The 288,358-nt window shown below is 42.7% G+C and overlaps 4 protein-coding genes, 3 non-coding genes and 1 pseudogene across 18 annotated transcripts; 4 read left to right on the top strand and 4 right to left on the bottom strand.

The window, feature by feature from the left end:
• Positions 1 to 38,578: 38,578 nt before the first annotated feature.
• TRNAG-CCC (transfer RNA glycine (anticodon CCC)) lies at positions 38,579 to 38,651 on the top strand. Its single transcript has one exon. It is a non-coding gene; the product is annotated as a tRNA-Gly (tRNA).
• A 37,750-nt stretch (positions 38,652 to 76,401) lies between these two features.
• HTR1D (5-hydroxytryptamine receptor 1D) lies at positions 76,402 to 97,066 on the top strand. Of its 5 annotated transcripts, none has more exons than XM_061148159.1 (2): positions 76,402 to 76,416; positions 94,499 to 97,066. In XM_061148159.1, exon 2 carries the CDS (start codon positions 95,100 to 95,102, stop codon positions 96,231 to 96,233), a length of 1,134 nt encoding a protein of 377 aa, XP_061004142.1. In that variant the 5' UTR covers positions 76,402 to 76,416; positions 94,499 to 95,099; the 3' UTR covers positions 96,234 to 97,066. The 5 variants fall into 5 exon arrangements, with proteins under 5 accessions (XP_061004142.1, XP_061004143.1, XP_061004139.1 ...); XM_061148160.1 differs by lacking the exon at positions 76,402 to 76,416 and adding an exon at positions 76,586 to 76,604; XM_061148156.1 differs by lacking the exon at positions 76,402 to 76,416 and adding an exon at positions 88,572 to 88,677 and having other exon boundaries at positions 94,387 to 97,066.
• A 19,477-nt stretch (positions 97,067 to 116,543) lies between these two features.
• Positions 116,544 to 116,650, bottom strand: LOC133061096 (U6 spliceosomal RNA). The gene has a single exon (XR_009693926.1). It is a non-coding gene; the product is annotated as a U6 spliceosomal RNA (small nuclear RNA).
• A 4,355-nt stretch (positions 116,651 to 121,005) lies between these two features.
• On the top strand, positions 121,006 to 211,753 carry LUZP1 (leucine zipper protein 1). Of its 6 annotated transcripts, XM_061148146.1 has the most exons (6): positions 121,086 to 121,107; positions 181,277 to 181,475; positions 183,694 to 183,799; positions 185,118 to 185,381; positions 202,949 to 206,127; positions 207,798 to 211,753. In XM_061148146.1, the coding sequence occupies exons 5-6, from the start codon at positions 203,068 to 203,070 to the stop codon at positions 207,951 to 207,953; spliced, it is 3,216 nt and encodes a 1,071-aa protein (XP_061004129.1). In that variant the 5' UTR covers positions 121,086 to 121,107; positions 181,277 to 181,475; positions 183,694 to 183,799; positions 185,118 to 185,381; positions 202,949 to 203,067; the 3' UTR covers positions 207,954 to 211,753. The 6 variants fall into 6 exon arrangements, with proteins under 6 accessions (XP_061004131.1, XP_061004133.1, XP_061004132.1 ...); XM_061148148.1 differs by lacking the exon at positions 185,118 to 185,381 and having other exon boundaries at positions 121,006 to 121,107; positions 181,273 to 181,475; XM_061148150.1 differs by lacking the exon at positions 181,277 to 181,475 and having other exon boundaries at positions 121,024 to 121,107.
• LOC133061102 (U6 spliceosomal RNA) lies at positions 159,006 to 159,112 on the bottom strand. Its single transcript, XR_009693932.1, has one exon. It is a non-coding gene; the product is annotated as a U6 spliceosomal RNA (small nuclear RNA).
• Positions 211,754 to 213,183: 1,430 nt separating the features above from the next.
• Positions 213,184 to 278,986, bottom strand: KDM1A (lysine demethylase 1A). Of its 3 annotated transcripts, XM_061148152.1 has the most exons (20): positions 278,585 to 278,980; positions 264,519 to 264,684; positions 248,859 to 248,918; positions 243,589 to 243,722; positions 240,371 to 240,449; positions 239,636 to 239,728; positions 238,225 to 238,331; positions 236,587 to 236,668; positions 235,556 to 235,650; positions 226,581 to 226,723; positions 226,112 to 226,202; positions 224,951 to 225,085; positions 224,159 to 224,232; positions 223,262 to 223,373; positions 219,639 to 219,771; positions 217,547 to 217,734; positions 217,058 to 217,172; positions 215,356 to 215,483; positions 214,533 to 214,679; positions 213,184 to 213,686 (listed from the first exon to the last, which is right to left on the bottom strand). In XM_061148152.1, the coding sequence occupies exons 1-20, from the start codon at positions 278,930 to 278,932 to the stop codon at positions 213,501 to 213,503; spliced, it is 2,616 nt and encodes an 871-aa protein (XP_061004135.1). In that variant the 5' UTR covers positions 278,933 to 278,980; the 3' UTR covers positions 213,184 to 213,500. The 3 variants fall into 3 exon arrangements, with proteins under 3 accessions (XP_061004135.1, XP_061004137.1, XP_061004136.1); XM_061148154.1 differs by lacking the exon at positions 214,533 to 214,679 and having other exon boundaries at positions 278,585 to 278,986; XM_061148153.1 differs by lacking the exon at positions 248,859 to 248,918 and having other exon boundaries at positions 278,585 to 278,977.
• LOC133060596 (ras-related protein Rab-18-like) lies at positions 270,795 to 271,774 on the bottom strand (annotated as a pseudogene).
• On the top strand, positions 278,931 to 287,495 carry TEX46 (testis expressed 46). Its single transcript, XM_061149136.1, has 4 exons — positions 278,931 to 278,972; positions 279,020 to 279,129; positions 285,128 to 285,290; positions 287,298 to 287,495. The coding sequence occupies exons 1-4, from the start codon at positions 278,931 to 278,933 to the stop codon at positions 287,493 to 287,495; spliced, it is 513 nt and encodes a 170-aa protein (XP_061005119.1).
• Positions 287,496 to 288,358: the final 863 nt, after the last annotated feature.

The raw sequence follows: 288,358 nt of genomic DNA, 5'->3' as shown, positions 1-288,358 counted from the left end.
CCAATAATGTCAGGTTAGACTTAAAGGTTTAGTTCTGTGTTTACTTTAAAGGTCTTTAACCTCTGCCTAAAATGAAACCAACCTAATTTGAATTCAAAGTAGCATTGATACTTGGACAATACAGGTTAGGGCACCAACCCTCCTTGTAGTGGAAAATTCACTTATACACGGTTCCTCCATATATGGCCATTCTGTGTTCTCGGATTCAACCAACCACAGATCATATAGTACTGTCTAGTGTTTACTATTGAAAAAAATTCACGTGTAAGTACACCAGCGCAGTTCAAATGTGTGTGTGTTCAATGGTTAACTGTAATTTTGTTCTAGATTGAAATAGGTTGCTAACATTTTGTGTGTGAGTGATATTGGTAGTTCAGTTGCCATTTGTTTTGTTTTTCTTCATCATTTTTAAAAATTTTGGCCAAAATATCATACTGAATTTTGGTCTCCAGAAAAGCCATTTTTTATTAAGCAAACTTACAAACAGTTGATTTGAAAAGGAAATGCCACATTTTGATTGACTTCAAATTTTAAAATTTCACTTTTTTTATTCACAAAATTCAAATTAATCTTCATCACTGAATTTGATCTATACTAGTCTTTAAGTGTTTTTAAAGTGTTGTTAATATTGAGCCATCCCCATTGTTTAACATTTGATTTTTAGTCCTTCTGTGTTTTTCAAGGACATGGTGGAAAAGTTTGTTAAAGGCCTTCACTTTCCAAACCTCAGTGAGTGTGTGTGTGTGAGTGCAGGTGTGTTTGCAAAATACAGAATTGACACATTAAAGAAGCCAGTATGCTCAGCCCTAAGATTGGTCATATGAAGATCCTATTTTCCTTATGCACTCTTGAATAAAAAAGAAAAATGGTCTTTAAAAATTAATAAAAAAAAATAATGGCTTTAGATTATTCAGGCTTTTCTGCTGTTCTGTTTCATGAAAATCTGAGCCATATAAAAAAAAGAGTGTATAGGTAAACAGATACCAGTGTTTGTGTTAAAATGCTATTAAGGACTGCAGTGTCTTGCTTCTAGAATTCTGTGTATCCTGCTTCTAGAATTCTGTAATTTGGTCCATTTCTTAAAAATAATTGGGTATTTCAGATTAGAATCAGGGATTCCCAGTACCCACCAGTCCTGAATTTAAGGTCACCGTGACAGTAACATGGCACTATATAAGAGGCCAGCTGAAGGCTTTGTGTTTATCATGCTTGCGCTTCTAACGGATCAGGTGATCTGGCTCTAAGATAACTAGCTGTCTTTAACTGAATTTCACATCATTAGTTTTGCTTGGTGTAGACTATTCCCCAGACGATTATTAATGATTTGAAATATTACCTAATATTTGTATATCAGTTTTTGTGTTGCTTTACATTTAAATCCGCAAAGCAGGTCAAAGCAATGATAGGGCTTCTTAAAATTTACCCAGAGAGTCTGTCTAGGGCAGCGTATTTCAGTCTATAAATGTGTCATGCAGTAGCCTTGGAGAAAGAAGTTTGAGGAACTTTTCCAGCAGCTGAATGCTTGCATTAGTTCTCAGTATGTACTTTACGTGACCTTGTTTACCAATAGTTATTTGGGGGAAATGTTTAAATTTAATAGATAGCAAACCCAAATTGAAACTTCATCATGACATGTGGTATTGAAAGTTAACTGTAGTCTTATTTTTATTGAAGTTATATGATTTTTTTTTGCCTTAAAAAACTGCAAAATATACAATTGCTTTCTCTGTAGTATGGGCTTTCAGTATTACAGTAGGAATGACCAAAAATTCCCCATACTGGAATTTGTCTTTGGGAAGTATTATAAAAGTAATTAACTTTTCTTTTTCTTTTCAGAAAGTACAGTAACATCTTGATCAACCTGTTAATAAGGAAGGGATATAATTAAATAGATTCATCTCATACATTATCAACCAAATCTAGGTAATTAGCTAGAAATCAACTGTTTATTGAAAAGGTTAAGTCTAGTCTGTCCCTAACATTGATAATTGATGTGTTTTCCATTCATTTTACAACCACTGAGTGTTTTATGTTTCAGAAGTTAGAAATACAAAATAGTAAGTTGTCATTATCCTCAGAGAATTTAGAGAGGATTCCAAGAGGTAATAACAGATTTATAAATGGTGATGGTGGTGTTCAGTTGCCAAGTCATGTCCGACTCTTTGCAACCCCATGGACTGCAGCACACCAGGCTCTTCTGTCCTCTACTGTCTCCTGGAGTTTGCTCAAATTCATGTCCATTGAGTCGGTGATGCTGTCTTACCACCTCATCCTCTGTCACCTCCTTTTGCCTTCAGTCTTCCCCACTATCAGAGTCTTTTCCAGTGAGTTGGCTGTTTGCCTCAAGTCGCCAAAATATTTGGAGCTTCAGCGTCAGACCTTCAGTGACTACTCAGGGTTGATTTTACTATTTATAAATAGTAATAATCAAGTCTTCCAGAAAAAACACCTTTGAAAGTTTGAAAGGTATTCTTTCCTGGTAATACAATACTCAGCTTATAATTGGAATACATGAACAATGTGTATGATTTAGATTTCTCCTAGAGAGAAAAGCTTGTAAAATGTATATATCATGAATCTTTTTTAACTAAAATTTAGTATCCACTGGATATGATCAGAGTAACTTGATTTTAAGAATTTTCACCATACAGTTCAAACTTTAAAACATAAAGATGGAGTGACCGTATGAATCTGACAGAACAAATGTGAAGGTAGGTCTCCTTATGTTTTTATCTCTTTTTTCCCCTTACTGACAACTAAAGCCTTTAGGTGAGAAATTCCTGGTCAGGATTGAAATAATGAGCAGTTCTTTGAAATATTTCTTACCTCCCTGAAGATCGACATACACATGTTGCTTTGTTCAAATGGGATGGATTTACTAAAAATAACTTTTCTCCATTGCCTGTAATTCATAAAACCCTTCATGAGGTCAAGCTGTTTCAAACTCTGTTACGTCTTAACAAAACTGCTTAATTTAGTGTCTGATAATACACTCATTATCTCTGTCTTTCACCTATGAACATTTTCTTTTTTTAAGTTCTAAGACCTATAATTGCTAGCCAGGACTTCTTAGTAAGAGAGAACTGAGGTTAACACATTGAACTGGTTGTAATTTCAGTCAGAGGCAAACCTGACAGAAAAGCTCATGTTGAATATTGCCAACAGGCTGTCATTGTCGTAAATTTAAACTTACTAACCTGTAAGGGGCTTCCCTGATGGCCCTGTGGTCAGGAATCTGCCTGACAATGCAGGAGAGGTGGGTTCGATTCCTGGATTGGAAAGATCCCCTGGAGAAGGAAATGACAACCCACTCCAGAGTCTTTGCCTGGTGGGCTACAATCCATGGGGTCACAGAAGAGTTGGACACAACTTAGCAACTAAACAAATTAACCCTGTAAAGTAAGTATAAATGTGAAAACAGAGGCATTTTGGTCCAAGGCCTCCTGACTAGAGGTGACCAGTCTCAAGTTGAACCCAGGTTGGTCTGATACCAGAGCTCACGTTTTAACCACCTGTGTGTGTACTGTTTCCTGGCTTTTACTCGCTATATGCACTCTTTATGCAGTTATGTACCCATTAATTGTTATTGGGCTCCTTTGAAATGTTGAGTAATAGACAGTTTTCCCAGCTCAGAACTATGGGTGGGGTCAAAAACTATTTTCAAAGAAATAGCAGTGTACGAATTACTTTGTGTTGTGATAGCAAGATTAATGATAGCCTTGAAATAACTGAGAAACTTCCCTTTTGTAAATATCGCTATTAGTGTAGCCTTCATCAATTGAACCTTCTTAAACCTATCTACAATTAACTATCTTTTTTTTTGTACTTGAGGCTTTTGTCATAAGTTTACTAAACATTTTGTGATAGGAGATTTCTTTTTACCAGTTTTAAAACATTTCCTAGTGAGTGTTTCAGGATTTAAGTTACTTTGAAAAAATCGAGCCAGACTGTGGTATTTTATCTGTAATCACTTTGATTTTACATGGAACTCAATTTTATCATCTTAACTTTCTTTCCAGATTGGAGTTCTTAACTCTTTGAAGGTAAAAGCCACTTTGTTTTTGTGAACACTTCTTAACTGCCCTGTTTGTACCTTCCCTGGCTTTCTTTTATGTCTTTGAAGTGGCTGCTGGAAGGTCATGAAGTATGCTGGGTGCATATATAACCATGGCTTTGTGTAATATTGATTATCCTTTTTTCCCTAACATCATTCTGATTACCTGCAATTGTTATTTTTCTGTTTGTGTGTGTGTGTTTTAGACAAACGTTGTTGTTTCCACTTTACTTTGTAACATGATTTGCCTAGGCTCAGTGGTAGATTAAAGATAGAGGAACCAGAATTTACTGCCTTACTGTTCTCCACATACCTTGATTCCTGGAGAAAGAAGCCTATAGGTAGCATGCATAAGCAAAGTTGAGTGGCATTCTGATTGCCTGTGAACTTTGGGGAAATCGGTTCACCGATAGTAACAGCCCATGTATGTATATATGGCTGGTGAATAAACAGTTCTGCAGTATCAGAGCTGGGATTTAGGACGTGGAAGGTATTAATCAAAGTCATGCTGGCTCTAGTTGTACTTAGCACCAAGACCAAGTTCAGAATTCCAAATAGACATCTAAACCAAGGTGCCCATAGTTGCTTTGGGGTTCCATCCAGCTGTGTTCTGCCTACGAGATTCATAATTACACATCATTTTGATTGCTGCTCAGTCAAAACCAGTGTTGCTAATGACAGCAGTGATCTAAAGGCCATTTCAGTTGCCCTTTTCGCCCCTGATCATTATTCTTGATCATCTTGTTAAATTTGACACAATTTGAGAAACTTTTAAAACTTTTCTGTCTTGCTGGCTCTGATCCACTATGCGTGTTATTTCCTTGTTCCTTGTAATGCCCTCTTCCTTTATCTTTTGTCCCTTTTTAGGGACTTTAACCAGTGTTAGAACCACTGGATTTTATATCTGTAATTCCACTCGCAGCCTCTAATCGTATCTCCAGATCACATGAAACTTGATAATGCTGAAAAACAGTTGCCAGTCACTTAACAAACATTTAGTGAGTACATGTGTTCCTGGCACTCAGCTGGCGCTAGGGATAACAAGAGGCAGCATCTGGCAAAGGGAACAAAACCTTACATAGTGAGTGAGAGTTGTTCAGTCATGTCCGACTCTTTGCGACCCCATGGTCTATAAAAAGCCTGCCAGGCTCCTCTGTCCATGGAATTCTCCAGGCAAGAATACTGGAGTGGGTTGCCATTTCCTTCTTATATAACCATGAAAGAATTACATGTTTGGGGAGCACATTTTGATCTTCCGGGTTGCAATCTTAGTAGTTCTGTTGGATTTTCTGTTGATTAAGTCATACTGATTCTTCTATGAGGTCTTCTACTTACTTTCTCTATTATCCTAGGATTGTAGTTCTTAATCTTGCAGGATTAAATGTAGAAAGACATTTATCAGACTAGCCATGGGAACTGATGATTGTACTTGACTACATTAACTGATTGGAAATTTTGTGTTAAAAGATTGTGGGAATTCAGCAATACTTCTTAAGTGAATTATTTAATTACAGTAGCATTTATACTCAGATTTCGACTATACTTTTAGAGAGCCACCTTTATGCTAAATAATGTTCTAAAGAATAAAAGTATGCGGTGGGCAGAAGGCAGTCTTCTCCCATTATGGAGCTAATCTCTTAAGGGAGGAAATTCACATTTAGTTGACTTGATGTACCCCTAAATCTAAGACTCACAGGTTTGGAGGCATTGCTCTGTGTCTAAGAAGTCAGTTTCTAGTTTGTTACAACTCTCTTCCTAATTTTCCTACTTGATGTCTCTCAGTATTCTGTCCTATACAATTGCTGTAATAATTACCACACAAACACATACACTCCCATTACATAATGATGTCAAATCTAAATTCTTGAAATTTGAGACCTTTTATATGCTTCCCAGGCATCTTAATCTTTCCTTTCAAACCTTTTATTCCTTTCCCATTCTGACACTGATTCTGCTCAAGCCTTTACTGTTAACCGTAGGAAAGTTACACTGCCTTTGTCCACCTTGCTCTAACTCACTATTTATTAGCAATTACGTTGGGGATTATTCCATTTTCTAAAGAGACATGGATTGGAATGTGATATATCATTCATGAAAATAACAGGGATATATGGTTGAACTATGAAAATTGCCATGTATAATGATTTATAGATATCAACCAGTGGCCCACTTCATGGAATACTTGGAATCACTTAAGTGGCAATTTGCCAACGAAGTTGTACTGAAACTTACTATCTAGATCCAGTGGGTAACAGTCTGTAAGTAGAAAATGTCGAAGGCTTAGATTTAGTCATATGGATTTAGGAGTTTGCATCAGGTTTTGAGGCTGAACCAAGTGACCCAAAGGGAATTGAAAATTCTCTGTTCTTGACTATTAAAGAGCAATCTTTTGCTTTAAAGTTTTCAGAATTCCACTTCTTGAAAGTCCACAGACCAACCAGTAGAAAAACAGCCTAGTTGGCCAGTCTCGGCCTAAAAGTTGAACAGGTGGATGCATAGACTTTTCCCATGCTCTTGTATTTTCTGAGGACAGAGGCGCTGTTACACTCTTGCAGTACGTGTCCGTATCGCAGCAGTTGCCACGCTTGTGAGACGGTCTAAGTCTACACCTCAGTCACGGTGATAGCCCCCCTAGACAAGGTCTGTCGGACCTGCCTCCTGTGTTTGATGCTGTGTCTCTTCCTGGGGAAATTAAAGTACAGAAAGGCTTCTTGATATTTTGAATTTTTGACTTGATATCCAACACCTCTCATACTGGTCAAGCAGTAGCTCCTATTCATTGAGTTCCTGCTGTGTACCAGCTACATGCCGCTGGGCACTTTATATAATCTTTAACATTCACAGGAACCTCCGTGTTAGGCACGAGTATCCCTGTTTTCAGTGGGAAAACTGAGGCCCAGAGAGGTTAAATGACATAGCCAGGGTTGTACAGCTAGTTTGTAATAAAGCACGTATTAGTGCTAAAACCTTATTTTCACTTTTATCTTTCTGTAGAAATATATTTTGCTTTTTAGAGCGAGAGACAAGGCATTTTCTTTAGGTTAGATTTATTGTGGGGAGTTTTGAATTACAAGCTAAAAACGGTGTATCCTAGAATATAAGGTTTAAATTTGTGAAAATTTTATTTGCTGTTGTATGCTTCTGTTGCCCTGTCCTTAGCATCATTGAATATTTTCTACATTTTGTGATTGATACATGTTTGCTTCTTTATATACAAATCTGTAATTTTGTAGAGGAATGGGATAAAAGAGGTTAAGTTGGTTTTGTACTTGTAAGTAGAGTCTGACCACTTTGATTATCCCCACAGCAAACCTGAAAAGTTAGTTCACCACATTTAACATATACATAACACCATGTGTGTATAAAAATATATGGTATATTGTGTTTCGTCTCCTATTATTAATAGTAATAGTTGATGCCAAGCAGGAAGAGTGCTACCTCATATTTGGATCAGCTACTTACTTCTACATAAAGAACATTTGAAAAAATTTGCCTGAAGCTGTTCTGAAAGTTAAGTATCATTAGATACATTGGCAAAGTCTGGGCTCAAATTCCAGCCTTTCACAGAGCCCATCAGGGAGATCCTTGCTTTTTGCCTTGCAAAAATAAAGAATAATAGCCAGTGAGGAAGTAAAATTTAAGTAAACATGTACTCTGTTTAATGCCACTGGCTAGCGTTTGTTAAGTGCTTCGTACGTGTCAGCTGCTGCTGAAAGTGCTTTTCGGGAGTTCTCTTAACCTGCGCAGCTTTGCTTCTACAGATGAGGCAGGAATGTTTGTAGTGGAGTCAAGATTCATTCAAATGCTAAAGATCTGGTCTGTTCAGAAACAGAGCTGTGGACCTTGCTAAACTAGAAGGGAAAAAATAGAGCTCCAGAGTAAAGTGGAGAAAGGTTTTTATTTTTAATTTTGGTGTTTTCTCTCTCCCTTTCCTCCCTGCAGCGTACGCCTACCGCATGTTCCGTGTAGATTCCCCCCTCTCGCACACACACATTTAAGTTCTGCTGTTTTTCCCCCTTTTCAAAATATTTCAACATCCTCAGGAGCAGTAAATTGGAAGTTTATTCATTAGTTTAGAAATTGTATCAGAGGCTTCAAAATAATTGTACTTTATTGACCTATGTTTTGTCTTGAAATTTTGCATTTTGAACTGTTACCTAGGGGGAGGGCTGTTAAAGTGTTTGCTCTGCCTGTTTATGATACATTTTTTCCCTGGATATGTATCAGGAGATGGTGTAGAGGTTTGGTAAGTAATGCAGTTTGATTTTGTATGTCTCAAGGGTTTCTCATTAAGTCACATATTTGAGTTTTCTTTATTCTGACCTTTTTTCCGCTGGTGATTCTATTTGCAATATTGACTGAAAATCCTTACGTTAATGCTAATTTTGATCTTTTTTTTCACTAGCATGTTTTGGAGCCCTCAGACTTGAAGAAGGACATAGGTAAAAAGTATAATATGAAACATTTTCTGGCATTAGGGTTATGAAGTCCTTTCCTTTAGTTGCCTACTTCCTGTGTTCAGTCTGAAAATTACAATTTAAGTGGTTTGGTTTTGCCCAAACAATTATGGATATTTCAGTTCTCTTATATTTATAAATGTAACATCAATTATCTAATCCTTCACATAAAAAAAAGTGGTTTCATATTACATTAGGAAGTACTTAGAACTTTAAAATATTTCCCCTGTGTAAAATTTTATGCAGTACTTAAGTTACTTAATTGTAAAGTGGATAACAAATATTAATCTAAAACACGTTTTAGATTTATCAGAATCAAGCTTTTACTGCTGCTGTGTCTGAAATGCTTTCCAACTTCCCCAGAGCCCTCACTGAATATAAACTCCATATTGTCTCTCTCATATATCTGACCCAGGTGTGCCAAGGTGAACCCTGCATGTTTTTAAAGTTCTTTTCTGTGACTAGACGTGATGGAAGACAAAGCCTTGGAAGTGCCATATTCCTTTGTTTGCTCATGAAGTTGTTTTAAAACATTCTTTAATTTAGAAACATAAGTGCCACACTTAAAAATTTCAGTGAAACCAAAAAATTTAATGCCTTTTCCTGTCAAACAAATGTTCTTTGAAAACTAAATGTCTGCATTATCTGTCTTTTTACTTGAAGTTACTTGATGTTTGCTTAAACTCCATTTACTTGGAGTAGAACTTTGTAGTGAATGAAAATGACTAGGTTCTTCTGCCAAGTAAGTTGAGAACATGAGTTTCTGTGTATAGATAATATATATTCTCTTTTCCTATTTTGTTTTGATAATCATATCTCTGAGAACAAAGCTCTGATGGCAGTCTTTTAAAAAGATACAGAAAAAAATCTTCTTTTTGGGGGCATGCCATGCAGCTTCCAGGATCTCAGTTCCCCAACCAGGGACTGAACCCAGATTATGGCAGTGAAAACCCAGAATCCTAACCACTAGGCTACCAGGGAACTCCCAAGATTACTTTTTTTTAAGACTTCACCATCATCTATAAAATAGCACAGTTTAACTGCTTCCTCAGTTTAAAATTGCATAGACTATAACAGTGTCTACATCATAGAGATGATTTCTTATCCAAGAATATATTTTTCTTTAAATTATACATTTTATATATTTTTTATAGTAACCTAATTTAGCAAGATCAAATTGAGAATTTCACCCAGGGTATCAGGTAGAACCATTAGACTGTTGGAGAATTTACTTGGAAAAAGAAAAACTAGAGGGAAAGAGAAGGTGCTGGTTGATAGCAATCAGAAATAAAGATTGTAAAGCATCTTTGGAATTAATTTGTTGTAAGTAGGAAATTCATCTGGTATATAAAAATAAGTGTGGCTGTTTACATTTGGAAATGTTATGTCCATTTATTTTTAAGAGTGGCACTCAAGGTTACTTCACAGTCATTGGCAAAAGTTCATTCAAATGCAGGTTTTCTCTAAGAGAAACTTGGAGTCAGAGCCCCCACACTTAGGAGTAAAGTGTGCATTCACTTTGCCCCTGACAATCTGCCAGTGGCCATGATTTCTAAGGTTCATTGTTGGAACCGGAGACAAGAAGAAAGGGGAGAGGGCGCTAATCAGATCAATTGCGGCCTTTTAAATTTGACCCCTTGGGTAATGTACATGGAAAGTAGTATTTACTGTTTGAGTAGTAGTCGTGAAAGTGTTAGTCGCTCAGTCGTGTCTGACTCTGAGACCCCATGGACTGTAACCTGCCAGGCTCCTCTGTCCATGGAATTCCTCAAGGCAAGAATACTGGAGTGGGTAGCCGTTCCCTTCTCTAGGGGACCTTCCCAACCCAGGGATCACACCCACATCCCTTGTGTCTCCTGCATTACAGGTGGATTCTTTTCCGTCTGAGCTACCAGGGAAGCTCTGCGTCTTAAGTTTCAACACTGATTTTTTTCCCCCTGAAATTTCCAGGAGCTTAGCTTGATGTCTTTTTCAAAGGGTAGAGGATGGGGTGGGCAAAGCCCACACAAATATTGGGAGAAGAGAATTACGCAGGGAAATGTTTTCTTAAAAAGAAAATAGAACGCTGCAGGAAATGGAGTAGGGTCAGCAACAGGAAGGCAGGAGATATTAAGTAATTTGTGGTCTGCTTTGCTTCCAATGTGGTTTACTCACAGCTAACATGAAATGAGTATTTCATTCCTCAAGTATGCACTTGGGAAAAAATGGGAAGCCAGGCTGGAGACACAGGTTTGCAGCAGAAGGTCTGTATCCAGGTCATAATGGCTTTGATGGCATTCAGTCCAAGAGCAACAGCATCTCCAAAGGAAAAATCTGTAAATATTCCTGAATCTGATCATCTTCACCATCATCAGCCAATGGATAGGATAAGACTTCTTGAAGGGCCCTTGGATGACTTTTGATTATCAGGAAATTTTGTATAAAAAAGTTGAAATTACTTTCAAGAATTCTTTTTCTGGTTTCCTTTTTCATTTGCTGCGCTGGGGTGTAGTTGGGACACTCTTAGTAGCCTCACAGTTTGTGGGATCCTGCTCCCAGACCAGGGATCAAACCTGCATCACCTACACTGGAAGGTGGATTCCTAACTGCTAGGCCACCAGGGAAGTTCCCTGGTATCTTACTCGCTTGATATTTCACATTTCACAACTAAAATAATTGTAACACCTTGTTATGTTTTAAAATTAATTTTCATGAGCTAAGACTACAGGAATCTCCATTTTGTGGACGTAGTTTACGCTTGACCCTTTGTTTACTGCTATATCCAGAGCATCCCAAACGGGGAGAGATTTCCACATCACAGCTGGTGGCCAGTGTTAGCTAGGCCTAGTCTACAGCTTCAGTTTTGCTCTTGGCTTTGACCCTGACTGGAGAACCAAGTTGAGAGAACTAAGTTGAAAGTGTTGGGAAAAGCTTGATTCAAAATATATATGAATCAAGTGTATCATTTTTGAAAGACAGGTTATTGAGCCCACCTCAGTCAGGGACAGTGGATATTTAGTTTAAGTAAAATAAGAATGTTACTCATTTTATGTGTTTGAAATTACTAAAGAACCTTGTAAGCACTTAAAAGTGTAGCTGGATTTGGTGTAGGCCAGAAAAATATGGCTGTTATCATTAGGGTATGACTCATGTGATTCTTGATTATTTACACTATTATAGAAATACAAATATGTATGTGGGTTGGATAGCCAATATCCTTGGTATTCAAATGAGTGATGAAAATACCTGTGAAAACTTGGTGCTGGGACCTCCATTTTTTATGTCCAGTGGTCAACTTATAAACCAGGCATGAAGAGAAACAAAATAATTAACTCTCTGTATCTTGAGGTTTATTCTCTTCAGCTGGTCTGATTGAACAGGTATAATGATAATCATTTCTCAGTTTACCCCTACCCTTCGTCTTTTTAAATCTGTAGGAGCGGTTTGTGATGTCAGTAAAGCTGTGGTTAAGTATGTTATGTTAAAGGATTTAAAATACAAACAGTGGAAATGTTTTGTAGTATAGTTGTTACCACTGACTTAAAAGGTAAGATTTACCTTGAAAATTCATAAAGTAAGACGAGTAATCAGCTTCAAGATATTAATACAGACCTTGAAACTTAATTGTTGGCTGGTACAAGAACAAAATACTATAATACAAACTAGAATGCCTTCAAGAACAGAAGTCTGCTCTTGCCAGCTCGTGGCTCTTAGGTTAACAAATCTAATCCGGGATGCATCTTAACCCTGCCGCAAACAGTATTTTATTTTTGCCTTATTTCCAGATACCAGGTTAACACAAGTGCCCTACCTCATTGCCTGGCTTTGAGCAGTGTCCTGCTTTGGAAAGAAAACTATATGTACATTTTATCTTCCCTTTGAATACTACTTCTTAACTGCAAACTAAGAAGCACTGAACCCAGTATTCACACAGCTTGCTCTGTTTTATAAAATTTCTCAGCTCTTTTCAGATCGTTCTAAATGGTGATTCCTTTTCTTTTTTTTAAACTCAACTTTGCTTTTTCTTCATAAAGTTAAGGGTAGGTAACTTGAGTCCCTCTTGCCCTTTGCTATTAGAATCTGGCATCAGGAGCAACTGTTGCTATGTCTGATTTTCGTCCAAAACTTCCCTTTTCTCGGATGGAAGTCACACTGATTCCAGTGTTTGTTACTTAGTTGAGCAGTATCACTGGCTCACCTTCCTGTTTAGTGAATACCTAACCATGTTATTTTATATTCGTGTCTGGAATGTCAATCGTGAAACAGGTTGCAGGGAAGAAAGAGGGTACTTGGAACATACTTTGAATAAAAGACATTTTGAGGGTTGTTCTCCCCCCACCCCCTTAAAAACAAAAGCGAACTCCTTAGTACCAGATGTGTTCATTGTACTTTTTGAAAAATTGCTCTGGTCATTATGTTCTTTATTCCTGAATTAGTATTCTGCCCTAGTCCCTAAAGATAGTTTTATATGCTAACTTTTGTTTTACCTTTCTAGCTACTAAAATAGATAATGGTTATTACAAACGGCACGTTTTTAAATGGTCTCCAGTGTGGACTGCTCAGCCAGTGATGGAGTGAGTACATTGAGGAAGAAGGTGTCATTCGGAATCCAGAACCATTCCACAAGGATAACTACCTGATATGTGGTCAGAATGCTCAAAGTAGTGGCATACTGATGGCTTTCTCTTCCAGTCCCCTAAAAAACAAGTTTTGTCAGCCTGAGTTCCCCTAATCCACCTACTCTCATTTCCATTCCCAAAGTCATGACCTGATTCTGTCACTTTTGGCTATCAAAGGGAATTGAGGTGTCAGTATGTGAGTACAACAAACCTATTTAATGATTTATAGGAGGCAAAGAAAAATAGTTTTGTTTGCTGACTACTTGAAGTGTAGAATGTTTTGGTTTTCAGTTGATTTTGCAAAGCATTAAAGACGTTTCTTGGTTGTTAATTCCACATGTATTTTTTCTCCTCTCTTACTAAGTTAATTTCAATGCTAATTTCCTAAGAAAGCAATTGAATAAGTCTTAATTTAAAGCTAGTACTAATGATAATCAGATAAGGTTCATTTCCTTCCCTCATCCCCCGTCCCCGACTTAAGTGATAACGTAAGTAAAATACCCATTTCAAATTTGTCCGGCAAATTAGAGAATCAGAATAATTTGCCAGTATTTTTCATTACTTTTCTTAGAATTGTTTGTCCTTTACACATTTATAGTGCAAAATAAATCGGTGGTGCAGACTCATACTAAGTTGATGAACTTGCATTTTGGTCTTCGTGGGATTTACACATTATTTCACTCAACATTTATTAAAGGAACAAACAAAATTTGGGGCTATACCAAACTGATACCTTTAGCTTGACTAAGGTCTGAATTTCATAAAGGAACAAAATACATAATTCCTTTTCACATACTTTAAAGTATGACTCATCCCTGTTAAACTTGTGAGACTCAAAGCTACGCCCATGTCACTGAATTTTATGTCCTTCCCTGTTTACTGTGTCTAACCTTCAAGATTTCGTGACTGATGCTGAAATGGAAGCCAGCCGTGCAGACATTTGGGGGAAAGTGAACCTGAAGAATGCACAGGGAAGTAGGAGTTCATTTCTAGCGTAAAACCTGCCTTGTCACGTCAGCCTCACTGAAGTCAGAGGAGAACTGAGTTCATGGGAATTGCCGGCCAGACCTTACGTCTGTCTTTAATGTTTTTAGGAAATGTGCTGAGAAGGTAAGTGAGAGATCTGTTTTGAAGAAAGACTTTATTAGGTATTTTTAAACCAGTTACGCACGTGGTAGTAGAAATGGATAGCTTCTTTACTCTGAGCTTCAGAAGTCTTGCCCCGGTTTGGTGTGGTTCTCGGCGGTTGTGGCCAAGGTGGAGCTCCTCCAGCCGGCATGAAGCTTTTCCTCCGCTTCTCAGCAGTTACGCTGGGGCTGGCGTTGACGTGTACAGAGTGCCGGCTTTTGTTGCTTTGTCCTCAACCCCTCTCTTAAATATTTTCAGTTTTAACTTTATCCCTTAAACTATATAGAAAAAATTTTCAAATGCTTCTAAGTTCCTACCAGAACTACATTTGCATTGTTTATAGTCAGACAAGAATAAAATAATGGGTTTTATAGGTCTCCCTTAACCACACCTCCATGGATTTTATAGATAAATTTTGAATTACTGAGATTCAATTGTTCCACATTTATTAAATTTCTATGTAATAGGCCTTGTGCCGGACCTGGAGTAAAAAGATGGAATAGCACACAGTTCATGTCCTCAGTAAATTCATTTTTATTGATAAAGTAGTTAGAATTTTAGTTTTGGGAATCAGAATCTAATAAAATGAGACTAATTCCATTTCCCAATCAAAAATCTTGTGTAGCTTGCAATTTAAATATGACAAATTGTATTTGAAAGATCCAGTGCTTGTGTTTGAGAGAGACATCTACTAAAATACTTCCTATGTTCCAGGTTCTGTTCTAAGCTCTTTATGTATATATTTTTTAATCCTTATAACTGTCCTGTAAGATGGGTGCCATTACTAAAACCTGTTTTAAGTCATTAAGGCAGAAAAGCTAATTACCTTATTCAGCTTTGTACAGCTATGATCCAAGACCAATATCTGAACCCAAACAGGCTGATGGCAGTGCCTGGAGTCTCAATTTGGGCGTGATATTTATATGCAGTACCTGGCTAGGAGTACCGGCAAGACATTCCAGATTCTGAATAAAACTTGGATAGTTTTAAAAGGGAAAGTTTCAGTAGCGTAGAAAGACTATAGATAATAGTTGTCAAACTTTTCAGAGAGCCAAAAATCCCCTTTCTTTAACTCTTGGCTCCAGGATGGCCATTTAGCATGATGGCTTTGCCGCTGCCTTCCCCCTCCCTTCCCCTTCCCACTGCTCCCTGCAGTGTTGTGCATGCAGACACGCAGTTTCAAGGGCTGCGGGGGAGAAGCAGAGCTTGTCATGGTTGCCTGTTCTGTTCACGACCTACTGTTGCTTACATCCAATCCTCTTTTGGGAATGTGGACATTTTCTTTAGCTGCTAAATCATGAAAAATACGACTCCTGAGATTTTTCCCTAGGATTCTTTTAAAAACAGATTAGGCTCTGTACATAATAAAGAAAAACTTGTGAGGACTCCAGGTAGGTAATTTACTTCCTATTGTATGTATAGTTTCTTTGAAGCCTCTGCACCTCTATCCTGTTTTATATTTCTGTAAATCTGATTTGACCTTTAATAAACTGTTTTCTGAAGTGAGTGGGTTTTTTTGGTCTCATTTCCCATTTGGAGGTGTATCTCCTTTGGTTACTTTATGTTATTGCCACTCTTTTCAAAATTGGTGGTTTACTTCATGTAGGCGCACCTACAGTATACCGAGTATTGTTGAGGGTTTAAAATATATATATACCAAGGCTTTGCTCTTAGCTCAATAAAGGTGCCACCCAGTACTAAAACTTTGCAGATTTTCAAAGGAAAAAGCAGATGTTATAAAAATCATGATAAATGGTAGTTGACTGTGTATCTCAAGCAATTGTGACAAAAATCTGCCCTGGTGAAATCAAGTTAACTGTCCCATAATAGTTAATGATGAACTGGAGAAACAATTTTGACTGTATTTCTTCTAAATTAGTGCTTCTCAAGCTTGAATGCAGATGAGGATCGCCTGGGGATCTTGTTAAAAGGCAGATTCTGATTCAGTAGGTCTGGGGTCAGCCTGAGAACCTTCAGTTCTTTTTTAAAGAAAAAGTAACATATATTGAAATACAATTGATATAAAATTCTCTCCTTAAAAGTGTAGGATCCAGTGGTTTTTTGTGTGTGTTTGTTTTTATAACAGTTGTGCAACTATCACCACTGTCTTTCATTCAGGAAATTTTTCGTCATGCCAAAAAAGAAACCCTATGTCCATTCACAATTACTCCCATTCATCCCCTCCACCACTACCCCAAGCCTCCAGCAGCCACTAATCTACTTTCTATCTCTATGGATGTGCCTTTTATGGATGTTTCATATAAATGAATTCATACATTATGTGGAATTCTCTTCTTAGAATATTTTTAGGATCCATTCATGTAACATATCAAGTACTTAATTTCTTTTTATGGCCAAATAATATTCCATTGTATGGACATGCCACATTTTGTTTATGTATTCATCAGTTGATGAAACATCTGGGTTGTTTATACCTTTTATGCCTTTTGACTTATGAATAATGCTGTGAACATTTTGTGTGCAAGATTTTGTTGACATGTTTTCATCTCAGTTAAGACGTGTCTTCATTTCTGTTAAAATAACTAGGAGTGAAATTTCTGGGTCGTGATACCTTTTTAAGAAATTACAGCACCATGGCAACACCTAACCTTGTGAATTTTCAAGTGCACAGTACAGTATTGTTAACTGTTGTACAGTAGATCTTGGTCATGTGTTAACTTCCACATTTTGAGGGACTTCTAAACTGTTTCTAAAGTGGTTGTACCATTTGAGAGTCTGCATTTCTGATAAGCCCCCAGGTGATGGTGGGTAACAGCCTCTAGATTATGTTTGGGCACCTACAAAATAAACAGGACATGAGCTTTAACTTGATTCAACTGTCAGTGTCCAATCAGCAGCAAACAGTTTTGCTTTCTCAAGGTCATAGTGCCTTATTTAACATTAGTCTTACTGTGCCTGGGCTTTTTCATCTAGTCTTTTACCTCTTCATGTAAGGATGTCTAAAGGAGAAGAGAATATTCATTTTGAGTTGAAAGAGGCAGCTCTTAAGTTGAGAATGCTTATGTAAATGGCAGAATACTAATAAGAGATCATTCCTTGGTAGTGTTGTACAAAAGTTCTGGGTGACTTTTCAATATGCTGATAATATTTAGGGGGGAATAGATGAATGAACATCAGAATGAGAGGATGTGGACATTTCCTTCCAGTTAAACATTGTGATGTTTTCTAGATGTTTTCAGGAAATGAAGGGTATAGTGGTAGAAATAATCTGAGTAAATGGTATAATACACTGGTGAACAGTAGGATAGATCAAAAGAGATCAGGTACACAGAAGACTCAGGAGACTAGGACGCCTAGGCTCAATTCTTTCATCATTCAACCATGACCTAATTGTGGGAAACTCGGGTCCTGAGCTTTGGTTCATAGTTTGGTGGGGAAGACTAGGTGGGCAGAAAGGAATTATGATGATGTCAGAATGTGAGAGAAGTATAGCTTAATGATCTGTGAGGTTTCCAGTGAATAGCAATTAGCTATCTTTTGTGAGGTCAGGTAACAATTTGCCAGTGGGAAGTGGTAAAAAATTAGAAAAGATAGGAGATGATACTTGAAGTAAGCCAGAATTTTAGGAGTGGAGGTGTATGAGAAGGGTGTATTCCAAAATGATAGAGCAGAAGGCACTAAAATATTGAGATCATAAATGGTCGCATGCTTTAAATGGTAGCATTTAAAGTTACCCTTTATGGGACAGCAACCATGTGTGCTATGGAAAGGAACAAAACTAGACCTTTACTCATAATTAGCAATCAAGAGATTTTGTGGGCACCACACTGTGATCTATGTGAAGAGTGGTGGAGGTATAATGGCCAGTCCAAGAAGGTATAATTTCTCTGAACTGACTATTTTAGCTTCACTCAGTGGTGCCTGAAGTGAAAGGAGTAGGAAATGTGAATGTAAACATAAATTGGGATGTTATTGTTGCCTGTTATTTTGACAGAAATGGTCTGGAAAACCAAATAGGTGGCTAGTACTGAGAGAGAGAGACATCAGGAAGTCCGAGTTGGGGTCTTTAGTGCTTGTATGACTGTCACCTACAATCATAAGTTGATGCCTTTAGGGTACTTGGTCTGGTCATCAGTTTCTATATTGGAGGACTTCTGACCGCCATAGTTGGAAATCATCAACTCTCCCACAGGGATTGATTTATGGAGTACTCTTCAAAATAACTTCTTAGGTATTTTCAACCTCTTCTTGGCTGCTCACAACCAAGAGTCTATTTTCCAACGGGTAAAGTCGGAGGACAAAATTTTCATGTATGGTTGAACAGGTTTTCACGTGTCTTGGGAATTCTTTGTGGTATTATCTATTGTGGCATAACAAATTACCCCCAAAGCATAGTCGTTTATTTAGTATTTTTTTAAGAATGTGGTTTAAGGTTTATTTTAGAAGATAGCTATAGACATCATTGTTTATCTAAAACAAAAAGGACAAATGGAATGAGCTAGTGGCCCAAACTAAGAATGGGATATTGATAAAGTGAATCCTGTACTTAACAATATTTGTACATTTTGTTCCCAGTATATTTTGTGACCACTCATTGCAGAACTGAGGCTGAGACTTCACCACATTGATTGCATTCCTAGGGTCCCCTCCAGTATGAGTTCTCACATGTCAGTGAAGACAGGAATCACGGACAGTTTTTCCAATGCTGATACATTTAGAGATTTTGCGTCCAGACAGGGTTTTTGTGTATTTCCTAATGTAAGAGACATCGTTAAAGGCTGTCCTTCATTCTTTATATTCACAAGTTCCTTTGCAGTGTGAGTTCTCAAGTTTTCTAAGGCATGTGGAAAAAATGGAAGACTTTCCAATACTGATACCATTCAGTAGGACTTTCTCTCCAGAATGAATTCTCATATCTGTAAAAGTTGAGAGAACTTTGAGATCTTTCCCATAGTCATTACATTCAGAGTGTCTTCGTTTGGTCAATAATGTGAGTGCTTGTGCTACAGGGCTTTCCACATTTCTTATGTGAGGGTCAAAATGCAGCCATTTAAAACAAACATTAATCTTCATACAGTTAAACTTGGACAAGAAGTCAAGAGTGGCTTAGTGATCTGGCTTAAGTCTCAGGAGATTGTGGTCACTGGGAGCCCTGACTGAGGCTGGAGAATCTTGCTTCCACTGTGGCTCACTCACACACCTGGGAATTAGTGCTGGTAGTTGGCAGGAAGCCTCAGTCCCAGCCAAGTGGACCTCTTGGTTGGACTGACGGAATGTTCTCATGCAGCTAGCTCCCCCACCCACCCAGGGAATAATGTCGCAGGACTCCCATCATTTCCGCAATATGCCGTTGATCACTCCAGTCAGCCCCGTCCAGTGGGGAGAGTACACAAGAGTAAGACTACCAGGAGGTGAGACAGAGGGGCCACCTTGGGAGATGGCTGCCACGACTTGGGATGAATTTGAGCTGTTTGTTTTCCTATTTTAAACCAAATTTATAAAAGCTGGCCCTTGTCAACTTAGAAATGCCTTTTTATGATTTCTGGTACATTTTTAGTTATCTACAGTGATTTCTCCAAGTGTTTTTACCTATACGAATAAATTGGTAGGTGTTTAGCATTTTCTGAGATTTGTAGGCTACTTAATTTGTACACAGTTCTAGTTCATTTTAAGTGTGTATGAAGTGCTCAATGTTTGCTTAGCTGAACTGTCAAGAAGAGAGAATTCACTTCTCCTCTGAACTTGTTTGATGGGCTACCAGCAGGAATTAGGGACTTGATTTGGAGGGAGGGGAAAGAAGGGTCAGGTGTGACCACTAGGTTTCTAGTTAGATTATTTGGTAGGTAGTAGTGATTTCCTGAGATAAAGAATTCAGGAGCAGGTGTGGGGTCAAAAGAGACTAAGCAGTTTGAAGACAGATGGGTGTGTCTTTGGAGAAGCCAGAAACTTGAATTTGGAATACGCCTGCCTGCATGTAGTGTGAAGCTCAAGTAAGAGATCACGTCTGTAGACAAAACCTCCAAGAGAACTGGGAAACAGGAGCAGCACTAAGCCCGAGGGAGAGGAGCCTCTAGGAGGGGAATGGTCGACAACATCAAACAGAGCGAGGATGAGAAAGAAGACCGAGATATGTCCCCAGAAGGTGGCCGTCTGATGCCAGAGGAACACAGCGAGATGGAAAATTGCTAGTGCTTCAAGGGTAAGTAGGAGGGTGGGTAGGCTAATCTGAAGCTTCTGAAAAAGTAAAGAGGAACACAGGGATGACTAGAGGGAACGAAGGGAGGAGGCCCTCCCGGCTTTTTGAAGGTTGGAAGGGTCAATCGAAAGCAAAGTTAAAAATGTGAAAGGGGGCCTCCTTCCCTGGTGGTCCAGTGGTTAAGAATCTGCCTGCCAATACAGGGGACCCGGGTTTGAATCCTGGTCCCTGAAGATCCCACATGCCAGGAGGCAGCCAAGCCTGAGCATCACAGCTATGAAACCTGCACACCTTAGGGCCTGTTCTCCACAACGAGAGACGCCGCCACAATGAGAAGCCCGCGCTCTGCAGCTGGAGAGTAGTCCCCACTCTGTGACTAGAAAGCCCTTGTGTGGCCACAAAGACCCAGTGCAGCCAAGAATAAAAAAATTTTAAATGTTTTTAAAAATTAGGAAAGGGGATGATGACTGAAACCAAAGCCCCAGAGAAGATGGGAGTGAGTGGAATGGTCAGCTCTGATTAAGCAGTGGATCTTGGACAAAAAGACACTCTCACCCTCCAAGACAAGGCAAGAGCTTTGCAAGCTTGCAAAGTGGGAAGGGAGATGTGAGTCTATGTTATTAAACTTTGTTTGCTTCAAATACTGAATTTTTCAGAAATAACAGTTTCACATTGCCTTACAAGTCCATGAGGAGTGCCGTGTTGATTGTTGGTATCTGTGTCAGGAAGCTTGGTTATAGTTCAGCAGACTGAAATGAATGTCTTCAGCTCTTCCAGGTGCCTAGCTCTGAGGCCCTGGGCGTGCACTTTGACCTCTCTGGACAGAATTCTCGCCTCTGAAAAGAGTGTGTGCACTCACTGCCTCTGATTTGTGTTAGTGTGACTAATCCATCTAATTCACGTTTCCCAGTGAGTGTGCTGCCGGCATGCAGTTTGGCTCACATGTAACTACTTTTAAGTATGCTTCATTGATACCTTTAAATGACTGTAGTTATCGGTTATGCTTTAATATACCATGTATGTGTTTGGTAAGATACACTAATTTCAGTAAACACGGATCTCAGCTCTGCTGTGTGGACTAGGCATATTAACCAGTCTGAGCCTCTGGTGTCTCCTGTGTAGAATAAGGTAGGTTTGTAACTTCCTTATCTAATCTTCCCAACAGGTCTATTATGTATGTGAGGCACCTACTTATCCATGGTGCTAGAAATATTGCAGGGATTCAATAAATGGCAGGTCCAGAATCCTGTATTCAATATCTTTGTGGCCAGATGTGTTCAAGAATTCAGAAATTTTCAGATTTTAGGAAGCTGTTCTGGAACATAAGTACTTAACATATGTTACCTCACAGCAGAGTCTATGGACACCCACCATAGTTAGCTTAATATTTCTGCAGGAAACATAGGATGAGTAAAAGCTATAATTAGCCTTTTGTCAGTTCAGGTTTTGCCTCCAAATGAACACTGTACCAGACTTAGAAAAATTCTTTGGTTTTCATAAGTCTGTGTTCGGGGCTTGCCGGTGAGGATTCTGTGCTCCTCAGTCAGCTCGTTTCCTAAGCCCTGCCTTGTGGCTGCCTCTGACAGCGCTCTGAGCATCACAGAGAGTAAGCTCTGGTGCCTGTCTCACCTCTGCGCTTTGCCATTTGGACACACCTAGAGCCTCTTAGGAGGCACAGAGTGGAACGGAAAGCATGGTATAACTCCGGACGAAACTGGGCAAGAGACAAATCATGAATCAGCACATCTTAAAGAGGCTATTTCGGGGGCTTTTCTTGTTTGTCCAGAGATTAAGAATCCACTTTGCAATACAAGGGATGCCAGTTCAGTCCCTGGTCAGGGAACTAAGATCCCACATGCCATTTGGTAACTGACCACATGTGCCCCGATGCAGATCCCACGTGCCGCGACTTAAGACCCAGTGTGGCCACATAAATGAGGAGGATGTTTCTGTGATAGCATGAATAAGCGCTCAACCTCATTAGCAGTCAGGGAGGTGCCTGCCAAGGGCAAGTAAGAACGTGAAACGATGGGAACACTCATTCTGGTGGTGAGTCAGAACAACCACTTGAATGGTTAGGCTTTACCAAGTAAATCTGAAGATCCATACACATGTACTCGGTGACACAGGATTACTACTCCTTAAAGCTATACCTTAAGAGAAACAGGTGCCCGTGCACCAGGCTTCACATACAAGAATGTTGTGGAAGAGACACAAGAGACTTGTAGAGTTCTATTTCTTGCTTTGTGTGGTGTCTCCATGGGTGTTGGCTTTATAATTACTAATTATGTGTAATGCACTTGTCTGTTATTGGTGTCATGTTTCACAATAAAAAAAAAAAAAAAGTATGGGCTTTGGAGCCAGATCCGTATCTAAATTTATTAACTTTGTAATCTTGAGCAAAATAATTAGCATCCTTGCAGTATTGTTCCTGCCCCAACTCCCTGCTGCTATAGCTGCTGCTGTACCCTAAAGGCAGGGAAGCAGATGCTCCCTCTCTGCTCAGGGGAGACGGGAGGAGAAGCATTCTAGGCCTTGGCCGCTAATCCCAGACATGGGTGTTACAAAGGAGACAGAAGATTTAAGATCCATTAACTATGAAATAGGGTGGGCAAAAGACATCTAAATAAAGCAGACTCGGCCTTCCCTGGTGGTCCTGTGGTTAAGACTCCATGTTCTCAATGCAAGGGGCCCAAGTTTGATCCCTGATCAGGGAACTAGATCCCACATGCTGCAGATACAAGATTGTACATGCTGCAATGAAGAGTGAAGATCGCATGTGCCAGCCCAGTAAGTAAGTCATAAACAAGTATCTTTTTAAACAAAGTGGATTCAAAGGGAGTGATTTCCCCAAACCACACAATTAGTAAACTGACAGCAGATATCAGAACCTAGGCCTTTTCATTTGAGGTGTTATTCTACCCATGGGCATTATTAATTAGAAAACTGGAGAATTTTCCAGGCCCTCAGAAAAGAATTGTTTAAAGGTGGGGTTTCGCATGGTGTGACCAAGGAGACTGCAATCATCTTAAGTATATAAAGATTTATAAGGGCTTCTCAGGTGGCGCAGTGCTAAAGAATCCGCCTACCAATCCAGGAGAGCCATGTTCCATCTCTGGGTTGGGAAGATCCCCTGGAGTAGAAAATGGCAACCCACTCCAGTGTTCTTGCCTGGAGAATTCCATGGACAGAGGAGCCTGGCGGGCTACAGTCCGTGGGGTTGCGAAGAGTCAGACATGACTGAGTGAGCACACGCACATGGAAGGCAGTTTGGTCTCTGGGCTTCTTCCTATTCCCTCACCCTCTGGCCCCCAGCTGTTTTGAGATATAATTGACATGTAACTGTGTAAATTTAAGGTGCACAGTGTCTTGATTGGATACACTAATACATTGTGAAATGATTATCACCCAGTATTAGCTAATATCGCCACCCCATCATATAAATACCATTTTGTGGGCCTTTTGATAATTAGCAAGTCCTTGTGAGAAATTATATTCAAAACTAATGCTGGAAATACAAGGATATAAAGAAATAGAAATATAGGGACAAGTCGTTCTGGTTCTGTGCTCTTTCTAATATTCCAGAGGTTTTTATTTGTGTGGGTTTTTTTTTTTTTTTTTTTTGAAGGATAATTGCTTTACAGAACTTCGTTTTCTGTCAAACCTCAACATGACAGAAGTTCTTTTTATACGTTTGTTGAGCAATTAAGAATGGAAAAAGTAAAGAACTAGTAGACAATCTTGGGCTTCCTTGGTGGCTCAGTGGGAAAGAATCACCCTGCCAATGCAGGAGATGCAGGTTCAATCCCTGGGTCAGGAAGATACCCTGGAGAAGGAAATGGCAACCCACTCCAATATTCTTGCCTGAAAAAATCTCATGGGCAGAGGAGTCTGGCAGGTTACAATCCGTGGGATCGCAAAGAATTGGAGATGATTTAGCGACTAAACAACAATCTTTCCCTAAAGAATAAAACTAGTTGGTAAAGACATTCCCATCTCTGTCCACCAGGTGGCATTACTTTCACAGGTAACAGATCTTCGTCTTCGGTCTTTTATGAGTAGAGCATATTTATGAAGCTGTCAGCTCACAGAAAATTTTCTCTAAATATCAAAGACTTTAAGTTTGGCTTTTACCTTGACACTCACTGTTTTGAGCTCTGTGTATAAGGGAATGAGTATGAGCCTTGAAGAAGTTTTTCAATTGTATATTCCACTGACCCTAGGACTTGAGTGATAAGCCCTAACATTCAAAAGCTGCCAGCTTTAGCTTCTGTTTTGGAGATATTGGACTTACAGGCTTGAGGAAAAAAAAAACAAAACACGTGTTTAATTCTACCCCACACTAAATGCTTATTTTATTTTACATAAACATCTGAGAATAACAGTAGCCAATTTCAAAACATCAAAAGACATTAGTGATTTGATATTTTTCAAAAATTCCTTTGGGTTCCTGGGACTTCTCTGGCAATCCAGTGGTTAACACTCTGTGCTTCCTACGCAGGGGGTGCAGGTTTGATCCCTAGTCAGGGAACTAAGATCCCACATGCTGGGCAGTACACTCAAAAAAAAAAAAAAAAAATCCTTTGGTTTCATTTGACACCAAAATGTATTTCAATAATTTCAGTCCAATTTAACCAAAATCTGCTTCAATAAGCTCTCAAGGATAGAAATGAGAAAGGGAATCAGCTTAGGAAGAACACTGAAGATATTCTCTTTTCCCTTTTAATCTTTCCCCAACCATCTTTTCTCTCACACTTTTCCTTTTTTACTTCGCTGGTCTCATGATACTCATTTAAGTATATTCCAACATTTTATTATGAAAATTTCAAACTTAGAGAAAAGTTGAAAGACTTAACAGTGACTACTCCTATACCAACCACTGCTATTGCTCCTGCTAAGTCACTTCAGTCGTGTCCGACTCTGTGCGACCCCATCCCTGGGATTCTCCAGGCAAGAACACTGGAGTGGGTTGCCATTTCCTTCTCCAATGCATAAAAGTGAAAATTGAAAGTGAAGTCGCTCAGTCATGTCTAACTCTTCAAGACTCCATGGACTGCAGCCTACCAGGCTCTTCCGTCCATGGGATTTTCCAGGCAAGAGTACTGGAGTGGGGTGCCATTGCCTTCTCCGATACCAACCACTAAGCTTCTACAATTATTTTGCTATGCTTGCTTTAGTATGTATCTGTCCATTCCTCCATCAATCCATCTTGTTTCTGTGATCCATTTCAAAGTTGCAGACATCAGTAAACAACCTCCCAAATAATTCTGCATGTGATAGACCTTTCAGTTTATCTGCCAACATGAATCTTCTGGGTTTGCAACAGCTTTTCTATGAAAAATGCTGTGTACTTTTAATGAAGTTTAGTGGAAGTTGTTTTTTTTTTACTTGATGGAGCTTAGGTTCTTAATTTTTTGCCTTGGTCCTGCCAAGCATTGTAACATTTCTTGCAATATGAAATAGACACTTTCTTGGCAGACATCTCTCCCTGGACCCAATGGAGAATGGACAAGGATTGGTTAGTCATTCAGTGGTGACCATGTTAGGTTCATTGTCTTTGGCTGGACAAAGTCCTTAGTAACCATCCCCACCCTTCACACCCCCATGATGTGGCTTCTCCCACCTGCTGTGTTTTCTGGGAGAAGCTTCTTGTTCCTTCCCACGTGGATTAGGGAACAATGTCAGTTTCCAGAGCAGGAGTGTGTTGCTATGGGAACCTAAAGTTATTTGGAGTTGCAAAATGGCAGCACGTGATCAGTGACACAACCTGAAGCACTCCATAATTGTCCCTGGGGAATAATAGGGTGACCTGTTTTATTCTTATAGGAGGGAACTTCTGTGCTTTTGTCCCTGGGGCTGCTTCTGGGAAAGTGGTGGGTTGAGAGAAGGTCGCTTCAGGTGGCTTAGATAGACTCCCAGTTTTCCCTGGTGTGTGTCCCTTAGGTAGGTTGTCTACTGTGAGCTGCAATTTTCTCTTCTGGAAAATGGGGTGTCAGTCTAGAGTTAGGAGGGAGCTTGGCGATAATCGGAAGTTGTTTGATTCTCTGAAACAGAGGATGCATGCACGTTTTGGGAAAAACCCTATACTTGAGGGAACCAACAGTGAGGGGGATGTCTGCACACACAATTTTGGACTTCCTGTGCCTTTATTTTACATGACTCACACATCCACATGTTACACTTTGACAGACCTTAACATTTTAATCTACATGCAATACTCAGGATAACTTGTGACTTGTGCAATACAGTATAATTATTAACCTACATTCCAAAAAAAGTGAGGCTTGCATTTCAAAAGATAATAATGCATTTTTAAGATGACAGTTTTATTCTAATATATTAATAGTTTAAAACAAAAATGTTTTATGAACTCAGACCCGTTTTTGTACACACCCCGAAGTATACAGGATCTTAGTTCCCCGACCAGGGACTGAACCCTCACCCCCTGCGATGAAAGTGCCAGGGAAGTCCCAAAGATGTTTGTGAACTTAAAGGTAGAGTAGGAGATGAAATCAGAAAGTTAAGAAGTGGGAAGTCCATAGGAACTTTAAGGGGGTTGCAAGAATTTTTGAGAGAAATAGGAAGTCAGAGGAGGATTTTCAGCAGAAGTAGGACTTTCTTACTCCACTACAGCCACGGGTTGTTTCTATTCCTTGAAAATGAGCAGTTTGTGCCAAAAAACAAAATGGGAATTCCCTGGTGGTCCAGGGGTGAGGACTCTGTGCACTCACTCCTCCTTTCTGAATTGCTCTTTCCAACAGATGCCTGCAAACTCTTCTCTATCAAGCCTGTGCTTCTCCACAATAAGGCCTTTTCTGACACTATTTATGGGCTTCCCAGGTGGCACTAGTGATTAAGAACCTGCCTGCCAATGCAGGAGACGTAAGAGACGCAGGTCCCATCCCTGGGTTGGGAAGATCCCCTGGAGGAGGGCATGGCAACCTACTCCAGTATTCTTGCTTGAAGGATCCTATGGACAGAGGAGCCCGGGGGGGGGGGGGGGGGGGTTCATAGGGTCACAAAGAGTCGGACATGACTGAGCAGCTAACACAAGTTCAGTTCAGTTCAGTTGCTCAGTCGTCTCTGACTCTGCAACCCGATGGGCTGCAGTAGACCAGGCTTCCCTGTCCATCCCCAACCCCTGGAGCTGGCTCAAACTCTAACACAAGTGACAGTGTTTGAGCCTGACTCGCCCTGCCTCTGCGCTTCTGGTTCCCCAGGCCCTGTCCAGTCTTTCTCTAGCACTTATCACCACTTAACGCATAAGATATCACTTACTTCTTAATTATGAACATTGTTTATTGTCTATCTCCTTCTGCTAGACCATAAGCTTCCTAAAGGCAGGGATCTTGGTCTCTTTGACCCACTGAACATCCAGAATGTGTCTGGCACAAAGGTTCCCACATATTTGCTGAAAGATATACACTTATTTATTCCTGACTTGAATAAATTTTGATTACATGGAAAATTAGTTTTTTTCTCAACAATGATGAGTAAATGACTATTGAAGATTTAGGATCTTGAAGAACCTCTGAATTATTTCATAGAGTTTCAGTTATGTTCCTTAGAGGTGTTTACCAAGCCAAGAAAGTGGCCTTTAATCCTAGGGATATTTTTAGCACTGTGCAGTGAAATAAAAGGTTTCTGGTCAACTATGCTTGTTATCACTTATTTTCATATAATTTTGAACTTTACAGAAAATTTTCAAGTTAGGACAAGGAACTCCCTATAACCTTATCCAGATTTATCAACTGTTTACATTTTATCTCATTTGCTTTATCTTTCCCTCTCTCTGAATGTGTGGTTTCTGAAACTTAAGAGTTAGCTGAATGTTATGCAACAGCCTGGATGGGAGGGGAGTTCTGGGGGAGAAGGGAGACATGGATATGTATGGCTGAGTCCCTTAGCTGTCCACCTGAAACCATCACAAGATTGCTAACCAGCTATATTCCAATATAAAGTGAGAAGCTTTTTATTTTAAAGAGTAAATTGTCACAATATTGTAATTGTCCTTCAATTAAAATAAATTTTAGAAGAGTAAATTGTAGACATTGTATCTGTATAACCATAACTATTTCATGTATCTCTTTTGAGAGCAGACATTTGCTTGCATAACCACAGTAAAACTGTAGAAGTCAAGAAGCTGAACATTGGGACTTCCTTGGCAGTCTGGGTGGTTAAGACTCTGAGCTTCCAATGCTGGGAGAACATGTTTGATCCCCGGTCAGGAAACTAAGATCACACATGCCAGGCAGTGCGTCCAAAAAAAAAAAAGTTGAACATTGATAGAATACTATTATTTAATCCACAGCCCATTCCAATAATATTTTTCCTCAATCTTGGATTCAAGCCACCGTCACATGTCGCATTTAGTTATTAGACTCTTTTAATCTGAAATTATTCTTCAGCCTTTCTTTGTTTTTGAAGAGTACAAGCCAGTTGTTTTTGTAGTTTGTTCCTCAGTCTGAGGTGGTCTTAATGTTTCCTCATGATTGGGTTCGGGTCATACATGCCTGTTTAGCAGAAATACCATGTAAGTGATCTCATGTCCTTCATGCATCATATCAGGAGGCATGTTTGTGGGTTTGTCTCAGTGTTGCTGTTAGCTTTAATCACTCGGTTAAGATGCTATCTGCTAGATTCCTCCCTTGTAAAGTTACTATTTTCCACTTTGAAATTAACAAGTCATTTTGGGGGATATTCACTGAGATGATATTCCTCATTGAACTTTCATCCACTAGTTTTAGCAGTATTCTTTTATATTTATATAGTCTACTATAAGGAAGACTTATAGGAAGGAAAGAAGTCGACTTCCTTATAGGAAGGAAGTCTATAGGTAGTCTACTATAAGGAAGAACTTTTCCTTCTCCTCTATTCATTCATCAGTGTGGATTCACGGATTCTTATTTTATTCTATGGTTTATAATCCATTACTACCATGCTTTATTTTACTGCTCAAACTATCCCAGACTTCTGACCAGCCATTTGCCTTGAAAACAATTTTACATGAACCATATAGTCATCAAGCAGGACTTCTTAAGAAGAAATGGGTCCTAATTGAAAAGGTAAAATTTAGGTTACTGGAAGGTAGAAATAATTAAGTAAGGAAAACCACTTTGGAAAATTTACAGTGATAAGAACATCCTATACACTAAAGTGTGTTAAAATAGCAAGAAAAATAGCAGTCACCAGCAGTGATCAGAGCAGTTTCAGTCCAGCAGGTGAGGATGGGTGTATCCTTATTTGAAAGAAGAAAGAGAAAAATGTTGCTTGAACTAAAGCGTCGTTTCTGCCCTGTAGCTGTGGACAAGGGCAGCCTATGGAGGTGATGGGAGTAGTGATGGTGGATCATAAAATCAAAATATCAGTGTTGGAAAGAACCTTAAAACCATTTAGTTTTGCTGTTCTTAATCTCTCTGAGGATACATCTCTTCTCAGGATTTGATGAAAGCTGTGAACAATTTCTCTTTCAAAATGCACATACAATATTAGGTACAGATGTATTTACCTAATAACTCAGAAATTATTCTGTAGCTTATAAAAAATAATCTTCAGAAAAGGGGGGATTCAGAAATTTTTTCATGGATCCTAGGTCTACTCAATTAACTTCATTTTTCCATAAACTTGCAATTTAAAGAAGAGAGTGATTTTTTTACACTCTTAGAGTAAACAGAAGTGTGATCTCTTTCACTATGAGGGCACCTACAGCTAGATTTTGTTTTACTCTGATGCTTTTCTGAAGGTTCAACAATCAGTCATCAGCCAAGAGTTTATGTAGTCAGCCAAGAAGGACCATCTCAGAGTCTTCCCTTTCCCCACCCAGCAAAAAAGAACTGCGATGCTTACCTCAAACTGTTAACATGTTAAAGAATAGTCTTTAATTGCAGGCTTTTGAAGTCACTGCTTTCTTTCCCCCTCCTCTTTGGCCATGCCGCACTATTATGTGGAATCTTAGTTTCCCGTAACCAGGGATCAAACCTGCACCCCCTGCATTGGAAGCATGGAATCTTAACCACTGTACCACCAGGGAAGTCCCTAGTTACCACTTTTGATATGACTAACACTTTTAAAGAAATAGAAGTTAATGCTTTCACAGCTCTCCCAGTAAAAGTGACCTGGCGCCCAACGAAGAGCATTCCCAACCTTATAGGTGAATCGGTAAGTTCATTTCCTGGCAAATCCCAAACTCTTAGATATTTGGAGGACTCAAGAAGAGAGGAATTTACCTAAACTTAAAGCCCAATCTGAGATTCCTTTTGAAAATTTGAAACAAATTGTTAAGATCTGGTAAGTGAGCATTCTCACTGCACCTGTGTACATAATCAAGCCAAACTGAATGAGACCAATTTTATTCTGTGACCAAGAATAATCTTTCTTTGAAATTATATTTTTTTATTAAAGGAGGTATATAAGTTTCCTATTGCTGCTGTAACAAATTATCACAAACTTGGTATCTTAAAACAATATAGATGTATTACCCTGTAGTTCTGGAAGTCAGAAACTCCAAAATGGGTCTCACTGGGCTAAAATCAAGTTGTCAGTAGGACTGTGTTCCTTCTGGAGGCTCTCGAGGAAAAGTCATTTCCTTGCCTTTTCCAGCTTCCAGACGCTGCCTGCATTCCTTGGCTCGTGGTCCCCTTCCATCTACAAAGCCAGCAACAGCTGTTGAGTCTTTCTCATGATGCCAGCTCTGTGTTCTGACTCTTTGGCCTACTTCTTCCGTGTTTAAGAACACCTTATGGGGACTTCTGCAGTTGTCCAGTAGCTCAGACTCTGAGCTCCCAAAGCAGAGGGCCCAAGGTTGATTCCTTGTCGGGAAACTGTTTTCCATAAGCTGAAACTAAAGATTCCACATGTAGCGACTAAGGCCTGGGGCAATGAAATAAATAAAAATGTTTTTTTCCCAAAAAAAAGAACACTTGGGATTACACTGGACTCACCCACATAATCCAGGGTAGCCTTCTCATCTCAGAATCATCTGATTAACAACTTTAATTCCCCTCTGCTGTTACACAATATACCTATTCACAGGTTCCAGAGGTTAGAACATGTGCATATATGGAAGGGGGCATTATTCTGCCTACCAAATCGAGAGACTATAGAGAAAAACTTATGCTTCAGTGGAAAACAGCATTGTCTAGAGCAAGAGTTGGCAAAATATTATATATTGAGGAAATCCGACAGCCACCTGCTTTCATATCCCTTGAGTGGATTTTACATTTTCAAAGGGTTTAAAAAAATTAAAAGAATATTTCGTGACATGTGAAAACTATGTGCTATTCCAATTTTACTGCCCTGAGTTGGGTTTTATTGGAACACAGCAGGCTTATTGGGGTCTTATCTACAGCTATTTTCACACCTGAAGAACAGAATTGAATAGTTGAAACAAGACCATATGGCCCACAAAGTCTGAAATATTTACTACCTGGCCATTAACAGTAAAAGCTGACGCTGGTCTGGTGCAAGCTTTCCATGCTGTCTAGCTGGAAATTCTAGCTTTTTATTGCCTTTGAACTACTTTATAGCTCTGTAAATAGTAGAGAACTGAGAGCAAAGTAAAATAGTTCTGGTCTATCAACACGCAAGTTCTGTCTGGCCAACACTCCATGGATTTTATTCCTTCCCTGTGGAAGAAGCTGATTTGTCTTCCATTTGGGCATTTATGTCAATATTCTTGATCAATAAATATGTCTGTTCTTTGGATTCTCCTTTAAACTAGTTGTAACATCTTACCAGTTCCTTCACTGGTAATGAGTTAAATGAAATCTCTAACATGTGTTCATTTTATACCTAGATGCACATTATGATTTTACCCTTTTTTGAAAAGAATCCTTTAATAATAATCCTTTAACTCCTCAGTGAGGGATGCAAAGATGCATGAGACCCAGTCTCAGCCTCTCCAAATTCAGGCTCTGCCTAGCCCCTGCTTTGGCCCTAAAGTTTCCAAAGCTTCCAGAGATACCACAGAAATCATTCAGCTTTGAGGCCTATTTCGTGATGTAGCTGGGCTTCCCAGGTGGTGCTAGAGGTAAAGAATCCGTCTGCCCAGGCAAGAGACTTAAGAGATGTGGGTTTGATCACTGGGTCAGGACGATCCCCCGGAGAAGGGAATGACTACCCACTTCAGTATTCTGGCCTGGAGAATCCCATGGACAGAGGAGACTTGTAGGCTATATTACATACAGTCCATGGGGTCTCAAAGAGTGGGATACAACGGAGCATCTGAGCACTGGTGATATCGCCAACACCAGGACTCAAGGGCCTGTACAAGGGAGGCACACAGAGGAGCGTGGACAGAGACTGTTAATCTTTGGGCTGTCTGCACGGCACGTGGGATCCATCCTAGCTCCTTGACCATGGAACAAACCCATGCCCCCGGCATTGGCAGCGCAGCATCTTAACCACTGGACCATCAGCAAAGTCCCGCAGGAGGGGATTATTTCAGACAATCTCGAAGACCCTTTTGGACCACTGCAGCCAAACCAGAGTGCTCTCAGACTATTGGCATTTGGGGGAGAAGTCTTCGGCTTGGCACATCACACTGAGAAACCTCATGTCTTGTTTAACACACATCAGTGGTTTCCCATTGCTGCTTAAAAAATGTTTGCCTTGACTTATGAAGCCTGGCCTGGCCTCTACTTCCCCTTGCTCTAGCCTCTTCTTTTCTGAACTCCAGTCACTCTGGTCTTTCTTAAGCCTGCGCTCCCCCAAACCACAGAATGTTTGCCCATGCTATCCTTTCTGTCTGAAATGATTTTCCGCACTCCCATTACAGCCTCCTGGCTCTTTACCTGGCTAATTTCTACTTCTCTTTCAAGTCTTAGCCCTTCCCTGACCTCTTGGAGCCTGAGGCGACCATGTCCCCTGTGACATGCTTCCTGACCATTTCCCCTGTGACACGCACACCATGTGTGTGTCCGACTCTTTGTGACCCCGTGGACTGTAGTCCACCGGGCTCCTCTGTCCGTGGGATTTCCCAGGCAAGAATACTGGGGTAGGTCGTCATTTCCTTCTCCGGGGACTCTTCCTGACCCAGGGATCCAACCCGAGTCTCTTGCAGCTCCTGCATTGGCAGGCAGATTCTTTACCATCATGCCACCTGGGGATCCCAGGGAAACCCTGGCCTAGCACAAAACTTGGCCCAAAGGAGGGGCTCTCTGGAAGTTTGATGAGTGAGTGAATGAGAGAAAGCCATCCAGCTTTTTGAGTGTGTTCCTTTTGAATGCACCCCAAAATGATCTCAAAGATATTATTTGAGGCTTGAGTGTTGAGAAAGGGGGAAAAAAAACCTGTAGGACTGGAACTAGATGATTGCCTGATGTTTCTGGAATGTAAGTAGAGGTATTGGGACATAGTGGAGAGGGCCTCCCTGCGTGAGGATGCCGGCACATGTTCTGACATGTGAAAGCCAGAAAACCCTGGGCCAGTCACACCAGAAGAGAAACCATTCTCACCAGCAACTGTAAAAGTGACTGTAGAAAGGCCAGAGCCCTGGGGGAACTGGGGAAGGGAAGCAGCCAGCGGCAGGGTTGGTGGGGGGGGCAGACTGAGGGAGGAGAGGGTGGGGGGTCTTTGCCTTCCATCCCAGCCCTCAGGAAAGCTCAGCCCCCCAAGGCTATGTCACCAAGGGCCCCTCACTTTAGCGCATCTTGACAGCTGTGTTACCTTTACCCCCATCCCCTCAACATCCGATCTGCCTCCAGCTCAGACCCTTGCCCTGAAAAATCTTAAACTCAGTATGCTCCTCCCGTACACAGTCTCTTTGTCTCACATACGGTCCCCTGTTTCCTGTGTGACTGCGAAGGGTGATGTCACATCTCTTTGGCTCAGACCACCCTCTCCCCTTCACAAATAGAGCTCCACAGCAGACGCTGAACTAGCCTTAGGGTGATCACGATAGAGACTCACATCTGTATGCACTTGCAAGTCACCCAGGACCTCATTTTGATTCTTTGAGCCCATCTGGCAGATAAAGGAACAGATTCAGAGAAGGAGGTCTGTGGGAGGGTCAAGTAAGTGACAAGGACAGGACTTCATTCTGAATCGAAATTGTATACTCATAGGACTTGCCATAGTAAAGTAATGCTCAAAATTCTCCAAGCCAGGCTTCAGCAATACATGAACTGTGAACTTCCAGATGTTCAGGCTGGTTTTAGAAAAGGCAGAGGAACCAGAGATCAAATTGCCAATATCAAATTGCCAACTGGATTATCGAAAAAGCAAGAGAGTTCCAGAAAAACATCTATTTCTGCTTTATTGACTATGCCAAAGCCTTTGACTGTGTAGATCACAATAAACTGTGGAAAATTCTGAAAGAGATGGGCATACCAGACCACCTGACCTGCCTCTTGAGAAACCTATATGCAGATCAGGAAGCAACAGTTAGAACTGGACATGGAACAACAGACTGGTTCCAAATAGGGAAAGGAGTACATCAAGGCTGTATATTGTCACCCTGCTTATTTAACTTAAATGCAGAGTACATCATGAGAAATGCCGGACTGGAAGAAGCACAAGCTGGAGTCAAGATTGCCGAGAAAAATATCAATAACCTCAGATATGCAGATGACACCACGCTTATGGCAGAAAGTGAAGAGGAACTAAAAAGCCTCTTGATGAAAGTGAAAGAGGAGAGTGAAAAAGTTGGCTTAAAGCTCAACATTCAGAAAACTAAAATCATGGCATCTGGTCCCATCACTTCATGGGAAATAGATGGGGAAACAGTGGAAACAGTGTCAGACTTTATTTTAGGGGGCTGCAAAATCACTGCAGATGGTGACTGCAGCCATGAAATTAAAAGACGCTAACTCCTTGGAAGGAAAGCTATGACCAACCTAGATAGCATATTAAAAAGCAGAGACATTACTTTGCCAACAAAGGTCCGTCTAGTCAAGGCTATGGTTTTTCCAGTGGTCATGTATGGATGTGAGAGTTGGACTGTAAAGAAAGCTAAGTGCCAAAAAATTGATGCTTTTGAACTGTGGTGTTGGAGAAGACTCTTGAGTCCCTTGGACTGCAAGGAAATCCAACCAGTCCATCCTGAAGGAGATCAGTCCTGGGTGTTCATTGGAAGGACTGATGCTGAAGCTGAAACTCCAATATTTTGGCCACCTCATGTGAAGAGTTGACTCATTGGAAAAGACCCTGATGCTGGGAGGGATTGGGGGCGGGAGGAGAAGGGGACGACAGAGGATGAGATGGCTGGATGGCATCACTGACTCGATGGACATGAGTTTGAGTAAACTCCAGCAGTTAGTGATGGACAGGGAGGCCTGGCGTGCTGCGATTCATGGGGTTGCAAAGAGTCGGATACGACTGAGCAACTGAACTGAACTGAACTGAGGACTTCCCCGGTAGCCCAGTGGTTAAGACTTTGCATTCCCAGTGCAGGGGGCCAGGGTTTGATCCCTGGTCAGGGAACTAGATCCCGCATAGTGCAACTAAAGATCTTGCATGCTGCAAAAAAGATGGAAGATCCTGAGTGCTGCAACTTAGGCCTGGTGCAGCCAAACTAAAAAAAAAAAAAAGAATTATGCTGTCTACCACAATTAATGTGGAGAAGGAAATGGCAACCCACTCCACTATTCTTGCTTGGAAACTCCCATGGACGGAGGAGCCTTGGCAGGCTACAGTCCATGGGGTCACAAAGAGTCAGACACGACTGAGCAACTTCACTAGCACATGATGGGTATGTGTATGGAATAAAATATGAGCACATGGATTAAGATACAATTACTTATACCATCACTCACTTTACAAGTGAGGAAACAGGCCTAGAAGATTAAAATTGCCTTGATAGCAAAACTAGGACTTGGATTTGGAACTTCTGGTTCTTAGCTCAAAGCTAAGAAAGCCTATAAGACTTCTGATTCTTAAGTTGAAGCCTAAAGGTCTAGAGATTTCCACTCCATACCCAATTTCTTTCTCGTATAGTAGAGCTGGGACACATGAACTTTTAAAGAGGTTTCTGTCTAAAATGGCAATTCTTTTAAAGAGTCTAATAAAGTTATCTTTGAGAAAGCAACCCAAGCGTCCATTGATAGATGAGTGGATAAGCAATATATGGTGTATACATACAATGGGATAACTCAGCCCCCTTCTGTGGGAGGACAGAGGTTGGGGCTGGATATATCCTGGAAACTGGCCTAGAACAGGTTTTCCCCAAATCGGATTTTTGGGGCTAAATTCTTCATTCGTCCAAAATGCAGCAAAGACTAAACAAAAGCTCCATCACAGTGTTGTTCTTGGGAGAGAAGGTAAGGAATAAAGCAGCGCTAAAGGTGACCTGAGCTATCCCCGCTTTCCCTGTGTAAGGTGAGGGGAGAACCTTGGGACAGGCCTCCTCTTCTGTTTCCTGATTTGAGGAAGCACATTACTTTGCCAACAAAGTTCTGTCTAGTCAAAGCTATGGTTTTTCCAGGAGTCATGTATGGATGTGAGAGTTGGATTATAAGGAAAACTGAGCGCCAAAGAATTGATGCTTTTGAACTGTGGTGTTGGAGAAGACTCTTGAGAGTCCCTTGGACTGCAAGGAGATCCAACCAGTCCATCCTCAAGGAAATCAGTCCTGAATATTCATTGGAAGGACGGATGCTGAAGCTGAAACTCCAATATTTTGGCTGCCTGATGCGAAGAGCTGACTCATTTGAAAAGACCCTTCTGCTGGGAAAGATTGAAGGCAGGAGGAGAAGGGGATGACAGAGGATGAGACGGTTGGATAGCAATACTGACTCAATGGACATGAGTTTGAGCAAACTCTGGGACATAGTGAAGGACAGGGAAACCTGGTGTGCTGCAGTTCATGGGGCCACAAAGAGTCTGACGTGGCTGAGCGGCTGCAAAAGAACAACAGCATGCCCAGGAGTGGGATTACTGGATCGTATGCTAGCCCTATTTTTAGTTTTTTAAGGAACCTCTACACTGTTCTTCACAGTGGCTGCACCAATTTACGTTCTCCACCAACAGTGTATGAGGGTTCCCTTTCCTCCACAAGCTCACCAACTTTTGTTATCCATGTTCTTTTTGATGATAGCCATCCTGACATGTACAAGGTGATACCTCGTTGTGGTTTTGACTTGCCTATCTCTGTTAGAGTTGTCACACGTCGTTTCTTCTCTGTCTTTGCCTTTTCCCTTTTGGCTGCCACTGCATGACTTACGGGATCTTAGTTCCCCGACCAGGGATTTAACCCAGGCCCTCAGCAGTCCTAACCATTGGACTGCTTGAGAATTCCCTGAGCATCTTTTCCTGTGCCTGTTGACCATCTGTATGTATTCTTTGGAAAAGTATCTATTCGACTCTCCTGCTCATTTTTGGATTGGGTTGTTTGTGTATTTTGATATTGAGTTGTTGGAGTTGTTGATCAAATTTTGGATATTAACCCCTTGTCAGTCACATTATTTGCGAATACTCTCTCCCATGCCCTAGGCTTTGTTTTCATTTTGTTGGTGGTTTCCTTTGCAGTGCACAAGCTTTTAAGTTTAATTAAGTCCCGTTTGTTTACATTTGCTTTTACTTCTTTTGCCTTTGGAGACTGATCCAAGAAAATCTTGCTACGATTTATGTCAAAGAGCGTTCCACCCATGTTCTCTTCTAGGAGTTGTGTGGGTTCAGGTCTTTCATTTTGGTCTGTAAACCTGTTTTGAGGGTTTTTTTGTATATGATGTGAGGAAACGTTCTAACCTCATTGTTTAATGTGTCACGGTCCAGTTTTCCCAGCACTACTTGTTGAAGAGATTGCCTTTTCTCCATTGTATATTCTTGCCTCCTTTGTCCTAGGGACTCCTGGACTTCCCTGGTGGTCCAGTGGTTAAGAATCCACCTGCCAATGCAGAGGACATGAGTTCAGTTCCTGGTCGAGGAACTAAGATCATGCCGTGCGACGACTAGGCCATGCGCCACAACTACTGAACTTGCAGTCTCGAGCCTGCGTGCTGCAGCTCCTGAAGCCTGCACGCCCTAGAGCCTGTGCTCGGCAACAACAGAAGCCGCCCCAGTGAGAAGCCCACACACCACAGCTAGAGAGGAGCCCCCGTCGCTGCAACTAGAGAAAGCCCGTGGGCAGCAACGAAGACCCCGAGCAGCCAAACATAAAGAAATAAACAAATAAAAATGATCGTAGGTATGTGGGTTCAATATTTTTATAGATTTATACTCCATTTAAAGTTATTATGGGGGGGGGCCTTCCCTGGTGGTCCAGTGGCTAAGACTCTGCACTCCCAATGTAGGGGGCCCAGGCTCGATCCCTGGTCAGGGAATTAGATCCCAGACACCACAGCTAAGACTCAGGGCAGTCAAATAAATTTAAAAAAAAAACCTTTTTAAGTTATTACATGGAATTCCCTGGTGGTCCAGTGGTTAGGCCTCTGAACTGTCACTGCAGAGGGCCCGGGTTCAATCCCTGATTGAGGGACTAAAATCCCACAAGCCACGTGGGGTGGCTATAAATAAAGAAATAAAGTTATTATAAAATGTGGCTACATTTCCCTGTGCTATATATTTTATAAAAATATATCCTTGTTGCTTATTTATTTCCTTTTCTTAAAAATGGTCCCCGGGCGGGGTTCAGGACATACTGCTCCCAAATACGGCACCCTGGCATATTGAATATTTTTTTTTTTCATATTGAATATTTTAAGCTGAAGGATCTGAGAAAATACCGGAAGCAGGAAAAGTCCTTCTGACCTCCTTCCTTAACCCTTCTTCCCTGAAAGAGGCTCCCATAAAACCCTCAATAAGGGGTGCCCTCTCTCTACCCAGAGGGAAGGAGAATCCTTATCTCTGAAGAAAAAGGGAGGCAAAGAAGAATCCTAAGAAACTGGCATGGCCGGATATCCCCTGTCTGTGCAGGTTTTCCCTGGTGGCTAAGGGGTAAAAAAAAATCCCCCTGCCAATGCAGAAGACACGGGTTCAAACTCTAGGTCTGGAAGATCCCCTGGAAAAGGAAATGACAACCCACTCAAGTATCCTTGCCTGAGAAATTCCATGGCAGAGGAGCCTGGTGGGCTATAGTCCATGAGGTTGCAAAAGAGCTGGACACGCCTGAGCAACTAACACACAACAGCAGCAGTTTCTACACAGCTGCCCACTGTTTGTCAAGCCTCACATGAATACGGGTAGGTCTCTCCCTACGCATATTGCCTCTGCCTCTGGCTCACCTGGCTCTGCTCCTTGGCCTCAGTTTTCACTCATATAAAATGGGCCTCTCTAGGGTCCCTTGTGGTTTTAACAGTCCACATAAGTCTATGAAAGTCTTTGCCAAACTGAAAAGAACATTAAGAACTTGAGTCTGACAGCCCATCTGAACGCCTCCCCACTCAGCAGCAAAATGTATTTCTGTCTTGGCATCTAAAACAGAAGCTTAATTGCTGATAAGCGGCTGACAACTGGTAAAGGGCTTGGGGTGGATTAGGGGAACTCAATCTATAATGGGCATCAGATGCTGCTCTCAAAAGTTGAGAGTGAAGCTGGGGGCCTGCAGGCGGTGGGGAAAACGCCTGCCTGACCGGGAACCTGTGGGCCCTGGGAATGACAGCCCCGTCCTCCACAGCCTCTTGGCCAGAAGTGACAGCAGAGACAACATGTGCTGCTTAGAGGGCACTTGCTGTGTCCCCCCTGCACTAACTTCTTTTGTGCATTATCTCGTATACTGCTCCTGACGACCCTATGGTCATACCTAATGACGAATATCATTTATTGAAAACACAATTGTGGCAGCTCGATGCTGAGCTTTTCATGTAAAATATCTCATTTCATCCTCTTACCTCTATGGAGGTAGATACTATTATTATACCCAAGTTACAGATGGGAAGGGGCTTCCCTGGTAGCTCAGCTGGTAAAGAATCTGCCTGCAGTGCAGGAGACCCTGGTTCGATTCCTGGGTTGGGAAGATCCCCTGGAGAAGGGAAAGGCTACCCACTCCAGTATTTTGGCCTGGAGAATTCCACAGACTGTATAGTCCATGCGATCGCAAAGAGTCAGACACGACTGAGCAACTTTCACTTACAGATGGGAAACTAAGGCACAGGTGCCCAAGTCAAATGTAAGTGGACCTGGGACCTGCATCAATTAATCTGGTTTCAGCATTCATGCTTTTAACTTATATACACTTAATAGTTTTTTTTTTTTTTTTTTGGTCTTGCGGTGAGGCTTGCGGGATCTTAGTTCCCAGACCAGGGATTGAAACTGTGTCCTCAGCAGTGAAAGCTCTGAGTCCTAACCACTGGACTGCCAGGAAATTCCCAATGCAGACAGTTTCAACAATTATTACATATTCACTTTATCCTAAAATAACTGATTCTAAAGAGACAGCAAATTCTTAGTTCACAAGAGGACGCAGCAATGTAATTGCGAAGATAAATAGTAACAGCTAATATTATTGTTTCCATGCCAGCCACCATTCTAAATAGGATGTGTACATTATCACTTTGAATCCTTACAATCACACTCTAAGGTAAACGCTATGATTAAACCCATTTTTCAGCTGAGTTCACTGCTATCCTCTTCACTTCTGTCCTCTGCTCTCTTTCAGGATTGTTCTGAAGGAGGTGCTATTATTATTATTTCCATTTCATGAATGATGAAACTGAGGCCCAGAGAGGTCAAGGACTGAAGGCTGCATAGCATTTAAGTGCCAGAACCAGGATTCAGTCCCAGGTTTATGGGTTTTCAAAGCCCACGTTGTTCACCATCACCCCACATTACCTTTCTGGGTAGGTTACCAAGGGGATGCGGTGTTCCCAGCTCTGTGCTGGGAGCAGCTGGGGAAACACAAGCAGAAGAGAGAAGTTGTGGAAGTGCTGTCAGGCAGGACACATCTGTCTTTGCTCTGGAATTGTCACTAATTCGCTGTGTGGCCTCAGGCAAGTCATGGCCCCTCTCTGGGCCCCTGAGTCCCATCTGTAAATGAGAGGTCGCGTGTTCTCCAAGTTGTGGCCAGGACATGTCCAGTGACGTGCAAGAAGGATATGAGGGCCTGACAAGGGGCAAACGAAGAGATGATCCAGCTGCTTCAGACTCCCAAGGAGGACAGAGGGCCTCCAGGGTGTGTCCCCATCTCTTTCACTTCTTCCCAGAGGAGAAAGGCCAGGAAAAGGAATGATGGGAAAGGGAGGCATGTGTATTAGTCTCCTGTCACCACTGTGAGGGTTTCCCAGGTGGTGCTAGTGGTAAAGAACACGTCTGCCAATGCAGGAGACATAAAAGATGCGGGTTTGATCCCTCAGTTGGGCAGATCCCCTGGAGGAGGGCATAGCAACCCACTCCAGTATTCTTGCCTGGAGAATGCCATGCACAGAGGAGCTTGGAGGGCTACTGTCCAAGGTCAAAAGGGTTGGACATGACTGAAGTGACTTAGCACACATCACTGTAACAAATTGCCACAAATGTGATGAGAGAAATGTATTTTCTCACAATACTAGAGGCCAGAAATCTAAACCACAGTGTGAGGGGTAGTACTCCTTCGTGAGGCTCTAGGGAAGAATATGTTCCTTGTCTTCTGCTTTGGTGGCTGTCAGCATCCCTTGGCTTGTGGCTGCATCTCTTTCTGCTGCGTTTTCACATGGCCTTATCTTCTGTGTATCTGTCTTCATCTCCCTCTACCTTCTCTCTCTATATATAAATATATTTATATATTCTCTCTATAAATCTATATATGTATTTCAAACTGGTGATTTGTGACTTTACTATTAATTCTTTTGTTTATGGATACATTTTCCCCATTTTAAATGTCTCTGTATTTTTTATTATCTTTTGCCCACAATGCACGGCATGTGGGATCTTAGTTCCCCAACCAGGGATTGAACCAGCACTCCCTGCATTGGAAGCACAGAGTCTTAACCACTGGACTACCAGGGAAGCCCTCTTTCCCATTTTTCATTGTGATAAAATATACATAAGATAAAATTCCCTTCCTTAGCCATTTTAAGTGTACGATTCAGTGCCATTAAATACATTCATGATGCCGTACAACCATCATTACCGTCCATTTCCATAACTGTTTTCATCTTGTAAAACAAAACTGTACCCATTAAACAATGACTCCCCAACCTCCCCTCCCCCCCCCAGCTCCTAACAACCACCATTCTACTTTCTACCCAACGTATCCGACTGCTCTAAGTACCTCATTTAAGTGCAGCTTCATTTGTGACCCATTTGTTTCACTTAACATAATGTCCTCAAGTTCTCTCCATGTTGTGGCATGTGTCAGAACCTCCTTCTTTCTAAAGCCCGAATAATATTCCATTGCATGTTTATACCACATTCTGCTTAGCAATTCAATGCAAGGACACTTGCGTTGCTTCCACACTTTACCTGTTGTGAGCAACGCTGCTATTCTGCTACACAGTCACTTGTGATTGTATTCAGGGCTCACTGGGACAATCCAAGATGATCTTCTCAAATTCAAAATCCTAAAATTAACTGTATCTGTAACAACCCACTTTCAAAATTAGGTAACATTTACGGGTTCTGGGAACTAGGATATGAACCTATCTTTGTGGGGGGGCATTTTCTTTTTCTATTACATTTTATTATCTTCGTTTTTGGCTTCACACGGGCTCTTCTCTAGTTGCTGCGAGTGGGGGGCTAATCTTCGTTGTGCTTCAGGGGCTTATCACTGGGGAGGCTTCTCTTGTTGCATAGCCTTGGCTCTAGGGGGCGTGGACTTCAGTAGTTGGGGTGAGCGGGCTCAGCTGCTCCCTGACATGTGGAATCTTCCCAGATCAGGGAAAGGATCAAACCTGTGCCTCCATTGGCGGGCAGATTCTAACCCCTGGACCACCAGGGTAGTACTGAAGGGCGTTTTTCACACGAGGTAAGAGGAAGAAGAAAGAAGGACAAGGTAAGAGGAGCCAGAAAGAGGGACAAATGAAAGTGGGGGGTGGAGGCTTACATGAGGGGTGATTTTTCAAGCCCTCGTCTCTGCCAAAATGCCTAATAATTGCTCTCTGTTGTCCTGTTCCTTTAGTGAGCCTGTGCAGATTTGTATGACCTTCTTGGGTTGTGGCTCAGTTGGTAAAGAATATGCCTGCAATGCGGGAGACCTGGGTTCGACCCCTGGGTTGGGAAGATCCCCTGGAAAAGGATAAGCTACCCACTCCAGTATTCTGGGCCTGGAGAATTCCGTGGACTGTATAGTCCACGGTGTTGCAAAGAGTCGGACACGACTGAGCGACTTTCACCTTCACTTGGGTGAGGTGCGTGAGCAGATTCTGTCCTGAGGCCCAACAGGGAGCAGCAGTAGTGTTAGAGCTCCTGCCGCCGGGAATCCTCTGGACTGTGTGCTGAAGGTCTGAAGCCTGGGCCCTGGTTCCAGGCCAGCTGTGCTTGGACCCTCCTTAGGATCTCCAGCGAGATTGCTGCTCCTCTCTGAGCCTCAGCGCCTTTCTCACCTTATTCCCTCTGCTCGGATCTCATTTGTTTCCACCCTCTCTCCCATAGCTCAGATCTCAGCGTATATACCTCTCCCAGGGACTTCCCTGGCGGTCCACTGCTTTGAACTTTGCCTTCTAACACAGCAGGTGCGGGTCTGATCCCTGGCTGGGGAGCTAAGAGTCCACATGTCTCATGGCCAAAAAAACAAAACATAAAACAGAAGCAATACGCAATAAATTCAATGAAGACTTTAAAAATGGTCAGCATAAAAAAAAAAAAACTTAAAAAATAGTATCTCTTCCTGAAGGTCTTTTCTTAGCTCCCAGGGTGGGGCTTCTCGGTGCCCCAGAAATGGCCTATTTCCTTGTCTGTTGTCTGCACACACTTGCCAGACTGCGGCCAACTGCAAGGACCACTATAGTGACCAAGAGCCCGGAGCCTGACTGCCTGGCGACTGATCCAGGCTCTGCCATTTACTATCTGTGTAGCCTCTAGCAAGTTACCATTTCTGCGCCTCCACTTTCCTCCTTTGTAAACGGGAATAATAACAACAACGTGATTGTGATCACTCAGTGAGCTGTTATCCGTCAAGTGCTTAGAGCAGCGCCTGGCGTGAGGTTGGCACAGGTGCTCATGACTGTCTTATCAGGCTCTGTATCCTGGGGTCTGGCACACAGAGGGCACTCCCGGGAACATTGAGTGGAACCAGGTGTTTTCCAAGTCCTTTCTGGTTCTCCCGCTTTTCTGATTTTGTGTAGTTGACATGCATGGATGTGAGAGTTGGATTATAAAGAAAGCCGAGCACCAAAGAATTGATGCTTTTGAACTGGGGTGTTGGAAAAGACCCTTGAGAGTCCCTTGGACTGCAAGGAAATCCAACCAGTCCATCCTAAAGGAGATCAGTCCTGAGTTTTCTTTGGAAAGACTGATGTTGAAGCTGAAACTCCAATACTTTGGCAACCTGATGTGAAGAGCTGACTCCTTTGAAAAGACCTTGATGTTGAGAAAGGGTCTGAGGGCAGGAGGAGAAGGGGACAGCAGAGGATGAGACGGTTGGATGGCATCACCGACTCAATGGAGATGAGTTTGAGTAAACTCCGGGAGTTGGTGATGGACAGGGAGGCCTGGCGTGCTGTGGTCCATGGGGTCTCAAAGAGTCGGACATGACTGAGCGACTGAACTGGACTGAACTGACAAGCTGGAGCAGTTGAGGCCAAGGAGGAGCCACAGGGAAATGCAGTGACTTGAGAGCATCTGGGCTTGGAGTCTGGGCAGAGTGGAGTTTAGCCACGCGTTTCATCTGTGATAACAGTTTTTCCCAGAAAGGATTCAGCTCTTCTGTTTCTCTTCTCAGTCTCGGCTGTCCCGGTGGATGTTCTAGGATCCGCTTGTCTGAAAGCTGCCATGAACTGAGCAGGTCATTGACTGACCAGCCCCAGAGAGTCCCAGTCCTCAATGTCCGCAGGCGACCACAATGCTGAGTCACCGGGAGGAGGAGCCTGGGCCAGAGCAGACCTGCGGCTCGGCAGGGAGACCTCAAGTCAGCTTCGAGGGAACAGACCCCCCCACACCTGCCCACCTGGCCCCCCCACATTTGTACACTGGCTATGCATGCGAAGTCATTTCAGTTGTATCTGGCTCTTTGTGGCCCTCTGGACTGTAGCCCACCAGGCTCCTCTGTCTGTGGGACTCTCCAGGCAAGGATACTGGGTTGCCATGTAAATACTGGAGTGGGTAGCCATGCCCTCCTCCAGGGGATCTTCCCGACCTAGGCAATGAATCCATGTCTCTTAGTCTCCTGCATTGGCAGGTGGGTTCTTTACCACTAGCGCCACCTGGGAAGCCCACCTATTGGCTATAAACACCCCTCTTTTTTATCTCTTGTCTTGGTGGACCAGTTTTGGAACTTATGACATCAAGGGATGAAGAACCCGTGACTTGGGTGGCCTATAAGATTTATTTATTTTATATACTCTGTTTTCTCCCCAAAATAGATCTGAAGCACCAAGAGGTCTTTCAGGGTGACCTCGCCTGGGGTGGCACTGAGCAAAGTTGTAATTCCCTCTTCCTGTCCCCAGGACATGCATCTTCCTACTCCAGGCCCCAAGATTGTGGTCCTTCCCAGCTGCATGTCATCCAAGCCCAGCTGAAGCTTGATTGGTCAATGACCTTTCCTCAGGATGTTTGCATTTGAGAAGAACAGGAAGTCCCAGCATCTTACTTCTTCCAGGCCACATTTCCCAGGAGCCCAGTGTTCTGGGAGATGGTCCCAGATAATTTTATGCATTCAATCAACAACAAACATTCACTGGTGCCAGAGATGGAGCTACAGTGGAGAAAATGAGGATCCTGCTCCAAGGCCTCACCAATAACTAGGGAGACATTCAAAATAAGATCATTGCAATATTGGAAATGGGAATGAGGTACTATGGGAGGCCAATCATAGGAGCTGACATTTACCCAGGGCTTCCTATTGTCAGGAGTTCTGCTACATACTTCCATTACACTTCATCACTTTGGAACTTCATGCTGATCCTGTGAGATGCCCATTTTACAGATGAACAAATTGAGACTCAGGAAAGAAAAGCAATCTGAAAGGTCCCACAGTTCATGAGTACTTGAGCGAGATTTACCAGACTCAAATCTTCCTGAGAAGTCAGGGAGACTTCACAGAGGAGGCAGGATTTTTTTTTTTTTTTTGGCTTCTCTGGGTCTTCGTAGCTATGCGCTGGCTTTTCTCTAGTTGTGGTAAGCAGAGACTATGCTCCATTGCGGTGTGCAGTCTTCTCATTGCAGTGGTTTATCTTATTGCAGAGCTCGGGCTCTCGAGCACAGGCTTCAGTCTTTGTGGTTCTCAGGCTGACTTGCTTCGCAGCATGCGGGATCTTCCCTGACCAGGGATCAAATCCATGTTTCCTGTATTGGGAGGGATAATCTTTTTTTTCTTTTTTTAATTTTATGTATTTATTCATTTTTGGCTATGCTGTTTCTTCACTGCTGTGTGTGCTTCCTCTATTTGTGGCGAGCAGGGGCTACTCTCTAGCTGCAGTTCACGGGCTTCTCATTTGCTGTGGCTTCTCTTGTTGCAGGGCACCGGCTCTGGCATGGGCGGGCTTCAGTAGTTGCGGCGTGTGGCCTCAGTGGTTGGGGTTCCTGGACTCTAGAGCACAGGCTCAGAAGTCGCAGCACACGGGCTGAGTCGCTCCGCGGCATGTGGGATCCTCCTGGATCAGGGATCAAACCCACATCTCCTGCATTGGCAGGTGGATGCTTAACCACTGGACCACCAGGGATGTTAGAGGAGGCAGCTTTTAAATTGAGCCTTTAAGACGGAACAGGAGATGGCCAGAAGGAAAAATTGAGGTGGGTGGGAGAGGAAGACAGCCCACCAGTTGGTCGATTTTGGCCTCTCCCTTGGCTCTCTGGCAGGAAGCAGTTCAAGGAGGGAAAGTGACAAGAGCATGTGCCTTGGGACTAAACCCACCTGGGTTCAGACTCCAGCTTGGTAACTTCCTAGCTGTGCAGGCAAGTGGCTTTCCATCCCTGAGCCTCTGTTTCCCCACCCGTGATAGGGAGCTGACACCACCTCTGCAGCCTGTACTAACGCTGAATCACTGGGAGGATGTGGCCAAACCTCCCGGCACTGCTTTGGCACAGTAAGTGGCAGCTGTTATTCTTATTAGGAGGTCCATGGATGACTGCTTCAATTCCAGCTAGTTAATTTCAGGGGCTGAGACATTTTCCATGGGAGCAGATGCCCACTGGCTCTAATGACAGTCTGTGGGCAAAAATCTCTGCAGGATGCAAAGAGGATTAAACTAAACGAAGCAATTCATGTGTACAGAGAGCTCTGTCCAACGGCTAGCACGTAGCGGGTGGTGCTCCAGAAACGAGCGCTCTCCCTGATATTTATAATTCAACAAGCTTTCTTATGCAGACTGAAAATGGCTCTAGCACAAGGTAAATAACCATGACTTAACAGAGGATTTTTTCAGGGATTCATCTCATGCCCCCTATCAAGGGACCCCTATCTTGTGCAACGACTTTATCTCTCTTTACAAACCTTGTTAGGTTCTGTCTGTGTACTTTAAGGAAAAATTACTTTCTGGCAAGCTTGAGTCTATAACCAGGAAAGGGATATGATTGCTTTAGGACCAGAGAACCCATGTGTGAGGTTGCCATGGAAACAATTTAGTGTAAACTTTATTTTACAGTAAACCCAGCTGAGTAATTGGTCGGGAAGGTGAGGAGAGAGGCTAGAAGCAATTTTCTCCAAAAAAAAAAAAAAAAGAGAGAGAGAAATAATAATTAGGGAAAAGCTGATGGGTGAAGAGTAATGTTTTTCTGCTCAGGGAAAAGGTAGTTAAAATGTTCATGCTGCTGGTGAGGGGAGAGGCCACGCGAGGCGGACCTGGCTTTCTTTTCTTGTGTTTTCTTCTGTCTATGGATTGAGATACAGGGGCAGATATAGGAGTAGAGAAAAAAGGGACAACAGTAAAGTTAATTAGCACTCCCAACTAAAAATATATAGTCTTTATGGCTATGAGAACACTGCTGGCAAGTAAGAAAAGCCACATGTATGGCCTTTTGTAGTAAAGGTGTTTTCAAGCCCCACAGAGGTATTTAGATATACATCCCAGGAAGTTTCAGACTGTTAAGAGATGAAGAATGAATTCAAGATACTTTCTGTTCTGGCCAGAGCCCTAAGTCAAGGTTAAAACTAGCAATAATAAATAATGGTTAAGAATTAGTGATACCTGGCTACTTGTATTAAATTAACTGTTATTCTGATTGCATATATATATTAATATTTATCCTATTTGGCTGCACAGGGTCTTAGTTGTGGCATGCAGGATCTTTAGTTGCACCATGTGGGATCTAGTTCCCTGGCCAAACTGCATTGGGGGCACACAGTTCCAGCCACTGGACCACCAGGGAAGTCCCATAATAATATAATATACTATTCTATAGAGTTATTATTATTATTTTCATATAATATGTTATTTTACAGAACAGTAACATTTTGCCAGTGTTTCTTTGGTCTTTTTAAAACACAAAGTTGGGCTTTCCTGGCGGCTCATTGGTAAAGAATCCCAGGGATTGAACTCACATCCTCTGCATTGGGGGGTAGATTATTAACCGCTGCACCACTAGGAAGTCCCGAAACAGATGTGAACCTTGCCCTCCAAAACCTTGCACACCGCGTCAGGAGGCAGCTATGTGAAGGTCTTCCTGACCAGGGTTCTCAGCTCAAAATTAATTAAGCATTGTGACCAAAAAGAAAAAAGAAAAATCAAAGCAATGGCATTTTATTTTATTTTTTTAAATTAGAAATGTTACTTTGGACAGAGGTTATTGGTCAGGAATTTGGAAAAATCATCCAGTAGAATTGGTAGGAATAGCCAGGAATCAGGACAGAAGTCCCCAGGATCCAGGGGAGCTCCTGGGTAAAAGGAGAATCCCTTCCACTCCCCAGGGTAGGAGCTCATCTGAACCTCCCTCCTCACTCTTCGGGCAAGCCACCACCTGGACCTGCTCCGAAAACCCTGAACAGCCAAGAATAGTTAACAAGCCTGAAGAGCCAGAGAGGAAGGAGGCTTGCGGGACACCCGGGTTTGCTGGGTGCACACCAGGCCTATTTCTAGCATCACCGCCTAAAGAGAGCAGCCATCAAGGACGTGAGGCTCCTAGAAACAGGCCTGGAAAAGGAGTGAACCAGGGGAGGCCCCGGGAGACATGGAGGCAACGATCCAGAGGTGGGACCCTTGAGGATCGCACTCGCCAATGACCCCTGGGTGACCTCGGGCAGCCAGTGTACCCCCCGGGTCTTAGTTTCTTCTTCCTGCTATTCCCACTGCTTCCACAGTATGATGTCTCCAAATCCCTGATCGATACCCTAGAGGAAAGGTGTGTGACCTTGTTCAAGGTCGTGGCTAAGAAGTGAGGTGCCTCGATACAGACCCTGGCTCTCCTCCCCACATGTCTCCATCCTTTCCACACTCAAAGGCTGGGCTCCCGTACCGAGTCAGCCCCTGGAGCAAAGGATCCGTTTGCTCTCAGGGAGTTTCCCTAAATTCGTCCCATCGCACCCCACCTTCTCCCTGCTCCTCCCGACCACCCTGGGGCTCCCTGAGAGCCCAACCAGGCATCACTCCCTCATCCTGCCCAACCCATCCCTGAGCGCTCAGCGGAACGGGTCTGTGATTGATGAATGCAAGCATTGCCCTGAAAAAATAATTAAAATCCACAGAGCATGTGCAGCCTCAGCTGTTGGGGTGGCAAGTGCTGCCTCGGTTATTTCAGAAATAATTAATGACTGCGCTTGTCTCATCTCACTTGAGGTGTCAGGAGCAGGGAAAGTGGGGGGGTCGCTGCCTCTGCCCACGAGGGACCGGCAGAGTTTTTTTTATAAGTTGGGCCTCAGAGCCTTTGTGGACATAGCCCTCCTTCCCTGTTGGGTGGCTTTAAGACAGCAGACGGTTCTGCCTGAACCTCCCCTGAGGAGACAGTTCTAGACACACTTTCCCCATGCTCAGGCCACACACAAGCAGTTGTGCACCATCCCCATCAGCTATACCCCAGAAGTCACGCCAAGGATCACAGTACCATTCTAGCCAGAGGCAGGCCGTACCCCCACAGCATGGCCTCCCCTGGCTGAAACCTCACTGTGCTGAAAGCCAGGGGCTTAGGCATCACATCTACCACATGCTAGGCTCACTAGCAGCATATTTCCTCTTGCAACATCTGCCTGGAGAGGAGTTTTATCACTTCACCCCCCCATTTTTCAGATGGGGAAATGGGTTTAGAGAGAGTAAACCACCTGCCCAGAATTCTATGCATAGCATATGGCAGAGGTGGACCGGATCTGTGGGACCTAGAGCCAGGAAATGAATCTGGGAGAGCCAGAAGGTCAGTGGAAACCAAGCTGAATGGAAATCTCAAATGGGACTGGCCATTTGAGCAAAGCATCTCAGGGTTGAACAAAGCCACCATCTATCTCCTTCCAGAAATAATGAATTTGCAACTCTTAGGGGTCCCAGCCTGGTGGCTCAAATGGTAAAGAAGCTGCTTGCAATGCTGGAGACCCAGGTTCGACCCCTGGGTCGGGAAGATCCCCTGGAGAAGGAAATGGCAACCCACTGCAATATTCATGCCTGGAAAATCCCATGGACAGAGGAACTTGGCAGGCTACCGTGCATGGGGTCGCAAAGAGTTGGACACGACTGAATGACTAACAATTTCACTTTCACAGGTGTCCAAGCAGCTCTCTGGGGACCATACACCCAGAGGCCCTGGGCAGCTGGAAGAGCCTCTTCCTGCTCAGCCTCCTTGAGGACAGAGGCTGGCAAGGGGCCCCAGGAGCTCCTCACTCTGCTTGTGCCTCCCTGTTCTGTTCCTGAAACATGCCCTTCAGATCCCACTAACACACTGGAGAGTATGCATGTTTCTCTTGTGCAGGGCCAGGGAGGTGCTTGGAGGGCCAACCCTATTGGGTTAGAAACCCAGAACCTGAAACTTTTGAGGAGGAGGAAAGCAACATACATTTTGCCAGAATAGGCTCAAGAAGCCAGCAGAAGCTGTCTGCACCATATCTGAAGCACCAAAGGTTTGCGTGAAGGTCTTCCTGACCAGGGTTCTCAGCTCAAAATTAATTAAGCATTGTGACCAAAAAAAGAAAGAAAGAAAAGAAAAATCAAAGCAATGGCAGTTTATTTATTTATTTTTTAACTAGAAATGTTATGCCTGCCTGCATGCTGTCACCTCAGTTGTGTCTGATTCTTTGCAACCCTATGGAATGCAGCCCTCCAGGCTCCTCTGTGCATGGGATTCTCCAGGCAAGAGTACTAGAGTGGGTTGCCATGCCCTCCTCCAGGGGATCTTTCCAACCCGGGGATCAGACCTATGTCTCTTACATCTGCCTGCACTGGCAGGCAGATTCTTTACCACGAGCACCACCTGAAAAGCCCAAGTTATGCATGGTCATGTGTAAAGAAAAAATTTCTTTTTTAATGCCTAAACAAGTGTATGTGCGTGTCGGTGTGTATACTGTTAGGGCTTTCTGTTTATTTTTTTTTGCTTTCTTCCCCTAACCAAAAAAATCATTTTTATTGTTCTAGAACATACTGTTTTCATTTAATAATATACTGTGGACATCTTTCCACTATTTTTTAGATCTGTGTATTCTTTTAATTAGTCTAAAAGTTTAATAAGGGACTTCCCTGGTGGTCCAGTGACTAAGACTTCATGCTCCCAGTGCAGGGGGCCCAGGTTCAATCTCTGGTCAGGGAAATAGATCTCACATGCCACAACTAAGACCTGGTGCAGCTAATAAATAAATACTAAAAATAAAACAGAGAGAGACCACTAATGCCTGGTACATGGTGAGTTCTCAAAAAATATTTAAAAAATAAATAAAAATAAAATTTTAATAAGCAATACATTCACATGGTTCAAAATTCCAAAGGTACACAAGAGTATTCGAAAGAGGAGCTTTTCCCCACCCCTCTCCTTCAGGTACCTGGCTAACTTGCCAGAAGCAATGAGCTTTACCTTTCTCGTGTATCCTTCTAGATCTGCTAGGCATGGACAAGCAAATATGCACATACTTGTCCCTCCAAGTTTACATATCAACATATATCATATATATTGCACATATGATATATTCTATTCTGCACCTCTCCTTTTTTCTTAATATCATGTCTAGAAGTCAGTCATATCCATATGCCACGTTTCATTCTGTTTGGTCATTAACAACATTGCACAGGAGGTCTGTAGACTAATTTATTCAGCCCTTCCACGGATGGACCTTCAGGTTGCTTTCCATTTCTTTCATTCTGCTATTACGAAGAGTGAATAGCAGAAACTATTTCAATGAATCTCCTGTATGCCTACTCATGTGTGGCCATGCTTTTGTTTCAAACTGACAGATTGCTAGAAGTGGAATTGCTGAGTCCAAAAGGATGCAGGCAGGCTTTAAATTTTAACAAGTTGTGCCAGATTATTTTCCCAAAGGTTGGAGCAATTTGTGAGCTCTGTATTTTATGAGTTGTTTACATTTTTTGCCCATCTGATGAGAGAAGAAGAGAGCATCTCCTGGTTCAGAATGCACATTTCCCTGACTCCTCTGTGGGGATGAGCATCTTTTCATTAGCATTTACCCATTTGCAGTCAATTTCTGCGATTTTCTGTGTCTTTAGCCCATTTATCACTGGTTCACCCACTAGAACTCTAGTGAGTTCTTCGTCTTCTTATTTACTTCTTAGGACCGGTTTTTGCATTAACCCTTTGTTTTATGTGAAAATATATCCCCCTAATTTATCTCAACATTGTGTATAGTGCCACGTGCCAAAGAGAAAAATTTATCTTTGTGTGTTGTCAAATCTGTTCAGGATGATACTATTTTAAGGAAAAGAAATTTGTTTTTATCTCACAAGATAAAGTTTTTAATTTAGACAGTGAAATTTCAGCACAACTGCCGATTTTGCTTGATTGCCAGATGCTTTACTATTCTAGGAATTGTGAAATAGAAAATGACAGGTCACTGGATACAACAAGTCTTTTTACACTGCTCTGTACACTGTCCCCACCTTCCGATGATGGAGATGATAATGATGACGACGAAGACGATGACAAGAGCACCCGCTCTGCATCACGTGCTATGCTACGCTCTTCATTACACTCTACTCTGCACTATCTCATTTCACCCTTACAACAGCTTTTGGAGGTAGGGTTTTGTTTTGTTTGTTTCCTTGAAATAGAATTCCCAGATCATAAAATTCACCCTTTTAAAATGTATAATTAAAAAAAAAACCCAAAGCATAAAATGTATAATTCAGTGATTTTTGGTCTATTCACAAAACTGGGTAACCATCACCACTATCTAAATCTAGAACATTTTCATCATCACCACCCCCCCAAAATAACAAAATATCATGGTAAACTGTTCTCATCTCCAGACAAGGAAACAGACTCAGAGAGGTGATGTAACTTGGCTAAGACCACATAGCTGAGTCTGGATTTGAACCAAAGCCCCATTGCCTGAGATGGCATCTTCCTAACAGATCCAGTATTCTAGACCAGGGATCAGCAAACTTTTTCTTTAAAGAGCCAGATGGTAAATATTTTAGACTCTGAGCCACTCAGTAGGTAAGTATTTTTTTTTTTCATTGAATTTAGGGCAAACCAAGGATAACTCCATATGAAGAAGAACTTTCTAAATGCCCAAAACAGAGTCAAGATTCCAGGGAGGTATTCAAGCAGAAAGCAGGAAAGTAAGAAACAGGTTTTTTTTGTTTTTTTTAAGAAACAGTTTTAAAGGGTTGGGTCCAGAATAGACGTATTGGAGCAGAGACTCCAGTTCAAAGTCGAGAGCACCAGATCTGTGAGAAATCTCCCCTCTAAGCTCCTATGCCTAAGACCACACCTGGCATACAGCAGGCCATTCGGGGGGTGCATTGTAAGGTCCACAGCATCAGGGTGCTGCCCTGGCCCTTGTGAGTCTCACAGGGCACCAAAGTCTAGCTCCCCTGCTCCAGACATACTACCCTCCCCCACCACAGGGAAAGGCTCCCCACCCTGCTAATTCCCCTATCAGCCAGATCAGCTGCCCAACCTGACCTGCTCAACCTAGCCTATTTCAACTCCCTGCCAACCTGAGAAATCATTCAAACAAGCCAATCACTTCCTCCCAAGGAAACCAGGGGTCAGCTCACCCTCTCTTTTACTATAAAGCGCACCCCCCACAGCTCCTGCTGGCTCACTCTGTTCCTGAGTGTAACCCCCACGTGGCCCTCTGGCCGGCCATGTCCTCTTCTGGGCTGTGTGTTTGGTTAACGTTACCCGCTATTTGAGCTCATCTGTCCAGGGTCAGGCGTCTTGCGTTCAGCTATCTATACTATTTAGGGCAGAGTTCCTCTCTCAACAACCTGGCAAACAGGGCAAGCAGAAGACATCCCCTGCCCTTCCCCAGCATCATTTTCTGGTGTTGATGATCTGATTTTCCACTGGGAACGCCCACCCCCCAACACAGACCTTGTGGTTCGGGTAGGACTGGCTCCGGCCATAACTCAGACCTGGCTAGTTAGCACGTCACGTCCATTTTGCCACAGTGATTGGTTCAGAGAAAGACACATGACCCAACTTGATCCACTGAGAGTCAATTCCAGGCCTTTTTTCCTTAAACTATTCAGAAAGAGACACTTTCTTTCTGCTGAGGTGGCTAAGCAAGTAAGATAATCACCAGAATTTACTGGTGGCTGCTTTATTTCACTCATGGGGAGCCTGTTTGAGAATGAAGCTGATCTAGTGGAAAACAGAGCCTGGATCCAGCTACACCTGAAGTGGTGCCATTCTTAGACATTTTAAGTTCTGTGAGTCAGTAAGTAGCCTCCCCCCCACCTTTTTTTTTTGGCTTAGCTCAAAAGTGTTGACTAACAATACTCTCAGTAAATACAAACCAAATGAATGAATTCATTCTCAGTGCTTGCTGCGTCTGGTAGGTTTTAATCTTTACCAAATGAAATCATCCATTTAAGAGAGAAGAAACCTTATCTGCTGGAAGCAGATAGAAGAAATCTAAGATGTGCGTAAAATTTGGAGGGGGGAAGTTGTGTGTTTTCATGTCCTCAAGCCACCCACTGAGGACACCAAGAACCAGAAAGTACCGCCCTACCCGGGAGGAACATCCCTTGGTGGGCCTGTTCCCTTGGATGAATTGTTCAAACCAAAGGCTTTTTCCTCCCAGGTGAGTACAATGTGGTTGGAGAGTGTCACGTACTTGGCCAAATATTTGGTTTTCCATGAAATAAGCCACTGACAAGTTATCAAAGCACACCTATGACTGATTCCTAGTATAACTCAATGCAGTGACTGTAGTTACAGTCTTCACAGGTAGTGCTAAACTGGGTCTATGGACTCCTGAGTTCCAAGGACAGAATTCAGGCAGGACATGGACTTGAATGGGGAAAAACTGATACCTTCATTTTCACTATCTTCTATCCCAAAGTTAGAATGAATCAGGGCAATAGTCATACCTGTGCTTTTGGTTCTAATAAAAAATCACAGATATTTTGGTTCCACATGTGGAGGAGAGGAGAGTGAAAAAGTTGACTTAAAGCTCAACATTCAGAAAACTAAGATCATGGCATCTGGTCCCATCACTTCATGGGAAATAGATTGGGAAACAGTGGAAACAGTGGATGAGTTTATTTTTGAGGGGCTCCAAGATCCCTGCAGATAGTGATTGCAGCAATGAAATTAAAAGGCACTTACTCCTTGGAAGGAAAGTTATGACCAACCTGAAAGTGAAAGTGAAGTCATTCAGTCGTGTCCGACTCTTTTCGACCCCAGGGACTGTAGCCTGCCAGGATCCTCCCTCCATGGGATTTTCCAGGCAAGAATACCAAGACAGCATATTAAAAAGCAGAGACATTACTTTGCAAACAAAGGTCCATCTAGTCAAGGCTATGGTTTTTCCAGTGGTCATGTATGGATGTGAGAGTTGGACTATAAAGAAAGCTGAGTGCCGAAAAATTGATGCTTTTGAACTATGGTGTTGGGGAAGACTCTTGAGAGTCCCTTGAACTGGAAGAAGATCCACCCAGTCCATCCTAAAGGAGATCAGTCCTGGGTGTTCATTGGAAGAACTGACATTGAAGCTGAAACTCCAGTATTTTGGGATGCAAAGAGCTGACTCATTTGAGAAGACCCTGATGCTGGGAAAGATTGGGGGCAGGAGGAGAAGGGGACGACAGAGGATGAGATGGTTGGATGGCATCACCAACTCAATGGGCATGGGTTTGGGTGGACTCCGTGAGTTGTGATGGACAGAGAGGTCTGGTGTGCTGCGGTTCATGGGGTCGCAAAGAGTTGGATACGACTGGGCGACTGAACTGAACTGAACTGATGGTTATTGCAGATACCCTGAAATATTGTTTACGTCACTGAAGTGAAGTGAAAGTCGCTCAGTTGCGTCCGACTCTTTGCAACACTGTGGACTGTAGTCTGCGGGATTCTCCAGGCCAGAAGACTGGAATGGATAGCCTTTCCTTTCTCCAGGGGATCTTCAAAACCTGGGGATCGAACCCAGGTCTCCCAAATTGCCGGCAAATTCTTTACCAGCTAAGCCACAAGGGAAGCCCAAGAATACCAGAGTGGGTAGCCTATCCTGTCTCCAGTGGATCTTCCCGACCCAGAAATCAAACCAGGGTCTCCTGCGCAGCAGGTGAATTTTTTACCAACTGAGCTATCAGGGAAGCCAGTGTATGTCACAACAACTTTGAAATGCGAGTGCCAGGTCTTGTTATTTAATGTGCTAATAAAGAAACACTCTTATTATATCATGGAGCTTTTCAAAAGTATTCTGACAACTGTATTTCATTATCATTGTTTTCTTGCAACTCTATGTATTTTATTCTGGGCATTTAAAAACACATTCTGAGGAGGAGTCTATAGGTTTCACTAGATTGTCAAAGGGGTCTGAAGCTCAAAAAGATCCCTTTTGTGTTGTTATTCCCTGAATCCAGTTCTTAGCCTCAAGGAACTTCTGTATACCTACCTATAAACAGGAACAGGAAAACCTGTATTACAAGGAAATTGTGGGACTTCCCTGGTGGTCCACTGGTTAAGACTTTGCACTCCCAATGCAGGGAATATGGGTTTAATCCCTAGTCAGGGGACTAGATCCCAAATTCCTCAACTAAGGCCTGGCACAGCCAAATAAATAAATATATGGCTTGTTTTTTTTTAATGCAAGATAATTGTAATGTTTAAATGACACAAACCTAGTATCTAACCTGCTGCTTAAAACATACAAGGGCATCTGGGCATGTTTATTCCCCTTTCTTCATTTCCAGCAGTTCCTAGCTGGTGATGCAGCATAAGGCATAGGGAATCAACCCTAGAACTTTCCAGGTTCAAATCCCACTTTTGCTGTTTTATTAGCTGTATGATCTTAGTTCTCTAAGTCTGCTTCCTCACTGTTGAACTGGGTCATTTCTTTCCAGTGGTGTTACAAGCATGAAAGCTTTTATATATGTAAAATGCCCCACACAGTGCCTGGAGCAGAGGAGATTCTGAAAAATAGAAGCTACAGAGTTCCTTTGTAGTTCCAGTGGCTAAGACTCTGTGTTCCCAGCGCAGGGGGCCCGGGTTCCATCCCTGGTCAGGAAACTAGATCCCATATGCCAGAACTGAGACCCAGCACAGCCAAATAAATAAATATTAAAAACAAAAAATAGAAGCTGCTCTCATCACCAACGGTCACAACAGTTTCTATCCAAAAAAAAAAAAGCCAAACACTGCCTAGCACGTGCCCAAGTTATCCTTGCTTTGCCAGAGAAACAGCCTCATCCTCAGGTCACCCCTTAGTGGTCTTAGTCACCTCTTCTAAGTGTTGGGTAGGTATCTGGGGATTTCTCCTCCCTGATTTAGCTTTTCCCCTAGTCACTCCCTCAGGATAGTTCTGGAGGCAGCCTGGGACTGTCCGCAGGCATAAAATACTAGGTAGTCAGAGCTGAAATGACCTTTGGACCTTGTGTTATACATGGGGAAACTGAGTCCCATGAGAATAAAGAGATTTTTTTTTTTTCAAGGTTGTGCAGATTTCCTTCAAGAACATAGATTAAGTTGCTATCCTTTCTAGAAATTGTTCCATCTTTTCTCTGCATCCTTCCTCCCTGAAAAAGAATGAAAATGTAGGCGTTTCAAGAAAGCGTAGGTGAATAATAATGAGAAATAATAAAAGAGCTAACTGTTGAGCATTTAATCATGCCTGGCCTTGTGGTACAAAATGAAGCAGGGCAAAGGCTAACAGAGTTTTGCCAAGAGAATGCACTGGTCATAGCAAACACCCTCTTCCAACAACACAGGAGACAAGCCTACACATGGATATCACCAGATGGTCAATAACCGAAATCAGATTGATTATTCTTTGCAGCCAAAGATGGAGAAGCTCCACACAGTCAGCAAAAACAAGACCGGGAGCTGATTGTGGCTGAGATCATGAACTCCTTATTGCAAAATTCAGACTTAAATTGAAGAAAGTAGGGAAAACCACTAGATCATTCAGGTTCGACCTAAATCAAATCCCTTACAATTATACAGTGGAAGTAACAAATAGATTCAAGGGATTAGATCTGTTAGACAGAATGCCTGAAGAACTATGGATGGAGGTTCATAATCCTGAACAGAAAAAGAAATGCAAAATATACAGAAAAAGAAATGCAAAAAGGCCAAATGGTTGTCTGAGGAGGCCTTACAAATAGCTGAGAAAAGAAGAGAAGCTAAAGACAAAGGAGAAAAGGAAAGATATATCCATCTGATTGCAGAGTTCCAAAGAACAGCAAGGAGAGATAAAAAAGTCTTCCTCAATGATCAATGCAAAGAAACAGAGGGAAACAATAGAATGGGAAAAACTAGAGATCTCTTCAAGAAAATTAGAGATACCAAGGGAACATTTCATGCAAAGATGGGCTCAATAAAGGTCAGAAACGGTATGGACCTAACAGAAGCAGAAGATATTAAAAAAGAGGTGGCAATAATAGTCAGAAGAACTATACAAAAAAGATTTTCAAGACACAGATAATCACAATAGTGTGATCACTCACCTAGAACCAGACATCCTGGACTGTGAGGTCAGGTGGGCCTTAGGAAGCATCAACAAAGCTAGTGGAGGTGATGGAATTCCAGCTGAGCTATTTCAAATCCTAAAAGATGATGCTGTGAAAGTGCTGCACTCAATATGCCAGCAAATTTGGAAAACTCAGCAGTGGCCACAGGACTGGAAAAAGGTCGGTTTTCATTCCAATCCCAAAGAAAGGCAATGCCAAAGTTCAAACTATTGCACAATTACACTCATCTCACATGCTAGCAAAGTAATGCTGAAAATTCTCCAAGTTAGGCTTCAACAGTATGTGAACAGAGAACTTCCAGATGTTCAAGCTGGATTTAGAAAAGGCAGAGGAACCAGAGATCAAATTGCCAACATCTGTTGAATCATCGATAAAACAAGAGAATTCCAGAAAACTTCTGCTTCACTGACTACACTAAAGCCTTTGACTGTGTGGATCACAACAAACTAGAAAATTCTTAAAGAGGTGGGAATACCAGACCACCTTACCTGCCTCTTGAGGAATCTGTAAGCAGGTCAAGAAGCAACAGTTAGAACCGGACATGGAACAACGAACTGGTTGCAAATAGGGAAAGGAGTACATCAATGCTGTATATTATCACCCTACTTATTTAACTTATATGCAGAGTACATCATGAGAAATGCCTGGCTGGATGATCACAAGCTGGAATCAAGACTGCAGGGAGAAATAACAATAACCTCAGATATGCAGATGACACCACCCTTATAGCAGAAAGTGAAGAGGAACTAAAGAGCCTTTTGATGAAAGTGAATGAGAAGAGTGAAAAAGCTGGCTTAAAACTCAACATTCAAAAAATGAAGAGCGTGGTATCTGGTCCCATCACTTCATGGCAAATAGATGGGTAAACAGTGGAAACAGTGACAGACGTTATTTTATTGCGCTCCAAAATCACTGCAGATGGTGACTGAAGTCATGAAATTAAAAGACATTTGCTCCTTGGAAGAAAAGTTATGACCGACCTAGACAGCATATTAAAAAGCAGAGACATTACTTTGCCAACAAAAGTCCATCTAGTCAAGGCTATGGTTTTTCTAGTAGTCATGTATGGATTGATGTGAGAGTTGGACTATAAAGAAAGCTGAGTGCTGAAGAATGGACGCTTTTGAACTGTGGTGTTGGAGAAGACTCTTGAGAGCCCCTTGGACTGCAAGGAGATCCAACCAGTCCATCCTAAAGGAGATCAGTCCTGAATATTCATTGGAAAGACTGATGCTGAAGCTGAAACTGCATTACTTTGGCCACCTGATGTGAAGAACTGAGTCATTTGAAAAGACCCAGATGCTGGGAAAGATTGAAGGCAGGAGGAGAAGGGGACTACAGAGGATGAGATGGTTGGATGGCATCACTGACTCAATGGACATGAGTTTGAGCAAGCTCCGGGAGTTGGTGGTGGACAGGGAGGCCTGGCGTGCTGCAGTCCATGGGTTGCAAAGAGTCGGACACAACTGAGGGACTGAACTGAACAGAGCCTTGTGTTAAGAGCTGGACATACAGCCCCTCACAACACCTTGCTTCAACCTAGGAAGCAGGTATTGCTGTGTCCATCTCACAGAAGCGGGAGCCCCGTAGAGGTATCCCTACCCCATATCTCGTCCTCAGTCCCCAGGAGTAAGTGGCAGGGCCAGGGCTTGAATCCTGAGCTGGCGCGGCACCTGTGCTCTTTCCCAGGTGACATTCCAAAGCCTCTTGTTCTGCTTCCGAGTTCCGATGACACTGTGACTTTACACTCGTGCTGTTGCCTGGGGTCAGCGCTGCCCCTGGGGGTGGGGGACTCTCACTCCTGGAGTCTCTTGCGTGGACAGCACTGTGCCCTCTACCCCGACCCCCGGCGTCAAGAGTTGGTGCTGCTATAGTCCGTGTCTGCTCCAACCAGAACCCGAGTTCAAGGGGAGCCTTGGAGCTGAGTCGACCAGTGGCCTGCTCCTTGGATATCGCTCTTCCTGTCTCTCATACAGGGCTGCATGGGCCTGCTAGGGCTTCCCTGGGGGCTAAGACCTTAAAGAATCCGCCTGCAATGCAGGAGACCTGGTTCAATCCCTGGGTCAGGAAGATCCCATGGAGAAGGGAATGGCTACCCGCTCCAGTATTCTTGCCTGGAGAATTCCCTGGACAGAGGAGCCCGGCGGGCTGCAGCCCATGAGGTTGCAAAGCGTTGGATGAGACTGAGCGGCTAACGCACGCTACGATACCTGCTACATGGACCTGTTAATTGTGTTTGCATTATTGGGGTTGATTTGTATGTGTGCTCAGCATGCATCCACAGCTCCCACCTTGCAAGCAGATGGGCACTCTGTGCCTTCAAAAGAAACATAATTAAGGCAATTTAGCATCTTTCTCAAAGGATGCTCTTTCTCCACATGGGAGGAAATAACTTTGGAGCTGTGTTGTTTGAAGTTTAATTCTGTGACGCTCACAGCTGGTCTAATCTAGAGGGGTGGTGGGGGAAGCATTTTTCCCCCTGGGGTGGGATATGGGGGAGGGAACACAAGAAGAGAGGGAGTGGGGCTTCCTTTGTGACTCTGAGAAGGTCTCTTTCCCTTTCTGAGGCCCAGTGACCACATTTGTCTCTTAGGTAACGTAAAAATAAAACAACCACTCAGCGATAGTTTGAGGAGCAGCCTTACTGATTCAGAATCCCTGGAGACACTTAACAAACTTCACAAGAGATCCTGACTCAAGCCAGGCTGGGAACCCTCTGGTTCAGAATTACAGTATCCTGGGAGACTGGTTCTCAGACATCCTATCGATACCAAAATCCATGATGCTCAGTTCAGTTCAGTTCAGTTCATATGTCACTCAGTCATGTCCGACTCTTTGTGACCCCATGGACTGCAGCATACAGTCCTTCCTGTCCATTCCCAACTCCCGGAACTTACTCCAACTCATGTCCATTGAGTCAGTGATGCCATCCAACCATCTCATCCTCTGTCGTCCCCTTCTCCTCCCGCCCTCAATCTTTCCCAGCACCAGGGTCTTTTCCAATGACTCAGTTCTTCGCATCAGGTGGCCAAAGTATTGGTTTCAGCTTCAGCATCAGTCTTTCCAATGAATATTCAGGTCTGATCTCCTTTAGGATGGACTGGTTGGATCTCCTTGCAGTCCAAGGGACTCTCGAGAGTCTTCTCCAACACCGCAGTTCAAAAGCATCCATTCTTTGGTGCTCAGCTTTCTTTATAGTCCAACTCTCACATCCATACGTGACCCCTGGAAAAACCATAGCTTTGACTAGACAGGCTTTTGTTGGCAAAGTAGTGTCTCTGCTTTTTAATATGCTGTCTAGGTTGGTCATAGCTTTTCTTCCAAGGAGCAAGCATCTTTTAACTTCATGGCTGCAATGAAACTATGAGCCATGCTGTCCGTGTAGGGCCACCCAAGATGGACAGGTCATGGTGGAGAGTTCTGACAAAATATGGTCCACTGGAGAAGGCAATGGCAAAGCACTTCAGTATTCTTGCCTTGAGAACCCCATGAACAGTATAAAAAGACAGAAAGATAGGACACTGAAAGATGAACTCTCCAGGTTGGTAGGTGCCAATATGCTACTGGAGATCAGTGGAGAAATAACTCCAGAAAGAATGAAGAGATGGAACCAAAGCAAAAACAACACCCAGTTGTGGATGGGACTGGTGATGGAAGTAAAATCCGATGCTGTAAAGAGCAATATTGCATAGGAATCTGGATTGTTAGGTCCATGAATCAAGGCAAATTGGAAGTGGTCAAACAGGAGATGGCAAGAGTGAACATCAACATATTAGGAATCAGCAAACTAAAATGGACTGGAATGGGTGAATTTAACTCAGATGACCATTATATCTACTACTGTGGGCAGGAATCCCTTAGAAGAAATGGAATAGCTATAGTAGTCAACAAAAGAGTCTGAAATGCAGTACTTGGATGCAATCTCAAAAATGACGGAATGATCTCTGTTCGTTTCCAAGCCAAACCATTCAATATCACAGTAATCCAAGTCTATGCCCTGACCAGTAATGCTGAAGAAGGGGAAGTTGAACGGTTCTATGAAGACCTACAAGACCTTCTAGAACTAACCCCCAAAAATGATGATGCTCGAGTCCCTTACAATTGGCCTTACATATCCCTGGTGTGGAACCTGTTGGATAAGGAGAGTCAACTCTATTCTTTGCTTTATTGAAAATGCTTTTATTTTTTGTGTTTGTAGAATTTTAGAGCCAGAATTTTACATAGCTTCTCTTAAATAGTGTGGAACATGAAGCTTGCTAATGTAGTGTAGCTTGCTCAAAAGCCTCATAATTAATTTTTCTCTTATATATGTATATGTATTTTTAAAGTTTATTGACAGTTTATTAAACCACACAAAGACATAACAAATCCAAAAAAATCCCAAAGTACAAGCAGTGCGAAACTTAAAATTTTCTATCATTTTGTATATGTATTTTGAATACACATAAGTTATATAGTTGTTAAAAAATGCCAACAATAAGAGGAAAATGCCAACATATAAGAGAGTAAAAGATGAAATTCCTTTGCATTCACTCTGTTCCCTTCCCTCCTCAGCTGACTTTTAAAAAAATATTTATTTTTATTTATTTTAGCTGTGCCAGATCTTAGTTGCAGCACATGGGACATAGTTCCCTGACTAGGAATCAAACTTGGGCCCCCTGCATTAGGAGGAAGGAGGCTTAGCCACTGGACCACCAGGGAAGTCCCCAGCTGACCACTGTTAATAACTTGGTGTGATTCCTTCCAGGTCACTTTGCTAGCAGTTATGTGCATTTTTAAAGTTTTACATATACACAAATGTAGTTTTGGTACATGAGTGGAATCACACCATACACTGTTCTGTAACTTACTTTTTTCACTTTAGCTTTCTTCACTCAGAGAGCTTATGACACCAATACACAGAAATCTGCCTATTTTTAATTGCTTTATGGTAACTCATAAGTAGACATAAAATAACTTAGTTAGCTAAAGGAATACAAAGGCTTTGAAGTCATCTTCAGTTTTTTACAATGATAAACATACATCTGTGTACACATGGGAGAGTTTATTTTTACAATGATGCTTAGCAATGGAATTGTCAAAAGCATGCTTACTCAAACTATTGATAGTTGAAGCCAATTTATCTTCCAAAAAGACTACCCTTATTTGCACTTCTCTCAGTAGTGAATAGGGCTTCCTGAAGGTTCTTAACAGTAAAGAATCTGCCTGCAATGCCAGAGATCCAGGTTCGATCCCTCGGTTGGGAAGATCCCCTGAAGAAGGGAATAGCTACCCACTTCAGTATTCTTGCCTGGAGAATTCCATGGAATTTTGAGAAGCCTGGTGGTCTACAGTCCATGGGGCTGCAAAGAGTCAGGTGTGACTGAGCATAGTAGTGAATGAGGGTGCCGTTTCCCACACCCTAGCCAACGTTGGGAATCACCAATCTTTTAAAACTTCTTCTCTGATGGGTGAAAGTCAGTTCTAATTTTACAAATTGTGTTTCAGATGAAAGTTTATAGCTGCATGGAATTCAGAGGTTTTTTTTTTTTTAAGGAAACGCCTAAGGCGTTTTGAAGGAAACGCCTGAGATTTTATTTTATTTATTTATTTTTATTTATTTATTTTCATTTAATTTTATTGGTTGGAGGCTAATTACTTTACAATATTGTAGTGGTTTTTGTCATACATTGACATGAATCAGCCATGGATTTACATGTATTCCCCACCACCACCTGAGATTTTAGAAGGATGCTTGGGAATCTCAAATGGATCTGTCAAGTCATTATCCATGTCAGAAAGTTCCCTTGAATTTCAGAAACTGTCAAACTTTCTCTTTTTTTGGAGTAATGAGAGCTGATCTTTACCTGATGATTAAATTTGGAAGCATCCGTGCATTTTTTTCCTTCCAAACCACTTTGTAGAATTAAATTCTGCCTTTCAGCTTAGTTGGGGCCCAGTGGGTGTGGTATGATGGGGTTATAAAGTAATGAGACCGGCAGATGTGTGGGTTTACAGCTCAGCCCCACTTGTCTCTGCTCAGTCCAGCTTTAAGAATCCGTGGGCTTCCCTGGTGGTCCAGAGGCTAAGCCTTAGAGTTCCTAAAGCAAGGGGCTGGGTTTCAATCCTTGATTGGGGAACTAGATCCCACATTAAAATTAAAAGATCCTGCACAGCCAAATAAATAAATGTGGGCCCCAGAGCCAGCTGCCTGCAATGGAATCCTGGCGCCGTCCTTTACTACCTGTGAGACCTTAGGAAAATTACCACCCTCTCTGTGTTGTTTCCTCATCTGTAAAGTTGGGATAATCAAGTACAGACCTCATGATCAGCTGGGAGCTATTACATGAAAAGTGTGCCTCAAGGTGGTGGTTGGCATCCAATGGGCCCTTGGTGGGTGGCTCTTGTTTTTTCCCAGCTCTCCCCAGGGAGCCCAAGAGAGTTATTTCAGCCCTCTGAGCCTCAGATAGTCCATCTGTAAAATGGGAACGACAGGGACTTCCGTGGTGGTCCAATGCCTAAGACTCTGGACTCCCAGTGGATCCCAGGTTCAATCCCGGGTCAGGGAACTAGATCCCACATGCTGCAATTAAGACCCAGCGCAGCCAAATAAATCAAATAAATTTTTTAAAAAATGGGAATGAGAGTCCACTCCTCAAATGCCGTTGTAAGATTAATTAACGAATTATTTGGGTGCTGTGCCCAGCACCTTGACACCCTCCTGGCCTCATCTGTTTCTCTGGCCTTAGCTCTTTCTCTTGTTGATGGACACGTTGAGAGGAGTGGTGTCCTGGAATTCTCTGGGAACTACAAGATTGTGGAGGGCGGCAGGATTGACTGAGGATGCTCTCTGTGTCTCTCCCTGAGTCTAAAATTGGTCCTGTGGACCTCATGGGCTTCTCAGAAATAGTCTGATTTTTCTTCCCTCATCTTCCCCACAACCACTGCCTGTAGTCAGGCCCCACACCTCCTCCTGCCTGGTCTCCCCTTCTGCAGATCCTCATCTTAACCCACCCTTTACCCTCCACATCACACACCAAGTCTGTGTTACCAAACCAAACCTGGGTCCACTCACCTGGGCAGTAAAACCAGTGAACTGACCCTCAGTTGCTGTGAAGACCAGTGCAGCATTTATTGCTGAGCACCGAGCAAGGAGTCCAGGCAGCTAACGCTCAAAAGACCTGAGCCCCTGATAGTTTTTAGGGAAAGTGTTTTTTCTTTCTCGCTCTCTCTCTTCAAAATTTATTCACTTATTTGGCTATGCTGGGTCTTAGTTGCAGCATGCAAACTCTTACTTGTAGCATGTGGGATGTTGTTCCCTGACCAAGGATCAAACCTGGGCCCCCTGCACTGTGAGTGCAGAGTCTTAGCCAATGGACCACCGGGGAAGTCCTAGGGAAAGGCTTTTAACTACAGAGTGAGGGAGGGAGGTTGTGGAATGTGTGATCAGCTCGTGGACAATCCTTCTGACTGACTGGTGGTGAGGTCATCAGGAGTCAATATCATCAACCTTCTCGGGTCTACAGGCTTACAGGTAGCATGCAGTTAATCTCTTCCATCTGATGGAGGTTTTAGTCTCTGCAAGACAGCTCAAAGGATATGGGTCAGAATATTATCTATAGCCCTTGGGAAGGAACTGAAGGTCCTTGATTTGTTTAATGGCTAAACTGCTATTATTCTGTCTTGCTTGACAGTTTCCCTTTGTTCTGCATTTTCTCACTTCTCTGATTAAATTTATTCTTTGGAAACTGGGAAAGGCCTAGGAGACTAAAGTTTCTCTACAAACAAGAGGCAAGTAAAGGGCATTGGGGGGCGGGGGGAGGAGGGGTTGAGGGGGGTTGGGGAGCTGTCCCAGGAAGGTTCCATAGGGTCCTGCTTATTTACATTTAGAGTAAATCTAGTAACTGATTTTTATTGAGCACATACTATGTACCCAGCGATGTGTTATTTATAGGTATCATTTCATGTGCCCCTCACAATACAGGTAGATACTTTTATTATGCCCATTTAACATATGAGCAGGGATTTAACTCATCTATGGTCATAGAGCTGGTGAGTGGAGAAGTGAGGTGAAAACAGAAAAACATCTACTTCTGCTTCATTGACTACGCTAAACCCTTTGACTATGTGGATCACAACAAACTGTGACAAATTCTTTAAGAGATGGGAATACCAGACCACCTCACCTGTCTTCTGAGAAACCTATATACAGGCCAATAAGCAACAGTTATAACAGAACATGAAATAATGGAATGCTTCAAAATTGGGAGAGGAGTACGTCAAGACTATACATTGTCACCCTGCTTATTTAACTTACATGAAGAGTACATCATGCAAAATGCCAGGCTGGATGAAGCACAAGCTGGAATCAAGATTGCAGAGAGAAATATCAATAACCTCAGATATGCAGATGACACCACCCTTATGGCAGAAAGCAAAGAGGAAGTAAAGAGCCTCTTGATGAAAGTGAAAGAGGAGAGTGAAAAAGTTGGCTTACTCAACATTAGAAAAATTAAGATCATGGCATCCGGCCCCATCACTCCATGGCAAATAGATGGGGAAACAGTGGAAACAATGACAGACTATTTTCTTGGGCTCCAAAATCACTGCAGATGGTTGCTGCAGCCATGAATTAAAAGAGGTTTGCTCCTTGGAAGAAAAGCTATGACCAACCTAGACAGCATATTTAAAACCAGAGGCATTACTTTGCCGACAAAGGTCCGTCTAGTCAAAGCTATGGTTTTTCCAGTGGTCATGTATGGATGTGAGAGTTGGACTATAAAGAAAGCTTAGCACCGAAGAATTGATGCTTTTGAACTGTGGTGTTGGAGAAGACTCTCGAGAGTCCCTTGGACTGCAAGGAGATCAAACCAATTCATCCTAAGGGAAATCAGTCCTGAATATTCATTAGAAGGGCTGATGCTGAAGCTGAAACTCCAATACTTTGGCCACCCGATGCGAAGAACCAACTCATTTGAAAAGACCCTGATGCTGCGAAAGATTGAAGGCAGGAGGAGAAGGGGACAACAGAGGATGAGATGATTGGATGATATCACCGACTCGATGGAAATGAGTTTGAGCAAGCTCTGGGAGTTGGTGATGGACAGTGAAGCCTGGCATGCTGCAGGCAATGGAGTCGCAAAGAGTCAGACACAACTGAGCGACTGAACTGAACCGAACCAGAAAATCAGCTCCTCTTGGGGGACATACCTCCATCCTCAAATAATTAAACAGTTAGGCCACGTTGAATTTTGCCTTTTTTCTCCTTTCAACGGAACTGATCAGTGGATTTTGTTAAAATGACTAATCTGGCCCCAACCCCAAGTCAGCCCTCCAGGAAGTGAGGAAAATGCGTTCTCCTTTTTTGCAAATGACTAACTCTCCAACTCAGCCTGGAGACGTTTCAGAGAGGAAGAAAGTTATTCTAAACCACAATCTTTCCTCAGAAATTTCTTCCCTCCATGAAAAATCCTGAGGACCTGGTGGTGATAGAAGGGCTGAATAATGTTCAGATTTAACAAACACTTAAGAAGTGCCTGCTGTGGGCCAGGCTCAGTGAGGTGTTTCCATATCCATGTCTCATTTCATTTTCACAATAACACAGTAAAGTAGGCACTAACATCCCCAGTTTACAGATGAGAAAACTGTGGCCCAGAGAAGTACCCTACCTGCCCAAGTTCATACCGTAAAAGAATAGCAGCACTGGAATTTTTTCCTGGGCATAATTCCCAAGTGCATTTTTCTGACACTTATCTCCCTTCTGTTTTCCAGTTTCTGTCTTATTTATTCCCTGTCACCCAATGACAAGAAAGATGTTGTTATTCTCATTTTATAGGTAGATCAGGTGAATGCATGGGTGGAGTTATTCCCATTTTACAGATGAGGATACTGAGGCTTGGGAAGTTAAAGTATCAGAATTTGAACTCAGGCTCACTGGCTTTACACTATAGCCCAACAGCCCCAAGGAAGACAGTTGGAGTGACATGAATGGGAAAAATGAGAAATATCAAACTTTGCCAAATTCTGTGGCTGGTTTAAACTTCTTACAGTTTGTATCACAGAATCTAAAACGTCCCAAGATCCTGTAGGGAAAGAGTCTTGCCTTGGGTGGTTCACACCAAATGTCCTCTGTGAGCCGAACTTCTCTGCTGCAGCTAAACCCCATGGGTTGATCTGAGTCAAAAGAGGCCCCGCCACCCTCTCGGGCTATCACCAGCCTCAGCGCTCCCCTCCCCTTGGATTTCTATTCCCTGGGCAAAGCAATCAAAGCTCGTAATTAAATTCTCTGGTTAGAAGTCAAGCCAGAGGAAAACAAACAGAAAAACCTCTCCTGTGGGACCTGTCTCTTCCTTGCAGGGACGTTTGAAGCTGGAGATAGGATCTCAGCTGCACCCGGACGGCCATCCCTCGCTGCTCCTCGGGCATTTCCTGTTGGCGCCTTCCCCGCCGCGGCCCCACCCCGTCTGGCCCAGAGGAAATTGCAAAGGGAGGTGTGGGATGTTATCAAGAGTCTCCTGCGTGTTCCACTGAGGAGGAGTCTCTGGACCCCAGTCAGGCCGGGAGGGTGGGGGCTTGAAGCTTTCCAAGGTGGCGAGGAGCAGCGGCAGGAAGTCTGTGATAGGGGCTCAGGGACCTCTGGGCTCTTCTCCCCAAGGACAGCAGATACCCGATCACAGACATCCTTCCTCCCCAGGCGACTCCCACTCTCCTCCGACTACACCCGAATGGACCCAAGAAGCCACGGAGAGCTAGAAAGAGCACTGGACTGTGAGTCAGGAAGCCCGGCATCTAGATCAGATCTGTCACTAACTCAACGCATGACTGGTTAATCGTAATCAGAGCAAAATGTGTCATGGTGTTACCTGTTAAGTGTTATGCTAAATGCCACACGTGGATAATCTTACTTCATTCTTACAATTTTACCCCTATTTTTTCCCCCCAAAGAAACTGAAGTTCAGAGAGGTTAAGTGGCCAACCCAAAGTCACACAGCTTGTAAGTGGTAGAGCAGAGAGATTCAAACCAGTCTGTCTGCAGAGCCCAAGTTCCTGACCACATCCTCTAGTTAGTTCCCCCGTCTAGGTCGCAGCTTCTCCATCTGTAAATGAACAGGATCCGTGTTCTTGCACTCCAAAGACCCTCCCAACTCTGACAATCTGCGCCATATTCAATATTCCCAGGGAATTCTCTGGGCTGGGAATACAAAGATAAGTGAGGCTTAACCTCTGTCACCAGGTTATAAACTCTTTGAGAGTAGAAATCACAGCGGAATTATCCTTACTCACCTGCACTGCTTCCCTCAGCCACCTTGAAGAGAAGTTGCTCAAAGTATTTGTTGACTAGACGTATGATTCATGGGGGAGTACGGGCATAGGCACTTAGACATAATTGAAGGACTTCCCTGGTGGTCCAGTGGTTAAGAATCTGCCTGCCAATGCAGGGGACATGGGTCCCATCCCTGGTCCGGAAAGATCCCACATGCCACGGGGCAGCTCAGCCTTTGCACCACAACTACCAAAGGCCGAGTACACTAGAGCCTGTGCTCCATGACAAAAGAGGCCATTGCAATAAGAAGCCCCTACATGCCGAAACTAGAGAAAACCCGAGCACAGCGATGAGGACCTAGCACAGTCAAAAAAATAATAAATAGATAAAATCAAGGTCCCATCCGCTTACTACCCTTGCAAGAGAAAACCCCCTCACTTCTGTGTCTGGTTGCTTATCCAGCAGCAACCTGCAATGGTACTTCGTTGCAGGGTTATGGAGCAGGGAATACACATCAAACACTTAGCCTAGTGCTTGGCACATTGGAAGGAAAGTGAAGTTGCTCAGTCATGTCCGACTCTTTGCGACCCCATGGATTGTAGCCCACCAGGCTCCGTCCATGGGATTTTCGAGACAAGAGTACTGGAGTGGGTTGCCATTTCCTTCTCCAGGAGATCTTCCCGACACAGGGATTGAACCCGGGTCTTCCGCATTGCAGGCAGACACCTTATCATCTGAGTCACCAGGGAAGTCCATAAGAACTGCTCAGTAAATATTGGTTCCTTCCCTTGATGGATTCTCCATCCTTCCCCTGACTCTTGACACCAGCTGATGAGGGACCATGCTGTATCCCTCCCCAGGTCAAAGTTGAGAACTAATTTCCACTGCTGGGGACTAGTAGCCAATTTGCTTAGCCAGCTCCTGAGAGATGAGGAAGGAAGAAAACAGGGAGGAGGCTGGTCTTCCGGTTCTCTGAAATTCCCTGGATTCTGATTCCCAAGCAGTGACTGCTCCTCCCTGGTACAGCTGTCTCTGTCTAGACTGCTCTCCCCTGAAGAAATTACAAACCGCTGACTGTCCGATGACAAAGCTTGCCCCAGACACCAGTCCCCTGACACACCAATTCATTCAGCCCTCTTCAGAAAAGAGCAAGTCGGGGTGGATTTTATGGGAGCAGGAGTGTCTGGGTGACTTCTTTCATTAATTTATCCATGCATCCATCTATCCATTCATCCATTCATCTTTGGTTGAGTGCCTACAAAGCCCGAAACTCAGTGCTGGACATGGAGTGTGGTTAGATGTATAACCTCTGCCCTTGGGGAACTCCTGATATTGAGGGAGGTGGATGCAATATAATTGTGAAAAGTGTGGCATTCCAGTTAGAATGACAGTGATAGTGAACACTCATGGAGGGCTTACTGTGTGCCAGGCACTGGGCTATGAACTGAGATACATGACTTTAAGTTGGCCTTCATGATAATCCCACAAAGCAGGGACTGTTATTGTGATCCTTTGACACATGAATAAACTGAGGCTCAGAGCATTTAGATGGGCTTCCCAGGTGGCTCAGCGTAAAGAATCCTCCTGCTAAGCAGAAGATCTGGGTTCAATCCCTGGGTCAGGTAGATCCCCTAGAGAAGGAAATGACATCCCACTCCAGTATTCTTGCCTGGGAAATCGCATGGATAGAGGAGCCTGGCAAGCTACCGTCCATGGGGTCGCAGAGTCAGACACGCACAACTTAGTGATTAAATAGCAGCAGCAGCACAGAATTGAGATAACTTGTCCGGGGTTGCACGGTTACTAAGCAGTGAGATCAAGATTCAAACTCAGTCTGATCACTGAGTCAACACTTTCGACTCCCCAAGGAGGGAGTCGCACTCCAAGGAGGGAACCACCATTTCTGCTCAAAGGAAGGAGACGGACCTGGCAGAGAAGGGGATTTTGGAGCTGGGCCTGGAGAGATGAGTCATGGTGAGCCAAGGAGGCATGAAAGATTCTGGAATGGGGGTGGGGGGGATTCTGAGCAAAGGAAATGAAGGTCAGAACTTTCCACATGGGAGGAAAAGCATGAGCCAGGTTTGAGAAGGCAGGATACAGAGTGGGGACAGGCTGGGAAGAGCCTGGGATGCCAGGACAAGGGAGTCAGGACCTCTTCAGGAGGGAGAGGGGAGGGACTGGAGCTGTCTGGGCAGGGGGGTCCATGAGTTTTAGGAAACCTGCCCTCTTAAAACACGGAGGATGGTTTGGAGTGGGAGAGAGCCCATCAGAAATTGCCCCCGGGTTTTTTTCATCGTGGTGGCAGAAGTGGGGATCGTGGTGATTTCTACCTGGGGGTCAGAGTTCAGGGTACCATGGATTGCCAGTCTGCCCTGTCCAGTCATGCCTCTCCCTTGCCCAAAGCCCTTCCCTGGCTCCCACGGCTCTCAGGATAAAACATGGGCACCTTTACCTGCCATTCAAGGCTCTTCATGAACTGGTCCCTTCCTGCCTCTCCAGCTTCATCTTTTTATTGTTATTATTACTAGTTTTATTGGAATATAGCTGCTTTTCGAAGCTGTGTTAGTTTCCGCTGTTAGCAAAGTGAATCCGCTATATGTTTACACATCTCCTCTCTTGTTTGGATTTCCTCCCCACGTAGGTCACCACACAGCACTGCGTACGGTTCCCTGCTCTGTACAGTAGGTTCCCATTAGCTATCCGTTTTATACACGGTGTCCAAAGTGCAGATATGTCAATCCCAGTCTCCCAGTTCATCCCACCCACCCCCTTCCCCTTTGGTATCCATATCTTTGTTCTCTACATCTGTGTCTCTATTTCTGCTTTGCAAATAAGATCATCTATACCATTTTTCTAGATTCCACATATATGCATTCCTATACGGTATTTGTTTTTCTCTGTCTGACTTACTTCATTCTATGACAGTCCCTGGGTCCATCCACATCTCTGCACATGACACAGTTTTGATCCTTTTTATGTCCAGCCTCATCCTGACTACTTCTCCCCACTCTAGCAGTATCTGCAGGCTTCCAGTTTCCGTAACCAAATTCACTCTTTTCACCCCTTTGCACACGGTGTTCCTTCTACCAGGGAAGGAACAAAGGTTCGTCTAGTCAAAGCTATGGTTTTTCGAGTAGTCATGTATGGATGTGAGAGTTGGACTATAAAGAAAGCTGAGTGCCGAAGAATTGATGCTTTTGAACTGTGGTGTTGGAGAAGACTCTTGAGAGTCCCTTGGACTGGAAGGAGATCCAACCAGTCCATCCTCAAGGAAATCAGTCCTGAATATTCATTGGAAGGACTGATGCTGAAGCTGAAACTCCAATACTTTGGCCACCTGGTGTGAAGAGCTGACTCATTTGAAAAGACCCTGATGCTGGGAAAGATTGAAGGTGGGAGGAGAAGGGGACGACAGAGGATGAGATGGTTGGATGGCATCACTGACTTGACGGACATGAGTTTGAGCAAGCTCCGGGAGTTAGTGATGGACAGGGAAGCCTGGCATGCTGCAATCCAGGGGTTGCAAAGAGTCAGACACGACTGAGCAACTGAACTGAACTGCCAGAGAACTCTGCTCTCCTTCCCCCTTCTTTGCTCAGAAGCCTCCTACTCGCCCTTCAAGGCTCCGCACAGGGTTGGCCCTTGTTCACCTCCCAGGTCGGGCAGGGAGTCCTCTGAGTTCCTTACCATGCCCTCCCACCTCTCCCTCTCCCCCACACGGTGCTATGCTTAAATGCCTGTGGGTTTTCTCTCCTGGTCTGTGTGCTTCCTGAGAGATGGGACTGGGCTTCACACATCTGCTGGACCTGGGTGAGGGCTGAGCTGAATTGAACCCTCTCCCGCAGACCCAGCCTTTCCCCTAAACCATCTTTCCAACAGCACTGCGCATCTCTGGCTGCTTTTATTGTTAAATGATGTCAGCTGTCTGCTGAGAGGCTGCAGTCTCACTCTTTTTGCCCTCTCTCCTGGCCCTTCTGTTTCTCATCTCTGGTTAGGGTTGCTTCTGGGGCTGTCAGGGTCTTTTCAGTGAGGACACACCCTAGGCGTATCTATATTTACACTGCTATGTGATTTCCACCTGCTGATCTCAGGCTAGGATCTTGGCGGCACCTACAAATGCTTGAGCTGTGTAGACAGGACCCCTTCCTCCTCTACAAATCTTCAACGTGGGACATCAGCAGCATACCCATTTTGGGCAATGCCTACATTTGGCATTCATTGGCCCATCTTCCCACTTCCTCGCTGGGAGAAGAACCCAGGGCCTGAGTAGAGTGGAGAAGGCTGAGGTATGGCTGCCGGTAACTCCTATTTGCCAGTGATTTATCTGCCTGGGATTTGCACTAAGACAAAAAGAACGTTTGCATTATTAATGCTCATCGATCACAGCCTTCCAAAACAGAGAAAGATGGAGAGAGCTGAAGGTTCCAGGCCGACCATTAGATGGTAAGCCAGGAGGGTGAGGACTGGAGGAAGGTGGGGAGGGCCAGGTGGGTAGAGAATGCGTGGAGCAGAAGGGCACAGAAGGACACTGGAAAGGAAGTCTGGAGGAGCTGCTGAGTTTGGGGTAAACCAGATGTCAAACAGCTGTGGGCGCTGTAAATAAACCAGCCTCTCCTGACAGCCAGTTAAGGAGACGTCACCACAAGAGCTGTTACCAGGGACAGAGGGTCACTTCATAATGCTAAAAGGATCAGTTCATCAAGAAGACATGACAATCCTAGCAGCGGATGCACAGATTGGAAATAATCCAAATAACACAGCCTGAAAATACATGAACAAAGAGACAGAAAGCTCATAAGGAGACAGAAGGCCAGCTCCCTCTGAAGGCATGAAACCTGGAGCTAGCCAGGCCCGGACCTCCTCCTGAAGCTTTCCCGTGGTTCCTCTCTGTGCTCAAGTCTTCTCTTGACCCTGTTCTCGGAACCAGGCACCCCCAATACCTGCGGGAGCCTGGGGGTTGAGAATTTGCTGTTTGCAACTGCCCCTTCCCCGGCCTCCCTGACCTCAACTCCTGCTCCTCACTGGCCCCCCGGGGCTGCCCTCACGTGGAGTGTGGTGCCCCCTTATTTCTGCAGGGCTCACTCTCTCACCTCCCGTTCAGATGTCACTTTCCCAGGGAGGCCTCCCCCGACCTCCCTGTTGGAACCTGCACTTCACTCTATCTCCTTTCTCTGCTTCATCGTCCTCCACGCCATTTACCTCTAAAATCACTTCTTACCTTTTACTCACTACCTGCTCGTCACCTCCTTTAGGTCAACATTCGTTTTGTTCACTGGTCCGTCCCCACTGCCTCGAACGTGCCTGACACACACATTCATCAGTATTTGTTAAATGAAGGAAAGGGGCTTCCGTGGTGGCTCAGATGCTGAAGTGTCTGCCTGCAATGCGGGAGACCCAGGCTCAATCCCTAGCTAGAGAGAAAGACAGGGGACAGGGACAGATGGGGGAGGCCTGGCTTTGTCACCACCCTTCCTCTGGACCCAGTCTGTCCTCTCTCCTACAGGTGGGGGCCCCGGGGTACCGGGCTGGGGATTTCCTCAACCTCTCTTCCTTCGCGCCCACCTACCCCTGAAGCTGGGGCTGCTGCGAGGGCGGGAGACGTGGGCTCGGAGCTCGGGGCCACGCGTCCGGGATCGGAAGGGGGCCGAGCCTCCCTCGGGCGGGCGGCGGGCAGGGTGGGGAGGAAGCCTCGCGGGGGAGGAGCTGGGGGCAGGGAGCGCCGAGCGGCGGCGGGCGCGGGAAGGGGAGCCTGGAGCCGGAGCCGCAGGGCGCCGGGAGGTGGGCATCGCGAGGGCGCGGGGCCAGGGGAGGGCCCCCGGGGCGGCGGGGCGGGCGGCGCGCCCCGAGCTCCACTAGGGAGGTCGCGGCGGAGATGCGGCGGCTGCCGGCGGGGAGACGAAGCGCTGGCCGAAGACAAGGACCCGGGCCGGCGAGCCCGCGGTCAGCACCTGCCTGCCCGGGAGCGGGTAAGCGCTCGGAGCCCGGTGCCGCCCCGGGGAGGGGCGCCGGGGCCCCGGCGGCTCGCAGTCCGGCCACCCAGGTGGAGCTGGGCGGGGAGGCGGCGCCCTCCTCAGCGCCCCGCGGGCCCGAGCGTCCCGCCTCTCGGCGCCTTCGGACGCTGGGGGCTCTCGCCCGAACGCGTGAAGGGGGTCCCCGGAGGACCTGCCCGGCCGGAGGGGCGCGTCGCGGGGGGCGCCGTCCCGAGCCCCAGGATGGAGGGTGGGTCAAGGCAGCGCCCGGGGGCGGCTGCGGGATGCCCGCCTGGCGCGCGTTCCCGGAGATCTGGCGGGGCGGGAGGCTTCCCCTCATCCCCCGGGCCGGGGGCTGCGACGCCCCCCGCCCCAAGTGGCCGGGGGCGGCCGAGGGAAGCCGGGTGCCGCCCCCTGTCCGCCAGGTCCGGGCGCCGCGGGGCCGCTCCTTTCTGGAGTCGGAGGAACGTCTAGTGTGGAGAGCGAAACCCGGCGGCCCTAACTTGCTTTGTGACCTTGGGCGGGTCACTGCGTCTCCTCGAGCCTCAGTTTGCACATCTATCAAATGGAGAAGATAATTCTTTCACCCTACAGGGTCCGTGCGGGGGGGAAGAAATGAGATGCCTTATGAATGTCTTTTTATATACTGTAAAGCTCTGTCCAAATCCCAGTTAATTACATAACATCGGACGTGGAAGAGTACTAAGAAAGCTGCTTGACTGCAGGCGCAGAGAGCAGGGGATAAACCTCGCCCAAGGTCATGCTGCGTGGAAGAGAAGAGAAGACCGAAGTCCCTTGCCTCACTAGCTGGGGAAGGTCTAAGGTTAAGAGCAGGGGCTCTCAGTCAGATTGGCTGCCTTAGCACACAGGGCTTGGCTATTTACTAGCTGTGTGACCTTGGGAAAGCCCTTAATTTCTCTGAGTCTTGATTTCCTCCCATGTCAAAACGGGATTTCAGGTGGCCACCTCACAGCGTGGCTGTGCAAATCAAATAGGGTCATTACTGAGCACAGCGCCTGGCTGCAGACAGCAGCTCAGGCACTTGTGGCCGTCATTGCCCCGGTTGGTAGGCGCAACCTCTCACTGTCTTCCCTGGAATCAGCTTCCAATGCTTTTTTTTTTAATACTCATTGATTTTTATTATTTGGCTCTCCAGGTTTTAGTTGTGGCATGCCAACTCCTAGTTGCAGCATGGGATCTAGCTCCCTGAGCAGGGATTGAACCCGGATCCCCTGCTCTGGGAGCATGGAGTCTTAGCCACTGGACCACCAGGGAAGTCCCTCCAGTGTTTTCTAATCACCACACATTGCAGGTCTTTGCTCTCCTCTGGGTGGTTCTCTTCCTCCACAGCCCAGGGTCTTGGCCTTCCCCACCAGGGCATCAAGGAACTCTTTATCAACAGCCACCAGCAAAAGTCACTGGGGAAAAAAAAAAAGTCACTGGGGCAACTGGGCCTTTTGCAGCTTTCGGTCCTGTCCAGGTGGTGGGGAGAAGTGGGTGGCCTTTGGCATGAAGGCACTGGGAAGCCAGCACCTAGAGGATGGCATGGGAGGGGGTGGCCACCTGGGCGTGACTGGCAGGGTCTGGGGCCTCTTCATCTCCTAGTGGTGCCTAGGACAGGCTGGGAAATACAGAGATGCTTCCTCAGTTTGTCAGTTGTCTGATGGGACATAAGTTCGATCCTTGGTCAGGGAACTAAGATCCCCATGCCACCATGGTGCAGCCAAAAAAAAAAAAGAAAAAGGAAAAGAATTTGGGGTGCATGGCAGGGAAGATTTTGTTTCCCTGGAAGGGAGGTCTCGTGGAATAGACATCATTGGCCCCGGGTCCTCTTCACTTGCTGACTCTATTTGTTGCCAGGGCTTAGCTTCAAAGCTGCCTTTTCTTTCTTTTTTATTCATTTATCTATTTTGGCTCTACTGAGTCTTCCTTGCTCTGTGCAGACTTTCTCTAGTTGGCAGCAAGTGGGGGCTACTCTTCGTTGCGGTAGGTGGGCTGTAGGGTTCAACAGCTTTAGTAGCCGTGGCTTACAGGCTCAAATAGGGTCATTGTGGTGCACGAGCTTAGTTGCCCCACAGCATGTGGAATCTTCCCAGTCCAGGGATTGAACCCGTGTCCCCTGCGCTGGCAGGAGGATTCTTATCCACTAGACCACCAAGGAAGTTCCTTCAAAGCCACTTTCAGCAGGGATCTTAGGGCTGCTTCGGGCGGCTTGTCTTTCCCATGGCTCCTTGCCTGCTCCAATGTCCTCCTCCATGGTGGCATCTTCCAGGAGGGTTTCCCCAGGGCCATGGTGTCTTCCTAAGAGCAGGACCCACATCTGTGTGGCTCTTGGCAACATGTGATAGGCCTTTTTTTGGCCACACTGTACAGCTTGTGGAATCTTAGTTGCCCCACCAGGGATCGAACCCGTGCCCCTTGCAACGGGAGCATGGATTCTTAACCACTGGACCGACAGGGAATTCCTGTGATAGGCTTTAAGTCATTCACTATTGAAGGGACAATGAGTCAACAGCCTCAGACAGGTGGAATAGTTTGCCCAAGGTCACAGAGCTAATAAATGGCCGAGCTGGGAAGCAAATTCCCCTAACTCCAAAGCCCTACCTGACTTTGAAGTTTATATTCTCATCATGGCTTGTCTTGTGCGTCCCAGCAGGGAAAGCAGATGGTGAATCCTGTAAATACCAACAAATTCAGTGTTTCATTTCTAGGAAATGAATTCCTGTTGTAAGTACCCTGCTCATCCAGTCTGGAGAAGTCAGCCTCTCCCCCGTCCTGAAAACGGTTTCATTCCATCCATCAGCTCAAGTGCTTTCTGGGGACCCAGATGTGTAGCATCTGGCAGGGAGGGGCAAGTTGAGCTGTAGGACCAGAGGCTGTGGCCCTAGAGGTTTCTTGCAGTGTGGTCTGCCCTGCCAGTCTGCTCCCGGGATTACTTCCTTTGTGTGGAAGCTCAGAGGGGAAGCGGGGAGAGGATGTGACAATGCCAAAAGCATGTGGTATGACTTGGGTGTGACAACGTCTGCACACACCTGCCCTGGATTCTGCCGCCAGCTGGAGACGGTGGATGGAAAGGGGCATGGATGGGACTCCGAAGATGCAGTCTCTGCCTGTAACTTGCCATGTGACCTTTGGCTAGTGTCTTGCCCTTTCTCTCCCTATCAGCACCATCAGGGGGCTGGAGTGGGTCATTCCTAAGGGTCCTTCTTGCTCTGACACGCTGAGACCCTGCCTGAACCCCAGGGCTGACATTACTGTTATCCTCCTGCGAGTCAGTGTCATCAGCGGAGTTGCAGCATCACCCGGCAGCCAGTCTGAAATGCTGCATCTCAGCTCCTACTCCAGACCCACAGAATCGGAATCTGCATTTTTAAGAAGTATTTATTTATTGGGACTTCCCTGGTGGCTCAATGGTAAAGAGTCTGCCTGCCAATGCAGGAGACATGGGTTTGATCCCTGGCCTGGGAAGATCCCACGTGCCTCGGAGCATCTAAGCCCCTGTGCCTCAACGACTGAGCCCACGTGCCACAACTTCTGAAGCTCACACTCGTGGCGCCCGTGCTCTGGAACGAGGGAAGCCACCACAATGGGAAGCCCTCACACCGTAACTAGTCACCCCTGCTCGCCGCAGCTAGAGAAAAAGCCTGCACAGCAACAAAGACCCAGCACAGCGAAAAATAAATTAAAATTTTTTTAATTAAAAAAAATATTTATTTGGCTACATCAGGTCTTAGTTGCAGCAGGTGGGATCTCTTAGCTGCAGCATGTGGGATCTAGTTCCCTGACCAGTGTTCGAACCTGGGTCTCCAGTGTTGGGAGTGTGGAGTCTTAGCCATTGGACCAGGGAAGTCCCAGAATCTGCATTTTTAAAAAGATTGTAGGCAATCATGTGTACATTCAAGTGTGAGAAGCACTGCTATAACCACCTTCCTGCCCTTCTCTTTGGGCTGTGGTGAAAAAGCAAGCAGAGGATCGTGTGCAGAGTGCGAAACGCAGGTGTCTGGGCACCCTCCCCTGGGCCTGAGTCTCTCTCTGGACCTGGCAGAGGGAGACCCTATTCAGGCGAGAGTGATGGAGCCCAGAACATGTCAGGGACCCAGAGGAGATTTTTTTAACGTGTGGCATCACATGTAGTTTAATAGTTGTGAATGAAGAAGGAAGAGGGACTGATTTGACTCAGCACCTTTTATGAGTGGTGGAGCTTGGAACAGAGCAAGTCAGGTTCCAGTTTAGATCTATAGTGTCCTAGCTTTGGGGCCTTAGACAAAACACTTCTTTGAGCCTCAGCTTCCTTCCCTGGGAAATGGATATAATAATAACACCAACCTCAGAGGGTTGTGTTCAGACTTCAGCGAGCTGATATAGAGGAAGTGCTTAGCACAGTGCCTGGCATATAGTAAGCTGTTAATAATGTTGACCATTACTTGACTACCACTGCTATTCCAACCCCTGCCCACAAGCTCCAGGTATTGTCCTAAACCCCTTCCTGGGACTGCATTGAATTTCATGAGAATTGTTGTTGAGTTGCTAAGTTGTGTCCGACTTTTTGTGACCCCATGAACTGCAGAACACCAGGCTTCCCTGTCCTTCACTATCTCCCAGAGTTTGCTCAAGTAGTAATGTCATCCAACCATCTCATCTTCTGTGGCCCCCTTTTCCTCTTGCTCTCAATCTTTCCCAGCATCAGGGTCTTCTCCAATGAGTTGGCTCTTCACACCAGGCCAAAGTATTTGAACTTCAGCTTCAGCATCAGTCCTTCCACTGAATTTTCAGGTTGATTTTATTTAGGATTGACTGGTTTGATCTCCTTGCTGTCCAAGGGACTCTCAAGAGTCTTCTCCAGCACCACAGTTCAAAAGCAGTAATTCTTTGTCATTCAGCCTTCTTTATGGTCCAACTCTCACATCTGTACATGACTACTAGAAAAACCATAGTTTTGACTATAGACTTTTGGCAAAGTGATGTCCCTGGTTTTTAATATACTGTCTAGGTTTGTCATAGCATTTCTTCCAAAGAGCAAGGGTCTTTTAATTTCATGGCTGCAGTCACTGTCCGCAGTGATTTTGAAGCCCAAGAAAATAAAGTCTGTCACTGTTTCCATTGTTTCCCCATCTGTTTGCTATGAAGTGATGAGACTGGGTGCCATGACCTTTGTTCTTTGAACATTGAGTTTTAAGCCAGCTTTTTCACTCTCCTCTTTCACCTTCATCAAGAGGCTCTTTAGATCCTTTTTGCTTTCTGCCATAAGGGTGGTGTCATCTGCATATCTGAGGTTATTGATATTTCTCCTGGCAATCTTCACTCCAGCCTGGCATTTTGCATGATGTACTCTTCATATAAGTTAAATAAGCAGGGTGACAATATACAGCCTTGACATACACCTTTTCCAATTTTGAGCCAGTCCCTTGTTCCATATCTGGTTATAACTGTTGCTTATTGGCCTGCCTACAGGTTTCTCAGGAGACAGGTAAGGTGGTCTGGTATTCCCATCTCTTGAAGAATTTTCCACAGTTTGTTGTGATCCACACAGTCAAAGGCTTTAGTGTGGTCGATGAAGCAGAAGTAGATGTTTTTTGAAATTCCTTTGCTTTTTCTGTGATCCAGAGGATGTTGGTTATTTGATCTCTGGTTCCTCAGCCTTTTCTAAATCCTGCTTGCACATCTGGAAGCTCTCGGTTCACATACTGTTGAAGCCTAGCTTGAAGGATTTTGAGCATTACCTTACTAGCATGTGAAATGAGCCCAATTGTACGGTAGTTGAAACATTCTTTGGCATTGCCTTTATTTGGGATTGGAATGAAAACTGACCTTTTCCAGTCCTGTGGCTGCTGCTGAGTTTTCCAAATTTGCTGGCATATTTCCAAATTTGCAGGCATATTTCCAAGTTTGCTGGCATATTTGAGTGCAGCACTTTAACAGCATTATCTTTTAAGATCTGAAATAGCTCAACTGGAATTCCATCACCTTCACTAGCTTTGTTTGTAATAATGCTTCCCAAGGCCTGCTTGACTTCGCATTCCAGGATGTCTGGCTCTAGGTGAGTGACCACACTTTCGTGGTTATTCAGATCATTAAATCCTTTTTTTGTATAGGTCTTCTGAGTATTCTTGCCACCTCTTCTTAATCTCTTCTGCTTCTATTAGGTCCTTTCTTGCCATTTCTGTCCTTTTTTGTGCTCATCTATGCATGAAATATTCCCATCCCTCCAATTTTCTTGAAGAGATCTCTAATCTTTCCCATTCTATTGTTTTCCTCTATTTCTTTACATTGTTCACTTAAGAAGGCTTTTTTATCTCTCCTTCCTATTCTCTGGAACTCTGCATTCAGTTGGGTATATCTTTCCCTTTCTTCTTTGCGTTCACTTCTCTCTCTTCTCAGCTGTTTAAGGCTTCCTCAGACAACCACTTTGCCTACTTGCATTTCTTTTTCTTTTTTGAGACCAGAGTCCCAAAATGATCCCTAGGGGGCGATATTGCTTTTGTTTTTATGTTTTATTTTTTTGGCATATGGGATCTTAGCCCCCAGACCGGGGATTGAGCCAGTTTACCCTGCATTGGAAAGCGAAGTCTTAACCACTGGGCAATCAGGGAAGACCCCACAGATGTAATTGTAGACCTAGAAAATTTAGACGTAGCCACTTTAAACTAAAATTGAAATTGATTTTGATTTATATTTTACTTATTCAACATATCCAAAATGTCATCATGTGATTGATATAAATATTTATTCTATTAATAGGGTATTTTACATTCTTTTTTGAAGTAAGACTGAAGTCCAGTGTGTTTCACACTTTCAGGCTCTTGGGGCCACATGTGGCCAGTAGTGACTATTCTCCAGTTTCTCGGGACTGGCTGTGAATTCCAGCTGTGCCACTTACTGCCTGTGTGGCCTTGGGCTAGTCGTTTTACCTCTCTGAACTTCAGCTTCTTCATCTGTAATATGGGGCAATTTCTGCCCCAAGAGGTAGTGTGAGAGGTTACTGGTGAGAGTTTAAAACGTTTCTGCCCTCTTTCTCACAAGCATGAGAGCACCCGGGGGGAGTCTTTGTGCAATTTAGTCATTCAAAGTGGTTCCTTCCCTGTTGAGGGCTAATTGACACAGCGCAAGGTTGAAAGTGAAACAGGTTTGGATTCTCATGTTTCCCTGTTATAAAGGCCTTGGAAACAACCTTCACCTTGTTTCAAGATAACCAGATTGCCAGGGATGAAGATCCCCAGAGATCATCCAGGCCAGTGGTTTCCAAACCTGGTTGCACCTCTGAAACACATGAGGAGCTCTGAACAATTACAGTGCCCGGGCTCTGTCCCTCGGGGGTTTAAGCCTGGACATCTGTATTTTCTTATTGTTTGTAACAGCATTTGTATTTTTTTTTTTTAAGTTCCCCCAGGTGATTCTGATGCACAGCAAGAGAATCTCTGATCTGACCCAACCCTTTCATTTTCAAGATAAAGACAGTTTCAGAAGAGGAACTGTCTTTTGTAAGGTCGCAGAGAATTCATGGCAGAACCAAGCTAAAGCCCAGGGCTGCCATCTCAGTCCAGTACCCTGTTTTTAGGCCCATTCCTCAGTTCATGGAGCCTTTCATAAACCTTTATTGACCTCTTGCTGTGGGCCAGGTGTCATGGTTATAGGAGCTAAATAAGATTTGGTCCCTGCACTCAATCTTCAGTGATAGAGAGTTTGGTGTGGTAAGAGCCTTGGCGGTGGGCATCCAGAAGAGGTGTACCTAACCCGAGCTGGTGGGGGGAAAGCCTTTAGAAAAGGCTTCCTAGGGAGATGCCAGTTTAGTCCTGAAGGGTGACTTAGGCAGAGGACACAGCAGAGACAGAGGTTTAGAGCAGGACACAGCACTGGGAATGGGTATGGCAGGAGGGTGCCATCAGGAAATCAAGCAGGTCTGTGATGCTAGACTGTGAAGGTCACAGCCTGCTAGGGTCAGAGGTGATGCTGCAGATGTAATTAAAGGTTCATGAAGGGGATTGGGTAGAGAGGGAGGTGGGAGGGGGGATCGGGATGGGGAATACATGTAAATCCATGGCTGATTCATTCAATGTATGACAAAAACCACTACAATATTGTAAAGTAATTAGCCTCCAACTAATAAAAATAAATGAAAAAAAAAAAGGTTCATGAAGGTTCTCTTAGACCCAGTGATGGAGCTGAGACTTAATCCCAGGTGCAGGGGGAGCTACTGGAGGATTTTAAGAGAGTGACATGGTCAGACTTTTAGTTAAAAGGAAGATTCTGGGTGTTACGTGGTAAGAGAATGGAAGGGAGTGGAGGCAGGGAGATAGTTTAAGCCAGAGACAGACTTCCCTGATGGTCCAGTGGCTATGACTCCATGCTTCCAGTGCAGGGGGCTCGGGTTCGATCCCTGGTCAGGGAACTAGATCCCACATGTCACAGATAAGAGTTTGCATACCTCAACTAAAGATCTTGCATGCTGCAAAGAAGATTGAAGATCCTGCGTGCTGCAGCTAAGACCTGGTAGAGCTAAATAAATAGATAAAATAAATTAATAAATAAAAACTGTATTAAGCCAGAGAAAATTTTGGCCCCAAACAGGAAGTGGCAACAGGGGTAGAGAAGAATGAAGAGAGCCAAGGCACAGTTAGGTCTAGGCAGTGAAATTGGTAGAATTCAGTAGTTCAGTACCACTATACTATACTTACTATACTAAGAAGAGACTATACCAGTCACTATGGCTGTGTAACAAGCTACCCTCAAACTCAGTGGATTAAAACAGTAACATTTACTACTAAAATTCATGCTTCTGGAGACCAGCTGATTTAATCTTAAATGGACTGGGCATTTTTGCTATTTTAGCTGGGCTCACACGTGTATCTGCCAGTCAACTGAGGCGCTCTATTCTCCGTGGGGATTTGCTGGGGCCATTGGTATAAGCAGCTCTGTTCCACATGTCTTTGTCCCCTCCTTTTGGGACCAGTGGTTAGCCCATACATGGTCTTCTCATGGAGATGATGGACCACAAGCAGAAATATGCACAGCATCTTGAGAACTAGATTTAGAACAAGTTCACTGTCACCTTTGCCTGACCCTGTTGGCTGTAGCTGGTCCATGTGAGCCCAGATTCAGGAAATATATGCCTTCTCTTGACAGGGGAAGATGAGGGCAGCATGGGGTGGTGGAAACACTGAGCTGAGTTGTGAGGGAGGTGAAACTTTCCTCTGTAATCTTGGGCAAGACACCCGTCTCTTCAGGTCTTAGCACCTCGGCTCATTATATTGGATTATATCATTTTAAAAGTTCCTTCAAGGGATGTCCCTGGTGGTCTAGTGGCTAAGACTCCATGATCCTAGTGCAAGGGGCCCCGGTTCGATCCCTGGTGAGGGAACTAGATCCCACATGCTGCAACTAAAGATACCCCGCAACTAGGACCCAGTGCAGTCAAATAAATAAGTATTTTTAAAAATAAACAATAAATAAATAAAAGTTCCTTCAAGATCATGTTTGCCAGGGAGGGACTGTTAATTGCAACTAACTAAAATGTCTGAAACATCTGCTCCGCAGCGGGTGCTTTTCATCCAGCTCATTCAAACAAAATAGCCCTGTGGTGTAGTACTGTTACCATACCCATTTTCCACATGGAGAAACTGAACTCAAGAGGTTAAATGACAAGTTCAAGGCCCCCTTTAAGTGCAGAACTGGTACCCAGAGTTCTTAGGCACTTAACCACTAATTTTGGGGGGTAAACATTTTTATGAAAGCGAAAGTACCCCAAACACAAATGTACAGCCTGACGAATATTCACAAAGTGAACACACCTGGTTCAAGAAACTGAATACAGTAAGTCCCCTCCATACAAGCGAATTCTGTTCTGAGAACACAAGTCCAATTTGTTTGTAAGTCCGACCCCATTAGCCCAGGTACCCAACTAACACAATCAGCTATTTAATACTGTGTGATAGGTCTGTAATACTTTTCACACAAATAATACATTTTAAAAAACAAAAAATAAAACATTTTTAATTTTATAGTGCAGTTCCTTGGGAAGTACAGTAGTACAGTACAATAGCTGACACCCAAGGGCTGGCATCGAGTGAACAGGCAAGAAGAGTTACTGACTGCAGGAGGGAGGAGAGGCGGGAGATGATAGATCTGAAGGATTGTCAGCAACAGGAGACGGAGGGCAAGCTGCAGTTTCACTCATGCCGGACGTTGATGGCACAGGTTCTGGTTCCTTGCTGGAACCAGATGCAAATATCTTTGAAAGTTCACAACTTGAAAGTTCACATGTAGCGGGCTGACTATATGACCTTCACCCAGCAGCCCCTCTCATATTCCCTCCCCATCACTGCCTCTTTCCCCTCAAACACAACACACTAGCATGACTTCCATCACAGCAGGTCAGTTTTGCCCACTCATGAGCTTCAGGAAGTTTGACTCACATGTGGGGACATAGTATTGAGTTTCTTCTGTTCCGTGAAGTTCATCCACGTGGCTGTGTGTGGCAGGGAGGTGGGACTCATTCTCACTGACCTGTAGTATTCTGCTGTAGGAATATGCCACAGTGGATTTATCCATTCAACTGTTGACCTTTGTTTTGGGTGGCTTCCAGTTTGGGGTTGCTCAATAGTGCTGTTATGAATAATTCTTGCAATGCCTTTTGGTGAACAGTTGTCTGTGTTTTTATCGTGTATATATCTGGGAGCAGAAGTTCTAGGTCAGAGGTTTGGCTGCTTTTGATTTTTTGACATTTGCCAGATTTTTTAAGAGGTCATTTTATTTTGTTATTATTTTATCGTGAGTGTGCTGGGTCTTTGTTGTGGCACACAGGCTTCTCCAGTTGCAGCACCTGAGCTTAGCTGCCCGGCAGCATGTGGGATCTTAGTTCCCTGACCAGGGATCGAACCCATGTCCTATGCATTGGAAGGTGGATTCTTAGCTACTGGACCACCAAGAAAGTCCCCATTTTCCAGATTTTATAATTGAGGTGAAATGTTGACTTGCTCAAGAAACTGACTAGATTTCAAAACATGCATTCATTTACAAATATACTGATTGATGGATAGATGGACACACGCTCCTATTAAATTTTTTTAATCTTCCTCTCATATTTATTTCACCCATGGGAGATAGACTTGATACCCTGATTTTACAGAGAAGCCCGAGACTATGGGAGGTCCCATGCTGTAGAGAGAATAGATAAAATAACAGCTGTGGATGTGCTTTGTAAAGTATAAAGCAGTGTTCAGATTTGAGGAGAATGGTTTCCCCGGTCAGGGCTCACTCATCCGTACCTCACAGCTTCCAGAGAAAGAACAGACATGAATTCCTCCGTGGGGCATTGATTCTGCTGCATCAAATCTTTATCACAGGCTTGTTGGTTTTGTTTTTTTTTTTCCCCTCCAAAAGGACGGGACAGACTTCTGAGGATACATTAAACGCATACATCCTCTTTGTTTCTGGCAAGGTTTTATGACTCACTCAGTTAAAGTAAAGCTTCTTCTGAAAGGGGGGGTGACAAATTCTTCTGCAGGCCGGAGGAGTTGAGCCTGGGTGGGAAGCCTTAGTGAAGAGGGATTAAAAAGGACGCCTGCGGCGTGACAGCCGCTGTGCCTTCCCGGCATCCACATGGCAGTTCTGGGCAAAAGGCGTTAGGACCCCAATTTGCAGATGAGAAAGAAAAGCGCAGGAGGTGAAATGACTTGCCTCCTTCCCACAGCAGGGATTGTTTGGTGGGAAGGAGCTGAAAATCCTCTGTCTGATTTCTCTTTCTCCCGGCCTGTTGTGTCCATTTGAACTGGCTCAACAGGAAAAGTGTGCTGCTGCTGCTGCTAAGTCACTTCAGTCGCGTCCGACTCTGTGCGACTCCATAGACGGCAGCCCACCAGGCTCCCCCGTCCCTGGGATTCTCCAGGCAAGAACACTGGAGTGGGTTGCCATTTCCTTCTCCAATGCATGAAAGTGAAAAATGAAAGTGAAGTCACTCAGTTGTGTCCCACTCTTAGCGACCCCATGGACTGCAGCCTACCAGGCTCCTCCATCCACGGGATTTTCCAGCAAGAGTACTGGAGTGGGGTGCCATTGCCTTCTCCACAGGAAAAGTGTAAGTTGCTACAAATGAGGTTTCCTTGGCCCAGAGGCTGCTCGTGGACGTCTAAGGGTAAGGAGTATTCACTAGGCTTGGAAGGCTCCTTCCTCTCCTCTCCTGGGGCAGGTGGGTCTCCTGCCTCCCTGCTCCCTTCTCCGTGTGCCCTGTCCTCCTGCCTCTCTCTGCGGACCTGTTGCTTGGTGTTTACTGGTGGCTTTTCCCACCCCACCCCCCACCACCACGTGCCCCTTGGTCACGGCTGTGGCCCGATTCCTGCCCCAGCATCCTTAGCGTTGAGTTGCTCCCCCTCCATCAGCTCTCCACCCAGCTGTTCACACTCTCCAGTTTAAATTCCCCAAAGAGAACCTGCTGGTTTTGGCTCACAAGTCCACCCTGGTCCAGCCAGCTGTGGTCAGAGGTAGCCTGTGGACCAAGTCGGAACCGGGACCCAGGCATCGCTGCTTTTTCCTCTCTACCCCTCTGCAGAGATATTGGCGCTGGGAGGCGTATGGTATGGCTAGAGTCTGTGTGATGTGGACTCCAGGGAAGATGCAGCTGGGCTCGGGAGAGGCTGAGGAAGGTCCTAACTTCCGCTTTGATGACTACCAGGACTGTGGTGGGCAGGGGAGAAGCTCCCTGGTACAGCTGGTAGTTCTGACAATGGTGCCATCACTCACTAAAATGGACAGTGATGCCTTGTTTCTAGCGAGGGAAGAGACCTGACTGCCTGGAGACCTGAAGATGATTGGATCCATCCTGGAGAAACCAGAGAAGTCATCGTTTACTACGTTGGGCATTAAGATCCATGCTCTAATCAGTTCTCCCTAAATTCTGGTGAGGTGTGAATTATCACCTTCATCACTGGAACTCGGAGAGCTTAAGTAACTTACCAAATGGTTACAGCAAGAAAGCGGAGCAACGGGGATTGGGACTTGAGCCCGCCTGACCCCAAATGTATGCTTATAGCCATTCCCCTCCAGCCCTGTTATTATGGTTACATTTGCTCAGGACGCTACAATTACATCCTATCATATATATGATCTTATTGGAACACCCCTTTGGGGCAGCACAGCCATGCTAATGTTCCCGTTTTTTACAAATGAAGAAACTGATAGTCAAAGAGAAATCATATCTTGCCCATGGTTACCCTGCTGATCAGAGGCAGAGCTGGGATCAGAACTCAGAAATTTGGGACTAGGATGTATGGATAGGTATTAACGTGTCAAAATCAAGGTATCAGCGCTGGTTCCAATACTACCAGTGCTGGTCATGTGCATTTCTTTTTTATAATGTACAAAATTGATTAAGAAAAAATATGAAAATATCAATTTCCTACAAAAGAATACATGTGTGTGTGTGTCTGTGTGAATGTATTTATAAAACATACTTACAGATTAAAGACTAACAATTAACAACCACGTACTCACTACTGCCTTAAAAAACATCCCTGATAACCTTTAAAACCCTTCCGTGATGATTACATCCCCGTTTCCTTTCCCCTCTAGTGGTAACCACTAGCCTGAATTTTATTGCTGTTTTTATTTATTTATTTACTACGCTGCTTGTGGGATTTTAATTCCCTGACCAGGGATCAAACCCACTCCCCTTCCAATGAAAGCTCTGGACCGCCAGGGAATTCCCCTGAGTTTTATGTTGAATGTTCCCTTGCTTTTCCTTATGGCTTTGCCACATATATTTATATCCTTAAACAGTTTGTTTCTTCTGGCATGTTTTTGTTGTTGGCACTGTTATTCACGCGCTTTGATTTACCCAGTCTCGCTTCTCTGTAGCAGCCGGCTCAGGAATATACCACATTCTGCCACCCTGCTCCTGATGGATGATTGGGTGGTTTCCAGTTGTTTGCTGTTACAGTCATTACTACTGTGATTATTCTTGTTGCTGCCTGCCAGGGAACACATTGAAAAGTTTCTCTGTCTTATATACCTGGGAGTGGAATTACTGGGTCATGAGGTGGTCATTACATTTTTAGATTTATGACATAAGGCCAAATTGTTTGCTAACAAGTGTCCTCCAAAGTATACTTAACCAGTGGGAGGTGATAATTCCTGTTGCTCCCGCCTTTACCAAATGACATGCCACAACTAGATTAAAATTTTTTACCTATCTGCTGACTGAAGACGGTAACTCATTGTTTGAATTTCTGTTTTTTTACCTTATTATTTGAAATTGCATAAGATTTCTGTTTTTTATCTTTTTATTTAATGGGAGGGTTGACTATGGACCTAGAGTCTATATCTCCAAAGGTAGCTGGATTGTGGGAAATTCCCCCAACTTTGTTCAAGTTGGGGAAGAACGGTATGCAGGAGACAGCCTCAGAATTATGGGACTCCCAAGAGGCACACAGAAACGGGGGACTATTACTCAGCTGTAAAAGGAACAAAATAGTGTTATTTGCAGAGACATGGACAGACCTAGAAGCAGTCATACAGAGTGAAGTAAGTCAGAAAGAAAAGCAGCTGTTGTATTTAATGCTTCTGTGCGGAATCTACAAAGATTTGGTACAGATGAACTTATTTGCAAAGCAGAAATAGAGACACAGACCTAGAGAACAAAGTTGTGGATGCCAAGGGGTGAATGGGGAAAGGATGAGCTGGGAGATGGGGATCGACAGATATACACTACCATGTATAAAATAGGTAGCTGATGAGAACTGCCTGTATAGCACAGCGAACTCTACTGAGTGCTCCGTGGTGAGCTAAATGGGAAGCAAATCCAAAGAAGAGAAGGTAGATGTATTCGTATTGTATTCATGGTTCATGATTCATGTATTCATGATTCCCTTTGCTATACAGCAGAGACTAACACAACACTGTAAACAGCTATATGCCAACAAAAATTAATTAAAAAAAAAAAAAAAGAATCATGTGGCTTGCTACAAAACTCCAGCCTGGCATTCCTGACCAAGGCAATCCACACTGTCCTTCTTCCCAAGATGTCACCCACCAGCCTCCTGGGCCTTTCTGAGCCCACGCCTTTCGCTGGAATGAGGTCATTGGAATGCCTGGAACCCAGGGAGTGACCGCCTGGGTCTGTGGGGCAAGCATACCAGTCTTCCGTGGGAGATGACGCCACCTTGCTCACCCAGACCATCTGGAGCGAAGAAAATTCTGAACAGTCCAACCTGACTTCACATTTTCCCTGTGAACCAAAGGAGAGCTTCAGCCAGAGGCCTTTGGGGTGGAGGATGGGACAAGGAGAGGGGGTGGGGTAGCGTGAAGGAATCACCATTTTCATTTATCTCCAGGAGATCCCAAACCAGCTTCATGCCTAGAAGCAAACTTGCCGGAGGGCTTTTCTTCCTGAACTGAGGCAGTGTGGAGAGGAGTGGAAATGTCAGAGCTGACCCTGGACCCGGTTTTTCCACTTCCACCTGGTGACCTTGGGGCAGGTGACATCACCTTTCTGAGCACTGATTGGTTCATTTGTCAGTTGGGGGCCATAGGTGGAGTGGGTCCCAGCCTGGAACATACCAAGAGCTCCATCAAAGGTGCGACGATAATATTCCTCAAATTCAGGGAATGTTTCAGAACAGGTAGCTTAAGAAGGGTTTTCTTAAACTCAGGCTGTTTTCCGTCCTCTAAGCAGATTTTTTTTTTTTTAAAGACAAAGCACACTTTTGGGGTGTGAGAGGGAAACTACCATCTTGCATGTTTAGCTTCTTAATGATTTTTAAAAAAATTAAAAAAAAAAAAATTAAATAAAAAATAAATAAATAAAATTAAAATAAAAAAAATAAAAAAATACGGACTTCCCTGGTGGTTCAGCAGTTAAGAATCCACCTTCCAATGCAAGGGATGTGGGTTCGATGCTGGTCCAGGAACTCAGATCCCACATGTCATGAGGAGTAACTAAGCCTGCATACTACACCTGCTATGTCCATGGGCCACATCAGGAGAATTCTTGGGCTGCAACAAAAGATCCCACATGACACAACAAAGACCCTGTGTCCCACAACTAAGACCCAACACAACCAAATTAATTAATTAAATCAAAAATAAAACCAATCAACAGCCATAGACTGAACTTTCCCAACAAAGCCCTGAGCCGAGCAGAAGGAGGGAAGTAGGGTGACAATGATTCTTGACATCTCTCGGGCTTTCAGTGGGTTTCAAAGGCTGACCTTGCCAGGAGCAATGAAAGCCCCACAGGAGTCCTGGTTGGCAGATGGGGTGGCAGCTGTTTTGGGGAAGAAATCTGAGACTTAAGGACTTGCCCAAGGTCACCCAGGAGGGCTGGGGTAGAACAAGGACTAGAGCCTAGACCGCCCCAGTCCAAGCGAAACTCTTACCCCATGCCCTGCTGCCCACCAGCACCCCCCACGCCTGAAGCCTGATCCTCTGCTCTCCAGACCTTTACTGTTATCTTTCCAGCCACCAGGAACGCCATCCCTCTCGACGCTGACTACTGAGACCCTTCTCCTTAATGTAGGCAACCAATGGAACAACATGCAGTCCTTAAGAATGAAATTGTGGGGACTTCTCTGGTGGTCCAGTGGTTAAGAATCTGCCTTGCAAAACACAGGGGACTGGGGTTTCGAACCCTGGTAGGGGAACTAAGATCCCACCCGCTGCTCGGTACCACCAATAAAGAAAGTGACATCACACTTTTTAGAAAAGCATGTATATATAATATATATTCTGCCTTGCCAGCTCCATCCCAGGGTCCTTGACACTACATGTCTGCCTCCCTTCCTGGGCTGTGAATGCTCTCAGGGCAAGACCTGTTTGCTAAGTTGAGCTGGAAGAGATAACGATAAATGAATTATAGGGATTCCTAGTGGAGTTGTAGCATTCCACACAAGATGGGGGAGACACAGTAGGGTTATTGACGGGGCTAAGGTGTCTTAGCATTCTTCTTCCCAACCCCATACACCCAGGGGCTTCCTGCCAGGCCCTGTGGACTTCAGATACCAGGACTTGCCTGTGTCTCAAATACTGAAACCCAGATTCAAGTCCACAGACACAGAGAAGAAAAGAAAATGATTCTTCAAGATTTTTTTGTGACTTAATTTCCAATTCTCATTTGCAAAGCCAATTTTATTTTTATATTTAAACTTTCACCGTGAAAAAAAGCACAGGATTTTTATTTTTGCAGTTAGTTGTTTTTGTTTTTGTTTTTTTTGCCACGTGGCTCGTGGGATCTTAGTTCCCCAACCAAGGATCAAACCCGGGCCCACAGTCATGAAAGTGGAGAGTCTTTACCGCTGGACCACCAGGGAGTTCCCTGCAGTTCAATTTCTTTGCTTAATGAAAAGGTGTTGTTTCCACTTTTTACTTTGAGAGTCATACATGCTCACTCTAGGAAATTTGGAAAACTCATATGATAGGAAAAAGGCCACCACCGCCCCCTCCCCCAATTCCTAGAGAAGCACGTGGTAACAATTTGGTATCTTTCCCAGTGGCCTCTGTGTGTGTGTGTGTGTGTGTACACAGTTATTTCGTTTAGTTTCCATTGCTTATGAATAAATAGGATGATTCCTGATTCACAATGCACAGAGCTAGTTTCATGTACTTGTAAGAAACCTGTGATATGTCCAGCAGCTGTGATACTTTGCCCACTCTGAGAATTGTGGGGGTGGGGCACCTTGCCCTCAGCACCACTGCCAGCACTAAACAGCATCCTTTTAACCTTATAGTTAATTTCAAACGTCTAAATTGTCCTTCTAGAACCTAACTCTACTTTTTGTCTTTCCTTAACCCCCAGAACTTCTGAACACGTGCCCTTCGGGATGAACCTACAGTCATCTCTTTGTTTTGCCTTCTCCCAGCTCAGGCATTCTTCGAGTCTTGGTAACTGGAATGTTTTGTCTGTTCAGGTTCCAGACGTTAAGTGGGACAGGAACCAAAGTTAACATCCTCATGACACATGCAGACGAACCTGGGAAAACTGTGAGCTGTTGACTGCACTGCCTCTCTGAACCAGCTGGCACTTCTTTTTGTCTCTAGTTAAAAAAAAAAAAAAATCCCCAGGGGCGACCTGAAATCCAGAATCTTCTCAGAATAGAATGGAGGAAATTCTTAAGTTCTCATTAAACACATTTATCTCTCAAGCTTTGGATGGAGCCAAAATGCCAAAAGCAAGAATTCCAGGGCGTTGCAGACACTGTTTTGACATCCTGGTAAATGTCTAACAAATCCAGCATGTGTCCTCAACGCCTGATCAGTTGCTGGGCAGAGTTCCAGAACAGTGAGACATCTTGGGTTTCATCTGATTTAGGAAAGACCTTTAACTACCAGGTGGTAGGCACCTCAGTGTTCTTTCAACGGTCGAGTTTTGAGGGCTTTTCGCTGGGTTCTGTTCTGACGGCTGCCTCCCACCAGTGTGAAACAAAAGGATGACCTTATTCTGTGAGCAGGACAACTGTGAAAGAAGGAGCTGTGTATGTGAAAGTCTGTGGAAAGACAGAGCCACCTAGAATGTCCCCCCCAAACCAGTCAGTAGAAGGGCTTCTGCAGGGGGCTCCCAACAGATCCCTGAATGCCACAGAAACCCCAGGGGCTTGGGACCCAGGGACCCTCCAAGCCCTCAAGATTGCTCTTGCCGTGGTCCTTTCCATCATCACCCTGGCCACAGTCCTTTCCAATGCCTTTGTGCTTACCACCATCTTCCTAACCAAGAAGCTCCATACCCCAGCCAACTGTCTCATTGGCTCCCTGGCCATGACCGACCTCTTGGTTTCCATCTTGGTCATGCCCATCAGCATCGCCTATACCACCACCCACACCTGGAGCTTCGGCCAACTCCTGTGTGACATCTGGCTGTCCTCTGACATCACATGCTGCACGGCCTCTATCCTGCATCTCTGCGTCATTGCTCTGGACAGGTACTGGGCCATCACGGATGCCCTGGAGTATAGTAAACGCCGGACTGCGGGCCACGCAGCCGCCATGATCGCCATGGTCTGGGCCATCTCGGTCTGCATCTCCATCCCACCCCTCTTTTGGCGGCAGGCCAAAACTCACGAAGAGATGTCAGACTGCCTGGTGAACACGTCTCAGATCTCCTACACTATCTACTCCACCTGTGGGGCCTTCTACATCCCGTCCGTGTTGCTCATCATCCTCTATGGCCGTATCTACATGGCCGCCCGAAACCGCATCCTGAATCCATCGTCCCTCTACGGGAAGCGCTTCACCACCGCGCATCTCATCACAGGCTCTGCAGGGTCCTCACTGTGCTCACTCAACCCCAGCCTTCACGAGGGGCATTCTCATTCAGCCGGCTCCCCTCTCTTTTTTAACCACGTGAAAATCAAGCTTGCCGATAGTGTCCTGGAACGCAAGAGGATTTCTGCTGCCCGAGAGAGGAAAGCCACAAAAACCCTCGGGATCATTCTGGGGGCCTTTATCGTCTGCTGGCTGCCCTTCTTTGTAGCATCTCTGGTCCTTCCCATCTGCAGAGACTCCTGCTGGATCCACCCAGCACTTTTTGACTTTTTCACCTGGCTAGGCTATCTGAACTCCCTCATCAATCCAATAATCTATACTGTGTTTAACGAAGAGTTTCGGCAAGCGTTTCAGAAAGTTGTCCATTTCAGGAAAACCTGTTAGTCTTATTTGGTGGTGACTCTTGTTATCTTTTATGTCCTGTAAACCAACTGGAAATTGTCTTTTTTATTTTTCCTGAGAGTTGGGTTAGTTCCAATATCTTGGGGTTTGGTCCAGTCGATAGAATTGTTCAGCGTTCTTTTTTGCTGTTGTCTTCTAGACTTTTGAGCCACCAAAAGCTGGGTAGCTGTGTGAAAGGGGACAAGACTTCACTTAGTGTAATATTTTCATGGTTCATCCATGTTGGAAAGAATGTGATCTACAGGTTTCTCCATTGATGCAATTCAAACAGAAAGCTGGCTGACTCTGTAGAAAGACCCCAAGCTCAAAATGGGAGGCTTTCTGGTCTACCAAAGTTTTTTTATGGTGCTCTAAAGAGAGTCAGTGAAATGAATGACCTGAGTTGAAACAGAATTGGAGTGGGATGAAGGGTTTCCATTCCATGCGGCACCTTAGCTGGAAAATAACACCCAAGTATTTCTTGCACTGAGTCCTTCTTAGATTGAACCTCCCTTCGTTGTTCATGAGGAAAGAGTCAGCATCTGAGGTGCCAATGATATAGAGTGATGATACAGAGTGACAGAGAGAGATTTGGAAGCCAGGGGCAGGGGAGTGGATGGCTGGGACCAGATCAGCTACCCATCCTCCTTCTGCACCATCTGAATGTCCTGAAGTTAAAACCCACAATTACCCCCACTGAAGCAGATTGATAGAATTTGCACCTACCAGGCTTTCAATGGAACACCATTCTGAACTTTTTTCCTGAATTATTTTTTTATGTCCCATTCTCATTAAAGATCTTAAGGTGTTGAGTCTTGTCAAATAAAAAGCATGAGACCTCATTATCAGTAAAGTCTTTGAGTAGTTTTTACCCCCTCCCTGGATGTGGGAACTTTTCAATTCAATTTAGTCTCTAGCATTTATTGAGCACCTACCACATGCCAGGCCCTGTGCCAGAATCCTGATATTTATTGTTTGATTGGAGTCTGATAACAACGGTGCATGCTAAGTTGCTTCAGTTGTGATCGGCTCTGTGCGACCCTATGGACTGTAGCCCACCAGGCCCCTCTAAGGGATTCTCCAGGCAATACTGGAGTGGGTTGTCATGCCCTCCTCCAGGGGATCTTCCCAACCCAGGGATCGAACCCCCATCTCTTTACATCTCCTGCATTGCAGGTGGATTCTTTATCACTAGCACCACTTGGGAAGCCCTGTAACAATGGAAGTCAATATAACATGATGACTGATGCCTCTTCAAATCCAAGTACTATCAATTTCTACCTGGATGACCTTGGACAAGTTTCTTAATCTCTCTTTACCTCACGTTCCTCAAATGTGAAATGAGGAAAATAATGGGTGGTTATTGTAGATTTTAATACAGTGGTTGGCACAAGAGCTCTTATCATTTCAGAGATGCAGAAACTCACCTGCCCAAGATTAAGCAACATAAAAATAATAGCTGCTATGTACTGAGTGCCTGCAATGCTCCTCATATACGATTTCTGTCTTGCTTTCCATCCTCATTTTACAGATGCAGTAAAGAAACTTGCCTATGATTAGGGAAGGTTTCATAAGGAGGTGACACATCAGATGATGAACCTTTAGGGGATGGGAAACTGAGAAAGGGGAGGTGTGATGGAGCTTCGGGGGAAGTTGGTTTAGAGCAAAAGGAAGGTAGGGAACGTCACGCCAGATGGAGAAAAGAGCAAGGACAGAGCCTAGGAGGCTCATAAGGCTCCATGGGATTTCTGGGTACATGGCGAAGAGTCAGGAATACGGAATATCAGAAAGGGAGAGATACGCAGGGAGGCCAAGATTGGGGTAAGGGGAGCACCCAGAGGAGTCTTGTGCTGACCTTTAAGTTTCTGCTCAGCAAAACTCACAGTGTGTTTGCTGACCATCTGCATCAGAATCTCCCAGGGAGACTCTGTCAACCTTGAATTTCTGGTTCCCAACTCAGACCCACTACATCAGTTAAACCCAGGAATTGGGTTTTAAATAAACCTCTCTTCACTTATTGCATTAGGTGAATTCTATGCACTAGGTTGTTCCCAGTATTCTATAGTTTCTAAAATGACTGCATTATTGTCTTGCTCCCTCCATGGGAGTGCTCCCTGAGTCCAGAGACACGTCTCTGCACACTCACTCCTCTCCTCTGCTCCTGCGTGCCCTTCCTGACTTTCCTTTAAGGCTGCACTCTTCCTCACCAACTCTGTCTCACCTAGGGCCATCTTTCTGATCTTGGAAAGGTTAGGAAACCAAAGACTGGACAGGGATCTATGTACATACAGTACGCATCAGTGGTTAAGGGCACAGGCTGTGAGGTCAGAAATACCTGCAGCCGGAGCCCAGTTCTGCCATTTATCAGCTCTGTGAGCTGGGGCAAGTCCCTAATCTCTCCATGCTCCGGTTTCTTCATTGGTTAATGGAGTTGTCCATATCTAAGTCATAGGATCTCTGTGAAGATTAGATGAGGCAGTGATTTGCAAAATGCTTCTCACGTAGCACTTAGCCTGACACTAAGTGCTCCGTGAAACGCTGCTGCTGCTAAGTCGCTTCAGTCGTGTCTGACTCTGTGCGACCCCATAGATGGCAGCCTACCAGGCTCCCCCGTCCCTGGGATTCTCCAGGCAAGAACACTGGAGTGGGTTTCCATACCTGTTTGAGAACTTTGAGCCAGTTCCAAAAGAGGCTCAAATGACACCATCTGAGCCTTCTTTAACTGTCTAGAACAAAAGTTTTTTCTTTATTTCAGTTCTGTTCAGTTCAGTCACTCAGTCATGTCCGACTCTTTGAGACCCCATGGACTGCAGCACTCCAGGCCTCCAGGTCCATCACCAACTCCTGGAATTTACTCAGGTTCATGTCCATTGAGTCAGTGATGCCATCCAACCATCTCATCCTCTGTCGTCCCCTTCTCTTCCTGCCCTCAATCTTTCCCAGCAACAGGGTCTTTTCCAATGAGTCAGCTCTTCCCATCAGGTGGCCAAAGTATTGGAGTTTCAGCTTCAGCATCAGTCCTTTCAATGAACACCCAGGACTGATCTCCTTTAGGATGGACTGGTTGGATCTCCTTCCAGTCCAAGGGACTCTCAAGAGTCTTCTCCAACACCACAGTTCAAAAGCATCAATTCTTTCACGTTCAGCTTTCTTTATAGTCCAACTCTCACATCCATACATGACTACTGGAAAAACCATAGCCTTGACTAGACGGACCTTTGTTTGCAAAGTAATGTATCTGCTTTATAATATGCTGTCTAGGTTGGTCATAACTTTTCTTCCAAGGAGCAAATGTCTTTTAATTTCTTGGCAGCAGTCACCATCTGCAGGGATTTTGGAGCCCAAAAAAATAAAGTCAGCCACTGTTTCCACTGTTTCCCTATCCATTTGCCATGAAGTGATGGGATCAGATACCATGATCTTAGTTTTCAAATGTTGAGCTTTAAGCCAACTTTTTCACTCTCCTCTTTCACTTTCACCAAGAGGCTCTTTAGTTCTTCTTCACTTTCTGCCATAAGGGTGGTGTGATCTGCATATCTGAGGTTATTGATATTTCTCCTGGCAATCTTGACTCCAGCTTGTGCTTCTTCCAGCCCAGCGTTTCTCATGATGTACTCTGCATACAAGCTAAATAAGCAGGGTGACAATATACAGCCTTGACATACTCCTTTTCCTATTTGGAACCAGTCTGTTGTTCCATGTCCAGTTCTAACTGTTGCTTCCTGACCTGCATACAGATTTCTCAAGAGGCAGGTCAAGTGGTCTGGTATGCCCATCTCTTGAAGAATTTCCCACCGTTTATTGTGATCCACACAGTCAAAGGCTTTGGCGTTAGGCTGCACCATATGGGATCTTAGTTCTCTGACCAGAGAGCCAACTTGTGCCCCCTGCAGTGGAAGTCCATTCTTAACCACTGGACCACCAGGGAATTCTGGTAAACCTTTTAAAAACAGCTTTATTGAGATATAATTCATACACCACACAACTCACTCATTTGAAATGTACAATTCCATGCCTTATTAGTATTTTCATAGAGTTGTGGAACTATCACCACATTCCATTTTCATCACCCCAAAAAGAAACCCTTCACCCTTTAGCCATCACTGCCCAGTCTCTCTAGTCCTAAGCAGTCAGTAGCTTGTTTTTGCTATAGATGGACTCTTCTGGATATTTCATAAATGGAATCATAAACTATGTCACTTTGTGACTGGCTTCTTTTACTTAACATAATCTTTTCACAGTTCGCCCATATTGTAGCATGTATCACTATTACATTTCTTCTTATCGTTAGAAAATATTCCATTGTATAACTATACTACTTTTTATTTATTCATTCATTCATCACTGGCTACTATGAATAATGCTGCTCTGAAATTTATGGTACAAGTTTTTTGTGGACATATACTTTCATTTCTCTTAGGTATATACCGAGGAGTTGAGCTGCTGGGTCATATGGTTATCTATGTCTCCCCTTGGAGGGACTGCCAGACTTTTTTCCAAAGTGGCTGCACCATTTTTCATTCTCTTTAGCAGTGTGTGAGAGTTCCAGTTTGTTCACATCTTCATCTGTACTTGTCACTGTGTGTCTTTTATGATAGCCATTCTAGTGGGTGTGAAATGGTATCTCCTTGTGAAGGCTAACTTTAAGAGCCAGATAGTAAATATTTTCAGCTTCACAGGTCATATAACCTCCGTTGTAATTATTCTACTCTGCCACTGTAGCATGAAAACAGTCATAAACAATACGTAAATCGATGAGCTTGGTTGTATTTCAATAAAATGTTATTTACTAAAATAGGTAAGAAGACCTCTGATCCAGAAAAGCAGGTACCCCTTTCCTTCATCTACCTAACCACCTCTACCCCCGTCTCTGGTTTTCTCTATTATATTTATTACTGATGATGATACATATTAGTTCTTGCTTGTTGTCTGTCTGCCATCTCTAGAATGTCAGCTTCATAAGGGTGAGGATCTTTACATACCATGATTTGATCTCCAACACACTGAAGTGCCTAGACATGGTAGGTATTCAGTAAATATTTCTTTGTTTGAATGAATGAAATGTCGTTTCCAGGTTTACAAATGACTTCTTCTCAAAGCCTTTGTCTTTAAAGTTTTAAGAGATGGTGACTGGTTCCTGTGGCTGGAACCTCACAAATCATGAGCTTTGGTGTCAGGTAAACATCAGTCAGACTCAGCGTGGTTCTGTCCTGAGTGTAGCTAAGCTAAGAGGTGAGGGAGGAGGCTAGGTGACCCCAGTATCCCGCTGGAGCTGGAGCTGGGGCTGAACCCTTAGCCTGCCCTCAGCCCAGCCCCTCTGTCCTGCTCAGATGTCCCCTCCTCCACAGTCTCTACCCAGGGACAGTCAACGGAAAATCCAGCTTAGGAGAAAAATCAACTGTTTTCTGGGTTTGTTAGTATTACCTGAAAATTGCCCGTTTAGAAATCATGCCTGAAGAATTGCACACTAATTAGGTCACATTAATGTCAGATTAAAAATAAACTTGTTTTCCATGACCACAGAGGAAGCCTGTATTTTGGGGCCTTTCTCCTTCACCCCTCCCCCAACATCCTTGTCATGCTCCTAATTCTTTCACACTTAGTCACACACACACGCAGCATGGTGGTGATGATGCCGGGGGAGAGCAGCGCCTAGTCTAGGACAGGAATTTTCTGGTTTCTGATGTACACAAGTGTGGCAGACACTGCAGATGCCCGTCTAGCAGCCAATCCTGCTTCCTTGCTCACAGAACCTCACAGCAGGTTAAACGGCAACATGCCATTTCCCCCAAGAGGTAAATCTTGATTGGTTTAAACCAGTTGGAATACTTCCATTCTCTTTACTAGTGATTGGTCAAGGGATGGACATTGACCCAGTTCTGGCCAATGGGATATAAGTAGGGACACCAACTGGTCAGATCTGCCAGGGAGGAGGGGGTTCCCAGGATCTGCAAATTTAGGTAAAAAATGGAAAAGTACCTGGCAAACCGGGACAAAATTGTTATGCAAGGTGTAAAGGGAAACTAACACAACATCGTAAATCAACTATACTTCAATTTTTAAAATTAATAAATAAAAAGATGTAAGGGGAATTTGCTAGTGGCTTTGGGAAAGATACTCCTTATAGGAAAAGAGAGACATGCAAGGGAAAAAAGGTTCTTCCTGCTTAAGGGCTGTCTGGTGAGGATGGGAGGCTTAGGCAGTCGTCCCGTGATCCTGCAGGAAAACACTGTGGATGCCCTGAAGATGGCAGAGGAGTAAGAGCAACATCCTTGACTGAATCACCGAGGTACCAAAGCATCCCTGGAATCACCTGTTGCAGATTACTTGTTAAGTGAGTAGAGACCATCCTGTAACAGTAACACTGTTCGCTGGATTTTTCTGTTACTTGCTTCTGATCACGTCCAGACAGACACCAGGAGGACACACCTCTTTCTTGCTATTCGGTCCTCCCAGAGGCTGGATGGCAGTGAGGGTGGGCAGCACTCTCAGACTGGCACGGGGTTGGTGTCCTGAGCAGGGATCTGGGGACAGCCAGAGGATGTTTCTCAGTGCGAGCCAGTCCGTGGGGTAAATAGCTGATGTTCACTGGCTGCTTTGAGAGGTGACCCAGGGATTTCCAGTGCATCACGAGTGCTCTCTGAGGTCCACGGGCTCAGAGAGGAGGACTTCTCTGAGGTCACGCTCACATTAACTAGTCTGAATCAAGGTCCGTCCCATCCAAAGTGCCTACTCTTTTCTTTCTCTTCACAACACTGTCTTTGTTACATCTCGAAGAAGGGATACCTCTTAGAACATTCTTGGTGACAAGGCAATCAGTGCCCAGGAGATGCCCAGGCCATCTTGGTCAACACTGACTGATCTTCCCTCTGACCCAAATCTGATTTCTGGTAACTTCCACTTGCCTGTGACTTTTTTTTTTTTTTAATCTTATTTATTTATTTTTGGTTGTGCTGGGTTTTTGTTGCTGCTTGAGTGGTTTTCTCTAGTTTTGGCGATGGGGGCTACTTTCTAGTTGCGGTCCATGAGTGTCTCATTGCAGTATTGTCTCTTATTTCAAGCTCTAGGGTTTTCAGGCTTCAGTAGTTATGGCACATGGGTTCAGTAGTTTTGGCTCCTGAACTCTAGAGCAAGGGCTCAATAGCTGTGGTACATGGGCTTAGTTGCTCCACAGCATGTGGGATCTTCCTGCACCAGGGATCGAACCCATGTCTCTTGCGCTGGCAGTCGGATTCTTTACCACTGAGCCACCAGGGAAGCCCTGCCTGTCCATATCTTGACTTTCTGAAAACTGGAGGCCAGAGATGTGTCTCCTCAGGCCGATCAGCCTCATGTCTCATCATGACTTAACCCAGGAAGGAATCAAAGTATGACTTCTAGTCAAACTAAAAGTGCCAAGTCTTTTCTTTTAAATATGTATTCATGTATTTGACTGTGTCGAGTCTTAGCTGTGGCATGCACAAGGGCTGCTCTCCAGCTGTGCACTTGGGCTCCATGGTGTGGGCTCAGCAGTCGTGGTGCCCAGGCTCAGCTGCCCTGTGGTGTGTGGAACCTTAGTCCCCGGACCAGGAATCGAATCTGTATGCCCTACATTGCAAGGTCAATTCTGAACCACTGGGTCACCAGAGAAGTTCCTCAAAATGCCAAGTATTTATCCACGTCTAGTGTTTTTTATCTGCCCGCACTCTCCCACCCCCGACCCCTGACTCTATCTCTGCACAATTGAGCCCAAGGGGAGGACTTTTCACTGATCCGTGTTACACTTCTTGTAGATTCCTACACATTGTTCTGCAGATTAAGTGGGTTTTGAATCCTGATTATTTCAACCTCTATATTTGCTCTCTCTCCCGGCTTTGTGTGATCCTTGTAGTAAATGCATCCCAAATATTAACCAACTGTTACATCTACTGGGGACAGTGTCAAGGCCCTCGGACGAGCTTCTTCAGGCTAGGATCGCTAAACATAAGAAGGATACCTCTTCTGGCAAAGGTATTGGTACTGCCCCTCCTTTTTCAGAATTCTCCAGAGAAATGGAACAAATAGGACATGCATTTATATAAAAGGAGATTTATTTCAAGAAATCGACTTATGTAATTGTGGAGGCTTGATGAATCCAAAATCTGATGGGGAGGCCAACAGGCTGTAGATTCAGACAAAAGAGTCCCACCTTGCAGACTTCCCAGATGGTCCAGCGGCTCCGAATGCAGGGGGGCCCAGGTTCAATCCCTGGTCAGGAAACTAGATCTCACATGCTTCAGCTGAAAGATCTCACATACTGCAATGAAAATCGAAGATCCTGTGTGCCACAACTAAACTGGTACAGCCAACTAAGTAAATAAATAAACATTTTTTTAGAAAGTTCCACCTTGAGTCTAAAGGCAGTCTGCTGTAGAAGAGCCAGCGTTGCTGATGAAGTCCAAAGGCCATCTTCTTAAGAAGTCACTCTTGCTTGTGTTTTATTTGGGCTTTAAACTGATCGGATAAGGCCCACCCACATTATGGAGGGCAATCTGCTTTTCTCAAAGTCCACTGGCATAAACATCCATCTCATCCAAAAAGAACCTCACGGAAACATCCAGAGTAATATTTGACTGACTATCTGGGCACTGTGGTCCTGACAAGCTGACATGTAGAGTCCACCACCACCCGCCTTGCTTCCCCAGCCAGGCTCCCTGACAGTAGTCACTCTGACCTCTGTCCTCTGATCAGACCTTGAGCCCCACAGGGACTCTCATTGGTCTTTGTACTCTCAGTACCGGGCACACAGCCAGTGCTCAACTGATGATAACAATAGCCAGCATTTATTGAACTCTTACTGTGTACCCAGGTACAGTCCTAAGTGTTTTATGGGCATTAACTCATTTAACCTGCATGCAGATGGTCCAAATCCCAGACGTCCCGAGAGGTTAGATGATTTGCCCAGCGTCACGCTGCTAGTTAGTGCCAAGTGAAGTGTCCGATTCTTTGCGACCCCATGGGCTGTAGCCCACCAGGCTCCTCTGTCCATGGAATTTTCCAGGCAAGAATAATGGAGTGGATTGCCGTTTCCTACTCCGGGGGGGCGGGTCTTCCCAACCCAGGATCAAACCTGCATCTCTTGTATCTACTGCACTGGCGGGCAGATTCATTACCAACAGCGTCACCTGGGAAGCTAGTTAGTGGTAGAGCCCGAATTCTAGCCCCACAGTTATAACTCAAGAGTTCCCACTCAACCCCAGAGGATGTGTCCAGGGCCAAAATGGCATGTGGTTGTGAGGGGAAAGCACAGGCTTGAGAATCAGACAGATGGGGCTACATAAGCCAGCTCTTCCATTGCTTGTTTACCATCTCCCCGAGCCTTGGTTTGCTCTCTGTGCGGCACAGATAATGATAACGCTGGCCTCACAGGGTGGTTGAGACCTGACTCAGTGTCCAGGACTGTGGCATTCAAAGCCAGGCGGACTATTGGGACTTCCCTGGTGGCCCAGGGAGGCTAAGCTTGGCTAAATTGGCTAAAACTCTCCCAATGCAGGCAGCCTGGGTTTTATCCCTGATCAGGAAACTAATCCATGTTCCACAATAAGGAGTTTGTATGCCACAGCTAAAGATTACACATGCCACAACTTAAAAGATCCCACATGCTGCAACTAAGACCCAGCACAGCCGAATAAATAAATATTTAAAACAAAACAGAAGCAGGGAGAATACTGATTGAGCCTGGGCCATGGTTTACTCATGAGGAATTTTCGTTGAGCACCTGCTATGTTCCAGATGCTTTACATACATTTTCGTATTTAATCTTCGCATCAACTCTGGGAGGAGTCTGTGTCGTTATCCTCCTTCTTGCAGATGAGGAAATGGAGTTCAGAGCGCTCGTGCATCACATAACAGACTAGGATTTGTCCCATTGTCCTTAGATATTACAAAGCCCATGCTCTTCCCCAGGGTCCCCTGCAGGCTGCTCCCAGGGTCACAAAGAATCTCAGGGATCATAAACTCAAGGGACTAAGGCTCAGAATGGTTAAGTAACTTGCACAGTCGTAAGTGCCCGAAGCTGACTGGTGTGATACGACTAGGAGGTATGGGGACTGGTGACTGAGGCTCACATGCCCTGACCTAAGGTGGCAGCCACTACTCATCTCCTATGACCTCTCCCAGGCAGAAATATACCAGCTCTACTGACTCTGAAGAGAGTGAGGAATTGGGATTTTCTATGCAATTCCCTTATTTTTAAATGTTGACAACAAGTTTAAAAGCAAACCACTGTGCAACTATCCAGACCGCAAATCAAACCCGAGGGCCCGATCTGGCCCCTGGGCCACCATGTGGCAACCTCTGAACCTCCCCTGGCTATTGGTTAATGTTTGTACCCTGGACAGCGGTTGGATCCCTCATGGGGCTCATGGTTTATCTGGGGACCAAAGTGCACGAGCAGATTAGAGAGCCAGACAGCTTGTTCACCACTGCACTGTCCCATAATCCATCCTGTGTCCGCCCCCTTGGCTTCCTCAGATGCCAAACTCAAACACAGGAAAGGCTGGCTTGTGGAGCAGGGGAGGGCAGTGCCCTGGTTACCTGCCCCTGGCAAGGAGCAGATGCAAGCACTCCTCTGGGAGTCTTAGGACAGTGCATTTACCTCCTTCCCCAGGGTCCCCTGCATTCTGCTCCCAGAGGCAAGGGCAGAGAATCCAGACCTGGAGAATATCAGACGGGAGGGGAGGGGAGGGGACCTTCAAGGTCATCCAGGACAACCCCAATCAAACCACTAACATCAAAGCGTGCAGGCATGCTAAGTCGCTTCAGTCATGTCCGACTATTTGCGACCCCATGGACTGTAGCCCGCCAGGCTCTTCTGTCCAGGGATTCTCCAGGCAAGAATACTGGAGTGGGTTGCCATGCCCTTCTCCAACATCAAAGCAGCAGTGCACGTTTTGATTGCTTTACCTTCTTCATCCGCCAACAACTTGGTGAGGCAGGAACTACTTATCCCCATTCTGCAGCTGGGGAGACTGAGACTCAGAACAGTGAAGTGAGTTACACAGCAATTAAATGGCAAAGCCAGGATAAACATCTAGTCGGTGTGCCAAGAATCAGTATTGCTAACTATCAGCCTGCACGGCCTCCCCGAGCCACAGTACTGCTGGCTGCTCAACTCCTTCCCATTCCTATCAAGTTATCCTGGAGCCTCTGCTCACACGTCCAGTGACGGGTGCTCACTCCCTGTCTACGTTTTTAACCACAGCTATACTCACCCAGCACCAACTAGGCCCTGGGCCTTGCACTAGGCATTTTAAAAATATTTCGTATCGTTCTTTCCTTGCAACAGTCCTGTGTACCCCACATTATACCCATTTTACAGATGAGTGAACCAAGGCTTACCATGATGAAGAAACTTGTCCAAGGTTACAAACACACAGCCAGTGGGAACTCTGTGGTGACCTAGATGGATGGGATGGGAGCGGGGTGGGAGGCAGATCCCACAGTGAGGGGATACATGTTTGTATGTAACTAATTCACCTTGTGGTACAGCAGAGGCTGGCACATCCTTGTAGAGCAACTATACTCTATTTTTTAAAAATATCTAGTTAGGCGCAGACTGGGATTTAAATTCAGGTCTGTTCTTTTTTTTCTAGCTCAGACTGAAAACTTCTTTTGGTTAGGGAGGAGAAATATCTGTCCCTTGAAGTAGCAGCCTTTATTCCTAGTTCTCCCAGTCCTTTTCCCCAGATTCCCTCTCCAGATATTTGAAGGAAGACACATGTACCCCTTGAGTCTTTTTTAGACCAGAGTCAATATTCTGGTTCCTTCAACTGTTCCCCCGTATAATGTGGTTTTTTGAGATCCCTCTTTCAGCTATTATTTTGTGAATGAGTTATACTTTCTCCGTGTCATTTTCAAAGTTCTGATTCCAAATGGGACCTCAGACATGGGCAGAATGCCTTTCACCTCTTTCATTGTATACCGTTGTTGCTTACTTGCTAAGTCCCATCTGACTCTTTCATGTCCGACTCTTTCATGACCCCATAAACGGAGTGGGTCGCCATTTCCTCCTCCAGGGGATCGTCCCAACCCAGGCATCAAACCTGTGTCTCCTGTGGCTCCTGCATTGGCAGCTGCGTTCTTTACCATTGACCCACCAGGGAAGCCCCACATGGTATCTTCAGTGTTTCTGTGAATGCAGCCGCAAACCCAGTAACGCATCTATGAATGAAGCACTGACCGGTGCGCTTGTGATAGAGAGGGAACAAGCCAGCAACTTCCCTGACTTCCTGGAATTTGCATTCTTCCCACGGAGCTAAGGAAGGAGGCAGAGTCACAGGTCACTTAGTGAACTTCAGACATAACCCTAGAACACCAGAGCTGGTAGGGCCCAGTCTCTTCAGGCCCGTTTTTATAAATGACGATCCTGAACCCAGAGAGGGGAAGTGACAGGCCCAAGAATCCACGGAATTGAGACGGAATCAAGGCAAGTGAGTCTGCCTTTCTCCAAATTTCAGGTGCAGGTGAGCCCTGGGGTCTTAGAGGGGAATGTAGACTGAGATGAAAATGCTTTTTACCCTGGAGAATTTGTTTAATGTGCTTCCATCCTCAGAGCAGAAAGCCCTCTATTCCAGGTATGACCACCAGGTGGCGGAAGGGCACCAGAAAAAGGCACAGAAATCGGCGGCGGGTGGGTGCCTTCCTCATTCAGAGCAATTCTCTTTGGCAAGTGGGAATAATGAGATGGGAAGACTACGTGCTCTGGGACAGCATCCGGCAACTGTGTTCATTATGGACATACACAGGGGTGAATTCTGCCTCCACCAAGGAGACCATGTAAGGGAATTGTTAAAAGCTTGGGCACAGGCATCATGGAGACTTGGAAGGAAATCTAGCTTCCCTTCACTGTTTTATCATGTCAGCTCCCCAACAGTTAGCCTCGGACACAGAGAAAGGATGCCGGATAATGTCCTCGTTTTCCAGGGTTCTACACAGAGCCTGAGTTGCTGGTGCTGGCTTCCCGACTGATCCCTTTTCCGGGTCGATGGTTAGCAGTTCCTCCTGGCAAAGATGTTTCGGTCAGAGGGCAGGGAGAAGGTGAGACTGACAGACTGACAGATACCCAGCTTAGGCTGGCAGCTCGTTCACCTCATATCACACAGGGAACCCCAGGGCTGGAAACCGTGAATATCTGGGTCCATGGGGGCCAAAGATGCCTGAGAGCAAAGAGTGGGTTGGAGAGGTAGGCTGGACCTTGAGGGTCACAGCAAATAACTGACTTCAAACTTTATTCTGGGAGCAACAGGGAGCTACAGAAGGTTATTTAGCAGAGGAATGACTTGGTTAGATAAGTGTTGAAAACCATCACCTGAGCTGTATGTGAAAGGAGGCAGGGAGGTGGTGGAGCCTGGAAACTGAAAGAGAGACCAACCAGGAGATGAGACTGGACTTGGTGATGATATCGGTGGCTGGTTTTCCACCCACTCAGAGCTTCCGACCAGCTTGAGTCACTCCACTGACACTGTGTGTCTTACCCAAGAGATGGTTCTCACAGGGGAAGGGACTGCCCAGACAGGAGGAATAAGTTGGTCCCTGCAGCATATGTTTCCTAGAAGATCCTTGAGAAAAACAAACAGCTTAGGTTCATGAGAGAGAGGAGATCCTGGCCCAGGGTGGAAGGGAGAGGCCGTGTTGCCTAGTGGTTAGAAATGCATGCTAGTGTCAGACACATCTCTCTCATGTCCCAGCCTTTCCACTTCTTAGCTGTGTGACCCTAGACAGATCACTTTGCTTCTCTGATCTTCAGTTTGAAAAGAAAGTGAAAAGCGTAAGTGAAGTCACTCAGTCGTGTCTGACTCTTTGCAACTCCATGGACTGTAGCCTACCAGGCTCCTCCGTCCATGGGAATTTCCAGGCAAGGATACTGGAGTGGGTTACCATTTCCTTCTCCAGGAGATCTTCCCAACCCAAGGATTAAACCCAGGTCTCCCGCTTTGTAGGCAGACTCTTTGCCGTCTGAGCCACCAGGGAAGTCCTTCAGTTTACTCATCCATAAAATGTGATTGCTGACACGGCTTGCCCTTTGAAGCTGTTGTGGCGGTTAGGCAAGATAATATGTGAAGCACCCAACACGTGGAAACCCAAGGGGGAGATTTTAGTTCTCATTTCCCCTCAAAGACAGTCTTTTGCTGTAGCATAGTAGTTATTCTGGGCTTTCCAGGTGGCCCAGTGGTAAAGAATCCACCTGCAATGCAGGAGACGTGAGTTCGATCCCTGGGTTGGGAAGATCCCCTGGAGGAGAGCATTGCAACCCATTCCAGTATTCTTGCCTGGAGAATCCCATGGACAGAGGAGCCTGGTGGGCTACAGTCCACGGGGTCACAAAGAGTCAGACACAACTGAGCACACAGTGGTCATTCTGGCTGTGCGGTACCTCACTGGGCAGAGGGGGCTCCAAAAACAGACCAGCTTGTGCTGCACAACATACTGAATCAGGCCAAGGGGATTCCAGCCAGAAGCAAGAAAGTAATGCTTTGGTCAGCCCCAGGAACACATCCCGGGGCAAATGGACCAATTCTGTTTCCATTTTTAAAAATTTTATATTTATTTATTTTCGTCGCATGGCATGTGGGATCTTAGTTCCCTGACCAGGGATGGAACCTGAGCCCCCTATAGTGAAAACTCAGAGTCTTACCTGTTCTCCTTTTGGAAGCATTAAAAATGATTCTCAGGCTTCCCTCGTGGTCCAATGTTTAAGAAGCGCCTTGAAATGCAAGGGACACCTGTTTCACCCCTGCTCCGGGAAGATCCCACATGCTGCGGAGCAACTAGCGATGTGTCACAACTACTGAGCCAGCGCTAAAAAGGGCAAGAGCCAAAACTCCTGAGCCCACACGCTGCAGCTCCTGAAGCCTGAGTGCCTAGAGCCCATGCTCCGCTACAAGAAAAGCCATTGCAATGAGAAGCCCGCGGATAGCAACAAAGAGTAGCCCTTACTCCCCGCAGTCTGAGTACAGCAACAAAGACCTCCCATAGCCAATAAATAAATAAATAAACCTTTAAAAATAAGATTCTCCTTACTCCAGGGGTCTCAGGTGAGATTCCCTATTTTAAATTTGGCAGTTTCTTCCCTATTTTGTGAGTGTCAGTGTAGCACAGTCTTCCCATAGTTCCAGTCATTGTGACAATGGTTTTGTATCCATCCTTTCCCATAGTCTTTGTAGCAACTCTCTTGGGTAGATACTATTTCTTATTGTCCCCCCTCTATGGATGAAGAACTGAGGCTTGAAAAGGTTGACAAACGAACCTGAGTCTGTCTGACATCAGCCCCTTTGCTTGTCGCCACAACACTTACCTGCCTTGGGGGCGGGGCATCAGTAAGGCACCTAAGGCACCCCAACAATCTGCCCCCCAAATTACCTACTGAATAGAATGCTAAGGCTTGTCTGGACCAAAAGCCAATAAGACAAATGACTGTGTGATACAGGCTCCAGCAGTTGTTGTAAATCTGATTAAGGCATAGTCCATTGTATTAGTTGGGGTCCCTTATAGAATACATTCCTCTGAGAGTTTAGTAAAGGGGAAAAAATTGTCTTTTGCAAATCACCAACCTGATTCTTCCAATCAGACTGTGGCAATAGCTAATTCTTATATAGAATTCACCCCATGTGATAGGCCTGTTATAAGATCTGAATATGCCTTGGCTCATTTAATCCTTTTAATGATCATAAGAGCACATCATCCCCATTTTTTAGATTAAAAAAAAAAAGAAGCACCGAGAATTTAAGTAATTGCCTAAGTAAGTGGTAGAGCTGGGCTTCAAAGCAACACAATCTGGTTCTGGGGTTTGTGTGGCTAATCAAACATTTACTGCTTCCTACATAATTTGTAACATCCTCTTTCCCTCTTTGCTTGGACTGCCAGGAAACTCAGAGCTATGGGCTTTTTTGCTCTGTCACAGTTGTTATCCTTAGAAAACTTGACCAAGCATTTCTGTTATAATTAGTCAATTTTTCATTTTTCTTTCCTTCTTCTCCACTGGCCTTTGGCCCAGGCTTTCATTACTCCTTGATTCTTGCTCTTTAATTAACCATCAAATAGGCTTGTGGCTACAATGGAAACCACCTCAAAACCCTTTTGGGAATAGAAAGGATGAAGTGAATCAGTGAGATGAACAGAGACTATTTCTTGCCCAGCTGAACCAGCTGGACACAGTCAGTACCAAATGGACATCTTTAAGCAGCTTTTCTATGACCAACACCTTGCTTTGTGAAGTGGAGGTCGTAACAATGAACCCAAGTTGGTCCCAGTGTTTGTTAAAGTGATGCTAACTGATGAAATAGAGAAATCCTGAGAGAGCAATGTCTGAACACTAAGTAAAAGTTGGTTCAATGTGGCACAATTCAGTCAAGTGACTTGAGTGAAACCCAGGCTGACCAAGGTTCTCCTGTGTTTAACACGTGGTTTCCCAAGTTCACCTGTGTTGGCATGCAGTTGGCGTGTGCGTGTGCTAAGTCACTTCAGTCGTGTCCAACTCTTTGAGACCCTATGGACTGTAGCCCACCAGGCTCCTCTGTCCATGGGATTCTCCAGGCAAGAATACTGGAGTGGGTTACCACACCCTCCTCCAGGGGATCTTCCTGACTCAGGGATCGAACCTGTGTCTCCTGCATTGGCAGGCAGTTTCTTTACCAGTAGCGCCACCTGGGAAGCCCATACAGTTGGCAGACAGAGAGAAAAGACAGAGCTTTGAGAAAACATACATGGTTTTTAACTTGGATTTGGCCTGGACATGGCACACATCGTCTCTCCCCATAGCCCATTGTCACATACTTATTTGCAAGGGGTGCTGGAAAATGTAGTCTGGGCTACTTTTCTCTGAAACAACTCAACACAATGGGAGAGGAATGTCTTTGGTGAAGAGCTGGTGTTGTTTAAGTTCACAAAGACTTAAAATTATTAAACCTTTATAAAACGGCTAAGAATACCATGTGGTATACACTCTGGTCATGAGAAGAGAAATGGTCTTCCTCTGTTTACAAGGAACCATGAGCCAAATGAAGTATTTACATTTTAGACCAAACATATTTGTTCAACAGAGGAAAGGATTACGGTGGGAGAGAGAGAGAGTTTGTCATGGTAGGACGTATTGAAGCAGAGGTTGAATTTTCCCTGTGATGAAGGCTCTAGAAGGAGTCAGATAAGATGCCTCCTACTAGTCTTGCTAACTTTGAGCTTCTCTGCTAGGTTCCAGGAGGCTTCCCTGGTGGTGCAGAGGTAAAGAATCCACCTGCCAATGCAGGATATGCAAGAGATGCAGGTTTGATCCCTGGGTAGGGAAGATGGCAACCCATTCCAGTATCCTTGCCTGGAAAAATCCCAGGGACAGAAGAATCTGGCAGACTACAGCCCGTGGGGTTGCAAAGAGTCCAACATGACTGAGCATGTGTGCAACGCGCTAGGCTCCAGGGTCCCCTCCGAGCACTTATTTTGTGTCAAGTTCCAAGTGGCGTTTGGGGGACCCAGAAACAAAGGAAACAGGGTTCTGACTCTCAGGTTACTCACTGTAAGGAGTTGAAATAGGACATCTGGGAAGCAGGACAGTGGGATGGCCCGAGCTCCAGAAACAGGAGACTGGCATTTAACTCCTAGCTGTGTGACACTGCAGAAACCACTTGACCTCTCTGATTCTCAGTTCCTCATTTATAACATAGGGACAATAGTTATCTTCATAGGCTCTGGGGGCTCAGAGACACAGTTACTTTAGCGCATTTGTAGCACAGCACCTGGTAGGTAGTGAGCACTTTTTTTTAATCAGTAGCAATGTTTTTATGATGTCACTTCACTTTTTCAGCCTTCGGTTTCTCATCCGTAAAATGAAATTAACTAACTTCCATCGCGGGATTGGAATCTCTCTGGGCTGTGTGGTCTGGGGTCTGCCGTTTCTTCTTGCATCGTACTCATTATGTCAGGAGGAGAAGATTATGGACCACGACCGGCATCGTCCTGGGACACAGCAGGAACCTGAGCGAACCAGGACGCGATTTCCTGGCTGCGCTCCCGGGAAGGAGGTTTGTGCTGGGTCCCATCCCCCGGCCGGTCCAGCTCAGGAAACGCGGAGAGAAAGCCAGGAACCAGGCCTGCCGGGCCCCGCGGCCCCTCCGCGCCTCCCCCCCTCGGCTGCCCCGGACTGCAGGAAGCCGGCCGGCGGGAACGCCCTGCCCGGCGGGTGGGAACGGCCTCGCCGGCTTCCCAGGCCCGCGGCGGCGCGGAGCTGTCACTGCGGCAGGCACGCCGCCTCCCCCGCCGCCCGCGCTCTCGCTGCAGTCGGTCCATCAGGACCAACAGCGAAGCGCCGCAGCCCCGGTCCCGGCGCCCGAGCCGAGCGGCCTGGGTCCCGCGGGCGCCAGCGCCGACCCGGCACGCAGCCCACGCCGCGGGGGGCCGGACTGGGAAGGGAGAGGTGGCCGAGTCTTTCTTTGCGAAGGTGAGACGCTAAGGCCCGAGGGTTTGTAGGTGAGTGGTCCAAGGTCATGGCTAGTAAACTGTAGGGCCGGAATTCGACCCATGGGCTGCTCGACTCTAAAGTTTGTGTCTTGAATCTGTGGACCTTGTCCCGGTTCGTGAGGGGCTCCAGGTTCTTATGGAGGCCCGAGAACAGGAGGCCTGATTCTGGGGGTAATTGATGACCTCCTAGAGGTCTGTGAACGCCTGGATTTTGTGCAAAGCCTGTTGTAGGTTGCATTTTTTTTCCCTCAAAGTGTCAGTGACTCCAAAACGGTCTTAGCTTTCCAAGGCGCAGGGGTTGATGCTGGCTTTTTGAGGGCCTGAGCCTCCTCTGTAGTCTTTATAGCATCTTAAGAATGTCTCTGTGGGGGAGGGACTTGGGGTCTCTACATGGTCCCAGGATCTTTCTCCTGGATCTTGAGAATCTTTTTATGGAGTTCTGGGGTCTGTCTCTGAATCCGAGGTCCCCATGGGGCCCTGGTGTCTTGTCTGAGGTTCTGAGAATCTCACTGTAAGGTTCCCATGGTGTGAGTTCTAAACCTGGGCCTCACGATGCTTATGAACCCCCTGAAATTGCAGGCAAGATTCTGTGGGTCTGTGTCCATGTAGTTCCTAGGAGAGGTTTCATGGATTTCACCAGATTCTCAAAGAGGGCTCTGACCCCTCAATCTGGGGAAAATATTGCTTTGGAGCATCCTATGTTAGACAGGCCTTGCTCCCTCTCCCTGTTAAGAGTCAGGAAAAAGTAGGAGAGAGGAGATAAAAGGCAGTGTTGTCTAGTAGAGGAATATGTGTTTGGGAGTCGGGGCTTCTGGGTTAAAATCCCAGCTTTACCACTTAGCAGCTTAGTGACCTTAAGCAGATTTCTTAGCCTCTCTGAGCCTCAAGGCCACCTCCTCTAGGAAGCCTTCCCTGTGTCTGGAATTCATTTAGGTCCCCACTCCACATTCCCCAAGCTGTTATTGCACCTGGCCTGATACTCTGTGGGATTTAATCCAGTTGTTATGAAATAATTAATTGTGCTTAATTTTTTCTTGTCCCTCCACCCACCAGTCTTTTTTGTTTGTTTTGGTTTTTGAAACTTTTTTTTTTGAGCACTGCTTTAAAAAAAAAAAAATTACTTACTTATTTGCCTGCATTGGGTCTTAGTTGCCATATGGAAGATCTTTGTTGGATCATGCAGGATCTTTCGTTGTGGCTTGTGAATTCTCTAGTTGTGGCACATAGGCTTCTGTAGTTGTGGCATGGGATTAGTTGCTCTGTAACATGTGGGATTTTCATTCCTGGACCAGGGATTGAACCTGCAGCCCCTGCATTGCAAGGTGGATTCTTTTTTTTTTTCTCCTTTATTTATTTATTTATTTATTTTTCAGTGGGTTTTGTCATACATTGATATGAATCAGCCATAGGTTTACACGTATTCCCCATCCCGATCCCCCCTCCCACCTCCCTCTCCACCCAATTCCTCTGTGTCTTCCCAGTGCACCAGGCCCGAGCACTTGTCTCATGCATCCCACCTGGGCTGGTGATCTGTTTCACCATAGATAATATACATGCTGTTCTTTCGAAACATCCCACCCTCACCTTCTCCCACAGAGTTCAAAAGTCTGTTCTGTACTTCTGTGTCTCTTTTTCTGTTTTGCATATAGGGTTATCGTTACCATCTTTCTAAATTCCATATATATGTGTTAGTATGCTGTAATGTTCTTTATCTTTCTGGCTTACTTCACTCTGTATAATGGGCTCCAGTTTCATCCATCTCATTAGAACTGATTCAAATGAATTCTTTTTAACGGCTGAGTAATATTCCATGGTGTATATGTACCACAGCTTCCTTATCCATTCATCAAAAATATGGAATGCTTCATGAATTTGCGTGTCATCCTTGCGCAGGGGCCATGCTAATCTTCTCTGTATCGTTCCAATTTTAGTATATGTGCTGCCGAAGCGAGCACTGCAAGGTGGATTCTTAACCACTGCACCACCAGGGAAGTCCCTTCATCAGTCTTAAGGTCCAAAAAGGCAGAGACCTTTGCTGTCTTACACATGTTAGGCTCTCAATCACTTGTTATGAAATAAAGAAAAGAATGAAGGAAAGGAGGAAACACCAGACCCTGTACTGGAGATCCGATCAGAAAGGGATCAGAAATGAATAAGCATCGTTCCCCTCCTTGAGAAGGTCCCAGGCTAGTGGGGGGAATAATATGCGTTTCTGTGAGGAAGACTGTCCTAAATGTGTTAATGGGGAGTAAAACATTCATGGGGATACACACTAACAGGAATGTGCCAAGTGGAATCATTTCCAGAAGAGCTGATGTAACAACTTCTCTTTGTGATATAACTTACAAAGCACTCAACTTATGCAAAATATCCAGGTATGCCCTTACTCCCGAGAGATGGGCAAACTGCTCCTGGAAGAGTTCAGTGACTTGCCCGAAGCCACCCAGGCAATCATAGTGGCCTGAGTGCGCAGCTCACTCACTTTGGAATTCAGTCCTCATACTTTAGGAATTGGGTTTTAATGTTATGAAGGTCTTCCTTTAGATTCCTCTAGATGTGAGACTTTGGGCAAGTTACTTTACTTCCTTGAGCCTTGTTTTTCTAATCTGCAAGGTGGGAATAATGACCTTCATAACCTGTATGGTGCTTGGTTTATAGCAGAGGATCCATAGGTGTTTGTTGAGTGGATGAATGAAATACATGTGTTGATGCATGGTCTGAAATGTGAGGAGACTTAAAAGCGTGACATTTGAGGGGTGGTAGGAGAAACTGAGGGTGATTTTATCCCTTCCTGCTCTCACTTTCTATGATCCTGTGAGACTTAAGCGCTGGCCTCAACCACATTGTTCTAATTTATTGATTGCAAATCAACAAAAGGGAACCACCTTGGGCTTGGTTAGCTTTCTTTTTTACCTGCATCCTTACTGCCGCTCTTCTGATGACCAAGTAATACATCCTCCTTGTAAAAAACTTAAATTACAGAAATGTATAATGAGAGAATTAGACTGCAGTCAGGTTTAGGCACTGTGGGTATAAGATGCTGACAGATTGTTTTTCCTTGGGAGGTGGGAATTGGGCATAGGACAGGGAGCAAAAAAAAAAAATTCTTCCTGCGTAAAGGTCTCTCCTCCTGGCCTTGCCATGGTTCCTGGGAGTTCTGTTCAGAGTCCTGCCTCTGACTATACCACTGAAAAGTTCAACTGCAGCTAAAGGCTGGGGAGATGGAGAAGGTGAGAATTGTCTGGGCAGGGGCTTTCCTTGGAATGCCAAGAAGAATGAGATGGAATCTGTAGAATTTTCTACAGCTTATGAAGAGTTGGCCCAGATGTCCATTGCTGGATACACCTTGTAGCTATGTCTTCATCCTTTTTCCTCTCTCTTAGCATTCAGTGGAGTCTTGTTTTGAAAATTCCTGCTATATATACACACAGGCACAGACACAAAGAAAGCAAAGCAAAAAGGAAGGAGAAAAGGTGAAGATTTCTTATTTAGTTTTCTATATTCTCCATTAAAAATTTTCTTTCTTTCTTCTTTGGCTGTGTCAGGTCCCAGCTGTGGTACTACGGCCCTTCTTTGCCACAGACAGACTCTCTAGCTGTGGTCCACAGGCTTCAGTAGTTGTGGTACGTGGGCTTCATTGCTACTCAACATGCGAGATTTTAGTTCTCGACCAGGGATTGAACCTGTGTTGCCTGCATTGAAGGGCAGATTCTTTGGACCACCAAAGAAGTCCCCAGTATTCTCCATTTTTAGTGCATATACTAAGTATATAATTATGAGATGCTACTACACCTGATAATTCTGCAATTTTTGTTTGTTTAACAGTATCCGGTAGACACCTTCTCTTGGTTATTCCTGAAAATCTCCTCCATTCCTTTTACCAAATGAGCTTCTCATGGTCAGGACTGTTACTTCCACTCCACGTGCCAGCACATGAGAGGCCTTACCGGGAGGTCCTGCTGGAATGGTAACAGTAGCCACCATATCCTGACATGAACTAGATGCCAGCCTCTGGACACAGCTCTTTCACACGTTATACCATTTGATCCTCACAGCCCCTGTGCCACTGTATGAAATAGGTACTGTTATTACTCACATTCTTCAGACCAGAAACTGAGGTGCAGACCCTTGAAAGCCCAAGGTCACACAACTGGTAAGTGGTGGAATTGAGATTTGAATCCTATCTGTCCTGTGACAAGGCTTTTGCTTAAATGAATGAATAAGTGGCTGATGGGGTCCTGGGTCCTGGAGAGAAAGTTCTATCTTCAGAACCTCCCCTGTATGTCCTGGGTTCTCACTTCCCAGTGTCTGCAATGCTTGGACTCAGCACATAAGAGGGACTCAGTCAAGACCCATTCTTTGCCGGCAGCAATCCCGTGGCTGTGCCTTCCTTTCATGGGAAGTGGCATTTTTGAATCTCTTATTCTAAAAATAAGCTGCAATTTGTTAGGAGCCCTTGAGGACCAGCCCAGGCAATTCAGAACAGCCATTTGCCTGTCAGCCTCGCAGGAAATTAATCAGAACCCCAAAGCCTTTTCCCTTTTCCCACAGGCCAGCACTCTGGAAACGCCCAGTGCCTTGCTACAGCTCTGCTAGAAGACTGTGGGGGTGTCAAGGGCAGTTTAACACAGATCCATCTCTCTGTAAGGAAAATGAGAGGAGAGAGGCATGAGGGAGAACCGGGTCAGCTCTGCTGCCAAAGATGAGAACTCGAAGGTGTCCCCAACCTGGACGGGTGCTGAGTGACAGAGACACTCCAGCGTATCAGCTGTGACTCTGCAGAATCCACCTGGGGTCTAGAAACTGGAGTTCCTGTCCCAATGGCCATGCTGTGCAGGGTCCCTCTCAGAGAGTCTCTTTCTCTCTCAGCCCCTTAGAGTCTCCCACTATGAAATGATTGGGTGTATCATCACTAGGGATGCTATCTGGTGTTAGGAACTAGAAACAGTATTGCTGATAATAATAATAATAACAACAAAAATAAATAAGAATGACAGCTACATCATTTGTGGAGCACCGCGGTTGGTGCTTTCCACACAGTGTCTTCTCTGATTTTAAAACAAACACCACAATGACTGTCTTAATATGCCCATTTGACAGATGAGGAGAATGAGTTTCAAAGAGAGCTAGTATGGGCCAGAACATGGATATATCATCACAAGCTTTTCTGGCATCAGAAGCTGAGCTCCATAAACTTATGTGTGGGTTCTGACCTCAAGGAAGTGAGGAAGTGCTAAGAAACAAAGGGGAGGTCAGTTTGACACAAGTTAAAATGTTTGTGCCCACATGAGAGTTAACACAATGCCATGGGTATTCAGGGAAGGGAGAGTCAGCTTCTGGCTGGGGGAAACTAGGAGGAGTTGTAAACTGAGATGAGACAGTAAGGGCAGAGCATGAGCAATGGGCAGATGTGGGAAAGCAGTGGGTGTGCTAGGGGAAGTTTGGATAAACTCTGCGTGTGTGTGTGTGTGTGTGTGTGTGTGTGTGTGTAAAGGTAGGAAGAGATCAGACCAGGCCAGACATTTGGCCTTTATTCCACAGGCAATAAGGAGCTTACACAAGTGATGTCTCAAGAGACCAGCTATGCTGCTGCAATCAGAGAGGAAGCGGGCCTCGGTGCATCTGTGTCCTGGCTTGTGAATGCAACTCTACGCCAGTACGTGGGAGGGCACCAGCCAGGAGAGCGTCTAGAGCTCTGTCCTGTACCATGCTGGGGCTGGGTCTTGGACTCCCTTCAAAGGCCCCCTCCCCACTTCTCTGGGCCCCCAAGGTGCTTTGCACATAGTATAGTTCCACAGGAAAATGTCACAGTATTATTGGAGGGCCCTTTGAGACCATCTGGTCATGGCCCCCTCCCATTTTAAAGGCAACAGGAGGGAATGTAGATAGCAAAGGACTTTCCTAGGATCACACAAGGAATTAATAGCGGAGGTGGGGACTGGAACCCACCATGCCTTCTGAGTTCAAGCTGAGTTCCTTTTCTACATTTTGCTGAGTAATAGAAATAGTGTTTGTTGAGAGATTACTCCATACCAGGCCCTGGGCTAAATACCTTTATATGGATTATCTCATTTAATCCCACAATCCCCTGAGAATGCCCCTCTTGAAAACAGGTCTTGTCTTCCATTTCGATTTGCCACCGCGCCTAGCACAGGCGCTGGGCACTCTAGCCAGACCGGCGGTAAAAACTTGGAGTAGTTCAAGTCCTAGAGACGGGGGGAAAAGGCAAGATGAGGGGGGCTGGGCCATCGATTAGCCCCGCCCCTAAACTAAACCACGCCTTTTAGGACCTTGACGTCACCAGATAGTCCCGCCCCTCATTGTCAGTCCCGGGAGCCGGAGGAGGCGCCGGCCGTGGAGAGCTGAGCGCCGGAGCCCGTGGCGGGCGGGAGCGCGGGCCAGAGCCGCTGAGGTGAGGAGTCCGCGGGGAAGTGGCGGGAGGGCGGCGCGGGAGGCCGGGCGGCCGGGCAGAGAGAGGAGAGCGCTCGGAGGGGGCGGCCTGCTCCGCCAAAGGGGGTCGGGGCACCCAGGGGTGACCCAGCAGAACCGGCGGGCGCACCCCGGCGAGGGCGGGCGGGGGTGAGGTGTGTGGAGTTGAAGTGGGGGGTAGAGTTTGAGCGGCATTTCGGAGAAAGAGCTCCGAAGGGGACATCTCTGGAGCGAGACCTTGAGAATTCTTTCGGAGTTGAGAGATTTTTTTTTCTTTTTTTTCCTTTGGAGGGTGGGTGGTGGGGGGGGCAGGGAAGGTTCTGAGAGACTTCTTGGTGGGAGAGCGAGAATCTGAGGTAGAAAAAAAAATGTTTGGGGCCAAGAACTGAGGGGAACGTGTTTGAGGGGGCAGAGGAGGAGTTTTGGGGTCGAGTTTGGGAGTTGTGGGGGGTGGTGGTGGTGGGGGGGAGACGCGCGGGGCGCGGGGGCCCGGAGGGGGGCGGGGAGCGGCTTGGCCGGGCGGGGTGTTGGGGGGAGCCGGGACCGCCGGGGAGGGGGGCTGCGCGGGGCCCGCGGGCACCCGGGGAGGAAGGAAGTGATCTTACAGGAAGAGCCCGGGAGCTCCCGAGGAGGAGGAGGAGGAGGAGGAGGAGGAGGAGGAGAGGAGGAGGAGGAGGAGAGATTTGGGAGCGCGCGGGCCGGCTTGCGGGCAGGGCTGCGGGGCCCGGCGGCGGGGGCGGGGGCGCGGACCGCGCGAGGGAAGGGCTCCGCCGCAGCCGTCGGTCGGCCCGCAGCGCCGGCCCCGCGCGCCCCGGCCCGATGGTGCTCTCGCGGCCAGACCGCTGGGCCGGGAAGGAATTCGAGGCATTCGCTTTGTTTAAGTTGCCAGTAGACAGTCCTCAGGACTAATTAATGGTGGAATCTGCTGGGGAACGCGGGCGAGCGGGGCCGGGGCCGCCCCTAGCCCGCCCGCCCGCCGGCCGGCCGCCGCGGTGAACTTTCCGCAGCGCGCGCGGCCCGCCTCCCCTCGCACTGCCCCCCCCCGCCCCCCCAGCCCCGCGCGGGGTGGGGAAGGAGCCATGGCTTCCCCGAGCGCAGGAATGAAGTGCGGTTTCTGGGGCCGGTGGCCTCGGGCGGCGAAGGCTGCTGAAGGAAGCTCGGCGTCCCCGGGGCGGCCGGGCTGGGGGTGTTAGGAGCCGGGAGTACAGAGCTCCCTGGGGTGCCTGCGGTTTCTGTTAATAACCTTGGAGGAGGCTCTGCGAGCCGAGAAAGACCATCTTGCTTTGGAGCATCTGTTTCTTCATCGCGTCAGCCCCTTTCCTTACGCTGCAGAGCTTGTTGTGGCTTGTTTCGGAAATGCCGAGACCAGTGCTCACACTTGAAGGGTGGGAGAGGGGAAGAGAATAGGCAGTCCCCCCACCCGCTTCCAAAAAAAAAAAAAAAGGAAAAAAAATCCCTGCAGTGTGATCTCCAGAAAGCCAGAGAGACTGCAGATTCCCCGTCGCACCTCCACTGACTTGAATGACCTTGAATGAAAGGAATTGTGCCTCTAGTGCTTTATCTGTCGATGAAGGAGAAAATACTCTCTGGACCTCCCTGCCTTTTGGGGATATTTCGAGAGGTGGGGTTTGTTCAGGGCATTTTACAGACTGCTGCACTTCTGGCCTAAGGAGTTGGACTGGTGTCAGAGCCGGGGGAATTCAGATCGCCTGTTAAGATTTTACTACCTAAGACTAGGGAGGGAGGTGTTTGGATTTTAGGGGGCTGTTTCCCTTCGGAGGATCTGTACAGTATGTTCCAGATGGTTTTCTGTTACTTTGTGTGCAGCCTTGGTGGCATTCATGTGGTTAAAATGAATAACCTCCATAGAAAAAATTCTTTTCTTGTTAGAAATAATTATTTTGCTCAGAATTCCCCTTGGGGCAGATGAAGGTTTTGCTCAATTTACTCAGAAGAATTTTCCAGGTTTCTAAAATTAAGTCACTTCTAAACATAGTAACTGAAGAACTGGGATGGGAAGGAAGTTGATGTGGAGTATGAACAAGGCAGAAAATAGGAATTGTGAATTAACTTTGACTAATAGATATTTTCTTACTCTTAAATAATTGAAGACCAAGAAAGGGAACTAATCATGTCATGCCCAGTAATTTACTGGGTGGTATTGGTCTTGTATAGTCTTCACAACAATGCTATGAGATGGTTCAGCAAACTGAAGTTGACTTTGCTAAGTGTATGCATATAACTAGTAAGAAGTGGAGCTGGAATTCAAACCCAAGTTTGTTTCTAAGGTCCACTGTGCGTATTGAGTTGGAATCCAGGAGGCCTAGTTTCTAGGCCTTTGAGTCAGCTATGGTGTCACCATGGATCCTAGAATGAGTCAATTAAGCCTATTCCCTGATAATACTGTCTTCTGGCAGTGTTGTCAGTAAGTTTTGATATATTTCTTTCTTTTTTTTTTGATAGAAAGATAAACATAAGGGTGTGGTGGTGATATATGCAGTAGGTGCTTAATTTTTTTCTTGTGATGGAAGCGTTTGTATTAAAATAAAGAGCATAGATTTCATTGATGTGATGGAAGATGATGGATAGCTAATGGTCCTTCTGCTGTAGAGGCCATCATTAAGGTGACATTCATAAACAGAAATGGAGCCATTTTTCGTGGAACATGGCTTTTGAGGACAGTATTAGTTTATGAGTAGAGCATACACATTACATACAGATAGGACCCAGATAGTCAAGCTGAAATATGTGATATAAACTTTGATGCACAATAGATGCTCAGTAAATATTTGCTGGATGAATGAATGCATGCATTCTCTTGTAAAAAAAAAATCAGCTTTATTGAGGTGTAATTTACATACAATAAGATTCACCAGTTTGAAATGTACAGTTTAATAAGCTTTGATAAACACATACAGTTGTGTAATCACCACGACCCCCTTTGTTTGTTTAAACCATGTGTTATCTCTTAGCTATTGGTTAGCAAAGTGATCAGTTGGGAATGCTGTGAAGTTTCTATGTTTAGAATCAATACTGGTGAGATCAGAGTGAATCCTAGTGAGTCAGCGTGCCAACTTTGTAGGAAGCAGCGGGAACTATAGGTGTTTAATGGTGAGGTGCATGAGAAGAGTGAGAGGTAGAGATGGGGACACTTGTCAGATCAGCAGAAAGATAAATTCATGAGCAACCAGGTTTTCATTACTTTTTAGGATGGGGGTACACTGTGGGGAAAATAAAAATTACCTGAAAATTTGTTAAAAACTTGAACTTTGATTTTTGTATCTTTTTTGAAATGGTAGCTCTTGAAATATGAAACTTAACATCTTTGGCTATACTTAAGGAGTACTTTACACATTATGGTTGTTCAAATAATTCTGAAGGGTGGGGATGCCATAAAATGATTAAAGGCCTTGCCCTTCCACCTGTGATAGAATATTCTTAGTGTTAATCTCTAACTTGTTTTAGCTAATATTCCACAAAGGGAATACATTAGGTAGGAATTCCATCTTGCTGGGGAAACATATATTGTCTTTTCCTTCTCTTAATTTCTCAAGTCACTGCACCTGTCCCCAATCTGCTTTAGCACAAGTCTCTGTCTTAGAAAATGCTTGAAACCACTTTATCCGAACTGCTAGAAGCCACTTGTTTATCTTCGACCCCTTGTATTCTGCCCCGCCACCCGCATGGCATTCAGGATGTTAGTTCCCCAACCAGGGATTGAACCTGTGCCCCCTGCAGCGGAAGTGCAGAGTCTTAACCACTGGACCGCTAGGGAAGTTCCTCTCTTGTTTTTCCTTATCCATGCTGTTTCTGTATATTGACTCTTATATAATCCTCTTCTCCCACCTGTGAATCTTGAGGATGGAAACCCATTCGACCCTCCGTATACCATTGCGGCTGCTGCTTAGTCACTCAGCCATATACCATTAGGAAATTATAAATTAAAATACCAGTCTACCAACTCAACATTTTAGGTGGTGATAGAAAATAATAACTATGAGGTAGTCATTATCCTCTTTGTACATGAGGGAGCTGAGCTCAGAGCAGTTACTGCCAGAGCTGGTGAGGGGCAGACTTGATTTCAGCTCAGATTTGATTGATGCTCAAGTTTAGAATCTTTCTGTTTCATCACACTGTTGTTTTGGCGTTGGGACAGGAAGGAAAGTGCTTGAAAATACCATATAAAAAATAAGTTAAAAGATAACAAGCACTGCTAAACTTTTTAGACATTGCTGCTTTCGTCTATTCCTTTTTTAATTTCTAGAGGTACCTCCTTACATTCTAAGGACTTTATAGCTTATCTTTTATTGCATAACTCCCTTTCTAGACCTAACTTTTATTCTTTATAAACATGGTACTTTGTATTCACTGGTTGCTTGACTTACCGTTTCCCCTATATTATATGTATCTGAAAACTTCTACCAGGTTAATCTGTCAATCAAGTCCTTCCATGTTTGCATGTGCTCCTCTGTTGCCATTTTATCTGGACAGAGTAATATTTTAAAAACATGTTACTAAAAACTCCCCCCCAAAATTGAAACATTATTACAAGTTTTAATTGGAGTATGTAGTATTTATATGTAGGAAAGTACATTTACCAGTACAACTTGATGATTTTTTCACAAACTGAATGTACTCATCTAACCAGCTCCCAGATCAAGAAACAATGTTACCAGGACCTCCAAGAAGCCCCTGTTGAGTTCCCTTCAGGTTCTTGCTGCCCTTTCACCCACCCAGCATAATCACCATCCTGACTTCTTTTAGATCAGTTTTTGTACTTTTGTAAAAATGGAATCATATAGCATATACCCTTTTGGGTCTGCCTCCTCTTATTCAGCAGTATGTGAGTATGTAGAAACTTTTATTTATTTATTTGGCTGTTCTGGGTCTTCATTGTGCTCAAGGGCTTTCTGTAGTTGGGGTGAGCGGGGGTTACTCTCTAGTTTGGTGTGTGGGCTTCTCATTGCAGTGGTTTCTCTTGTTGCAGACCGCAGGCCCCAGAGCACCTGGGCTTCAGTAGTTGTGGTAGGTGGGCTCAGTAGTTGTGGGGAGCAGGCTTAGTTGCCCCTCAGCATGTGAAATCTTCCTGGACCAGGGGTCGAACCCATGTCCCCTGTGTTGGTTGGCGGATTCTTAACCACTGGCATACAAGAGAAGTCCTGCAGAAACTTTCAGTGGATTTAGCTTTCTTTGAGACTTAAATAAAATCCAAATTTGAACTCTATCTTGGCCTGTAATGGTTTGTATAACCTGGCCCCTGGGTACCACTTCATCTTATGTTAGTTTCATGGTACGTTATGCTTCTGTCACACTAGCTGCTTATTTATTTTTAAGCCCAAGTTCTTTCCTGTCTCAGGGCCTTTGTACATGTGGCTCTTTCTTTTTCGAACACTCTCTCCCCTGCTCTTTGCCTGGCTGCCTCCTTCTAGCCTCAGCTTATGATTCAGAGACACTTTCCCTCATCATCTTATCTTGCTAGTCCTTTCCTGTTATTCCCTGTTACTGGCCTCTGTTGCTTCCCTTTATAACACCTGTTACAATTATAATGGTATATCTGCCTGCCTGATTATTATCTGTCTTCCCCAGTAGACTTCACAGGGGCAGGAAACTCATCTGCTTTGTTCACCTAGTACATAACACAGTGACTGACATGTAGTAGGTATTTAATAAATATTTAATGACCATATTCACAATTTAGCACCTTTATTTCCACTATCTTTTGTCCTTTTCTTTTTTGCTGTTTAATTTCATTTTTTCCACCCTTCAGGGCTCAGCTCAGTTCCCCATCTTTGAAGTCTGTCCTGACTTTGCAGTAGTGTTTCTTCTCTAAAATTTTGACATTTATTGCTGATACTCCTCAAGTTCTTGGTTAAGTCACACTAGCTTGTATTTCCTTAGTCAGGTCAGAAGCTTCTTACTTTCTCAAAAATCTTGCGGCTTGTAATGCTCGTACCCTTCGTGTTCTTGGTTAATTTGATTAGCTCGTATCTTCATTAATTAATTTGATCAGAAGGTTCTTGATTAGAAGCTGGGTTTGTCTTTTTTTTGGGGGGGGGGTTTGTCTTCACTGGTACTCACCTCAATTTCTTTCACTGAGTTTTGCACACACTAGACCCTCAGTAGAGTTTCAGGTGATTGATCATAATGATGCTTATGTATAGGTAACAGTTTAATTTCCTAGGCTTATTAACATTTTAATGAGAATTCTGCTTAATGTTTTCTCTAATCCAAAGGCTGAGATGCCCCAGTTGCTTCAGGTGAGAAGGTACAGGAGTCCATTCCTGGTGCAGCTACTTTGGAATCTATCACTGGCAAAGGACTATGTATAGTTTCTTTTTGGAATGACCCTTAATCAAGTGTTTGTCTAATGCTCAGATTGAGCTCTTAAATGAGATACTGGGTAGTACCTCATTTGAATTACTTTGTTGAATAATATTTTACTTTGATATCAACAAAGAAAAATTTAAGCCACTTAAGTCTGTTTAAAGCCACCTTTGACTTGCCAATAAGCTCCCTCAGTAGTTATTCTTTTTTATTAAAGGTAGAAAAATGTGGGACTTCCTTGTTGGTCCAGTGGTTAAGATACTTCCAATTCAAGGGGATCCCACATGCTTCCCGGTGTGGCCAAAAAAAGAAAAAGAAAAAAGGAAGAATGTATATATGAATTTCCTACATATTTACTTTAAGCCAGTTTAAGTGCAAATTTGAATTAGTAGTAACTGGGAGAGTTTAACTTAATAGAAGTGTAACACAATTGAGTGATAAATATAAATCTGTTTTTTAAGAGATACCTATGTATTCTAAATTTCTTTTCTTCTTTTTTGGCTGGCTGTGTGACTTTCGGGGATTGACTCGGGATTGAGCTTGGGCCCTCAGCAGTGAAAACACAGTCCAAAACCACTGGACCGCTCGGGAATTTTTGATACTATGTGTTTTAAAGCAGTGATCATTTGAGTTTTCTGATGGAACTATATCAGAAGATTATAGGGTAACTTAATAATTGTTTTTATGGAATTATTGGACAGATATTTAGGAAATTTCTGAGACATTGGAGTGATTTTTTAAACTTTCATAATCTTCTTATTGTTACATTATTCTTTAGCAATTTAATAATATTTTATGAAATCAGTCTATTGCTCTTTAGCTTTTACTCCAATTAGGTGTAAAGATAATAAGTATAGGTGGAATGCATTTACATTTATCCATACTTCAAAACACTAGTAAACTTCAGAAATCAGAACTTTCTTTTGAAGTGTAAGGAAGCAAATGATAAGCTGTGGTGAATTCATTACAAAAAATAATTTTCAGAATATATTACAAAGTTTGTATATATTCAAACTAATCGCCTACACTTTACACATTCACTGTAGAATTGTTTGTAATGTTGGCTTCTAAGCATCATGAGATCTTGGAGTACATTTCTGAATCATTAGATTTTATTCAAATAAAGCTTTATTAATGTGGTTTATTGTTTTCTGATTCTTTGACAGATTATTCATTTGTGCTTTATTTTCATACTTGTGACTATTTTGGTTAAATAGCACTTTACCTTATAAGTAAGATTATGTAAAACTCTATGATTCCAGTTCTGTAGCCTGAGAAAGCCTTCATTTCCCCATTTTTAAGATGGTGAGAGTGGTTGTGAGGATTAAATAATTCAACATATAAAAGTCTTTCCTGGTGGCTCAATGGTAAAGAATCCACCTGCCAATGCAGGAGACACGGGTTTGATCCAGACCTGTGGGTTGAGAAGATCCCTGGAGAAGGAAATAGCAACCCACTCCAGAATTCTTGCCTGGGAAAATCCAATGGATAGAGGATCCTGGTGGACTGCAGTCCATGGGGTTGCAAAAGAGTTGAACACAGACTTAGTGACTAAACAAAACAAATGGATAAAAACAGTTAGATCATAATGTTAGGGTGGGTCTCTGGTGGCTAAGATGGTAAAGAATCTGCCTGCAGTGCAGGAGACCTGAGTTTGATCCTTGGGTTGGGAAAATCCCCTGGAGAAGGGAATGGCAACCCACTCCAGTATTCTTGCCTGGAGAAATCCATGGACAGAGGAGCCTGATGGGCTACAGTCCATAGGGTCACAAAGAGTCAGACACCACTGAGGCAACTTAACATGCACGCAGTTTACCCAAACTGGTGTGAACCAAATTAAATTTTCAAGAGAAATGGATATTAATAACCTTATTAAATGCTGTTCCTTCAGAGGCACTCAAGGGGGGAGCAAATACGGAAGCATGGAGTTTAATGGTTCAAATTGAACAACTTTAGTCATTATCCACAGTACTATTTTCTTGCTTTACATAGATCCAGTACTCATTCAGATTTCTAGTTTTGTTACTATGTAGTTTTTTAAAAAGATTTTTATTTATTTGTTTGGCTGCACTGGGTATTAGTTGTGGCGTGTGGGATCTAGTTCCCTGATCAGGGATTGATCCCTCATTGGGAACATGGAGTCTTAGCCACTGGACCACCAGGAAGTCCCTCTAAAGGGTATGTGTAAGGGAATATGACTGCTTTTTAAAAACAGTTTCCAAAATGAATAGTTATATATTTATTTTAATGAGGTTTCCAAACTGAAATATTTGGTGTGCTTCTTTTGAACTTATCTATAGAACATATTTCATGTTCTTAATCCTGTTAAGTCTTCATTTGGGGGAATTATACTTAATTTTTGGAGATAAGTCTGGTGAATGAAGTGAGTAATCAACATTATGTTGGTCATAAATTAGATGTAATTCTCAAGGTGGAGACTAGGATATTTTTGGTGTATGAGGCTTGTCTTTAAGAATCTCAGAAAAGAAGTTTCAAAAAGGTTTTGAGCCTTGGCGGCATTGTTGAAAGCAAAACTTGCTTCCCAAAATGACTTGTATAACAGTACTCATTTTTACCCTCTAAAGATAACAATAATTACATGAACTTATTTAACTTGTATTATGATTGAGTGGAAACTTTCTAATGAAAGCATTATCTTATATTAATATCAACATGGTTTTATTTGTAGCCTTTTAAAAATTAATCTTTTTTTTTTTTTTTTACTAAAAGTTTTTGAAAAGGGGAAAAGGAACATTTTTAGTGTTCTGAGAGTCAAATCTATATGGGAACAGATTTGAAATTACTTACAATAAAAAAGTGAAAGGTATTTTCCCACTTAGCAAGGCATTATTTGTATTGACTTTCTGCAGAGGCTAAAGAGTTCAGATAGAAAAATGACAGCATTTTCCTGTTTTTAAACATAAAATCTCTACTTTCATCCAGTTTCAAGCATTTAACTGGAAAAATGTAATGCTGAACAGATAATAGAAGCAGTTTTTGGCTCTTTAAACCTTGAAACAGATTTCAAATACACTGTCTATTTCTAATTACTTGGGATAATTTATCTGGTTTAGTCCATCTGAGTGATTTATATCTAATATCAATGAATCAGCAGCTCATTTAAGTCTTATACTTGAAAATTTTTCTAAGGAATCTTTCTTATTGAGGACTAATAATGAAACCTAGTGTTTATTGACTATGTTCCAGCCACTGTACTCAAGTGCTTTTTATATCTTTATTTAATCTTCCTCTTAACAACCCTTTGGGGGTAGATACTGTTAATTATCCCCATTTAATAGATGAAAAATCCTTAAGATATGAGCTCGGTTGCCCAAAGTCAACTGGTGAATGCCAAGCTAGGTTTTGACTCCATCTTTGCTCTTGAAAATTACATTGCTCAAACCAGAAGACGAGATGATTTTATGAACTGTGTCCATTTAAGATCATTATTCCCTGAGTAAATGAGGTCAGCTTTGGCTTATGTTCCTGAGGATAGGAAGAATACCATTTTTAGGTCTTGATAAACTTAAAGATACAGTAAATGTCTTTAACATGAAAGACTGTTATGGAATATACAGAAGCTAATTGAAGATAGAAGGTATAACAAATGTAGTTAGGCTGTTTGTGTAACAATGTAATGGACTCTGGTAAGTTTATGTCAGGAATAACAATTTTAATGCTTTCTACCACAGCTGTCCTGGAGTGCAGCATGGGATGGTTTTAATATAATTTGATAAAATTATGTACTTCTTAACATTTGCTAAGTTTTTGGGGGGGGTAGGAACTTGAGGACTGGTGATTATGTTAGACTTTTGTTGTTAAGTCTCCATCCCCCCCCCCCAAAAAAAAAGTCTCCATCCCAAGGATCTTATAGTCGTATGATGGAAAACTAGATGGGTGGGTAGTGAGGCAATTAATGGAACAAGGAGAAATAATAAGGTAACAGGGATAAAATTTCAGATTATAAAGAGAGGTAAGAGGGGTGTGATCTGAGCAGAAATATTGGAAGATAGTAGTCGTTCACTAAGTAGGTGCAGTCCACAGGGCTGCAGAGAACCTTTAGAGAAGAGGAATGGAGAGGAGACAAAGAACACAGGTTTCAGTTACATTTTTGGTCAGTTTAACATCAAATGTAAAAGCCAGGAATTTTGTGAATTTTATTCATTTTATAGTTCAGGTTTTATATTTGATCCAGGCATAATTAATGTGGAGAAAACAAAAAGACAAAGGAAGTGCATTATATAACCTGTGTTCTTAAGGAATTTAAAATTCTCACTGGGGAGACAGTGTGTAGTTTTTAAAATAGTTCTGCAAGTCTTGGAACATATATAAATGCCAAAATGGGGGATGTAGGCTTGTGGTTCCAGAGCTTGGGTTTCATAAAACCAGTCATATTTCAAAAGAGGTTTTTGTTTTCCAAGTAAGGACATGAAAATGAAAAACAATTTTCTCATCTAATACCACCATTTTGTAGAAGATGAAACATTTTAAAACAAATGAAAGGGCGTCTCAGATGAAAGGAGTTTTTTTATATTGAATAATTTAGCCTCATGAAAAGTTTACTTTGGTGGTTTGTGTGTGTGTTTATATGTGAAAATGCCATTGGATCTATTGTACAACAGCACTGCTCTAGGAGGTCTGTTATGCTACTGACGTATCAAAATGATAGGTCTTAGTTTACTGAGATGAATCTGGGCTGAAGTGGTCAGTGAGCTTCATGGAGGCAGTTAGACTGGAGTTTACAGTGATTGAAGGGCTTCCCTGATAGCTCAGTTGGTAAAGAATCCTCCTGCAATGCAGGAGACTCTGGTTCGATTCCTGGGTCATTAAGATTCCCCTGGAGAAGGGATAGGCCCACCCATTCTAGTATTCTGGTCTGGAGAATTCCAGATTGCAGAGTCAAACACAACTGAGTGACTTTCATTTACAGTGATGGATGGATAGGATTTGAATAGGCAGAAGGGAAGGGGGTAGGTTTCCAGGCCAAGATACTGAGATTGGAACAAACTTGTAATATTTATTGTTTGATCCTATAATAGAGTTTAGATTATGGACCATGAGGAGATAAGATTAGTGAGGTAATGCTCAGTCCGATTATGAACAGTCTTGAAAGTTATACTGAGGAATGTGGACTTGATCTTGCCAACATTTGGGAATCACTGAAAGTTCTGAATATGACCATGACTTGATAAACTTGGAATCGTAGGCTGATTAATCAGGAGTGGCTTCCCTTGTGGCCCAGCTGGTAAAGAATCCATCTGCAATGTGGGAGACCTGGGTTCAATCCCTGAGTTGGGAAGGTCCCCTGAGAAGGGAAAGACGACCCACTCCAGTATTCTGTCCTGGAGAATTCAATGGACTATACAGTCCTTGGGGTGGAAAAGAGTCAGACACAGGTGAGCAACCTTCACTTTCATTATGTAGATTGTTAGAAAGGAGGCCTGTTAAGAATTGTTTTAGAAATTCATCTGTGAACACTACTGAGACCTGAATTTTGGGAGTGAAAAATGAAAGGGGGGGGATATGTTGGAGAGAAGTTTTGGAGAGGGAAGAGATAGGACTTACTGATGATGTAGAGAAAGAAGGAAATGATAACTAAGATTATAGATTGGTAAAACTGAGGAACGTTTGTGATATTAGTGAACTCTGATGTTGGGAAAAGGGGCAGGACATAGCCTTTTGCCTCAAATTCTACTTGCCTGCTTGCCTGAATTCTAACTGCCTCGAATTCAAACTACTTTACATTTATGTGTTTTTACAACTCTATTTATTTGAGATTTGTTGAGAATCTCTGATATTGCCCTGGGGTTGAATTGGAAGGTTTCCTCTATTTCCGAAGTAGTAATTACTAGCGGGGTGGGGTGGGGAGGGAGGTACGTTTCAAACCACTAAGTTCTTAGTTATGGACATTATACCCCAAAAATAACATCATCATTAGATTATCAAGTGCAACAGAATTTTTGGAGCCCATTTTTCCTTTAGGATTTTTTAAAACAATTTTTCCTGTGTATATTAGCAGTGTAGCAATAAACTTGTTCACCTTGGATGGCTTAATTTATAATAATATTAGTTAAAATAGTCTTCCAGTTTCTGTTGTTGCAACAAATTTTAGGAGAATGTATTACCTGATATTTCTTTAGCATCTGCTGTATAGCAGATAATTGCTGTCTAATTCTTTACAACTACCTCATGAAATAGGTACTGTTATTCCTACTTTATAGAGGGGGAAACTGAAACTCATAAGGGCTTAAGAAATATCCTTGGGGGACTGGTAGGGTTAGGACTCTAGATCACCATGACAGAAAACAAGTGTTTGTTCAGTTCACTTCGTTGTGTCCAATTCTTTGCGATTGTTCAGTTCACTTCAGTCACTCAGTCGTGTCCGACTCTTTGCGACCCCATGGACTGCAGCACGCCAGGCCTTCCTGTCCGTCACCAACTTCTGGAGTTTACTCAAACTCATGCCCATTGAGTCGGTGATGCCATCCAGCCATCTCATCCTCTGTCGTCTCCTCCTCCCACCTTCAGTCTTTGCTAGCGTGTGAGATGAGTGCAACTATGTGGTAGTTTGAGCATTCTTTGGCATTGCCTTTCTTTGGGATTGGAATGAAAACTGACCTTTTTCCAGTCCTGTGGCCACTGCTGAGTTTTCCAAATTTGCTGGCATATTGAGTGTAGCACTTTTATAGCATCATCTTTTAGGATCTGAAACAGCTCAACTGGAATTCCATCACCTCTACTAGCTTTGTTCATAGTGATGCTTCCTAAGGCCCACTTGACTTTGCATTCCAGGATGTCTGGCTGTAGGTGAGTGATCACACCATCATGATTATCTGGGTCGTGAAGACGTTTTTGTATAGTTCTTCTGACTGTTCTTGCCACCTCTTCTTAGTATCTCCTGCTTCTGTTAGGTCCATACCATTTCTGTCCTTTATTGTGCCCATCTTTGCATGAAAAGTTCCCTTGGTATCTCTCATTTTCTTGAAGAGATCTCTAGTCTTTCCCATTCTGTTGCTTTCCTCTGTTTCTTTGCATTAATCACTGAGAAAGGCTCTCTTATCTCTCCTTGCTATTCTTTGGAACTCTGCATTCAGATGGTGTATCTTTCCTTCCCTCCGTTGCCTTCCATGTTTCTTCTGTTCTCAGCTGTTTGTAAGGCCTCCTCAGACAGCCGTGTGGCCTTCTTACGTTTCTTTTTCTCGGGGGTGGTCTTGAGCCCTGTGTCCTGTACAGTGTCCGGAACCTCCGTCCACAGTTCTTCAGACTCTCTGTCTGTCAGATCTAATCTTGTGAATCTATTTCTTACTTTCACTGTATAATCATAAGGGGTTTGATTTTTAGGTCATACCTGAATGGTTTAGTGGTTTTCCCTACTTTCTTCAATTTAAGTCTGAATTTGGCAATAAGGAGTTCATGATCTGAGCCACAGTCAGCTCCCAGTTTTGTTTTTGCTGACTGTATAGAGCTTCTCCATCTTTGGCTGCGAAGAATATAATCAATCTGATTTCGGTATTTTGTGTTCTTTATACTATTCTATTCTTGAATTAGACCTCTTAAGAATAAACATAAAGCATGGGTTGGTTGAGATAATTGATTAGGTAGTAATTCAGATTAGTGAATTGTTCTCCAGATTTAACAGTTGTTATCTACCTTTTCCATCCTGTCTGTGTGGGTGGGGTGGGGTGGAGTCAGCTTAAAAGACCAAATAGGGTCTGTAGCTCTAGTTCTAGTAAATTATATTCACTTATATCTTGGATAATGTTCCTCAGATCCTTTTGTAGAGTGCTTAGCAAATCTTTATTAAGAACAAATGTTCAATTCAGAAAATGAAAAAAACCCCAAACTTTTGAGACAGTTCAGCAAATTGCTAATCTTGGCAAATGAAATAAAAGGAAGTTTCAGGGTCCAGCTTCTGGGAAAGTGGGACTGAAGATCATTCTACTTGAAAGTGTAGTTAGTACCAGAGACACACTGTTGGTGATACTCAGCTCTTTTTTGGTCTGTTCCTCTCTTCATTCCTCTATCATCTGCAGCCATACAATTCTTTAGCTTGCTCTGCTTCATGTTTGCCATTGATAATTACTTTAAATTCTATTTTTACTGTCTCCTCAACATTATACTTCTAAGCTCTATCCGTTTCCACCTCATATCTGGTGTTCCTTTACGAGCTGCTGCTTCTGGGTCTTGTAAAACCTGTGCACAAATGTGAGCTGAGTCCTAGGCTCTTAATCTTTTCTCCCAGGATTTCTCCATCTCATAACCCATAACTGAAAACTCTTCTCTCTGATGAGACGAATTATTCCTATTTTTGCTGGTTGAATACGGGGATCGATCAATATACATATTTCTGGTTCTTCCCCGTCACTTCCAGACCATTGTTTTGCCATTATTGTGTGGCTTTTGATTTTTCAAAGCCCCTACTGTCCTCTCTCCATTTTCATTGCATTTGTCTTGTGGCTTTTAGGATCCACATGAATCACTTGTCCTCTCCATTCTGGTCCCTAGAATCCACTTTGTTTATTAGTACCTCCCTCTTAGCAGTTACTCTCTTTCTCTTGTATTTTTAGCTTCACTATTTAAAAACAAACAAACAAATATTTATTTATTTATGACTGGTCTGGGTCTTCGCTGCACTTGGGCTTTCTCTAGTTGTGGTGAGTGGGTGCTCCTCTTCATTGTGGCGTGTGGGCTTCTCACGGCAGTGGCTTCTGTTGTGGAGCATGGGCTCCAGGGTATGTGTGGGCTCAGTAGTTGGGAGGCATGGCTTATTTGCCCCGTGGCATGTGGAATCTTCCCAGACCAGGGATCAATCCCATGTCCTCTGTATTGACAGTTGGATTCTTAACCTCTGGACCACCAGGGAAGTCTGACTTCACTCTTTATTGAGTCTTTGTCCTTTCAGATTAAAAATACACTGAGGTCTTTTCTATCCTAAAACAGAAGTAAAAATCCCTTTGCCTTTCTATCTCTTAGAGTTATTGGGATTTTTTTCACTCTGAAACATCTTTAAAAAGGGGGCATTTTGTATGCAGCTTTTTCTTTTACGCTCATTTGCTTATTCTTTAACATCTTTCCTGTCTTGTTTCTGTCCCTAACATTTTATTGTAAAGACCCTTTCAGAAGATCCATTGTCCTTGTATTCAGGCATTTTCATAGGCTTAATCTCTTGATCCTTAATCTCTCTGCAGTATTTAAGATATTGATCATCTTCCTCCTTGAACCTCTGTTCTTTGATTCAGAGTTAAAAAAAAATGTGTTTGACTCCATCGAGCCTGGTAGGGCCATTTTACTCAGAACTTGGCTGGTTGTTGAGGACTCTGGTGTTCATCTTGTAGCCTATACTGACTAGCAGAGAAGGGGTGGAGCAGATCGGCACTGTACACCTTACAGCGCTCTGTACCTTGTGGACTTTTACATGAATAATTGATTTGACTTGCCAGTCTTCCTGTCTCTTTCTCTTTCCCTGATTCTGCTTGTATGTAAAATGTATTCTAGTCTTGACTCTGGTTATACTATAATACCAAAACAAACATATCTCTTTTAGAACAGACTTTTGGAAAGAGTGATATGAATTGAGTTCTCTGGTAAACTTATGTGAGATTTGAAATGCTCCAGAAAATTTGGGAAAATTGAATGAATATCTATTGATGGAATGAATGAGAAAAATTTTGTCTTTCTTACTTGAGAATGATTTTCATGAAACGTTATTTCTAGAAAAACAGATTGGCTTCTATCACAGCAAAAATAACTATACTGAGAATCTTAGTAGAGTTTCTAATTTCTAAGCCGTACTTATTAATGTTTTCAGGAGTATTTGCTATAGTAACACTGTGCTGTTCTCCGGAGTTTATTAGGATTTTGACCTGACTTTGCCAAGACAGTTTCAGAAAGTGCAGAGACAGCTGGGAAGGTGTAACCTGAGTAAATATGGGTTAGCCTAACACAAATATAATAGAGTAAATTTTTTGAGATGACATGATTTTTTTGAGGAAGAAACTACTGAGTAATGCCACTTTGTTGTTGTTGTTTTTGCTATATTAAATGAACGATGAAGCCTTGCATCCTGTTTGTTTGTATTTTTTTTATCCTTAGAGGTGTTGAGTCATTCTCTATTCTCTGATGTTTATCACCTTTTCCTGACAGGAAATGGAATTATTTAGCTCAGAGAGATGATAAAGAACTTTGGACTGGGTCTGGAGGTTTTGGTTAAGTCTTTGTCGTTATCTAGCTGTACAGACGTGAGCAAGTTTCTTTATAGTTTGGACTTCAGATTCGTCAAATGAGAAGCTGGAGTAAGTAATTTCTAAGAAGATACTACCATTGAGGAGTTTTGCAATATGTTGTTTGACATGTAAGAAATACAGTGTAGCGTGAATTCTTTCTGGTAGGTATTATAGCTGTCTTACACACGAGGACCTCGAGGCACAGTTAAGTAACTTGTCAATGCTCCTCTTCAGAGTGACATGTTGTCTGTGACCAGCTCCTGTGTCCCACATAGCTATCTCTGTTACATGTTAATTTTATAATGCATACCAATGATGGCATATGGTGCTGGGAACAAAGTAGAATTCAGATATTTGTTACATATTTGACAAGGTCATTGTGTTGCTTCCTTAAGCCATGTGTTATTCTAACATACTTTTCATTACATATTACATTAGTATATAAATATATACTCACAGTTGTTAACCGATACACCTCGGTTTGTAGTTCTACCATATTATATTTGCATAAACTTGGAAAGGAACTCCACCTCTTTGTGCCTCAGTTTACTTATCTGAAAAATGAGGTTAGTATTATCTGCCTCATGACATTGTTGTGGGAAATAAAGGAGTTCACGCGAAGGGCTTAGACTGACACTAAGTCGACATACAATAAATGCTAGTTATTGTTACGATATTATGCTTTTAACTTTTCCAAGTACTTTAAATAACGTTTCCTTCACACATTCCTATGAGAGGGGTAAACATATGGAGTCTAGCATGTTTAGTCCATTTTACAATTAAGAAATTCATGAAGAAACTTGTGTAAGGATATGATAGCAAAATTAAATGGAATAAAATTTAAGAGTATTTTACCCCAGTCTGAAAGGAAAAAAAATTAGTTTGAAATGAGTGTCATAATAGTCGCCTCTTTTATATGGGTAGGACAAACATGAGGTGTTCGGAATGAGAAAGAAAATCATTCCCAGCTACTCTTTTTTTCTTCTGGTCCTTGGTTCTCTTCCTGCTGTTAGGAGGGAGCTGAGGAGGATGTTGCTGCGTCATTCCTCTGTCCTAGTCTAGCCATCTAGCAAGCTGAGAAACGTATCCGATTTGCTTCGAACTGAGAAAACAGCTTACCTTTCCTATGTGGGAAAACAAGGTAGAATGAGTGGGAGTTACCAGTAGGAGCTGTTGGCTGTCATGTGAGTTGTTTCATGGGTTTAACTCTTGCACTGCTTCAACTTAATACCACATCCCACTCTTTCCTCTGTGTCAGTTTCCTGCTCTTGTTTAAATCTTAACTGTGTCTGTGTTTCCCTTCCCTCCCCCTTACACAGCTCCTTATCTCTCAGCTGTCAGCACCTGATTTTGCTGCAGTGTGTACCACATGATCTCTGCATTGCTGTAACCAGATCATGGTCAAGCTTGCCCTTTCCATCTTTTTGATGAGAAGATTTCTTTGCATCTCTCACTCAGGGGCTTGCTGTAGTCTGCTGTAGCTTTGGAGGCTCTTTCCTACCTCTTGGAAAAACCTGAAGAGAAAAGAGTTTTCGAGAAGTCACCTTGTTTGGTGGTGTCTCTTGGCTAGGATTTCTCCTGTTAACCTTTACTTAGGTCTAATACAGAGAAACAAACTGTCTTCAGCAGATGTTGTGCTTTTTCATGTAAGAGACCACTGCTCCTAGTCACTGGAAATACAGAGTATAAATGTTGAAGCATATTGAATTAGACTGAATAATGATTAAGGATAGATGAAGCAGATGATCTGTGTATTGGGAAGATCCCCCTGGAGGAGGGCATGGCAACCCACTCCAGTATTCTTGTCTGGAGAACCCCATGGACAGAGGAGCCTGGCGGGCTGCAGTCCATAGAGGGTTCACAAAGAGTTAGACATGCCTGAAGTGGCTTAGCATGCATACGTGCATAGATGAATGACAGAACCTTTAGGATCAGGCAGGCCTAGACTTAACTGCCAGTTCTGCCTTGGTATTACCAGTGCTACTGCAGGCAGATTGCTTAAACTCCTTGATCTTAGTTTTCTTATATACCAAAGAGAAGTACTAGTAATACCTGGTCCTGAGGGTGTTTTTTTTTTTTTTTTTGGCTGCACAGGGTCTTAGTTGCGGCATATGGGTTCTTCCATGTTTATTGCGGCATGCAAGATGTTTAGTTGCAGCATGTGGGATCAAATTCCCTGAGCAGAGATCAAACCTGGTTCCCCTGCATTGGAGTATGGAGTCTTAACCACTGGACCACCAGGGAAGTCCCCTTAGGGTTGTTTTCAGGATTAATTGAGAGGATGAATTTATGACACTGAACAGAATGCATAGGTATCGTATTGTGAGCTCTTACTTTCTGAAGTTGAGTTCCTCTTTCGAATCATTAGGACTTAGTTCAAGTTTGTTGTAAAGATTAAATGAGGACAGAAAGATAGATAGCTGACCTAGATTTTACATGTGCAAGAAACAACTGGAAACTTACTGTAGGCAGTATTTCTTTGGAAGAAGCAAATTAAAATGCTGCCCAGGCCATACCAACACGAGCACCTAGTCAGTGCTACTTTAGTGGTTTGTTCAGGTTTCTTTTGCTGTGCTAGGCTAAATATGTGCATTTCTAATTGTATTTTGCCCTTGATTCATTGTTTCCTCAGTTTGTCTCAAAGTCCAGTCCCTTCTTCTTTATATATAATCATATTCTACTCATTTTCAAAGATCAACTTAAATTTCACCATGAAACTCTTTTGGATCACTCCAGAGAAATGATTTGTCCCACTTTTAAATGCCTTTATGACACAGTTTGGACTGATATATATATATATATATATATATATAACATTTTTGCTTCCATTATCTGTCTGGAGATAATCTAGTTTAGACTTTTTCTATGAAATCTTTCTTGACTCCGTAATAAATCATCTTCTGTACTTTTTTCATCTTTTGTTGTGATTGTATCTTGTTGTGTTGTAATTATTTGCTTACCTTTGTATACTTACAGTCTTACGAATATCCTGAGAACAGAATATTTCTGAATTCCCACCTTTAAAAAAAATGATTTAAAAAATTTCTTTATTTTTAGCTGTGTTGGGTCTGTCTTGCTTCACGGGCTTTTCTCTAGTTGCAGCGAGTGGGGACTGGTCTTCATTGCATTGCTCAGACTTCTTATTGCAATGGCTTCTTTTGTTGCGAAGCACAGGCTTGAGGGCACCGAGCTTCAGTAGTTGTGGCAAGTAGGCTCAAGAGTTGTGGTTCTTGGCTCTAGCGCAGAGGCTCAGTAGTTGTGGCCAATGGGCTCAGTTGCTCCGTGGCATCTGGAATCTTTTCTGGATCAGGGATCGAACTCCAGTCTCTGCATTGGTGGGTGGATTCTTTACCACTGAGCCACCAGGGAAGCCCCTGAATTCCCACTTTTACAACACATGCCTTGCTCAATAACTACTGAGACTGATGCATTAACCTTGTGTTGGTATTTTTCTTTACACAACCCAAGAGGGAATGAGTGGGGATTTCACTTTGATGTCTCTCTGTGTGTTTTAAAACAAAACAAATAAAAACATTATTGATTTGATTCACATACCATAAAATTCACCATTTGAAGGCATGCAATTCACTTTTAAAAAAAATATATATTTACAGAGTTTGTGCAGTCATCGTCACTATCTAATTTCAGAATATTTTCACCACTCCAAAAAGAAGCCCCATGCCCATTAGCAGTCACTGTCCATTCTTTTCTACCTCCAGTCTCTGGCAGCCATAATGTACTTTATATCTTTATGGATTTACCTATTCTGGACATCCCATACAAATGAAAACATACAACCTGTAGACTTTGTTTGTCTGGCTTCTTTTCACCTATCACAGTGTTTTCAAGGTTCATCTGTATTACAGCTTGTATCAGTGCTTCATTCATTTTTAGGGCTGAATAGTATCCTGTTGTATAATATACCACATTTTGTTTATCTATTCATCAGTTAGTAGACATTTGGATTGCTTTAGCTTTTGGCTATTATGAATGTTATTGTACAAGTTTTTATATGGATGTAAGTCGTCTTTTCAGTATATACCTAGTGTAGAATTGCTGGATCATATGGTAACAGTAGTTAACTTTCTGCAGAGCTACCAATCTGTTTTCATAGCACCTACACCATTTTGCATTCCCACCAATAATGTACAAGGGTTCCAGTTTCTCCACATTCTCGCAAGACTTGTTATTGTCCTCCTTTTTGATTGCTTATAGTTATATTAGTGGGTGTGAAGTGGTATTGCATTGTGATTTTGATTTGCATTTCCCTAATGATTAACAGTAAGATTAACATTTGGAACAGACTAGTTCCAAATAGGAGAAGGAGTACAAGGCTGTATATTGTCACGCTGCTTATTTAACTTATATGTAGAGTACGTCATGAGAAACGCTGAGCTGCAAGAAGCACAAGCTGGGATCAAGATTGCCGGGAGAAATATCAATAACCTCAGATATGCAGATGACACCACCCTTATGGTAGAAAGTGAAGAGGAACTAAAAAGCCTCTTGATGAAAGTGAAAGAGGAGAGTGAAAAAGTTGGCTTAAAGCTCAACATTCAGAAAACTAAGATCATGGCATCTGGTTCCATCACTTCATGGGAAATAGATGGGGAGACAGTGGAAACAGTGGCTGACTTTATTTTTTTGGGCTCCAAAATCACTGCCATGAAATTAAAAGACATTTACTCCTTGGAAGGAAAGTTATGACCGACCTAGATAGCATATTAAAAAGCAGAGACATTACTTTGCCAACAAAGGTCCATCTAGTCAAGGCTATGGTTTTTCCAGTGGTCATGTATGGATGTGAGAGTTGGACTGTGAAGAAAGCTGAGTGCCGAAAAATTGATGCTTTTGAACTGTGGTATTGGAGAAGACTCTTCAGAGTCCCTTGGACTGCAAGGAGATCCAACCGGTCCATTTTAGAGGAGATCAGTCCTGGGTGTTCATTGGAAGGGCTGATGCTGAAGCTGAAACTCCAATACTTTGGTCACCTCATGTGGAGTTGACTCATTGGAAAAGACCCTGATGCTGGGAGGGATTGGGGGCAGGAGGAGAAGAGGACGACAGAGGATGAGATAGCTGGATGGCATCACCGACTCAATGGACATGAGTTTGAGTAGACTCCAGGAGTTGGCGATGGCCAGGGAGGCCTGGTGTGCTGAGATTCATGGGGTCGCAAAGAGTCTGACACGACTGAGCAACTGAACTGAATGATTAATGATGTTGGAGCATCTTTTCATATATTTATTGGCCATTTGTGTATCTTCTTTGGAGAAATGCCTGTGCAAATCCTTTGCCCGTTTTTAAATTTGTTGCTTTTTAATTGTTGAATTATAAGAGTTCTCTCTATACTTTGGGTACTAGTGTCTTATCACATATTTGCAAGTATTCTCTTGTGAGTTTTTGGATTTATTTGCCTAGAATTCTTTGCTCATCTCATACATGTATATGATATAGTAGAACTAGAGGTCCTGAAAGAGCATATGTTGATTGAAGTGGTTGCCATAGTACAGGTAACACTGCAGTTAGGTCATTCTGGAAGCCTTGGGTTACAGGAAAGATAGCATTTGGCTGGGAACTGGGGAAATTTGGGTTTTAGTCTTGGCATTGCCACACCCAGATAATATGACCTTGAGCACATCATGTAATTTTTCTGGGTCTCAGTTTTCTCATCTGTAAAGTGGTTTGGATTAGATGATAGTTATTAATCAGTCCTGAATATTCATTGGAAGGAGTGATGCTGAAGCTGAAACTCCAGTACTTTGGCCACCTGTTGCGAAGAGCTGACTCATTTGAAAAGACCCTAATGCTGGGAAAGGTTGAGGGTAGGAGGAGAAGGGGATGACAGGATGAGATGGTTGGATAGCATCACCGACTCAATTGACATGGGTTTGGGTGAACTCTGGGAGTTGGTGATGGACAGGGAGGCCTGGCGTGCTGCGGTTCATGGGGTCGCAAAGAGTTGGGCACAACTGAGCGACTGAACTGAACTGAATTAAGGTCACCACTAAAGTTGTTTGAGTTGATAAGGTCCTTGGGGGCACATGCATTGTAAGTCAAACTGTATTCCATCTCACTTGTTCTTAAAAATATCTACAAGTTTTTACATCCCTCTCCTGTGTTTTTATGTTTTTAATGTCATATTTTATATCTTAATGTTTATCACTTCACTGTTTATTATGGTAATAGTTGCTTTCTGCCAGTTACCAGTGTGTTTTCAGTGAGACTTGCTCCATAGTTAGGTGTATTTTTCATGTTTTCATGGGGCCAGCTGAGCTCCACCTTGTCTTCTTCCATTGTCTTTTTTTTTTTTTTCTCTTTTTTTCTTTCTCTTCCACTGTCTTGATCTCCCTTTACCTCATTTGTTAACACATAACTCTTCTTCATGTTGTTACTTTTGCTGGAAAACTTTTTTTCTCTTTGATCAAGGACCCTCTCTTTCTTTAAAATTTCTTTAAAATTAGTCATAATTAATTCTGACCACCTCTAGTCGTATTAATAAACCTGGTTTTGTTAAAGAATTTATAGCTTAAAAGAGACCTTCAGAGATTTTTTAATCCAGTGTTCTCTATTACAAATGAATTAGAGGTTCAAAAAAGTTAGGTTTAAGGATTTAACATCCCATTTGCTGGGTATTTACTATGATCCTGGCTCAGGATGTTTGACTAGTTAGTGGCTGAATTGAGATGAGAATTGAAGTGTCCTGGACTTTCAGTTCACTACTGTTTCTAGTATACTACTTTGTCATGGATAATTAAATTGGAATGTAGTTGAGATGTAGTATCAGGAATTTGTTAGTATTTCAACTAAGGGCTACAATAATTTGCCTCTGAATTCTGACTCCTAATTAATTTGGATCTTTCTGACCCAGGGATCGAAACCTGGTCTCCTGCAATGCAGGCAAATTCTTTACCGTCTGAGCCACCAGGGACACCCAAATAATTTGTAGTATCAAATAGAACTGGCATATTTGTTACATATTTCAGATGTACATTGATGCATAGTTCTAATCTTGACTGCTGGAAAAACCATAGTTTTGACTATATAGACCTTTGTTGGTAAAGTGATGTCTCTGCTTTTTAATCCACTATGGGTTTGTCATCGCTTTTCTTCCAAGGGGCAAAGCATCTTTTAATTTCATGGCTGCAGTCACCATCTGCAGTGATTTTGGAGCCCAAGGCAATAAAATCTGCCACTGCTGCCTCTTTTCCCCCTTCTATTTGCCATGAATTGATGGGACCAGATGCCATGATCTTCATTTTGTTTTTGTTTTTTGGATTTTATTCATTCATTTTGGCTGTGCTGGGTCATTTTGTTGTTGCACGGGCTTTTCTCTAGTTTTAGTGAGTGGGCTTCCATTGCAGTGGCTTCTCTTGTAGTTTCGGCTCCTGGGCTCTAGAGCACAGGCTTAATAGCATATGGGATCTTCCCAGATCAGGGATTGAACCTGTGTCTCCTGCATTAGCAGACAGATTCTTTACCACTGAGCCATCAGGGAAGCCCCCATCTTCGTTTTTTAAATATTGAGTTTTAAGCCAGCTTTTTCACTCCTCTTTCACCCTTGTTAAGAGGTTTTTAGTTCCTCTTTGCTTTCTGCCATTAGAGTGGTATCATCTGCATATCTGAGGTTCTCCTGGCATTCTTGATTCTCCTGGCATTGTGATTTGTCCAGCCTGGCATTTCATATGATGTGCTCTGACTTCAAGTTAAATAAGCAGGATGACAATATACAGCCTTGACATACTACTTTTCCAATTTTGAACCAGTCTGCTGTGACTTTCACATAGATTATTCTATATCTGGTTCTAACTGTTGCTGCTGGTTTCTCAGGAGACAGGTGAGGTGGTCTGGTATTCCCATCTCTTTAAGAATTTTCTAGTTGTAAACCACACAGTCAAAGGCTTTAGTGTAATCAACGAAGCAGAAGTAGATATTTTTCTGGAATTCCCTTTCTCTCTCCCTGATCCAGTGAATGTTGGCAGTTTGATCTCTGATTCCTTCCTCTACGTTTTCTGAATCCTTCTTTCACATCTGTAAAGTTCTCGGTTCATGTACTGTTGAAGTCTAGCTTGAAGGATTTTGAGCATTAGCTTGCTAGCATGTGAAATAAGTACACAATTGTATGGTAGTTTGAACATTCTTTGGCATTACCCTTCTTTGGGATTGGAATGAAAACTGACCTTTTCAAGGGTTGTGGCCATTCCTGAGTTTTCCAAATTTGCCAACAAAATGAGTGCAGCACTTCAACAGGAGCATCTTTTAGGATTTGAAATAACTCAGCTGCAATTCATCACCTCCACTAGCTTTGTTCATAGAAATGCTCCGAAGGCCCACTTGAGTTCATACTCCAGGATGTCTGACTCTAGGTTAGTGACCACACTATCATGGCTATCAGGTCATTAAGATCATTTTTTTTAATGTTTTTTATATTCTTGCAACCTCTTAATCTCTTCTGTTAGGTCCTTAGTGTTTCTGTCCTTAATCATGCCCATCCTTGCATGAAATATTCCCTTGATATCTCCAATTTTCTTGAAGGGATCTCTAGTCTTTCCCATTCTATTGTTTTCCTCTATTTCTTTGTATTGTTCACTTAAGAAGGTTTTCTTATCTCTTCTTGCTATTGTCTGGAACTCAACATTCAGTTGGGTAGTTAGTATTATGAGTAGTCATATATCTTTCCACCTACATTGGTGGTTCTGGAAGGGTTATTCACAGGTTGTCAGGAGGTACCCAAGACCCTTTAAGGGGGTTTGCAAAATCAAACTATTTTCATAATACTAAGATATAATTTGCATTTTTCACTGTGGTGACATTTGTGCTGATGATGCAAAAGCAGTCAGTGGTGGATAAAGTTGCTTGTGTATTAGCACAAATCAATGTAGTGGTATCAAATTGTAGTAGTAATAATTGTGTTTGTAACATACTTCCTGTAAAACAAAAATGCTGGTTTCACTTAAGAATATCCTTGATAAAGCAGTAAAATGATTAATCTTGAACTTTGAGTAAACATCTTTTTAATATTCTATGTAATGAAATGAGAAGTACTTCTTTGCATATCAAGATAGTGTGATTATTTGAGGGAAAATACTAGTATGAGTGTTTGAATTGCAAGCTAAACTAACCTCTTTTTTTATGAAACATCATTTTTATTTGAAATAATGATTGACAGGTTAACTGGTTATTCAGATTTGGGAATTTGGCAGACATTTTCTTGGAAATGAATGAAATGATGCTTGTTGCTTCAAGGAAAATAACTGACAGTATCTGTTGTCAATGATAAGATTAGAACTTTCAAGCAAAAATTAGAATTGGCATAGTTTTATTTGCCATGGTCACCTTGGCAGCTTCCCAGCACTTAGTCTTTTCTCTTTTTTGGCTGCTCTGTTGCTGCGAGTGGGCTTTCTCTGGTTGCATTGAGTCAGGGGCTACTCTCTAGGTGCAGTGTGCAGGCTTCTCGTTGAGTGGCTTCTCTTGTTGCAGGGCACAGGCTCTCGGGTGCATGGGCTTCAGAAGTTGCGGCATGCGGACTCAGCTGTGGCACATGGGCTTAGTTGCCCTGCACGATGTGGAATCTTCCCAGACCAGGGATAGGACCTGTGTCCCCTGCACTAGTAGGTGGATTTTCAACTACTGGAGCAGCAGAGAAGTCCAGTGCGCAGTCTTCTCTGATGAGATTGATGGTGATATTAACAAAAGTGATTTTTTTTTTTTTGATGTTGTACAATGAAATGTGTCAAGAGATCTGCATATCTGTCAACTTAGTGAACCAGTATTTTCCAAATGATCAATGCATGTTTTTTTTTAAGATCATGCCTGGGTAAAAGATCCATTCAAACTGCAAGATAGACCAATAGATTTTAATGTAACAAAGTATGAATAGCTGATATATTTGGCTTTAGATTCCACACTGCAACTAATGTGTAAGAAACTACCACTTGTCAGGTGGTGTTATCAAAGAACAATTATCTCTCATCATCTTAAAAGACTTAAAATACTCAATTTTCGGGTACGTATTTTGTGAAATTGTATTTTCTTCATATACTTCAAACTAAATACCTCAAGGCTTGAATGCAGAAGCAGATGAGAATGGAACAGACATTCAAAGAAATTTGCAAAAGTATAAAAGCCAATGTAACTCTTACTAAGTTTTTTGTTTTTGAAAAGTGTAGTTACTTTTCATAAAATACCTTATTTGTGTTAACATATAATGAATGAGCTTGTTGTTACTTTAAAATTGACACATGTTTAAACACTCTCAGTTTTCATTTCTTCAACAGCAAATATACGTAGATATAACTCATATAAACAAAAGTCTTTTGGGGTCTTTGGCCTTTAAGAGTGTAAATGAGTCCTGAGATAAAAAAGTTTTGAGAACCACTAACTCAGATTCACGTTAATATTTTGTTAACATTTGCTCTATTTGCTTTTTTCTGAAACACCTGAAAACAAGTACATTGTGACTTACAACATCAAAATACTTCTGCATTCAACATTCAACAATGTCTAATAATAATTAGTTCATGTGCAGATATCTCCCTTGGTCCATAAATGTTCTTTGTAACTTTCCCTCCCCTTCAGAATTCACTTTAAGAATTTCTTGTTACATTTATTGTTGTGTCTCTTAGTTTAGAGCAGAGATTAGCAAACTTCTGTAAAGGACCAGATGGTAAATATTTTTTTTAAGTTTATTTAAAATTTAAAATTTTTTAGTGATTAAGTATTTTTTACTTTGTGGATCATACTGTCTCTTGCAAGAGAAAAGCAGCCATAGACAAATGTGTAAATCAATGGGTATGATCGTACTCCAATAAAACTTTAGTTTGAAGAGCTTGATCTAGAACAGCCCCACTCTTTTATTTTTTTTCTGTATATGTCTTTAACAATAGTTTTCTTTTTAAGAGTCAGGGCCAGTTATAGTGTCCTGTAAATTGGATTTTTCTTATTGTTTTCTCATGCTTAAATTCAGGGTAAACATTTTTGGTGAGAAACATTACATGGATGGTGCTGTCTGCTTCCCCTGTGTCATATTGGGAGGCACATGATATTAGTCTGTCCTATGATTGTTGATAAGTATGATCTTGTTATTGTTACGGGAGCTACTTAATCCCCTTTGTAAGTAATCTGTGGGGTGACTTTGAGACAATGTGAACATCTTTTCTCCTACCAAATAGTTTTAGCATCCATTGCTGAGGATTGCCTGAATCAGTGTTTTTGTTTTCGTTGTTGTCATTTGTGCTGGTTGGCTGTACTGTCTTAGTTCCTTGAACAGGGATTGAACCTGGGTCACAGCAGTGAAAGCACTGAGTCCTAACCACTGAACCACCAGGGAATTCCCTGAATCAGTTATCACTATGGTGCTTGTGATTGTAGTTCTTAATATCTGCTTAAGTAACAACAGCAATAAAGATCAAATTGTATTTTCAAAATACTCATGAGCTTATTTAGAAAGCCCTATTCATATATATTGTTCTTGTGGTTCTGTGGTTTAATTTCCCATCATAAATTATCTCTGGGAGAGTGAGGCTGAAAGATTGGGTTTGCGTGCACTGTGCTGAACAACTGCCTTCTAGAAACAGGATTTCAAAATATCTTTTTTCTTCCATGGCTGCTTAAGAAGAAGGGACTAGTCTAGCCTAGACTACATATTGTCTTTGCTTAGGGTAGTTTTTCCTTTCCCTTACCTCTTTTGTCATTACTTCTTGTATTTTAATGGTTGTGAATCCTATGGTACTCTCTGGGCCAATTATATGTTAAAGCTTGTATTGAAAACCAGCCAGTAGTTATAGCTTAGAGAATTAATATTAATTCTATTAATATTAACATATTAATATTTTAAGAGAAACATTTTTTCCCCATCAGTTTCTTAGGAAAAATCTCAAACTTATAGAAAAGCTAGGCTTCTCCGGTGGCTCAGTAGTAAAGAATCTGCCTGCTAATGCAGGAGACATGGGTTCCATCCCTGGTCCGGGAAGATCCCACATGCTGTGGAGCAACTAAGCCCATGCACACAGCTACTGAGCCTGTACTCTAGAGCCCGGGAGCTGCAGCTGCTGAAGCCCAAGCACCCTGGATCCCATGCTCAGCAGCAAGAGAAGCCACTGTTGTGAGAAGCCCTGTGCACCACGCGAGGAGTAGCCCTTGCTCACTGCAACTGGGGAACAACCCATGCAGCAGTGAAGACCCAGCACAGCCAAAAGTAAATAGATAAATAAGTAAAATTATATATATGTAAAAGAAAAGCTAATAGTCTAAATAATACTCATACCTTTTACTTGGATTCATTAATTAACTGTTGGCTTTATTATACCTAAGTAGCTGTAAATCTGTATATATATGTCCATTTTTTCCTTAATTAGCTGATACCTGCAGATGTGTAACTCCCTAGAATAAGGACACTTCACTCTATAGTCACTCTATATGCCATTATTACACCTAAAAAAATTATGTTTTTAATGTGTAATATCAGTCCAAGTTCAAATATCTCCAGATTTCTCAAGGATGTCTCTTATAGTTTTTTTTAAAATTGAAGTATAGTTGATTTACAATATTGTGTTCATTTCAGGTGTATAGCATAGTGATTCAGTATTTTTGCAGGTTATATTCCATTATAGTTTATTATAAAATAATGGATATAATTCCCTGTGGTATCCAGTATATCTTTGTTGCTCATCTTTTTACATACAGTAGTTTGTATTTGTTAATTCCTTACCCCGAATTTGTTCTTCTCTTTCCCTTTCCCCTTTGGTGACCATAAATTTATTTTCTGTATCTGTGAGTCCATTTCTGTTTTGTATATACATTCATTTGTATTATTTTTTTAGATTCTACATATAAATGATATATTATTTGTCTTTCTGTATTTGACTGACTTCACTAAGCATAATATCCATGTTGTTGGAAATGGCATTGTTTCATTCTTTTTATGGCCAAGTAATATTCCATTGGATATAGATGCACCATATTTTCCTAATCCAGTCATCTGTTGATGGGTACTTGGGTTGCTTCCATGTCTTGCCTGTTAGAAATAGTACTGCTATGAATATTGGGGTGCATTTATCCTTTTGAGCTAATGTTTTCATTTTTTCTAGATATGTACTCAGAAGTGGAATTGCTGGATCATGTGGTCATTTAGTCTTGAAAGGAACTTCCATACTGCTTTCCACAGTGGTTGCACCAGTTTACATCTCCACCAACACTGTATAAGGATTCGCTTTTCTCTGCATTCTCTCCAACAGTACAGTTGTGTTTTGAGAGAGATTCTCTTGAAGAACAATGATAGATGAGAGATTGACGTATCATTGAACAGTATGTGGTCTCTGGTATAGAAAATAACTGCAATTGGCCTTCTGTATCTGTGGATTCAGCTAACCACAGTGGAAAATATTTGGGGGAAAAAATTTCCTGAAAGTTCTGAAAGCAAAACTTGAATTTGCCATGCATGAGGCAACTACCTACCTAGCCTTTGCATTGTATTTACATAGCATTTATGCTGTATTAGGGATTATAAGTGATCTGGAATTGATATGGGAGAATATGTCTAGGTTATATGCAAATGCTATACTTTTTTATATGAGATTTGAGCATTGACAAATTTTGGTATCCATAGGGTGGGTGGTGGTTTTAAGATGACTGTACTAAGTTTATATGGTGTCCTGCAGGTAGCTGCAATAAGTTACATTTCATTGATCAAAAAAATGAGGTCATCTGACTGTCAGGGAGAGGATTCAGGTCTTCTTTAGCTTATGATCAAGTATTAGATCATTCAGAATATCAGTCATGAACATGATAAATTAGGAAAGTAAGAAATTAGGATGATACCTCATCCTAATGCTCGTGCCTGGTTCATAGTAAGTACTTAAAATTTGTTGACTTAAAGATATAAGTGGAAGGGCGTGTGTACTCAGTCATTTATTGAGTGATTCTAGTGAGTTTAGTCTGGTAGGTGCTGTGGAAGATAAAGACGTAGAAAACAGTATTCACGCTCTTGAGGAGAACTACAGTATTAGCTGAGAGGAAACTCTTTGGTTTTTTTTTTTTTGGTTAATGTTTATTGACTGTTTCCTATGTGCTGGGTAGTTTTTTAGGCACTGGGATACAGTGGTGAACAAGACTGGCAAAGTTCTTGCCCTCAAGGAGTTTATAGACTAGTTGGGAGAGATAAGCAGTAGACCTATGTTATTGAAATAATTTCAGATAGATATAAAGGAAAAGAAAATAGTTTGATACGATAGGAAGTAATGGGAGGAAGGGAGTATACCTTTAACTAGGGTTGTCAGGAAGGCGTCCCGAGGAAGCGACATTCGAACTGTGACTAGAACTACAAGGAGGCAGCAGCCATGGGAATTTCTGGTAGAAGCAAGGGAAGCTGAAGGTACAAAGATCCTAAGGTTGTAATCGAGCTGGCCTTGGTGAGGAGCCAGTGTGTAGGGAGCAGAGAGGGATCAGAGAGAGTGTTGGAAGAATATGATAGGAGATGAAGGCAATGACCACATTGTGTAGGGTTTTTATTTTAAGTGATAGGAAACCATTGAGAAATACAAATTGTACTGTATAAAATAACTGAAGGATTTTAGGTCATTGATAATGGCCTGATTTTAATATTAACTTTATATATCCTGAGGATACTGCCCTCTACTCTCCTTTATTGAAAAACTCTTATATTCATAACATGGTGCTGGTGGAAATGCAAAGAAACAATAAGTTCATACTACGTCTTTGAAGAGTTTTACCATTGTAGTTGGAGTAATAGGGTGTAAATGCAAAAAATATGTCTATGTAGTGTGTAAGAGAATAGGACATCTGTCATATATATGCATATATGCTAAACAGCAGAAGGTGCTCAGGAAGGGAGGGGTTAAGGTATGGTGGGTGTGGGAGAGCTGCCCTGAAGAGGTGGTATTGGATTATTTATTGAATAAATTTGACCGAGACGGAGGTAATTCCAGGCAGGGGAAATGTCTGAGTAAAGATGTAATGTGAGCAATTGGCCCTTAGGAAATAATGAGCAGGTCACTCTGTCTGGAGAAGGAAAAAGGTAATGGCCAGCATACTTAGGGGCTGGCATAACAGACTAAGGAATTTAGACTGTGATCTGTTGTTGTAGTGGGTGCACCTCACAAATCTGATTTGTGCATTAGTCACTTGTATGCTGTTTATTCAACTAATATTTATGGTCTACTGTGTGCACTTGTATTCTGTATAATGTAACAGCCTTGATCACTTGTAGATATAAAATTGAGTTGTGATTCTGGTATATAGATAGAGAAACAGGGAGAAAATGAATGAACCAGGAAAAAATACTTTTAAGTGATCTTATTTCCTTAGGCAAGTTTGATGGAGTAGGATTTGTATCACTGCTGCTGCTGCTGCTAAGTCGCTTCAGTCGTGTCTGACTGTGTGCAACCCCATAGATGGCAGCCCACCAGGCTCCCACGTCCCTGGGATTCTCCAGGCAAGAACACTGGAGTGGGTTGCCATTTCCTTCTCCAATGCGTGAAAGTGAAGTCGCTCAGTCGTGTCCAGTTCTTCTCGACCCCATGGACTGCAGCCCACCAGACTCCTCAGTCCATGGGATTTTCCAGGCAAGAGTACTGGAGTGGGGTGCCATCGCCTTCTCCGTTTGTATCACTAGTAGGTGCTGAATAGTTAGTTATAGGATTTTATTGAGTGATGGATTAGGGAAAATGTTGAAACTGTATGAAGGCTCTGCTGATGTTAAAATGTATTGCAAGATTCCAAATCTCATTATTATCTTTATATTCTGGATCTTGATAGGAGCAATGGTTGTTAACATTTAAGGGGCTGAAAATAAGAGAATGGTGAGCCTAATGATGAGACTTTCTTGTCTTGTTCATTCTTTAAAATACAATCACGGGGACTTCTCTGGTGGTCCAGTGGTTAAGAATCTGCCTTGCAATGCAAGGGACACAGCTTCAAATCCTGGCTGGGAATTAAGAACCCACATGACACATGACGCAACTAGAGAGTCTTTGCACTGCAATGGATGATCCCGAATGACACAATGAAGATCCCACGGACTGCAACTAAGACCCGACATAGCCAAATAAATAAATATTAAAAAAAAATACAACCATGTGTAACAAACATGCAGTCCCAGTAGCTCCTTAACTAATTGATTCCTTCCTTCTCCCTCCCCTTTTCTTTCTCCCTCCCCTTTTCCTTCTCCCTCTCCCCATATCTCCTACCCAAGCCTCACGGGCTTTAAAAAAAAATTCCTTACCAATTGCAATGATGTCTTTGATAAATGCACTTTATGGCATTAATTAGTACCATTGCTATAGTCTCTTATTTAATATTATTGAGAGTCTTGTGTACTTTCTCTTTAGCTTATGGAGGACTGAGTCAATATAGGCATATGCGTTATAGTGTATATTGGCTTTTCTAAGAATTATAGCTTTCATAGCTGGAAGAAATCATCTGGACTCTTTTTTTTTTTTTACCCCATTTTATAGATCTGACAACTGTTGTTCCTTATCCTAAAGGAAGGAATTACTGTTTGGATGTAGAGGAGCCTATCTCCCCCTTACCCTCCATGCATTGTAATGAGGTCATTGTTGGTCCTTCTCAAAACATAGCAAGATATTGATGTTCACATCCTAGTTCTCTGTTATTAAAATGGCAGTTGAAGAGATAAGCCTTAGACATAAAAAGATTAATAATGGCTAAGCCATGAAAGAGTTAGTTGCTCAGTGATGTCCAACTCTTTGCAACCCCATGGACTGTAGCCCACCAGGCTCTTCTGTCCATGGAATTCTGCAGGCAAGAATGCTGGAGTGGGTAGACATTCTCTTCTGCAGAGGATCTGCCCAACCCAGGGATCAAACCTGGTCTCCTGCATTGCAGGCAGGATTCTTTACTGTCTGAGCCACCAGGGAAGCCCAAGACTTAGACATAAAAAGATTAATAATGGGTAAGCCATATCCTTTCCTTGTTAAGCATAAACTAGTTGGAGTTTAGGACATTTACCTCTTTCCACGCTTCAGCGATAGTGGGACTCTTAATAATGCTGGCCTCATCGGTTAATAGTCTTACTTATACAGGTGTTTATCCTTTCATCAGGTTCAAATTATACTAGTAATTATCTTTGTATAACATATTATATGTTATATACATATATGTATAACATAATATGAAGCAGGGCAAAGGCTACGAGAGTTTTGCCAAGAGAACGAATTGGTCATAGTAAACACCCTTTTCCAACAACACAAGAGAGGACTCTACACATAGACATCACCAGATGGTCAATACAGAAATCAGATTGATTATATTCTTTGCAGCCAAAGATGGAGAAGCTCTATATAGTCAGCAAAAACAAGACCGGGAGCTGACTGTGACCCAGACCATGAACTCCCTATTGCCAAATTCAGACTGAAATTGAAGAAAGTAGGGAAAACCACTAGACCATTCAGGTATGACCTAAATCAAATCCCTTATGATTATACAGTGAAAGTGACAAATAGATTCAAGGGATTAGATCTGATAGAGTGCCTGAAGAACTATGGATGGAGGTTCCTGACATTGATTGGAGGCAGGGATCAAGACCATCCCCAAGGAAAAGAAATGCAAAAAGGCCAAATGGTTGTCTGAGGAGGCCTTACAAATAGCTGTGAATAGAAGAGAAGTGAAAGGCAAAGAAGAAAATACCCATTCAGTACCCAATTGAATGCTGAGTTCCAAGGAATAGCAAGGAGATATAAGAAAACCTTCCTCAGTGACCAATGCAAAGAAGTAGAGGAAAACAATAGAATGGGAAAGACTAGAGAGCTCTTAAAGAAAATGAGGGATACCAAGGGAACATTTCATGCAAAGATGGGCACAATAAAGGACAGAAATGGTGTGGACCTAACAGAAGCAAAGATATTAAGAAGAGGTGGCCATAATAGTCAGAAGAACTATATAAAAAAGATCTTCATGACCCAGGTAATCACGATGGTGTGATCACTCACCTAGAGCTGGGCATCCTGGAATGCAAAGTCAAGTGGGCCTTGGGAGGTATCACTATGAACAAAGCTAGTGGAGGTGATGGAATTCCAACTGAGCTATTTCAGATCCTAAAAAGATGATGCTGTGAAAGTGCTGCACTCAATGTGCCAGCAAATTTAGAAAAGTCAGCGCTGGCCACAGGACTGGAAAAGGTCAGTTTTCATTCCAATGCCAAAGAAGGCTCCAACTACTACTACACAGTTGCACTCACCTCACACACTAGCAAAGTAATGCTCAAAATTCTCCGAGCCAGCCTTCAACAGTACGTGAACAGTATGTGAACCGTGAACTTCCAGGTGTTCAAGCTGGATTTAGAAAAGGCAGAGGAACCAGATATCAAATTGCCAACATCCATTGTATCATCACGGAGAAGGCAATGGCACCCCACTGCAGTACTCTTGCCTGGAAAATCCCATGGACGGAGGAGCCTGGTAGGCTGCAGTCCATGGGGTCGTGAAGAGTCGGATACGACTGAGCAACTGAGCTGAGCATGTTGCAGTTTTTGAAGTGTTTTTATAGGCATTATCATGTTTGTTTTTTAGGGCACCATTGTTAGGTGGAGGGGCAAGAGAATCTGGAAACTGCACTGCTTCTGTGATTTCACTTGCTTTGTATACATTTCTCCATATTAATGAATTATGTTTTGATAGTTTCCATTTTGTAATAAATATAATATTTTTATTTATTTAAGTTATTTGCTGCACTGAGTCTTACTTGCAGCACTCGGGATCTTTGATTTTTGTTCAGCATGTGGGCACTTTTAGTTGTGATATGCAGAATCTTTAGTAATGGCGTGTGGGATCTAGTTCCTTGACCAGGAATCAAACCTAGGCCCCCTACATTGGGAACCTAAAGTCTTAGCCACTTGGCCACCAGGGAAACCCCAACCCAATCTCTTTTAAACTGAAAAAGCTGTATTTTCCATTCCATTTTTAAAAATTATTCAGAGGGAATTGAGTGAACTTGATTATTTTGGTTTTTAAAAGCTGAAGGACTGAAGAATTTGATCTTAGGTGATTTCTTGAGTTTGAATTAAAATATCCTATTTAACACTCATGGATTCAGCAAATGTGTATCACATGTCTTTTATGTGCCAGGCTTAGTACAGGGGGAGGGCGATATTAGTGTGTGTGGGTAGTGGAGAGGGGTGTGGTGGGGCTTAAGAGTCAAAGTGTTAGAATGAAAAGAGCAAGAATTTAAAGTCAAGTAGAGTGACTTCCCTTTTTGGTTATGGGTTTCGTCCCTGGCTCCATAAGATCCCACATGCCTTTGGGCAACTAAGCCGGTGGGCCACAGCTACTGAGTCTGCGCTGTAGGGCCTGTGAGTCGTAACAAGAGAAGCCATTGCATTGAGCAGCCCACGCATGGCAGTGAAGAAGCTACGCTTCCACTTGCTGCAGCTAGAGAAAGCCCACACACAGCAACAAAGATCCTGCACAGCCAAAAATAGTAAATAAAGTAAAAAGTCAGGTAGACCTGCATTCAAATCCCAGCCTGCTACTTATTAGTTGCAAATAGCTTAACTTTTTAGTTGTAAATGGCTTAACTTCTTGGAATATCAATTTTCTAATTTATAAATTGAGGATAATACCTATTTTGTAGGGTTTTTAGGATTAGGGTGATGTTTATAGAGCATATAAAGTATGTACTTTATAGGATATTGTTGCACATAATGGACAAATGTATGGTGAGAGCTGAGTTTTGACAGAAAGTGTTTGGCTGACCTAATGAAGAATAGAGTAAGGTGATTTTGGCTGCCAGCATACTATGTTCTGCTTTGTCGAAACTTGCAGCTTTCACATTGCTGTTTGCCAGCACTGTGTTTGACTTCTCACATGGTAGGAGCCAAGTAATTCCTATGGAGTGTGAGTCATTTGGAAACATCTGTAGCCTAGACCTTTGAAAACTCTGTTGTAGTTTAGTTGGAAAAAAATCTCACATTACCATTGGGTAATGAAAGTCATGTGGTGGGGAGCCTCCCTGGGCTGACACCTAGATTCAATTTTCTGAATAATGTAACCTTCGAAAGGAAGGATTATCACCCAGGCTGTAAAGTCCTGTGACAGTGAGTAAATCGAATAGGATGAAAGACCAAGAACCTACTTTGTTTTCTGAAATGGTGCTTAATTTATAAACATTTATTGAGTACCTGCTATATGCTAGGCACTGTTCTGGTGCAGGGAATGCAGTGGGGGAGGGGGACCCCCTTTTCTAATAGAACTTACCTTCCAATGAGGGAGAGTGTAAATAAATGTTAAATATAAAATGCAACGAATCTTAGGTGATGCTAAGAACCATCAAGAGAAAGCAGGAGAAACAGGTTGCAGGTTAGAGAAGGGGTGCCTATTTTCAGATAGGATCTCTATTTTTTTTAAACATAGAGACTTTAAAAATTGATTTGTTTATTTTTTATTTATTTATTTTGCTGGATCTTAGTTGTGGTGTGTGGAATATAGTTCCCTGACCGGGGATTGAACCAAGGCTCCCTGCAGTGGGATTTCAGAGTCTTAGCCACTGGACCAGCGGGGAAGACCCAGGTTTAGAGGGTGTTATGGAAGACTTCCTGGAGAGGTCTGAGAATGAAGCCAGTGAGTGACCCTCTAAGATAAGGAGTGAGGCCTCTTTGATATAAGGAGTGGAAGTAGCACTGACTTGAGAAGTTGCTTTAGGAGGTCGAAGGTAGAATTACCTTAAGTGATTGAAATTAATCCATATTTATTCTCAAGAACCTATTGAAGGGAAGGGGCAGATTCAGTTCTGTTGAAAATCAGCCTGCATGCTGTCTTTGGAATATATATTGTGTAGGTTGCACCACTTAAGAAAATGTGCATTTTGGTGTCTAGGAGACCTAACAATTCCTGCCCCCCCCCCCCCCAATAGTTTTTTTTCTTTTGGGGGGTGGTTAGAGAATTGTTTGTTTATTTATTTATTATTTATTTTTCCATTTATTTTTATTAGTTGGAGGCTAATTACTTTACAATATTGTAGTGGTTTTTGCCATACATTGACATGAATCAGCCATGGATTTACATGTATTCCCCATCCCGATCCCCCCTCCCACCTCCCTCTCTACCCGATCCCTCTGGGTCTTCCCAGTGCACCAGCCCCGAGCACTTGTCTCATGCATCCAACCTGGGCTGGTGATCTGTTTCACTCTTGATAATAGACATGTTTCGATGCTGTTCTCTCTGAACATCCCACCCTCGCCTTCTCCCACAGAGTCCAAAAGTCTGTCCTGTACATGTGTGTCTCTTTTTCTGTTTTGCATATAGGGTTATCGTTACCATCTTTCTAAATTCCATATATATGCGTTAGTATACTGTATTGGTCTAAAAATATGGAACGCTTCACGAATTTGCGTATCATCCTTGCGCAGGGGCCATGCTAATCTTCTCTGTATCGTTCCAATTTTAGTATATGTGCTGCCGAAGCGAACACCCCCAATAGTATTTTTAAAAGTACAGTGTTTGTACCATCTGAATCAGGATAAAAATGGGAACTAATAAATAGAAATTGGACCTCTACAACAGGTCCAATTAACCAGAGTTTATGTGGATGGTACTTGGGAATTTGCAATTTTTTTGCACATTTGCAATTTGCAAGTAATTCCATATCCATACTGAAATTTGAAATTTGAAAATTACTATTTGTTACCTTGTTGATAGGAATCATCTTTATTTCTGGCTTAGTGGGTGGGGAGGCAAGTCCTTGCTTAGTTAAGATTCATTACTTTTCATAATTTATGCTGGAGTGTCCATTTCCTTTTATATTGATTTAATTCTTAAATCTCTGATATACTGTAACTTCCATATTAAGATATGTTGATGAGAGAGCAGAAAATGAAACTCTTTTCCTCTTTGCTTACTTTTTTTGCATTTTCACCATCAGCCACATCCCTGGGAAGGAGCACCCACTGAGCAAGGAGAACACTGAATTGGCTATATAGACTGATATGATTTAGAACAAAGCTTGCTTGCACTCAATAGTGTTCTTGTTTTCTATTAATGGAACATTAGAGTTTTAAAAAATTTTATTTGGTTGCATTGGGGCTTAGTTGCATCATGTAGGATCTTTCGTTGTGGTGCGTGGACTCTTTAGTTATGGTACGTGGACTTAGTTGCTCTGAGGCATGTAGGATCTTAGTTCCCTGTGCAGGGATCAAACCCATGTCCCCTGCATCACAAGGATTATTCTTAGCTGCTGAACCACTGGGGACATCCCTCTAATTATTTATTTGTGATTAAAGTTTTTTTTAAATTTCTTCCATAGGTCTTTAAATCCCTGATATGCAAAATGCTGAATGAAAGAGGAAAACAGAATGAGGATATTGAGAAAGTGTTTAATGGTCTAATGGTAGACAATGTCTAATGGTAGACAATAAATAGGGTTTCGCTGGTGGTTCAAACAATAAAGAATCTGCCTGCAATGTGGGAGACCCAGGTTCTTTCCCTGGGTTAGGAAGATTCCCTGGAGAAGGGAATGGCAACCCATTTCAGTATTTTTGCCTGGAGAATTCCTTGGACAGAGGACCCTGGCTGGCTACAGGCTTTTAGAAGTCATCTTTTAAAAATGTGCCCTCTTCCCCCCGAGGATTTTATTTTTCTGTTTAAGGATTCTTGTAGTTGTTCCATCCTAGTATTTGGTTGATTTTAAAAAATATTTTTTTATTTACTTGGCTGAGCCAGGTCTTGGTTACGGCATGTGGAATTGTCAGTCTTCATTGCAGCATGTGTGATCTTTAGTTGTGGCACATGGGATCTAGTTCCCTGACCAGGGATCGAACCTGGCTCCCCTGCATTGGAGTGTTTAGCCACTGGACCACCCAGGGAAGTCCCTTGGTTGATTTTTGACGTTGCCTATCCAGTGATTAGGAGCCCTATTAGTGTGTGAATGGCAGTACATATCTTGCTTTTAGTAAAAATTCCCCAGTGGCTCAGTGGTAAAGAATCCATCTGACAGTGCAGGAGATGCAGGTTTGATCCCTGGATTGGGAAGATCCCTTGAAAGAGGAAATGGCAATCCACTCTAGTATTCTTGGCTGGGAAATCCCATAGACAGGAGCCTGGCAGGCTACAGTCCAAAGGGTTGCAAAGAGCCAGATGTGACTGAGCACAGAGCATGGAAATTTAATATTTAAGAGACAAGCTCTTAAAATTAAGGCATTTGGAGGAGCAGTAACTGGCCCTGTGGATTGTCCTGCTCCAGCAGCAGAGGAGAATTCTCAGTGTTGGTCTCTTTGTTTGGCACCTTTTTTTCCCCCTTTCCTTTCCCTTAGCCACTTGACTCCCATAAACTCAGTCTTCCATAGAGGTATGGTGTGGCGTAAGAGTCCTGAGTTGGGAGTCTGGACACCTAGGTCTTAGGTTCAACTTTGCTCCAAGCCTCCATTTCCCTTCCTCTGGCCTTATTTTTCCCATCTTTAAAATGAAAATCAGGGAATTCCTGGCAGTCCAGGAGTTAGGACTCTACAGTTCCACTGCAGGGGGTTCAGGTTCCATTCCTGGTTGGGGAGCTAAGATCCTGCAAGCCACACAGCATGCCAAAAAAATAAAGTGAAAATCAGGACTGGATAATTGACCCCCAAAGATGTTTCCAGCTCTGATAATTCTTTGATTTCATGAATCCTGGAAGGCCCACAACTTGCAGTTTGCTCTCAGAGCATAGGATTCTGCACTGGAACTTTATCACAGTGAAGGCTTTTTCTTTTTTTTTTTTTTTCAGGAAGAATGTTTCTGAGAGTATGGATTTTATAGATAAGCCAGTTTTTGTTTTGTTTTAAACAGATGCGTGTGTGCCAAGTCGCTTAGGTCGTGTCCGATTCTTTGCGACCCTATGGACTGTAGCCCGCCAGGTTCCTCTGTCTATGGGATTCTCCAAGCAAGAATACAGGAGTGGGTTGTCGTGCCCTCCTCCAAGGGATCTTCCCAACCCAGGGATCCAACTGACGTCTCTTAACGTTTATGCATTGGCAGATGGGTTCTTTACCACTAGTGCCACCTGGAAAGAGATAATAAAAAGTTAAAAATAGGTGTTAGAGAACTTAAAAAAAATAGGAGAGAAGACTTGAAAGTTGGATCTTTGAAAAGTAACTGTTCTGCAACAGCAGATGCTTTGTTAGGTCCATAGAGGGTGGCCGAATATTGTGGCGTTCTCTTGATGCTATTGCAGGGAACATGGGGCCATAAGGAAGTTCAGAGTCCATGTTAGTTTCCACCTCTAGAAAAGGCATCCCTGATATCAGGGCTTCCCTGTTAGCTCAGTTGGTAAAGAATCCTCCTGCAATGCAGGAGACCCTGGTTTGATTCCTGGGTCGGGAAGATCTGCTGGAGAAGGGATAGGCTACTCACTCCAATATTCTTGGGCTACCCTTGTAGCTCAGCTGGTAAAGAATCAATGGGGGAGATCTGGGTTCGATCCCTGGTTTGGGAAGATCCCCTGGAGAAGGGAAAGGCAACCCACTCCAGTATTCTGGCCTGGAAAATTCCATGGACTATATGGTCCATGGGGTCACGACTGAGTGACTTTCACTTGGAAAAGGAGTGCTGGTTTTTCCCCAGGACCTGAGAGGAGGACAGCTCCTAATGATTCGAGCCCCTCTCTAGGCACTTTGTAGTTCTCTGGTAGCTCAGTTGGTAAAGAATCTGCCTGCAGTGCAGGTGACCAGGGTGTGATTTCTGGGTCGGAAAGATCCACTGGAGAAGGAAATGACAATCCATTCCAGTCTTCTTGCCCAGGAAATCCCATGGCCAGAGGAGCCTGGTGGGCTACAGCCAGATGTTACTTAGTGACTACACCACCACTCAGCACTTTATGACCAGAAGGTCTGCAGTTAACCCTGACTTGTTGGGTTTAAGTTACGGATGTTTGTTTCCCCTGAAAATGTCATTTCAACCTGGGACAGACTAATGGTTCTTGTGGGATACTCAGGGCTCTTTGGGTATGCATCTGTCCCCAGAGGAGGCTTGATGGATATGTTGTCAGATGATAAGGTACAGTCTTACTCTGTGCTGGAAACCATTCACACTTAAGCTTTATTTTTCTTAGTGGGTGGAGTTCCTTCCATTTCTGCCTGAATGAAAAGCATGTACCAACTTCCTGATCATGCCTTGTCTTGTCCTTCATTTTTTCTTTGCTTTTCATTATTAGCTGCAGCTCAGCCCATCATCCATTTGTGGCTCAACACAAGGCAGGGGCCACCAAAGCTTTGTATATGTTTGTTGTTAGAAAAGAAACTTCAAAAGCTCGAGTTGAAAAAAGGGTTTAGGTCTCTTGCTGCAGTCACAATGTTAGGATGAAGAGGGAAGCTGGAGGGCATGGAGAGGCTTGGATCCAGTAAAACACTCTGGATGAAGGATTTGAGGAAATGGAATTTTGGGTTGCTGACAGGGCGAAAATAGTTGAGGAATGCTCCCGATTTGATAAATAGGTTATTTTTAGTTTGCTGAAAAAGAGTAATTTCATCAGTGTAGTGGAATCTTGCAGTTGTGTTTGTAACCTAAACTAATCGGCTTAGGTTGTGCCAGAAAAGTGTCAGGTGGCAGGCTCATTTCCTCCTCACTTTTAGTGTTGCCAGGTTTAACTCCTGCAGTCCTGTGTCTGGACTTCAGGACAGTGGTCGTGGGGTGGAACCAGGGGGAGGAGCAGCTACTGCTGAGCTAGCTGCTAGTAGAGGAGAGGGAATTGTAAGGTAGCTTCCTGCCCTAATGCAAGCTCTTGGGCTGTGGAGTCTGCTGTGGGTGGCATGCAGTGCCTAAAACCAGTGGTTCCTTGAGAGACCCCCAGCTATGACTTTGGGTGGGACTAACTTAGAATCTGACTTTTTTTTTTTTTTCCAATTAAGTTGGCATTCTGTTTCTATTTCTCCTGGTTCTTGGTTATTTTATCCTGCTTTAAATGATTTTTCATGGATTTTGAGCTCTCGGTTATCGTTCAGTCAGTTCACTGTTACTGCGTTCCCACTCAGATGTGTGCCTGGGTTCATTGCAGGTGCTGTGTCCTTTGGTGTTTGTCTTTTAGAGACTGGGTTTTAAATGTTATTCTGTTTAGAATGTCAACTTGCTAATTACTTAGAAGTATTTTAAAAAGTGTTCAAATTTTTTATTTTGGGAAAGGCAGTTTATGTAAATTACAAGTTCAGAAAAACATGGTCCACTTTTGGTTTGGGTACTGTGTGCTCATTTATAGGAGACAGACCTTCCTAACTGGATTAGGTGACCTTTGCTCTTGAAGAATTTGCTGTGGTGAGGAGAAAACATAGACAGTGCAAATCGTTGAAGAAAATATAAAAACAAGTACAACCTAAATCCGCTATGCATAACTACCTGATTGCTGCAGGGCTGTTTGGTTAGTAGGTTTACACTTCCATGCTGGAACAAGTTTTGCTCTTACTTCTTTAGCTTTACACACAAGAACATTAGCAAGAAGCTTTTGAGTATGGTTGTTTGTAGACATGAGATTTTTCTCCTTAGACTTGGTTTATTTTTTCTTAAAACATAAAAATAATCCATTTAACTGATTCTCATAGGGACAAGGAAAATTTAGACAGTAGTCAGCTCCATAAAGCAAAAGCAGCTAGGGGACTGATACCCCACTCGTTTGGAGAGGCCAGGGAAGCAGAGGTGGTGATGTTCCTGTTTTTCCTCCTTCCGGGCACTGAAGAAAGAGGCTACATAAGAAAGCCCTTCTTTTGTTGATTTTAGTATACCTTAGGTTAGCGAATTTTTAAGATAAGAGCCTCAGTTTGCTCATTATAGAAAATGGATTCGATAATACCTCCTTATAGACTTGTTATGAGGACTAATTGAGATTATGGAAGTGAAAGTACTTTGAACTATGAAATAAGGTATAAGTATGGAGGAGTCCTGGACTTTTGAGGCCTTCTGGTGGGACATTGCTAGGGAGCCTTTCTGATGATTCTGGGTTATTTTAGAATCTGGACTTTGTTTAGTTGGTATCAATAAGGAAAATATTATTATTCAGTGTTTTTTGAAAGGGGTCTATATGCGAGAGATGAATCATTCTTGTAAGTCTAGCGGTTATGATTCCTGGTTTTTACCCAGGTGGCCCGGGTTTGACTCCTGGTTTGGGAAGGAAGAACTTTTTGGGCTTGCCAGGTGCCAGCTATTGGTAAAGAATGCACCTGCCAGTGCAGGAGACCTAAGAGACGTGGGTTTGATCCCTGGGTTGGGAAGATCCTCTGGAGGAGGAAATGGCAACCCACTCCATTATTCTTGCTCAGAGAATCCCATGGACAGAGGAGCCAGGCGGGCTACAGTCTCTGCAGTTGCAAAGAGTCAGACACGACTCTTTGAGAGATTCTGAGCTATATAAGTACATCTATACTTACAAGAACAAAAGGATAGGCACTCATAATTTGCAGCTGTTTAACTATTGAACATTTAATGAATTATTATTGTGTGCCAGATTCTATGCATATGCTTCGATTCAGAAACAAAATATATAATCCTGGCCTTTCAAGAGCTCTAGGTTTGGTGGGAGGAGATAAACCCACCAGTAGGTAATTACAGTACAGAATGATAAGTGCTATGCTAGAGATAAACCAAGGGTCCTTCAAAAAGGCTTGTTCTTACTTGATCGCTCTCACCTTCCTCTCCAAACTGTTTAAAAATTTAAGAGATCTTAGCAGGGCCTAGAGAAAGGAAGCAGTTTGCATTAAGGCCACAACCATAGCTAGTCAGAAATGAAGCTGGAACTAGAATCTGAGTTGTCATACTCACATCTTCTTCAGCTGTGTTCTTTTTTTTTTAAGCTCTGTCAGCACTGACTTCGATTTTTCCTCCCTTGTTCTGAATTCTTACTTTTAAATTTCAAAAAGTGCCCCTCGCCCACTTCCTGTACCACCATCTTTCCAATCTTCAGTTTTGTTTTTGTTTTTTTAATTACCTTGTCTCACAGTTACTACTGAAGTAGAATTAGGAAGACCTGGGAGTCTTAAGTTTGAGTTGTTGAGGTAGATGACGTAGTTGGCGGTGGACAGGGAGGCCTGGAGTGCTGCAGTCCATGGGGTTGCAAAGATTTGGACACGACTGAGCAACTGAACTGAACTGTTGAGGTAGAAGAATGTTTCTTAGCATTGATCGCACATTTGGATTATCTCCAGAGCTTTTATAAAATACGATACCTAAGTATCTGATTTTTACTCCAGTATTTGTTATTGAATATATATATCTGTGCTAAAGTACTGTATGTGTAAGCATTCATGTAAGGACTACTCACATGAAGATATGCACTAGATCAAAACACACAACATTTTCAAAACTCCAGAAGGCTCCCTCATACTTCTTCCTTATCAATTACTGGCTGCCTAAGTAATCACTTGGACTTCCCTGGTGGCTCAGATGGTAAAGAATCAGACCGCAATGCGGGAGACCTGGGTTTGATCCCTGGGTCAGGAAGTTTCTCTAGAGAAGGAAATGGCTTCTCACCCCAGTATTCTTGCCTGGAGAATTCCATGGACAGAGAAGCTTGGTGGGCTACAGTCGGACACGACTGAGTGACTAACACACTTTCAAGTAGTCATGTATTCTGACTTCTGTCATCATTGATTAGCTTTGTCTATTCTTGAGTTTCATATAAGTAGAAGTAGATAGCGTGCATTCCTTTTGGGTCTGGGTTTTTTGCTCAATATCACATCTGAGTATTCATCTGTGTTGTGTTTATTCATCTCGTATGTAGTATCTCATTGTTTGGATGTACCACAATTACTTATTCTACCAATGCAAAGCTTTTGGGACAGTTTTGGCTATATGACAAAGCTGCCATGAACATTCATAGTCTTGTATATGTTTTTTGGTAGACAGACACTCATTTCTGTTGGATATATATCTAGAAATAAGATTGCTGGGTCATATTTGCTCAGCTTTGGTAGATGCTGATGAAAGAGTTTTATGGTATACATAGGTGTCATAAAAAATATATATATTTTTTAATTTTGAAAATTGCAAATATTCACAGAACTGGAGAGGCTAATACAGTGAACCTATATATATCTATCTATCTCAGTCAGTTCAGTCGCTCAGTCATGTCTGACTCTTTGCGATCCCATGGACTGCAGCACGCCAGGCCTCCCTGTCCATCACCAACTCCTGGAGTTTACTCAAATTCATGTTGATTGAGTCGGTGATGCCATCCACCATATAAATCTATCTAGATCCAATAATTTTCAAGATTTTGCTACATTTGCTTCATTTTTTAAAAACTTTGCTGAAGAAAAGCAAATCCAAGATATCATGTCATTTACCCCTGCACACTTCCATATGCATCTTGCTTAGATTTCTTTACATCTAGAGAGGTTCCTCTTCCCTATCTATTCCCTTTTTCAAATCATTGACTTGTAGAAATTGAGTCAGTTGTCAGACAGTAGTGATAGTTTTGAAGGCTCCCTAGACTTCTCTAATACTTAGCCAAATTGAAAACCCCTCAGATGGAGTATTACCTCAGAAGAGAGGGTGCAGAGTAGGGGGTGGAATATAAAGATTGTGTGAGTGATTGGAGTTATCATGACAGATTCGAGCATGGACATCTTATACAGTAGAAGTGGGATGTGGCAGTGATGATGTGCCTCAAAGAAGCATGTGGGAACTGGTTACCCAGTTCCCATTTGTCTGTCCTAATTTCACTTTGTTGTGTGAATATTATTGTTCAGTAGGAACTTCAAAGATGGATTCTCTAACCTAAGAATCAGAGACTGACAAGAAAAAGCAGATATGATCTCTTCCTTGTTGACGTTTTTTTCGTGGGGAAATGTAGACCTGAGATTTTCTTTTTTAATTAGCTGAACAAAATTGAAGATTAGAAAATAGGTCATACCAGTTGAGATACATGAGGCGTAATGAAAGAAAACTGTAAGGGATTAAAAAATTAAATTTGCACACAGCATAGGGAGCAAATGTTAAAATGCTTATACTGGCCAGAGATTGCTGTGCCCTGCTGCTGCTGCTGCTACTGCTAGGTCGCTTCAGTTGTGTCCAACTCTGTGTGACCCCATAGATGGCAGCCCACTAGGCTCCCCGTCCCTGGGATTCTCCAGGCAAGAACACTGGAGTGGGTTGCCATTTCCTTCTCCAGTGCGTGAAAGTGAAAAGTGAAAGTGAAGTCGCTCAGTTGTGTCCGACTCGTAGCGACCCCATGGACTGCAGCCTACCAGGCTCCTCCGTCCGTGGGATTTTCTAGGCAAGAGTACTGGAGTGGGATGCCATTGCCTTCTCCAGGTGTGCCCTAAGGGTGGCCAAAATAAAAGTACAGCAGGTCATGGTTTTCTACATGAGGAGTCCCTAGGGTGGTTCCTCCTAGTTTCTGCCAGGTGGTTTAGTCGCTAAGTTGTGTCTGACTCTCTGTGACCCCATGGACTGCAGCATACCAGGCTTCCCTGTCCATCACTATCTCTTGGACTTTGCTCAAACTCATGTCCATTGAGTCACTGATGCCATCCAACCATCTCATCCTCTGTTGCCCCCTTCTCCTCCAGCCCTCGGTCTTTCGTAGCATCAGGGTCTTTTACAGTGAGTCAGGTCTTTCTGTCAGGTGGCCAAATTATTGGAGCTTCACCTCCAGCATCAGTCCTTCTAGTGAATATTCAGGGTTGATTTCCTTTAGGATGGACTGGTTTGATCTCCTTGCAGTCCAGGGGACCAAGAGGCTTCTCCAGCACCACAGTTCAAACAATTGTCTCAAGGACCTTCTAGCAATTAGCCATCATATTACTCCATTCTCTTTACCTACCCAGGCTGAATTGTCTAAATTATCTTATTTTAATTAACTCATCAGCTGTAGGTGCTCAGTGGAATTTTTGTGGGAAAGTATTAATGTGGGTCACTGGCATGGACTGAAATGTTAAATCCAGTTCAGAAAACCCGGGGAAGGTTAGAGCATAGGGTTTGAGGTGCTGTGGGCTCAGATTATTGGAACTAGGAGGACCCTTGGGTCTTGGATTTTACCCGTCCCTCCCTCTTTCTGAGGCTTTTTGTTATAGAGAGTTTCAAACTTAAACAAAAGGGAACTTCATAACAAACTCCCATGTACCCACACAGCTGTAAGAGTTATAAACTTAGGGTTGTCTTGTTTCATTTTTATAATTTATACCCTCATCCACTTGACCCCATCCTGCCTGTATTATTTTGAAACCCCATCCTGTATTATTTTGAAGCAAATTCCAGACATCATATCATTTCATCTGTAAGCATTTTGGTGTGTATCTTTAAATAAAAGTTAACTTAAAAAAAAAAAGTAACCTGGGAATTCTCTGGCGGTCCAATGGTTAGAACTGCGTACTCTCATTGACAAGGGCCTGGTTTCAGTCCCTGGCCCAGGAACTGAGACCCCTCCCCCCCTACAAACTGCAGGGGTGCAATCAAAACAAACAAAAAAACCAACCAAACAAACCTACAATTTTAATTTCATATCAAAAAGTTAATAAGAATTCTTTAATACCATCAGATATCTAGTCATTCAACTTTTAATTATTTCAGCAGTGTAATGATTCTGTTTTTTACAGTTTTAATCTGGTCCATACTTTGTGATTGATATGCCATTTAAGAATCTTTTACTCCATCCACCCACCCTATTTTTGTTTTTTTTTTAAATACCAGAGTGTCTTTGTTATATGTTGCCACATAATAAAATTTAACAGCATGAAACAATATGCATTTACTATATCACAACTTCTGTGAATTAGGAGCCTGGGCAGGGCTTAGCTGGGTCCCCTGCTTCAGGATCTCATATAGGGCTGCAGTCACCTCATCATGTGCCTGGAGAAGGGCTAGCTTCAAAGTTCTGTCAGTGGTCATTGGCAGGATTCAATTCCTTTGGGGTGTGGGACTGAGGACCTCAGTTCCTTGTTGGTTGGTGGGTGGTTGTGAGCATTTTAAGTCACTTCAGTTGTGTCTGACTCTTTGTGAGCCTATAAACTGTAGCTCACCAGGCTCCTCTGTCCAAGGGATTGTCCAAGCAAGAATACTGGAATGGGTTTGCCATTTCCTTCTCCAGGTGATCTTCCTGACCCAAGAATTAAAGCTGGGTCTCTTACATTGCAGGCAGACATTCAATTCCTTTCCACATGGGCCTCTCCAGGGTAGCAACTGGCTTCATCAGACAAGGGGTAGAGAGAGAGAGCCTGAGAGAGAGTGAGCGAAGAGCAAGGAGAGAGACAGACAGGCAGCAAGAAAGAATTCAGTCCTTTGTACCTAATCTCAGAAATGACGTCTCATAACTCTTGCTGTATTCTGTTAATTAGAAGCAAGTCATTAGGTCCAGCCCACACTCAAGGGGAGGAGCCCCCATAGAACATGGATACTAGGAGGTGGAGATCACTGGGAGCCAATTTGGAAGATCACTTCCCTTCTAGAGATGAACTTCAGAGTCCAGGTCTGCTGACTTTGCCTTTTGACCATCTTATTGATGCCACTGGGGAGAAAAAGTGCCTCTAACCCCTGCATTCCACTTGCTTCTATCCATGTAAGAGCTCTGTTATACAATTTCCTTCTATGAGAGTCTGATAAATGTCATATTTATTTATGTCAGTAACCATCGGCAGTTGTTAAAAATCACAAGTAGGATAGGTTGATTGGCTCAGAGGTTGATCAAGGTAAAAAGTCATAATCAGGAAATGAACTAGTCATCAATTCTTAGGAAAATACTGTGTTTCACACTGTACCAGACTTAGGGAGCTACAGAAGGAATATGAAAGGATGAGATAGTATATACTTCTTGTGTAGAATGGACAATAAGTGCGAAAAATAAGAAATCAGCATTGAGTCAGTTCGTCCAGTACTTCTTGAGTACTTTCTGTGTATAGAGCTCTATGTTAAGTGCTATGGGGAATATTAAACTCAGAAAGACAACCTTCTCTTTCCTTAGGAGATGATATAAGATAAAGCTATAAAGGAAAGTAGACTGGAAATTGCTCAAGTAGGGAGATGAAGTGCTTTGAAAGATAGGATGGAGAGGCTTAGAATATCCAAGCCCAAAGGGCCCTTTGAGATCAAGTCTAATGTCTTTACCTTTTTGGGGACATGGAGCAATTTAGTCAGAGAAATTTGAGAAACCTTGCTGAGATAATGGAATCATGTGGAATTAGAAAGAATATAGATTTTTCAGGTGCCAGGGACAGAGGGACTTGGGTTGGAGATAGGTAGCCTTGGGTCATAGAACAGAGTACACCAGAACTGGGGACGTTTTCAGTCAACCTTACACTTAAACTGGCCAAAGGTAAACTCTGTAACTGCTTTGTGGACCTATCATATAACAATAACCACATGTTATAGTGTGCAAAGTACTTTCACATACGTTATTTCATTTGATACTGTCATTCTGTAGTCATGGCAGATTGTTATTTCTGTCTTAACAAATGAGGAAACTTTGAGTAAAAGTTTTTCTGAGTAAGATAATTAGAATAATTCTCTACAATGGTCCAGACCTAATAAACTGGAGAAAGACTGGGACCCAGGATCCCATTACCCTTTGTACATCCCAGTATGTATGTATGAGTGTTTTGTTTGTTTTTAATACTGAAGACATTGGCTTGAGACTTGTTGGCAGGCATGACTTACTAAAAGAGCATGATACAGAGACACAGCCTCAACTGCAAGAAGGAGCTTGGAGCGGGTCGCGGGAGACCCTGGCAGGGAGCCCGACTTGTTTCTTCTCACTCAGGAATCCTCCCTGCCCTCTCAGATGTTGCTTGGTTACACCTCTGGCTCCACCCATCCACCTCTTTTAGTACTACTTTAAAACTCTCTAGGTTGGAACTGGGCAAGTACATTTCTCAAGCTGCTTCTCCTTTTCCTGGTGTGCATAGAGGAAAAGAGAAACTGAATGAACTTGGGCAGGGGATGTAAGGTTTAATCAGAATGGTAATGAGAAGAAAACTGAATTAACATTTGTAGCATGTATTTGATGCTAGGCCTATGTTCTTAGGCATTTAATGTATGTTTTCATAAAACCCTTACAACAACCACCCCCATGAAGTTTGGATATTATCATTTCTGTATCCACTTGAAAACAACTGAGATGGTGAGGTTTAGTCCCCTGACCTGATAGGAGACTGAATTATAGTGGGAACCCAGATTCCCAACTCCTAAGACGATGTGTACTCTTTCCATTATAGTGTGTTGCCTGGGAAGCAGGCAGGGTGGAGAGGAAGTATGGGAGAAAGACAAAGGGAAGTGCTCTTGGGGCTATAAAATGGAAACAGACTTCTTGTTGGGGTAGAAATAGTGACCCCCAGTTGTGCCTTGAAGTTAAAATGGCAGCAGAAAACCTTTTAAACGCAGTCCTTTTAGTAAGAAAGCCCAGTATTCTGCTCCTGACAGCACTTAGTGAGAGGATATAGAAGGGTGTTTTTATCTTCCACTGTAGTGAGGGAGATGAGATGTACATGTAAACAAAAACTTCTAGAGACTCTGGGCATTTAGGAACCAGTCCAAGGCAGGCGGTATCCTAAGCTGGGTGTGAGGGTGTGAAACTTTTGGGTGACTTGCAGCTTGTGAATGCAGCAGTGCTGCTTGGATGAGTGACCCAAGAAACAAAGCAACTCTTTAAACAGAAACAGAACAACTCTTCTTCAACCCCACATTCTCTTTAATCCATTACCTTTGCTTTCAAATAGCCAAACTTTTCAAAAAAGTTGTCTATACTCACTGCCTCACTGTACTCACTCAGTCTGCTCCAGTCTGGCTTCTGCTCTTATCATTTCAGGGCAACACCTCTTACTAAGGTCACTGATGTTCTCCATGAAGCTGAATTCAACAGATACTTTTCGTCTTTAATTTTCTTAGTGAAGATGACACTGTTGACCACCCAGTTTTTCCAGAAACAAACCCTCTCTTCTGTTGGCTCCAGTGACGTACTATCATCCTATTCTTCCTCGTACTTCTCTGTTGTTTTTGCAGGCGCATCCTCCATTCTTCAGCTATTAAATGCTCTGCTTTCCCAGGCCCTGCTCTCTCCTCATAGTGGACACTCTCCCTGGGTGATATCATCTGCCCCATTGACTTTAGTAGCCACACCTCTTACACATGACTCATAAATGCATGTCTCCAGCCTAGATCACTTCCCTGTGCTGAAGATTCATCTATTTATTGTCAGTCAGTCACTGTTCTAGACCTTGGGGATACCGTGAAGGGCTAGCAGCAGGTGATGGTCGGGGTGGGGAGGAAGAGACAAGCAATAAACAAATAGACAAAGTGTCAGATAGGGTTGAGTGTTAAGGTGAGCATAAACTAGGGTGATAGGTTAGAAGGTGAGAGTTTTAAATTGGCTGGCCAAGTCTTCACAGAGGTGGTAAAATTTAAGCTGACTCTTTAGTGACCAAAAGGAGCCAGCTGTACAAAGGGAAAAGAGAACAGTGCAGAGGCCCTAAGATGAGAATGAACAATGTGTGTGCAGGGAACAGGAAGTGAGGCGGGAACCTGGTGGGAGATGAGGTCAGAGAGGTAGGGGCCAGATCATGTAGGGTCTTGTAGGCCGTGATGAGGACTTTGGATTATACTAAGTGAAAGGGAAAGCCATTAGAGGTTAGTCTTGATCTGATTAAATTTTTAGAAATTTAATTCACCATTATTTGGTGAATGGGGACAGCCGGTAGCAGGGAGACTTAAGGAAAGGCTATTGTAGTTGGTAGGGTGAGAGTCTAGGTGCTTGGACCAGAGTGCTTCTTAAGGAGTGTAGAGGGCGGAGGGACAGAGTCCAGAAAATCTGGAAGTAGAGTTGATGGGGCTTGCTGGTGGGTTTGCATGTGGAATGTGAGGGAAAGAAGAATCCAGGATGATTCCAGGTATTTGGCCTGGACAGTTGGGTGGATGGTGTGGCTGTTAACTGAGATGGGGAAAGAGGAATGGCATTGGGGAGAGAAGAGTAGACAGTGAAGACCAACAAGAATATAAGAAGTTTTTTCACAAAAATGGCACCGAAGGTGAAGAAGGAAGCCCTGCCCCTCCCAAAGCCAAAGCCAAAGCAAAGGCTTTGAAGGCCAAGAAAGCAGTGTTGAAAGATGTCCACAACCACAAAAAATAGAAGATCCAGACGTCGCCCACCTTCCCGTGGCCCAAAACACTGCAGCTAAGGAGGCAGCCCAAATATCCTCAGAAGAGCCGCCCCTTGCAGAAACAAACTTGACCACTATGCCATCATCAAATTCCCCCCACCACCAAATCAGCCATGAAGAAAATAGAAGACAGCAGCACACTAGTGTTCACTGTGGATGTCGGGGCCAACAAGCACCAAACTAAACAAGCTGTGAAGAAGCTCTAGGACACTGATGTGACTAAGGTCAACACCCTGATCAGGCCTGATGGCATTTGTTTGATTGGCTTCTGACTATGATGCTTTGGCTATTGCCAATAAAATTGGGATCATCTAAACTGAGTTCAAGACTCTTGAGAGTCCCTTGGACTGCAAGAAGATCCAACTGGTCCATCCTAGAGGATATCAGTCCTGGGTTTTCATTGGAAGGACTGATGCTGAAGCTGAAACTCCAGTACTTTGGCCACCTCATGAGAAGAGTTGACTTATTGGAAAAGACCCTGATGGTGGGAAGGGTTGGGGGCAGGAGGAGAAGGGGATGACAGAGGATGAGATGGCTGGATGGCATCACCGACTCGATGGGCATGAGTTTGAGTAAACTCCGGGAGCTGGTGATGGACAGGGAGGCCTGGCGTGCTGTGATTCATGGGGTCGCAAAGAGTTGGACACTACTGAGCAACTAAACTAAAACTGAGTTCAGCTGGCTAATTCCAAATATAAAAGTTTTCAGTAAATTAAAAAAAAACTGAGACTGTGGATTTGATGTTGATTAGATGTCTGGGTAGAGATGTCAGGTAACTTGTTGGATATGCTACTGGAGTTTAGTGGGGGTCACTGCTGAGGAAAGCTTTTGCAGCCATTGTGCTTCAAAAGTCCTGGGACTGGATGAGATTACCCAAAGAAATGAGGTTACAGATAAAGGGACTGGCCCTTGTCGAGTAGAGGAGGAGCCAACAAAAATGAATAACAGTGAGCCAGTGGAGTAGGAAGAAGCTCAGGAAAGTATGATATCCTGGAATTAAGGAAGAAAGTGTTTTGATGGAGAAACAGTGGTTCTTTGTGTTAATGCTGTTTAGAGGGCAAAGAGATGGTCTAGAATTTGGCAACATTGAGGCCTTTGACCCTTATGAACAGTTCTGGTGTGTTGAGGATGGAAGACTGGTTGGAGTGAACTGAGAGGAGGAGAGAGGAGGAAACGAATAGTAGACAACCTTTCAAGAGAAGAGACATTGGAGCTGGAGTACCGGAGGAAGTGAGCTCGAGAGAGAGTTTCTTCTTTTTTTTTTGGTCTTGTTTTTTAAGATGAGAAATTCTAGAATCTTGCTTCTCAAATGTGGCCTTGGATCTAATCTGTCCAGGACCTACATTGGTGAAAGTGTGAAGTTAAAAGTGTTAGTCGATCGGTTGTGTCCAACTGTTTGTGATCCCATGGACTGTAGCCTGCCAGGCTTCTCTGTCCATGAGATTCTCCAGGCAAGAATACTGGGAGTGGGTTGCTACTTCCTTCCTCAGGGGATCTTCCAACCCAGGGATCAAACCCAGGTCTCCTGCATTGCAGGTGGACTCTACCATCTGAGCCTCCAGGGAAGCCCATACATGGTAGTACTGTGTAGGATCTGTACATAGCTCACTTCACACATGACTCACTATTTGAGTTCACCAATACCCTTACTGGTCTACCATTTGAGAAGTCCACTGATCATGTGCTTGGATGTCACAGCAGTGTCACGTTGCCGCACGAATGTCTACATCATCTCAATTGCTGTACCTATAGTGGTACAGAAATAGTCAAAGCTGTGGTTATTTCAGTGGGTCATATATGGATGTGACCATAAAGAAGGCTGAGTGCCAAAGAATCAGTGCTTTTCAACTGCGGTGTTGGAGAAAACTCTTGAGAGTCCCTTGGACTGCAAGGAGATCAAAGTTGTCAATCCTAAAGAAAATCAATCCTGAATATTTATTAGAGGGACTGATGTTGAAGCTGAAACTCCAATACTTTGGCCACCTGATGCAAAGAGCTGACTCATTGGAAAAGACCCTGATGCTGGGAAAGATTGAAGGCAGGAGGAGAAAGGGACGACAGAGGACGGGATGATTGGATGGCATCACCGACTCAATGGACATATGTTTGAGCAAGCTCTGGGAGATGGTGATCCTTGGTGTGATGCAGTCCATGGGGTCGCAAAGAGTTGGACGTGACTGAACAATAACATCATACTGGTAACAGTTTGTGAGCCAGTGCCAAGTTCGTGGATCAGACTTCAAGTAGCTAATTTCTTGAGCATGTTTGTATGCTGGTGGACATGAATCTTTAAAGAGAGAAAACAATGATGTAAGAGGGAGTGGGGATAACTGTATATGAAGCTAAGAGGAAACTAGAGCCATAGTAGGTATGAAAGGTTGTACTCTATATACCAATGGAGACTCTTCATTATCATAGTAGAGGAAGCAGAATGCTGGTGTGTGGTTAGATTTGGAGTTAGGAAAATGATGGTCTGACTGTTGCTTCTTGGTTTTGATACTGTTTCAAATTTGGGGGGCCACCTTGATGTCAACTTTATTTAACACAAGTGCCATTTCAGCAACAATACATGCATATCAGATAAAGAACATAGTGAACTGGATACTACTGAATGTTGCCTCTTGGTGACAGGGTTATTAGCTGATGGGGGCTAGAGGTTTATCGGGAGGGGAAAAAGATGTGAATCATTTTGGGGAGTAGAAAAGTGAACCTACTAAGGAAAATGTAGCAGGATTACTGGCAGCACTGAGAGAGAATTGTTGGAAATTTGTGGTGATAAATTTAAAATCTTATCAGTGAATATGGTTATATTTTCTCTAGAGATACAGTTAGTTTATAATTTAGATGCTTTGGTGTTGGCCTGGAGAGGTTGTTAGTTTGGTTTAACAAGGGCTGAAGTTTCACTAGTTGAATATGAAGAAGGAAATGCAAAGGACTAACTGTGAGGGAAGTGAGGACACAACGGGGAGGGATGTAATTCTGTTAAGTTACTTAACCTTATATTATATCCTATCTGTTTACTACTGATAATAGTATCTGTCTCACAGAGTTGTTGTGAGGATTAAGTTAGTTCACATAAATGGCCCCGAACAGGGCCTGTACATCACACGTGCGCTGGGACGTCACACGGGCGCTGGGACGTCACACGGGCGCTGGTGCATCATGTGATGTGCCCCGTTACTGTTTCTTCTGGACCACAGGACCAGCCTCCTTTCTGATCTCTTGGCACCATCTTTACCTCCTTCCATCTGTTGTTCATACTGAAGTCAAAGTGATCTTCTTGAAATGTGTACATTTCAATGTAAAAAGTTATCTCTTTTTAACACTTAGATGACTTAAACTGTTTGGATATAGACGCAAATCCATGATTTGGGCTCCAGAGGCCTACACGGTATGACTCTCTCCAAGTGTCTCCTGCCTCCTTGCATCTCTTGTATTTAATGTTTCTCCCTTCTTTGGTTACATAGATTTACTTTAGTTCCGCCAGCTCACTGTGCTCCCTCTTCTACTTGGAACGTTCTCACCCTGGTTGGAGCTTTTGTAGACCTATGCCAGTGGGTCACTTTCTATTAATGGTATTTCATGTACTTTGTATTTTATATGATTCTTTAGTCCTCTCCCACATGGTCTAGCAGTTAGGATTCCTGGTTTTCACCCAGGCGGCCCAGGTTTGACTCCCAGTGTGGAAAGGAAGAACTTTCTGGGCTTCCCAGGTGGCGCTAGTGGTAAAGAATCTGCCTGTCATGGCAGGAGTCATAAGAGACGCGAGTTTGATCCCTGGGTTGGGAAGATCTTCTGGAGGAGGGCATGGAAACCCATTCCAGTGTTTTTGCCTGAAGAATCCCATGGACAGAGGAGCCTGGCGAGCTACAATCCATGGGGTTGCAAAGAGCAGTCAGTACTTAGAAAAGTATCATATTAAACAGTAAATGCCTTGAAGACAGTCTGTTTCTACTCACTGTTTTATTCCCAGTGCTTGCCCCAGAGCCTAATGCACTGTCAGTCAATGTTGAATGAATGAATGGACAAACTACCCATCAACCTCATGAAGGTTTGTGACGTTTGGACTGGATCAGGACTGGCTTTTCTTTGGGTGAGATCTGAGAGCTGATTGCTTAGAGAGGTATAATGGAGAGGAGAAAGCATATTTTGGGACAGAAATAGCTAGGTGAGACTCCACTTATCAGTTACCACTTATTAGCTCCATGACTTTGAACCTTAATTTCCTCTCATTTATGAAATAAGCATGATGGTATTTTCCTGATAGGGTTACTGTGAAGATTAGGTTATAAAAGCACTTTGGTTCCTTTCTCCTTAGGGGTAATTTCTGTGACTTGCTGTTTTTAACTACATTCACCATTGTTGTTTAGTTGCTCAGTCACGTCCAATTCTTTGTGACTCCATGGACTGTAGTCCGTCAGGCTCCTTCAGTCCATGGGGTTTCTCAGGCAAAAATGCTGGTGAGGGTTGCCATTTACTTCTCCAGGGGATCTTCCTGACCCAGGGATCAAACCCGCATCTCCTGCATTGGCAGGCAGGTTCTTTACCACTGAGCCACCAGGGAAGCCCATTTGCCATTACTTGATACAATCCTTACGGCTCCTTGATACCCTAATGATAGACTTCTAGAGGTTAAAGGCAGCCAACATGTTCTTCTGAAACAGCCAACTTTGTTAAAGCAGGTGACTAACCAACAATTTCAGGCATGTGGTTCAGTTGCTAAACCCCACAAACATGGGCTAATTGCAAAGAGGCCTAGTCTCAATTATAACCTACTAGTTAGGAAGGGCAGCAGAAGAGCCAGGTGGCATCCTTGAGGGCCTGCATTTAAATAGAAGTGCTAATCGCAAGCTAGTCTTATCAGTTGTTTGTTAGTAGTAAGTTCTTAAGAGCCTAAGCCCTTTCTTTTCAATTCCGGTCTGTATTTTTGACTCTTTGTTGGGCATGGCTTCTTTAGTGAAGTGAAGAAAAACCCTGTAGCTCAGAGGTAGGATTACTAGATACCAGTCCTGTCTGTTTCCTAAAAGGTTTCCTAAAAGGGTCACACGGCTCTCAGTCTGTTTGCTCATCTGTCATATGGAGGATAAGAGAGTATCTTCTTCTCATCTTAAGAGTTCAGGAGTAATAAGTTATCCTGGGAGGAGCACAAAAGGAAAGACATTATTCTAGCAGAGATAATTTGAGCAGACATTATCCTCCATCAGAGATAAGTGTTGAAATCTCTGTTATTAACACAATTTAATAATTAATCACAGCACTTGAGAACAGAGCACTTGCACTGGATTCTGTTCCCTGCAGCAGGTGGGCTAGGTGGAGCAGAGAGGCAGTAGAAGGTAGGGCTTACGGAAACTGACAAGTCTTGCAGCTGAACTCCAACACGATGACCTAAGCGTGGGATGCTGGCCACTGGGGGCATGAGGTTGGCTGTCACCAAGTTGCTCTCTTCAGCTCCAGACGGCTGTTTGATTGATCCCACCCTATCCTGCGAGTAGCCTGTTTCCTAGGTTGGATTTTTGTTGAAGAGACCGCATAGGGCAGAGAAAGGTTAAAATCCCTCCTGACTTTTTTCACAAATAATCCTGAGAATGCCACCTCAGCAGTTATAGGGGAAAACATGACTATCTCCTGGATTCTTAGTACACACAGTGGAGCATTAGATTTGATTCTTAGGACTTTGAGTAGTATGGTTGTCTCAGGTTTACATTTTTTCCCCTGCCTTCTCATTTTCCACCTTTATACTTTCTTCTTTGCTTATGTTTGAAAGGCCACAATAGGTTAATTAGTAGATGGGGGTAAACCTGGTCCAAAAGAATTGCAGGTAATGGTTTCTCTGTGATCCCTAGTCATTCTGGTTCTCTCTAATACCTGTTTTTCTGATATCAGAAAGTAATCACCACATACACTTAGGTGCAAGGCCTGAAGGTGATTTTTCTAGAGACTGTGGATGACCCAGTTATTTCAGTTTGAATAATGTCTGTTGATCTACAAGTTTCATTGACTCTTTTCTGTGTAATCTCCATTCTCTTCTTAAACCCACTCATTCAGAGAACTTTAAAATTTCAGATCCTGCATTTCTGTTCTGAAATTTCAACACCCCCCCCCCCCCCCAATCCCCGCCCCCAATTTCTCTGCTTTTAATAGCTGGTAACAATAGCTGCTTTAATATCCTTGTCTGATAATTCCAACGTCTGGGGCATCTTAGTGTTGCCCTCTGTTGATTTTTTTTTCTCTTGCAAATGGGTTTACTTCTTTTAGTTCTTCATGTGATTTAGGATTGTGTCCTTGACATGGATGCATGTGAATGTTATGGTATAGAGACTGGTTTCCATTGATGTGTTTATTTTAGCAGGCAGTTAACTTGGTCAGACTTAAATTTCACATTCTTTCTCACGTGTGGTGGGTGGCAGTTCCAATCTCAGTCCGGTTCTTTTGTCCTTAGCTGAGGTCCTTGGATTCTGCCCCGTGAAGTTGTGGTTCAGGGGTCAGCTGGAGACTGGGCAGAGCATCAAGCAGAACCTGGGCTCTCATCTCTGGCTGTCTCTCATTGTCTGTGGCTGCCCTGGTCTCTCTGTCCTCCGGTTCCAGTGGACAGAAAGCCTTGGGTTTGATTTTTAATTGGAACTTCAGCTGGACAACCCTGAAGTCAAAGCTCCAAAAATGGGGAATTCATGCCCTGCCAGTCCTTTCTTCCAGTTTTCAACACTCTAAATTCTGCTGTTAGCCATTATGCACTTCAGATAGTTGTTTCTTTTTATATTTTGTTCAGAGGGTTTGGTTGTTTGTCTATGACAGGAATGTACTAGAAGCAGAACTACCCACTAGCATTTTTATCCATTATCAAAGTGTTTTGGGAACAAAAGTAATACACATTTAAGAGAGTTTTGTTGTTGTTGTTACGTGAATTAACTCTTGTATTATAGGTTAGCAACATTTCAAATGGTGGTGTTTCTACTACTGGTCCTTCAGTCTCTTCAGTCTTCTGATGGCTGACTTTACTGTAACAGCAGAAATAGTGTTGTAGGTCCAACCACCACAGCTGCCAGCTACATTTTCATGCAGAAAGCATAGTCCAAGTTGCCCATAAGCCGTCTCTTCATCTTGGTTTTGCCACAGAAGGAGCAAGCGTACTTGGTGTGCTGGCTGATTTCAACTTTCTTCACCGCTTTCCTGATGAAGTTATTAGTACTATAATGGGTCTTGTATTTACCCACGATTCTTCTTTTTTTTTTTACTTTATTTTTTTATTTTTTTTTACCCACGATTCTGACCTTGGTGCCTTTAGTCATATCACTGCAACCTTGGTCTGAGCCCAAAGAGTAAGAGAACTTTTACGTTCAGCAATCAAATGAGGATGGACTGATGCATTTCCTTTCTGTGGCTTGTTAATTATCTCAGGTGGAATCAATGTGTTCACTTCAGCCAGCTTTGCTACCTTGGGCCAGTTTCTTCTCCTTTGCTGGGACTCCTTTTCTTCTCTGGAAGCTGAGGCAGTTGGACTCCCTGTGATCTGTAAGGGTCCTGTTATCTCTTTTCCTAGACAGACAGCACATACAGGCAGAACCAGACCATTACCACCAACAGTAACAGCACAGCACCAGAAGAGATGCCTCAGGGAAGTGACGTGGCGAGATCTGTCAGGGTGGAAAGGCTCTGAAGAGGCAGCGCTGAAGAGTATTGAGGATGTTTACAGTTATCCTTTGTTTCTGGGGACAGAGGACCAGTGCTCCGAGGATGCAAGAAGTAAGTGACATTCAGGAGCAAAGGAAAGAAATCATTTGCCCTTAGTGTGGACTTCCTGGTGGCTCACACAGTAAAGCGTCTGTCTACAATGCGGGAGACCTGGGTTCGATCCCTGGCTTGGGAAGATCCCCTGGAGGAGGAAATGGCAGTCCACTCCAGTACTCTTGCCTCGAAAATCCCATGGACAGAGAAGCCTGGTAGGCTACAGTCCATGGGGTTGCAAAGAGTCGGACATGACTGAGCAACTTCACTAGAAATAAGGAGAGACTTTGTGTCAGTGGAAAACAAATGAGGATCATCTGGAGTTCCTGTTTGTTTGATTTTTGGCAGGGTGTTCTATCCTGTTTTGAAGAGACGGGCTCCTGGGCTTTGTTAATAGGCCAGCAGATTTGGCTGGAGGTGGGGCAGCAGCTTCCAGTAGAGGCGCTGCTGTCTCTGTTAGGGCTGCAGAGACCGTGGTGGTGACAGACCAGATTTACGTGGCCATTTCTTGGAGTTTAGAATGTTTATGTAGGAAAGGTTCTAGGCTATGCAAAGGAAGAGATGTGTGTGTGTGTAAAAGGTGGGTGGAGAGGGGCAGGACAGAAGATCTGTGGGCCAGTCCTGCTGTTTGAAAAGCAACCACACTTAATCTGCTTAGACTGATTCTTTTTTTGAAGCATGCCCACCCAGGCCATCCCTCAGGTGCTGCCCTTAGTACAGGTCCTTTTTCTACTTCTTTTCTAGCTGTGTTCATTGCTTATCAATAATTTTCTCTTAGGTCTTATTGGCTTGAGGCTTCAAACCCTCATCTTTTTAAAGGCCATTTGGGAAAAGCTATCATTTTATTACATCTCCATCTTTATTCTAGCCTTTCTCCTTGGGAGGATGGAGGTACAGGCAGATCCTGTATATGTGAATGTGTTATGGGGTTGGTAGTGAAGGTGTGGAAATTGGATTAAAGGGGACCAAGCAACCTTGCAGGGAGGTCACAGGGTGGTCTCTGGCGTATGCAAGGGAGGGATGGGCAGCTGTGATGAAAGGGGCTGCCGTGGGTGCAGGACCAGGCACGGAAACCTCTAAGCTTGCCACTAGCTTAGAAGCCATCTTTCTATTCTTCCCTTAAGACCGGGATAGACAGATGTTAAACCCAGATCTGCCACCTTCATTTACTCTTCTCCAGTGTTGGGGTAAGATTCAGTGGGTTAGGAGGCTTTTCAACTCTCTTATAGAAGGTTTTTTACAAAATGGGGTAAAGTTTGCAGACAGAGAGGCTCTATTTTTTAAATTTTGTTTTATTTTCTATTTGGCTGCTCTGAGTCTCTGTTGCTGCACGGACTTTCTCTAGTTGTGAGTTGGGGCTGCTCTCCGGTTTTGGTGCACAGCCTTCTCACTACAGTGGCTTCTCTTTGTGGAGCGTGGGCTCCAGGACACATGGGTTCAGTAGTTCAGTGGGCAGGCTCAGTAGTTGCTGCGTATGGGCTTACTGGCCCTGAGGCATGTGGGATCTTCCCAGACCAGGGATCAAACCCGTGTCCCCCGCATTGGCAGGCAGATTCTTAACCACTGGACCACCAGAAAAGTTCAGGAGGCTCTGTTTTTGTTCTAATTGATATTGGCTGGTTCAGGGCTGTTTTGAGAACCAAGTCTAGAAGGTACCCCAGTGAGAGTTAGCATGGTGACATGACTTTTGTAGTTGGACAGTCTTGGATTTAAAGTCTCTGTCACTCACAGCTAAGATGTTGGACAAGTCACTTGTCTTGCTGAAATTTAGATTCTTTGTCTATAAGGGGGTAACATTATTGTGTTATTGTCTGGTATAAAACATAAAACATATTGTCCAGGGTGTGGTGGATACTCCACAGATGTTTGGGTTTTTTCCCTTGCCCGTATTCCAGAACATCTTATTTTCAGTGGAATCCCAGCTTCAGCCCTAAGCAATTGTGTGACTCACCCTTTCCAAGCTTTAGTTTCCTTCCTTAAAATGAGGGCATTTAACTAGATTTCTGAGATCCCTTCTGGAGGTAAACTGTCATATGAATGTTTAGACCATTGGGGAATGTATAGGTCTGTTAATTTCAGGAATGACAGTGTAGTCTTGGGACCATGCCATCCGATAGGAAAGGGAAGTTTCCAGAGCCAGATGCCCCCTCTTCCCTGAGGAGGGAGACAGGCTCAGCCCAATCTTGTACGATTCACATTTTACCTATCTCTACCCTTCTATTTATATTCTCTCCAGATCAAGAGGCAGCTGCCATTGCAAGATAGTGAGTGACTGTTTGCACGACAGCAAGCATCAGGGGAGCAGCCAGAAGCATTGACGGGAAACTTCAGTCACCTAAATGGTAAGTGTGATACACGTGCGCACAGCCACACTCGGGGAGGGAGTGGTTTCTGAAGTCTCTACAATTTTTCCACCATTGCAAGAGAGGGAGGTATTTATCGATGATCTGTTCTGAACCAAGTACTGTGCTAAGCACCTCACATGTTTTCTCATTCAGTCTACCAGCCAGTCTTCAGAAATAGGCCTAGCTACCATTTACTGAACACTTACTATATGCCAGACATTATCTCCCTTAATATTTACACCAACCCTGTGAGGTAAGTGTTGTTATTTTCACCACAAAGAAATGAGCTTTGACGGGTTAAATAACTTCTCTAAGTTCATACAAGTAGCAGATGGCAGAGCTAGATTTTAAACCTGGTTATTTTCATTTTATTAAGATGTTTCTCTTTTGAGCATGTCACTTTTTGGTTGAGGGTGACTGACAGTTACTTTTCCTAGCCCTTTCTGGACTCTATATGCCAGTGTTTTATTGGTGGTGTTGAATAAGGAAGTGGAGGATACTAACGAAACAGAAGACCCTTGAGCAGAGTGGCCAGAGGACCTCGTGGTCTTGGTCCTTAGTTGGTGGCTGTAGACTAGTTAGAGTAGGGTTCTCGGGAAGGTGGGGCAATGGGGCAACCAGAGAGTGAGTCTGGGAAATGGGTTCTATGCATAGCAGTGACTGGACACAGGAAAGGAATCTTAGTGAGATTTCTCAATCTCACGGGAGCTCCTGGAAGCAGGCACAGTTAGGAACAGGACAGGCCCTTCTTGAGAGAGTGGGGAATTTCAAGGCAAATCTTGACCTGTTAATTGGTTCAGGATTCTTGTTCTATTCCTTTCCCTGGAGCATTTTTCCTACCTCAGGGAACTGGGTAGGTAATGAAATTCATTTTTAGTTGGGTGGAATGGCAGTCAGTATTCATTTGTTTATTGATCTTTCTGAGGGCACTTTAGTCTCTTTTTATTGGAGCACCCCCCCTTTTTTTAAATATACTTGGTGAATTTGGGAGGGGGGAGTAATCATTTTCATCAACAAAATTTATTACACGTACCTCTCATACATATTTTGCCATATACTGCGCTTATGTGCTGAGGGTACCACTTACCACATGCTTAGCATGGTTCTTATAGCTAAGTATTCAGCATTGAACAAAACAGAAAAAAATTCTTGTTCTCAGGGAATATACTCTAATGGGTCGAAACATTAAAAAAGTGAGTAGTTAGATATAGTAAATAAGTAACACCTATATGTGATAGGTGCGCAGAAGAACAAAAGTGGGGTAAAGTGGTAATTGGAACTGATGAGAAGCTGAGAGACTGTTACTTTACGTCAGGTCATCTGGAAAGATCTCTGATGAGGTGATACTTTAAGCCAAGATCTGAAAGAAGTGAGAAACACACCCAAGGAGTCACCTGGGAGAAGAGCATTCCAGGCAGAGGGAACAGCAGATCTAGAAGCCCTGAGACGCAAGCGTGACTGTTGCTGTCCCAGGACCAGCAGGGCCGCCCGAGTGCTGGAGAGGAGCAGCTGGGGAAGCGCAGAGGGGACCGGAGCAGAGCAGAGCCGGCCGCAGCTCACCGAGGGCCCGAGAGCTGGGGTAGGGCCTCCGGAGTGCGTTTTATTGTGAGATAGCCACTGAGGAGTGGACGACAGAAGAGAGACATGATTTGACTGGTTTTGTTTTGTTTTTCTTTTTAATAAATACTTATCTGGCTATGCCGGGTCTTAGTCGCAGCACTCAGGGTCTTTTTAATTGTGAATGTGGGATCTTCAGTGGCGGCATGGGAGCTCTAGTTCCCTGATCAGGGATCAAACCTGGGCCCTCTGCATTGGGAGCACAGAATCTCAGCCACTGGACAACCATGGAAGTCCTGACTTACGTTTTAAAAGGCTTACTCTGTTTGCTGTTGGGGAGTAGACTGTGGAGGATGGGGAAAATGGTCAATGGCGGAAGCAAGGAGACCAGGTAGGAAGCTTTTGCCTCTGTCAGTAGTCGGGACAGGGATGAAGGTGGCAGTGCTGCATAGTCCTAGAAAGGAATGGATTCTGGACATAGAGTTTGAAGGCAGAGTCAAATTCTGATTGTCCCTATAGAGATGTTTGATTTATCTGGAGTTAACCTCTAGGTCACATGGGCTTGAGGGTATCATTGGAAACTTGACAGTGATCCTGGGAGAATTCTAAAGCAGATTAAGCAAAGGATAAGAACACAGGGATGACTCTGCAAGTCACTAGCTCATACAAACCGGTCATTTTTTTTTTCCTTGGGTTTTGCCATGATTTTATGTAAATCGTAAAATCAGTACAAGTTATTGAAATATTGGGGGGGGGGATCACATCATCCAGGGATAATTAACCATATATTTAGCACTTTGATGTATATCAGGGCAGTTCATTTTCATTTTTTGAAAAGACTCCTAGGCTGGAGTGGGGGTTCAGAAATATACTAAAAAAGTAATATGTCTTAAGTGCTAAAATTAGGTATTTACCATTTTCTCATGTGACCCCAAGACAGAATTTGGGGCCGGCTTGCATGTAGGTGATGTGCAAGTACTGGTTAATAGATGGATGTTTATCTAGAGGGGTTGTTTTTAATAGCATTCTGGAGGGCTTTTCTTCGTTATATTTTATTTAACAATTTGAAAATCAATTTGGATGAAGATACAGAAAAGACATACTTGTTAGATAAACAGTGAATGCTTGTAAATTGGAAGGTGTAGAAAATATTTAGACAGTTGAAACTATTGATTGAAAATAACTTTCAAGTTGAAATGAAAAAAAAAAAAAGGTAAACAATGTAAGTGTAAGATGGATCAGGTCACCCAGAAATATTAAATGGAAAACTCCAGAAATAAATGGGGGCTATCCTGATGGCTCAGCAGGTAAAGAATTAGCCTGCAGTGCAGGAGACACCAGAGAAGCAGGTTTGATCCCTGGGTCAGGAAGATCCTCTGAAGGAGGTAATGGCAACCCATTCCAGTATTCTTGCCTGAAAAATTCCATAGACAGAGAGCCTGGCAGGCTATAGTTCAAAGGGTCACAATAAGTTGGACACGACTAAAAACACATACACAGAAATAAAGAATTTATAACTTGGAGTTGCTTGCTGTTCTGAGTAATATGAATGAATTCTTGACCCAGCCTTTATCCAGTTGTCTTCTGAACAGTGCAGGTTTGAACTGTGTGGGTCCATTTTTATGTGGATGCTTTTTAGTAGCAAATGCTACAGTACAGCATGGTCTGCAGTTGGTTGAATCCATAGACACAGAACCCAGGATGCAGAGGAATTGAATCTATGGAGGGCCAAGTGTAAGTTACACATAGATTTTTGAGTGCTTAGAAGGTCGTTGCCCCTAACCCATGTTGTTCCAGGGTCAAGTGTACAGGAAAAAACATCGTACATACAGGGTTTGGTACTGTGTGTGGTTTCAGGCGTCCACCAGGGGTCTTGAAACATATCACTTGTGCATAAGAGGGGGATTTTGTATCTACAAGTTTTAGGGCTGTGCACTTTTGTTGGAGGAGGGTCTGTCTGAACAGACTTCAGAAAACTTCAGTGAGAGATGATCAACCATCAGAATGGGGCAGGGGAGGCTTGGAAGAAAGAGGAAAAGGGAAAGGGGGGAATTCTAAATGTGCTCCTGAAACATTACCGCTTCAGCCTCTGCACTTGCTGTGAAATTTCAAGGGCTTCTGTGTTGCACCAGCCGTACCAGTGTACCTGCTCCGCTGCTCCCTTGTGGCTGTCATGTCAGTACTGCTGAGTTACTTACCGTCCCCCAAATGCAGCACTGTTTTACTTGCCTGCCCTGCCTTCCTCCCTCTCTGTAAATGATTACTTTATACCATTTATGTACCACTGTTCAAACTCCTGGAAAGACAGCAGTAAAAAAGAGGTACTGGGGAAAAAAAAAAAACCATGTTCCTGACCTCGTAGATCGTACGATCTAGTAAAGAGACAGTAAGTAAGTTCACAAAGAATTAAGTGGTAAAATGTGCTGAGAAGAAACAAGTAGAGTATCTTGCCTTAGAGCTGTCTGAAGATGAAATGAGTTGCCTTGGGAGGAAATGAGTATCCTTCCTGTCATTAGGATTGTTTGAATAGGAGCTGAATAACTACTTGCTAGATAATTTCTTCATTGAGTGGGAGGTTGGATCAGATGATCTCTAAATCCTATCCAACCCAGAGAACCTCTGTATGCTAGTTGGGCTCCCAACCCCAAGGTTTGCATATCTAAAATACATGAATTTATGATTTTGGGAAAAATCATTTAAGTTCAGTAATTAAATAGAAACACTCAAGAAGTGATGGTGAGATGTGGACAGCTGAAGGTTTTAAGACAGGTAACTAGGAATTGTCAGGAGGAAGCTACTTTAAAATAGTTCTCTCATTTTCCTTTAGATCAAGGACTTGCAAACTGGTCCACAGGCCCACTGCCTGTGTTTGAAAATAAAGTTTAGTTGAAACACAGACGCGTCATTTGCTTATATATTGTGTATGGCTGCTTCACGCTGTGATGACAGGGTTCAGTAGTTGGACAGAGACCTTGGGCCTTACAAAGCCTAAAATACTCGCTCTCAAGCTAAGTCATATACTTATATGGATACCATCAAACTTGAAAGAAAAAATTTGCAGATCCTCTACTTTAAATGACTCTTGGGAACAGGAAGTGAATCATGGCAGCTGTGTTGGGGGAAAGGGCAGGCCACGTTTGACTATGTACTATTTCAGACCTTCTGGCCCACCAGGACAGGAAAAAGAGCCAGCCTCCAGAATGCTAGATAGGGCCACTTGGAACTGGGTTCAAAACCTTTGGCAGAAAGGGGCTCATGAGCGACACTTGGTGGGGCGTCTTGCTAGTATGAGCTGGAGCTGAGGGAGACACCGGTGGGGACGGGGAAGTTGGCATTAAAGAATAGTCTCCCTGTCCCGTTCCTCACTTTCCCTTGATTTCTGAGGCTTAATATACATAATTTCCTTCCCAGACCACACCCTTGGGCACAATTAATTGCTTCTTCTAAGCTCCCAGCACATTTATCAGGTGGTGAAATGTGTTAAGTGAAAGAAAAAACAGGAAAAGAGAATAAGGAGCAGAAGAGTGGGTGCTATGTTTTGTGAGATGGTTAGGGAGGCCTCTTTATTCTTGTTTTATAGTTAGGTCTAGCTTTATGACTCCTTAAAGGCAGGGGTTGAGTGTTAACCATCTCTCTCTAGCACTTGGCTGGATAGTGGGTGCATCATGGATGTTCCATAGATGTCTACAAAATAAGTGAGTTTTAACTGGAGACACATACTTGATGGGGAATGCAGCAGGGCTGGAAGGAAAGGCGTCTGTCTCTTCCCTTTGCGGATGTTCCCGGAGGAGCAGAGCATCTCTTTCTCTGGCTGTGCATAGGGCCGGAAGGTCAGAGATGAGTGCCACTAACCCCATTTTCAGTCCATCTCCTTCTTTTCCCAGGGTGGAGGGCTGATGTGAGTGAGTCGCTCTTTTTAGGAGGATTCTGCCTAGAGAAATTTACCTTAGGTATGCATAGGACTTTTCAAAGAGCTTTTGCTGACCTTAACTTTGGCTGTGAAGTAGGTGGGGTTGATAAGGCATGGAGAAAGCTCAAATGAGTCGGCCAAACAGGTTAGCATTCTTAAAGGAATATGGTCTTTGGAACTTGGGTTCACCATCTAGCTGTCCTGCTTACTAACTGTGTGACCTTGGGCAAGTGTGAGGGTCCCTATTCCAAAAGGTTATTGCGAAGCTGAGTAGTTAGTGTTAGCTGCTCAGCTGTGTCCAACTCTTTGCAACCCCATAGACTGTAGCGGGCCAGGCTCCTCTGTCCATGGAATTCTTCAGGCACGAATACTGGAGTGGGTTGCCATTCCCTTCTCCAGGGTATCTTCCAGACCCAGGGATTGACCCGGGGTCTCCAGCATTGCACGAAGATTCTTTACTGTCTGAGCCACAAGTAATAGTAATAGCTACTATTTGTTGTACTTGTGTGGGAGGCATTCTGCTAAGTGCATTCCATGCCAGGGGATTACCATATTGTCTTTGGATGGATGAAAAAACATCAGAGAACTAATTTATTCACGTAGATATGTGAGGGATTCCTACAGAAGGCCTGCATAGTAACTACTTGATAGAGTGTCTGTAGTATAGTCGTGCTCAGTTTGGGATTGTCCTGTATTTGTTTCCTTTATACCTGTTACTGGTCTGTATGTAATCAGAACTCCTCACTTTGTAAAAGTGCTGAAGAATTTGTAGGGAAGTGATTTAATCTGATGCAAAGAGTTCTGGGTAGAGTCAGGAGATTAAAGTCCTTGATTTTGCTAAGTTGCTGGAGAGATCCTGAGTCTCTGTTCTTTCATTCTTAAAATTAGAGGATTAGGCCAAACAGGCAGTTTTATTTTAAATAAAAGCAGTAGAACTCTTTCGTTACAGTCATATGGGGGAAGCCCAATATGTTAGGACCTTCCCTGATAGCTCAGTTGGTAAAGAGGAGTCTTACCAACCCCCATCATTGCAGGAGTCCTGCAATGCAGGAGAGCCTAGTTTGATTCCTGGGTCTGGAAGATCCCCTGGAGAAGGGATAGGCTACCCACTCCAGTATTCTTGGGCTTCCCTGGTGGCTCAGCTGGTAAAGAATTTGCCTGCAATGTGGGAGACCTGGGTTCAATCCCTGGGTTGGGGAGGTCCCCTGGAGAAGAAAAAGGCTACCCACTTCAGTATTCTGGCCTGGAGACTTCCATGGACTATATAGTCTATGGGGTCGCAAAGAGTCGGGCACAACTGAGCGACTTTCACTTTCAATATGTTAAGAAACTAAAATCAGCTTCTTTGGTTGACAGAGAGAGGGGCCCTGACAGCCTGCTTAGACCTTTGCCCCTCTCTTTTCCCCGAGGTGGACCCCGGGGTGGGAGTTGCCGAGTCCAGTTTGAAAGTCAGTGGACTGAATGATATTTTAGCTGGTGTATTTTGGCTCTGAAATCACTTGCTAAGGAGAGGAAGAAGATCCAAAAATATTTTTTGCTTCAACACTTTCTCCAGTAGTGAGAGTCTGTGTGAATGGTGTGGTTTTCTGGTATTTATGTTGTATTTCCGTGGCATAGCCCTGAAAGCCAGATGGGTCGTTGTCCAACAGGGAGAGGCACTGTGCAAGTCTTAGGGCTTGGGAGGAGACCTTTCAGAGGACCACCACAGGGCCCGGTGTCTGCGCTGGCTGCATCTGTTCTTGTCCGTTGTTTTCTGCATTGTAATTCATGAGTAACTGGCTCCTTGACATCACTTATTATTATTATTATTTTCTGTTAATGGTTAGTGCCAAAGGATTGATCAGCTATTTGATAATTAGGGGGCACATTCTGCCATTCATTCATCAAATTTTAAGCATTAATTATGTGCTAGGCTTCTTGCTGGGTGCTGAGAATACAGTGATGAATAAGGAACAAGCTGGAGAGATAAGATGAGTAAAGAAAACCTGAATGCATTGTGGTAAGTGCTGTGATGGGATCAATACAGCAGACTAACGTGCATGAAAGTGGTGCCCGATCTCGTTCAGGGTTTCAGGAGGGACATGCTCCAGGAGGAGCTGCCTATGGTGGGATTTGAAGCAAATGAGAAGGGATGATTACCAGCCTAGTGAAGGCCTGGAGGTGAGATGGAGTGCACGGTTTGTGGAACTTGGAGAATGCAGAGCCTATGTGGAGTTTGAAGATGAGGCTGAAGAGATAGGCAAGGTGGATTATGAAGGACCTCACATGCCATTTGGAGAAGGAAATGGCAACCCACTCCAGTATTCTTGCCTGGAGAATTCCGTGGACAGAGGAGCCTGGCAGGCTGCAGCCCCTGGGGTCACAAAGGGTTGGACACGACTGAGCGATGTTCACTTCACTCACATGCCATGCTGGGGACTTTGAGTAGTGGTGTGTGATGACGTTCTGTTTATATTTGCTGTACATTCAGCGCGTGCCGCAGCCCCTGGGGCCGCAAAGGGTTGGACGCGACTGAGGGACCGCACAGCAGCCACAGCAGTGTGTGCTCAGTCGCTCAGTCGTGTCTGACTCTTTGCGGCCCCGTGAACTGCAATCCACCAGGCTCCTTCATCCATGGGATTTTCCAGGCAAGAATACCGGAGCAGGTTGCCATTTCTGTTCCAGGGGATCGTCCCAACTCTGGGATCGAACCCACAACTCTTGGGTCACCTTCATTGGCAGGCAGATTCTTTACCACAAGTGCCACCTGGGAAGCCTGATATATTCCGTGGGTTTAGTTTTTTCATTCTTTGATTCATATCAGAGTCTTGAACAAAACATGTAGAATCCAAATGAATTTTAAAAAGCAGTTATTCCTGGACTCTACTAATTCAGAATTCTAATTTATAGATGCGACTGTACTTAAGTTTAACATTTCCCTTTTCTGAGAAGGGGATTTGTTTATGAAAAATATAGTATAAATTAGTATAAATAAGACATGTTGAAGAGAAGTTTCAGTTTGGGGTAAGCTGAACAGTTCCTCTCATGAAGTTCCTGTCTTTAAAGTATACAATTTAATGTCTGTCTGTCATATTTATGAGGATAAACTGTTTTAAAGCATTTTGTTTGCTGCTCTTCCTGGTGGCCCAGGCAGTAAAGCGTCTGTCTGCAATGCGGGAGACCTGGGTTCGATCCCTGGGTCAGGAAGATCCCCTGGAGAAGGAAATGGCAACCTACTCCAGTACTCTTGCCTCAAAAATCCCATGGATGGAGGAGCCTGGTAAGCTACAGTCCATGGGGTCACAAAGAGTTGGACACGACTGAGCGACTTCTCTTTGTTGAAGCATCGTATATCATTTGTCCTCCAATAACTGCTATGCCAATATAGATCCTTTGTATCTATTCACTTAAAAGTGATTTATGGCCCATACTTAGTTCAGTCCCCTGTCCCCTCCACCCTGCGTATAAAATTGGTAGTTAAAAAAATTATACAGCAGTTATCCTTCAATTAAAAAATAAATTTGAAAAATTGTAATTAATTTTCTTTCTTTTTTTTTTTCACTGTTGTTCAGTCTCTAAGCTGTGTTCCGCTCTTTTTGACTCCATGGACTGCAGCACACCAGGCTCCTGTTCTCCATTGTCTCTCCAAGCTTGCTCACATTCATGTCCATTGAGTTGGTGATGCTATCCAACTGTCTCATCCTCTGCTGCCCCCTTCTCTTTTTGTCTTCAGTCTTTCCCAGCATGAGGGTCTTTTCTAATGAGTCAGTTCTTTGCATCAGGTGGCCAAAGTATTGGAGCTTCAGCATCAGTCCTTCCCGTGAATATTCAGGATTGATTTCCTTTAGGATTGACTGGTTGGATCTCCTCACAGTCCAAGGGACTCTCAAGAGTCTTCTCCAACACCACAGTTCAAAAGCATCAATTCTTTGGTGTTCAGCCTTCTTTATAGTCCAACTCTCACATCCATGCATGACTACTGGAAAAACCATAGCTTTGACTATGGAGACCTTTGTCAGCAAAGTGATGTCTCTGCTTTTCAATACACTGTCTGGGTTTGTTAAAACTTTACTTTGAAGGAGCAAGCATCTTTTAATTTCACGGCTGCAGTCACTGTCTGCAGTAATTTTGGAGCCCAAGAAAATAAAATCTGTCACTGCTTCTACTTTTTCCTCTTCTGTCTGCCTTGAAGTTATAGAACTGGATGCCATGATCTTAGTTTTTTTAATGTTGCGTTTCAAGCCAGCTTTTTTACTCTCTTCTTTCACCCTTATTAAGAGGCTTTTTTTTTTTTTTTTAAACTTCTGTTTAGTCTCTTAAGTCATGTCTGAGTCTTTGAGACTTCAGGGACTGTAGCCCGCCAGGCTTCTCTGTCCATGGGATTTCCCAGTCGAGAATACTGAAGTGGCCTAAAGATAATTTATAAGGTCCTTTAAGGCACTCAGTCCCCTGCCTGCCTTCCTGTTCATTCACAGTCTGCTACTCTTCCCATGTACTCATGGGATTTCTTCTCTCCCTTCTTCCACAGCAGTTTAAAAAAATAAAATACTGGAGTGGGTTGTCATTTCTTTCTCTAGATCTTCCTGACCCAAGGGTTGAACCTGCATCTCCTGCATCGGCAAGTGGGTTCTTTACTGCTGAGCCAGCAGGGAAGTATGAAAGCAGTGTGTGTGTGTGTGTGTGTGTGTGTGTGTGTGTGTGTGTGTGTGTGTGTGAATTAATTTATTTGGTTGTGCTGGGCCTTAGTTGCAGCATGTGGGATCTCCCGCCTTCGCTGCTGTTATGTGAGCTCTTTTGTTGTGGTCCGTGGGATCTCGTTCCCTGATCAGAGATTGAACCTGGGCCTCCTGCACTGGGATCTCGTCATCTGAGCCACTGTGCCACCAGGGAGGTCCAAAACAAGTGTTTTTGTATGTGGAAATGCAGATGGGAATAAGGAAAGAGGTTTCTTTCTTATAAAAATACCACTGAAGGGGTTTTTTACTCTCCATTCTTGAGAACGAGGAAGCCTGTAAGCTTGGGGAAAGAAGAAGGGGAGATGGAAAGAACCAAAAGTGAGAAGACAGAGATAAAACACAGGGGAGCCAAGTGGTGGAGAGGGAAGAATGATCCTCGAGTGGGCATGCTCTGAAGGCTGAGGGAGGGAGGCTCTATTTCCAACACCTCTGACCTTAGTGTTTTTCAGAAGCTGAGCATGGGCTCCACCTGGTGGCTGTAGGCTTTAAGTATAATTAATGGGGGATCTTGGGGTTGGAGAGCGGTAGTAGCATTTGGCATCTCCTCAAATCACTCTTGGGCTTCCCTTGTGGCTCAGACGGTAAAGAATCCACCTGCAAAGCGGGATACCTGGGTTCAGTCCCTTGTTTGGGAAGCTCCTGGAGGAGGGCATGGCAACCCACTTCAGTATTCTTGCCTGGAGAATCCCATGGACAGAGCCTGGCGGGCTGCAGTCCATGGGGTCGCAAGAGTTGGACATGACTGAAGTGACTAAGCATGCATTTTGTTCTTGTTCAGTTGCTCAGTCATGTCCAACTCTTGGCAACCCCATGGACTGCAGCATGCCAGGCCTCCCTGTCCATCACTATGTTCTGGAGCTTGCTGAAACTCACATCCATTGAGCCATCCAACCATCTTGTCCTTTGTTGTCCCCTTCTCCTCCTGCATTCAATCTTTTCTAGCATCAGGGTCTTTTCAAATGAGTCAGTTCTTCGCATAAGGTGGCCAAAGTATTGGAGCTTCTAGCTTCAGTATCAATCCTTCCAGTGAATATTCAGGACAGATTTCCTTTAGGATTGACTGGTTGGATCTCCTTGCAGTCCAAGGGACTCGCAAGAGTCTTTTCCAACACCACAGTTTGAAAATATCAATTCTTTGGCACTCAGCCTTCTTTATGGTCCAACTCTCACATTCATACATGAATATTGGAAAAACCATAGCTTTGACTAGATGGACCTTTGTTGGCAAAGTAATGTCTCTGCTTCTTAATATGCCGTCTAGGTTTGTCATAGCTTTTCTTCCAAGGAGCAAGCGTCTTTTAATTTCATGGCTTCAGTCACCATCTGTGACTGGTGGCTCAGAAGGTAAAAACATTTGCCTGCAATGCAGGAGACCTGGGTTCAACCCCTGTGTCAGGAAGATCCCCTGGAGAAGGAAATGGCAACCCACTCCAGTACTCTCACCTGGAAAATTCCATGGATGGAAGAACCTGGTAGGCTACAGTCCATGGCGTTGCAAAGAGTTGAACATGACTGAGTGACTTCACTTTCAGTCACCATCTGCAGTGATTTTGGAGCCCAAGAAAATAAAGTCTGTCACTGTTACCGTGCAATGCAGGAGACCCCGGTTCAACTCCTACATTGGGAAGATCTGCTAGAGAAGGGATAGGCTACCCACTCTAGTGAATTCTTGAGCTTCTCTTATAGCTCAGCTGGTAAAGAATCCACCTGCATTGTGGGAGATCTGGGTTCGATCCCTGGGTTGGGAAGATCCCTTGGAGAAGGGAAAGGCTACCCACTTCAATATTATGGCCTGGAGAATTCCATGGATTGTATAGTCCATGGAGTCACAAAGAGTTGGACACGACTGAGCAACTTTCACTTCCACTGTTTCCCCGTCTATTTGCCATGAAGTGATGGGACCGGATACCATGATCTTAGTTTTTTGAAATGTTGAGTTTTAAGCCAGCTTTTCACTCTCCTCATTCACTTTCATCAAAAGTCTCTTTAGTTCCTTCTGCCAAAAGGTTGGTATCATCATCATATCTGAGGTTATTAATATTTCTCTTGGCAATCTTGATTCCAGATTGTGCTTCATCCAGCCTGGCATTTCACGTGATGTGCTCTACATATAAGTTAAATAAGCAGGGTGACAATATATAGTCTTGACATACTGCTTTCCCAGTTTTGAAACATTCCGTTATTTAGTGTCCAGTTGCTTATTGGCCTGCATATAGGTTTCTCAGGAGTCAAGTGAGGTGGTCTGGTATTCCCATCTCTAAGAATTTTCCACAATTTGTTGTGATCCACACACTCAGAGGCTTTAGTGTAAGGTCAGTGAAGCAGAAGTAGATGTTTTCTGGAATTCTCTTGCTTTTTCTATGATCAGTGGATGTTGGAAATTTGACACCTGCCTTTTCTAAATCCAGCTTGAACACCTGGAAGTTCTCTGTTCAAGAGAGAACTGTTGAAGCCTAGCTTGGAGAATTTTGAGCATTACTTTGCTAGCGTGTGAAATGAGTGCAATTGTGTGGTAGTTTGAGCATTCTTTGGGATTGCCTTTCTTTGGGATTGGAATGAAAACTGACCTTTTCCAGTCCTGTTGCCACTGCTGAGTTTTCCAAATTTGCTAGCTTATTGAGTGCAGCACTTTAACAGCATCGTTTTAAAGGATTTGAAATAACTCAGCTGGAATTGCATCACCTCCACTAGCTTTGTTCGTAGTGATGCTTCCTAAGGCCCACTTGGCTTCACACTCCAGGATGTCTGGCTTTAGGTGAGTGATCACAGCATCGTGGTTATCTGGGTCATGAAGATCTTTTTTGTATAGTTCTTCTGTGTATTCTTGCCATCTCTTCTTAATATCTTCTGCGTCTGATAGGTCCGTATCATTTCTGTTCTTTATTGTGCACATCTTTGCATGAAAATTTCCCTTGGTATCTCTAATTTTCTTGAAGAGATCTCTAGTCTTTTCTCTTGTTTTCCTCTATTTCTTTGCATTGATCACTGAGGAAGGCTTTCTTATCTCCCCTTGCTATTCTTTGGAACTCTGCATTCAGATGGGTGTATCTTTCCTTTTCTCCTTGCCTTTAGCCCTGTTGAAGGAAAAGGCTACCCACTCTAGTACTCTGGCCTGGAGAATTCCGTGGACTGTATATAGTCCATGGGAGGGGGGGGGTCACAAAGAGTCTGACACAACTAAACGACTTTCACTTCACTTCACTTCTTTTCTCAGCTATTTGTAAGGCCTCCTCAGACAACCATTTTGCCTTTCTGCGTTTCTTTTTCTTGGGGATGGTTTTGATCACCGCCTCCTGTACAATGTTATGAACCGTCGCCCGTAGTTCTTCAGGCACTTTATCAGATCTAATCTGTTAAATCTATTTGTCACTTCCACTGTATAATTGTAAGAGATTTGAAAATCCTGTTTAAGGTTATGTGAATTTGGTGGATTGTGTCTCTGAAGAAATTGATCTGTTTCATGTATAGTTATTGAATTTGTGTATATAGAGTTGTTCATAATATTCCTTTATTATCAGTGAGATCTGTAGTGATGTCCTTCTTTTATTTCTGATATGAGTAATTTGTGTTTTCACTCTCTCTCTCTCTCTCTTTTTAATTTAGCCTGGCAAGAAGCTGGTTGTTTTTATTGGTATTTTTAGAAAGTCAGCTTTTGGTTTCATTGAATTTTTTTTTCTAATGATTTTTAAGTTTTATTGATTTCTACTCTAATTTTTATTATTTCCTTCAGCTTACTTTGGTTTTAATTTGTTCTTCTTTTTCTAAGAAAAAGATAGGAGCTTAGATTGCCTAAGATAGGAGCTTAGATTATTGATTGTAAGTCTTTATTCTTTTCTAACTGATAGCACTGATGCATTCAGTGCTATAAACTTGACCCTAAGCATTGCTTTTGCTACACTCCACAACTGTTAATAAAGTTGATTTCATTTTCATTCCGTTCCAATACTTGAAATTTTTAGTGTATTTTAGATTTCCAGCTATCTTTGTGGTATTGATTTCTAGTTTCATTCCATTGTGGTCTGAGAGCAGACACTGTATGATTTGTATTCTTTTAAATTTGTTCGGGTATATTTTATGGCCCAGAATATAGTCTGTCTTGGTGAATGTTTCATGTAGACTTGAGAAGAATGTTTATTCTGTTGTATTGAAATAGTCTGTAGATGTCTATTGTATCCCATTGATTGATGGTATTGCTGAGTTCAGCTGCGTCCTTACACTACTTGTCTGCCTGCTGGATCTGTCCACTTATGATAGACAGGTGTTGAACGCTCCAGCTATAGTAATTTGATTTATCTCTTTCTTGCAGTTCCATCATTTTTTTACGTCACGTATTTTGATGCACACACACATTAAGGACTGTTAGGTCTTCTTGGAGAATTGACCCTTTATCGTTATGTGATATTCCCTCTTTGCCCTTGATAACATTCCTTGTTCTGAAATCTGCTATCTGATATTTATGTAGCTACTCCAGCTTTCTTTTGATTAGTGTTAGATAGTGTATCTTTCTCCATCTCTTTACTTTTAAACTGTATCTTTCTTAAAATTTAAAGTGGGCTTTTGTAGACAGCATGTTCGAGTCTTAATTTTTTGATCCACTCAAATAGTCTGTCTTCTAATCGATGTGTTTAGACTGTTGGTATTTAAAATGATTATTTATTTTGTTGGCTTAGTATCTACCATGTTTGTTACTGTTTTCTGTTTCTCTTGTTTTTTGTCTTCTACTTTCTACCTTCTGTGGTTTTAGTTGAACATTTAATATGGTTCCATTTTCTCTCCTTTCTTAGCATATCAATTAAACTTTTAAAACTTATTTTCTAGTGGTTTCCCTGTTTGAGTGTACATTTATAGGTAGTACAAGTACCTTATAATAGCAAAGTATTCCTGATTCCTCTCTCCTATCATTGCTGTGATTCACTTACTTACACATACACTATAACACTTGAATACAGTATTGCTGTTATTATGAACAAATTATCTGTTAGATAAATCAAGAATAGAAGAAATCAAGTTTTATTTTACTCATACTCATTCCTTCTCTAATGCTCTTTTTTTGTTTTTAATGTAGTCTAAGTTTTTGTCATATATCATTTCCTTCTCACTGAAGAACTTCTTTTAACATTTCTTGTAAGGTGGATCTACTGGCAACAGATCCCCTCAATTTTTATTTGTCCTAGAAAGTGTTTATTTCATCTTCACCGTTGAAGGACAATTTTGTAGGGTACAGAAATCTAGATTGATAGTGTGTTTCTCTCAACATTTCAAATATTTCACTCTACTCTCTTCTCATGGGCTTGATTTCTGAGAAGTCAGATGTTACTTCTTAACTTTGTTTCTCTATAGGTTAGGTATTTTCTCCTCTGAGTTCTTTCAGGATTTTTTCCCATTTATCTTTCATTTTCTGCAGTGTGAATATGACATGCCTTGGGGCTTTTGTTTTAATATTTATCCTGCATGGTGTTCTGAGCTTCCTGAATCTGTGGTTTGCTGTCTGACAGTTTTGGGAAATTGTGTCATTATTGCTTCAAATTTTCTTCTCTTCCTTTCTTCTTCTGGTATCCCCATTACACTTGTGCTAAACTTCTTGTAGTTATCCCACACTTCTTGGATATTCTGTTCCATTCCACCCCCCCCCCCCTTTTTTTTTTCCCTCTTTGCTTTTCAGATTTAGAAGTTTCTGCTGACATACCCTCAAGTGCAGAGACTCTTTACCAACTGTGTCTGGTCTGCTAATGAGACAGTCAGCGACGTTCTTCATTCGTTAGTGACTTTGACCTCTAACATTTCCTTTTGATGCTTTACTATAATTTCCATTTCTTTGCCTCCCTTACCCAGATGTTCTTGGATGTTGTATACTTTTTCCATTAGAGCCTTTAGCATATTATAGTTTTGAATTTCTAATAATTCCAACAGCTCTGCCATAGCTGAGTCTGGTTCTGATTGTCGCTCTGTTTCTTTAAAAACTGTATTTTTAGTTTTTAGTACACTTTGTTATTTTTGTTGAAAGCCGAACATGATGGGTAAAAAGAACTTGGGTGAGTAGGCCTTCAGTGATGTGGTGGTCAGGTGTAGGGGAAGTTTTCTCTTGTTCCATGATTAGGTCTGAGTTTTTAGTGAGCCTCAGGCCCCCGGGCTGTGAATTTCACACATGCTTCTCATTGTCAGGTCCACACGCCACCCCTCTCCCTGCCCCACCCCCGGGTGATACAGGGGGGCTGGAGTTGGGCGTATTCCTTCCTCCATGTAGATGGTTAGAGGGAGCAGGAGTTAGGCATTTCCCATCCCCCAGGTCGGGTAGGTTTGCCCAAGGCTCCAGTAGCTGTGACACTGCTTTCATAATGGTTAATTTTACCCTCCTCCAGCTGGCAGCGCAAGGGGATTTTTCTCCCATCTTCACTGTGGGGACCTGGAGATACAGCTCACAAAGTGTGGCGCATCTTTCCCCACCTCCCCCCAAAAACCCGAGACAAGCTGCCTGTTCTTCTGCCTCCCGAAGGTGTCCACGCTGACAAAACTGCAGTTTGTCAGTGCAGTTTAGGTTTTCCTACTCTGGTACTAGTTCCCATGGAGGTTTCCACTTATGCATTTATGCTCTGGTAAACTGTGATTCTCTGTATCAGCTTGTCTGTCTAACTTGGGGGAAGCGGTTTTCTCTGAGGCCTCAGTTCTCTGATGGATCTGAGAAGAGTTGTTGATTTTGTTTCTTCAGCTTTTTATCGTCAGGAAGAAGTGATGGTTTTAGAAGCTCCTTACATGCTGGGCCCAAAACTGAAAGTCTGCCCTCCTTCTCTATGCTTTTTACTTCTTTTGTGCCTTAACATTTAAAAAAAATATTTTTTATTTTGGCAAAAAATGCATACAATGTGTCATCTTAACCATTTCTAAATGTAAGCTTTATTAGTGTTAGGTGTACACATTGTTGTCCAACCAATATCTGGAACATTTTTTATCTTGCAGAACTGAAACTTTATACCCATTGAACAAGTCCCTATTTCCTCTTTCCTTCAGCCTCTGGCAATCACCATTCTATTTCATTTCTATGAATCTGACTATTTCAGTGAAGTGAAAGTGTTAGTTGCTCAGTTGTGTCTGGCTCTTTGCGACCCCATGAACTGTAGCCCACCAGGCTCCGCTGTCCATGGAATTCTCCAGGCAAGAATACTGGAGTGGGTTGCCATTTCCTTCTCCAGAGAATCCTGCTGACCCAGGGATTGAATCTGGGTCTCCTGCACTGCAGGTAGATTCTCTGCTGTCTGAGCCACCAGGAAAGACTTATTCAGACACCTCATATAAGTGAAATCGTACGATATTTTGTCTTTTGTGACAGCATTATTTCACTTGGCACAGTGTCCTCAAGGTGCATCCATGTTGCATGTTGTAGCATGTATCAGAATTTTCTTCCTTTTTAAGACTGAATAATGTTTCATGGTATGTATATACATTTTGTGTATGCATTCATCCACTGGTGCACACTTAGGTTGCTTCCACCTTTTGGCTTCTGTGAAAAATGCTGCTATGATCACAGGTATGGGGAATTCCCTTGTGGTCCAGTGGTTAGAACTCTGCACCTCTGTGCTTCTGGTGGGGGCCTGGGGTTTGATCTCTGGTTGAGGAATCAAGATCCTGCAAGCTATGTGGTATGGTGCCATCACGAAGGTGGGGGGGAAACCCCAAAAACAGGTGTGCAAATATCTGAGGTCATTCTTTTATTTCTTTGAATATATGCCCAGAAGTGGAATTGCTAGATCATATGGTAATTCTGCTTCTAAATTTTTGAGGAACCATCATGTTTTTTCATACAACATTTTCCCAGCAGCAGTGTATAAGGGTTCTAGTTCTTCACATTGGTATACTTTTTGGGTTTTTTTTTGTTTTTTTTTTTACTTTTTGTTTTTTGATAGTAGTCATCTTTGGATATCATCTTTGGAGAAATGTCTATGCAGATCCTCTGCCCATTTTAAAATCAGGTTGTTTTTTGTTGTTTAGGAGTTCTTTATATATTCTGCCTATTAATACCTTACCAGATATGTGATTAATATCTATTCTTAACAGGGTCTGAGGTTAGTTGTAATGGCACTGTCCTCTTCCCAAAGAATATAACATTTTAAGAACACTTGAATTCTGCTTTCTCTCTTTATGACTTACATGTTGTTATTGTTTAGTGTTTTAGTTCCACTTTGGTTTTATCCTGTTCCTTCGCCCCAGTCAGTCCTCAGTTGATCTTTATTGTTTAACTGAATCATTGCTTAGTTAATTTCTTTTCTGTCTTGCATCTCATGTCTTCTTTAAGTGATCAGTTTCTATATTTTGAAGTATATCCATAAATCGATCTTTCTGTGATGGTCTGTTAATAATAAACACTTAAGGTTTTATTTTCCTCTTAGTCTCAAAAAGTGTCTCTAATTTTATCCTTTTTTCATAGTTCCTCTGGGTATTTACTTCTCGGTTTCAGTTATTTTCTCTTAGAACTTTTTAAAGATATTATTATCATGTCTTACTATCTTCTGCTGACACCCACTTAAAAGTTTCTGCCGAGAATCCAGTGCAGTTGTTATTTCTTTCTTCACAGAATATTTTCCTTTTTCTCCCCCCCAACTTACTGCTTTTAAAAAGGTCTTGTGGTATTTTGCTGTATCCTTATGATGTATAAGTGCAGATTTTATTTTTATCCTCCTTAGGTTGGGAGTTTGCTTCCTGAATATGGAACAATTGGTCATGTGAATGAGGCATTTTTCTGTGTCTTTTTGCTATGCTGCCATTGGTGGCGTTCTTTGTTAGGGTGAAACTAGGCATCAGCCATAAAGAACCAGTGTTTTCCTGCAGGTTTAGTCAGATTTAGTCATTCAGTAAATTTGAATACTTACCATGTTCTAGGCTCAAGAATTACATATGGGAACTCTTACAACTGGGAGCTGAAGTGGAGACTTTAGATTTGCCGCCTAACATGATTTCTGCTTTCTTCTGTAGACTGAGAATGGTCTCCAACTGCCAAAGAAGGTTGTGGATGCCAAGAGAAAGGTAACCGTTTCTCATCCCCTCGAGTGGAATTGGTTGCCTCTGGGAGCCCACATTGGCTGGCAGTAGACATGGCTGAGTTTACAAGCTACAAAGACACTGCTTCCAGCCGCCACCTGCGGTTCAAGTTACAGAGTCTAAGCCGCCGCCTTGATGAGTTGGAGGAAGCCACAAAAAACCTCCAGAAAGCAGAGGATGAGCTCCTGGACCTCCAGGACAAGGTGATTCAGGCGGAAGGCAGCAACTCCAGCATGTTAGCCGAGATTGAAGTGCTGCGCCAGCGAGTGCTGAGGATTGAAGGCAAAGATGAGGAAATCAAGAGAGCAGAGGACCTCTGTCAGCTGATGAAGGAGAAACTTGAAGAGGAGGAAAACCTCACCCGGGAGCTGAAATCTGAGATTGAGCGGCTTCAGAAACGGATGGCGGAACTGGAGAAGCTAGAGGAGGCCTTCAGCAGGAGTAAGAATGACTGCACCCAGCTCTGTCTGAGCCTGAATGAGGAGAGAAACCTGACAAAGAAGATCTCCTCAGAGCTGGAGATGCTCCGGGTCAAAGTGAAAGAACTGGAGTCTTCCGAGGACCGGCTGGATAAGACCGAGCAGGGTTTAGTGTCCGAGTTAGAGAAGCTGAAGTCACTCACTCTGAGCTTCGTCAGCGAGAGGAAACACTGGAATGAAAAGGAGAAGGAAAACGAGAAACTCATAAGAGAGCTTACTCAGAAATTAGAGCAGAACAAAAAAATAAACCGGGATTACGCCAGGAATGCTTCTAATCTTCTGGAGAGGAACGACCTGCGGATTGAAGATGGGATCTCTTCCACACTGCCGTCCAAAGAATCAAGGAGGAAGGGCGCTCTGGACTATCTGAAGCAGGCCGAGAATGAAACAAGAAACAAGTCAGAAAATGAAAAGAACCGAAATCAGGAAGACAACAAAGTAAAAGACCTTAACCAAGAGATTGAGAAACTTAAGACACAGATCAAACATTTTGAATCTTTGGAGGAAGAGCTTAAGAAAATGAGGGCCAAAAATAATGATCTTCAGGATAATTACCTAAGTGAACAAAATAAAAACAAACTCTTAGCCAGCCAGCTGGAGGAGATAAAGCTACAAATCAAGAAACAGAAAGAATTAGAGAACGGGGAGGTGGAAGGGGAAGACGCTTTCCTCTCCAGCAGAGGCAGGCATGAGAGGACTAAGCTTAGAGGCCATGGGAATGAGGCATCATTGAAGCACACGGCCCGGGAACTGTCCCCTCAGCATAAGCGGGAAAGGCACCGGAACAGGGAATTGGCTCTCAACAATGAAAACCCTCTGAACAACAGGCAGGTTTCCTCTCCCAGCTTTACCAGCAGGAGGGCAGCCAAAGCTTCCCACGCAGGGCCAGGTGCAGACAGTGGGGCTCAGGAGACGAGGAGAGCCGAAGATCGATTCACGTCTGGCTCCTCGCAGAGCGAAGGGAAGAAGTCCAGGGAGCAGCCGTCGGTGCTCAGCCGCTACCCGCCGGCTGCTCAGGAGCACAATAAGGGCTGGAAGGGCGCTCCCAAGCCAGGTGCTGAGAGTGGGTTGAAGGGAAAAGTAGAGAAGGCAACGCGAACGTTTAGTGATAACACCCATGGATCTGTTTCCAATGACGTGCTGGGGAGAGGTGACAAGGCTTCCGACACCTCCACTGAGGCCCCCTTTGGCAAGAGGGGGCATGTGCCTGGCAGTGGGAGTCAAACAACGTCGGCTGCAGATGCTGGCAGCTCTAAAGCCATTGGAGCCCTGGCCATATCGCGACGATCTTCCTCAGAAGGGCTCTCTAAGGGGAAGAAGGCCGCCAGTGGCCTGGAGGCTGACACCAGTTTCCCCAGTTCCAAGACTCCACCTCTATCAAAGTATCCGTATAGCTCCAGGAGCCAAGAGAACATCCTTCAGGGCTTTTCAACCTCAAGTAAAGAAGGAGTTGAACAACCTGTGGCAGTTGTGATGGAAGACAGTAGTCAGCATGAGGCCCTGAGGTGTCGAGTCACCAAGTCCAGTGGCAGAGAGAAGCCGGACTCGGACGACGACATGGACGTGGTGTCTCTTGTTACTGCCAAGTTGGTGAACACGACCATCACTCCAGAGCCAGAACCCCCGCAGCAGCCCCATGCGAGAGAAAAGGCCAAATCCCGGGGGGCGGTTAGAGCCTCCCTGTTTGAGAATGATAAAGACGTGGGAACAGAAAATGAATCTGGGAAAGCTGTCAGAGCCTCCGCCAATGCCATGGAGCTCCCAGAGGCCAACGGCCCCGGGGCAAAAAGCCAGCGGCCCTTCAGCCCCAGAGAGGCCTTGCGGTCTAGAGCCATCATCAAACCTGTCATCATTGATAAGGATGTGAAAAAAATCATGGGAGGATCCGGAACTGAGGCCGCATTGGAAAAACAGAAATCTGCTTCCAGACCAGGGCCAAACAAAGTGACCAGCAGCATAACTATCTACCCCTCGGACAGTGGCAGCCCACGAGCCGCTCCGGGCGAGGCCCCGCGGGAGAGGCACACGTCCACTGGCAACATCCAGGTGGGGCTGCCGGAGCCCGCCTCGGTGAGCAACCACGTCAGCGCCCCCTTTGAGCTCTCCATCCACAAACACGACATCACCCTGCAGTTCAGCGAAGCGGAGAGAACGGGAGATGGGTCCCCGAAGAACAGGCCGGAAACTGTGGTCTCTCGGAGCAGCATTATAATCAAGCCGTCAGACCCCGTGGAGAGGAGCAGCCATGCGCCCACAGCGGAGACGATCAGGTGGAAGAGCCACAGTGCGCCTTCAGAAGCGGGCGCTTCGGATGCCAGACACGTCACTGTGCGCAACGCCTGGAAGAGCAGGCGAGACGTGAACTCTTCAGAAGACTCCCCAGGTCGGGTAGGTAAACACGCGGAGTCTCCCAACCTCCACACCCAGAGATTGTCCACAGACTGTTCAGACTTTGAGCAGCCCGGCTCGTACCTTTCTGAGCAGGGCACTCGAAGGAGCGGCACCTCTGGGGATGCCCCCGAGCTCGCCTGCAGAAGGACCCACAGCAGCCTCACCGTGTCGGAGGTGTTCGCGCGGCGGAGTCGGGCAGGGGACGCCGTCCCAGCTGAGGCCTGGAACCACTCGGCGGGCACGGTAGGTCCCGCTTCTCCCCCTTGCCCCCTTCTCCTCCCACCTTTGCCCCTCTCTCCTGCGCTTTCTTCTTGGTTCTCCTCTGCCCCGGCCTGTGTGACTCGGGATGCTGGAGACTTTGGGGTTAGGAGACACTGAGCAAGAACTCAGTGGTTCAGAGGACTGCTGAACATAAGGTGGATTGGGCCGGAAAGAAGAGGGCAGTACCTTGCAGAAGGTATTGGGCAGAGGGCAGCATGAATTTCCAAAACCCTTTTTCCCAATTTGTCTTTTCCGTTTGCCTCCATACATGAAGGGTACAGAAGAGGAGAGATGCGGCCTGTTCTCGTGGTTTGCCGGAGCAGCCAGAGGCGCTTGGCTCCTGGCCCTGCAGAGGGGCACGCGGGCTGCCGGGAGGCGCTGGTGAAACGAGCCCCGCGCCCTCTCTATAGGCAGAGGCGGGCCGAGGCAGGGAGCGCTTTGGCTACCTCAGGTTAGACTGTAGAGTTTTGCCAGCCGCTGGCACGTAGGGGCTGAGGAGAGCTAGGGCTTACCCTGGGCCTACGGTGATAGGCTTTACACCTGAGCATCACTCTTCATCCCCCGTGTCTATCTAGCCCGTTATACCGCCAGTCTGAAGGCAGGGCTGGTTGGCTCTGTGTGGCCTGTTACTGAACAGACAGATCCAGAATCTCCCCTTACCCGAGGGTCCGAGGCCAGATCAGCGTGTGGTGGGAAGCCCCTGGCAGTGTCTTTCAGATGTGAGTCCTGTGATGAAGAAAGACATCTTCGACCCAAGATATTGTTCCCTTCTTTTAAAAGGCAGGGGGTGACTGTATTGAGTTAAAAAGCCCTGGGAGTCTTTACAGAGTACTCAATACCGGACAGCACTTCTCTACCCAGCGTCCCATTCATTCTCTCCAGCAGCCCTGGGGTGTGTGGGGGGCGGTGATATTATTCCTGTGTTTCAGACACAGAAGCTGAGGGTCAGAGACACAAGGTGCCTCACCCAAGGCCACCCAGCAGAATTACTGGAAGAGCTAAGATCTGAATCCACAATTCTGATCTCTAAACCCAGTGCTCGTTTGCCTTGCCAGCTGGACCTTCTCGCCCACACTTGCATTCTCTGATCTGCATTTGCTTGGGTGGGAGGACCAACAAGAACATTCGAAAGGCAGAATTCTGCGAGGAGTGGAGAAAGTTGGATGAAGCTGAAGCTTTGGTTGTCTGAAAAGTGTAGGGTGAAGGGCACGTACGGGATCTGGTAGGAAAGGCCTGTGAGCCTTTGGTAGTTTGTGGGCGGGAAGTCGGATAAGCGCTGGCCATCTTCCTTCTCACACCTTCCTGCCTGTCCACCGAGCACATGGCTCTGACCCCGAGAGGCAGGCAGCCTGCGTTTGCAGCCCTCCAGGACTGCTGGCCCCTATTGGGGGCCCCACCTCAGTGCCCCTGCTTCCGGTGCGGCCCATCTTGGGGTTCCCCTTCAGCTGTGAGCCTCCAGTCTACCTCGGGAGCCCTGAGCAGCTCAGAGCTGGCCACAGGAGCTTGTCTGCTGGCCTTCCCTTTCCAGCTCTGCCGTGGGCTCTCTGTACCCCATCTCCCCCTGCTGGGAAGGACCACGGGGCTGGGTGTGCGGGCATCTCGTTCCTCACTTGGGTTGTCCTGCGTGGCTGACTTTTGTCCTGTTGGCACAGGAGGAAGGGGACGACTGCACCCTCAGCGTCTACAGGCGACTGCACAACTCCCTCGAGAGGTCTGAACTGTCCGTGAAGCAGGGGCCGCCGGAGCCCGGGCGCACGCGGGCTGAGGAGCGGTTGCGGCCCACCAGGCCCTGTGCCGAGGACAACTGAGCCGGCCAGGCAATGCCTGCCGTCTCCTCTGCCCCTGCTTCTCAGCTCATCCACCTTTGCGCCCTGTGAAGGAGCCAGGCCAGACCCCAGGCCTTGGCTGGGAGACTGTGCCGGAGAGCCAGGCTGTGGCCTGTTGCTTGCCCGTTGGCCAGAGGGGATCAGAAACTACACGCGGGACATGGTCACCCGGGCCCAGCCTTCCCTGATGCATGAGTTTTCTCTCCTTGTCCCTGTGCCCCGGGTAGGATGGGCCAGTCCAGCCCCCAAATGAGGAAAGATCTAGAGAACCCCTTGGATCCCCGCCACACAACAGCAGCCAAATCTCCTCCCAGCTCCTGGGTGGGTTGTGTCGTTGGGCAACCCCTTCTGTGTGGTTAACGTTCTGATTCCTTAGTATCCTCACCGCATCCAGCTCACTCATCGTTTGCCCAAGGGGCCTGCGCACCCACCAGCCATCAGCTCCATCTGGGGGGCCTCCGTTTCTTCCCCGGTGGAGTTCCTCAGACTTTTACAGTGAGAGAGATCTGTGTCGCCTCTAAGCGTTTACGGAACTACCCTTTAGGTTGACGTTTCTCTGACTTGTCCCCCTGGCTGACCATTGTTTTCCGGGGTCAGAGCACACGGGTACCCTGCCTACTGGAATGGCATCATCCCTCCCCGCCAACCCCGGCTCTCTGCTCACCTTCCAAAGGCACCTGGGAGCACATGAGCCTCACGTGTCTCCTTCCCTGGCCACCAACCGTGCTGCTGGCCTGGCCTGCGCCTCCCCTGCAGCTGGAGACCTCAGGCTGGCTGCATTATCTCCTCCTCTGGAATATGTCCAGACTCCACTGGGCCAGACCCAGCATCCTCTACCTTCTAGGAAGTGCCAGCGTGGGGGAAGGGGGACAGGAAGAAGCAATTTCCCTTAGTCACTCCACTCCATGGAGCAATAGCTCCATGAAAAAGGCGTGGACTCTATTCATCCTCCTGATCCCTGTGGAGGAGGTATCGCACTTTACCAAGTTGATGCATTCCTACCAGAAGCGGGCCCATGAGTTCTGCAAACCAACGATCGTTGTGATTTCATTGGAGGAAAGGTAATCGTGCCCATCAAGAGCCCCAGGTTTATACAATTCAGAATGCAGCAAACCTTTCAGGAAGCCACATAAATAAAAATTGATTACAGTTTCCTTATACCAGTCCCATGGAGAAGAACCATATATTCTTTGCACTGCTTTTTCTATAGCATTCTCTCAGTTCAAAGGGATCCCTTTTCAAAGGCTGCCTTTATGAAGCCAACACTGTTCCTTCATAATGACAGATGGCACTGGAGTCGAGGTTGGCTTTACACTTCCCTCCTGTGTGACCTTGGGCAAATCATTGTCCTCTTGGGGCCTCAGTTTCCTTATCTATGAAATTAGTTCTTTAAAATGGTCTCTGAGGGTCGTAAACCTGGCATTTTAAGTTTTGTTTCCACCCTGTGGGGGGGGGGGGGTAATTCTCACTGTTGGAAGGTATTAACCAAATGGGTTTACATGTGTCCTTCCCACTGCCTTTGTTTTTCTGGGCCTTATTCTTTCCAGTTTCCTGTGTTTTAATGTCGAGAGGATGAACTCAGAGAAGTTACCTTGGCCCTGCTTTCCCAGTCTGTGAAACGGAAGGGCTGGATGAGATGGTCTCTGTGGCCCTTCTCAACACCAACCTTGCCCAGAGCCGCAGCAGGCCACGAGCTTTCCATCCAGTGCTTCTCGCATCTTCTCTGCCTCCACTCAGGGTGGGAGTCAGCATTCGCCCCTCCCTTGTTGGCGTCAGGTCTGGCAAACCTGGAGGGGGCATGGGGAGCACCTCCCTGACTTTCACGGACTGGAGTGTTTTGCTCATACTCCCATTTCCCGGAGTTTTGCCAGTCTAAGGGTTGTAATGTGGTTTGCCTTTTCTCCTCATCGCTGCCTCAGATGCTCAAGATGCTGTTTTCAGAATCTCTTCCTGCTGCTTTTCCTGGCTCAAGGCTGCAACCCCTCACTTGTAGCCTCCCTGCCATTCTTCACTGGTCAGCAACCCTTCGAGTCCAGAGGAAATCAGACCTGTGTGGTCATCAACTGAGACTGTAGGAAGTTGGGTCTGTGGCTCTTTGCGGGTGGAAACAGGCGCCAGACGTGCCTGCAGAGGTCTCACCAGTCATTCTTCTCTCTGGGCGTTTGGAGCCCTGGATTCTGGTGCTGTATACAGCTCCTGGTGCCAAAGTCTGGATCTTTCCCCAGCTCAGCGGCACCAGCGTCTGCCACCGCCCAGAATGCTCTGTGGGAGAGGGACGGCTGTGGGGCCCTCTTACTGGGGCTGCTGACTTAAACTCTGAGTGCAATAGGGTTTGATTGTACAATTATTTCAGGATAAATATTGTTTCCTTATTCTGCACACTTTCTAGAGCCCGCTGTAAAATAGATTTTATTTTTAAACGTCCTCACCATTGCAGAAAATACTATTTGTAATAGCAAGTGAAGGCTAGAGGCACAGTTCCTCGGGCTTCAAATGGCTGGCAAGGCTGGCTCTCAAATTCCAAAGTTGGAAGGCCCGTTTCCGAAAAGCAATCTAGGCATGACTGTCTGGCCCCGGACCTCACCATCAGAGGTCCTGGAGGAAACTTCCAAATGGGAGACCTAGTAGTTGAATAATTGTCTTATCAAGCCAAATATTCCCACTGTCGCAGCCAACACACCCACTTTTTACGACCAGCCTCTTCCACAGCCTGGCTCTGACTCGGACTTTTCCTGGCAGGTGTGTGGCTGTGGGAGGCTCCTAGGAGGGTCGGGGAATCTGGCACTCCAAGAGCTGCTCGGCTGGAGGAAGGGGTGCTGGAGGCAGAGCTGGCTACACGCGAGGAGCTGGTCTCCGCCACCTGCTGCCGCCCGTCTCACCACTCGTGACACTCAGAACAGTCAGAGAAAGGGAGGATGGGGATGGTGGGCGAGGAAACCGTAGCTGTCCTGCTCTTGTGAGGCGAGGAAAGAGTTACGGGTGGCGGACGGGCTGCAGTGGGCCAAGGACTCCAACCTCAGCCACAGGCGAGCTTGCACATAACTCCTCACCCTCTCATGGGGGTGGGGGCGTCTGTACTGATCTTGGACTTGTCTCGGGGCAGTTTTACTTCTTTACATTCAGTGGGTTAGTGCCAAGTGCTCCCACTTCCCAGGAAAGGACTGGTGACCCCATCTCCGGGTCCCCAGCTGCCTTTGTTGGTGTGGGCTTATTGTTACTCTGACAAGACTGCTTTGGAAGAGCTGCTTTTAGGGATTCCCTTTTAAATACCCCAGGTTGGGAACAGGGTTCTCACAGCCTCACAGCCAAGATCATAGGAAAGGGGCCCTATTTTCCTGCTGCTTCACAGCTCAGAACATGTACTGAATGGAATGTATTTTTAAGAGAATAAAGTCTATTTTTTCTTTTTTTTTGTATTTTAAAGATTGGGAGGGCCAGGGAAGTAGCCCTCAAATAAACTGTTATTACCTAATAGGCCCCCTGGCTGGGGACACGTCAGTGTGTTGGCCTGCACCCACTCGCTCAGGCGGGCCCTCTGGCCGCTCCCGTGCCCCTTGGAGGCTGGGTGCAGCAGCTTCTCTTACATTCCTGCTCCAAGCACGGGACCAAGGAGGCCAGACCCTGTCGCTGGAAACCAGGGCAAAGCCGTGAGCAGTGACTCAGGGCTCCTGGGGTGCATGTGTGTAGTTGAAGCTGCCTGTCTGCATGTATCCTCTGGCTCTAATGCGGTCTGTTGGCTCTGCAGCACAATATGTAACCAATAAAGCTCCCTCGTTTCCACATGCTCTGTGTGAGTGTGGGTCAGTGATGCCGTTTTCCTTGATGTCATGTCTGTGTACAACTGTTGCTATGCATTGGTGCAGCTAGTGTATTTCACTGTGTTTTACTGAAAATACTCAGCCAATTACAGATGCCATTAAGGACTGGAAACCCAGCTGAGGCTATGGATGTTTCCTCACACTCATGTAAGGGGAGTTAGAATCACAAAGCAGTTATTTTATTGCTGCATTTTACTTTTAGGCTTATCTGTCATCAGATACACACAAAACAATTATCTGTATCTCCCAGGCTGCCTATATCATTAAATAACACAAACTCTTTAAAGAGCACATATCACTACATCAGACACCTAAGCCCCTGAGGTAACAGATGTTCATGGCAAAGCTAGGGTTCAAATATAGGTTGTATTCCAAAGTCAGTATACTTTCTACTCCCTGTTCTCACCTTGAGGTCATGGTTACACCACTTGTCCTAATCCCGGTATGCAAATTTTCCCATGGTTGTCATTCATTCCACCTAGGGAAAATGCCCTCTCCCTCTCCACCTTCTAGTCAGACTATAACGTCCTTAAATCTTACTAAGGATAAAACCTCATTTAAACTATTCTTAGGAAAGAATTGACTAACAGGAGTAAAATCCAATTTATTGAAGCAGATTATGTACCCACACTTAACCGGTAACATAGTCTGTTAGGAGCCCTTTGGAAGAAACAGGTGCTGTTCCTTTTTTGTAAAAACGTTTTAACCTTACATGGCGAAGATGATTTTGCAAATGTGACTAAGCATTTTGACATAGGAGAGGTGATCTGGGTGGGCCTTAAATGAAATCAGAAGTATCCTTATAAGAGGGAGACCAGAACAAGATAGGGTGATGATGGAAGCAGAGACTGGGTAATGTGTTTTTAAGATGAGGAAGGGGCCACAAGCCAAAGAATACAGTCACTAGAAGCTGAAGGAGCAAGGAAATGGAATATTCTGACAGAGTCTGCGTAGCTATTATCTAAACCCTTGATCTCCTTAAAACTTTCATATCAGTACCTTGGAGAGAAGTGGAAAGTCAGCATGCACCCATGGGAGGGAATCTAGGGGAATAAAGCCAGAACGGTCTGCCAGAGGCCCAACCAACCTTTGTGTCAAAGCTTGTGTTTTATCTTGGAAATTCATTCAGCTTCCTAACACCCATATGCATGACCTGCAGGTCCATATCCGTGGCACATGGTCACCCCACAGTCCCGGTGGTGGGCCAGTCTAGCCCCACAGACAAGGAAGCGTTCTGCTTCTGTGTGAAACCCCTTGGTCCTGTCTTCTGATCACACCAAACCATTTTCTCCTTTATCTCATTTAAACATGGATAAACTTGGCATTTTCAAAGGAGTATCACCCCTGCTTTATATAGAACTCTAACCCCAGGGGGAAACAAAAATCAGTCCTGATTTTCTATGAAGTTTTATTCTCAAAATATAAAAAACCACCACAGACAGAGACTAAGACGTTCTCTCCCAGTACTTGCTTCCCTCAGTCCTGATGAAGAACAGACTCTCAGACGAATGGAACAAGTGCCTCCCTAGCTCTAAGTCACAGAGGAGGCCACCCCCTTGGCCACCTGGCCATCAGGGGCTTTGCTTAGCAGCGACCTGGAGCCCAGAGGCGGGGCGAGTGTCTCAGTGGAATCTATTTTCTGCTAGAAGAGCTTTGCTTATTATGCAGCAGGAGACGCGCGCGTGGGCTGCTTCCCTTAGAACATGCCGTCTCACATGCTCGGGGCCTGCTGTGCAGGGACGCCGGGTGTGGCCTGGCGAGGCAGGGTGTACATGGCCCCCAAGAACTGGTCTGCAATCCTTCCTGCTTCTCGCAGCCCGCTCAGCAGAGCACCATGGACCGTGGCTGGGTAGTTACGGATTGTATGTTCTCCAGCAAAGAAGAGTCGAGGAATAGGCTATTTCAGGAAAAAAAATACAGAAAATCAGCAGGCTGCAAATATGCCGCCTTATTGTATTTGAACTGCCAAACTCCTGTTGGCCTTTGAAGGCTCACTACCTCCGTTCCATTACTGGTCCATCAACCTACCAAAAAGGGTCTCCCTTATTAGCAGGCAACTCCCTAAAGCACACAGGGGTAGAAACAGGGCACTGAAGCTCAGTGCAGCCTTAGTTCCAGGCTTGGTGTTTACCTGCACCTGGGCTTATTTATCAGTTTAATTCTGGGGAACATCCAGTAGACCTTCCTTTGCCTGATGCAGCATGTACTGGGGGTGTGGTGTCCTGACTACTCTGAATCACAGACAACACAGTACTTGTTCTTATTCTGGGACACCTGCCTCAGTTTAGAGCAGACCTCAACACAGGGCTCTGGGAAACCATGACTGCTCATAAAGACCTCAGGTTATTTCTTAGGGGCATTTCCTGGAAGCCCCTAAGTAACTGGGATGCTGCAACAATCCTATGAGCCAGTACAAAATGGGGCATAATTAAAGATTAAAACACACACAATCTGAATAAGGAAAAAGTAACTGGTTTATACTTTGGACTCTTCCATTCTGAACACAGACTAGACTGACAAAGCCTATAAGTAACAACTAACACACACAATATTTCTCCTCCCTTTCCTTCTGCTCTTGATTATCTGAAAGGGTTCGAGAACAGATTAAAAATTTGAAGAAAATCTTTTTAAAAGATTAAAATCTAAAAAAACCAACCAAACCAACAGCACTATTTTCACCCTGAGATCCTGGGGTACTGGCCTATTTCCAAATAAGCTCAGGCAGAGTCTGCCAGTCTCTCACCTGTGGGGCACCTGGAATTGAGGGGCCAGGAGTGATTGGCTGGGCCATTAAGTCATAGTCATTCCCAGACGACCCCGCGGCCACGTAGGAGTAGGAGCCCCGGGCCCAGGGGTCAGCGCGCCAGCGAGACACTACCGTTTCCTTGGGCTGAAGAGAAAACATGAGCGGGCGTCATTACTGGACACTAAGGACAAACCGTGCGTTTCTGGAAGGTGGGAAAGCTGTAACGGGCTGGGATACAGGGAGACACGAGTGCTGGCCAAGTGATAAACGCTGCTGCTCTGAAACAAAACACAGAGGCCTTCTCAGGCTGCAAGGAGGTTCCAGGCTGCCTTCTCTGCTATGAATCTAGAGATTTACCTAGGACCTGACCTGTATTCCCTTTTGATTTTAAAATTCACATGAAGCATTAATATGCCTTATCTCAAAGGAATCATAAGAGTGTTTCAATGGACTTAAATAATAATAGAAAAAAAGTATCAAGATAATCTCTTAAAACTTCCTTAAGGGAGTTTGGCCACTTTATCTAAAAGGTGGTCGGGGAAGTTGGGGGGCAGGTGAGGGGTGTGACTGCACAAGTAGAGACGACAGACAACACAAGTGAACAAAGGCAGTAAACAGCCTTCTCAATCCCCTGGCCCATGCACTGGGGGCTTTTCTCAAAACTATACTTGGGGCATGAACTCTAAACAGTAAACCCAGCACACCCTCGATTCTGGCTGAAACTGCCCTGATTAAGAATTCTGCTGCGACTGGCGATCCGTCAAACCCTGTTGTAGTCTTATGGCCCCAGATCCCTGCCTGCCCCGCCCCGCTTACTCACCTGGGGCACCGCACTGCTGCCAAAAATCCCCTTGAGGATGGCCAGGCATCGGCCAACAATCACATCATCACTTATGTTTTCCATGATGCCAGCAGCTTCTCCTGCCACGAGGGCCAACAGTATTGGAGCTGAAGAGACAAAGGATAATTCTAGAGTCCTACAGATTTTTCCCAAGTACTTCCTTATCAGGTCCCACGTCATTCTTGGCTGTTTGAAATCTGATGGCTAACAGACTACATATGCACCACTCATGCTAGATGTGTTTCTGAGCTAGCAACTTGAATCCTGTCCCCTGAAGGGAGCTGGCAAATCCCACTAAGTGAAACGTGACTCATGTATTTCACTGCATATAACCTGGCAGAATACAGAAGTCCTGAAGCTACCACTTCAGACCCTGCTAACAAGTGTCCCTTTATTTAGGCACAGAATTCTTCAAGACATCTCCATGACCAGGGCTGCAGCCTCTCAGCTGTCATCCGAGGCCCTTCCATACTCACCATTACCTTTCCTCACCCATTTCATGGCCCTGTGTGCAACAGGCTACGTTACAGGCACAGTGTTAGATGCTGGGGATATAAAAACTATAGACTATATACCCAAAGAGCAACAAAAAAAATCAGATACATAATTATGAACTATGATAAAAGCTAGGAAAACAGAAGAACACAGGACATAATTTACATTTGAGGCAGTGGGGACAGATGTATCCTGGAAAGTCTCTTTGAAAAAGGTCATTTAGGTCAAGACTGAAGGCTGGGTAGAGTGTGCTAGGTTGGCAAGAAAGAAAAGGGGAAAAAGAAAAGCACCTCAGGCCCAGGCCCCAGTACAATGTAGAGGCCCCAGTACAACGTGGAAGTAGTAGACAGGATGGTGCATTTCAGGGTTCCAGGGGAGCAGACAAGTGTGTCTGGAGGCTGGGGAGGGGATGGACAATGAGGAAGCTGATAGAAGGGTTAGATTAATTACCCTTCATGCTGGCCATGAAAATGAAAACCATCAAAAGAAAGAAGCAGGGATAGCAGTCAGTGGTTACTGGTGATTGGACAGGAATGGACAGGTAAGAGTGGCTTGGACTGGGAGGTGGGCAGTGGGAAAGAGAGAGCATTCAGCGGTCATTGGAAGCACCATGCCCAGGGAGCGAATGAAGGATGAAGGATGGCTACGTGCAGGATTCTTCGGTATCAGGCAGTAGCAGTGATGGCAAGAGCCAGGGTGGCAGTCAGACTGGCTAATCACTGTGTCTGCCCTGTCAGGGCCGGGCCTCCTGAAGCTGCTGCCCAGAGTGTCCTACACCTTTTTCTTAAAATGAGGCAGTATCTAAACATACTTTTCTTTTTTTAAAAAAAGTTCTATATAAAGCTAAGAGCAACCCAATTACATAAGAATATAAAACAAGAAGTAATCAAAGATTCAGGGGTAGGTCAGATACAAGAGTCTGAGAATGAGGAATTCAAGCTGTCCTTTCCCGGAAGCTTTCCTGGGCCTGGCCCCGGCTGAGTGGATTCCTCCTCCATGTTTTCTTCCGCAGCGCCCTGGGCTTGCACCCTGTCACGCCTCCACTCGCTGCCCCACTCTGAGGCTGCCTCCCTCCTTCCTATATGTATTTCCCACTAAGTTGTGCGCCCCTTGAAGGCAAGTACAGTATTACTAATTCTCTATTCCTCTAAGGGTGTCAGAAAGATGAAAGCGAGGAAGCAGTTACCTTTATAGAGGTTCCAGAAGAGGAAGAGCTCTCCCCTGCTTGCGGTGGTGCTGCCAACGTGGCCAAACAGGTTGACACTTGGGTCCCAGAACACCCGGTCAAAACACAGCACCACCTGTCGTCAGAGAAGCACGTGAGCCGGTGACAGAGCTCGGAGAACGCGGCTTGAGGCACAGCTGGGTCTCAGCAGGGACGCACTTCTTCCTCAGAAAGGTTCTTCTAATCTACTCTCAATGCAAGTTTAGACACCCCTATTACAAAAGTACTACTCAGGAGGACCTTTAGCACTCTCTCTCTCTAGGCTTGGGTTTGAGAAGTGATCTCAGAAGACAGTCCTTGTCGATACTTTCATATATAATTAGGAACTAAAGGGAATGGACAGACAGCCCTCACCCTGACATCAGTTTAGAGCACAACAAAATGTTAAACCCGCAGCTCTCTCCCTGAGTGAAGGGCAGTCAGACTGGGAACACGGAGGTGTCCCGTTACCTTGTTAAGGTTGCCAAACCCCATCCTCTGGACTGCAGACGTTTTCCACTCGGGAAGAGGTGGCACGAACTGCACGGCGGGTGGCTGCTGCTTCAGCACGCCCAAGGGCAGGGTGCAGAGAACCGCGTCACACTTATAAATAAAGGTCTGGCTTGTGGAGCGGGTGTTGACAGCTATCACTTCACATCCTAGAGAGGTTGGAGGGAAGAGGCTTTACCAGTGATGAGGATGATACTGACGAGGGCACTGAACACTTAGTGCCCAGCAGACTCCACATGCTGTCTCAGGGGATTCTTACTACCTGTCTATGAAATCAGTTCTACTCATTTTTTACAAAAGAAAACAGGCAGAAGTAAACTTGTCTGAAGCCATATAGCTAACAAGTACCAGGATTCAAACCCAACAGTCAACTTCAGAGTCCTCGAACTTCACCACCATACCACCCCACACCTTCCTGATACCCCAGTGCTCTTCTGTACTAACAAGACCTTATCATTTACCAAAGTTTTGTAAATTTAGACCAAAATTAAGAGTAAATGCCTATTCCAATAGAAGCAATACCTCTCCACTGCGGTTAAGGAGCTCATGAGGACCAAGAGGCGAATGGTGCCTGAAGACAGAAGACTGTTGTGCAGGTCTAGGGGATGCGGCCTGCAACCACAGAGCGCGCTATCCTTGAGATGCACCAGGGCGTGATGCTTAGCTTGCCAGGATATGAGTGAGCTCAAAGCTGACCACAGAAAAGGTACTGTAAGTCAGTTAATGTAATTTTCTCTCAATTGTGTTCAATGTTTTCCTCAATGAATGCCTCTTCACATAATTTACAAAAAATATACAAATAGCTCAAAATAAGAATAAAGCACTCCATACATGCCCATTTTCTGTGGCTGCAGAATTAAGGAAAATGACACAAAAAGCTAGTTTCACTGTTCTCCACCTGCCTGCAAATGGCTATTTAAAGGCCGCAGATCTTCTTAACACCATCAACTAGAAGCTGCCTCTGAGGGGAAAATTAAATGGAAAATTGTTTCATTTGTTGTAAAAAAAAAAAAAAAAAAAAAATCTGTGGTGATCTTAGCAACTCCAGAAAAGGGGCCATGGAGGGCAAGATTGGTGGCCACATCTCCATTTGTCATGACAGTCCATACAGAGGGGGTCAAAAAGCTTTTGTAAGGTGTTCAAGTAGATTCCAAAGGTGGTTAGAATGATAGGTTCTCTGCACTCCACATGAAGTGTATCCTCAAAGCAGCAAAAATGAGCATAAAGACCACTACCATAGGAATCAAAGGGCAATTCAGTCTCTGAGGTCAACCTATCAGCAGAACTGCTCCAAAAACGAGAAACCAGTCTAAGCAGTTAGCCCACCTGAACAGGAAAAGCCAAAGAAGAAGATGCAGATGGTAAAATACAAGGGGTGGCTCTCAATGGAACCTAGGGACCCAATTCCTGGTATTTAAGAATTTACTTAGCAAAATTAGATCCAAACTCACTGGATCTAAATACCAAACTAATTCAGTCAATCTTAAAGGAAATCAACCCTAAATATTCATCAGAAGGACTGATGCTAAAGCTTCTGAAGCTTTAATACTTTGGCCAACTGATGCAAAGAGCTGACTCACTGGAAAAGACCCCGGTGATGGGAAAGACTGAGGGCAAAAGGAGAAGAGGGTAGCAGAGGATGAGATGGTTAGGTAGTAGCATCACTGACTCAATGGCCATGACCTTGAGCAGACTCCAGGAGATAGTGGAGGACAGGGAAGCCTGGAACCCTACAGTCCATGGGGTCACAGACAGACATGACTTAGCAACTCAACAACAGTAACAAACAAATTCATGCTAACTGCTAATCCATTCAAACTGGAGACTCTGAAAATTGCTCCAGTTGCCTGGTTTGTACTATGATGGGGTCAGAACCTCTAAAGGCTCTATTGGCTCAATACTTTTGTAAATGAAAAAAATTTAATTCAGGAATCATAGTTTATAAGACACTCTATCAGGAAATGTAACTAATATTTTTTCAGTAGGTCAAACTCAACAGAAGATCAGTACTCTATTTCAGAGTAAGAGCTTTATCTTACTAGAAAGGACGTACCTGAAGCTGTGTAGCGAACCTGCCGAACCGCAGTATTCAGTTTAATGTCCAGGCCTTCTGCTAAAGCCACAGGCACACACGAGTAGCCATTCCTCACTGTCAGGTGGCTGCCAGTAAACTCAAAGTCGTCATCCTAAAGCGGACAGAAAAGGGCACGTCTTCACTCTTTCTTAGTCTAACTGATGTCACTTATACCGAGTCCTAAAAAATAACGCTGAAGAAACACGAGCTTGTGAAAAGTCAATATTCTAAAACATAAATTAAAGGGCAATCCCTCAGTCTTCAGCTACGGCTGCCCCAGGAAACTGAAGGGAAAAGAAAAAAAAGCCAAAATGTCTCTTATGGTTAACTCTGGGCAGTGAAATTAGGGCAGTTTCTTTTTTCCTGAGACAGACTTTCTAACATCAAAGCCCTACACCACCAAGCTCAGACTGCCCCTAGAGGGCAGGAGAGGGAAGAAAGCTGATTCAGTAAATTCAGATGGTTAGCTACCACAGCAGTTTTTGGCTTTTGCCTGCACGACAGATTTAGCAGGACATCAGGATCACCCTCCTAATTACATTTTCTGCTACATAACAGCAAAATCATTTTCATGCCCTAAACCTACAAGTTTTAAAGTCGAGGAAAACTTCCAAAACTAAAGTTGGTCAAACTAGACCAAGGCAATATAAGATTATGAAGACCCGCCCAAGATAATCCAAAGAGTGAAGAAGTCAAGATTTGGCCTGGAAGAATTCCCAAAATGATTTCATGTCTCTGAATTTACTGAAAAATCTTCCAAATGAAAAACTTTTGAAGGCTATTCATTAAACTTCTGGGAAAAACATACCACAATTCTTAGGAATTAGATAAAAATATATTGGGTTGGCAGCAGAACATTCACTACTTAAGTGACTGACTCATCTGTTCTCCATATGGATCATCACCTACATTCAAACTTGATATGAATATATATTGAAACATCAGTGACTAGGACAGGAGTAATTCAGTATTTACATGAAAAACCATAAGGAAACTGGAAATTCTGCAAGATATGTACCACTAACAAGTCCAATCCTTACCATAACTCAAATTCTAAAGAATACGAGGACAGGATCTAAAGATGAGGAAGTCAAAATAAATTTACCAGGAAAATGAATAGTAAAAATGAAAATATGTAAGTAAAATATAATATTTACTCCTGTACAATCTTAAGTCTGGCCCAAGTCTCAGATTTAGAGATTGGTTCATTAGCATCTAAGAAATGCTGTGATTTGCCACAAGTTCAAGAGTAAATCACACTGAAAACACCTAAAAACTACTTAACAAAAGATATGTGAGACTGGGACACTGAGGACTGCAAAATACTGCTGAGATAAATGAAAGAAAGCCTAAATAAACGGAGAGGTATACCATGTTCAAGGATTTGAAGACTCACTATTGTTAAGATGACAATCGTAGAAGGTAATTTTTGTAGAAACTGATAAGCTGGTTCTAAAATTTTATAGACATGTCAACTTAAAAAAAAACTCACAATTAGAGTTGCAAGTTCTATCTGAGGCAGTATGAGGATTATAGTCAGGGAGGCAGCATTTCAGAGGCTCTGGGAAACTGCTCCAGAGAAGCAGGGGGAAGCCGGGACCTACTAACTGGGGAGCACATGCAATCAAAGCACATATTTTTTACAGGTTACTGCTGGTCTCGTTACTGTGAGTCCCAAGAAGCGGACACCACCATGAAGGATTTTAGTGCTCTTCTAGATACAAGAAGATACAAGTGTGTGTGTGTGTGTGTGTGTGTGTGTGTGTGTGTGTGTACACATGTTTGTGTACGTGCTCAGTTGTGTCTGACTCTCTAGGACCCCACAGACTGTATCCTGGAGTGGGTTACAACTTCCTCCTCCAGGGGACCTTCCTGACCCAGGGACTGAACCTGCGTCTACTGTGTCACCTGCATTGGCAGGCGGACTCTAGCTCTGAGTCATCTGGGAATCCCAGAGATACAAGAGGTAGGCTAATAAAATCAGCTCTGGAAAATATCTAAGTAGATGAAGACCTGTTCTGCCAGCTTTTCCCAGAGCACAGAGTGCCTCATTTCTGCTCTCTGCCCTAAACTCCGTTCAGAGGATGTTGAAAACTAGCTGCAGCAGCACATGATTTAATCCCTGTAGAGGCAGATGGCAAGTGCCAATTTGTAGTTGAGAGAGCTGAACTAGTCAAAACACTTTCAAAAAAGAACAAAGGTGAAGAATTTATACTACCTGATTTCAAAATGTCCTATAAAGCAACCGTGATCAGGACAGTGACAGTGGCGTATCGAGAGATAGGTGTTGAATGGAGAACTGATTTTCAACTAACGTGACAAGACAAACGAAGAGAAAGGTGGTGCTAGATTAGTAAGACAACCGTATAGAAAACTGTGAGCTACCCTCACCTCTCACTACATATAAAAACTAACTGCAAATGAGTCATAGACCTAACGTAAGAGCTAAATTCATAAACCTTTAGGAAGAAAATAGAAAATCTTTGCAGTCCCGGTTAAGACAAACATTTTTCAGGATACAAAAAGCACAAAGCCTAAAAGAAAGAGTTGACAAATAGGACTTTATAAAATTAAAAATATTTCTCTTTGAAAGGTATCACTGAGAAAAGGAAAATGCAAGCTACAGACTAGAAGAAAGAATTTTCAAACCATAAACCTGACAAAAGAATTATATCCAGGATTTGAAGAACATAATGAACTCTTACAAGAGAACAAGCAACTACATTTTTAAAAAGCAGGCAAAAGATCTGACAGCCTTTTCACCAAATAACTGACATATGAATGGCCAATAAGCACATGAAAAGATGCTTCACTTTATTGGTCATCACAAAAGTGCAAATTAAAACCACAGTGAAAAATTACCAACCATTAAAACAGCTAAAAAATTTAAAGCTGGCAGAGTATCAAGTGCTGGTGAGGGTGTGGAACAACAGAACTTGTGTACACTACTGATGAGAAGGTAGTTTGGAAAACACTTTAAAAATCTACCTCCCACAGTAAAAATTTTACTTCTAGATATTTACCCAAGAGAAAGACATGAATATTCATAGTATCTTCAATTATTTATAGCCAAAAATGAAACAACCTAAATGTCCCTCAACATACCAGTGAATGGATGCATTCTGTGGCATATCCATACAATGGATGTGAATATTACTAAACAACAAAAGGAACAAACTACTGACACATACAACAACAATGAATCTCAAAATGAAAAGTCACACAAAAGGCTACGGACGGCACAATTATGTACTGTATGGTTCAGTTTACATGTAATTCTAGGAAAAGCAAAACTGTAACGACAGAAAGCAAATCAGTGGTTGTGCAGGGCCAGGAGCTGAAGGGCGGGGGACTGACTGCAAAGGGGCAAAGAGAAGACCTCTCAGGATGACAGCAACATTCTATGTCTTAAATGCGGTGCTGGTTCATAATTACGTAAGTTTGGCAAAATATCAAACTGCTCACTCAAAACAGGTTTTATTGTATATACATTATAACTAACTAAAGCTGTTTAAAAACACACATACAGACAAATTAACAGTTTCTCTTAGAAGCCCTCTCAGAGACACGTGCAACAAAATACATGACAAAGGAATTTTTACCTGATCCCAGTGCTTAAGGGAGAGTGTAGAGAGAGGTGTGGCATTAGCGAATTCAAGATTTGCAAAATGCCAATCAAGTATCTGTCTGTCTCTTGATGAGAGATATACATCACTGCAAAATGAGAACGAAGGAGCTCAAGGTTACTAAAGGGCATTACTACCATTCTCAATGGGCTGATGTTGATGATTTCAGTGGGACTATGCCTTTTATGAAGAAATTCTAAGTCAAGAAACAAGATCTCATCTGTCTTATTAAACCCTTCATTGCTAGTGCCCAGGAGCAATGCCAAGCTTCCTACATAAAGCAAAGACCTAACTGTAATTCAGATAAAAAAATTAGTTTGGAAAAAAAGTCTTCTTTATACTATTTACCTTGCATTATAAAAGCTGACTTGTATCAGTTTTTTTGTTGTTTTACATTTTGAATAAAGCTTTTTTTTTTTAAAGACAGGCGGCATCCCTGACTAGAGAAACAGCAGATGCATGTGGACAATAGATGCCCCGTGGAGCGCTTGTCACCACATAAGGGCACACTGTCAAAAATCCAACAGAAATTGAGGGTAACACTTTTCTGATCCCCAGAATTTTGAAATTTAAAGCAATGCCACCTCCTACCTCACTCAAAGACAATTTTCATTAATATATCAAATCTTATGGGAAAAAGCTATCGTTTTAAAAAGATACCTTGATTTAAGTATCTAGGACACTCTTACATATTAACATATAAGAAGAGAGTATTAAGGAACCTGACAAGTAGTCCTATGTGCACAGACATTTTCCATTCATGAAATAATCTACAATGCATTCACTGAACATACATAAAAGGCCAGGGTCTTTGTAATCTTCCTTCTAAATTTAACCAAAAGAAGAGTAAAAGTTATCTGTTGGAGCATTTACCTTGGGGGATTGGCTTCCAACTCTTGAAGTTTTTCTTCTAGTTTTCCTTGTGTTTCAGCTAATTCATCATATTCCTGATGGAATTAAGAGAACCGGGTTGGTCGGGATGAGTCAGCAGAGATGCATCTAGTTATTGACACCACAGAGGGTCAGGCCTGCACCACATCCCTGTTCAGGTCAATTACAAGGGTGCCTTCGCTGAAGGCTGGGTCAGGGTGCAGGGATAGTTGTTCCTGAAGACAAGTTACAATGTAATAGGAGAGTGTGGTGGGAGAAGAGGATGAAGAAGAAATACCCTAGTATGTTACACAGTAAGGATAGAAAAGAATAGTGACTTTCACTTCTCATGCATTTACTGTGTCCCTAGTATGAATAAGCACTTCAGATCCCTCTACAAGTGAGGTAGTACTTAACACCATGTCACAGATGAGGTGACTAAGGGGTCACATGGCTAGGAGATTCTAAGTTAAGAAACTTCAACCAGACAGTCTGACTCCAATAACTCTGAAGTCCACCTTCATTAACATTACTCTAAACTGTCAGGGATAAGCTATCACAGAGGGCTAACCTGAGATGTGGGTAAGCTAAAGGATGATACTGTGAAAGCAAGGCAGGAATTCTGCAGAAAAAGCAGACAAAACTAACCCATTAAGTCCCCAGAGCTCCTGCGTACCAAACCCCCTTCTTACTGCTCTAGGCACCTGTGACTGGCTAATGGCCCAAACTTCCCAGATCTATACTTATCACTTAGGATTCCAAATAAAATCAGCAAGGCATGTATGTATATCATACCTTGCACAGGGCAGTTAGATCCCTGTGTTTGCTTTTCACTAAGAACTCAGCAGTGATATCTCTGGGTGGTTTGACTTCAGATGCTTCTTTGTACTGCTGATGGAGTTCTTTAATTTTCTCTTTTAAATTCACCATCTAAGAGAGAAAAATACAAATTTACCATTGCAGACAGTGACATAATTCATCACCAAAGCATGTGCTTTGGCTCCTCCCCTAAACTGCTATCATACCAAAACAGGGTTACACTGCGCAACATCTGTGGAATTAAGTACCTCTTCCAAATGATGATATTTAAAACAGGAAAAAGTCCTATATGGCTCAACACAGAGGTGTCACATCACTATCAGATAAGCAGGATTAACTCTGTCTTCCAAAACAAATGGGAGAACTAGGAGTGTTCCATTAATAAAAATAATGTCCCCAAAATAAAAATTAATTAAAAATTTAACTACCAGGCAAAAAAAAAACCTGTCACCAATAAAACACAGTTTTGAGAAACAAATTATCATGATTTGTTTTTTAAATACGTAAAAGGTCAAGTCATCACATGAAGAACCTTAAGGAACCATTCCCAATGTCATTTTTCCAGGTTTCTGAGGGAAAGGTTAAAGCCTGAAACTAGGAGCTCCACAGCTCTGGCCATTCGTTCTCTGCCACTCTTCTCGCTTCCTCCACACCACAGTTCATGAAGGTGGTGTGCCAGAGACCCCTTCATTTGACAAGATGAAGGCGTGACGCATAGTCAAAGAGTGAAGCCAAAAGCCCAGTCAAAAGATGCACCCAGATTTTGCAATTATAAAGCCTCCAATTTGGCAGGATGGGGAGAAACAAATGGTTTCCCAGTCTGGAGCTGGGGCTTTAGCAGGTGAATACAAAGGGCCCCCTTGTTCACACCACAGAGGAATAGCCTCATATTGGTACCTCAAGTGAAATCCTTAGGCCAACGAATTATGATCCTGGCTACTGACATGTTGTCTTCATCAGTGGGAACTTGACCCCAGCACAGCTGATCTCCCTTTCATCCTAGACTCCAGCAGAGGGCACTAGACTAGGTTGGCAACAGTCAAAGGCAACCTGTCATAGGAAATATCTATTTCCCCCAGCAACAATTATCAATAATGCCATACTGAAAGACTGACAGATAAAAATACAGAATTTTACCTTATTAAGAAGTTCCTTCAGTTCCTCCTGAGTTTTCACTATCTTCTTCCAATGTTCAATCTGCTCATCTTTGACATGCTTTTCTTGTAACCTGAAGAGACAATATATGTGCTTTGGTCACACAGCTAGCCGTGCTGTGTAAGACAGGTGCCCATCCAAAACATCGGATGGTATCAAGGCCCACTAAAATTTCTAACACTTTGGAATAAGAAAGTTGGCTGGTGGCAAATTATTTTCTAGGTTATGTTAAATACAACCAATTCAATACCATAGAAGACATGAGTTTTACAACTAAGAGAGCCTTAAGGATCATGTATGGACTTATTTTAAAAAGATTTATTTTTAGATTTAACTATCACATAAAAATAAGTGAAAACTAGCTCAAATAAGACTTGATGGAAACTTAAAACATTACTCAGCAATCTATAAACAAAATCCACAATACAATAAGCAGTGTCAGAATACTTACTGAATGACAACTTCCAGTGCCTGGCCAAGGGACACAGGCTTATTATTGAGGACATTGAAGTCCAGCTGATGACTAAGGTAAGACGTAGCTTCTAGCAACCGGTTAAACTCTTGCTCTACCATTTCATCTTTCTCCTTAGGAACCTGAAAATTCGAAGTAGGGCAGAGTTGGTCCTTACAAGACTAAACATAATCATCCATGAAAACACAAATGCTCTACAGTTTAAAAGGTCAAAATATGTATCTCAAAGGAGAAACCTTTGAGGACAATGATTCAAACTATCTCTTCTATGAAGTGGTCAATTCCATTAAATGAGATATGAAATGTTTCAGCCCGGATACTCCCTATCCTCATGATTCTGCCCTCAGAGCTGGAACTCCAGTCTATGAACAGCCACAGGAGTCACACTGGTGGTGAGTGAAGTCATGTGGAGCACAAGGCGCCCTGGAGCTGACATGCACTGAGATAAGCTGGGCTGACATGCAGACAACACACTGGCAAAGTCCTGGAGAACAAAGGCTGCCAACACCCCCAAGCACCTTGTAAATAAGGGCAGGGTGAAAAAAATAAGAACAAGGTATGTGCTTCCCCTCTAAGATAACAATCTCAGGTAGGAGTAGTGAAGAGAGAAGTGAAATTCATGGCTATTAATAAGAACACAACAGCATATTAATTCTCAGAGTACTAGTGTTTTACGGCACCAATTAAGTTCAAGGTTGAATGTCCACAGCTCTTACGACGAGTGACTGAGGTACCAAGTCTGGCTCACTACTGTGGGGGGGAAGAGAACAGATTGTAAAGCAGATCATTAAGCTGCAAGACCATGCTCCTAAATCCCTGCTGTGCCCCTGCCTAGTGATGCCATCAGTTAGCTGACACAAATCCCTCTGCTAATGCTCAATTCAGCCCCAAAGTAAACTGTATCTGCAGTTCCACTGCTGAATTCATGGGGACAGTGAGAAGAAAAAGTATGTCTAAGGAAAGCATTTCTTGCCATAATAAGTTAGGCATGGGAAATGGGTTTCAAAATTTAGAATTTCACTTTACAATCAACCTAAAATTGGTAATAAGAAACAAAACATAAAAGTTCTAATAATCACTAAGGTGAGGAAGAATAATCGTTTACAATTAGAGGTAACTATTATGAACCAGATCATCACAGTAAAACTCTTGCTTCTCATTTGAAACACCTTCACTTTTGCCCTTCACAATTAAACAGATGATTTCAAAGCACTAGCCTCTGCCCTCTCAATGATGAGCTGCACAAGTAACTCTATCAGATGAGCCATGGTATGGCAAAAAGAATATGGTGAGAAGTATAATCTGCACCAAAACAAAGGGAAAAGGACGGCATTTCTCCTTTTGAACTGTAAATATGAAAGACACTATAACTGATTCAATCAAAATAATCTTTTAAAGCATCAAGTTCTAAAAGATCACACATGGAAAACATCAGGAAATCTTTGTGAATTAAGAGAATCCCCCTGAGCCTAAGAAATAGATACCTGGGAGAATCTTCTGGTTTATGTTGAGAAACAAGGCTTTGAATCAGGCTCTGGAGCTTGGTACCATTTATGTATCAGGGTGGTACCTGGGACTTGGTGGATCGAACACAGCTGACCTACCCCATTCAATCCCACAGCCAGAGAGAGGAGCTCTTGGTGACATCCCTACTTGTTCTGTTTTCACAGCTACCAGAGCAGATGGAAGTGATCTTCTTGTCAGGAATTTCATTTACTTTCCCATCAGTTACTTTTCCTCATTGACATGATACAGTGAAGGTCATATACAGGTCATATACAGAGAAGCTCAAAGCAAAGCTGAAATTTTGCTTGGTGTTAATTCCCTCAAATGATGTTACAAAAGATGATTCTAAAAACTCTAAATCTGGTGCTCCTTTAAAAAAGGAAACAATTACATTTTCAATATGAAACCTCCATATTTATGAAATCTTAACTGATCACAGACGCAATGTGAAGGACTGCTTTTCCTGGAGTACAAATGGTGATATTTTTATACACAGCTTCTAAAATGCCTAGCAAGAGGATGCTATAGCAGCAAGAGGGGCCAGATCACATATGCCACTACAATAGGGCAGAACATGCCAATACATATGTGTGCAAACAGTACTGATTAAAGCTCTTCCAGTGCCAACTGTATGGCTTGCTTTAGACAAGCTTTAATCTTTGCAGCTAGAGTGACAGTCACATAGGGAAGTTCATACTGAAAAAGTATGCAACATTTCAAGGCTCAGTAACTGGGATCCAGGGTGTGTGGTAGAGAAATATTTAAAGGGACACTGTCAAGGTTAGAGGGACCAAATTTGACCTTTCATTCTTCCCTCTGTTTGCTGAGCAGCCCACTTGATTCATTACACTTTCCCCTTTAGTCCACCCACGCCACCACAAAAAACTTGACTTTTTACATGCGCTTTCAATGACAAAAACTCAAATGGCACCAGTCCAACATATAGGCGCAACTCTACAACAACAAACCAGTGTGAATGTATGATGGAGAGGATCTTTGGAAGCGAAAGATTTACGTTTCAAGCTTTTAATGGGTTATTATAAACAGTGAGGAAAATGACTTGAAAAATTATGAAGAAAAAATACCTTGACAGTGTCCTTTTAACCAGTGCAGCAGAGAGAGAAATAAACTGTAAATAACAGCCCAACAGCCACATCAAGTTTAGTTTTATAAGACAGCTGTAAAATCAAGGCTTTAAACACACAGCATGACAGAAGCATTGTTAGCTCAGAAGCTGCAACCACCAGAGAAATAAGGAACAGACTGTACAGAGACTAAAACGGGAAAGTCAAGGCATAGAAATGGGCAAAAGAAAGGCACTTTTGGTGGTGGTGGAGGGTAGGAAGGTCAAGGGAGATGGTGTCAGAAAGCAGAGAACAAAGCAAAATTCAATAAAAGAGAAAAAGAAAAATACAGAACAGCAACACAAACACAGAATCAAACAAACAAACACCAAACCAAAAGATCACCGCCACACCTGATTGACATCAGAATGACATGACTACATCCCTAGAGCACTCTCTAACTTAGGGTTACAGTCAACAGTAAGGCCCCATACATTATCTGCTAGTTAAGCAGTTATAGGAATGTTGGCAGTGAGACCAGGGATACCTTTGATACCTGGATTTTCTTCCCATTAATTTAAAAACTCCACTTTAAAATTAAAGAAATTATTTGGAAAACAGTAAATAAAATACTTGTCCATTAGGAAATCAATTCTGACTGGGAGAAAACCAAAATGTGTTTTTGATGTATTTAAACCTTGAATCTGTTTCTAAAATTAAGCTAATGATATATGTTCCAGTTGACTCAGACAATGAAAAGAATTCTAGCAACTGACTACCTTAAGCACTCCTTAAGTACTGTTTCAGATCATTTCTTTCCTTTTGGTGAGAACCCTTGGACTCTGTTTGTTTCACAAATAATTGTGAAAGGATGCTGAAATATTGGCAGTCTTTAAATACAAGTCTCAATAATTTTAGTTTAATTTGACCATTCCATTCTAGATTTTCAGTTGCATTCTAAGACAGGAACTCAGCAAATGATCACCAGGGTTATTAGCACCATGTCTGACGGCAGCTGGATATCAGTATTACACCACAGTGAGAATAGAAAACAACAAACTATGCATTCTTTTGGGAAAGAATCACTGATACAGTTTTCTAGCAAAGAATCAAACAAAAAGGCTATCACTTGAAACAGATTTTATGATTCTTCAAAACCATTTATTTCTCTACAAGTCTCCAAATAAATGGTTCCTTTAAGACAAAAAATTTGGTGAGTCTCACTCCTGTAAATGGATTATAATCCTGACTGTTTTGGTCCTGTAGATTATATGGAGCATCCCTGAACATGGTCATGAGTTGGGGAGACCATGTGACTGGCCCATGCAGAATAAATTTTGGGAAAGCCAAGCAACTTTCTGGACAGGGTCCCTGATTCTGCAAGAAGTCATTGCAAAGAAAAGGCAGCTCTCAGTTCTATCTCTGGTTGCATTCTATCATCACAAACTTGATAGGTCTTCAAAAACACTGCCTATCTGTCACACTTCCAGTCAGCGTAAGTCCTCTAGCAGCAGAGCAAAAATGGAGTTAAGGTACCCCTAGGTTCCAGGTACTCAAAAGTTCTGACATTTAGCAAGAGAAATCCTCAGGAAAAAGTAACACACTGAAAAAAGTTGTAATGCCAAATCTGGCCAACAGAGGTTACAGTCAATCTCCACCTCTCCCATCTCCATGCACTTCTGTAATTACAATAAAACGAAACACTGGTTCCTTTGGTAAATCGTGGAAGAACAAATTTACATCTGAGGGGTTTTCAACTCAGATTCTGAAATAGCTAAGGGAAATTAAAGATAGATATTGACCCTAAAGGGTGAATAAGGCAAGGGGTCTATCCTTAATCTAAATATTGGGTAGGCCAAAAAGTTCATTCAGGTTTTTCTGTAACATCGTACAAAAACCCAAATGAACTTTTTGGCCAACTCAATAAAATTCAGTGTGATTCTATAAATGGAGACTGCTGCCTCCCTCCCAGTTTAACTCATAAGATATTAGGGGATGTAAATAACTGACTTTCCTACAGCAGGGACTAAGCCATGTGGAGACGGAACACATGGCATGTCTAAGGAGTACACTAGCAATTTTTAGCACATAAGTGCTCAGTAAATTCTTGTTAAATGAATAAATTAATATAGTTTGGAAAAGTAAAGTCAGTAACTATATTTGAGGGAAAAATAACTATTTTGCAACTTCAGAAACATTAAAGGGGGGCATGAGATTTTTACATAAAAAGCAGAGACTGGCAGTTATGATTTTCAAGGGTAGAGAAAGACTGCCTTAAAGATACCAAAGATGTTTCCAAAAAGGATAATGAAAACTGAAAAGGCCAAGACACCTGTGTCGAAAGTATAGTAACCTAGACACCACTCTATATGAACACAACTGGAAACCTGGTAAGTTACAATGGTCACTGAGTATACCCAATCAATGGTATTTCTAAGAAGCCTGGTATGCATTACCTTTCAAGAGTTACCTTTCTTCCTCTGAGTCATTCCCAAGTAGAAAATCAGGATCTGTTTCTCCAAGTAGTTACTGAGCCTTTGAATCTCACTTGATAAAAACAACACACACACACACACACACACCTTCTCTCTCTCACATTCACTCACTTAAGATACCTATTCATGACTCAAAAAAAGCTGAAAACAAAACTAGAATCTAAAGCCCCCTAGTTACTAGCTGGTATATAGGAGATGCAGAAAACACTCAGTCATTTCTCCAGTCTCCCCCACAATCCAGGTTTTCATACCTCCCACTGGTGACTCCCAAATGCTACTGAAAACATGAATTACCCTATTTCCCAACTTTATCCATTCAAAACTAATTACAGCATAATTCAGAGTATGACTCCATCATCAATTAATGATGACAATGAGCAGGGAAGCTGCTTCATTAGCTCGGACTGTTTTTATAGGCTTGGAAGATACTTCTATTAGTTCAACATCCTAGCTGCCAGTGCAGGACCAGAGAGAAAGGAGAGGCAAGCTCTTTCAGGGATTCTCGTGACTGATTAAAACAATAACAAGGTAATACAACAAAACTACTTACTACATGATTTTTTTCCTATAACAGCAAAAGGCCTGGATATGGTAATATGTTCCTAAGACAACACTGTTGTTGTTTAGTCACTAAGTCATGTCCGAGTCTTTGCAATCCCATGGACTACAGCCTGCCAGGTCCTTCTGTCCATGGGACTTTTCAGTCAAGAATAGTGGAGTGGGTTCCCATTTCCTTCTCCAGGGGATCTTCGTAACTCAGAGATTGAACTTACATCTCCTGCATTGTCAGGTGGGTTCTTTACCACTGAGTCACCAGGGAAGCCCTTAAGACAATATTACAAGTGGTATTTATAACTGAGTTTGCTGCTGCCCTTGTACAGGATGAAATAATTAATTTCTGTGTACTAACAAAAGAACCATCTAATTACCCTCTTTTCCACTGAGGCTATCCAGAAAGAATGGGGAAACACACAGCATTTTGTATAATCATTTACTAAAGAAAAAGCAATGGCTGAGTGAGTATCATCACTCTAGGTGGGCCTCCATAGAGTAACTATTAAAAAAAAGTTCTTTTAATAAAAGAAGGAGACTCAGCTGATGCAGTCACACTGACAGAACTGCACACCTCTCCTGCCCCAACCTTCCCTGGACTCGAGCCAGGCGGAACAGCATTAAGCACCAGGGGAAGTGGGATGGACTGGAGACTGAACTGACATACACACACGACTAGGTATGAGGCAGATAACCAGTTAGAACCCACTGTATAGCAAAGGGAACTTACTCGGTGCTCCGTGGTGACCTCATTGGGAAGGAAATCCAAGAGGAGAGAGATGTTCATGTGGCTGAGTCACTGCCGTACAGTGACTAACACACGCCATAAAGCAACTACACTCCAATAAAACCTTTTTTTTAAAGTTTAAAAAAAAAAAGCCAAAACACCAGATAAGAGACCTGACTCTACAATTTATTGACTATGGTGATGTCAGGCAAACACATATGTGTGCTTTAGATTCTTCCCCTGCAAAATAAGGAAACAAAGCAACTAAGTGAGATTCCCTAGATTTCTAAATCCATTAAACGTATCTGACTATGAGTATAAATTAATCTGGCTATAAGCCAAAAGCCAGTCTGCTAGTCAATAGGTATCCATTCCTCCTCTGAACTAGATTACCGGGAACAGCAAGATACAGAAACATTAATAGGGCAAGCAGAACTCAAAGCTACAAAGAAATTCTTTCCCCAAATTTAACAATGCCTAAAGAATCCTCCTTACTATTTAGCTGCATTACCAAATACAAACCAACCAAGAAAAATCCTATAAAGATCAGAGTTGAATGACAACAAAATGCTGAAAACCACACATTAGCTTAACAACTGTTTACTAGAATGCTATTCAAAGAGCTGGTCCTGGTGAGAAAAGGAGCTTATACCAGAAGATAAACTAAAGCAACATTTCTTCCACTGAGAAAAGTCCTGCTACCAAAGCCATCTGAACTAACACTGTGGTTAAAAGGATGCAGTTTATTTACACTCAGGCACAAGATATTTCTCTCATCCCAAACTAGTAACCAACAGTTCATGAACTGGCAGCTGGTTGTAGGCCATATTTGAGTGAATGCTGCTATACTATAGGCTTCCCTGGTGGCTCAGATGGTAAAGAAACTGCCTGTAATGCAGGAGACCCAGGTTTGATCCCTGGGTTGGGATGATTCCCCTGGAGAAGGGCATTTATTTGGAAACAAATGTATTTCAAAATGTTTTACAGCTTACCTAATACCACAAAAGCAGACCATTCCTCTGGATATCTCTACTAGGGGAAAAAACCTCACATTTTACTGTCAGAAAGACTAAATGAGACTGTTCTACATTCAGGAAAGTCAAAAGAAAAAGATAGTGTCTCAAAGATCAGTGATAATCTTTGGCTTGGATTCCATTACTTCTTGAGGATGTAATATCAACTTCAAAGACCTTGCTTCCACAATTCAATTCTCTAAATTTATTGTCTATCTACCTAAAACATCTATCTGGTCATGTCGCTTCCCCCGCTCTCAACAAGACTGGATAGATGAAACTAGACTGGAAAAATGGAAGCCTATTATAGTACTCTTTCTACATTTGTATATGTTTGAAAATTTGTGTACAAGTCCCACCAGACTGTAGGGTCTTATATGGCAGGGACTGTCTTATTCATCTCTGCATTTTTCTTTTTTTAACAGATCTTTGCAAGTAATAGAAGTTTATAGAATTGCTGAATTAACATCTACTTCATCTTTTTCTATTTTATTCTGTTGGAAGGCTGCCTGCCCTTTTCCCTCACCCCCAGAAAAGCCCTGGAAGTAAATTTGGATCCAGAATGGTGGGGAAGGGAACCAAAGCATTCCCTGAAAGTCTGTACTTCTCTGATATGAACCCTATAAAACAGTCTTTTCCTAAAGGTAGACAGTAAAAGGCAAGGATGTCCCATAGGACCTATGACAAAAAATTTTGGAGTTGGAATGTTACCACTTTCAATAACAGTAGCTACACTGCCATATACATAGCAAACCTTCTCTTCCTTGATATATAAAGGTGATAATGAGTTTATATCCTGAGAACTAGAGACTCTTTTACTCCTAACAGGGGAGCTGGCAAAACTTCCACTGAAAACAAACTTCTGAGTTTCTCAGACCCCTAAAAATCAGAACCGACATATAACCTATCAGGCAGTTGTTAAAACCCTCCCACTCTCCCATGCTAAACATCACTGTCGTGTTACTGCCATCTTGACTACAGGAAGCTCCCATCTGGGCTTCCCTGGTGCTCAGTGCAGTCGATCCCTGAGTTGGGAAGATCTCCTGGAGAAGGAAATGGCAACCCAATCCAGTATTCCTGCCTGGGAAATCCCGTGGACTGGCAGGCTACAGTCTATTGGGTTGCAAGAAGTGACTAAGCAACAACAACAACAAATGCCTCTGATAAACAAGTATTTTCACCTACCTAAACATCAATTTGGTACTACCATTCACTATCAGCTCATCAAAAACCTGACCGTACGAACATAACACTGAAACCATGAGGAGCACACAAAGCTAAAGCACACGATGGGAGGCACAGTACAAAGAGATGAAGAGTCAGGTGGTCAGTTCCACAGGTCTCTTAGGGTACAGGTGGCCACAGCCAAATAAAAAGATTAATCACTTGGCTAGCCTAAATTTCATTAAGCATTTAAACACCTAAGCAGCTATTATAACTCCTTCCTATACAGCTCAGAGTTAAGAATCTGAATAAAGCCATATTATTTCTACCCTCAGTTCATATTTGTATGTGTGTATATTCATCCACATATTTCCCCAAAATTGCTTTCAACTGAACCAAAGAAATTGTATAAAGTTGCTTGCTGTCAACTTACAGCTTGTCCATTCGCTTCATAAAGTGGGCATTTTTGCTTGATCTTGGCCAGTTCCATATTTACTTGTTTGCTGACCACAGCCATGGGATTCCCTCCTAGAAAAAACTCCAACAATTAAACTCACATACCTTATGAAAAGGGAACAAAAACTTCAAAGCAAAAATATTTTTACTCAAATTTTAAAATGTTAAAGCTTAGGGTATGTGAATTAATACCAAAAAAATGCCCAAAGTAAAACAAATATATAAGTAAGCACAAAGAAGAAAGCAAAACACTGTGTGCGTGTGTGTTCACTCAACCTATTACCAAAAATCAGGAAACATTACAGATCCTTCTAGACTTTACATGCATAAAATTAGACATTACATACAAAAGGACCATAACACACGCACTGTTTTATAATCATTTTTCAACTTAGCAATAAATTGTGGACATAATTTCATGTCAATATGGAGCTACAAATTTTTAGCAGCTGGACAGTTCTCACTGCCTGACGATTTAATCTTCTAATCTGCGGTTTCTGTTATCCCACACTGAAAATGTTTTGAACACAATATGGTTCACTTGTCTATTTTCTTTAGATTAATTTCCTAGAACTGGATCTGCTAGGGCAAAATCTACACACATTTTAAATTATGCACATACTGACGTGTCTTTTCAGAAAACTGTTTGCCAATTTACCTTTCACTAACACTGAAAACAGGCTTCCCAGCTGGTGCAGTGGTAAATATCCCACCTGACAATGCAGAGACACAAGAGACACAAGTCTGATCCCTGGGTGGTGAAGATCCCCTGGAGAAGGAAATGGCAACCCACGCCACTATTCTTGCCTGGAAAATTCCACAGACTGAAGAACCTTCCAGGTGGTCACAAACAGTTGGACATGACTCAGCAACTGAGCACATACACACAAAACTAAGAACAGAATCCTAACCAATATATTTAAAAGCTGAATCTATGACTTTATAAGATTAAACCATTTTGTGAGTCTCAGACCCTGAAATCATAACACAAAACTAAGAACTACTTACCAAGACCTGTTACTACCATGGCTCCAAGGTCAGCTACATAGTTTCCTTTGCGAAATGTAGCAACTCGTCCACCCACACGATCCTGTTTTTTAAAAATTAAATGGCTAAAATTAATTCCAGTTTAATCATAATAACCTGGCAAAGTTCCATCTCAGGCCTCTTTGATAACTTAAAAAGAAAAAGGTGTAGAGTTTACATGGAGTATGATGTTAGCTCAAAAAGCAAATGAAGTTTAACTATTTGAGGGAATGGTAGATAATGAATGACACATAAAAGGAACAGAATTAAGTGCTATGAGGTAGGAAAAAATTTAATAGTCAGAAGACATCAGTTATAGGTACTATTAGCTCTCAACCCCAATATCTCTAATGCCACTTATTGTAAAGGCTGAGCAAGGGCCACCCACATAGAAAATACCTGCATACAAATTTCAACACTTAAGGTCATTTTCCTACCACCATGTTCTGACTCTTGTCCCCCAGTGTCACGGTCAGCTGTGACTGACTTGACAATTTCTCTGAGAAATGCCTCTTCAGTGCAGCCTCATGCCCAAGGGCAGTGTCTACTGAACACGAACCGCTGACAATACCTCTCATTTCTAAACAGGCCCAAGTGTTATCTTTGCTGACTGGAGATTTTCAAGTATAGGAAAATCTTACTGAGCTGCAGTGAAACCTCAGTCATGAGTTACATGAGTACTCTGTAAACTCCAGACCAACAAATGAAAAAAAGCAAAACAAAACAAAAATCTATACACATGGGTAGGAATCATAATGATCCTCCATTATTCTTTACTGTATTCTCAGTATATAGGATACATAGGCACACAGATATTTTCCAATTAAGGAGTAAAATATTATTTTTAGTAAGACTGTATCACAAATTGTTTATTTTGATTTCCCCATACTATCTGAAAAGAACATTAAAAAAAATTAAATTTAGATTGTACTGCACGAAACATTTTGAAAGCTTTTATAAAATTTTAAATGGTTTAGGTTATGTGAGAAGTGTTTTTTAGTTGTTGCTATTGTTTTTTTTAAGTGGCAGGAGTCCACAGAGGTCTTTAAGCCACTGAAAGATAATTAAATTACAAAAATTACTCATGAAAATGATTTGAATAGTGACGTCCTAATGGGATGTTCTTTTTTTTTTACTCTGTGCCATCATCCTCGTCCTCCTTCCACTTCCATTTCTCTCTCTGGACTAATGGTAAGGAGCCAGTATCTTGGGTTCACCAAGGCTGTAAAAGACGGCTGCTGCCTGAGAAGCAACTCCTCTCCCTTCACTATCGAACAGAATATAGTCACCGTGTTCCACCACTAAAAGTAACTGCATTTTATAAAGGGTATTCCAACAAAGCCCCCCAATTGAAAGTTGCTAATTGTAAGAAACAATGACCTGAAAATATATACCAAAGGGCTATATAGATTATTCATAAACTCTAAATACTCACTGAGTCCTTTTCAAAGTTTTGTCAAAAATACTTTACTCGATGTAGTTATTAACACTATCAAAATACTTTATTATTTAAATCAGTTTGGTTTAGTTCAATTTGTATGATTCCTTAATTTACCACAGATAATTTCCTTACCATATTTTCATCAGGTTGGGCTTCTAAACCCAAACTAAAATTCTTACCCTGGCTTCCAGAAGTGTGACATCCATTCCAAAACTTTGTAACTGACGAGCTGCTGCCAAGCCTGAGACCCCAGAGCCTATGATGATTACCTTTCCTGTCTTCTTAGCTGAAATTAAAAAATGAACAAAAATTAAAACACTGTTATAGTTTTAATAGTTTTTATCATTTTTTATCAAGAAAATTTCTAAATTCTTTACGTTATGATATCTCACAAAGTAAATAATTCAGTTATTTTCAAAATATGAAAACTAAATGAATACAAATTAGCAAATATCTGAGACTTATACTTTAACTCAATGTTGAAAATTTATAATTGGAATTCTTTATCTTAAAATTTACTTTCTCATTACTTCAGTCATGTGCTTCAGTGTCTGTGACCCTTGGTAAACTTATTATGCATAATCTCCCATATTTGCCTCACAATTATAACTAGGACAATTTGAACAGTCAACCAATTGATTCTTAAAGCTATTTTCTACAAGCTGTACTTCTGCAGTCTTTCCTTTTCTTAAAAATTATTAAAGCAGAGGGGACTTCTCTGGTGGTCCAGTGGTTGGAACTCTGTGCTCTCAATGCAGGGGACACGAGTTCAATCCCTGGACAGGGAACTAGACCCCACATTCCACAACTGAGAGTTCGAATGCTGCAGCTAAAGATTCGGCACGCTGCAACTAAAAATCCCATATGCCACAACTAAGACTAGGCATAGCCAGATAAATATATAAATTTTAAAAAGTTATTAAAGCAAAAAAAAAAAAATGTATTATAAACAGGTGTGTGTGCTTAGTTGCTCAGCTGTGCCCGACTCTTTGTGACCCCATGGACTGTAGCCGCCAGGCTCCTCTGTCCATAGGGACTCTCCAGGCAAGAATACTGGAGTGGGCTGCCATGCCCTGCCTCCACAGGATCGTCCCAACCCAGGGATCAAACCCAGGTGTCCCACATTGCAGGCAGCTTCTTTACTGTCTGAGTCACCAGCGAAGTGCAAACAGACAGAGAGATGCATTAATTCTCAGAATACCCCTATCTTCTGATTCCTGGCAGACACTATCCAGACACCACTAAAGGGGTAAACAGCATTGAAAAATATAAAAATGCAACCCTTAGCACTGCACTAAAGAACTGCTCAATGAGAGAAAACAAACTTCCTACTTTCATAACTGATCTTTTTCATTTTTAATAAACTTTGTTTTTTTCTTAAATTGGAAATTCATATCTTTTACCAAGTATTTTATCAAACCAGAAATTATAGGAAATTCATATTTATAAGATTTTACTTTAAATTTGAGTTACAAGAAGATAAGCTTAGGAATATTCTGGCTCTAAATATGGATTCAGAAATCAAAATAAAATGCTAAAAGCCTCCTGGAATCTAATCTAAAACAATGAAGCTCATTGGCCAGTCCTTACTTGGGAGCGGCTTTATCCTCTTATAGATGCCGAAGTTGATAAGACCATGACGCTCTAAATAACTGTGAACTCGGTGGACAAGCACAGTATCACCTACAGAAAAATTAATTTAGACACATGTTTATCTTTTTAGCACTTTAAATGGAAAACTCTGATTCTTCTTTATTTCTCCATCATGAAATCATTCTATTCATCTTTTCCATAAGCTTCAAGTCATATGACTCCTTTAGAAAAGTGATTTTGAGAACTGTTAGTCCACATGGTAGTCCGAAACGCCTATCACATAATCTTGAATTTTTAAGAATGACATCCCAATACAGATGAAATGAAGGACAAAACCAACCCTTTAAATAGTAGTAGTATGCTCATTTACTTTGGGAAAAACTTTACAAGACCACTGGTGGCAAGTGAGAAATGAGAAAGCCAAACAGAGAGCCAACTGAATGCCACCAAAGTATTCTGTGGATTAAAGTTGGAACACAGGTCTGGAGAGATTATTAGCAATTTCTTGAACTCATTCACCTGTCAACACAAATAAAAATTGAGAACAATTACAAACACACGGAACAGTTTTGCTAAAAGGTTCACTTTTGCACAGCACAGGTGTGAAATAAAATTAATATATGTATGAAAATTAATTAACAAATTCATTATCAAGGAGCCATGAGCTTCTGGAAGAAAATGTCAATTTTCACAATTCAGTTCAAGACCAGTCCTATGGCAAATGCTACTTACTGTTGTAAGGCGCTTCTAATTGTTGGAGAGTAGCTTCAAATGTCAGCTGAATCTTTGGATTATCCAACCACAACTGCAACTGTAATTGAATGATAGGAAACTGTATTATATACAAATAGACATACACTATTTGATTGCCTCAAATACGGGTTTTCCTTTCTATGAAACAGTAAGGTTTTTATTTCTGACAAAGAAACTAATGAAACACAAAACCATGGCAAATGAGTGAATAATTAAAGAAGCTGGGAAATATTTGGCCTACCAAGTAACTTGCCAAGATCATTCAGCTGGGGAGCAACAAGGATTTAAACCTAGATTAGGTATCTCCAGAGATACTGAGTTGATACAAAATTAAATGATCAATTAGATATGTGGTGACATGTGTGCACAAAAGAGAACTCCTCAGTTATTAGCCTGCACAACTAAATGAATTGGTATATCATTTACTGAATGAGGTGAGGGACACTGAAATAAGAGATCATGAGTTGAGTTTAAAGACAATAAGAGGAGCTGAAGACTGGCATCTAGACATGTAGCTGGAGTTCAGAGAGTTGAGGTTTAGAGCCTCTTGCTTATGGGTATAACTGAAGTCAAGTGTGCAAAAGAAGGGCTCCTAGCAGAAAGTACAGGGGAGAGAGGAGAGGACCTTAAGGACCTCCAGCCAGTTCACATAGTTGGCCTGTTGTTAAGGACAACCCTACAAATCATTCAGAGAAGACAACAACCAGGGAAGCAAGAGAAAAACTAGAATTCTGTGTTAAGCTAAGGAAGCTGTGTATTTAAGAAAGGAATCAATTATTTCTAATACTGCTGAAAAAGGAGTAAAATGAGGAATGAAAAATATTATGGTACAATCAATGGCCTCTAACATGAATTCTCTTCAAACTGAATACATACCTACAAAAGGCAAGACCAGTGGAATACTATCATATTTAAGTCTTAGTTAAAAGTTAATAAATACTGCTCCATCAAATTTCAAAGGAGTTAATGTGTAAATAAATTCAGTTACAAAGAGATATGACCAAATTCGTATCACAAATTTTCTCTGTGGCCACTGTCAAAAGGAAAATGGAATTCCTCAATCATGCTGTGGGCCCAAGCCCATCAAACTTCAACATAAGCTTCTTCCTCCTTCCATCTTATAATATAAAGCTCACATCACAGGTTCTAGTTGAATAATTCTAAAATTGTGGTTTTAAAATCTGGAAGCAAAGGATGCAATTTAACATGAGACAATTGACACAGTCCTTATAGGAAAGAATGACTTAAATTCTGTTTTTTAGCCAGAGACCACAACTCTAAACCTGCACTAGTCCTTCCCCAAATCTGAACTTCTGTCACAGGGAATGAATCAGAGGAAACAAACTTCTATAAATCTACCACTGAAATTCAAGTAAAAAGTGAAAACTTCCCTCAGATGAAACAAAAAAATGACAATTTTGTCTGAAATCTACTTAGAACAAATGTTAACAAGCTACACACAGAAGCTGATTCAATTATAAGACAAATCAGCCTCAAAAATGCACATTAAGACTTTTCCATTCACTTTTTAAAATATCACCCAATTTTTCTTCACAAAAAAGAACCTTTATTCAGTACTACACAAACCTACCAATCAATCTAGCTAAATGGCATCTAACAATCCAAATTTAGCAGTAGTTTTACAATCTAATGGTCAAAATGATGTTAGTGGTGAATAAAAAGACATCTCTGAGTATCTATTCAGCTATAACCAAAATAGATGAAATTCAACATGAGTTTCTTCTACTCTGTTTCACCCGAGTATAACAAATGGAGCTTCCCTGGTGGCTCGGCCAGCGGGTAAAGAATCTGCCTTCAATGCAGCAGACCCTGGTTCAATCCCTGAGTTGGGAAGATTCCCTGGAGAAGAGAATGGCTCTTGCCTTGAGAATTCCAGTATTCTTGCCTTGAGAATTCCATGGACAGAGGAGCCTGGCAGGCTACGTCCATGGGGTCGCAAAGAGTTGGACACAACTAAAGTGACTAACACTTTCACTTCCAGAGTATAACAAACATGTTCTGAACAGTATACAGTTAAAGAATTTCTGATGGGACTTCCCTGGTGGTCCAGTGGCTAAGACTGTGTTCCCAAAGCAGGGTACCTGGCTTTGATTCCTAGTCAGGGAACTAGAGCCCACAGGCCAACTAAGACCCCAGAGCAGCCAAATTAAAAAAAAAAAGAAGAAGAAGAAAAAGAACTTCAGATGAATAAAGAATGTAAAAGAAAATTTCACAGAAGAAATGCAAATGACTAACAAATATGAAAAAGCCATCAGTCTAAGTAATCAAAGAAATGCAAGATAAATGAAATGATCTTGGCCTACTACAGCAGCACAGATTATCATCAATCAGACCATAAAGAATCTGCCTGCAATGCAGGAGACCTGAGTTCAGATCCCTGTGTTGAAAAGATCCCCTGGAGAAGGCAATGGCTACCCACTCCAGTATTCTTGCCTGGAAAATACCATGGACAGAGGAACCTGGTGGGTTACGGTCCATGTGGTCACAAAGAATTGGATATGACTGAACAACCAACACTTTCACTTTCACTCAATGAGCCCATCAACTGGGTCAGGCTCCCTGGGAAATAATCTGACAACATGTATCAAATCTTAAAAAGTGTTCATACTTTTTGAGAAGGTAGTTTTCCTTCTAGAACTCTATCTAGAATTTGATCATAAGGAAATAATCAGAGATGAAAGTCAACAATGTATAAAGCTGTTCAGAGCTTCACTTTAATAAGTAAAATGGACATTTAACTGTCCAACAGTTAAAAGTATGACCCACCTGTCAAATAAAATATTACACAGATATTAAAATCAATCATTCAGGCAGAGGAGGATGATGAACCAGATGAGCAGAAGAGAATAAGGGTTTCTCTTATGCTGAGAAGAAAAGACAAAGTGATTATTTTTAAATGTTTATAAAGATTCTTATTGTGTGTTTATAAGGTTACTGAAGAATGAAAAGAATCCAAAGAATGCATGGAAGGAGGATCTCAATTTTGTAAGAAAAATTATATACATTTAAAAAAATACCTAGAGGAAAAAAACTAATTTTTAACAGTGGTGATCTCTGGATAATAGTAATATAGATAACTTAAAATTCTTTCCTCTCTACTTTCCCCCCCGTATTCTATATAAAATAATATGTACCTTTTAGAATTCAGGTGGAGAAAAACTAACAAGGAAACTTACTGTGCGATTTCTAATGAACAGAAAAACCTTCTGGGTCTGCTGTGGTCCACTGATGATATCCGGAAAACAGGCTGCTTCTTGAGAAGTCATCCGGTCATGAGGAAGTCTACTCTGGAAAGCTGCACCCTCCACACCTAGCAAAAAAAAGCAGAGGGTTTCTGGGAAATGTGCAAGTGAATACAGAACTAGGGATAGTGATTATGCCTCAAACTCCTTTCTGCCTGAAGAACTTTTGTAGAGCTCTGCCTTGTTCACAGACTGATCTCACCTCCTTTTTTAAAAAAAGCTTTCAATTTGCTCAAAAGCTGAAACACCCTTAAAAAGTAGTCATTCTTTTGAGCTTAACATTCCTAAAATCAGTTTACTAATGAGAGAAACAATATACATTAAAAAACATAACAAGGCATTTAGAATCTTTTCTTCATCCACAAAAAACTTTAAAATACTTGAGGACACTCAACTAAAATTAGCACCATTAACAGTATACAATAAATCTTAAAACTAAAGAACAAGAGTAAAGGAGAAAAGACTAACAAGAAAGCAAAAGAGGCCATGGAATGAAAAACACAATCACATACTTTTTTAAGACAACAATAGGGAACATGAAGAGGATCTAACGTTTAAAAACGAACATATGGTCTCATCAATGGCACCATCCATTAGTTCCCATAATTCAATTGCTGGCAAGCAGTGACAGAAATTAAGCAGACTACAATGAAGAGACAAAAGAAAGCAAGAAATTCATCTTTTCTGGTAGAAACATTAGAAATGCTTTACTACTAACTGCAAGTAAAATATGTCACTGCATATACTATATAGTACTACATATACATATATATAATTTATTTAACAAGTGTAAGTCTTAAATTGGGTATTAAATTGAAATTTTTATAAGCTGGTAGTTAAGTACATCTTTATAAGATATCCTAAGAAATACATTTACATATATTTTACTTTTATTTCTAAGATGATCTTCCCCTGGTAGTCTAGTGGTTAGGACCTGGTGCACTCTATATAGGATGATCTTATAAATATATACTTAACCATTAGCTTCTGCACATATCAAAACACAATATAAAGAGTTTAAAAATTCAATATCATTGAAGTAATTATGTAAGTAATAAAACAGGTACCAGATATCCATATTTAATCATTTAAAAGCACAAAAAAATAAGAAGTTGGAAGCACTGATAATGGAAGCAACACTAAAGAAAAGGCATCAGTAAGATTAGGAGAACAAAAAGAACAAGGCAGGTAAAGATGTAACTTAGAAAATTACAGTTAAGCTATTGAGGTATTGTTTCCGTAAAGACGTCCAAACACTATTTAGAAAAAAATAATGATTAATGAGAGGTTAAGCAAAAATGCCTAATGCTACTGTATATTAGGGTATACTGTTCTTGGAAACAAGCATTAAAACTCATTCATCCACAGTAAGTAATGAGGGCACAAACAATGTATTCACAACACTAGATCAAATTAATAATCCTCACATTCAATGAATCACAACCTAAAATTAAGACTCTCAGGGAAATTGTTCTACAAGGAAAAAAAAAAGTAACAGCCATACTGTGGAGGGCAGAGCAGGAAATCAAGGCATGAAAAGAAGAAATGCTGATTATCAGAAGTAGAGGTTATTTCAGTAAGCTGAAAGTTTCCAGTACTTTACAGCTTCAAAGTCCCCAGTCCTGTATTCCCAAATCATAATAAATAAACAAAAAATAAAGCCAAGTCCAAAATCATGTCACATTTATAAGAAATATTATCTACTCAATAACCCTGAGTATTTGAACCAAATATAGGTTATATCTTGGTATATTTCATGAGTGTATACTATTAACAAGAAAACCAATGAACTCTATAAACTTTACTTCTCCTTTCCCAAAACAGGGTAGTTTTCTTTCTTAGTTATATTATCTTCTATATGTATGTTTAATAAGCGGTCCCTGACTATCAATGCTATTGCAAAATACTATTGTCATGACAGCCAGAAAAACCATGTGGGGGGGGAACCCACTAAATTTTATATTATATATGGTTTCTCACTCCAAGTGTTATCAACAGAAATCACTTTAATATAGTTGGCTAATTTGAGAAATCTGGAGAAAATGTAACAATTAAGAAATTTTATATCAGTCACAAGTTTTAAATTATCTTTTGATCAAACATCAAAAGTTTAACGAAAGGAATTAAAGAAGCCCAAAGTTGTAACATTAATGTACATGTGGAATAACAATATTCTCCATCTCTAACTTCTGCATAATAGCTAAAAAAAAAATTATTCTTAAAAATAAACTTTTTAAAAATGAAAAATGGACCCTAAAAATTCTAATTACTGCCTTCCTTCTAGCTTGTAAGGATGAGACTAGTATTTTAAGAAGAAAACCATTATCAAAATCAAGATGAAAAGTGTACAAGATTTAAACATCTAACTTTTCCCCAAAGAAACAAAAAATTTGAAAACTAAACTGCTCAGAAGCTAAATCAAAACATTCTTTTAAAAATACTGCAAAATGAACAGAGCACTATCTCCTTTAAAGGGAAGAGTCTTACAGAACACAACTGTCTCTAACAATGTCCTTACTGAAAGCACCAGCAGCACACACGACCCATAAGTAGCTCACGCCTGGCTCTGGAGTGGTTCTGTGCTTTGGTGCTGTGTGCCCTTTAACAGAGCCTGCTATTCTGGAAGTTCAGAATGCTTCAAAGACACTATCTTCTGTTTCTAAAAGCCCCAAGGCTGCCTACATAACTAATCTTGCCCTCTGTTCGTCTTTCTTACCACTCCAGCACAGGATATTTCCAGCATCACCTTTCAAAATGCAGTCATGCTAAAGCTTAACTGCCCTGTCTAAGGGTCTGACTGGCTCATACTTTCTCTGAAAACAAAGTAAAAGTAGTTACATATTTAAAGGAATGACTTTCTGAATCTATTAATTAGACAGAAAAAGGGAGGGGGAAAGTGAGACTCCAGGACCATTAGAAACATTTCCCCCCAGTTCTGTTGGAACACAGGCAGCATCTTGAATAAAGTAACAGAGATATGACAACAGAAGAGAAAAGAAGACCTCCATGAGAGTTTCTCGGCTTTCCCCACTTCATTAAAGTAGATAAAATTTAACTATAACTAGATTTCTAGCTAAAGGATGGAAACAAGAGCCTGATAAGATGTACATATAAACTTCCTAAAATTAGTAACTATAGATGCACCATGTATTAGTGTTAGTCACTCAGTCATGTTTGATTCTGCAACCCCGTGGACTGTAGCCAGCCAGGCTCCTGTGTCCATGGAATTCTCCAGGCAAGAATACTGCAGTGGGTAGCCATGCCCTTCTCCAGGGGATTTTCCCAACCCAGGGATCAAACCCGGGTCTCCTGCACTGCAGGTGGATTCTTTACCGCCTGAGCCATCAGGGAAGCCCTGATGCACTACATGCAGTCTAAGAATAGCTTAAAAATAAAAGAATAAAAAGAGAGAAAAAGGAAGAAAAAGGAGAGCATTTCTTATGCTTTAGATTTTTAATTTTTAGGGTAAATGCACACTTCAAATGATTCTATGAGGGAGAGTGTAAGGAACAGTATATGCATAAGAAACAAGACCTCTGGGTTCTCACTCCTCCGCTGCTGGTATATCCCTAGTCGAGTCATTTACTTTGTGCTTCAGGACCTAACTGATAAAACAGGGGTGATGCAAATACCATCTGTTTGAAGGGAGAAAACTAGGTAAGATGACCTCAAGTTCCCCCCTCATTTTTAAGGTTTAGGATGTAAATACCAACTTGATGTGATTTTTTAAGGTCAAGATATGATCCTGGTCCCAAGATACTCATGAGGGTCACATGGTTTTGTTAAGAGAAGAACACTGATTACTTATAAGCATACTTTTCTAACTCGGACTGATCATATCACAAATGCAAGCTTCTGAATAAGCTGAACAAGATGAAGATCTAAAGAGACCCTGACAGGCTCAGAACGGTCACCGCCACCCTGGAAGCACCTGAAGCTCACGCTCTGCTCCTGTTAAAGGAGCAGCGCCGGTTCATGTGGAGTCTGTTTTTACCCTCAGCAATACGACACACTGTTCTCTTAAGCGAAAGAGTCAATTTATTAATTATTCACGTAAAAACAAAAAGCAACAAGAAAACTCTATTTCTTCAATATTAAAAGTTCTAAAAGCTATCCCTGCTCCTCGGCAGTTCCATAGAAGATCCAATCATGCATCATTTGATGAAAAGCACTGTTGAAGATTTATCTGCCAGATAAATGAGAATTTTAACTCCTCTAAGACAACCATGTACTGATTATCAAACTTCAATCCTTTGGACAGCATTTAAAGAAGTCTACTTCTAACATTCTGGATCCCCTAGATACTACTACTGAAGTATCTTTGATCCAAGATAGTAAAATACAAATACTCCCTGGACCTGCTTACACAAACTGTAATAAATAATTTTGAAGTAGATTTAAGAGTTGAAAAGTGACAAACTCCAAAAGTGATATCTATTCCAAATCTATCAAAATGTATATGCAAAATAGTTTTGAGCACTGGCATATACAATAACATCCTTTAAGAGGTAAAGGATGAAATCCAGACAATTCTACTTTGGATTCCTGGAACAAACTTTAACTGTTCCAGACGGGCCCCTATAAATCATTTAACCCTTTACTTTTCCCTAGAAGTTAAAACTTTCATAGTTTGGTCTGAAAATAAAAGAGTGCTTTGAGCAGACTTTTAAAAAAAATTAATTTTCATGTGAGAAACAAAATGTTTAAAACTGAAAAGTTAACTATGTAATAACGTTAGTTGAAAAACTGTATCCAATACCACCTAACAATCATTTCTAAGGAGTCAACTTGCCCACATAATTCCTTTGACTAATCTTAGAATGCCTTTCCATCCTATTTTTCAGCCTATGGCTTCCCCTTTCTGTGTATTATTACATTATAGTTCTGTGTAAAGGTCCCATGATTTCTAAGCCTATGTTTTATATTATGTTTGCTGTTACTATAAAGTCTGCTGGGGAGAAAAGTGCCCGCCATCTCCTCAAAAATATGAAGAAGAGTGGAGGGCTGAGATCGGCCTGAGGACTTCAAAAGATTTCGCTTGCCTTTGTTCTGGCTACACTTTCTATTATACTACTCTATCCTGTGGCTTATAGTTCTTCCTTGCGCTTCTGGCTAAAATGGGGTACCACAGCCAAAGACACTCGCAAGCATCACCCTGACTTGGCGGCTCTTGCTAAGTGGCAAGCATCTAATGCCACCCTCACCTGATGCTTGGCCGTCTCCATACCCTCCAGAACTGTCGTCTTGAAGTCCTCCTGCTTGCCCTGTGGAAGGAAAGAGGAGAACTCAGGGACCTTACTCCATAAATTGAGATAATATCTGGACATATAGTTGGGATAATGTCTGGCCTAACAGTTGGTGACTCATGACTTCACCACCAACTAGTAAACCCATATTCAGAGAGCTCTTCCTTCTGGAATCAAGGCCCAGGGAATCACATTATAGTGTTCCAAATTCTGGTCAGGAAATGTCAACTTTGCATGCTCATTCTTGTTGAAAGGTAGCAGAAAAAGTACGTAGTATTTCTAATTGCTAAATCCTTGCTGTCAGTCTTAAATGTCAAGACTGGATGGGGAAAAGGGATTCCAAATGTCTTTTACTACTTATTGCCTGACTGAGAGTGGGTGTGGCAAGGGCTCTAGGATCTGGAGTGGCAACAATTCAGCATTCACTCAATGTCTCTTAAACTTTACCTTTCTACCTAAAAAGTATATATATATACACACAAATAAATATATAAGAAAACAAACAAAAGACGTAATTTTAATGAGAAAGTCTCCCCTTGATTTCAAAGAAGGGACAATAACTACAAGATTCAGTTCCGAAAGAAGTTTCATTCACTATACAAACTACACAGTGCCAGATCTGAACATGCCAGCTCTTCCTTAGAAAACTTTAAAACACAACATAAGCCACCTCGTAGTTACATGCCAAGTACTGCAGAGAGACACAAGGGAAAAGGCTGAAGCAGGGAAGACTGGGGAGCTTCTACCTCAAGCTACACAATAAGCCTGTAAGAAATTTTCTTCATTGATTAATGTACAGAAATAGCTTCAAGAAAAGTATCACAGCCTGAAAGTTCAATCTGAGACAGTTAGATCATCTTCAAGACTCTTCCAAAGTCAATCACCAAGACAGATGCAATGGTCATCTTAAGCTTCTAGCCACCTGATACACTATGTGTATGATACACAGTGTGATCTCTGGAAGATATGAGACACCATCCCCACAAGATCTAAAACTTGACAAGCTTCATTAAATAGTTTAAAAGAATCTCAACTAGAAAGCAGACTGATTATTCCATCATTTGAGTTGAGAAAGCAGGAAAATAAAACTAACATTACCCCCTTACTGTAAGAACGATTCTATGACTGTGATACTTAAAACAACACTTTGATCGCTAAGTATATGAAGGTATTCAGACAGAAATGATTTTTTACAACATTAAAATATGCTGCTAGATGGTATATGATCTGCTTTGAAAGGAGAACAGAATCTCATTCTAAAATTATTGCACATTGCTCTTGTATGAAGGGTCCTTTAGGTTCCAGAAGATTATGCTTCTCAGACAAGTTACAAGGTGTGCAGATCTGCTGTTTACAGCCTTTGAAAAAGGGCTTATACATATGAAGAGATAACTCCAATTATGAATCCAATCTGTAAATCTATCTTGAAAATGCAGGATCTACATTTAAAATTTTATTTTTAAAGTTTAAGGTAAAAAAAGTTCATTCTCAATAAACACGGATTAATTCATTTAAAAATCTTTCAGAGTTGAAAAGTTTCTGAGTAAAAATTATTGTCATAATTTTGTTTGGTTCCAAAATAGAACCAAACTAGATCAGAAGATTAAACTATATTTTAGAAAAGAGGGGAAAGGGGCTCAAAACAATGAAATCATTTGCAAGAAGAACATTTAGGCATTAGAAATAATAATACAGCTCGTCTTTAGCAAATTATGTTCCTGGCTTAACAACGAATGAAAATAACCATCTCTTGTCATGATGGTATCTCATCACTTCTTAGTAAGTAAAAACAAAAAACACTTTCAAGCCTGCCATCAAGTATTAATTATTTTAATCCTTCTTATTGCTATGATTTTCCTTCTTCTCCCACTACATGTTATACAATATGTTATGTACTTTATTCACTGATTTTTTTCTATCAGTGATACTTCATAGAAATATGGAGTTCTTATCCTTGACTTATGTACTCAGAAGGGCAACAAAGGAAGGCAGTCTTTCTTGTCTTCTGCTTTCAAAGAGGAACTAACAAAATTCTTATAAAGCCACAGTTTTTTTCTTTTTGAGACCGTTCCTTGATTAAAAAAAAAAAAATTGGAGGAGAAACAACGAAAATATCCAATACACTGGGAAGATTTTTAAAAGGTATCTCTTATAACAGCAGTCAAAAAAAAAAAAAACCGTGAAACTCTGAGGTATTACTTAAGCACAGAAACAGGAGAAAACCAAGCAGAAGGTGTTATAAACATGTAAGAAATCATGAAAAACAAAAAGTGTTTTAAATTAGGTAAATGAACAATATATCTCTTGACTTGACAACCACTGATAACCTGTTTGAAAGTAAAGATAAGGTTGTTGTTTTCTAATCACAATATACTCAGGAGAGTTGTGACGGTGAATAGTTCTCCAAGACAGTGGAAAACAGCATCATCTTTATTAGTGGTATTCTAGGCCAATTCTTCACCTTTTTTTTTTTTTTTGCGCTTTACTAGCTCTCAGATTCATTTTGCCAGAATGCTATAATGTTTAAAGCACAGAATCATGCAATACAATTGGCATAAAAAAGTTTTATAATTACATATTAATTTCCTTTATTTTTTAACAGAGTATTCATCATTTCATTAAGAAAATACACACAAAAATGGGGCTTCCCTGGTGGCTCAGATGGTAAAAAAAAAAAAAAAAAATCTGCCTGCAACGTAGGAGGACCCAGGTTCAATCCCTGGGTCAGAAAGCTCCCCTAGAAAAGAAAATGGCAACCCACTCCAGTATTCTTGCCTGGAGAATTCCATGGACAGAGGAGCCTGGTGGGCTATAATCCATGGGGTCACAAAGAGTTGGACATGACTAAGCAACTAACACTTTCACTTTCACACAGAAAAATGTTTGCAGCTAACTTTACATCCAGGTAGTGTCTCTACCTAGAACACATAAAATGCTGTATTCATTTCTTCTTTGGGTCTTTCAGGTGTAGAACTTTTCTTCTGACAGTGGTACAAAGACATGGAACATCAGGCAAATATGGTTTTTGTTTTCCATAAGCTCAAATCCAAAACAGAAGACAAAATTACACAAAGCAACTTTTTAGTATTAACTTAATTTGGCACTCCTGCGTGAGAAGACTTCCTGTTGTTTTCACTCCACTCCCCTCTACCACACACACAAATACACACACACAAAATCCTCAAGTCTGAAGCACAGACCCTTAATATAGTTTATTTGTGCATATTTTCTCCAAGTTCAAAATCTTTTTGGTTTATTTTACATAGCAGTCTTTCAGTCATCCTCTAATAAATCTGCAGATACGTTAAGTTATTCTTGAAGAACAGCGAAGTACTTTAGTTATAGTCACACTACTGAATATTTTTTCATTTTAATTCTTAAAACTCTTAATTCAAAATTCATACTCTTCCAGCATCTTCAGAGGAAGTCTGTTGCTTCCAAATATTTTCACTTAGCCAGGCATTGAGGTGAGAATCATGGTTTACTGTTCCCATTAACATACTAAACAACATATTCATCACATTTTGACTAGTGTCTTGGAAACACATTGATAATTTTTATAAACATTTTGACGAACTTCTAAATCTTAGAGGAAGCAATCATTTTTAAACAGAAAATCAATCAAAATTTTACCAAATTTACAGAATAAAAATGACTGCCAAGGATTGACTTCAATCAAACCTGACAAACTAGCAAAGGGAAAAAAAAAAAATCTCAAAAAACCATCTTTGAATATGCAAGTTTCCACTATATTAACACACTAGTTGAATTTCTTAATAACCTCACAAATTTAATGTTTACTGAAAACCCAAACAAAAACTGTCACACACAAAATCAAAGGTAGAATTGTGTGTGTGTGTGCGTGTGTGTGTGTGTGTGTGTGCGTGCGTGCGTGTGCGTGCGCGCGCGTGTGCGTGCGCGCACGCGCACTCAGTTGCATCCAACTCTTTGGGACCCCATGAACTGTAACCTCCCAGGCTGTTCTGACCGTGGAATTTTCTAGGCAAGAATACTGGAGTGGGTTGCCATTTCCTACTCAAGGGGATATTCCTGACCCAGGGATCTAACCTGAGTCTCTTCTGCCTCCTGCATTGGCAGGCAGATCCTTTACAACTACACTACCCGGGAAGACCTGAGTGTCTACTTTCAAAGGGTTTATGATCTACTTGGGGAAAGACGAAAATATACCCGGAAACTTTTCTTTATTTTTAAGAGGAAACAAGTACAGAATTAGGGGAATCATGGAAGCTTTTCTGAACAAATCCAGAGAGATCTGGAGAGACTGGGGGTGGGGGGGGAGCAGTGAAACCACTGGCATGGCCCAAAACATTTACAAAAGCAAGGAGAAAAGCACAGATACGGTATGTGCAAAGAACTGCACACAGCATGCTGCTTAATGAAGGATATGATCTCAAAGAGCAGTGGGAAACACACAGGATAGGCAAAAATGCAGCACCTTCAGGGCCAAAACTTAAACTTGGTTTTATTGGTAATGCAGTAAAAATGTATGATTTTTACCAAGAAAGCAATAAAACAAGTGACATTTTAATTAAACCAATCTGGTCATTTTGTACCAGATAGATCAGAGGGGAAAGGTGAGCTAGATGAAGGAGATTCAATAGAAAGACTACTGAAATAATTTGGATATGAAGCAAAATCCACTAAAATTAAAAAGGAGACAGTAAAAATGGATAAGGCACATAACAAGTCAAAGTTGTGCACAGGAAGACACATGACTTTTCAAGAGAGTTGATGAAAGAGATAAGGTAATTTTAAGATGACTGTAAGCTTCCAAAGTTCAGGAGAATGGACTTCAGTAATAAAATGTATAAAACAGTAAATCTGGGAGACAGGTTAGTAAAATTAAATGGGCTCAGATGGTAAAGTGTCTGCCTACAATGCAGAAGACCCAGGTTCAATCCCTGGGTGGGGAAGATCTCCTGGAGAAGGAAATGGAGAAGGAAATGGCAACCCACTCCAGTACACTTGCCTGGAAAATCCCATGGATGGAGGAGCCTGGGGTCGCAAAGAGTCGGATACCACTGAGCGACTTCACGTCACTCTAAAGATGGTGGGAAATTAAAGACTGGAACTCACAAGTGAGAATGGGACTAAGAAATTTTAAATTAGCATGGAGGTAAAAAGAGTCTGAAGCAGCTATATGTTTATCTCATAAGGAAAGACGCCATTTCAAAGAAGAACTGGTCCGTGTAAATGACAAAAAAAAGTTAAAAAAAAAAAAAAATTGAGAAAAGCTGAGTTATTGGTGACCATCACCAACCACTTCATGCTGCTTTTCCACCCTTGCTTTAGTGACAGGCGGCTTAAAAATGGTATATACTCTTTTCTGCTAACTTTTTCACTATGACTTTCAGCAGAAGAATAAATGATCTATAGCAGCTGAAAGGAATGTAAAGGCTCAGAAAGGTAGACCTAAATTAGCCTAAAGGAGCCTCAGGGGTTCCTTTGAAGTACATCAGAGGCATTTAAAAACACCTAACGCTGACCAATGGAGAAGGGAATGGCAATCCACTCCAGTATTCTTGCCTGGAGAATTCCATGGACAGAGAAGCCTGGTGGGCTACAGTCCGTGGGGTCGAACATGACTGAGCGACTAACACACACACACACTGATCAATACTCTCCAACAAAATTAATCAAAATGAAATCTCCAATTAGAGCAGCAATTCTAGGGTTACACTGTCATTTAAAATAATGAACTAAGAATAGATAACCTTAAAGTGTGAAAAGCAAGAAAACTGCTGCCTGAGGTAGGAGCCTGCCTGGAATTTTTTCACTGTACCACTGAAAAAAGTGTGGTACAGCATTTGCTCCAGAACTTAACATGGGACAGAAGTGAGAAGCTCAGCAGCAGGGATCCTATATAAAAGAAAGTAAAGGCCCTACAAGCTAGGGACGAAAGCAAAACTTTTAGAAACCAATTGGAAGAACTGACTTCTTCCATGTTATTTCCTTCCACATTGCATAGAGCAGATTTTCCTTATTTTGTTGCAAAATCTTGGTTTGTAGTTCACTTTTCAAAATGTTGCAAGGAAAATCTACAATTCGGATGCTATGCTATATTGCTCAACTACCAAGCTTAATCTATGTCTGAGTAGTTAAAAACAAAGCTTATTTTTGTAGTTATTTACCTGCTTTTAAAAAGTCCAATATGATGGTACTGGCACAAAGACAGAAATATAGATCAGTGGAACAAAACAGAAAGCCCAGAGATAAATCCACATACCTATGGACACCTTATCTTCAACAAAGGAGGCAAGGATGTACAATGGAAAAAAGACAACCTCCTTAACAAGTGGTGCTGAGAAAACTGGTCAACCACTTGTAAAAGAATGAAACTAGAACTCTTTCTAACACCATACACAAAAATAAACTTTGGATTAAAGATATAAATGTAAGACCAGAAACTATAAAACTCCTAGAAGAGAACATAGGCAAAACACTCTCCAACATAAATCACAGCAGGATCCTCTATGACCCACCTCCCAGAATATTGGAAATAAAAGCAAAAATAAACAAATGGGACCTAATTAAACTTAAAAAGCTTTTGCACAACAAAGGAAACTATAAGCAAGGTGAAAAGACAGTCTTCAGAATGGGAGAAAATAATAGCAAATGAAGCAACAGACAAAGGTTTAATCTCAAAAATATATAAGCAACTTCTGCAGCTCAATTCCAGAAAAATAAATGACCCAATCAAAAAATGGGCCAAAGAACTAAACAGACATTTCTCCAAAGAAGACATACAGATGGCTAACAAACACATGAAAAGATGCTCAACATCACTCATTATCAGAGAAATGCAAATCAAAACCACAATGAGGTACCATTACACGCCAGTCAGGATGGCTGCTATCCAAAAGTCTACAAGCAATAAATGGTGGAGAGGGTGTGGAGAAAAGGGAACCTTCTTACACTGTTGGTGGGAATGCAAACTAGTACAGCCACCATGGAGAACAGTGTGGAGATTCCTTAAAAAACTGGAAATAGAACTGCCATATGACCCAGCAATCCCACTCCTGGGCATACACACCGAGGAAACCAGATCTGAAAGAGACACGTGCACCCCAATGTTCATCGCAGCACTGTTTATAATAGCCAAGACATGGAAGCAACCTAGATGCCCATCAGCAGACGAATGGATAAGGAAGCTATGGTACATATACACAAGGGAATGTTACTCAGCCATTAAAAAGAATTCATTTGAATCAGTTCTAATGAGATGGATGAAACTGGAGGCCATTATACAGAGTGAAGTAAGCCAGAAAGATAAACACCAATACAGTATACTAACACATATATATGGAATTTAAAAAGATGGTAACAATAACCCTATATGCAAAACAGAAAAAGAGACACAGATGTACAGAACAGACTTTTGGACTCTGTGGGAGAAGGCGAGGGTGGGATGTTCTGAGAGAACAGCACTGAAACAAGTATACTATCAAGGGTGAAACAGATCAGCAGCCCAGGTTGGATGCATGAGACAAGTGCTCAGTGCTGGTGCAGTGGGAAGACCCAGAGGGATGGATGGAATGGGGAGGGAGGCGGGAGAGGGGATCAGGATGGGGAACACAGGTAAATCTATGGCTGATTCATGTCAATGTATGGCAAAAACCACCATAATATTGTAAAGTAATTAGCCCCCAACTAATAAAAATAAATGAAAAAATAAGTTATTAAAAAAAAACACTTGCAAAAAACTGAAAAGAAAAATAAATAAATAAATAAAAATAAAAAGGCCAATATGGAACTTTATTCTGGACCTGCTATCAAAAGAACCATTATACCTTTTCACAACTGATAACCATGAATGTATTTCCCAATAGGAGAATCCCCTTTTCCTGCTCAGGTAGGTTTTTCAGAATTCTTGCTATCCACACCTTCCTGGGTTATGATTAGAGGCTCCCTCCATCTGAAATATAATTTGAGTCTATGATACTACGAAAAACATACAACTTCTTAGAAATGCATTAATCATATGTACTCTTCTATCTTCAAATATCAGAAGATGCTAAAAAACAGCAAATGTAAAAACAATACTACTTTCAAATGTTTAAAACCTCTGTGACCAGCAAATATGGCAAAATTTAACATGTTATATCTTAATAGTTGACACATGGATTTACATTGTTATTCTCTGAGGGAAGGCTGTATTTGCCAAGATTTGCCACTCTTCCAACGATTTAACATATGAAAGCTTAAAAAATGATCTATCTTGCAAAGAAAGATCTATTCATATTACTGAAAATGGGCTTAAACACTTTCCAGTTTCCAAAAGTGACAGAATATATATGTCAACCTAGTCCATAACCTCACCTGATTTTTTCCTGATTAAAATGCCAACCCAATGCAACTAGAGATTATCATACTAAGTGAAGCAAGTGAGAAAGACAAATACCATATGATATCACTTATATGTGTAATCTAAACTATAACCCAAATGAACCTATCTATGAAACAGAATCACAGACACTGAGAACAGTGTGGATCTTGGTGGCAACCTTAGTGGTTGCCAAGGGAATGGGGTTTCAGGGCAGGATGGATTGAGAGGTTGGGGTTAGCAGATGTAAACTGTTATATACAGAATGGATTAACAGTAAGGTCCTACCGACTGCTATATACAGAATGGATAAACAATAAGGTCCTATCGTATAGCATAGAGAACTATATTCGATATCCTGTGATAAACCATAATAGAAAAGAATACTAAATAAAGAATATACATATAACTAAATATATATATATACGTATAACTGAATCACTTGGCTGTGCAGCAGTAATTAACACAACATTGTAAATCACCTATACTTCAATAAAAAAACCTCCACCAATCCACTTTACTCCTGGTTCAACTCTGTGTTTAATAAATACAAGATGTTTGTACACAAAGTGGAGTGCATATGTTCTCATTTGATCCTCATATCAAGACCCATTTTGCAGATGACAAAATCCTCACAAAGTATCCTGCTCTTCTATTATCCATGATCACATCAAACAAACCATGGCAGCAAAAAGAATACAAGGAGATTATAAAAATAAAGTTGTTCAATTAAACAAATTACTGTTTTGTATTAATAGAAAATAAAGCAAAATAATAAAATAAAATCAGTCATTAAGAAAAGCAGCACAATCTCTAAAAGACCAAACATAACTTGGTAGCATCTCATTCAAAGGTTCTTATCAGCCAAAAGCAGTAGACAGTTAAAAATCAAGGCTCTCAAACTGCTTCATAAAAGCCTAACTTCATTCTTTCATGTTTAAAGTACAACTTCCAAACTCCAATTTTGGGAAAAATATCTGAAAACAACTTCTGAGATCTCATCAAACTTTGAATAGACTTTTACTGTATTGTTTCTTCATTACTGTCAATTAATGTATCTATAAACCTAAACTGGACTGTGAATTTTTTGTAGGACTTAGTCTTCAGCCTTGAACCCTCAGAATCTAGCACCATGCCTGGAATAAAACACTATAGTTTTTACAATTAATGTATGTAAAATACAGAGAATGAGCAGCTGCACATTTGAGGGAATCTTACTTTGTGTAAAAAATGTCTCTGTAATAAATTTTTCTCCTCCATACTATCAATCCCCTTCCTTGTTGGGTTTCTTTTTTTGTTTTTTAATTCTTCCAGTAAGTAAAGAAGAATCTGAAGACTGACTTCCTTTCCACCCTTTCTGCCTCAAAGTCTCTCCAAATTCCTATTCTTTAACGTAACACTTAAGAGTATTTTGCCATTGACAATAATACAGCTGTATCTCATATCAAGCTACAAATTATCTAAGAGTGGGGACCATGTATTGGATAGTAATATACATTTTGGTCCATTTTTAGTAATCTCTCAAAATATAAAAATTTTGTTGAATTGATCTAGATTACCTTTTCAGGCTGTGACATTTTCCCCCAGATCTCTAGTAAGTTATTCTGGAGCATAGTTCCAAATCAGAACACTGAAATGATGCTATACAAAAAAAAAAAAAAAAGGCAAGAAAATTAATCCCAGGTCTGTTTTCTAAATGTATGCATAACACTTCATATGATAAGAAAAGTCAAATGATTTCGGCACTTAATTGACACTATAGGTCAAAATGGCAACATAAACAACTCTTCAGGAATGAATTTCCTAGCAACTTTTATTAAATCTATAAAAGAGGGTCTGTTGCTGGGTATGGGGGCTGTGCACTTGTAGGCATGGAGAGAGAAAACCCTGAGATAAGCCACTAGAGAGCACTTATAGCATGAAAAACAAAAACATTCACCTGATCTCTGACCGTAACTATCCATGCTGCTGAATCCAGCACTTTTACTGATTGAAATCAGCGTCACTGCCTCACAGGGAAGATGACCAGGGCATGTTGTAAACAAAGAACTATAAAAAATATAAGGACCACTTACAAATATTGGGACTGACCACTGATTTTTCCTTTTGAAGTAAGGTCCATCTTCAGCTCTTCTCTGGTCAAATTTAATTGTATCAAGTTCTAAAGCATAATCCAAAAGATTCTGTCTTTTGGATTTTTGCTGAACCAAATAAAGCAATTCATCAAATTTCTGGTCATCAACCTTTTGTCATATGGATATTTTCCTTATAACAGTCCTTGTGATCAAATTTCAGTTTTAAGCTAAATTCTTCTATCCATAAAGATACATTTGGAATATTTTCTATAAATTTAGTGGGGTTTTTTTGTATTTTTACTTCTTAAGGTTACATCTCCTTTTGTGTGATTTTTAAAATATACTTTCTATCTACAGCATGATTATTACAAGATCAAGGTCCTCAAATTATTAAAACTACACAAAACTGTCATACCAGTCTCTCGTGTCTCAATGTTTTATAATTTGCTTAATAGCATACATCTCTTTCAAACATATACACCACACACATCCAAAATTACCAGGTACAATAAAGAGAAATACTTTCCTTTCTGTTCTTACCAGAATCCTTAAACAAGGAGGTAAAGTGATTCTTCCCACAGTCACTTAATAAAACAGAATATTATAGAGTAGTCACTGATCAGCAAACAATATCTAACAAAATTGATTTAAAGAGTTAATCAATGGTTAATGAAAGCCTTCGAGTTTCATTACAGAGTATCAGTGTAGCACTGAGTCTGGAAAAATGGTACACAAAAGACACATGCATACACATAAATATATTTTAAACATACTTCTGATGTTTCTATTGAGAAATTCATTACTGTGAAGAAATCTTAAGATAGGCAACTTAATAACATATTTCAAATTTCATTTTATTTTAGAATAAGTTTCCATAAAAGTCTTAAGCTATATACAACTAAGCTACTTCTAACCTCAAGTGTTAGAGTTCCTAAACAGTAATCTCAAACCAGAGTTCCTAAACAGTAATCCAATACAAAATTTAAATACAGGAACTACTAGTGAGATTTTCCTGGAAAATTTCAATTGCTGAAAAGCAGTGAAGGGGAAAAAAATTATGTTTTTCTATGAAAATAAAAAGCAAAGTGCTAGCAAATTAGTTAACATAGTAAAACCTCACTGAGGAATAATCTAAGGTTCATAGGGTAACAATAGATTCAAAAGGGAAAGAAAGTTTTTCTCCAACAGAAAGCTACTTTAACAGAGGGGCAATTATTTTAAATCAGTATGTAAACTCCAACCGAGATTTCACTCTATTTTATCGAAGCTCCACTATTACGTGACACCACTAATAACCAAACACGCAATGCCAAAGACAATCTGTTGAGGCTGAGTTGCCATGACCCCTGCCTCCAAAACAAACCACTTTTATCTTGATAGAAAAGGTACTAGAAAACCAAATAAAACCATCGTTTGTTAAAATATATTCAGAAGTATACAGCAAATGTAAAAATAGATGGGAAATGTTTAAGAAAATAAACTAGGTGAATTTTAAATATAAGCAGCAATATTTAGTATGAAAAATACATTTACCCAAGTAACTACACGGAACTACATGCCACATTAAGTTATAATTAAAAACTGACAAATCTACAAACAATGTTTAACCCAGAACAGAAAGCTTTTTTCCCAAGTAAGTTCAAACAGAAAAAAACCCAAACTTTTCTTTTTTTGGTTGGGGGGAAGGGGCATACCACGCATGCTTGCCTTTAGTTCCCTGGCCAGGGATCCAACACAGGCCCTGGCAGTGAAAGTGTGGGGTCCTAACCACTGGACTGCCAGGAAATCCCCGAAACTCAAACCTCTTGTTTCCACAGAAATTCAACTTTGATATTGACAGCATTTTTCTTCTGATCAAAATCCAGTAAAGTCAATTACCAAAAAGTCTAAAAATCATCTCTCCAATCCGTCTCTTTACTCCTTTACTTTGCCTTTAAATTGCAGATAGGTTGATTTTTCTAAAACATGTTTTTTGGTAAATACCCTTTACTCAAAAGACCTCAGTGCTACTACTTCTGACCACATCCTCCCAGAGTTCAAAGGACATTTAAGTTCCTTAGCCTGGTAACAAAGGCTCCAACTTCCCTTTCTGGCCTCCTCTTAGAACTCTCCTAGAGGAATCTTCTCCAATCAAATCATTTGACCCACTGACTTCAGAATATCACATTGCAATTTCATAATTAACAAAATAGCTTATTCTAAAGATTAACACTACGGAAAGCAAAGTAAATTTTCTAAACATGTTTAAAAATTGCTAAGAATGAAATGTATTCAAACCTTATATATTTTAAGAGACTAAGTTAACGTCTTGTTGTTGCTGTTCAGTCACTAAACTGTGTCCGACGCTTGCAACCCCATGGACTGTAGCCCACCGGGCTCTTCTGTCCATGGGATTTCCCAGGCAAGAATACTGGAGTGGATTGCCATTTCCTCCTCCAAGTTAACGTCTAGTTATCACCTAAAATGACTGAAAAGATCTGGAATAGAACCAGACCTAGGGCTTCCCTGGGTGGCCCAGTGGTTAAGAATCCACCGGTTAATGCAGGAGACAGAAGTTAGATCCCTGCTCTGGGAAGAACCCACACGCTGCATGGCAACTAAGCAGGTGCACCGCAACTACTCAGCCAGCATCCAGAGCCCTGGAGCCCCAACCACAGAGCCCATGTGCCGCAACTGCTGAAGCATGCCCTAAAGCGGGGGCTCCGCAGCAAGAGAGGCCACCTCAATGAGAAGCCCACACGTCACAATGAAGAGCAGTCCCTGCTTACCACAACGAGAAAAGACGGCACTTAGCAACAAGCAACAAAGACCCAGCACAGCTAAAGATAAATAAATCTTTATATACACACACACACACAGAACCAAACCCATATCGTCTCTCAAGATTTTAAGATACCCACACGGCAAAGCCACCATTCATTCCTGAATGAAAACTTAGGTGACAGAACTAGTTCGGATAGCAGGAGAGATGTGGAAAACCTGGACAGTTTCTACATACTTGAACTCCCCTGATAATATTTAATTATTCACCATGAGGACCCAAACTGTTTCTAAATTCTGCAGGCCAGTAAGTTACCACTACTTTCCCAGTGAAAGTACTTCCCTAATTTCACCCTACAATGTTTTAAAAAATTTAAGTTGTTTTAGAGGAAAGATAACTATTTTCATAAGCACAAATGGTCAGGAAGTTTTGGCTGTAATCAACAAACTTCTGAGCACTGAAGTTTAGATCCTAAACTTGAGAAAATCAACTTTCTCCAAATTATTAAATAGTTTAAAACTTATTTAAACTAAACCACTGGAATAAAATGGAATAAACCACTGGAAATAAACCACTAGAACATAAAGGCGTAACAACAGTTCCACAGATCCTAAATCCCTTTGCTAAGATATTTACTTTTTGTAGAAACAGTACCTGACATTTATGGAAAAAGAAAGCAAAATAAAAAACTTCTTTTACAAGAAAGAAAACACTAAGACTTGGTTTAAAATTTTCAGAGGACAAAGTGTGTATCAACTTAACCAGTAAATCCGCTTCTTCCTGGAGATACTGACAACCACACAAAAAAAGAGAGGGAGGCAGTATCTGAGACATCAGGTTATCTGATTATTCCCATGTGCCGCATAAGCAAATCTACAGCAAAGGCAGAAGAAACGAAAGGCAAGAATCAAAGAAAGTTATAGAAGAAAGGAGTAGAGAGTCAAGGGGAGAGTTGGGAGTAAGGATAGAAATAAGGGGAAAGAGCTAAATGTAAAAGACTAGAAAGAAGAGGAAAAATAAATCAACAAAAAGAGAGGCAGTGTTGCTGAGGTACATTTGCCACAGGGACATTACTCCCAAAGGTAATATGCCACTCCCAGGAAGTAATTGATAAGTCATTTGAAAACCATTCTTAGAAAATCTGATTCTTAAGAATTAAACCCAGAATCTTTTTCTAAATGCTCTCAAATTGTATACTTTTATTACACTTACTTACAATTATTGTAAATTATAAATTTTTATTTTTGAATTTTAACCTCAGAATCTGTTTGATAAGTTCTAAGTTTAAACTAACACCTGATTTGTTATACTCTCAAGTGATACATCAGTATTAATTCCTTAAAAAAAAAATACAGTAACTTCTGGGTATTTATATAACATAATAGAGGAGAAAAACAAACAGCAATAACCACAAAAAAAAAACACTAAAACTTAAAGATAGTATGTCTTAATCAGGGTACCTATGAAAGTGATGCAACATACAGCAGATGGGATCTGAAACAAGTACTTTATTTTTACAAGGTGCAGAACTAAAAGAATTGGTGAGGTGAATGGGCCTGGAGCTGGTACTGGAAATACAGAAAATATTTTAAAGAGAAGAGCTAGTAAAAATCCAAAGTCAAGAAGAGTTAATGAAATGCCTTTAAAGACAGAAGATATGAAATATTAACTAAGATTCTACTTTTGTCTGGTCGTCCAAAACAAAAGGGTATTCCTGACTGGTCTGGGTATCTTTAGCAGGACTCATGAAGGGATGTTAGTGAGAATTTTTAAAGATGTTTGAAGCTCTGAAAAGAGTACCATAGACTCCTACAATCTTTCCAGGTCACAGGGAAGATTGTGTGACCTTAGAATCTCTTCATAGCTTTTTCTCACAACATTCTTTCCAATACAGGGCTCAATAACTAAACAATAGGCATTTAGGCCTTTTCTTTTTGACCTTAGACTACATTTTACATTTGTTCACCAGAAAGACCCTCTTCAAAACTGACACACACCATGACAGTTTTATCAGAAAGTATCTAACCATAAAGTAAGTGGCACAATTTAGCCAGAATAATTTCAGAACCATTCTACCTCTAAATTCTGAATCAGAGTTACCAGTGAGAGGTTTGGTTCTTTGGGTTTGACTTTTGTATGTTTTCTCCAATTGTTCATTTTCTCCAACTTTCCAACTGCCTTACATAGCCATTATCCTTTTACCCTCCTTCTTTACTTTCCTCCTATATGTACAGATACACACAAAAAGAATGTCAGTACCATTATGTGTGTATATGTATGTGTGTAAACATGTATAGGCACATATATACATACTAAAATACACATGGCTAATATCAGAGTATAAACCAAAGACATGAATAACATTGCAGAATAGGAGTAAATTCATTTATTCTTATTTCTAAGCTAAAACACAACTGTGGTTAGTTACTACAACTCACCAGATGGTTCCTCAGGCTCACTTTCATTTTCTTCCTCAGGTGGGGCTTGAGGGGGTGGTGGAGGAAGCTTCTTTTCCTTCTCTGCTTTAGCATTTCTCTCTTCTTCTGAATAATACTCATCTTCTGAGAGGTTGGCCAAACTTTCATCCATCTCTCTGTACTCTACCTATATGGAGATTATACCAGGGAAAGCTAAATACAGTGGACATCTGAAGTCAGAAACTCTATTTGAAACTGTAGGTAAATATGAATTGCTTTCTATCTTCAATTTTTAAAGGAAATAAGCAGAGAACAAAGAACAGGTTAGCTCCTAACAGGTAACCATTAAAAACAAAATCTCTCATGAAACAATCTAGTGTCAGTTCAGATTTAGCCTAAACTCACTTTCACATCACAGTACTGAAATTCTAATCAATGACTCTGAGGCTCTCTACAACTAAAAACTGTGTTTGTGCATGATCTATATGTAAGTATATATTATGTTCACATACTGCAAGTTCCAACAAAAGACAAACAATCCTCGGTCAGACAAAAATATAGTCAACTAGAATAACAAGCCTGTCCAATGCCAATCTGTACTTCTAACTACTATTACATAGGAAATAGGAAAACAGCAAAAGAATTTCAGAAACCAAATCAGAGGTGTGGTGGTAGGCAGGGAATAAAAGCTGCAAATGGTAATAGTCAAGTTAAAAACAATATAAAGGTGCATTTGCTCAAAGAAACAAAACACTGGTGACTGAAGAGAGTTGAATGATTAGAGCAAAGAATTCTTATGATCACAAACTAAGAAGTAAGTCATGGGGAAATGGAGACTACAAGCCTTATTACTACTAATTTATACTGGTTATAAAGAGGAAATCCAGGTCACAAGTAGAAAGAGGAAGCAGTCCTACTGAATGTTTTATTGTGGGGTAGAGCAACTTAGGATAGAGAAGATTATTATGGACCTCTCTGTTAAAATGTGTAATGTGGTATTACAAACAGTCATCAACCTTGTTCAATTCAGTCACTCAGTCATGTCCAACTCTTTTCGATTCAATGGACTGCAGCACAACAGGCTCCCCTGTCCATCACCAATTCTCAGAGCTTGCTCAAAGTCATGTCCATCAAGTCTGTGATACCATCCAACCATCTCCTCCTCTGTCATCCCCTTCTCCTCCTGCCTTCAATCTTTCTCAGCATCAGGGTCTTTTCAGATGAGTCAGTTCTTTGCATCAGGTGGCCAAAGTATTGGAGTTTCAGTTTCAGCATCAGTCCTTCCAATGAATATTCAGGACTGATTTCCTTTAGGACGGACTGGTTTGATCTCCTTGCAGTCCAAGGGACTCTCAAGAGTTTTCTCCAACACCACAGTTCAAAAGCATCAATTCTTTGGCACTCAGCTTTCTTTATAGTCCAACTCTCACATCCATAAATGACTACTGGAAAAACCACAGCTTTGACAAAAGACTAAAACAGTCCTCAGTCAGACAAAAATATAGTCAACTAGAGTAACAAGTCTGTCTAATGCCAATCTGTACTTCTAACTCCTATTCCATAGGAAATAGGAAAAAACCTTGGAACACTGTCAAATCATCATTTTGACTCCCATCCCAATTAAGATTTCAAGAAGCCACAGAAACAACAGCTGTCTATCCTGGATTCAATGAAAAGACAAAATGAATAAAATAAACAATAATTTACTGGCTGTGGAGACAGGGCAAGGACAACATGGCTTCCACATAAAACACACCTAACATTAGCGTTCTGAAATGTGAAATCCTGTGGATTAGAGAGAATATAATCTATTTTAATTTTTGAAACATCTCTGAAACAGCTCCAGATTGCTGGCTGCTATTATCTGTCTTCTTTTTTTAAAAGTGACATGACCACAGATTTGGGGAGTCAGTAGCTAAGGGAATAGAGGCAAGAGTTTTACTGAAAACATGGATTGTATTAGAAAATGGAAACAATTACGTAAAAATTGAATAGTTTTGACATGCTCTAAGAATCTTCAAATCTCTTATGATTATACAGTGGAAGTGAGAAATAGATTTAAGGGGCTAGATCTGATAGAAAGAGGTCCTGATGAACTATGGATGAAGGTCCGTGACATTGTAGGGAGACAGGGATCAAGACCATCCCCAAGAAAAATAAATGCAAAAAAGCAAAATGGCTGTCTGAGGAGGCCTTACAAATAGCTGTGAAAAGAAGAGAAACTAAAAGCAAAGGAGGAAAGGAAAGATATACCATTTGAATGCAGAGTTCCAAAGAATAGCAAGGAGAGATAAGAAAGCTTTCCTCAGTGATCAATGCAAAGAAATAGAGGAAAACAACAGAATGGGAATCACTAGAGATCTCTTTAAAAAAATCAGAGATACCAAGGGAATATTTCATGCAAAGATGGGCTCTTTAAAGGACAGAAATGGTATGGACCTAACAGAAGCAGAAGCTATTAAGAAGAGGTGGCAAGAATACACAGAAGAACTGTACAAAAAAGATCTTCACGACCCAGATAATCACGATGGTGTGATCACTCACCTAAAGCCAGACATCCTGGAATGTGAAGTCAAGTGGGCCTTAGGAAGCATCATACGAACAAAGCTTAGTGGAGGTGATGGAATTCCAGTTGAGCTATTCAAATCCTAACAGATGATGTTTTGAAAGTGCTGCACTCAATATGTCAGCAAATCTGGAAAACTCAGCAGTGGGCACAGGACTGGAAAAGGTCAGTTTTCATTACAATCCCAAAGAAAGGCAATGCCAAAGAATGTTCAAGCTACTGCACAATTGCACTCATCTCACACACTAGCAAAGTAATGCTCAAAATTCTCCAAGCCAGACTTCAGCAATACGTGAACTGTGAACTTCCAGATGTTCAAGCTGGATTTAGAAAAGGCAGAGGAACCAGAGATCAAATTGCCAACATCCGTTGGATCATTGAAAAAGCAAGAGAGTTCCAGAAAAACTTTTATTTCTGTTTTATTGACTATGCCAAAGCCTTTGACTGTGTGGATCACAATAAACTGTGGAAAATTCTGAAAGAGGTGGGAATACCAGACCACCTGACCCGCCTCTTGAGAAATCTGTATGCAGGTCAGGAAGCAACAGTTACAACTGGACATAGAACAACAGACTGGTTCCAAATAGGAAAAGGAGTATGTCAAGGCTGTATATTGTCACCCTGCTTATTTAACTTATATGCAGAGTACATCATGAGAAACGCTGGGCTGGAAGAAGCACAAGCTGCAATCAAGATTGCTGGGAGAAATATCAATAACCTCAGATATGCAGATGACACCACCCTTATGGCAGAAAGTGAAGAACTAAAGAGCCTCTTGATGAAAGTGAAAGAGGAGAGTGAAAAGGTTGGCTTAAAGCTCCACATTAGATCATGGCATCCGGTCCCATCACTTCATCACTTCATGGCAGACAGATGGGGAAACAATGGCTGACTTTATTTCTCTGGGCTCCAAAATCACTGCAGATGGTGACTGCAGCCATGAAATTAAAAGACGCTTACTCCTTGGAAGGAAAGTTATGACCAACCTAGACAGTATATTAAAAGGCAGAGACATTACTTTGCCAACAAAGGTCTATCTGGTCAAGGCTACGATTTTTCCAGTGGTCATGTATGGATGTGAGAGTTGGACTATAAAGAAAGCTGAGTGCCGAAGAATTGATGCTTTTGAACTGTGGTGTTGGAGAAGACTCATAAGAGTCCCTTGGACTGCAAGGAGATCCAACCAGTCCATCCTAAAGGAGATCAGTCCTGGGTGTTCATTGGAAGGACTGATGTTGAAGCTGAAACTCCAATACTTTGGCCACCTGATGCAAAGGGCTGGCTCATTTGAAAAGACCCTGATGCTGGGAAAGACTGAAGGCAAGAGGAGAAAGAAATGACAGAAGATGATATGGCTGGATGGCATCACCGGCTCTATGGACATGAGTTTGAGCAAACTCTGGGAGATAGAAGGACAGGGAAGTGGACATGACTAAGCAACCGGACAACAACATAAAATTTTATTTTATAAAAATGGACTTTTTCCACTTGCTAAAAGAAGTTTGAAAACCATCTCAAAGAATCATACAAACTCTAAAAAATAAAAACTATTCCCCTGAGAAAAAGAATGGATGCTCTGAACACAAACAGTTGGGAATCTTTTGTATGCTGTGCTATAGTCGCTTCAGTCATTTCTGACTCTGTGCGACTCCATGGAGTATAGCCTGCCAGGCTCACCTGTTCACGGGATTCTCCAAGCAAGATTACTGGAGTGGACTGCCAGTGAATCTTCCCAACCCAGGGATCCAACTCGAACCTCTTAAGTCTTCCACACTGGCGGCTGGGTTCTGTACCAGTGGCACCAACTCAGAAGACTGAATTCTCTGAACACAAAGGACTGGGAATCTTTTACCCCTAAGTATAACCCTCTGCTTATTTAGCTTGTATGTGCAGTATATTATGTGAAATGCCGGGCTGGATGACGAACAAGCTGGAAACAAGGTTTTTGGAAGAAGTATCAGTAACCTCAGATAAGCAGATGACACCATCCTTAAGCAGAAAACAAAGAGGAACTAAAGAGCCTCTGGATGAAGGTGAAAGAGGAGAGTGAAAAAGCTGGCTTAAAACTCAACATTCAAAAAACTAAGATCACAGCATCCGGGCCCATCACTTCATGGCAAATAGATGGGGGAAACAATGGCAACAGTGACAGACTTTACTTTCCAGGGCTCCAAAATCACTGCAGCCATGAAATTAAAAGTTGCTTGGTTCTTGGAAGAAAAGTTATGACAAAATCTAAACAGCGTATTAAAAAGCAGAGACATTACTTTGGGGACAAAGGTCCGTCTAGTCAAAGCTCTGGTTTTTCCAGTAGTCATGTATGGATGTGAGAATTGGACCAGAAAGAAGGCTGAGTGCTGAAGAATGCTTCTGATGTTGAAGAAGACCCTTGAGAGTCCCTTGGACAGCAAGGAGATCAAATCAGTCAATCCTAAAAGAAATCAATCCTGAATATTCACTGGAGGGACTGATGCTGAGGATGATGCTCCAATACTTCAGCCACCTGATGTGAAGAGCCGACTCACTGGAAAAGACCAATGCTGGGAAAGATCTAAGGCAGGAAGAGAAGGGGCCAACAAAAAAGGACAATTGGTTGGATGACATCACCGACTCAATGGACATGAGTTTGCACCAGCTCTGGGAAATGGTGAAGGACAGGGAAGCCTGGCAATGCTGCAGTCCATGGGATCGCAAAGAGTTGGACATGACTGAGAGACTGAATAACAACAAAATCCTCTGAGTCAGGGGTTCTACAACTACTTATAACCAAGGTCAAACAGATGTCCCAAGAGGCAGATATGAGTCAGCAGAGTACTTGTTCTTACCTGTACACCCATGACTCTCAAATTTACATCTCTAGTCTCTCCTCTCCTCCACTCCCTAGCTAGAGTGATTCATTCACTTCCCAATCACCTTAAAGCTCATCTTTTTTTTTTTTTTTTTTTTACTGTGTAAAAGATTTATTAGTCTGTACAAGTTTGTACCAAGATTTTCACTGCAACAGTATTTTCCCATATACATCGAAATCTGGAAGCAATATGCCTTTCTCAAATTATAGTTTAGTGTTTTTTTCCCCAAGCCTCAAAACACGGAAATATGTTTTTGAATATCAACTAGTCATTTATGGAAGTCATAAGATACAGATATTCATTAACATTACACAAGCTATAATTGAAGTACCAGAACAACCACCACCAACATTTATGGGAAAAGGTGTTGGTTTTAAAGGTGATAAGTGCTACATGAGTTACATAAACATACTACTCCTGTCCTTCTGAAACCAAAATGGGGGAACCTTATTGCCATTCTGTCAAACACCACACAATCCAAAATGCTGCACAGAGGCTCATGAAGCCATGTACACATCACAGAATTAAAACTTCAGCTAAGCAATGAGCTACTCTTGAAGTCAAGGAAGACCAAACTTCTTTAACATATTAATGGTACTTCAGAAGTATCATCAGAACAAACGGGATTTAATTATAAATTGGCCTCAACCACATCCTGCAAAGAGGATTTTGCTTAGTACTAAAGAGAATCCGTCAGCGAACACCCTAGGAAAGCTGTGGAATCATGCTCTTTGTTAGTCCTGAAGGGAAATCTGCCAGGTTTGATGACATCTGTGTATCTCCCAGTGGTCCTGGGAGTTCTACAATACCAATTAATTCAGTAATTGATAAGTATTTAAGCAAAAAGGAGACCAAAACTAGACTTTGTATCAACATATACTAAAGAGGTGGATTTCTAAAAAATCACATGATGAATGTAAATCATAAAATCAAATGTACTTATAAAGGTACACCTATTTTATGTTACATAAAAAACTGCAGATTGCAAACTGCATGCTTACGTTTTACCTGGAAAAGTCAATGAGTGGGCTTTCTCACAAATATTTACTGCCATGATACAAAACAAATATGTGCAAACTGCAAGGTCCCTAAAATAGCAGTTAGAGAGTTTATATACAGAAAGATGACATTATCTGATCAAATTCGCAAGAGATGGCGTCTCCCAGAGTTTATAACACAGAACAGTAACCACCACACGCTCCGCCTCCTTGGCCTTCTTCCCTGGGTGTCAGCTTGACTCCTTTATTCTGGTTCTCATTTTCCCACAGTCCAGGGGTCTGAATGATCTTTTCAACAAGTTCCTCAAAAGCACACTATACACCATCACAGGTTTTTGCACTTGCCTCTATAAATAACATGGAATGCTTTCGTGCAAATTTCAGGCCTTCATTTCTATCAACTTCACGATTTTCCTTATCAATTTTATTTCCAACTAGCATGTTTACTATGTCATTTCTCGTGCAGTATGTTTCCAACTCATTTAACCAATTATCCAGTTTAACAAAGGTGTCTCTTCTTGTGACATCATAAACTAAAATAACACCCTGTGCACCTCTATAATAGCTGGGAGTTAATGTTCTGAACCTTTCTTGACCAGCAGTATCCCATATTGCAAGTTTTGCCTTATTTCCGTCCACTGAAATTGTTTTCACCTTAAAATCAACACCTATTGTTGCTGCAAGCTCTGGATCAAAAGTATCATCTGTGAACCTCAAGAGCAGGCTGGACTTGCCCACGCCGCTCTCGCCGATGATGAGGATCTTCAGGGTGGTTAGCACGTCCTCGTCCATCCTGACGCTGCTCCGCACCGCGAGCAGCTGGCCGCCCCTTCCGCTTCCAAAGCTCATCTTTTAACAGTGCTTCCTTGTAACTCACCTAGGATACAACTGCCAGATTAATTTTTCCAAATACGTGATATTTCACATAGTTTAACAGATGAATGCCAAAACTGTCATAGCAGCATATAAACTCTCTGGCTTTAGCTAGTCAAACTTACCTCTAATCATTTTCTAACATACTAGTCAAAATCATCCCTAAACTCCCTAAAAGCTACCCTCATCTTTTTCTGTAAATCCAATGCCTAAAATTCAAGGACCACCTCCTCTGCAAATCACTCCCTAAGTCTTCCACAATCACAAATATATCTTTCCCTTCTCTATAAATTCTCATAGTACTTACACTTCATAATCTAGCAATATTGTCTGATAGAATTTTCTGTGATAATGGTAAAGTTGTGCATCTGTGCTTCCAATAAGGTAGCAGATGTTCAAGCTGGTTTTAGAAAAGGCAGAGGAACCAGGGATCAAATTGCCAACATGATCATCGAAAAAGCAAGAGAGTTCCAGAAAAACATCTATTTCTGTTTTATTGACTATGCCAAAGCCTTTGACTGTGTGGATCACAATAAACTGTGGAAAATTCTGAAAGAGGTGGGAATACCAGACCACCTGACCTGCCTCTTGAGAAATCTGTATGCAGGTCAGGAAGCAACAGTTAGAACTGGACATGGAACGACAGACTGGATCCAAATAGGAAAAGAAGTACGTCAAGGCCATATATTGTCACCTTGCTTATTTAACTCATATTCAGAGTGCATCATGAGAAACGCTGGGCTGGAGGAAGCACAAGCTGGAATCAAGATTGCCGGGAGAAATATCAATAACCTCAGATATGCAGATGACACCACCTTTATGACAGAAAATGAGGAACTAAAGAGCCTCTTGAAGAAAGTGAAAGAGGAGAGTGAAAAGGTTGGCTTAAAACTCAACATTCAGAAAACTAAGATCATGGCATCTGCTCCCATCACTTCATGGCAGACAGATAGGGAAAGAGTGACTGACTATATCTTTGGGCTCCAAAATCACTGCAGATGGTGACTGCAGCCATGAAATTAAAAGACGCTTACTCCTTGGAAGGAAAGTTATGACCAACCTAGACAGTATATTAAAAGGCAGAGACATTACTTTGTCAACAAAGGTCTGTCTGGTCAAGGCTACGATTTTTCCAGTGGTCATGTATGGATGTGAGAGTTGGACTACAAAGAAAGCTGAGTGCCGAAGAATTGATGCTTTTGACCTGTGGTGTTAGAGAAGACTCTTGAGAGTCCCTTGGATTGCAAGGAGATCCAACCAGTCCATCCTAAAGGAGATCAGTCCTGGGTGTTCACTGGAAGGACTGATGTTGAAGCTGAAACACCAATACTTTGGCCACCTGATGCGAAGGGCTGACTCATTTGAAAAGATCTTGATGCTGGGAAAGATTGAAGGCAGGAGGAGAAAGAAACGACAGAGGATGAGACAGTTGGATGGCATCACCGACTCAATGGACATAGGTTTTGGTAGACTCCGGCAGTTGGTGATGGACAGGGAGGCCTGGCGTGCTGCGGTTCATGGGGTCACTAAGTTGGACACAACTGAGTGACTGAACTGAACTGAACCGTGGCTATTGAGCACTTGTTATTGTTGTTCAGTTGCTTAGTAGTGTCTGATTTTCATGACCCCATAGAGTGTAGTGACCAGGCTCCTCTGTCCACAGGATGTCCCAGGCAAGAATACTGGAGTAGGTTGCCGTTTTCTTCTCCAGGGCGTCTTTCTGACCCAGGAATTGAACCTGCATCTCCTGTATTGTCAGGTAGGTTCTTTACCACTGAGCCACCAGGGAAGCCTCTCACCATGTGGCTATTTAGGACTAAATTAAAATTAAAAATTCAGTTTCCTCAATCTACTAGCCACATGTTAAGTGCTACCACATTGAACAGTACAGATCTAATGGTTGGATCTCTACAACCTAGACACAACTCTATACAATACTCTGACTACAATCCCTCCAACTTTCTTGCGCCTAGAAAAATCTCATTTCCAATTAAATTCTTTTGCCCATTGTTCCCAACATTCAGTTGTCCACTCTGGATTTCCTATCTGCTTTTCAAACCACTTTCTATTATATTCCAAGCATTTCTCACCTCTTTTTCTTAGCTGGTAGCACTTACATTGGGTACCTACTTACTTATTCCAGACACTGAAATAAGCATTTTGTTTACATTATATATAAACCTAATAATGTTATAGATAGATTTTCCTGAGGAAAAGGAATCACAGGAGGATGAGTTAATCCCAGAAGTTCATCCTTTTCCAGACTACTATAAAAAATTCTGCCCTTTTTCAAGGTTCAGCTCAAGGACGCCATTCCTTAAGCTGTGTGTTGTTCCCAAAGCCTCAGTCCAACCCAACAATTTAAAACCTTAGTTTGCCATAATGTAAGCATACACATTCAGAGGTGAATTTATTCTTAAACTAATGGAACTTGAGCATCAGGGAACTTCAATTGCCTGGATTCCTTTCAATACAATACCCTAAACTTAATTTCGATCACACAATTATATATACACTTACTTATTTATATAATTATATATTATGTATATATAATTTTAAAATCCCCCCCAAAAAACTGAGTAAACGCCCAAGCAAAAAAATACATATATATCCCTTGGATAAACCTCAGAACTCTTGAAGCAAGGCCTATCTACACTGGACTCAGCTTACATTTTACCCCTTTATGGACACTCTCTCCCTGAGGTCTGTTTTCTCTGGCTCCCAAGACTAGCTGTGAATACGGAGGTCAGCTTCCCCAGTTCTTTACTTTCTAGGTGGCTCTCCAAATAAACACGCAACCCATTTTTCTTTGGGGAGTTTCAGAGCTAATCACAAAGGAAAATTAAAACAAACACAGGAGAATTACAAAGACAGAAGTCTTATAGCATGATCCAAATTAATCTACAGATTCAACATGATACCAATCAGAATTTCAGTTGCTTTTTCAGAAAAGACAAACTGATCCTAAAATTTATATGGATATGCAAGAGATACAGAATGGCCAAAACAATCTTGAAAAAGAATAAAGTTGGAGAACTCACACTTCCTGATTTCAAAACATATTGTCAACCTACAGTAATCAGGTCAAGATGTTGCTGGCATAAGAACAGAAATATAGAACAATGGGATAGAACTGAGAGTCCAAAAATAAACTCACACTTACAGTCAAGCAACAAGGGTGTCAACCATTCACAGGGAGACAGAACAGCTTCAACAAATTGTGTTGGGACAAGTAGATATACACAGGCAAAAGAATGAAGCTGAACTTCTACCTCATGCCATCTACATGCCATCTACAAAAATTAACTCCAAAATGATCACTGTATAAAACTGTTAGAAGAAAACACAGGAGTAAATCTTTATGACATTGGATTAGGCAATAGTTACTTAGATGGAACACTAGAAGCAAAAGGGACAAAAGAAAAAAATTAATAAATTGGAAACCAAAATTAAAACTTTTGTAATCACCATATATACAGAACTCGAACTACTCAACAATAAAATTACAACACAATTTAAAGATGAGCCAAGGAGGGGCTCCCTGGTGGCTCAGTGATAAAGAAGTGTTAGTCACTCAGTCACATCCAACTCTTAGCGACCCCGTGGACTACAGTCCTGTTCAGGCTCCTCTGTCCTTGGAACTCTCCAAGCAAGAAAACTAGACTAGGTTGCCTTTTCCTTCTCCAGGGGATCTTCCTGACCCAGAGATTAAACCTGGGTCTCCTGCACTGCAGACAGATTCTTTCCTGTCTGAGCCACCAGGGAAGCTCTCAGCGGTTAAAAAAAAAAAAAAAAAAAAAATCCACCTGCCAACACAGAATGCACAGGTTCAATCCCTAATCATGGAAGATCCCACATGCCCCAGAGCAACTAAGCCCTGGGCCACAACTACTGAGCCTGTGCTCCAGAGCCTGGGAGCCACAATTACTGAGCCCATATGCTGCAACTAATGAAGCCTGTGTGCCCTAGAGCCCATGCTCTGCAACAAGAGATGCTGCTGCAATGAGAAGCATGTGCACCACAAATAGAGAGCAGCCCCCATTCAGCTCAGCTCAGTCGCTCAGTCGTGTCCGACTCTTTGCCACCCCATGGACGGCAGCATGACAGGCCTCCCTGTCCATCACCAACTCCAGGAGCTTACTCAAACTCATGTCCATTGAGTTGTGATACCATCCAACCATCTCATCCTCTGTCATTCCCTTCTTCTCCCGCCTTCAATCTTTCCCAGCATCAGGGTCTTTTCAAATGAGTCAGTTCTTCGCATCAGGTAGCCCCCGCTAGCTGCAACTAGAGAAAAGCCCTTCCAGCAATGAAGACCCAACACAGCCAAAAATAAGTTAAAGAAACAAAGAACCAATGATAGAAAGACATCTTTCACCAAAAAAGATATACAAATGATCAATAAGTATACGGGAAAATACTCATTTCAACATCTTTAGCTTACATATTAAAAAAACCACAATGAGATACCACTTCACACCCACTAGAATGGCTATAAATAAAAAGACAATATCAAGTGTAAACAGGATTAGAGAAATTGGGACTCTCAAATATTGATAGTGGGAATGTAAAATGATGAGGCTGCTATGGAAAACTGTTTGGCAGCTCCTCAAAAAGTTAAACAGTCCATGTGTGCTAAGTTGCATCCCATACAACCCAGTAATTCCACTCCTAGGTATCAAATCCAAGAGAACCAAAAACATTCACACAGGGCTTCCCTGGTGGTCCAGAGAATCCATCTGCCAATGCAGAGCACACAGGTTCGATCCCTGGTCCAGGAAGATCCTACATTCCTCGGTGCAACTAAGCCTGGCACCACACTATTGAGGCCGTGCACCTAGAGACCATACTCCACGAGAGAAGCCACCACAAGAAGCAGCCCAGGCACTGCAACTAGAGAAAGCCCATGTGTCGCAACAAAGACCCAGCAGAGTAAAAAATAATCTAATTCTTAAAAAAAAAAAAAAAAATCTAATTAAAAAAAGTTCACACAAAAACTTCACAAATGTTCACAGCAGCAATACTCATAATAGCTAAAAAGTGGAAACACCCCAAATGTCTATAAAATGATACATGGATAAACAAAATGTGCTATATTCATACACTGGAATATTAGCCAGTGAACTATTAAGTTCTGAATGGAAGTACTACAACATGGATGAACTCTGAAAACATGCTAAAGCCAAACACAAAAGGCCAAATATAATATGGCTCCATGTACATAAAATGTCCAGAAAAGGCAAATCCAGTGACAGAAATTAGTTATTGCCAGGGGCTGGGGTTAAGGAGGAATGGAGAGTGCCTGCTAATGTTACAAGTGTCTTTAGGGGATGATGAAACATCCTAAAATTGACTGTTGTGCTGGTTGCCAACTTTGTGACTATGATAAAAATCACTGAATAGACTCAAAAATGGTAAATTTATTGTCTGTAAATTCCCTCAATAAACTCTTTTTTTTCTTTTTTTAAATCTCATCATCTGGTTTTCTGGCCACATTCTCTACTGAAATAGTAAAATCAAAACCCAACTGGGCTTCTGCCCTCTATTTCATTTCAGTTGGAAGTTGCCAACCTGTGTTTTGGCTAATCTCCCTCTCCCCTCAAGACATCCCTAGGGCAGGGTATTCTTCGTTAAGAGAGCTCTCAAAACTGGGCAATTTATTCTGAGGGCTCTCAGTATGGGCAATACTCAAGAAGCTCCTCATACACACTGAACTGGTATACCTATTTAAATTATAAAGATAATATGCATAAGTTACATGATTTAAATATTTAGTTACTTAGAACTATGATTCCAGTTTTTTCAACTGTACCATGAAATCTCCAGAAAAGGCCCATGTCTAAAGTCTGCGCTCTAGCACTGCCCCAGTGCCCTGCTCACTGCTGGTGTCCCATGTGGTCCTTTGTTTCAGAGGTTGATGATACCCTACCGTGTTCTAAGTGTAGGGTTTACATTCCAGTTCCACCACTTACTTAGCTTTCTGACTCTGGACAAGTTGCTTAAACTGGGAGCTTCAGCTTACTCATTCCTGAAATGAGGCTAGCAATACCTGCCAGTTACTATTATTTTAACAAACATAAAAATGCTGGTCACGCTTTGAACACAGCATCTGGCACCCAGAATTGTGAGGCAACTATTGTCTGTATATACTGTCCTTTTAACAGTGCCTTGACTAAATGATATTAATCAGCTTCCTCATCTGTAAAAATCTACATCAAAAGATCTCTGATGGAATAAAAGGGAAAAGGGGGAAACTCGCTAGCACACAGCAAAGGGCTCAAAAAAAAAAAAAAAAAAAGTTCCTCCCCCCACCCCCACCCCATCTCTCCGGCTAAGGCAATTTCTTTACCATCATCCTACAGCCTCAATGTGCTCCCAGCTGAAACAAAAAAATATCGCCGAGCAGCTTCCAGACACATCTGTGGACAAACAAGAGATGAATGTCCCCGACAAGGCCAACCACAACTCCAAGTCAGGGAGCCATTTTTTTCTTTTTCCAGTCAAGAAAATGAAAAGGTGGACGAGATGTAAATGAGTAAGAGACTCCCCTCCAAGATCCCCCTTTTCCTGGGACGGCCGGGTCCCTGCACAAAGACGCGTTCACCACAGGCAAACACCTTCCCTTCTCTCACCCCACCCAGTCAGTCAGCCGGGAGGTGGGTGGAGGTCGGGGTGGGCGTGGGGCTCAGGGTCCGAGACCCGGGCTCGCGGAGGTGGAGGTGGGGGTAATGAGGGCTGGACAACCTCAGGGGAGCTAGGCACCGGGATTTTGTGGTTCGAGGGTGGGCAGTCGGACCTCACCTTCGCTCGCTTGCGCCGGCTGGTCCGTCGCCCCTCCGGTGTCTCTGCGATTCCCGTTTCCATGGGGGTCGCAGACCCAGGCACTGCGGTAGGCCCGGCCTGAGGCCCGGCGGACCCCGGCGGCTCGGCCAGACCGCCCGGGGGAGAGGCCCGCGGGGGCTCCTTCTTGCGGGGAGTGCGCTCCCCAGCCGCCCCCGGCCCCGCCTCGCCAGGGCCGGATAGGCCCGTGGGCGGTGCGGCCACCTCAGAGCCGTTCTCCGCGCCACCCGCTACCCCCGCACCGGCCTCCGACCCGGCAGCCGCCGCCGCCGCCGCCGCCGCCGCCGCTGCCTTCTTCCCAGACAACATGTCGGGCCGCCTGGCCGCCGACGGCCGTGGGGGCCGCCCGGTCTGTCGGTCCGTGAGTCCGGAGCCGCCTCGCCTCACTTCACACAGTACGCGCGCTGCCAACCGCCGCCGCGTACGCACGCGCTGTGCGCGCTCCCGCCGCGCCCGGACAATAAGACCCGGGACGCCCACGGCCCCGCCCTCCCCGCTGCCATAGAGTGGCGTCCTCGAGGCTAGAGCGGCGCCACGGCAAATTGCGCGAAGCTTTCCTAGAGCGTCTCCTTAGCCTTCGGGATCCGTCCTGGGACGGTTCTCATCCTAGGGCTTCTGGGCCAGACTGTACATCCGAGGGCGACCATTTCCTCTAGAGACTTGCGTGTATTTATAAATTCATTCGTTCATTTACTCATTCATTAGTTCAACTAGTATTAATATGCTTACTACGTGGCAAGAGTTTAAAGTTCTTGCTTTCAAAGAGTTTACAGTCTAGTGAGGGGAAGACACTGAAATGTAGCTGGTAGATCATCTTCTTTACTATTCATAATTGTCCTGCTTGGATGGATTGGCAAAATCTTGGAGCGCAAATGAATTTCATGGTAATAAAATGGACAAAGTTAGGAAATCCACAAGGAGTCCAAATGGAATTGTCATTTCTTACTGGACTTTGTACATACTCTTCCTTCTATAGGGACCCCCCCCCCCCAACATTTGCACTTTCGCACTTGCACCTCCTCATGCTCCTGTGTTCCCCATCCCCATTGCACATGACAGCTTTCCACTCCAGGTTAATTCTAATGTCGGCCCAGATTGTTAGTCAGTCAGTTCAGTCGCTCAGTCGTGTCTGACTCTGTGACCCCCTGGACTGCAGCACGCCAGGCCTCCCTGTCCATCACCAACTCCTGGAGCTTGCTCAAACTCATGTCCATTGAGTCGGTGATGCCGTCCAACCATCTCATCCTCTGCCTTCCCCTTCTCCTCTTGCCTTCAATCCTTCCCAGCATCAAGATCTTTTCCAATGAGTCAGTTCTTCGCATCAGGTGCCCAAAGTATTGGAGTTTCAGCTTCAGCATCAGTCCTTCCAATGAACATTCAGGACTGATTTCCTTTAGGAAGGACTGGTTGGATCTCCTTGCAGTCCAAGAGACTCTCAAGAGTCTTCTCCAAAACCACAGTTCAAAAGCATCAGTTCTTTGCCACTCAACTGTCTTTATGGTCCAACTCTCACATCTATACATGACTACTGGGAAAACCGTAGCTTTGACTATATGGACCTTTATTGGTAAAGTAATGTGTCTGCTTTTTAATATGCTGTCTGGTGGAGGTGGTTTATTCTTTTAATTCTTCCAGGAATACTTCACTGACCCAACAATGAAACAGGCCTTGTGTTCTTCAAGCTTATTTCCATCAGGTCACAGAGTTGTCATTGCTTTTCTTACAAGTTTGTGACTTCAAAGTATAATTTTCAAAAAATGATTCCATTTACATGATGTTGAAGGACTAGTCCAACTGACCTCTAGTGATAGAATCTAATCAGTGGTTGCCTGGGATGAGGGTGGGGTTTGACTTCAAAAGAGCGGTAAAGAACTTGCTGGTAGTGATGGAAATGGTGTATATCTTGACTGGAGTGTGTACACAAGAGTCAAAACTCATTTAACTACACATGTAAAATAGGTATATTTTATTTTATGTTGATTGCATGTTAAAGAAGTTGATTTTTTTTTTTTACTAAGTACATAGAAAAAAGTCAAGTTCTGGAAAATTAAGTTCAGGGAAACTAAAACTATGCCATAAAGAAAATCATAGTACAGCATATGGTTCAGCTGTGAGCAACACATGTCCAAAATAACATGAACAATGAATATTATTTTAACCAAAGGGATAGAATTATATTGAGAGAATGGAGAAAAGAGAAAGTTTATGGAGGAGAGGTGTGAGAGAGGTTTACAGAAGAGTCAGAATGGGGATAGATGAGGTTCTACATTGAAGCTAAATTCCCATCTTCCATCATAAAATGATAGTATATAATGTTGAAACCAAGTAAGACCCTATGGTACTTGCCCTCCATGTCCTCTACCTGCCTTTTGTCTGAGGAAAATCTTTAGCCAAAGAACAAGTTTAATCAGAGAAGTGAGAAATTGCAGAAACAAAGGAAAATGGTCAAAGGAGACCAAATAACAGTTTAGTCATTAAGCAAAGTCAAGTACCTTTAGTTGCTTCTCAAAGGCTATAGATAGTACTCTGAGCCATATCCTGTGAGCTGTCTTATGGATTCTGAAACTCCCACTAGATGGAAGAAGTTAACTACATAATGACCAAATTATAACCATGACATAAGCTGCCACAGTTCTGAGAATTGGCCTCAAGGAAATGTGAACAAAACAACCATCAACCATAGAACTGAAGACTAACTGTACTTAAGACAATCAAGATGAAACTGGTCACATCACTGATGACCAATTTCAAGATGACTGTCAGAGATGACTGTGCTATTTCTACATGTAGCCTCCCCACTCAGACTGGCATCGACCCCCCCCACATTCCCCCCTTGGTGGCATCCAAAAACTTTCCGTTCCAACCTGCCCTCTTTAATGGCTTTTGAGTGGCAAGCAGTCTAACCCCCACTATCATTTACAATGTCAAAACAGAAATTCTGAAATAACAGAATAAGCATACTATTGAGACGTCTTGTTGTTTTTCAGTTGCTCAGTCATGTCCGACTCCTTGTGACCCCATGGACTGCAGCACGCCAGGCTTCCCCGTCCATCACCATCTCCTGGAGCTTGCTCAAACTCATGTCCATTGAGTCGGTGATGCCATCCAACCATCTCATTCTCTGTCGTCCCCTTCTCCTCCTGCCGTCTTTTCCAATGAATTGGCTCTTCACATCAGGTGGCCAAAGTATTGAAGCTTCAGCTTCAACATCAGTCCTTCCAATGAATATTCCAGTTTGATTTCTTTTAGGATTAATTGGTTCAATCTCCTTGAAGTCCAAAGGACTCTCAAGAGTCTTCTCCAACACCACAGTTCAAAACCATCAATTCTTCGATGCTCAGCCTTCTTTATAGTCCAACTCTCTTCCCAGGTGGTGCTAGTGGTAAACAACCCACCTGCCAATGCAGGAGACCTAAGAGACTCGGGTTTGATCTTTGGGTGGGGAAGGTCCCCTCGACGAGGAAATGGCAACCCACTCCAGTACTCTTGTCTGGAGAATCCCATGGACAGAGGAGCCTGCAGTCCATAGAGTCGCAAAGAGTCAGACATGACTGAAGCAACTTAGCACACATGCACACTCACATCCATACATGACCACCGGGAAAACCATAGCTTTGACTAGATAGACCTTTGTCTCCAAAGTAATGTCTCTGTTTTTTAATATGCTGTCTAGGTTTGTCATAGCTTTTCTTCCAAGGAGCAAGGCTCTTTTAATTTCATGGCTGCAGTCACTGTCCACAGTGATTTTGGAGCCCAAGGAAATAAAGTCTGTTACTGTTTCCATTGTTTCCCCATCTATTTGCCATGAAGTGATGGGACCAGATGCCATAATCTTAGTTTTCTGATGTTCAGTTTTAAGCCAGCTTTTTCACTCTCCTCTTTCATCTTTATCAAGAGACTCTTTAGTTCCTCTTCACTTTCTGCCTAAGGGTGGTGTCATCTGCATATCTGAGGTTATTGATCTTTCCCCCCTGCAATCTTGATTCCAGCTTGTGATTCATCCAGCCCAGCATTTCTCATGATGTACTCTGCATATAAGTTACTATTTAGATATATCAAGATAAATACCACAAGAAACTAAAAGAATTGGAATTGGTTGTTTGAATTGTGGAATGTGAGGGTGGGAAGGAGTGAGATAGGAGACGGAAACTTGTTTGCTTTAAACCCTATAGTTCTAGCTGACTAGCTTGCAAGTTTAGTAACTTAGTACCTGTAAACATTTATTTTTTTGGCCAGGCCAAGCAGCTTATAGAGATCTTAGTTTCTCCACCAGGGATCAAACCTATGCCCCCTGCGGTGGAAGCACAGAGCCCTAATCACTGGACCACTAGGGAATCCCAGTCATCTGATAAAATTTAAAATTAAATTTTGCTAAAGTATCTGCTTGCAATACAGGAGACCTGGATTTGATCCCTGGATGGGGAAGATTCCCCTGGGGAAGGGAATGGCAACCCTCTTCAGTATTCTTGCCTGGAGAATTCCATGGACAGAGGAACCTAGAAGACTACAGTCCACGGGGTTGCAGAGTCAGACACAACTGACTGACTAAAAACATACACAAAATTAGATTTTAAAATATGCATATCCTTGGACCCAGCAACTCTACTTTCAGAAAAACATTCTAGGAAAATGTTTCAGTATATGTACAAAGATTTAACTTCAATGTGTTTATCTCAGGTTCCTACAGGCCCAACAAGTGGCAACTAACTGAGTATACTATTAGAATAATATAGTCATTAAAATTTACATTTGAACATAAAGAACTCTCATACAAAATAGTGAGCATATGTCAAAGATGTATTTAACCAATTATTGAGAGGACCAGCAGGTTGATAAAGCTGGTTCAAAGGAAACTATAAGAAAATGATAAATAGTCACCGGTCATTAGAACACAGAATGCTGGAATAAAAAAAAAAAAGAATGCTGGAATAAGACTGTAAAGTTGAATAAGAAAAAAAAAAGTCCTACAAGGCTGTAAACTGTAAACATTGAGGTTACTTTTTCTATCAGAATTCATTTTCATCTATTTACAAAAAAAATCATTTGCAAATTATCCATTTTTTCCAGAAATAACTAACTCATTTTGAAATTGTAATTCATTTTAAGTTAACATTTAAAAATTGGAGTAAATTACACATAGCATAAAATTTACCATCTTAACCGTTTTAAAGTGTACAGTTCACTAGTGTTAAGAGTGTTCACATGATTCTGCAAACAGTCTCAAGAAAGCTTTTCATCTTATAAAACTGTACCCATTAAACAACAACTCATCATTCCCCTCTGTCTGCAACCCCTGCCAACCAACGAAATTCTACCTCTGTCTCTGTAAATTAAAAAAAAATTTTTTTGACCAGGCTGAGTCTTTGTTGCTGCTCACTGTTTTTCTCAAGTTTCAGAGGGCAGGAGCTACTTCCTAGTTGCAATGCATGGGCTTCTCACTGGGTGGCTTCTCTGGTTGCGGAGAACAGGCTTAGGTGTACAGCCTTCAGTAGTCATGGTGCACGGGCTTAGCCTCCCTGCAACGTGTAGGAAGGACCTTCTTGGACCAACGATCGAACCCATGTCCCCTGCACTGGCAGGCAAATTCTTAACAACTGCCCCACCAGGGAAGTCCTGTCTCTATAAATCTGATCACACTATTTAGCTCATAAGTGAGTCAAACAGCTTTTACTTTTTGCTTATTTCACTTCGCATAATGTTCTCAAAGTTTATCCATGTGGTAGCATGTGTCAGAATTTCCTTCCTTTTTAAGACTAATCCCACGGTAGTTATATACAACTTTTTAAAATTGTTATACCATAAATAAGTTGTATTTATCCATTTGTTTGTTGGTGGATTTGGGGATTGCTTCCACCTTTTAGCTATTATGAGTAATACTGGTATGAATATGGGTATACAAGTATCTCTGCAAGACCCTGGTTTCGATTCTTTGGGATATATCCAAATGAAATTGCTGGATCAACTTTTCCATCTGACTTTAGAGAGTCAGGGCCCTAATCAATATTAAATCCAATAAAACAACAAGTGACCAACAAGTGGGCCAGTTAGACAATATCCTAGTATGACCGCAAACAAGCCCGCAGAAATCTTTTTGCCTTATTTCCAAGATTTGATGATTTTTCTTTGCAGTCTCACTCTCTGTGAGGGGAGGGACTCTGTGCTGCTCACCACTTTCTCCCCAGCAACTAGGAGGCCTGGAAGTATGGCTGAGTGGCTGAGGTATCACAGAGGCCCCCATCACTTGGCTGGTGTGAGGATGTCATGAGATGATGCCTGTGAACTGCCTGTCAAAGTCTGGCACATTGTGGCTGCTTGAGACATCAGAGGAGTTAATATTATTGTTACGCGGCAGCTGGGGATGGGGGCCGGTTATGACTCAGAGGGGGAAGTAGCCATGACTCCTGTCATGAAGGGCAACTGTCCTAGATGGGGGGACTGAGGCAGGACCTCAGGGCCTGGGTGCTCTCAAGCCGTAATGCTGGGGGACCTCATGTCTCTTTTTAGGAGTCTCCACGGGATGCTTGCTTCCTCAGGCACCATAGGAGCATTGATGGCTTGGCTGATCAGCTATAAGCCAGCCTTGTTTGGCTTTCTATTCCTTCTGCTGTTGCTTAGCAACTGGCTGGTCAAGCATGAACTCAAACCTACTCCTCAAGAGCCCCAGCAGGTGAGCAAGAGGGGCCTTGGCTTCCGCTGAGGGTGATGGGAGAGTCACAGCTAGATTGTGGGGTGGGGAAGACAGGGAAGGTGTCAGGAGAATTGGGCAAGATGGAGAAATCCAACTCTGCTCTAAGAGTCTTGTTCTGTAGCTCCCTCTTGGGTGATGGGGGGACAAACCATTTTCTTCATTAAGCTTCAGTTGCCTCGACTAAAAACTAGGGCCCACCCCAGACTCCCCTACTTCATGTTTGATGACAACAGGCTTTGACAACAGTAACAGCTTCTTTATGTATTTTTTAACATTTATTTTTATTCTATTTGGTTGTAACGGGTCTTAGTTGCAGCACATGGGATCCTTAGTTGTGGCATACGATCTCTTAGTTTCAGCATGTGGGATCTAGTTCCCTGACCAGGGATGGAACTTGGGCCCCCTGCATTGGAAGCATGGAGTCTTAGCCACTGGACTACCAGGGAACTACTCTAAGAACTACTTTAAAGAGGGAAAATTAAAATGGGTAAAGTTAAAAACATGTGTAACATAGATACATCTCTCAAACTGAATAATGAAGACAGCAGAAATATATCTAGATTATGACATCTTTTATATAAAGTTAAAAAAACATGCAAAATAATATCCTGCCTTGGGTATGGATACCTTGTACAGTGAAAGTACATTAAGGCAGGGTTTCTCAACCTCTGCATGACTGACATTTGGGGCTGGATAATTCTCCGTGATGAGGGGACTGTCTTGCACAATGCAGGAATTTTGTCAGTATCTCTCTGCCCACAAGGTGTCATCAGCACTCCTCGCCTTTTGTGACAGCTAAAAAGTTCTCCAGACCTAGCCAAGTGTTCCCAGGGGAGGGCAGAATAGCCTCCCACTGAGAACTGGTATCAAACGGAGTAAAGATATTCATGGAAAAAATAAATGCCAAATTCAGGATTACGGTTGAGATAAGGTTCAGGGATGGAGGGAACACGGCAGGAGCAGACTCCACAGAGGACATCAATTACCTTTGTGATATTGTATTTCTTAAGCTGATGTAGGAACATGGGTATTTGTTGTGATATTTACTTTTTCTGCATGTCTGAAGTATTTGATTCTTAAATGGCTTTAAAGACCAGGAATTTGTAGTTGAATACTAAAAGAAAAAAAAATTGTATTCTTATCAACTGCCTGCAGAGAGGGGCGCGACAGATAAAGATGACAGAGATCAGAGCATTACATGAACCACTGAGACTTGGAGGTTTTATGAGGCCCGACTAAATTCTCAGAGAGGCGTGCTGGGACTTAGAAAATGAACTTACGGTTGCTGTGGGGAGGACGGGTCGGGGAAGGGATAGTTACAGAGTTTGGGATGGACGAGTACACATTGCTATACTTAAAATGGGTAACCAACAAGGAATTAATACACAGCACAGGGGATTTCGGTTAATGTTATCTGGCAGCCTGGATGGGAGGGGAATTTGGGGGGAAATGGACATGTGTATATGTATGGCTGAGTCCCTTTGCTGTCCTCCTGAAACTATCACAACATTGTTAATTGGCTATACTCCAATACAAAATAAAAAAATATATATTTTTTAAAGAGGCATGTTGGGAAAAGCACAAGCTCTAGAGACAGACATGTTTGGGTTAAGGATTTTACATCCTCTGTAAATGTAATGGGCCATTTCACTTATTCCTATGAACCAAAGGCAGCCCTAGGTCCTGGGAGTTTGGGGGCTCTCGTGAAGGCTGGGTGATGCTGACAAAGGGCCATTTCCTCCCTGGGCTCCATTCTTTCACTCACGAGATGAGGCAAAGATGCTGGTCATGAAATTGACCAAGATCATGTTTGTAACTCACCTGGCATGGGAAAGGATGACCATTACTAACCAACTTTTCCTCTGTTTGTGGCCATGGGGAGTTTAGGAAGAGGCCGAGCAATCCAAGACTTGCGAAGCCAAAACCAACGGCAACTGCCTAAACACGAAAGAAGTGGAGAGACTGCACGCCTGCTTTGCCCTCCAGGACAAGATCCTTGAACGGCTTATGTTCAGTGAAATGAAACTGAAAGTCTTAGAAAATCAGATGTTCATCGTATGGAATAGAATGAATCACCACAAGCAGTCAAGCCGACGGCGGACTTTTCCAGCAGGAAAACACAGAATGCGGAGGCGGGAGTCTCTTTTCTCCATCCTCTCTGATTGCACTTCCAATTCCCCCTAATGAGGCCGCAGAGACTGTGGTGGGCTGGCCTCTTCTGATGTTATCTTTCCTCAGTAAAGCCCAATCAGAGACTACTGAATTTTCTTAGTGAATCACAGTGGACAGGACAATGGGAGGCAGAGAGATCGGTCGCCTCTAGAAAAGAAATCGGTACTCACCAGGGCAGCCAGATGGCACCTTCTGACACAGTGTGCTGCGGGCTCTCAAATCCAGCCCTTCCTCTCTTTCTACCTTCGCCCTGGTCCAGGGCCCTCTCTTCCTGTTCACCTTGAGTCTTATAACCACCTCCCCAGTGCGGTCCCAGCCTCCAGTCACCCCTCCCGCTGGGCTCAGAGGCCACAGCCAGCCCTGCCAAGCACAGATCTGAGACCCTTCATTACCTTTTCTTGGGCCAATGCCTGGCCACAGTTGACAGAACTCCTCACCATGGTGTTCAGGCCCCCCATGATCTGACCCCCTTCCCAGGCTTCTTTCCCAGTTTCTCCCTTTTGCCTGCTTTTTTCCCTATACCAGAGTATCCTAAGCATCAATCACTGGTATGCTACCTTTGTATTTTTTCCAGAGCTGTGAACCACCTGAATGTTTACCTCAATATTGTCCCTTTGAATCGACTGTTTTTTCCTTAATAAGTTTACCTGTAAAGGAAAATAATAATACAAATAAATAATTTATCTGTAAATTAAAAAACAGTACCATTTGCTTGAAATAGAACCTGTTAAAATAAAGACAATTAAAAGAGAACGACGTTATGAAGCTCCATCCGGAGCTTAGTTGTTCACTTGAAGGCCTGAATCAGTAAAATTTGGGTTAAAAAGGGAGTTTAGTGAGTGTTAGCGCTTGAAAGATATGCCGCCCTCAGCTGA

Source organism: Dama dama, chromosome 8 (genome assembly GCF_033118175.1).
Source record: "Dama dama isolate Ldn47 chromosome 8, ASM3311817v1, whole genome shotgun sequence".
Taxonomy (NCBI): domain Eukaryota; kingdom Metazoa; phylum Chordata; class Mammalia; order Artiodactyla; family Cervidae; genus Dama; species Dama dama.
Note: the sequence above shows the minus strand (reverse complement) of the source record. Positions and strands in the feature narration are given on the sequence as shown.

Coding starts and splice junctions, on each gene's coding strand:
- HTR1D (XM_061148159.1), top strand. CDS start 95,100: ATGTCCCCCCCAAACCAGTCAGTAGAAGGGCTTCTGCAGGGGGCTCCC.
- LUZP1 (XM_061148148.1), top strand. CDS start 203,068: ATGGCTGAGTTTACAAGCTACAAAGACACTGCTTCCAGCCGCCACCTG. Junction 206,128..207,797: donor GGAACCACTCGGCGGGCACG/GTAGGTCCCGCT, acceptor CTGTTGGCACAG/GAGGAAGGGGACGACTGCAC.
- TEX46 (XM_061149136.1), top strand. CDS start 278,931: ATGTCGGGCCGCCTGGCCGCCGACGGCCGTGGGGGCCGCCCG. Junction 278,973..279,019: donor ACGGCCGTGGGGGCCGCCCG/GTCTGTCGGTCC, acceptor CACTTCACACAG/TACGCGCGCTGCCAACCGCC. Junction 279,130..285,127: donor GCCCTCCCCGCTGCCATAGA/GTGGCGTCCTCG, acceptor GTCTCTTTTTAG/GAGTCTCCACGGGATGCTTG.
- KDM1A (XM_061148152.1), bottom strand. CDS start 278,932: ATGTTGTCTGGGAAGAAGGCAGCGGCGGCGGCGGCGGCGGCGGCGGCG. Junction 238,332..239,635: donor GAGGATAAAGCCGCTCCCAA/GTAAGGACTGGC, acceptor TTTTAATTTCAG/CTAAGAAGACAGGAAAGGTA. Junction 217,173..217,546: donor GGTTTGGCAACCTTAACAAG/GTAACGGGACAC, acceptor CTCTGACGACAG/GTGGTGCTGTGTTTTGACCG.